Source organism: Chaetodon auriga, chromosome 23, assembly GCF_051107435.1.
Source record: "Chaetodon auriga isolate fChaAug3 chromosome 23, fChaAug3.hap1, whole genome shotgun sequence".
Lineage (NCBI taxonomy): Eukaryota > Metazoa > Chordata > Actinopteri > Chaetodontiformes > Chaetodontidae > Chaetodon > Chaetodon auriga.
Genome location: NC_135096.1, coordinates 9,304,648 through 9,593,005, shown reverse-complemented (window position 1 = coordinate 9,593,005; position 288,358 = coordinate 9,304,648). Strand labels below are relative to the sequence as shown.

General features: G+C 42.0%; 10 protein-coding genes across 16 annotated transcripts in view; 5 read left to right on the top strand and 5 right to left on the bottom strand.

Annotated features, from left to right (window-relative positions):
* Nucleotides 1-41,571, top strand: part of LOC143315930 (metalloreductase STEAP3-like) — a 64,405-nt gene extending 22,834 nt beyond the window's left edge. The window contains exons 1-9 of one of the 4 annotated variants that reach the window (XM_076723509.1): nucleotides 15,286-15,303; nucleotides 19,076-19,148; nucleotides 33,831-34,872; nucleotides 35,822-36,064; nucleotides 36,650-36,916; nucleotides 37,023-37,550; nucleotides 37,824-37,988; nucleotides 39,865-40,148; nucleotides 41,526-41,571. In XM_076723509.1, the coding sequence (XP_076579624.1) occupies nucleotides 34,798-34,872; nucleotides 35,822-36,064; nucleotides 36,650-36,916; nucleotides 37,023-37,550; nucleotides 37,824-37,988; nucleotides 39,865-40,148; nucleotides 41,526-41,529 (1,566 nt within the window). In that variant the 5' untranslated portion in view covers nucleotides 15,286-15,303; nucleotides 19,076-19,148; nucleotides 33,831-34,797 and the 3' untranslated portion in view covers nucleotides 41,530-41,571. Of the gene's footprint in view, nucleotides 1-15,285; nucleotides 15,304-19,075; nucleotides 19,149-33,830; nucleotides 34,873-35,582; nucleotides 35,661-35,821; nucleotides 36,065-36,649; nucleotides 36,917-37,022; nucleotides 37,551-37,823; nucleotides 37,989-39,864; nucleotides 41,475-41,525 lie in introns of those variants that run through there. The other 3 variants (XM_076723512.1, XM_076723508.1, XM_076723511.1) reach the window with 3 other exon arrangements.
* LOC143316210 (homeobox protein engrailed-1-B-like) lies at nucleotides 9,455-15,052 on the bottom strand. Its single transcript, XM_076724001.1, has 2 exons — nucleotides 14,224-15,052; nucleotides 9,455-11,324 (listed from the first exon to the last, which is right to left on the bottom strand). The coding sequence occupies exons 1-2, from the start codon at nucleotides 14,762-14,764 to the stop codon at nucleotides 11,005-11,007; spliced, it is 861 nt and encodes a 286-aa protein (XP_076580116.1). The 5' UTR covers nucleotides 14,765-15,052; the 3' UTR covers nucleotides 9,455-11,004.
* Nucleotides 26,459-29,467, bottom strand: LOC143315697 (complement C1q-like protein 2). Its single transcript, XM_076723031.1, has 2 exons — nucleotides 28,725-29,467; nucleotides 26,459-28,091 (listed from the first exon to the last, which is right to left on the bottom strand). Exons 1-2 carry the CDS (start codon nucleotides 29,322-29,324, stop codon nucleotides 27,912-27,914), a joined length of 780 nt encoding a protein of 259 aa, XP_076579146.1. The 5' UTR covers nucleotides 29,325-29,467; the 3' UTR covers nucleotides 26,459-27,911.
* Nucleotides 41,572-42,078: 507 nt separating the features above from the next.
* LOC143315934 (acyl-CoA-binding protein-like) lies at nucleotides 42,079-43,539 on the top strand. Its single transcript, XM_076723519.1, has 4 exons — nucleotides 42,079-42,194; nucleotides 42,415-42,532; nucleotides 42,892-42,954; nucleotides 43,133-43,539. Exons 1-4 carry the CDS (start codon nucleotides 42,189-42,191, stop codon nucleotides 43,204-43,206), a joined length of 261 nt encoding a protein of 86 aa, XP_076579634.1. The 5' UTR covers nucleotides 42,079-42,188; the 3' UTR covers nucleotides 43,207-43,539.
* Nucleotides 43,540-44,430: 891 nt separating this feature from the next.
* Nucleotides 44,431-48,318, bottom strand: sctr (secretin receptor). Its single transcript, XM_076723762.1, has 13 exons — nucleotides 48,274-48,318; nucleotides 48,097-48,196; nucleotides 47,584-47,700; nucleotides 47,162-47,268; nucleotides 46,929-47,038; nucleotides 46,694-46,826; nucleotides 46,231-46,384; nucleotides 46,080-46,140; nucleotides 45,913-45,982; nucleotides 45,250-45,341; nucleotides 44,844-44,982; nucleotides 44,700-44,741; nucleotides 44,431-44,616 (listed from the first exon to the last, which is right to left on the bottom strand). The coding sequence occupies exons 1-13, from the start codon at nucleotides 48,316-48,318 to the stop codon at nucleotides 44,431-44,433; spliced, it is 1,356 nt and encodes a 451-aa protein (XP_076579877.1).
* Nucleotides 48,319-48,916: 598 nt separating this feature from the next.
* On the top strand, nucleotides 48,917-90,499 carry cfap221 (cilia and flagella associated protein 221). Its single transcript, XM_076723763.1, has 26 exons — nucleotides 48,917-48,998; nucleotides 49,579-49,756; nucleotides 50,038-50,138; nucleotides 51,404-51,490; nucleotides 51,617-51,712; nucleotides 52,044-52,144; nucleotides 52,329-52,432; nucleotides 53,401-53,560; nucleotides 54,842-54,962; nucleotides 55,419-55,545; nucleotides 55,712-55,823; nucleotides 56,369-56,456; nucleotides 58,681-58,770; nucleotides 60,212-60,307; nucleotides 61,225-61,312; nucleotides 61,575-61,666; nucleotides 61,994-62,074; nucleotides 62,472-62,579; nucleotides 62,741-62,923; nucleotides 63,016-63,101; nucleotides 63,215-63,284; nucleotides 63,494-63,594; nucleotides 66,164-66,256; nucleotides 66,355-66,453; nucleotides 67,513-67,693; nucleotides 90,184-90,499. Exons 2-25 carry the CDS (start codon nucleotides 49,627-49,629, stop codon nucleotides 67,646-67,648), a joined length of 2,550 nt encoding a protein of 849 aa, XP_076579878.1. The 5' UTR covers nucleotides 48,917-48,998; nucleotides 49,579-49,626; the 3' UTR covers nucleotides 67,649-67,693; nucleotides 90,184-90,499.
* A 25,053-nt stretch (nucleotides 90,500-115,552) lies between these two features.
* On the bottom strand, nucleotides 115,553-197,455 carry LOC143316115 (gamma-aminobutyric acid receptor subunit gamma-3-like). Its single transcript, XM_076723842.1, has 10 exons — nucleotides 197,055-197,455; nucleotides 196,486-196,637; nucleotides 170,030-170,097; nucleotides 148,319-148,413; nucleotides 147,752-147,883; nucleotides 144,286-144,368; nucleotides 138,210-138,347; nucleotides 131,502-131,654; nucleotides 120,011-120,207; nucleotides 115,553-117,599 (listed from the first exon to the last, which is right to left on the bottom strand). The coding sequence occupies exons 1-10, from the start codon at nucleotides 197,108-197,110 to the stop codon at nucleotides 117,318-117,320; spliced, it is 1,356 nt and encodes a 451-aa protein (XP_076579957.1). The 5' UTR covers nucleotides 197,111-197,455; the 3' UTR covers nucleotides 115,553-117,317.
* A 5,205-nt stretch (nucleotides 197,456-202,660) lies between these two features.
* Nucleotides 202,661-226,804, bottom strand: LOC143315977 (gamma-aminobutyric acid receptor subunit alpha-5-like). Its single transcript, XM_076723621.1, has 10 exons — nucleotides 226,285-226,804; nucleotides 225,658-225,739; nucleotides 224,713-224,837; nucleotides 223,033-223,100; nucleotides 221,533-221,753; nucleotides 216,671-216,753; nucleotides 212,085-212,228; nucleotides 205,568-205,720; nucleotides 205,104-205,315; nucleotides 202,661-204,398 (listed from the first exon to the last, which is right to left on the bottom strand). The coding sequence occupies exons 1-10, from the start codon at nucleotides 226,307-226,309 to the stop codon at nucleotides 204,099-204,101; spliced, it is 1,413 nt and encodes a 470-aa protein (XP_076579736.1). The 5' UTR covers nucleotides 226,310-226,804; the 3' UTR covers nucleotides 202,661-204,098.
* On the top strand, nucleotides 207,248-265,163 carry LOC143315976 (gamma-aminobutyric acid receptor subunit beta-3-like). 4 transcript variants are annotated; one of them, XM_076723616.1, is made up of 11 exons: nucleotides 207,248-207,509; nucleotides 228,526-228,573; nucleotides 230,482-230,573; nucleotides 230,712-230,779; nucleotides 242,296-242,516; nucleotides 245,423-245,505; nucleotides 246,347-246,484; nucleotides 252,447-252,599; nucleotides 258,861-259,108; nucleotides 259,615-259,683; nucleotides 261,845-265,163. In XM_076723616.1, the coding sequence occupies exons 1-11, from the start codon at nucleotides 207,358-207,360 to the stop codon at nucleotides 262,214-262,216; spliced, it is 1,644 nt and encodes a 547-aa protein (XP_076579731.1). In that variant the 5' UTR covers nucleotides 207,248-207,357; the 3' UTR covers nucleotides 262,217-265,163. The 4 variants fall into 4 exon arrangements, with proteins under 4 accessions (XP_076579731.1, XP_076579732.1, XP_076579733.1 ...); XM_076723617.1 differs by lacking the exon at nucleotides 259,615-259,683; XM_076723618.1 differs by lacking the exons at nucleotides 207,248-207,509; nucleotides 228,526-228,573 and adding an exon at nucleotides 229,828-230,379.
* A 14,371-nt stretch (nucleotides 265,164-279,534) lies between these two features.
* On the top strand, nucleotides 279,535-287,445 carry ndfip2 (Nedd4 family interacting protein 2). The gene is made up of 8 exons (XM_076723397.1): nucleotides 279,535-279,743; nucleotides 283,597-283,819; nucleotides 284,118-284,248; nucleotides 284,488-284,575; nucleotides 284,906-285,030; nucleotides 285,169-285,235; nucleotides 285,324-285,430; nucleotides 285,512-287,445. The coding sequence occupies exons 1-7, from the start codon at nucleotides 279,717-279,719 to the stop codon at nucleotides 285,425-285,427; spliced, it is 765 nt and encodes a 254-aa protein (XP_076579512.1). The 5' UTR covers nucleotides 279,535-279,716; the 3' UTR covers nucleotides 285,428-285,430; nucleotides 285,512-287,445.
* Nucleotides 287,446-288,358: the final 913 nt, after the last annotated feature.

Below are 288,358 nucleotides of genomic sequence, written 5' to 3'. Positions count from 1 at the left end.
CTCCTTCCTGCTCTTCTCTGATGTTTGTTTTTGCCTCGCGGCCATCTGCTCCCGATGATATCTGGAATACTGAGTTCAATACACAGAAGCAGGCGAAAGGAAAATAAATTTGGTTGATGTTTAAAACAGAGCTCCTTCGTCGACTTTATGTTTGGTGAGCGACCCCCCAAAAAATGTGGAAAGTTTAAATTTGAGCTTTTTTTCTGCTCTGTAACTTGGACGTTGTGTTCACAGGGACATGTTTCACATAAACACGTCTTCCGCATTGCACGGCTGAACTTTCGGCCCTTTGATTCGTCACAGTCGACATGCAGGTGTTCAGCCTCACACCTGTCAGCAAGAGGTGGACAAGGCAAAGGCACGCAACAAAAAACACCTGTAAAAATGGTCCTCAGACCAAAACATGTTATTTATACCTCATGATCTGATATCGGAGCCAGCGCTGTGTGGGACTTGACAGCAGGCAGGGAACTGATGAGCTGAAGTTAGGGACCGTCTCGAAAGTCCGTGCAAAATGGCCATGAGAGCTTTTCAGATTTTTGTCAACAGCTTTCTCTTTTTTTTCCCCTTTATTTCCATCTGGACCACCCTTATCTGAACACCCAACGTCCTTTTTTAAATTATGATCTCTTGCAAGCAGTTTCCTATTAGTAGTTTTCTCTTTTTTAATCATAAACAGCTCAGACCAACTTTATTTTCATGTGGCCCCCTTGTCATTATATACACAGCTTACAGTTTTTAAAGTAAAACAACGCCCCAATGAGCACGTCTGACTTGTATTTTCCACACTGTTAAAACCCTCCATTCTACTTATTTATTTAATGTGTCATTATACAAATGTTTTATCATTTAATTAAAATTAATGACTAATTTATCCATGCATATATACATGCATATGTGTATTACATACATATAACAGGTCATATTAATCACATAAAAGCCAAGATAAATATAACTTGATAACGTATTTGCACGATGTGTGTGTGTGTGTCTCACATCTATGAGACAATAACTGCAAAGGACCATCATTGCATGGATGAGGAACACACACATACATGACAGCAAAACAGGAAGATGAAGATGAAACACATGCGCATCGAGAGACTGACGTCAAACACACACACCCAGACAGACAGACAGACAGACAGACACAGAGTTATGCTTCAGATTGCATGTTGCGGACCACACATTGTGCCGGCTGTGTGTTAAAACAGTTATTCACGGTGTCGCTTTCTGCTGCCCAGATCCAGAGATGAGTCTCGCTGGTAACCTGAACTTGTGGCCTTCATGTGAGCGCGTGCATATGGTAATGAGTGCCTGTGTGCATGTAAATATGTTAGCTAAAATGGAGTAGGAATGATCATATCTGTTGTGTTTGTTTGAACCATTAACCCGCATTCAAAGTGTGGTCAGGTTAGCTTGCACTTAAAATCATCAATTGTCCACAAACTTAATTGCTCTTGACGGCAGCAAATTGGATTCGCTGTCATAGGTGGAGCAGCCAGACTAAGTGAATATGGGAAGCTTTACTGTCTTTTGTCAAGCGAGGCTTCATAAATAACTTAGACTTCCTCCTCTGGATGTCTGCCAGGGGCTCTTCACTATAAACTGCTCGAGCTCCACGGTTTTCTGGGAGCAGCAGACTGCAAAATGGACTGCCGGCTCTTGACCCCTTAAGGAGTTCAGCGTCATATTTGAGCTAATATTTCTGTAAGGAAGAGCTAAAGCGTTCGACCACCCTCCCTCCCACCGCCGTGTGTGTGCATGCATGCATGTGTGTGTGTGTCTGTGTGTCAAGCAAGCAGAGACAAAACCTGTTAAACCAAAACTGCGTATTTTTGACATAAAACCTTAATGATTAATAACACTGTGTGTAGTTACAAAAGCAAATATAAACTGATGCTGCTAATATGACAGCTGTTTAGCACACTTTTAAAAAAAAGAAAAAAAAATTGTTGCATGACAGGAACATGGACTGGAACATGTCGTACAGCACAGCCCAACATCCTAAATTTGGCAGGACCCATTATGCTGTTACATGTGTATTTCTCTTGAAAATGGAAGCTAGCAAGCTAGGCTAACTCGCACCTCCATGTCACTTAGAAAAGAACACTTGTGATGTCGCGCTCTCGTGCGCCCTTAGCTGCTGATCGGGACCATTGCAATTCCAATTTGTAGACAAAAGCTCTCGCCAGATGAGTGTAACGTTCCACTCGGAGAATGGAAGCTAGCTGCTGCTCCAGCGTAGTTTTTTGTTCCTGTTATTTCAACAAGCCCGGTCTCATTCCCACCAGGCTTTCAGCTAGCTCCAGTGTAAAACTCATCCATATGAGGCGCATATAGGAACCGCTCCACCCGACATCGTAGGCCGACTTGGCAGGAAGGTTTAGCGCATCACACCCAGATGCTAAAGGGTACCTTGTGCATCTGTGTGAGACGCCGAAGAACGCAACAAAGCGGCGTCAGTGTTTGATGGGCTGAGATGAGAACGTGTTAACGCTTGCTGAGTCACTCAGAGTTATATTCACCCTGCATTATTGAATGGAGAAGTGTTAACCAGGCGTTAGCTGTCTCTTCATGGATGCAGCTGTAGCTATGGCGAAAAAACAAGACAGTCAAAGTGTTGGGTGGTCCGACCTCAGAACTTGACCCCCCCTGCAGAACGCTAATATAGAGAGCATTATTACTGCAAAGAAACGGCAATTTTGACCAAATAATTTGACCAAATAAATGCACTTACTCAAAACAAACACTAATTTATATGCTGATTTCTTAACAGAAAGTGATTTTAGTTCAAATTTTAAGCGTGCCAACACCAACACACACACACACAGGCACACAACTACAGTGTAAGCGTATGCACAGGTTTCTCCGCTGACACAAACACATACATGCACACTTGCACACCAAAGTGCCGCCCCACATTCATCAAAGCACTTGAACAGTGATAGCGCTCCCATCAGGGCGAAGGTTTTCTCTCCTCTGACAGGGAGAAGTCTTCCCATACGCCGGGTGGCCGCAGAGGGCCCCACGCACGGATGACATCAGTGCTCAGCCTGGTGGAGCCCGTGACAGCCGTATGTAAATTGAATATGACTAATCGCTTCCCCGCATCACCTCCGGGCCGCCCCGATGAAAGACGGAGCCGGGAAGGAGGAGAGGGAGATCTCCACAAGCGCGTCTGCTTTTGAAGTGTGAGAGGAGGGTGAGAGGGTAGCCAACCAGATGGACAACAAAGCCATAAGATCAGTCAGCCATTGTTTCATTTTTAAAAGTCTATTGCAAAGAAATCTCCAAAAAGTAAAAAAAAAAAAAAAAAAACCCCACCGCACTCTAAAACAGCAAACACTAAAGTCACTCATCACAGTGCTCCATGCTGGAGCGTTAGCAGTGATCTACTGGGGGCACTCGGATGGTTGTGGTGTCTGTGTTCTCATCACTTAACAGCTGAGCTGACCAACATGACAATCTCCCAAGAAATGTGCGTAGCCTGAACCGAAAATCCCTTTTTTGAAGCGTAATACCTCTCAAGGGGGGCAGTGGATGGGAGTGAGCTAAATCACTACCCTCGACGAGGACCAGCTTCTTCTCACAGCTTTGGTTTCCTCAAGTGAAGTGGTTCACACACACACACACACACACACACACACACACACAGAGTAAAAGAGAGAGAGAGACAGACAGAGCGAGAGAGGCAGTGGGAAGACAAAGTGCTTCCACATGTAGAAGGCATGAAGAAGAGCCAGAGGTGCATGTGACCACCCATACAACAAGGGAATCCCAGGTGTCCTTGCCTTTGTTCTCAATCTGTGTGTGTGTGTGAGTTTGTACACACTTCTATCACAAACTGGCACACACATTACTACATTTACATATTACATATAAATACTACATTACATTATTTTGGAACAAGCCCCTCTTTTTTAAGCACAGTTCTCATGTCGCGGACATTTTCCTCGTATTTCTGCACCAATTTGTTGTTTTGCAGTCTCGCTCTGATTAATGCGCCGCATGTGATGACTTCTTTTGACGCAGATGAAGCAGATTAAAAAACACTCGCCGGCCGCCTGAATTGAAGTGTTGTCTGCCACATAGCTGTGGCTGGAGATGCACTGTCATTTCCTGACGCTTCCTTTTTAATTACAGCGGAATAACTGTCCTTAGCTGCGCCGCCTTCTCAGTAGCACGCTATATATTGGAAAATTATATCCTTACGTTTTGGATCGTCCTTTAAAAAAAAAAACATACAGCGGTGCTTGAGGAAGATTGAGTTCACAGGAGCCAAACAGATCTCCTTTTCAACCCGATATGACAGATTTGAACTTTTGATTGGTGTCATTCAAGCCTGAAAACTTACACGAAAAACACCACAAGACTTCACTGAGAAATTGCAGTTTTTAGAGAGAAAGAAACCAGCCTCTGAGTGGATGTTGTTTTGGATTGGTGCTTGACTTTATGATGCAAGGAAGCATCTTCGTATTCATTTGTGTTTTTTTACATAATTGATTTCTCCAACAAAAACAAGATGTTGAGAAACCTCTTTTGATGTTTGGACCAAGCAAGTCCGCTTGCTTTATATACAGTGTGTTAGTGATGCCCCCTCCACTACCTCCACACCCCACCCCACCCAAATCACCCCCCAGCGGGCAGAGTAAACAAGTGGCGCTGTGTATATCCTCCATGTAATCTGGATTTAGCTCGGTGAGATCACGGCTGTTGGAGCAGAGAGTCCCCTGGACGCTCAGCTGCATTGTGGGAGGTTCTCTTTCAATGCCACCTTTGTCTTGTGTGTGTGTGTGTGTGTGTGTGTGTGTGTGTGTGTGTGTGTGTGTGTTGATCTGAGACTGTCCAGTTGACAGCCCTCAATAAGTCCTGAGTAAACTTGCCCATGGTGAGAAGCCATCTTGGTATACGTGTACTCCTGAAATAAACAGGGTTAAATGGTTTGAAAGCCGTTCTGAGAGTGTTTTGAAAGCTGATTGGTCTGACATGCATGCTGTCCTCACACACACACACACACACACACACACACACACACACACACACACACACACACACTGCAAATGTTATTCCAAGTCAAGTGCAAAGGGGACTTGACCCCTCATCGGTTCACGGACAAAACAAAAATATTTGAGCAGCGTGAAGAGCAAAACTGCCTCTTCTTCGTCCAGATTAGAGATGGAATTGTATTTTAACGCACCTCTTGAAAGAATCAGCTGTTGTCATTGTCTTTCATTCTGCACAGAGAAACAAACACACAGCTAAAGACAGAGAGCTGTATAACGTTGAGCCGGCTGGTGAGTTTAAGGAACCTCGAAATGTGCAATATGAACTCAATAAAAAAGATATAAAAAAGAAATAATCATATGAGTAAATTGTGTCAAATATATAGGCAAAATATTTAACAACTTGTTAAATAATTATTATTAAAACTAATTTCTATTGCATTGTAGACATTTTTTTTTCAAAATTCTCTTTTTTTGAAGTCTGTTTTCATTTCACGTTGGCATTCTCCCTGATAACACTTTTATTTCATGTCAAGTTTCTCACATCGTGTCATTCTTATGACAGCGATGGAGTCACCGCACACTCACCCTCCAGCCAATCACGTGCCTCCTGACAATTAGCCGGTTAGCTCCTGCTAGCCAGAGCAACCACAATGTCAGAGTAATTCCCAGTCAGCTGCTTTAAATAAACGCAGTGCAGAGATTCCTCAGAGAAATGCAAATCAAAATGCAGTAGATATAACTCTGAATTAATTAGCTGACTCTGTTTAACAATTTCACGTGAATTATTTCAGAATTATTTCATTTTTAATATTGACCACATAGGGGCTCCATATTAGCCATGGCTAGACTTAGCCGAAGCTAAAGCTAAATTTGCCAAGGTGTTATCTGTAATATAAACGTGCATTTTGCTGAACTGACATGTTGGTAATTCATTTAATTTTTTTCCTTTTTGGTAAAATAATTGGGCAGGACAACATTTCTGTCTGTGACTCTCTGCCTCTGCGAGCAGTAGGCTGTTCTTTGCTGTCTCATATTTTTACAGTCGATATTTTTAGTTTTTAGGTCTTCGATGAATTAAAAAAATGCAGCTTTTACTTTCTTGTGTGTGTGCATACTCCCTCTGTCCACAATCAAGCACAGTGGAAAATGGATAGAAAAAAATATTTTAAAAAGTTGTTTACAAGTTGCCAAAGACCCCACCTGACACACACACGTAATGAAACAAATGAACACTGTGCTGCGTCATACAGCTGGATGAGCAGCATAATGTCACCCACAATTTTCTAGATGTTAGTCCAGGAGGAAAATAAATAAGAATGGCTAATCTTCTTGCAGCACGCTTACTTTGTGCACACTGTGGCAAATTGTGCAATTTTGCATGCAGTCTAAATTCAAAGAGCAATCTGATGTGGGACCAACTGGGCATCTGCAGAAATTTAGGAAAAAAAAGCTGAAGAAGAGACATGAAGGACCTCTCTCTTTGTCTCCCTCCCCTCCTCTCTGCTCTCATTATGGAGGCAGCAGCTGGGACGGAATTACTTGAAACTTCTCTTCTTAGCACCGCCACCGTCACAGCGTAGTGATCTAAGAAGCTCTTTTAAATGGGTCTGTGTGTAAGCCCGGGCTCTCTTTTCCTGCCTTTTTGCACATGCTTGTATGTCTCTGCATGGGTGCATTTCATAGTGTGAGTGTGTGTGTGTGTGTGTGTGTGTGTGTGTGTGTGTCTTTGTCTCTGTAGCTGTAATTGTTTATCTGAGAGAAGCTTTTGCTTCCTTGTTGACATGTATTTTACAGCAGTGTGTATCACACAAAATAAACAACACTCTTAACACTTAATTTGCATGGACTGGTGATGTCAGCCCCCCTTTTTGTCTGAATGACAGGTGGTTAGCCTGCATGTTTCTGAAGGGGACCCCTCTATGTGTCCTGTTTGCTCCCATATATCTTGTTACAGCTGGGAAAAAAAAAACATGCAATGTGCAAGTTTAGTGTAGGTTAAACTGCACACAGCAGAGGGTTTGAAAACTTTGCGTTTAGCTGCAATATACAATATAATATTGATATAATTTAACTTTTAAAGTCAGTGGACGCTCGAGAAATGTCTTGTGTTGTGGGATTACGATTTACCTCTGATATAACTTAAGGTCACCAGTGTCCTTCGATTTATTTAACCAAGGGCACAGATCTTGACTCAAAGTTGAAAAACCACAATGTAGGCAAGTGGAAGTCCTTCAGTCCGAATATTAATCCAGTGAAAGTCCAGAAATGTTGTCGGAGAAGTGTCGTATTATGCAGAAGGACCCTTGGAAAAATGTTCAATTATTTTCTACTATATTGTATTACGGTTTTCATGGCAGCATTTTAATGTTGCAGCTGCTAATAAGTTCTTTATATGCTGTTGGGTAGTTTAATCGCTTACAGTGCTTTATATTGTGTGTGTGTGTGTGTGTGTGTGTGTGACTTTTGTTTGCTGTGTTTGGTGCCTCATGAATCTCCCCTAATAATAAAAATCTTATTTAATTGGACCTAACTTGAGGGGGTTTGCGGTGGTGCATGGATCACACAGCAATGCAATCTCTGCTGCAGCTCCTGGATATTATATAACATTGTTCTGGCTTGATGCTGATTATGCTTCGTTTTGTGCATGGGTGCTACCTGCTCTGAATCCAACTCTCTCCCCTTTAAACGGCAGAGATTTCCAGTGTGTATTCTCCTTTTATTGCTTTCATTTGCATATAAATTAAATCCATATTGTGCCTGCGAGGCAGACTATGCTAACTATGCAAACGATCCCTGGCTTTTCTTTGTTTTACAGATAAACCCTCAGCTTCCTAAATGACAAGGTGGGAGGGGGCAGAGAGAAATCCTCTCGCTGTTTCATAATTGTATGAATTTTAAATACATTGTCACAGGATCCTCTTCCGCATTCACAGCAGGGAATGAAACTATCATTATAATATTAGAGCTGTAGGGTTAGCTGACCGTGAAGAGCCCGGCAGCCTCTTCACCTCTGCTCACACATGCAGGCCAGATGGCAAAGAGACTGGATTTAAAAATACATTAGTTGTGTGTGTTTTCTGGACATAATGTCAACCTGTTATTTAATTCCCAAAGACGGGACAGTGCATTAAAAATGAAGCTGATGTACTTTTTTTAAAACTATTGCTTTCTGTGGCATAACCAGACAGACGCACATCAGATCCACAAAGACCCATGTGATCATGTTTAGATTAAATTAGATTTTTTTTTTCCTTTGTCACACTAGAATCAAGTTCTATGAATATTCAATCATAAATTTCAGTGAATTCTTACATTAAATTATTCCCATTATTGCTATGGACCCCCAGGAAACCCCTTCAAAGACCCCTGGAGGTTTCTGCTGCTGTGGAGGTGCTGCAGGGAGGCCTGATAGCTGCAGACAGTTCACCTGAACCAAAGCTTGGTACCAAACTGCTGCAGTTCAAGATAAAAAAAAACAAGAATCCAGACTTTAGATCTGAACTTTCTTATTTAATAGAAATGGCCATATTGTGGGTAAATTTGTATTTGGGGCCAATTTTAAGTCCGTTTTGCTCACTCTTTATGATTTCAGCCTTTTTCTTAACAGTGCAATTCAATGCACCCATTAAAAAGCGCTGCACACAGACCCAGCCTTCTCTGTGTATCTTCATGAAGAGGCTAATTAAATAAATAAGGCCAAACTTTAATGATGAAACCTTAATGAAACCCGAGACCTGCCGAATAACCTGCCTATAAGCTAACGGCGAATCCCTGCTCGTCATTATTGAAATCAATTATGAGCACGCTGTGCTGCGCGCTTATTAAATCTCTGCTCTATAGGCAGAGCTGAACGCAAACGCAGCAGCAGCATTTGAAATAATTAAAAAGCCTGAAACGCGGAGGCCGTGAACTCCTCCGCTGCAGACCTCTGCAGGCTTGTTAGCTCTTAATTAAATAATCCGATCCGCGATCAGTTGTATGTAAGCGAGCTAACAAACAGAAATGATATGAACCACGCGCTCTGTGTGGCTGCTTTACCGTGCGTCACTCCAAACGGCCCCCTTAGATCATGCGCTTTTTCATGAAATATACAATCAAATCAAGGTGAGCTCTCTCCTCCTGCGCATTTCTGTGTGTTAGGAAGAAAACGTGGATTATATTATCGTGGCAAATTATTCGGCACAAATAGTGGAAGCTTTAAAAAGAAATTTTGAGCTCACGGGCCGTTTGCATATGAAGTTTAAGCCTCAGTTTACACAAGATGACTTGCTAGAAAAGGCTTTTTTGCAACAGGAGGATGGGCTGGGACCCCATACTTGGCTGAAAATAGCAGGATTACACCCACTGGATACTGGTCACAGTCAGTGTCAACTAAATGAAAACTGAATCAGGAAAAAAAGGGAAGAAAAAATACGCCTGAACTTGGATCTTTTTTTTTTTTTTTTGACTTATATAAACACATTGCTGAGGATATTTCCATAAAAGCAAATAGAAGAAATAATTTATTTGAAATACTTTGAGTAGTAAGAAGTAATCACCCAGCTTTTTTCCCCTTTAAAAGACCTCGCCCTAACCAGTTTGAGACTTCCAAGATATACATATTTATCTCTTCTGCCACAGATGAGATGATGGGACAACTCAGATTATTAGTGTTTGTATCTGAATTTAGTCTGTTTTCCCCTCCAGTGTCCCCTTGAAACATCAAAAACCTCCCATCTCTTGTTGGCATAATAACAGTTAAACAGTGCAAACAACTTTCACAAAATCAGACTTTTCTTTTTTTTTTTTTTTGCAGAGACCCTTTGTTTGCCCTCGCTGACCTTCAGACACACACACACACACACACACACACACACACACACACACACGCCATGTCACAGAGTTCACAGCCAGGCTCTATCAAACCTGAACCTGAGGTCACATCAGGGCGTCCCACAGACATTGTCCACTGACAGAAATGGATTCATTTCATTAAAGCTCCAGCAAGAGTCTCTCTGAGTGAAAGTGTAGCAGAGATGTTAAATCTTGTAAAGGCCCAGAATAGATTAATAGATGAAATGTTATCCATTATGGAGAAACAAGGAGTGTCGTATCGTGAAAGATGAACTGTGACATGGGACGTGTGTGTGTGTGCATGCGTGCTGTATTTTCATATTTTAGCCTCTGCCCAATCACCTCTCTTAAATGTAAAAAAATAAAAATAAAAATACACAATATTTTAAATAATCCACGTCCATACAGCTATGCAGTCAGACCGAATTTAAAAGCCTGTTATTAATTTGCGGTTTGCTCCTTTAAATGATCTGCCCCCAGTTCTTTTACAGCTTTATTTTATGTTCATGTGGGCATTTTATAAGAATGTTGGGAGGGCCAGTTAAAGCCCTGCTCGTTGTTTGCTTTACGTGAGGAAATAATATTAATAACAGTTTCATTTTAACATAATTTTCTCCTTATAAATTTCAATCAGGGTATGTATACTGAATAACAAGCTTTAATTTTTTTTTATCGGTTCTGCGCTTTTCTCCCGCATCATCAGTGGAAACGAATGAAAGAAAGAAAAGTGTAGGCCATCCATCTACCGTTCTCTTCCTTTATTTCAGACTACACGTGAGCATATTAAAATCTTTGGCTTGTTTGAGTTTTCGGGCTGATGTGTTGAAGGAAAATGTGGCGCAACTATGAGGGGGGGGGGGGGCACAAAAACCTACTGAGCCAATTAGACATCCTAAAAACAAAGAGAACAGGCTGAAAAGACCCGGATGAGAGATGAGCCTGAAATTAAATATACTGTATACAACATGGTAACTGTGTGGCTATATAAACTTTAATAACGATCGTTCATTTATAGAATTATGTCCATATACTGTTACCGTAAACAGAAATCTGTGTTTTTAAATAGCGTTCCCACCACTTCCAGTTCTTTTTTTTTTTTTTATTATCTCCAAAAGCCAAAAGAGTCAGGATGCGGCCCTCGGCAGGGAAAAGTCCGGGCCCCTCACTCGCTCTCCTCCTTGTCCTCCTGCACGGTGGTCGTCGAGTGGTTGTACAGTCCTTGAGCCATGAGCTGCAGGGCCAGGCCGTTCTTGTAGCCGGTGGCCTTTTTAATCTTGGCCCTCTTATTCTGGAACCAGATTTTAATTTGGGACTCGTTCAGGTTCAGTTCCTGGGCCAGAGACTGTCTCCGCTGCTCCGTTATGTAGCGGTTGGCCTGGAACTCGTTTTTCAGTCTCTGCAGCTGCTCGGCCGTGAACGCTGTCCTGGGCCGCTTGTCCTCCTTGCTGCTCTTCTTCTTTTTCAGTTTCCGTGTCCTCGGGCCTGGTGTAGAAACAACAGTGGGAATAAAAGATTTATTCTACAGCTGCACCACGAGCACAACCATCAAATCTCCTGCTTGTATCGACTAAGCGTCCCTCTGATGAGTGATGATTGCGCCTTATGATCTGTCAATATGATCAAATGTAGGTCACCAAAGCGGCTTCTGAGCTGCTCGGTGCGTAAAGCACTCTGAATACTGTTCTGAATGGATTTTTTTTTTTAGAATGATTTCACCGCCATCCTGGGACGAGTGCGGCTTGCTTCACTCCAGTTCAGTTTGGGCTCAGGTTACAGCAGAGCCACGGGCTGCCATTGGTCCTAAAACCAGCGTTTAGTCAGTGTTACAACACAACTAAATACCACAGTCGGAATACACTCCTGCCTGCTGCTGACTCAGGGCAGTGGCTTGGTCGTGTGTGAATAGCAACGACAAATCAAGGGTGGATGACAGTATTTTCCCCCTCTTTTTAATCAATAACAATAATAAAATATTGACTTTTTCCTCCGCCACTCACTGCACCGCTGTTCGTGTTGCAAAGCCTTACATTAACGCATGCTTATTAATTAATATTATAATATCTGGCCTCCTCGGGGCACAGATGTGTGTTCATGGCTTTACTTTAATGCATTCAGAAGAAGACAGAATCACTCCATAGGTCAGAAACTTCCTGCACACGCTTACAATGAGTTTGTAAAATGAATAGTCTGGTTTTGTTGCGGAGGGAAACAGTGCAGACGTCTGATCTGGAGATGTGGTGGATTAGATCCTAGCAGGCCTCTCATACAGGCCCGTCACATTTGGCTTGTTCCCGCGCCAGAACAGGCAGCAACCCGCTGCCACGGTTCATATCAAAGAAGCTGCTTTTGACAAGAGTCCCACTGCAGGCTCCACAGCTCCACATCAACGCGGATTTCTTTCTGCAAAACTCCCAACTCCTGCAGCAAAATTCATGGAATCCACCCGCGCCGAGATTACTTCATCATCTAAACGTGGCTGCAGCGCCGCGTTGACGTGAGGGCACATCTGGCCGAGATGCGTGCGTCAAATACGGCTCAAGTAACAAAAATGCTATACGGTGACTTGGTCGCACAGGTCGAGCGGCACTGGAGCGCACACTGTCATTACATAGCCTGTAGTTAGACTCACTGCCTGCATTGTGAGGGGATTTTAGCACGCTGTAGTCAACGCATTGTGCAGTCAGACACGACTGACATAAGATGACTGTTCATTTTATACAATGGCGACCACGCAATTAAAGGGAGGCTGCAAGGAAGCAGAATAATCCACCCTGATGGCGTGCAGGCCAAGAAAACCCATAAACACGACAAGAAAAGAATATAAACTCAAAAGTAAATCCATCATCACTGTAACGCCATCATGACCATGAAAAGTACAAACCCATTAAAACCATCATGGACCATGTAGTGATTAACACACACACACACACACACACACACACACACACATTTTCAAGCAACCTTAATGTAGCCTATAATATATATTATTGTTCAGGTTCAGGTTTAGATTAGTACATATTGTGTAAAATTATACTAACGGTGAGGCCTGAGACTTTTATTGTGTGGTCAGTACTTTTTTTTTCTATGATTATGAGAACACGTTATGTCCTCTTTCAGATGTAAACTACACGCTGATGCATCCTTTTACGCCCTCCAACTGTGTCACCAAACACTGAATGAATCACACTCTGGACCAACATGAGCTGACAGTCACAAAAGCATTCAGGGTCGAAGGCAGCAGGATGTGGAGTGAATACATGCAAAACAAACAAACAATGATAAAACCTCTCTAAATGAAGACATTCTCTAATATTGTCCCATGTTTTTGGTGTGCTTGTGATTTATTTATTTTTTGACCCATCAGCACATCCCCATTATTTATTATATTTTTTAAATCACTGTAAAGTCACAACACTCAAGTTACTAATTGAGAAAACGTACTAAACACTGCATCTGAAAATAAGACTTTGGTGTAAATTATTTGGGTCAAATGGGGAGAAAATCAAACCTGGAATAATATTCTCTTTTATTTTGAAATGCCAGATATTACAGGCTGCTGGGTGTGTTGGTGTGACGTTGTTTTATAGCCTTTTAAAAGTCATATTAATATATTTGTGTAATCGAATTGCGTTTTAATGTTCCGTACATGCGTGATATTTTTGTACCAAACGTGTGAAACACTGCAGCACTGCGGCCATGAAATGCTTTTCTTCCGTGGACGCCAAACCCAAATTTTGTAGTCTGATACTAATTCAGCTCCATTTTCCACAATTATCACCTTTCATTATATTTTTGTAAACATATGCTGATGAAGAGAGAAACTGCAGAAGAAATCTTGCTGCTCTCACCCAACGAAAACAAACTAAATTTGCCCAAGACATGGAGACACAATTTTACATTTATTCAGGAAAACTCTGGCGCATTAAGTGATGAAATTGCACTGAATTGCAAAAAGAAATATGCCGAATTTTGCGCAAACCAATTATAAATGCACTGTTACAATTATGTGACTCCATAGCCCATAATGCACTTTTGTGTTGCCATCTGTGTGTGTTTACTTCAGTGACCTTATGCTTCCCCTGCACGCTCTACATTCATATCTATAATCATGTTTATTTTCTTAATGGCTGTTTAATATTTTATTTCAAACTGACTCTATTTTTTACAAAATCGTCGGCTTTGATTGGCTGAATTAAAGCCACGCTGCAGAACAATTCAATATTAAAAATACGCCAACGTTGAATCGCCTCCTACCAATAACAGGTGGACACAGATTTTTAAAGCAGGTATATGCTGGAGGACAGAGGAGTCAACGGAAGAAAAAGTTCCCCGGTGCCTAAACACCCCAGGCGGTGTAATTCGGGGACTACTAGCGCCTTACCAGATGAGGGCCGATCCGAGTACCGTGTACAGTAAACCCAAGCGGGCCACAACAGCGGCTGGGCTTCCTTTCCGCTGGACGGGGATCCTCCATTGCTGCCGCTCATAACCATAATTGACGAGGGGCTGTCTGCGTATCTGCCAGTCCCGTTGCTCGCCGCTTCGCCCTGTTTCGACGAGTTCTGCTTGGACGAAGGCGAGGAGGACGTGGACGAGGACGACGCGGAGGAGGGCGACGACGAGGCGCTGTCGCTGCTGCAGTTTGAGTCCAGGCAGAGGCTGCCGGCGTGCGGCGGCCTCGCTCCCAGCGGGTTCACGTTTTCTCTGCCCGGCGTCTGGCTCCGGTCGCGGTAGCTCGGCTCCTTTCTGCAGCCGAAGTCCGGCCGGAGGATGTTGTCTATGAAAAAGTTCGTGGTTCTGTGGGCCTGCTGAGCGGCCTGGTGGGGTAAAATCATGGGAGGGGATGGGAGGTTTGGCGAAAGGGACATGCTCTCCTCCTCGGTCGAGTCCCGGCTGCTGTTGGGCTCCTTTTGCTCTTCCATAGCTGGTGACGGTGAGAAATTTTGGCCTCTCCGCGCCAAACTCCACTTGTTGCTCGCTCTCCCGCCCCCCTTCGGTATCCAATTTAGACGGACAGCATGTAAAAACAAGCCGCTTCGCAAGAATAAAACGAATAAATACCTGTGTTAATTTTTAAAATCACCTACGTCTCCTAATAGCCCTGGCATAGCGAACAGCTCCACGTTATAAGCGGTGTCCCTGCCTCTCTCCCCGGCGCAGCATAATATCTGTGTTTCGCTCTTCCTAAACTCTCCTAAAACCGTTATCTCCCCCCGTGTGTTTTTTTTTCTTTCTCTTACACCCAGCCGGAAGCACGTGTGCGCGTACACACGTGCGGTGAGCCAATCCGGTGCGGAGATCGTCCCTGTCACGATTGACGACGTCCAATAAGGGCCCGTGATGCGCCAGGAGCAAGCACGCGCGCGCACCGTCCGCGCGTAGTTCGATCGATATTTGCTGAGGCGCACGTGCGTACACATGTACACAGCAAAACAAAAACAACAGCGGGACAGCCACCATTGTAAGTGTTACACAGAGCGACAGAAAGTACGTTTTTTTCATTTAAATACGCTTTATTAAATCACATTTATGGTTTTATGGACTGTTATTCACTTAGGCTACATGCTAAATGGAGATTCATTTATTTAAAAAAAACAAAAACAAAAAAACAATCAAATTAATTTATGAGAATTTGAGATTTTTGTGTGCGATAACTCACCGCCTACAAGCTCATTACCAGGCAGGTGTTTTGGCTCTTTTACATAAGGCAAAAAATTCTTTCACAAGCCTCGAATTGGCTTTGAATTTCCTTTTAGATATTCGACTGCTCACACAGAAAAGACAATTAGCCTCATTAGCCTAAATATGTCTAAAAATTAAGGTCGTGTGTGGATGAAATTGCTATTTTTGAGAAAGAACTGGGAACATAATAGACTGGACGCTCCTTATCACAAGTCAGTCATTTTTACAACTAAACGTCCCTAAATATATCTATGTATTCATTTCCAGCGTCATTGGCATTTTCTTTTCCGTTTTCTTTGACTTTCTCTTGTCTTTCTGTGGCTCCTTTAATGATTGAAGTTTTTAGAAACACAATGGGGTCCAGAGAGCAGCAGTGTGTCTCGATGATGCGCAGTGGTTTTGTAAAATCTCCACAATGAGAATAAAATTGCCACCAGGCTCTAATTGGCCATTTGAAATAATAATATTAATAATCATAAAAGCAACAGCAGGGAAGTGGGGACGTGTTGATGTTTAACACCGCCGCAGTGAAATCTTTATCCCACGGGCTGGAGAGGGAAGCCATGGCTACTTAATTAAATTCCAATTAGGACAGTATCAATATGCTGTTTAGCCGCAGAGCCATTGTGGGTAAATGAGCACTCAGTCTGCTCTTATCGCCGCAACGAGAGGCTCCTTGAGAGGGGCTGCAAAAGATAATTTATAGCTTTTAATTAGTCTTCATTCTGCCTGATCAGCCCGGTGTTCATCACGGGGAGCGAGGCTGAATAAAACCCGAGTCAAAAGCGCTGTCACCGGTCCCTGGCAGGGCCCTTAATCAAAGTGAAGCAGGGGCCGCGCTACAAGCCGCGTAATTTCCAAGGTGCTGATAAAGCTTGTTGAATAATAGCGGGGGCCCTCGGAGACACCATTTGCAGAAATGACTTTATTGACGGCTTAACGTTGGTAATTCATTTTACCTTTCATGTATTGGGAGCCGGATTTGTCGCCGTAATAGGATGATAAATGCACTGACGGATCGCAGCCCCGGTTTTATTGAGTAGCCTATATACTAGAGGTGCTTCAGCGGCAGGTACACACGCGCGCGCGCACACACACGCACGTGCACGCTTTATGATGAGCCTCTTGTTGAGAAGCTGTCTGAAGTAAAGGCCTGACAGTGTGTGCAGGCTGCAGCAGACGCACAGAAAAGAAAATCATGTCTGCGCGTTTCAGGCGCTTCACTTGATGATCTGCGGCCTGTGTGCAGGATGAGATGAAACAATGCACCCCGACTGCGAAATGAAGGCAAACTATCTTTGCAAACTGCTCTGCGTTTGATTGATCATCTCTTTTCCACCTCAGATCTGGTTCCTCAGCCTGGTTTGTTTTGTGGCCGAGTATCAGGCACATTACAGGCCTGCTTAAAGAACAGCCCGAGATTTATATGAGGTGTTTGAAAGAGCCAGACACAGAGTAACAGAGCAAACTATTCGCTTCCTGTTATCTTTAATTCATCTAATTACCTCAATGTTTGTTTTCCTGTACTAGACACACAAATTAGATAATACATTTTTTTAACGTTATTTTTTATATAAAGAAAAAGAATAGCACTGAGTTCAATATTAGAAATCAAACAGATTAATTCTAGCTCCTCCAAAAGCCAGTAACAAGGGTACAAATGAAAATGTGATATGTAAAAAAAATAATCCACCTCTCAGCAAAATCAACGAATCAAACCTGTCCCAAAAATTGACTTAAGGGCGATGTTTACTGTTTGTATCAGATTTACAAAAAGCAAAAACAAAGAAAAAAAAAAAACTACTTAAAATAATTGGATCTAAATTTGGTCCGTGAGAAAATAGGCTATTTAATCAAATGTAGAGGATAAATAATCAAAGCGGATTCTATTGTCTTACTACACCACAAAAGGTTTTTATAATCAACACTGTGGTCATCTCCCCAGCAGAGAAAATTCAGCTCTGCAGCTCTTTCTCACACCTCTCTTCACCCGTCGGCTCGTGCCTCCTCTCTGAACGCTGTGTGCTTGTCTTTTCTTCAGATAAATGTGGTTTGTTTGCGCGAACATAAAACCCCAAATCTCCCCTTCGCGATGTCAGATGGATTAACATCGGTTCAGGGTTCAGATGCCACGCGGGGCAGAGTTGTGGAGGTTTGGATGGAGTCTGTCTCTGAGTGCCGCAGCCGCGTGCTCGTGCTGCCACCTAGTGGAGGACGATGGGAAGTGCAGGCGCATTCATTTACGCCGCTTCAGCCCAAACAGCAACAACGTGCAGTCTCCGTCTGTCAGTTTTAGCTCGCTCAGCAGTCCGAGGTGTTACCACTCACAGTGTTTACGTCTCAGGAGGCTGTGCAGGGTTCTGCACGAGTGTTTTAATGGTTTTTATATGTGTATGAAAGTTCACTGATCAGAGCTGTGATCCTCACCTACACACCAGTGCAAAGGATTTTCTTATTTGATTAACTTAAATCAGGTGCTAAATGTAGATAACGTCTTTTATAACATGTTCTTGGCACGAAACAGTGTGTGAACATCTGGGATTAAGGATCCACATCTGGAAACCCAGAAAGTCAATAGCAAGTATGGGGCGTTGGCGACATCTAGTGACTCTGATGAGTAAGTGTCACATCTTTTTTGACCTGTGTGTCACTGTGCAGCGCCTTTCAAACACAGCTGAAGACATACATTAGAACAACATTTAAAAGCATAATAAAAGAGCCAAACAAATGATAAAATTCCATCAAATAAAATAGAAACAGACAAAAAAAAAGAAAAATAATGTAGCAGCTATACTGTATATACAGTACAGTAATTAGTTTCCCCAATCACACAGTGCAATGCATTTCTGTCTGCTGCTTTTCATACAAACATCCAAATACAATATATGGATGTTAGCTTTTTACAATTATATGATTTTTTAAGTATTTGTTTCTGGAGCTGACAGAGTTTTCCGTGTAAATCAACTCTTCAGCAATTGAACAAATTCTTCCCTGCAATACCGCGTTTGTCCACTAGATGTCAGAGTAAAGCAGCTGAAAATCGACACTGAGGGAACTTTTCTGACCCTTAAGAAACACACAGGTTGGAAGGTAAAAAGAAACATTCATCATTGGATATTAGTGGCACACAAAAAGGATGAATGGGCTTACTTTAAAATATTTCTCTTCCTACGTACAGAGCCAGTAAAACCACAGCTGAAAAAATACTTAAAGTTGGTTTGTCAAATATTGTCAACTGCAGCGGCGAGCCCCTGAAACCAGCCAGCAAAAACACCAATAAACAGCAGCACAAGACTAAACCACGAGACAAATGTACCGTTTTCCACTGTTTGTGCCACAGGTGTCAAATCTCAGCAGATCTGCGGTGGCGCCAGACAAATGTCATTAAGAAGATATCACAAACAGGGATGGATTTGTGATATCTTTCTGCCGTACAGGCTGCTTCAAATATTGAAATGCCAGCAATGGACATGTTTGCACTAAACAATGATTATCATTCACCGAGTTTCCGCCCTCTCTCCCTCTGTCTGTCTGTCTGTCTGTCTCTCCAGGGTCCATGCTCTCTGCAGTAATAATACATGAAGGGCTCCTCTCCCTCATCCATTAATCAGGAGGGAGGCTGAGGTAAAGGAGGGCTGATCTTTGGCCCGCTCACACACACACACACCTACTCACCTATCATTAATAATTGAAGGGATATTAATGCAGATAAATAATTAAGCTTCGGGGGGATCTCTTCAGAGTCCTAATGAGAAGAGGGAGACAGACTGCTCCTTGGTCTTATTACATCTTGCTGATAAGTTTGTGAAAGCTTAAGGTGATGATAAATGGGCCCCATTGAGTAATTGGCAAATGAAATCGATGCAAACACTTTGCTGGGCTTGTGTTTGCAGAATTAGGAGTGTTGCTTCATGCCTTTGCGACAAAGCAGAAACACTGATGTGCTTTCAGCCATGCTAGCGGCCTGACTCTAAAGATAGCGATGTCTTCTACTGCATAGATGCTCAAAAAATGTTGTGTCATGCTGATTGTGTACTCTAGCGCCACCAGCAGGTTGAAATTGTTTTGTTTTTTTAGTAAAGTATTTTGACAGCTGTTGAATGGTGGAGAAATTGTAATAACTTCTTCATAACTGAGAATTCAAACTGGTTTCTGATCAAATACCTGCAAAGCTGACCAACGTCTCTGCTCGTGTTCCATCATAACATCCATCCTGAGAGCATAATGTGGGTTTTTACGGACTGTTTAATGGGCCTGTGCAGCGTGTGTAAGCGTGACTGAAGGCGTCTTCGGCACGTGTGTGTGTGTCCTCATCAGCCATGCTGCTTGGGGCCACTCTAACCTTTCAGTCGACTCTCTGAGGATCGTCCCTCTCATCTGGCATCCTCGGCCTGTCACTGTCATCAGCCAGAGGAGAGATGAAAGATATAGTGCTCATTGGCTTTGTTACAATATAAGCCGCCTGTTCCAATGACTTATTTCCTTAACCTTCACTCAGAAATGACAGATTGCATGACACAGGATTGCGAAAACCTCCCTAAGAGACGCAGTGATAAATTAATGATATCTCAGATAAGTCCTTATCAGATTTGAAAGCAGACAGATGACAGCCCTTTAACACAGTAATCTGAGGGAAATGATAATAAAGCAATAGTAAAGCTGAATGATGTGGCGGTTAAAATGTGTAAACTCAAGCAAGAGGAAATGAACATCTCAAAGTGACAGCGTTTCAAGTGAGAGCCTGAACACTGCGCATATTAAAAGTAAGCAATGAGCCTGCAGTGATGTCTTGAGACCACACACATATGCTTTGAGCTGCATGCTAACCCGCTGATTTTGAGATATTTAGCATAGTATGTTTGCATTGCATGTTGATCACCATCCTTGTTTGAGGTGTCGGCATGCTAACGTTTGCGAAAAACACATAATTGCATGTGAGGCTAATTGAAATATAGTTATTTTTGCAATTAAAAATCTTGCAAAAAGCAAAAATTTGGCTCTGGAGAAACATTATAAAGAAAAAATAAAGTATTTTAAAAATAAGTTAAAATAAGATAAAAATAAGCTTGTGGAAGAGGTGGATGATGGGCCTATTTTTAAAGGCTCTAAAGCTGTCTGTCACGACCGGCTGATGGAGGAAGACGAACATAAATAATGACAATAAAAACGTGTGAGAGAAAGAGGGAGGTGGAGGAGGCAGGAGGAGGGAGAGGTGGATGATGGCTGACAGGATGAGGGAAGGAGTGTGTGTGTGTGTGTGTGTGAGTGAGATTGATCTCTGCGTACTCTCTTGTAGCCTCTCATTATCACCCAGCCCTGAGAACAAGACAGCGAAGTGTTTCTGACAGCTTCGCCATTTTCCTGCCTGTCTGTGAATCATCCGCGTGCATGTGTGGAAGATCTCACATTTCTGACTTGAATAAGCTCAAATATCCTCGCAAGGATCAAAGTGTAATGGTCGAGATTAAAGACTGGATTTAGTGTAATTCAATTTGAAGTTGTTTGAAGATTAGATTTAGACTTGGTCTTAACTTTGGTTCACCGTTAAAGGATAAAACCTGTTCACTGGTGAGCTTTAGAGGTGCTGGTTTTCTCTCACCTTCTGATGTTTATGCTAAGCTAATCCTTTCCTGGCTGTAGCTTCATCTTTAGCATACAGATATGAGAGATCCTCTCATCTAACTCTCTCACTTCCCAAAACGTCCATTAAAATTTAGAGACACATCAAACTAAATCTCACAGAGGACAAAAAAACACCAGCAAACATCCAGTCGCTGTGGGTTTTTTCCTGAATAGATGATGGTTTAAACGATTTATCGGTGTTTAAAATTGATGCATTCATCGCACAGCTCTCATGACGCAGCTTTAAATCAATGAAAATCACCCTCTCCGAACTGCCACTGCCACTTTAAGGTTCATGTCCTTTCAAGTGTTTCAGCAACAACAATAAGCTGTGGGAGTCTGGATATCCAGGAGTGACACTTCAGTGCATTTTAATGACTCTGAAGACACTGATACAATCTCTGCCGCTGACATACTGTACAATAAGCCAGTCACAAGGATGGATAAACACGCGCGGAAACGTTCACAATGTCATGCGCCGCACTTGACAGATGGACCTGGAAGCGTCCTGTCTTTGCAGAAGCAACCACAACATTATATTATTTGCCAAATATGCTTAACCCTGAGCTGAAACCTCCAAGGAGTGCTTTCATTTGTCTGTTTTTGCTTCCTTTTATTTGCTTCACCGTTTTCTGCTCCCTTCTCTTTCACTCTCCTCTCTCTGTTTCCCCTCTCTCCGCCTTGTTTGGCCGATTAAACCACAAATGATATGTAATTTCCAAAGTGCAGACTGACAGATGAAGTGAGTCAGCATTTGGCTGAATCATTATCCGGCACACGAGTCGTAATACTGAGAAGAAATTCCACCGAAGCAACGTTTGTGTCAGCGTCGGTTGTGTTTGTGCTGCTTGCTGTGGATTGTTTAGGTTCTCGTTGGAGACCTCTGGGTCAGACAGTATAAATTACTGACCGTCTGGACCTGTCAGAATGAAAAATCATCAGCCGTACCTGTAAAAGTTGAATAGCTATCAAAACATGAAGTGATTTTCATTCATTTCTGAAGTTTTATGTGCTACATGTATGTGAAGTGTTGAAAGTACTCATGCACAATGGCCGCCTGTCAGTGTTATGATGTGTTATATTCCTGGATTATCCTCCCTGTTCTCTGTTCTCCACACAGTCCCTAAAAACTCAGTCTGTTTCTTATACAATGATCAAATAAAGGCTCATCTGCCAGGCAGTCAGACATGCATTGCTCCATTGAACTCGGTCATGTGTCTGATGCACCGGCTCTTCAGTTTAACCTTCCTTCAGTTTCCCAGTGAGGACGCTCTCCTCTCCCGCCTGCGTGAGCACAGCAGAGGAAGATAAGCAGAAGGTGTTTTGAAGTCAATTACAACGAAAACTCTCGGCTTTCACCCTCTCTGCGGGCCCCTTCAGATGTCCCTCTTTTACATTTCGCTCATGCCAGGCTGGCATTTGCATCTCAGGCATGAACGCTGATCAGTCATCGCGGGGAGAAAATCAGCTGAGTGAAAGAATGAGGAGAGGTTTTAAAAATGTCTGGATGATTGGCTGCCTGTGCAGAGAGCTTGTCGGCTGCAATTTCTCACGTCGATTTGGCTCCCAGACGCTTCCTGGAATCAGCTGAGGCGGACTGCTCTGCTGCTGGAGACCCACGTTTGGGCAGCAGGGTGGTTAATTACTACAGGAGACCCTTTACTCACACATTCCTCGCTTACAGTTATGACGGCGGCATGGAAAAACACACACACATGAAACCTGGCGGAGCTCGGCAGCCGGAGCGCCTGGTAACACGCTGTCACCACTTCAATACGACGCCTGTTGCTTGGCTGCCTGTCAAGTTGAATTCCCCTGAACGCAATGTGTGTGTGTGTGTGTGTGTGTGTGTGTGTGTGTGTGTGTGCGCGAGTGTGTGAGAGGCCTCGTCCCACTTATCTCATCCATCAGAGAATTTCAGTACTCCGTCTGTCACTCAGCAATCCCTCACTGTCACCCAGACTAGGGAGCAGCCTGATCATCTATCGTGTTGTAATTGTGTGTGTGTGTGTGTGTGTGTGTGTGTGTGTGTGTGTGTGTGTGAGCATCCGTCTGGCAGCGTGTGACACGCACTGCTGTTGATGTCTCAGTTGGTGTCAGCGGCTCCACTTTTCAACCTAAATGCATCTGCAGTGGGGGCTGAGAGCCTTTACAAGGCCATCATGCTTTCATCTTTAACCGGCTTAAAAGGCCTCAGCTGGGTGACGTCATCACTTCCTTTCGGAGCCTCGCTGAGCAAAGATCATCTCAGCCAGCGAGGGAATCAGACCTGGATAAACCTGTTCGTCTTTTGTCGCGTCAACTTCCTCTTCATGCATTCAGCAGCTGAGTTTTTCCTCATGTCGTTTCAGTCAGGCGGCCAGCAAACCTTCCAGCTTCTCGGCTTCAAACAAATCCTGCTTTTATGATTGTATTTTCCTGCTTTGGCTTGCGGTATTTCTTTGTCACGTCTCCATCTTGATGAAGGTCGATGGACTGTGAGACCTGGGATAATGGCAGGAGTAAATCCAAGGCCTGCTCGGTTATATAAGCTGTGATGTCGGGTTACTGGAGCTCATTAATCTCGTGTGTCACTGCCTCGTTTTCCAACATACGAGCAAAAAAAGTGTTTCATGTTTCACTGTTGATGTGCGTAATGGTGCAAATGCTGCTGTGTCACATCATACGATATGATGTGACCGTTGGTGACGCAGATACAGTAGAGTTCAAGCTGAGATAGCGTGGGATTGATGTAGTCACATCAGCTGCTTCGTCAACCTCTTTACATCATTTTTTTCTATCTTCGCTTTGCAAATCCCACGCGCCATCTGCCTCTGGCTGCAGCGCTGTGGTCTCTCTGCACCATCCACACAACAGGACCACTTCCTGGAGAAGTGTCTTCCCAGTCGTTGAGCTCCCTGTCTTCACACATCTCTGTGATCGTGTCAGCTGTTTAAGAGCAGTGATGCGATTGGATGAGAGCATACCACGCCCCTCTCATCTGTATCCTATCCGAGCTCTTTACGCTTCCACACCTGAACTGAAGCAGCACACCTCCACACCTGCTCTGCACCTGTCATTGCACTCAGGTGATTAAATCGGGGCCCTGTTCCCTTTGTTGTTGTTTTTTTTTGTGTTTAATTCAGATGTGAATTTAACAATATTTGTAATATGTAAAGCAGGACGAAATGGAAATGGAAACAAGAAGACTGTAGCTCGGAGGAAATGCTGCTGCTGGTAGATAGGAGTCATTAGAAAACAGCACAGTGAGGAGAATCCAGTGCCACATTAACGAGTGGAGACGATGTTGATGGATGGAGGGTGACTGGAAACAAAGTCTCTGCCAGCTTTCTTCTTGCTGTTTGCACACAGGAAAAAGAAAAGTGCTGCAACCTTTTATCAAGTGTTCAGATCAAACGCTAACAGCAGGCTAAAACTACCCCGTCCGCGTTTCAGCTTAGTTTTCATTGGTTCCATTCTGACCAATGAAATGTTGTACTGTCACTCCAAAACTTGTCTCTGATGGTTTGATAAATACAGACCCAGAACTGACCGATCTGCCAGGATAAACGTTGGCATTGTGCGCCTCTTTACGCCTCAGTTTTCAATTATATGTTGACAGCTCTGTGGTTGAGGTCCGGGTACATTAAGGCAGTTGGTTAGGGGTCGGAAAAGATGACACGTTTTGGCTTAAAATGCCCGGTTTTGTTGCCACAAACACGCTGGAACAGTGGTCTGCTGCTTGGCAGTCTTCTGTCGAGCTGTCGAGCCAACCAGCACCCCCTCCTCCTGATGAGAGATTCAGCTCCTGTGCATATACAGGTAGAAACATCCAAAAATAATCAATCTGTGGTTTGCAGAAACAATGCCAACGTTTTATCCTGATGAGTGAGCTGCCCAGAACTTTTCATCTCCAAACAAATCTGACTTTTTTTTTTTTTTTTTAATAAACCTAACCAAAGTCATCATCCACATGCTCAGCTTTTCATCATAAAAACTATAAATCTACCTGCTCTGCTTTGATTTTTTCCTCCAGCAGCTCAAGAATAACACAATCCCATCAGAGGAGGACAGAGTTAGTTTGTAGAGTGCAGGAAAATCAGCCAGCACCTTAATAGAGGTTTATCTAACCAGACATGCTAATATTTGTTTCCTATGATTTCCATTTAAATTGACAGGAGTGGTGTGTGTAAACAGCTGTTTTGTGTGTGTTCCTGAGGGGATGGGATTAAATAAAAAAAAAAAAAAAAAAAAAAAAATTCAAACGCACACACACACACAAAGCAGCCATCATCTTAATCAAGGCTTACAGCAATATTTTGGAGTCTGGTAAAGCATTTGCAAATCTCAATACAAATTAATTAAAAGTGAAACACAGGAGCTGGCAGCCGCTGCTTTCAACCAGGTTTATGTCTGAGAATATCTGAAGAGACAAATGAGGCATGTTATTTAGGTTTCCTCACCAGACCTCAACAGTACGAGGACTCACCCAGTCTGCTCTCTCTTGCCACAAGGCCATTGTTCTGTCCTTCAAAATAAAAGCGTTTAAGGTACAGATGTGTACAGATGTGTACAGCTGAGAGATGTAAGCAATAGGGCTGCAACTAACAATTATTTTGTCTTTTTTATTTAAGTCTGCAAGTTATTTGTAAGTGGGAAAAAAATTTCCCTAACAATGTCCAACCAACAGCCCAAAACACAAAGATATTCAGTTTACTACCTAATATGACAAAAAGAAGCAGCATAATCATCTATTGTCAAAATAGTTGGCAGATTAATCAACCAATCATCTCAGCTCTAGTTTCAAGTTGGATTGGCTTTTGCGACAAGATGAATTTATCCAGGGAAGATTTTCTGAACACTCAGCTGTAGAATAAACATGTGATGTACTTAAAAGAATAAAATGCGAGGACCTCAGAGTAACCTTTTTGAATAAATACACCAAATGAGAGCAGAACGGTGTTTGGACTCCCTGACTACAAATGTCTGCAAGCTACGGTGAAGCAAAGGACATCCAGGGAGGCACCTGGACCCTGAGAGCCGGACTGCAGGACCGTGTGCTCTCTGACCAGAGTCTGTAGGCTACAGTGCAATGCAACACATTCGGACAGGCAGCCTGCGGAACCAAATACAAAAGGACAAATAGCTCGCAGAAACGTGCAGCCCTGACATTAGATTAAACATGAAACAGCCAACAATTGGTCCGTCTTCGTTTGCCGGCAGCAGCATCCTCTTTCGATTGAATTACTCCTCCTGCGCATTTAGGTGCATGGTGTCGTTGCTTTCTCTTGGAGTCACATGGTCAGAGATTTGTCACACAAGGCAAACCTTTTGTCAAACAATATTTATTTTGCATATGTGAGAACAAAATATAACTGATTCAATACTGATGCGAGACATCCATTTCTATCTTTCATGTGTGGTTACTGGGTTGTTTTGTGAGACACTGAACACTCAAAGCACCACGATTTGGCTTGCTGTAGCGATCAAGATGGCCTTTTGCATCTTCTCTAATGCATTTAGAATGTAAGTCCTTCATCTTTGGCACTTTCTACTGACTTCATTTCAGCTAAGGTGCATGATAGGTGAATCATGGGGAGAAAGACACTCTGTATGCCTGTTTGAGTTGCTCCATTTTGCTCTGAAGGCTGATGATCTGCTTGCTTTTGGGAAAAATAAAGAAATAAAATGGGATTTTAAAATAAAAAAGTAATATCATGTGGCTACGAGTGCCAGTAATTTAGTCACCACAGTTGAAGCTGACATAGTGACTGCTCTGTGAGCGACTGTAGCTGGCACGCTAACCACTAATCTGCTAGCCAGCCAGGGGCATGCAAGTGCTACTCAGCCTCAATAGCTCTCCAAACTTTTATTCTACTTCAGCCAGTTCTCGCTAGAATAATTGCCATATAGGTCATCTATGCAAGTAAGTTATTACGACACACATTTAGAGTTCTTGTTAGGCGACCCCTCATGGCCATAATAACTATGAGGGGGAGCAAAGGAGGAAGTCAAGTGGCGTACTATAAAAAGCAAGAAAGGATGCATATTTAGGAGGCGCGGTGGATGGATGAGTCAAACAAAGACAGGACTTTCACCCAGGAGGTTGATGTTTGTGTCCAGTTTGAAACTGAAAGACAGCGTTGGCTTACTTTAGCTCACGTAACAAACTAAAGTTACGTACGTAACAGCAGCATTTCTAACCCAAGCCGTGATCTTGTACATGTGGGTATTTTTGTCCTTTTAAATGCTGGTGTGACCTGGCCTGAAGTCCAAACACTGCAGGCTAAGGTGTACTCACAAAACAGCTTCTCTGACATTCATATTACTCCTTGATTTCAGTTACTTTGTCATCTGAGCCTGAAATATGAGACACAATTAATACACACGATGCTTCATAAGAACCTCTCAGCCTGTAAGCAGCCACTCAGGCCTCTACTGGTTCATTTCCCCAAAAGCAGTTTAGAAATGTGTTCGCCTTAATTCAAAGGAACTTTAGAAACTAGTGCTTTCTCAGGTCAGAGCACACAGGTGTGACTCTGTCATGCTCTCAGCACCTGGAACGCTAGCTGTCTGATAGCCTGCCAAGTAGTCTGCTGACAGTAGAGCAGTTGAAGTTAAATCAAATACATGTACAAAAAGGTTTTTCACTAAATAAACAGAACACACAGTGGCAGGTAAGCCTGTGCGTCGTGGCACCTATCTTCAAAGGAGGAGAAACATGGTGGACCATATACTTTAATGAAACAGTGTTCAGTGATGATTACTGTCCATGGACCTGTGTGTTTAGTCAGGGTATAAGATGAAGCCGGAGAAGGTGCTGTACTTGTTGTTGTTGCCTCCATGAGCTTTGCCGCCATCCAGTTTGACGTAGATCTCGTCCCCAGAGTCCAAGTGCAGCACGGCGCTGTTGCTGGCGTAGTCGTAGTTCTGGTCTGCATCCTGAGCTATGGCACTGGCCCGCACCTGGGAGAAAAAAATGGTAGAAGACTTCCTATTTATGAGAGAATGCAATACAGGTAGAAACTGAGTAGAAAAGTTCATGTATGCCTGAGAGGCAAAGTGAAACAACAGTGTTGCAGCATTAAAAACAGCATTTGGTGTGTCAACAGTACCTTCTCTGTTGGACATTTTAGGGATATGTTGGGATAATTAAAGGTTAAAACCCCAATTAATCATTATAGAATAGTAATAAATAATAGTATGAAATAAAATCTGTCACAGACTCTCATACAAGTTTGAATTTGGGCCATCTCTAATGAACACTGGTGATGTCTCATGTCTGAACCCTCATCCAGGTGGAGCTGATCCGAGCAGCATTTACGCATGAGCGTCACTGCCAAACAGCGCAAGCAGGCATCACTGGATCTGTCTGGAAATGTCACTCACGTTACATTTAAGTCATTGCGTATAAATAGTCAGAATACGCAGTTACATAACTGGTGTTCAGAAGGATAAAAGAGCGCGAGTCAGACGATGCTGCGCGCTTTTTGAGCGTAAAATACAGTTTCGATTCCTCCGTTTTTCTGGTATGAAGGATTAAAAGTATAAAACTGCTCAATGACGGTCATTTTTTTTCCCGTTCAGCTCTAATATTACCTGTCCGTTTTTGCACAGGTCGGCCCACATGCTGGTCCCGTCTCCTCCGCGCATCAGCACATGGTAGGTGAAGAAATAGATCCCGGACACATGGCAGGTGAACTTCCCGGTGCTCGCGTCGTACTGGTTCCCCAAGTTTGTAATCACGTCGTCAAACTTTAACACCTCGTATCCCTCATGTGGGTTCTTCAGCCCGACGTAGAAAGCGATCCTGAAACTGTTGGCTGTGGAGTTCACACCGTCTGCTTCACCGTTTTCACCCCCCGCAGCTCCGGCTAACGCGGGGAAGACGATTTTGCCGTCGCCGCGCTCTCCAGGGGGCCCCCTTGGACCCGGGGGTCCTGGCTCTCCCGGCGGGCCCCTAGATCCCGGTTTTCCCGGTCGCCCGGGCTCCCCGCGGCTCCCTTGCGCCATCGGCGGGTGCGGAGCGACACCGTTAACGTTCTGGATCACCTCCATGGCCGTGGCGCCTCCCTGCTTAGGGGTGTACGGGTCGCAAACCATCCGACAGGTGCCCATCATCTCGTAGTAATGGGCGGAGGTTTCAGGGGTGCGCAGCAGCAGTAACGGGACAGCGACGGCCAGAGCCAGCAAGACCATCGCGACGGCGATCACCAGAAAGACCACCGACCACTTCCTCCGCGCGGTTCGGGGACAAACGGACGACAGAAGATCCGTGGAGCTGCTCTGCGGGGGAATTGTGGCAGAGGACGGGGGGGCTTTCAGGACCACCGAAAGAAGAGATGAAGTTAATTAAGCTCGCATCCTTCGGTCCGGCTCTTCTAATTGGTGGCTTCACGCCAGGACAGCAGGCTGTGACCGGGGAGCGGGTGCGCGTCTTGCCTGGATGGATTGGTGCGCGCGGACAGCTGCAGCCAGCTGCCAGAAGTAGCGAGGATAAGACCGGAAGACAGAGAATTGGGCCTTCAAATTAAAAGAGGTTGCGGACGCGCTGTGCTTCCAAATATAGAGGATATGTAATTTAAACGAAGCACATAAACGATTCGGTTTAATGACACTTTGTGAGTTTGATATGCACTGATTAAGGGCTGTTGAAGGTACAGGTCAGCACCAAGACTGCAGTATATCTTTCATAAGAATAAGATCTGATGCTGCACACTCCCTGGATCACATTTAGCACATTTATCCTCCATTTACTCATATTGTAGCATTTGCTCCACTACCGGCTCAGTTTCTGTGCAGATTAAAAGTTAGATTTCACAGAAAAACATATAGTTTCTAAAATGTGATGCATTGTGATAGATGAAACTACCCAACACAGTATGCAGCACTTGAAATGAGGTGCACCTCTTCCAGCTGCAACAGGAAAGTGTTGTGCATCATTAATTATGGTTCAAGAAAGTAGCATTGATGGGCCATTCTGCACTGTTCATTATCATTCATTTTAGCAACAATATGTTAGGAGATGTAATTATTAGACCTGAAATCAGGTCTTCAGAATTTTATTTTTAAGCATGTGACAGGAAGTCCTCTATTTCGGTTTGACTGACTTGACAAGGGGAGCATGTACAGTCTGTGCGTAAAGTTTCATTCTGCGCAATTGGTATTCAAACTGGCACTAAGTATTTAATGTGAGTCAGCAAAGAGCACTCAATATTTTCATGTATAAAATATCTCACTCTTACACTTTTTATATATCAATCCATGCATATATACACAGCTTTAAATGCATGTATGCTGTAGGTGGAATCCATTAAAGGCCAAAATGAGCCCATCATTTATTCATCCACTTTCCTTTGGGAATTATAAACAGATCTGTTATTTCTTCTTTTACAAGATCAGAGATTTGGGCTTACTTTTTGTAGGTGCCATCCATTTGCAGCCACACTAGATGCTCTCTCTTGGAGTCAACATGTGAGTTTCTAAGATTATTACAGTGAATATCCACATACAGCCCATCCAATAAGATCATTTTCATTTTTAACATTAATGAATCCACCTGGACAAAAAATGAAGTTTAAAGTCAGGTATGTTTAAACCTGAGGTAACAACAGCTAAATAGATGGCCAAACATTTGACTCAGACCACGAGGGGTCTTTTCAAAGTCAGAACCAATGGCTGAGGGCAGGTTGGTGACATCAAATGACCAACTGCATTGGTCACTACACACACACACACACATACACACACACACATATGCAGACAGAGGGGGTGCAGGAGCAGCAGACAGGGGGAGAGCAGATAATATGCAGGAAGCGGAGCAGAGATGTCTGGCGCCTGTCGACACCTTCAGCTCTAAGCTCCCCAGCTGCAGGGACGTATTTGATGTCTTGTTTCACGGGGTGCAGAGCCATGGGCCTTGCATTTTGATTCTCCAACAAATTAAAATTCTTGCTGTGCACCGGCAATCATTACTCTATTGCATACAGATTTGTCTTTAATGCCCTCTTCAGCCTCTTTTGTTTCTAGCCCAATGAAGCCACTTGTTAATGTGTGGTGTATGAGCACATCGACTGAATGAGACCATTATTGATGCCTTTCATTGGTTGTTTCCAAAGATTGCAAGCCTTTCTGCCACTCAATAAAGAGCCCTTGCTCATGGAAAATGAAAGCATCTATTGATTTTGTCCTCAAGCTCAAAAATTCCCCCGAAGGACCTGAAATACTTCAAATCTGCAGGCTGGGGACTAAGCACCTGGAATTGGAGCACAGGCCCCACATCCACAACAGAGGCTTTAGAGCTCAAGGCGATGTGGAGAAATCTTCAGAGGCCGGAGACAAGGCTTAGCTGTAGCCTTGCGGTCACACTGCAGAGGCCCCACACCACCACCCCCCCAAAGCGATTTCAACTTGTGCTCAGCTCAGCCTTAACCCCCCTGAACATGGCTCCAGCTGAGCTGCTCCTGTCTGAAGGTGAGACAGAGCGTGAGAAGTCATGAGCACTGGGCCAAAAATGTAATTGAGGTTAAAATTTGAGGATACGACGGTCCTGGCAAAGCTGCAAATCTTAGGTCATGTTTTAAATTTTCAGTCTGCCGCACACTAAAATGACAATGCAACAATTGTTCAAACAAAACCCTAAAAATAAGACATACAGGGAACATTCAGCTCCCGACTCTGCTACATGACTGCAGAAATGACCTTTACTGAGGATTAGTACAGTGAACTCTGTCTTTAGGCTATGGTGAACCACGCACGATACACTGTCCACATTATTCACTGCAGCTGCTGAGATTATGCTGCCCCTGTGGCGCTGCCATGCTTCTAATCACTCTGCATGTTAGCGGACTGCTGTGTCATACGCAGGAACCATACGGTGAGACAAATGAATCAGTCCATCATGAGCGGGAAAAAAAAAAGGAGAGAAAAACCTGAGAATGAAATTTAAGGCTGTTCTCAGAGCTTTTGTTTAATAACATAGAAGAACATGCACACAAAGAAAATAAGGAGTATTCAGACCCTTTGGTAAAATACCACAATGAAACAAATGTTTAATATTTAAAAATCCGTTCAATTTCTTAAGATGATCAAATGCTTTTTAACTCAAATCTTCATCTGCAAAGTAAGTGGCTGGGAAATAAATGTGCTTGAGTCAGAAATATTGAGGTTATATTCCACCACTGGACATCAGCACATTGTACATTTGCCTTTTGCTGTTTTTCTGCAAATTCACTAAAAATTTGCACTAAATTTGAGTAGAAGCTTGGCTCCATGTTGGATGACGATGATATAAGTTCACTCTTAATGCTGTGATTCAGATAGTTAGTGTTAGTGTTATTCTTACCAGCATCCCAGGTCATTTTCCTGTAGTTGCAGGTTTTCTTTAGTTGTAGTGTGCTGAGCTCTCAGGGCCACCATAAAGAGTGATGACAGCTCTCTAATTAACCCATGACTCTCATGAAGCTACAACATCGTGACCAGAGGACAGACTTGAATTACTGTTGTATTACAGGATGAATAAGAGGTGAAACAGTATGATTGCATTCATTTGGGATCAGCAAATCATACTGTAAAATGTCACAGAGTGTTACTGTACATCAGTGTGGGAAACCTTCACTGAGCCACAGCAGTGCAGCCGTGAGATCTTGCAGCATCAGCTCCTGTCTCAACGTGTGACCCTCATCCCTGATGAAGGGCACAGAAGACACCATGAAAGCACAGAAACAAATGTCTTCCTCCATGTAACGTTTTGACAGTGAAGTCCTGTCAGATGTTAACATAGCTGTACCTGTCCACCTCCGGCTAATGGTTTGTGACCATGTTTTTACGTCTCTGCCACCATATTTCCCTGCAGCCTATTTAAATACTGTAAATTATGCTTAAGTATGCTTCATGCTCATTAATGAGACTAAAAGCTGTACATAATCAAATCATTAGTGCTTGTTGGACTAGGTGTCGTGGTGTTTTATTTGTTTGTTTTCTAGTCATGGAGACCTGAACATGCCTTGTGTAGCTCCCTCCATGATTTTTAAAAATAGAACTTTAAAATACATGTTAAGATCTGTAATTTCTGCGGTAATGATTATCTATGAACCTGAAGACAGCATCAAAGGCCCAAAAAGGTTCAAAGACCGTTTCCATCCAGACCACCAGGCTTATTTTACGGAGAGTATGAAGCTGAAATCTGTCCCCGCTGCATCAGGAACGCTTCAATTGATTTAACTTATAAGATTAATGGGTTACCGCACCAGCAGACACTAATAATCAATACCTATGAATGAAAACTCTCAAAATCAGATATGTATGTCAAGGACTGTGACCTCAAGTGTTGTAAACAAACATGCGGCCATGGCCTACAGAGAATGAAAGAGAGGGTGACATGCATGCGTGGTGTGTGCCAATGTGTGTGTGTATGTTTGCGTGGGGTGACACGGATGCAGCGCTGCGAGCCAGGGGGATTCAACCTTTTGCAAGTGGCAAAGGCAGACATGATGAAGTCAAGTTGACAGTGTGGAACCTGCGGTCATACATCTTTTTAACACGATTTTGCTTTTGCTTTTTTATTCGAATCCCAAGGCCAACTTATCAAATACACCGGTTCAGCAACAGCAGATGGAATAAAGAAGGGAAGCTATAATTAACAGTCTATTCACAATGAGTGAATACGCAAATGATTGCACTTTTCTTCTTTTCATTTTTCAACAGAATACCGTGTGCAGCAAAGCTACAAAAAGAAGACCAAGAATTTACAGCCATGCGAGCATCTCTGGGAGACTTATAGGCATGGTGATGCTTTGAGGTAAATGCTAATGTCAGCATGCTAACATGCTCACAATGCTAACATGCTGACGTGTGGAAGGCATAATGTTTCCTTTATTGAGCATCTTTAGCTTGGTGTGTTAGCATACTAACATTGGCTAATTAGCACTAAACATAAAGTCCAGCTTTGGTTGATGGGAATGCAGTTAGACATAAACATATTGGGCAAATTGAATTGAATCAAAGTGGTTGAACCACCAACCAACATTGCCCGTCCTAGAGCCATGCTGAAAGCATGACTAAAAATCTTGCAACGTAATGACATGTAAGGTCTAACTCAGGAAGGAACGGCCTGAAGCAAAGTCTTCATGCTAGTTGACACTATTGATCACAGTATGTCATTGGAGAGGTTGGGGCATCTTAAACCACACGTGTGGTTTGAAGCCTATCTGTCCTTATGAATTTAGCATAGCACAGTATTGATGTTGTTTCACATCACAACGCAAACCTACTGCTTTGCACTACTGTGTTATTAATTACATACATATTACACTACTTATATATTATTACTACTGTGTTGTATATTTTCTACTGTGCAATAATGTAAAACACTGTGTTTTATTATCCTCCTCCTGCCATGTGCAATTCAAAACATTTTCCTGACTAAGCCCTCCTTCTCAAGGCAACTTTATTCTCATATTTTCTTATACACTTTTTGTATGTATTGTCTATTTGTTCTTTTTTTTCACGTCTCCTTCTTTATTCTTACTGTTATTTTTGACTGGAACAGCATAATTTTCCCGACGTGGGATCAATAAAGTCCTACATTCCTGCATGATTTCCATATATTATCATATTCGTGGAAGCCATCGCTTTTTTGTCCTTTATCTTTTGCACACACGTGGGGGCGTGGATGGGGCGGGGCTTTGGCGGTTGCGTCATCTTATCAGGAAGAAGCGCACGAGTGGGAGAAAAGCGGAGAAGCGAGGTGAGTACGTGACTGTGTGTAAGTCCAAAAATGTCGCTGTACATACTGACAGAAGATGAATTATATCATGTAATGTACTATTTGGTCCAAATATACGTGTATGTTAGCTTTCGTCGTGCCTGTGTGTTAAGGGGAGGAACTTTAATCGGAGATAAAGTTTCTGCGAGTTTACCCAAGGACGTCAAGCAAGGTGGCTTCGATCCGCTTCTGTGTTGAGGAGAATATCAGTCTAGATTTTTGGCAATTTTAGGTTTTAACGCTAATTGTTCAGCCTTGATAAGTCTTACAACATTACACGAAACAGTTTATGAATAGTCGTGGTATTATGGTTAATTCGGCATATAGCTGGTTTATTACAAATGCAGTACTCTTATAAGATAACATCTTTATTTACTTTTTTTTCGCCGCAAATACAAGTGATCGCATGGCTTTATCGAGCTAAACATTGTCTTGTGAGGTCGGAGTGAGGTTTTGCATGCGTCGGAGACCAGTTTGTGAAACAAGCGCAAAGTTTAGAGGATGGCGTTACCGTCTTGCTGTGTAAAATCCCGTTATGTTATTACTGGATGGCCACTCATTGCTTTGACAGTGCCCAAGCACAGATCTGGGACATGTCAATTGAGACGCAAAGATAATAGGGATCCTCATTCTGTGCTCTAAAAAAGAGCAGACAAACGGCAGATAGGAACAAAGCTCAGTGTCCTGAATCTGCATGTTTTACACTTTTTTTTTTTTTTTTTTTTTTACTGTGAATCACTTGGATTGTAGGTCCCATGCTGAATGAAAAAGTAAGCCTTGACAGTGTATACCTAACAATCAGTGTTGTCATGTATATAGAAACATCATAATGTATAATTAAAAGTTATTTCATTTTTTTCAGGAAACGATTTAGGTAATCTGGATGTAAATAAACAAAAAGCAAAGTAATGATCATATTTTCTGTCTGCAGATTTGGCAGTGCATTATGCCCGATGAAATGTCGAGGCCTTTAATCCGAGGCAGGGGTGCAGGAGGAGGCTCCAGACGTCTGGAAGCCTCCCTGTCAGACCCTGGCGCTCCGGTTGTTGGCATTCTGGGTACGGGCGACTTCTCCCGCTCGCTGGCAAGAAGGCTGATCGCCTCCGGCTACCAAGTGGTGGTGGGGAGTCGGACCCCCAAACGCTCTGTGGCTCTGTTCCCTGAAGAGGCCGAGGTGACACACACGCAGTGACACTGACACCCACATTCACACTCATCGTGTAATTGGTGTTTTTGTTTCACCCCCGATGGTGATAATTATATATTTACTCTGACTTTATCCAGTAGGCATAATAACTGTTGTTATTATCCCGAATAGATGCCTAAAAGGTAATCTGAAAGATGAGAGTCAGTTATGGTATGGGAACAGAATAAAGCAGTGCGCCACACATTTATATCATCAGACTGTCAGTATTTTCTGAATAAGGAATCCACAAGGGTTTCAGCCTGTATGGGTGGATGAACATCTGACACTGATGTCATAAAAAAGTATTTATTGGTGCATTCCTGGGCATTTGAATGAAAACGAAATATATATGTAATTTATACAGTAAGTGAAAAAGCTTGGGTGTTTTTGTATCGTGCAGAAGCCAAAAAAATTTCATATTTGATAGAAGTTCCCAAAAATTTGAGGTTTTATAATTGCATTGGCATTTATTTACAACACATCATACTAAATGAATTACTTTAAAGCCTTATGATGTTCCTGTTCTTATTATAATGTACTTAAAATATGCATCATTTCTTTCTTTGTCTCCAGGTGACGACCCAGATGGAGGCAGCCAGCCAGGCAGACCTGGTCTTTGTCGCTGTATTCCCTGAGCACCACTCCACGCTGGTGGAGCTGAAGCCGGCGCTCGCTGGGAAGACACTGGTGGATGTTAGCAATGGTTTGAAAATCAACCTAGACGGGCCTTCGAATGCCGAACAGCTGGCCGACCTGTTTCCAGAGAGTTCTATAGTCAAAGGGTTTAACACCATATCGGCCTGGACGCTCCAGATGGGACCTCGAGATGGAAGCAGACAGGTAGGATGCATCAGAGGATGGAGGAGTCCAGATTTAGAGGGTCAGGGCGAGATAAAAATCCTAGTGAGAATCTTTGAACTTCATTTCGTCATCTTTTTTCCTCCAGGTTTTCCTGTGCAGTGACAGCAGCAAGGCCAAGAGCTCGGTGATTCAGCTCTGCCGTAGAATGGGCTTCATCCCCGTAGACATGGGCCTCCTCTCCTCTTCTCTGGAGATCGAAAACATCCCCCTCTATCTGTTTCCCTCTTGGCGTGTCCCAATCCTGTGCACCCTGTTCCTGTTCGCCTTCTTCTACCTGTACAACTTCCTCCGTGACGTCCTGCAGCCCTACATCACGGCAGGGAAGAGTGTTTTCTACAAAATGCCCATTGAGACTGTGAACGTCACCCTTCCCTCCGTGGCCTTGGTGATGTTTTCGCTGGTCTACCTGCCCGGCTTGTGTGCCGCTTTCCTCCAGCTGTGGTGGGGCACCAAGTACAACCGCTTTCCCAACTGGCTGGACGGGTGGCTGACCAGGAGGAAGCAGTTTGGGCTGTGTAGCTTCCTGTGTGCGGCTCTACATGCCATCTACAGTCTGTGTCTTCCCATGAGGAAGTCTGCCCGCTACAAACTGCTCAACATCGCTTTTAAACAGGTGAGACAAAGAATAAACAAGACTTTCTTTCTTTCAAATTCAATATGTTCTGCTTCCAGGAAATAGCCTACTGTGGGTCCGCCGCTAACAATTGCTCTTACCTTCTCCCACCTACTTTGCCAGCGGTCACAGTGGAGGCTTCCATCAGCGTGAAAAGCTAAAAGCTTTTCTACCAGCCCTGATTGTCGCTATGTACAGTGTGCAGCATGTGCTGAATGGAAAGACTTCCCCCGAACACATCGCGGAATCCGACGTGTATTGTGTGTTGTGCAGGTGCAGGCGGGGGTGGAGGACTCGTGGGTGGACGAGGAGGTGTGGAGGATGGAGCTGTACCTCTCAGCGGGCATCATGGCGCTCGGATTGCTCTCTCTGCTGGCTGTCACCTCGCTGCCGTCAGTGGCCAACACTGTCAACTGGAGGGAGTTCAGCTTCGTACAGGTACACACACACAAGCACACACACAGGCCGTGATGTGCTGCTTCCATAAAGAACAAAAGAGCGGCTTTCTTTTCCTCCTGGATGCAGAATAAAAACCAGATAAGATTAACACAGAATGACAGCCGGACATTGACAGGCGGCACATAAACATACAGGCTGGTGTGTAGGCAGATACATGCTCCGTCTCCTGTGTACTCACATGATCACACACACACACACACATGCAAACACAGTGACTCCGAGTGTTTGTACTTCTGCAGCTGCCCCAGATTTGCTGTTAAACTCGGGCTGTGACAGAACCATCAGGAGTGTTGTGACTCAGTACTCGCACACTTCTTCCTCTCCTCCTTGACTTCCCCCACCGTGGCCTCTGTTCCTCCAGGACTCACGGCCCGTCTGCGCCGCCTCTCCTCCCCTTTCATCTCTCCGTTAAGCTAATCCACTGGCCGTCAGATTAGTCGTGCCGGCAGCAGGAGCGATGAGAGGCAACTTTCTGCTCAGCACATCTAGATCTGCTGCAGGACAGCGTATTAATGATGGGTGTCGTGTATTATCTGTGTCCGCCTGTGGGTCGATGAGGCCGTGTGTGCATACACTAACCTCTTCGCAAATACACATTTAGGAGTTGTAGGATGATAATTGATTGAAGTTAAAATACTTCATGATTGCACAACAAAAGCACCCCGGTGACATCTTTGCCACATAAATGCAAACTGCTTCATTGTGACTGCAGTGCAATCATTAAATGTGGGGCAGGATCCATGCAATGATGATGCTGCACGATGACATCACTAACCTGTCCAATCAATGAGTGAGCTGTCAGTCTGAGCGACTTTATATTTACAGCTCGGACAACGGACAAGAACTAAAAGCCGACAGTGAATCATTTTTTTCCGTCCTACAAAATTAACTGAACTGAAATGATCTAAATTCATTGCAACGCTTAATTTATTTATTTAGACCCAAATTATTAATACAGGATTTTAGTTGAAGGGTTTTTGTGACAAAGTAATTGCTTCTAAAAAACCAAAACAACACAGACCGTAGTCACTACATTAAGTTTCACCTCAGAAATGTCAAAAATGTGCAGTGGATCAGCCTTCAGTAATGTCTCAATCTCACAGCTGCAGAGCAAATCAGTTAAAAACGGTTCCAGGTTCACAGAAAGATGAGATAAGACTGTTCGTTTGATTTATTTTTGCACAAATTCCACGGAAAGTATCCAACCAACGGCCGCTTTGGACTTCCCCTGCCTGTCTGTGGCTCTCAGCCCCAAGCCTGTTTGGTTCTGCTGAAGACAGAAATCTTTGGAAACAGGTCACAGATCCATAGTTTCATTTTAAATGATTTCTGAAACAGCTCGGCGTTGGAGGGGTAGCAAACATGAAGTTGAACAGGAGGAAGCAGTCCGTTTGTTAGGGACTATTTTCAGCAGCGGATTAATACAGGCAGCACTAAATTCTGGAAAAAAAGTCATTACTCCTGTCAGATGGAAATAATTAGGATCTGCTTTGCCTTGTTAGTGTGAAAGAGCAAAAACAAGGCTATTTTTAAGCCCTCTGCGAGCCAACCCTGGGAGGTTTTTGTAATTAGCGGGCCCTGTAGATATGGTGTATGGCACACACACACATGCATACACTTGTGGGGTTCAGTCAGGTCATGAGTGGAAGGTCAGTGTGTGTCCTCGGGCTCTGCAGTCGCCTGTGACACGATGAGCTAATGTAGTGCTCTGAACTAAAGAGGAGTCACTTCAAGGGAGACGATGGGGGTACATTTGGAGGACAGCACGACTGTGATGGTGCATTTCTGGTGTTTTCTTTCACCATCGTCTTCACTTCCAAATAAACCTGTGACACCCTGCTTTCACCTCCTGCAGTCCACACTAGGTTACTGTGCCTTGTCCATGGCCACCGTCCACACCCTCCTCTTTGGCTGGAACCGCGCCTTCGACCCGGCCCAGTACCGCTTCCACCTGCCTCCCACCTTCATACTGGTCCTGATCCTTCCCCTCGCGGTCCTGCTGGGCCGCCTGGTTCTGTTCGTGCCCTGCATGGCCGGGCGGCTCAGACAGATCCGCCGCGGCTGGGAGAAGAGCCGACACATCCGCTTCACCCTGCCGGAGGACGGCTGCCACAACGGGCTGGAGGACGTCAGCCACGTGTGAGAAACACGCTGTCGAATGTGTGTGTGTGAAGATCAGGTGTAAAAGTAGAGCTCTTTATGTGTGCACTCATGAATATAAACACCAGTCAGCCACACTCGCACAGAAGATAAATGATTTATGCACTCCTGGAGTGTATTGATGGCTCATCTCTAACGCCCATTGAGAGATTTTTAGAGATGCAAGTTTCCTTTCAGCAGATTAGCTGGTAGCTCCTTCGAGACGTTTGACCAGTAGAGCTGTGCTCGTCCACCTTATTGCACTATGCATTGTCAATAATAAGTGTTTATTTGGTCATTTTGCTTTTTCCTGTAATTTATTGTTATGTGTTCTTCTTTTATTAAGATAAACTTCAGCCCAGAACTGAACACTATGAGTTTAATTTATGCAAAACAGTCACTGTTACACTTCTAACGAACCTGCTGAAGACAATAACTGAAACAGTGCAGCTGATTTTTGTTCAAGTTCAAAACAGAGTCTTTGAAATAAGAGTTCCTCTATGTTACTGATGCAACCTCACTGTTTCATTTTGTTTTGCCGTTTTATTTTGCAGCACTTTCGATGTGCTGTCATATTCATTCAGACTGTTTGGGACTGCGTTAAAATTATTGATGCGAGAAAGGGGTGAAGCCATGTTCCTCCGTTTAGGAACTGAAGACCCTGCTCAGATTTTTTAAGATTTTCTTGACTTCTTAATGTGATATACCCCAATTGAAATATTTGATATATGCCAACATTATGCAAATTAGAAGTGAAATTAGCAATTACTAATTTTATGGCAAATGAGCCAGCGCTTAAATCAAGAGCTGTTAGCCACTAAGCTATCTGTAGACTGGCATTTTACATAGAATAATGCTTGTACAGTCCTGTTCTCAGGTGTTTAGAAATTGTTGTGTCCCAGGCGGGAACCTTGCTGCTGCAGTAGTTGCCACACAGGATTACTGTGTGTTTTCGAGTTCAGACAAAAACATGGTGACAGTCCATTTTTTTGTACTGTATTAAACTGACCTGCTGATCAGTACCCGTCAGCACACGTTTGACTTAATAACTACATTTTTAAGTTCTGTCACAGAACTTATTTGTATTGTTTTCAGCAGTTTGCTGCTGTTGTGCCATTTCAGCTGGGTTTTTTTTTTAGTTGAGAGTTTGTATTTTCTCAGTTTCATGTGTTCCTGCCAAAAGACGATTCTACGTTCTGTGATACATGGATAGATTCTCTCAATCTGAATTAAAATGCCATAATACGGAAAGTTTCCTTCCACAAAGGCATTCATGTATTGATTTCAGATGGAAGTTTCAGAGAATAAAGCATTTTTTCTACAGTTTTTGTTCATTATTCATGTCTTTAATTGTGTAAAATCTATTTGTTTGTATAGGTGAGGCTTGTTGTGTTGACCAAGTACATGAATATGCAAATTAAAGGTAAATCAAGTCTCAGTGACGAACCACTCAGATCAGTACATGTGTGGATGCTGCCATCTTGTGGTGGACAATCATAGTTCCCTTGTCTCCCAAAGGTAAGAAACGATTTTTCCATTGACATGAATCTGTCATTTGGAAAACACCTGAATAATTAAGAAATGCTATTTTTCATGCAGCTCCATCACAACAAAGTCAATGAGTCATTCATCAAGAGGTGCACTGCATAAGAAGAGAGTTCAATGTGGTCACATGACCTCTTTTAATTCTCAACCAATATTCATTTTTGTCAGATGTGTGAAAGAGGCCTGAAGTCTTATTAAAAATATGTTTTGCAGTGCTGTAAGTGCTGTGCTGTAACAAGAAACCCCCAGTGTTACCTGTCTGTGAATCCTTTATGAGTATGTGAAGAGTCTTATTTTAACCAAAGTCTTTTAACCAAAGTATACTGTTTGCTTATTATCACAGGAAAACTACAGAGTTGGCCCCTCCCACCTGATTTTTTTTTTTTCTTGGCTCATGCAAGCACAGATGCCATCTTTGCAGGACAGGTTTGACGACTATTACCTGAAACGTGAAGCTGCGGCAAGGCGTGTGTCTGTCTGTCTCTCGCTGCCGTCATGACTGTAAGTACTGTCGCTTTTCAGTTTTAGACTTTCGCTCAGGTATGTCCACTTACCCAGATTCAGGGACTGCACTGAGGAATGTCTTGTGTATCGAGGCCATAAGTCTGATGGTTGATCAAAATTACAGCATATTTTGCAAAGTCTCAGTAAGGCTTGTTGTGAGACTTCAACAGTTTGGCTGAGATGTCTGAACTTGTTTTTTTCTCTCTCATCCCGCCAGCAATCCTTTGAAAATGCAGTGAAGGAGGTGAAGGTGCTGAAACAAAAGCCAGACACTGAAGAAATCAGTGCACTGTATGGTTTATATAAGCAAGCCACAATTGGTGATGTTAACATAGGTGAGTGGATGCAATGAGGCCTTTTTGTAAAGGGTTTTATTTTCGAAAAAAGACTTCAGAGTGACGCAGTGATGTAAAGATTTGCAGCAGGGTGGGGTCAAGAACAAATGAGGTCCGACAGGTTTTTTTCTGAATGATGACCAACTGCTGCAAAAAGCGTGTATGAATATTCATATAAAGCCCCTGAAACTGTGTCTGAGTTCGTATTTCACTCCAACATTGAATAAATGTGTTGCGTCTGAATTGTTGTTGATGAGACCTTTTGACCGTTTGCAGAAGAACAAATGACAGTATCAGACATATGTGACCATTTCAAAGCCCACTTTGAGCGACTGATTTTTTTGCTTTTCCACCCACAGAGCGTCCAGGGATGCTCAACTTCGCAGGACGAGCAAAATGGGACGCATGGATGGCAAAGAAAGGTCAGAATTTATGAAATAAAAATAAAATGACAGTTACATCAAATGTTAAATGTAAAACTGATACAAATATAGATTCAGATTGGAAGTTTGAAACGTTAAAATTTCATGAATGAACAAAAAAACAAACAAACAAACAAACAAACAAGTGGTTTGTTTATTTCCATCTCTAAACCAACAGGTCAGTCCAAAGAAGAAGCAATGGCCAGCTATGTTGATTTGGTCGAAATGCTGAAGAAAAAATATGGAATCTAGAGTTTCTTTCCAAAAGCATCTTTATAGGTCTGTATGCTAATAATGTAGCAGGTAGTTAGCTTAGCATGTAGAGTGGAAGCAGAGGGAAACGGCTAGCCTGGCTCCACCTGACTTGCTAAGCTAAGCTAAGCTAATCGATCACAAGCTCTGTTTTGGAATATTTAGGTCACAGAAAGGAGGGAGGTCTCGACCTTCTCCTCAGACCGTCGGCAAGAACGCAAATGTGTTTTTGAAATTGTTGAACCTTAAAGTGAAAATACAACATACATTTTTATTCAAGAATTTTCAAATACATAGTGTCTGTGTACAGGACTTTATCAAAAATAAAGACCAGCTCTTTGGACCTCAGGCTTTAATTGTTTCTGTTCTCGAAGATAAAACTTCTAAAGCCAAATTTCCCACAAGTTTTAAATATTAGAAACACCTGTCAATTCAACAGCAGCTCCAAAATGACTGTTCTAACCGTCACGAAGGGCAGATTTATTGCAGGACTGTTGTATGAGACAGCGATTGGGCTTTTTTTGTCAATCCAATCTGGCAACAGATGCTCAGCACAGATGGCCGAATGTGCACAGTTCGGGTGAAGCTCACCATCTCACACTGAGCTTCCGCGGTCGAGCTCTCCGATTCTTGGGAATTCCATCGGACGGTGCTTGATTTCGGCTGACTTGTTGGATCACAGGGCAACAGGAAGTGTTTGCATGAAATTCAGTTTACTCGCATGAAGGTGGAGAAGTCATTGTGGGAAATGTAGGATCAGTGTTTTTTGAAGCATTAACCATAGTAGCGACAAAACCTGAGGACATCTTGTTTAACGGTCTTCATTTTTGACCATTTTTATCTAAACCTATGGCCAAAACATAAACTAAATAACTGCAGTACCCCTTTAATTAGTATTTCATAATTTCAGCAGTTCAAATGGCCCCATAACTCTGGGTAGTGGATGTTCTTGTTGGACTACTTCAAACTACAATCTTGAAATAACTGGACAATTAAACTTGTTTGCGCGACATTTGAATATTAACGACGATCATCTCATAAATTTTGAGACAAGGACAAACAAGTGAGCCTGGCAGCTTACAGACCTCAACGGTGCATTAAACAGTTCAATTGACAGTACTACTATATAAAAAACGTGACTAATTGGCTGTCGGGACTAAGCCAGGATCCATTACACTGTGTATCGACGAGGAGAGTGAGAAAAGGAGCCGGTCCCAGCCTGAATCACATCTCCACGGTATCCAGCGGGAGTCCGCTGGTTGTCGGGCTGCCTGGCGAGCAGGGCAGCAGGGAGACCTGTGTGTGAGGAGACCCGCTGTGGCTGATGGAGCCGTGGTGCTGCCTGGGCCGACTGGGGAGGTGCTGAGTCAGCCTCCACCTCCTCCACCTCCTCTGAAACTCGTGCTGCACCTGGGAAAGTACACGCCATAGATTCCTTACATGCTACAGGCATTCAAAACTGTAAGTATCAGCTCTGATTGGCCAGTTCTTACCTCTCCGTTCATGAAGCAGTAGAGCACACTCACCACGAAACCCTTAGAGACGTGGAGAAAGAGAAGCCAGTGAGTGTAGTTTTATGTGTCGTCACTCTGAGTTGATTGGGTGTTCCATCTCTGCTGCACTTAGACCATATTTACCTGTGTGGATGACAGAGCCAGCTCCGCAAAGGTCCGTATCTTAAACACTGAGCTGCTGACCTCGACGGGTAAGAAAACAAACAGGATGTAATGCAGCCCAAACAGAGCCACCAGAAAAAAGGTGGATTTGATCAGCCTCCTGGTGAAAGAAAAAGAAAGAAATAAAGTCGTTGCAATGCTATTTAATAAGCATTTCTGTATAATGCCCTTGTATTTGGTCTGTCTATGTAAAGCTAACGTGCTTGTGTGTGACCTGGAGTCACAAAGCAAATAGGAAAGCCCTTCATATCCCCTAAGCGTGACCCGTTCCTCAAAGACACTGCATTGGCATGTATAAACCACTGCTGGCCTCAGCTTTCTATCATATACAGTATGACAACAACACCACAGTGTCACTACTACTCACTTGTATTGGCTGAATTCACTCCTCTGTGCATCTGACATTCTGAGTTTGCCCACCAGTATCCTCAAAATGCCCAAGAAAAAGACGACATTCACCTGAAACGATAAAAACCTGTGAGAACTCCGGTTATGCTGCTTTATGATGCAAGAAGTTCGACGTTTAGGGAAATACGGTTATTTGCCTTCTTGCCATGAGGTAGAGGAGAAGACTGATACCGCTCTCATGTACGTGTGCTGAATATGAAGCTGCAGCCGGTTATCTTAGTGCTGCATAAAGGCTAGAAATGGGGAAACAGCTGGCCTGGCTCTGCCCAAAGGTAAAGAAATCATCTGCCAGCACCTCTAAAGCTCCCAAATGAACACGTCATATCATGTTTAATCCAAACAAAAACAGGTGCAACAGCAGTAAGTTGTGGTTTAACGTGGGTTTCGGTAGCGGACTATTTCTTGTCCGGGGGTGGTGACGTCCTGGAGTCTTGTCACTGGTCCGGTTTAGACCTATGCTAAGCTAAGCTGTCTGTAGCGTCGCTAAGCTGTCTGTAGCTTCATATTTAACAGACAGACAGGAGAGTGGTATTCATCTCGTCATCCAACTCCAGTATGATTCCCAAAACGAGGAACTCTTTTCTTAAACATCATTTAAAAAAAAAAAAAAAGAAGTTTTTACAGATATCGTCAGAAGAACTGGCACTCGAAGTATCCACCAAATCCATACGTGCGTCCTGGTTTCCCAGCAGCTTTTGGCAGTGACATAAAAAATACATTTAATATCAGACACTTTGATAATGTCTGAGCTGCACATTGATGAGTGAAACAGAAATTGACCTCCCTTACCCTTCATTTTCATAGAAGTACTTGGCACACCCCCAGCAGACAATGACAATCAGTGGAAGACCTGCGATGAAATGAATCTCGGTCACATCTAAAAGGCCTGAGTCAGTATTTGCTGCACTGAGCTGTGGATGAGCATGCTTGATTCCGTTACCCCAGCTTAGGATGATGTACCAGGTGAGGTGTTTCTTCAGGGAGAAGAAGGAGCGGCTCACCAGGGTGAAGAGGAAGTGACCCTCCACCAGCAGCCAGCTGTAGTTCACCAGGATGGAGTAGTTGGAGAACATCAGCACGACCTTGCACGCCACCTGCCGCACAGGAGAGAAGGTGAGTTAATGAAGCGCTCCTCTGTGAGTGCTGAGGGAGAAGAGTCACACCTTTTTGGTGTGCAGTCAAACAGTAGCTCTTTGTTGATTCCTAATGAAGCTCAACGGCACCACCTTGTGGCAAAAGAGTGGAATGTCACCATTGTTATTCCATTAGCATTCAGAACAAATGTACAGTGTATATATGTAAGAGATTAACGAGAGTATCTGAGCATCAGCTGATCATCATCATCATCATCATCATCATCATCAGGGCAGGAGCATGACAAGAAAGTGTCCATCCATCCATACTGGGTAGTAGTCACAGTAGTAGAGCTCTTCATTAGTAAATAGCAGAGAGTCCCTGATGAAGATGAAGATGGCTCTCAGGATGAAGGAGATAAACATCTGGATGTGAATGTAGTTCCTGGTGCAGTGCAGCTTTCTGAGGAAATATTAACATTCACAGTTTAAAGCTGTTCAAGACTGACTTCACAAACATCTTAATGGTTGTAGAAAGGAGAGAGAAGAAGAAAGTGTTTCTCACCTGAACAGGCTGAATATGGTGATGGCGATGGTGAGGGTGATGAGGGAGAGTGTGTATCCGGCTGTGTACATGGTCTTCACGTATGAGAAATACAAATGGGAATCTGAGGCCTGAACAAGGGAAAAAGAACACCATCAGTGTATTGATAATGCACAAATGGGCACTTTTATTCTTCATCGTTATCCTTTATATTGGGTAAACTACACATACTGTACTGTCTGCATAACACCAACCTCAGCAAAAAAGTGGAGCGTCTCATTCAAAGTGTAGCTACAGGCATCTTCATGTGGGACGAGCAGGTCCGTCCAGCCGCTGGCAGTGCAGTTGCGATGCACTTTACCTGCAAAGTAGCAGGTCAGGTGTGTGTATACCATGTAGTTATCGCAACCTTTGATTTATAAGACAGTAAAAAGATGCAAATCCATCACTCTCCCTCTTGACATGATAAACCTTGACATACAGTAAATGTAACACTCCAGTGTGTTACCCGGCGTCTCTATGTACAGACGCATTTTTTGGTTCAATGTTTGGATAGAGATGCTGAGAGGGAAAAGCTGTCTCAGTTCTTTACGAAAGCAAATAAGCCTCCTGGCAAATAATTAACCAGTGCAATGTGGTATAGATAATGGGTGTCTGTGCATACGTCACATCTCACCTTCTGAATTGAAAAGCTCATGGTGTGGACACGGTTGAGAGACTGTTTCCCCAAGAGAAGCAGGTGGCCAGCAGTTCAGGTTGTCCCACATTCCCTGACAGCGGACACTGATGTTTTCTTTAAGGAGCAGAAATGACACGTTTTATTTTTGCTGGTACTCCAGACAAATAATGAAGACACATTAGAAAAAGTCGGATCTGATGTTTTAACTTCAAGATCAACACTAGTGGGTAAATCTTAATCATTTAATATAAAATGCATTCTGTCAAATGGACGTTTTTAGTTGCTGCGGATTTCAGGTTGCATTATATTATTTGTCCACTAGCTGTCACTAGAACATCACATCAAGTCTTTATACTGTAGGTTAGAAAGGCTTAATTATAATATTTACTTCAGAGATGACCAGCATTTTTTCAGAGGCAGCAATCTTGATTTATTACATTTTTTAAATATTTTTTCACAAATATTAGATAACACAATAAAATATACACAATTTTGAAACTATTAACTCACCTGTTGCTTGGGAGGAATTTAAAAGTCGCAGATGTTTCTTGCACTTTTCCTCCTCTTTCACAATAGTAGCATGAGTATGACACCCTAATGACAATTTTGCCTGTAAATAAGAAGACAGTAATGTACTTGTTTTAAAGATTTTTCATGGATACAAATTAAAAATGCATCTATTCTCACCTGCGGCAACAGCAGCAGCACTCCAAGAAGTCCAACTTTTTCCATTGTGTCAATTCCTTTTTTCCCCAACAGGATAGGTGCTTATGTCCAGACCTCAAGCTGCATATGTGTTTAGAATGAAAAGCAAGCATCCTGCCATGCAGCAGATATATGAGGTCTGAAAATCAAACATAGGCCTACTTACAGTGTCTATAATTATGCACAGTACTCCTCAGGACAAACTAATAAGCGCTTATCACAATAGACATAATACAATTTCAACTTCCTGTCTTGCCTTCAAAATAATGTCACGAGCAAAGGTAAATACGGAGCGTCAGTGTGAAAACAATAAGTATATCTCGGATTTGAGCAATAGAACGAAAAATATTAATTCATATGGTGTGTTTTGAGTGTGTGTATTCAAATAAATTATAGCACGCGCTACGCACAACAGTTTGCATGCGGTCCACGCTTTTATTCTGAAGGTGAAATGATCAGCTTCTCGTCTTTCTTTGTGTGACTTCACATATTTTCAAGGCCCTGGCAGCCAACAAATCGTTTTCGCCCACAGGACGTTGGTCCCGCCCCTTCAGAGCACAAGTGTCGCTATGGCAACAACAATGTTTGATGGTGGGGCGCTTTCTATCAACACGAGAAACTGTCAAAACGAAATGCTTGTACGAGAAAAGATGGAATACGGTTGTTTTTTTTGAGCAACTAAAGGCACCACATTGTTCAAAACTTAAGTAAGTTCTGGAGTTTCAATGTTGAAAAGGTTTTACACGAGAAGTTGCTAAAAACTCGTACTGTGAAGCTTCTCTTCCAGTTAGCGCGAGTTAAATTAAGCTAGTAGCTAGCTAAGAATAGCTGTTTTCCAATATTAGCCTGTTGCTAACGTTTGTCACGTGTCTAATAATTAGAGCCTCATTAGAATTGAAGATGTACTTCCTTTTATAATATTAACATGTGGCTGTACCAGTGTAAAAATATGTTACTTCTTCTTCTTCTTCTTCCTCTTCTTTCTTTTTCTTTTCTTTCTTTTTTTTTTTTTTAAGCATTATGAGGCAACACAAATATTGCAGAGGTGACGGTGAAGCCATTACTGAACACCTTCTGCAACTTCACGTAGAGTATGACAATAAATGTATAAAAACATAAAGAAATATAGCTACTCAGGTGAATTCACTGAATTAACTTTACAAATTGCACACATGAAAACAACCCGCTGTCCTTTGATGTCTTTCTGCTTGTGCTCAAATTATAAATTCATAGGTTGACCAACGTTTTATTTCCCACCATGCCGCTCTCTCCTCGACTGTCTTCCAGCCGTCTGTCATTTCTCTCATGAGGAGCCAGATCTGACCTTTTGCCAGGATGGAGGTGGCCCTCTCTGCCCCGCAGAGCCTCTCAGAGCCTCTCAGGAGGGGGACTCCTCTGCCTCTGAGCCAGCTGGTGGAGGAGAGCAGGAGCAGAGCCAACATTGCCGATCATCTGCTGGAATCAAGTACGTTTTAAGCATGACCTCTGAAACCCTCTGATTGGGTGCAGTAGTACTGTTTTCACACTGCCAGCAATGATAGCAAGTATTTAACCTTAGAGTAAAAGCAGAGTGTACACTGCGGCATCCAGTCTATGTGATGAAGGCAGGAGATCCCTTTGCTTTATCGTTTACATTGCTGCTTATTTTGGGTTGCTTGAATCAAGGTGTGGAAAGCCTGTGTTAAATCACTTGTCTGTTCTGTAAGACGCTTACTACATTTTATTCCATTTTTTTTCCCCTTATAGAAATCTATGCCAAACTGAAAAGCAACAGCCTGATCCAAGCAGAGCCCCCAGTGCTTCACTTCAGTGGGTTTGAGCTGGAGAAGGATTATGTAAAGATCCTGGTGAGGAAAATGCTGCCAAAGTTTTAATATTCATTTGAGTTTTTATTCACAGGCTACATCAGACAGTTAATCGACTGAATGTGAGTTTAATTAAAAAATATGTTTTTACATTGATAAGCTTTTTCTTTCATTCCTTTATGGCGACAGGTGCTTGGTGTGAAATACAAGTAAATAAGAGCAATAAAGACCAGACAACAGAGTCACAGTGGGCTCCATGATAAAGCCAAGTCATGTCATATGGTTCACACAGTCCACACTTTTCAGTGTCCTCAGAAAACATTTGCAAGCCTAAGCGTGCTTTCTGTTGCACACCGCTTCTCTTTTGATGGGAGATGTGGGCCATTTGTATCGTTTTGAAGCATCTCCTTTGTCTCACTGACACAGACAGAGACAGTTGACCATGTACCAGGTGGATTTATGATAGTCATTAGCCATTTATTGCGCCGATTGGGATCCATTGTGGCAGGAATTCATGTGAATCTTATCCACATGTTGGACTGTTGAAGCATGTGAGGACAATAATCCCGGTTCAGGGAGAAGCTGAAGTTGTTTGTGAAGCTGCTGGTTTAATGCACAGTTTGTGTTTGCTCCACAGCTTCTTTTAGCTATTGAAGATTCAAAGTGTTGATGAGAAAAAAACACTTTCAAGGTGTTTGGCAGGCCTGCCATAACAGCTTTTTGTAGACAAGTGTTGTGCATTCTTATTTCTGAGATAGCCTCAGGTCTTTTGATGGAAAGTTTTTTCCAAGCTGGAGTGCTTCTTTATTACCAGAGCTGAACATGGCATCCAAGGCTTTTAGCAGGGAGTGGACCTTGGTATTAGGTCAAGGCCTTTGGTTGTGTCGTGTGAATGGACTGCACAGTCATTGTTTGTGAAGTGGTGAAGAGGCAAACGTGACATTTCTAAGCCAGTGCCGCACGTGACTCATGAGCACACGGGTCTCTTGAGGAAAGAATTTCCGTGTGGAGCAAAGGCTGGCCAGACCCTCGGCAAACTGTAGGCACCCAACAAAAGCAGATGAAGTTTGTACTGAAAAAGCATTGCTGTGAAGTATTAAAGTCCCAGCCCATCAAAAATTCCTCTCATTTGGTTTCCATCAAGGATAAATTAGATTTAATTGAATGGGCACTGATTTTTCACCCTGTTAGCGTGATGAAGCGCTGTAGACTGGATGTAAGCATCTAGAATATGGAAATGGTTTTCTCAAGTGCACATGATTGGATGGAAATGAATTATTCTTTTCTCTCCTCTTCCTCTCCCTCAGAAACTAATCAACATCTCATCTGAAGTCATGAATATTCATATCATTCCCACACAAACCAAGCACTTCCAAACATCTTACACCAAAAAGGTATTTTTTATTTTTACCCCATTACAAATTGCTGACCTGAATATAATATTATGACTCCACTTGTCCATTAGTGCAATCAGTGTTGTTTCTGAAGATTCAATCATGTCCCATCTGTTTTCTCTCAAGTATCGACTCATCCCGGGCCTCGCCTACACGCTGAAGGTCAGATTCTGTCCTGACGAGTGGCGTTACTTCTATGACTGCGTTCGGGTTCACTGCAAGGTTAGCATCCAACAGTTTGCACGCCACTGTGGTCGCTGCGCTGCTGTTTGGCCTGGAGTCAGCTGAAATGTACTAGCACTGTTTGGTTTACACTTACATTTTTAGACCAATAAGCATTTAGTAGAAGCTTTAGGACATTAACTGGAAAGACGACGCACTGAAGCTAGCTCATGTAAAATACAGTTTCGCAAACAGTTCGATAACCAAGAGGAACTGTTCCTGGTTGCTTTGACATACCTCTCTTATCTCTGTTATTCTCTTTCACCCTCTCTGTATCTTCTTTCTCATATTTTCTCTCCTGTTCATTCAACCCAACTCCACCCATTCCAAGGGGGAAGAGAACCTGTTAATTCCAGTTCATGCTTACCCTGTCATTGATGACCTGCACATCCCTCCTCACATCGACCTATCAGCCGTACCACTTGGACAAAGGTGTGTGCGTATACGCTGTGGTATGTGTGTGTTGGGACTGTTTTTCGACCTCCTGTCTGCCTGAGGGTTTGCCTGTCCCTTTGTATTCTTCCACACAACCAGCCATGCTTCCCTTCACCCGTTGGTGTCAAATCATAAAAAAATAATCTCATCCCTCTTTTTTTTTTTCTCCACCTGTCTTCAGTGTTTGCCGTGCTATTCCTCTGAGATGCAGCTGTCCCATCGACTTTGAGTTTCAGGTGTTTGTTATCGAGCCCCATGAGGCCTTCTCCGTCCATCCCCTTACAGGTATGATCGAGTTAAATCATTTAACATTAAAATGGTAATGAATTCAGAATGCAACTTACCTTTTTATGATTTCTACACTACATTTTGTAGCAGATATTTTTAAAAGCATCAACATTCTGCATGTATTTTTACTCTTTACGAAACTGCGATATAGTTCAGAATTTGCCTTGAAGGTAAAATGGATAAGCAAAGTTGTTTTTCCATTGACAGTTCTCATTTAGTAACACATAACCCGTCGGGAGAGCTGTTTTCTGTCAAAAGCTCCAACTGGTATGTGTTGTGTATTAAACAAGTCACAACAGAACTTGAAGGATCCCTCCAGTTTCCACACACTGACACTAAGCAGCATTCATGGTCTGGGAAGCATCATAACACATGGTGGAACCAGCACATGGGATTTGAATTACAGCTGCAGCTTTAACTCTGTACAAACCTCGAATGAGACAGAGAGAAACAAACGAGTTTCTTATTTTGGAACTGCTTTCTATGCTTTGTCTTTTTGCCCTCTCTCTACAGACGCACACACACCATAAATCAGGGCCATGTTACAACACCTGCAGCTCACAATATAAAAGCATTCAGTCACGCAGCAGTCAATGCTGCTGGTTCAACATTGTATTTTTTATTGGGGATGTAATTATCAGTTGCCCATCGGTCATTTTTAAGTAGCTTTTAGTGAAGCTTGCACTATTACATTACCTGTGATGTTACTTTTAACGAATCATTTTAACTATTTATCCATTACTTTTAGCCAACTTAACCTTTTACTCTTTACTTTTATTTATTTCACATTTATTTTAATTATTTTATTAAGTTCTGCCTGCCTTGCTAAAGTGGTGTTCAGGTGTTACAGCTGACTTAATTTGAGGGATTTGTGTATTGTAGCTGATATCTTAGTGCAGAAGTAATCTGTGGTGCACCCATAAACCTCATTGGGAATCACCGCTCTGCTTTTCTTGTGCTTCCAGGTGTGATACCAGCCAGCGGTGAAGTGAAGATCGTTGTGACTTTCAGTCCTCTCCGATATGAGACTTCTCAGGTCACAATCCAGCTGATCATCTCACAGTTCAACACCAAACCCTACCTCTGCACCATCACTGGGAGCTCTGCCCCTCACCTAGCCCTCAGGTAATTAGAACAGTAAATAGCTATTGTCGTAAAATATTTGTACGTTTAACACTAAAAAGACCAGCTATGTAGAAGACCAAGGTCTTCTTTCTGGATTGACCACATGCATTAAAGGTGCACAAATACCAGTATCTCCACTGACACCACGTCAGCTGACCAGGAGCCAGCAGAAATTATTTATTTAAGGGGGTGGTGGTGTTTTTCCTGTATTGTAACACACCTTGTTATCTTGCTCTTAAGGAACTGTCTTATCTTAAAGCACTACCTCATACTCTGCCTTGCTTTCGCTCTCTCCACCAGTTCAGACCCATTCTCCGTGTTTTATTAACGTTCTGAAAGAAGTCGTCAGCCATGGTAGAATCAAACAAGCCCGTCTGACAGTTTTATGTTGTGTAACAGCCTGGATTAATTTAAGCGACACACATAAGCTCGTCAATCTACTTTTAGTCGTCATAAACGGACACCCTCTTGGTGTCCAGTAGTGACAAGTTGTATGTGCAGACTAAATAACTAGTTGGTTCATTCGAGTGAAAGACGTGCACCGCACTTGATGAAGAGAAAATGTCCCCATGTGCTGATTAGAAGTCCCCATTTGTTTTTCCAGCCAGTATAAAACCTAATGTTTAATTCTGTTCCCATGAGAAAGAGGGTGCTATCCATCACACAGCAGTAGCTCCATCCACTGCACTGTCTTGGTGTTATCTCGGCCGAAAGTTAATAATTCATGAAAATAGCTTGGTAGCTGGTGCAGCGATATCAAGATGGATATGCCTCCCGATGGATGTTTAGCATATAAAACATTCTCCCTCTGTTTGTTGTTCCCCGTAGTGGATCCAAATAAAAGATGAGATATGTGCGAGTGAAAGATTAAGAAATATATGCTGGAGCCAATGTTTTTCCAGCCTGAACCGATGCCCGACACTCACTCGTTGCTGAGTGAGACAGAGGCTGTTCTTTAAATGAACATTTGATCATTTTAATATCTTGAATGACTTTGCTTCTATGTTGCATTTCCCATCAGTCCAATCAATCCAGTGCAATCCAATACAACAGGCTTGCAGTAAATCCTTAAAAACTCCTTCTGTGTCTTTGTGACGCTTCTAACATGAAGCTCTTGTTGATGCTGCACCAGAGAAGACTTCAGTGAACACTGTGTGCTGTTCTTCCACTAGTATTGACTTTGCAGCCTCAAATTAATTGCACTAATGTCCAATTCTGTGTATTAAAACAAGTTCAACTCCTTCAGGGATGCTTTTATGTACTTCTTTTTCTGCATGACAGTGATCTGGGAAGAAAGTCGGCTCATGGAGATGCAGCGCCTGCAGAATGCAAACCTGCCATGCAAGTGCCCCCTCGACGGAAAACCAAATACAGGTCAAGCAAAGAGGCTGACAAATCAAAGGTAGTGTGCGTGCTTTAGATTTTCTGTTATTTGTGAATGCAGTAAAATAGTAGTTAGTTGGGGCTTCATGAGCTCAGTTCAGTCTTATGCTGAAAATAGTTTTGAGAAGCTCTCTTACTCCTTCATGAAAAATGTAAAGGTCTTTATATACAATGTAAGATACCTTATTAATTCATTTCAGCTTTTTGATTAAGGAGACAAGGGAATAAGAAAGAACCTAATTTTCTTTTAACAGTTTTTTTTTTATTATATGCAGCTTTTTTTCCCTCCTCGGTCTGAAAACTGTTTAATTTGGGAACATTTTAATTTTGGATCCACATTTGTCTTTTTCTTTTGCTCGAGCAAAAGCTTCCATTCTCGACATTAAAACTATACTTTAGTGCTTTCATTTGTTGATGCTGGTAATTTCTTGCAGTGGTGTGTGTTGTCCTTGTAATGTCTTTTCCTGTCCTCTAGACACTGAGAGATCAGGCCCATGTTCAGCCTGGACTGAAGCCTCCGGTGGATGTCTGTACCCCTGCAGGGGTGGCAAAGATGCTGATCAGAGACACAGAGAAACTCAGCTCTAAAGACCTGAGGGAAGGTAGATGCCGCCCAGTGATTGTACTGTTGTGTTTTGTGAATTAACTGTATTGTTTTAGATTCCTGTCCTTTGCCTTTTCCAACTTGTTGCCATGAAGTAAGTTGCATTGCATGATAAAGTATGTCTTTTTTTGTTTTATTTTTGCCGGTGTTCCACTTCACTTCAGCCATATCCTCTGGCAGTATGGTTGGTCTGCAGAGCAGGCAGATGAAGGAGGCCCTCTTCATAAAAAAGGTTCAACAAAATGTGAAGGAGGAGCAAGCCAACCACATGAGATGGTAGGTCAGACTGAAATATTCAATTTCATTGCACATCCAGGTGAATGTTTGGATAGTGGCTTTTCCTTTGGACCTTGCTAATGTTAGAAGTTGAATTAAAAGCATGTGCGGCCAATTTAAGAACAGGAACAAAGCGATGAACAAGCTAAGAAAACGTGCAGAGAAGATCAAGATGCTGAAAGGGATACGCATGTGATATACAGACATTCTGGGAAACAATAATTTTGTATGACTTGGTAGACAGAAAAGGCGTAAGAATGAAATGTATTAATATATTATTGTCAGGTTTTCTGCACTGAAACAGAAATCATGTCCACGCACTGGAAACAAAATAGAAATTCAGACTGTGGAGAAAATCCCATTTAAGTTAAGAGAGAACTCAAAGGTACATGAAAGAAGATTTATTTATTGTTTTTATCTTAATGTGTGCGCGTTTTCATAAAGCTTTGAGTTTGGTTATGTTATCACGTTTTTTTTCTTCAGTCTATTGTTTGTTTTTTTCAAGCTGACAACTTCATTAAAGCAAAACAAAAAAATTCATTCAGGCAAGTCCATCTTGGCGAGGAGCCCGTGTCAGAGCAGACCAGGCGGCGGCAGGTGGAGGAGAGAGAGATGGCACTGCACGAGTACATGGTGAGATTTTTCACTCAGTGTAGATAAAGAGAAACGGTCGATACACCTACAGTAAGTTGTTTGATAGAACAGAGGTTTTCAAAGTCTGACGTCCCCACTCAGACACGCTCTGCGTTTTCACCTACATTTGTTTACATGGCAAGTTGTCACAGTTAAAAGCATGTCATCTTAGCTATCAGCAACTATAGCTGGATTACTCTGAAGTCATAAGGAGCGTCTTTTTACTCTAAGCGAATTCATGGTCATTTATTTGTGATCCACATCAGAGGTAATGATATCCTCTGCAAGGGTTAGTCACACCGAACCTAAAATTGTGTCCGTGTGCTCACATTTAACCGAGTTATGACTCAGAGAATGAGAGTCATTTTTGATGCAAATTGCAGCAATTGGGCAATAAGAGTTTTTAAGTACCTTAATTGCTTTCATGAGCTGTGTGTCACAGCCACTGCTGCAGCTCCAGCTGTATACTGTGTTGGTGAATCAACCACCACAAATCTTACAGTTTGAAAATGTCTCCTTTAAAATGTGTCTGTGCAGGAGCTCACATCTGCTTACATGTTTCACTGCTGCCCGATGACTGACTTCTGGAGCATTTATAAGCAAATACAAAAAACCCTGCAGGCCACCACCCCTCAATCACCAGAATTAAGTATTGGTTGGCCAAATCTTTGCTTATAGTAGAGCAAATTTTTCTGGCTTTGTTCTGTTAGACCTTTTCAGGTACGGCATTGGAGTTTGTTTTCCCACTTCATTTAACATGACATTCACTGGATGTGTTGGTCTCTAATCACTTATGCTAAACAAGATGTGCATACCAATCTCATAACCTGATGCAGCTGTCGTGTTATAAGACCTGCACTGTGGTTGTCATCCCTTTCAAAAAAAAAAAAAAAAAAAATGCATGCTTGCTTTGTGACCGATTTTATTGAGAGGGAGAGGAAACGTGCAGACTCAGCCAAAGTAACATCAGTTTTGAAATATGAGTCTTTGTGTGTGTGTGTGTGTGTGTGTGTGTGTGTGTGTGTGTGTGTGTGTGTGTGTGTGTGTGTGTGAGAGAGAGAGAGAGAGAGAGAGAGAGAAAGTTATTTGAATAGTTGACAGGACTCTCACAGACACTTCACAGCACTTCCTCCACCTTTTCCTCTCCACCTGCACTGTTTATAACGCACAAATGCGTCTTCCTCTGCACACTCTTCATTTACGGCCTCATATCACTACACTTTGGTATTTTATGGGAACCCTGGTTTTTATGATCTGAAGAGCGTCTCTCGTTCTATAGGTCTTTGGAATCTTTACTGCAGGTCGTAACTTTTTCAATCACCCAGACTATGTTGGTTGACCGCGATAGAGTTGCGAGGAAAAAAATGTGGACGGTGATATTGTAATTTTTTTTGTCGAAACCATAATGTTGTTGGCAAATTATTTTGTGTTACCTTGACATATCATTCCTATAAACGAACGAGACCTTCATCCACAGCGTTAGTAGTCATGGTTGCCATTGTTTCACAAAATTAAGACATACCCCGTCAGCTTATTTCTTCCTGTGACAAAGAGAAAGTTGCCTCTTCAGCCAAAGGATTTCAAGGCGTTCTCACGGTAGAGGATAAACCCATTGGCATATTCCTTTTTTCCACTGGCCTTGCACCGTCTGTCGTTGGCAGGACTCTGAAGGGTTTAGCACAAATAGAAACAACAGCATCGACTTTTGCTTTCATGCCATATACCAAGCTCCCTTTGTGCTGCAGCATTTGTAGCTGATTCCTTGCCAAATGTGACAGGATGACATTATAAAATGTTGTGCATGTGGAGGAAATGCAAATTCATAACACCCTTCATGATGTGAAGGAAGCAACATGACAATAATACTCTCTTTTATTTAATATTAAATTACTTCCTGTCAAACTAAAAACAGTGTTTTTATGTTTGACGGACGCTGTAGGAATTCAGACGGAGTAATGTGACATTTTTCAGTTTGTCCAGTACTTTAGCTTATGACCAAATACCTGCAAAGGGCTAATTAGCAAACCAAGATGGTGAACATGGTAAACATGAGAATGTTAGCATTGTGATGTTAGCATTAAGCAGAAAATACCACAGTGTCTGAGTACAGCCTCAAAGAGCTGCTAGCATGGTTAGTCTTGTTTTAATTTAATCTCTTCAACAAATAACCTTTATGTGTACTTTACAGACCTTCACCATGCTGTGATAACTGATTTTGCTGTAGGTGAAAAGAGGAGATGTGAGGCCCGATGGAGAATTTGCTGCTGGACAGCCTAAACTTTCCTCCAGGAGAGTGCTTCGTGAGGCCGGACAGGTAAACCTTTACTGTGCTGTGTTTTGTCATAAAGGGAAACTCAAGAACTTCTCTCACTGTGCAAGCTGCTGTTTTCAAATAGCTGCTTTATTTGACCTTGGTTGACTTGCCTATTGCTATACATGATGTAGTTGCAGTAGTTTTAAGTAGTAATACTAAGCAGAGGTTGCTTTTTGACAAAACCTGGGGGAGTGATGAAGGTCATGATTGGCTGAAGGATTTTAGATTGAACAGATTTGCCCTCTGGGTGGTTACTAATTAGCCCTTCTTTCTATTCAATTCAGTACTTTAGTGCAGCTCTTAAAAACAGACAAACACAAGCATAAGTAGATAAAATGTACAAAGAAGAACAGCAAACACAGTTATCACATTTATGCATTCAAACGTGCATAATCTGATAAAGTCCCAAATTGCCTTGTGCTGCTACATGTGTTTTAAAGTGCTTGTTGCGTCAGAGTTCAAGGATCGACCAGCTTTGGGATACGTGCTGTTCCTAAGGTGAGATGTCATACACTTCAAACCCTGGACCCTCCTTCCCGAGGGGAGGGGTTTGAAGAGGGAGCTAGGAGGGTGAGAGGGGTCGGCGATCACCTTCTGCATCATGAGACATGTAGCATGTATGGAGGAGACAGAGGGAAGGTCACAGCATCTTAGATGTCGTGCGTACCGCTCTTTCTAATTGTCCCCTCTTATGGTCGGTATTGTTGACATACGACACTGTGATCGAGAAGGCGAGAACGCTCTCAACTGGAGCTAAAAGTGCGGCATTGCCTCCCTAGTCACACCAAGCTTTCTAAGGTGGCGCAGAAAGTGGTGGGCCTTGTAAATGATGTGGCTGGTGTTGACCTCCCACTTCAGAGTGTGGCATGCATTTGCTGCAAAGGTGTCAGCCCTCTCCACTCGCTGGTCACCGATGACCAGTGGACCAGCTCACCCCTCCGAAAGTCAGTTAGCAGGTCTTTTGTCTTAGTGATGTTTGAAACCGGGTCATTTGCCTCACAGCACATCACTCGGGGCCCAGCCTCAGCTGTGTAGGCTGGTTCATCACCGTTCCTTATCAGGCCTGCCACCGTTGTGTCATCTGCATGTTTAAAAAACCATCCATTAAAGATCCGTTTCTGTCTCGGTAAATGTATGGATGAGTGTTGAGCAAGTCATATCCCATCTTCATGATACATTTTCCAGGGACATTCAGGGGTTCCACTAAAAACCTGGCTCTCAGTGGTCTTAGATTAAATTAATGGTGTTTCATACAGCCCCTCCTGCAATTTAATTCAATCTAAAATTCACTTTAACTATCCCACTATCTCTTGCCATTTAAATGCTCCAAGCTGCGACCTCATGAAATTTCACTTTATGGTCCTTTTCATATGCACTCAATGTAACGATGCCAAATGAGCATATAAAAGTCAGCTATAAATGTCTCTCGAACCACTTCTAGGCCCGCGAGGGAGCACCATCCTTCCAGTTTTACTCCAGTTTTCAGTGGGAGCTGAGACAAAGAGCCCTCACGCTGTTCCAGCAGGCAGCACGCAAGGTACACACATCCAAGTACTGTGAAGTCACTGAGGTACAGGGGCAAATGCACGCATGCATGAGCGTTTTCTGAGATGGACAAATACATACATACATCAAACACCCTTTCCTCTTCCCTCAGGAGAGTGCTCATGTCCCTGTGGCCCTGTCCCTTTAGTTCAGCCATGTGTAAATTCCTCACACTAAATGTGTAGTACTCTTTACAGCACAGTTGATTTTCCTGGGTACAGTGCATTCCGGTGAAAGCAGATTAATCTGACGTGGCCTCTTAAAGCCACAGAAAGAGCGCACTTCTTTTCCAGCTAGCAAGTAAAATAAATGGGAAAATTGGAAAAACTCCTGAATTTTATTTAAAGTAATTCTAATGAATGTTTTACAGTAGTGGAAGAAGTGCTCAGATCCTTTACTTAAGCAAATGTTACCACGATGTAGAGAAAGTCATCAAAAGTAAAAGCACTCATCATGATTAATGTCTTGGAATATTTGTATTATTAGATTATAATTAGAGATGCATAAATGTGTTCATAACTTCGATGTTGCAGCTGGCAAAGATGGAGCTAATTCCACTTACTTTATACATTACTGGGTAGCTTCACCCATAATAAAACATCATAATTTATTACTTTATTTCTATAGAAGTATTAAGTAGCATAAAATGAAAATGTTTATGTTTGGTGGAAGATGAAGTATCAGTACATATTAGTTTGTCCTGGTTTTGACGGTGTGAGAAACAGGTTAGTTGTACTCTTAAATTATATACATCTTGGGATGGAGAAAAGCCTTGAAAGTCTAAAGCTGTACCGTTGTGGTGAACAGTTCTTAGAACGACCGTGACGCCTCTCCTGGGATTAGAAGAGGAGGATGTGAAAGTCCAGTAATTTAAAGCAGTAACAGCCCGTGCTCTGCTCGCACTTCCAGGTGGTGATCCGATGTCGCATGAACCGGAGACTGACCTGTTTGAAGAAACTGTCAGACAGTGTGAAGGAGATGCCCTTGGCGAAGAAAGGTTCTGATTATCCAATGATCTCTTCCTTCACAAGTAATCTCATTATGCCATGTCAGGAAAGCATGCTTAGTTGAATTTATTCCTAGAGGGGAGAATTGAAATGAAATCCCCTGTGGTTGTTATGAGGTTCTTGCAGCATACATGCATGCCTCAGGGAGAGGGCTATTTATGGTGCATTTATTCCTACTATCTCGCTGACCATGATGAATAATCATCTGTATAAATGAACTTTATTCATGTATTAATTTTCCACCTTTTTCAGTTGAAGAGGAGACGACATGGGACTTCAAGATCTCACCAGACAGAGTCTTTCCGTTTACTTTCCCCATTTCCTTTGATGAAGATGACCCACTGGTGAGCATGCGACGTAGCTGACAACACCACTTGCACATTACAAGTTAGTTATGTCTGTGCAGTTTCACCAATTCTGTGCTCAATCAAAATGACATATGGCAGATGAGAGGCCAGAGAAAAGTGAGTGCTGGCTGTTGTCCTGCACATCGAGCAATTTTCAATCATCATTTTCCTTGAAAGGCATCTTTGATCTAACCGTGGAATCAAAGTGGAGGCGAAGTTTCCAACTCTTTGATTAAATCTTTCATTTTCCTGGTGCCCTGCAGAGAAAAGGCCTCGGTGTTCAGTCGAACAAATAATGCCACTTTGTCTCCTTGATATTTCTAGGCTCCCAGTACTTTGGTGACAGTGCCTGTGGATCCGATTGATGTGACAGTGACAACACGTATTCCTTTCTTCAAGCTTCAAGTAGGTATTTACTGCAGCACCTGATCATGCACATCATGCTTATAGATCTGAGCATCAGCAGTGGAAAGTAAAGAAGTACACAAATACTACGCTGAAGTAAAATGTTGATGCACTTGTATTTTAACTGAGTGTGTATTTTATGCCACCATATGAGATGAATGCAGTATTGTTTTATCAGAAAGCAACTGAGAAGAAGCCCTGTGGCTTTACATGTACTTCAAACTTTGTGCAAGTTACTTACTGCACACTTTCCCCTAAAACAAATTGTACTGATGGAGCTCTGTGGGTGCCTCAACTCTGTTGATGGCAATCTATAAGCCTGCCTTTAAGCCATGTCTCTATCTGTTTCTGCTGCTGTTAGAACCATATTATTTGTTGATATTCTTTGTCGTTCTAGGTTCCTCAGCACCATAAGCTCATGGGTTACCGGCCCGTGTCAACCTGGGAGGCATTTAGCTCTTATATCCCCACTAGTCTGGCTCGGCCACTCCGCACAGGAGCTCCGGTAACGATGCAGCACCTGGACGTAAACATGCAGATTCAGTCAATATTACATTCATAAGACATCATCCACATCTAGTTTATTTCTTCACACACACTCACACACTGATCGACCTAATTATTTATTGTGCTTTAACATTTCTCTCACTTTATGGCTGTTTTTAGGATGAGCAGGTGCCCAATGAGGTCGCAGCCCAATCTCCCACAAGACCGGAGCCCAGAGCACTGGAGGAACAGCAGCACAAAATTGAAGAGGAGGATGTGGAAGCAAAGGAGGCTGCCAGTCTCACCTTCTGTGCCCCTGAAGCTCTGCTCAGACCTTTTCCAGCAAACCCACTCAGAATCTTTGTAAGGCTGTTTTTTCTGCACATGATGCATGTCAGTATGACAGCATGTTTAAACTACTTTCATCCCTGTTTTTATCTCATCACATGCTTTAGAACCCAGCTCCAGGCCTGCAGACTTACAAACCCACTCCTAAATACCTGGAGAGTGACCTGGAGTTCCACCTCTGCCCTTTGCCCAGGTAACAGCAACATTACAACATTAGTCAATTGATGTTTGTGGGAATAAGCTGCCCAGCTACAGGCCTGATAGTTCCTTGACCAAACACAGAGAATAAATGCTTTCCTTATTCAGGCATACATTCCCAGAGGGCAACGCGTGTGGCATGAGGACACATGCTCAGAAGAAGTTTCTGGACCGAAAGGTGATTACTTTTCAGAGACTTGGCAGTTTGTGAGCTTCTTTGGAATGCTTTTAGTCTTATCGTAAAAGCACTTGAACCAAGTTGTTTCAGTACCGTATTTATCATTCTTTCGCTTGACTGAAGGGTCTAATAATTGAAAGAGGCATTTTTGAAATATGAGCACCCCCTTCCTGCTTTAATGTGGCTTCTTTTCCCTTCACCAACCGCAGGAGGTGATCAGAGGGCTCATGACATGGAAGAATTTTGATTTGATTACCTTAAACTGTCTGTCCAACCAACCTGTTCCCACCAGTGACTGTGCAGTGCGCAGGTAGGTCAGAACTGCACTTAATCACTGAGTACAGTGTCAATCTGTGCCCGTTCGGACAGTGTTTGTCCTCTAGTTTACTGAACAAGGCAGTAAGAAGGCCTTCATATTGATAGCAACCACCTAGAAGTTAAGAGAAGTTCACTCAGAGTTTCCCAAGTTCCCATGCTTCACCATGTGGGATCAAAAAATGCTAGTACATGTTTACACGACATGTTTACAGAGCGGAACATGCTGTTGTTTACTTACGCAGTCCATATCTTTCCACCCATGGAAGAATTTGAACTCATGACCCTGCGATGGCAAGATGAATAATCACTCAGTTATAGCTTTCAACATGTTCAGAGGAAGCATTTTCAAAAATGTGATGAGAAAGACAAGTGCGGAGTGTGTCTCAATTGTGACAATCACTTCCTGAGGTTCATTGGCAATATATTGTGTGGCAGTCACACATCTGATCAATCCGTGATTGACCTCTTGATCTTAAGTTGTTATCTGTAGATACATTGAGATGTACATGTCAGTGAAATTAGAAGGGTTTGTAAGACACAGGCTCATGTTACTGGTTAAAGAGCTGATCACTTGGAGAGGTATTTGATTTAGTTTTTATGAAATAAACTGCTTTTGTTTATGTTAGCATTTGACATATGAAGATATGTGAGTGCTGTGGTGAGATCAGGTTTCTCCCTCAGGTTTCAGAGCCTTTAGATTTCATTGAAGTAGTTTTGAACTGAAGTAATGTGCTTTGATATTACTGCAGTGATTTGCCTTTGTTCCAGTTTGTTTTAATTATTTCAACAAAAATATGATTAAGTATTATAGTAAATACATTTGGATGAAGAGATGGAGACTTATTCTCATAAAAGCATTCTTTCCTGTCATACCATGGTATACCTCAAGTGAAATACTTTATGTGTGCACAATCTAGGTCATATGGAGGCAAAGAGCCCTGCACACTCTCTTCACTTACACTGTGAAATAATGATTTATTCAGTCTTTAGCCGGAATGGACAGTGAATAAATTATGATATTTTGATGTATTGTATTAGTGAACACAGCAGGGCTCTGTGGTGCACCGTATGCTTCTCTGTTCACCCTGTCACAACAAATCCCACGGTACAAAACACCCTGTTTCTGACCCCTTTGAGAAAATACGCTCATGTACATGGTAGCTTGTCTTGCATGATAGAAATTTAAAGTTGCAGCTAATGAAGCAGTGTTCCCTGTGAGATCTGAAACTATTTCAAACCCTTATCTGACAAGCTGCCCAAGTAATTTGGGCAACCACTGTGAACATGAATCCAGCCCTGCCACAGCTCTCTCTCCTCACCTTTCTATCTACTTCCCATTTCTCCTCACCTTCCCTATGTTACATAATCAGATGCCTGGCAAGGCAAAGTATTCTCTTTATACCTGTCAGCAATGATCTGCAGGATAACTGAAAATATATTCTTTTTCGTATGAGAAGTGATCCCCCCCCAGCCTCCCTGCTCAGTGTTATTAATTTTCTATCCCTGCCTCACTGGTTACATTCACAGTGTCTCCGGTTATATTACAAACACCAACAGTATGATTTATGTCAGGTGGTCATAATAGAAGATAAAAATGAAGTTGACAGCAACTTGACAGTGGGAGAAAGAGCTGTATTTTCCTCATCCAGGATGTGTGAATGATTAAAAAAGGACTCAAAAGACAGTAACTCTCTTGGAACAGACGACTTATTTTACAGCGATACTACTGCAATTCACACAGATTCGTAGAGCTGCAACTGAAACCCATCATACATGACACTTTGATTAAAATGCTTGTTTTTCAGTAATCTGTCGTGAGTTACTGATTACAGCACACTTACCTGTACTGTTGTAAAGCTTAGAAAATCTGAATTCCCCTGGAGCTGGTGGCACTGAAACTATTACCCAAATCTGCAACTTCCTGTGGCTTAAAGGAGCTTTATAGTGAGTTTCAGTTCATTGTTTAGCTGTCCAGCCTGCAACTTTAGTGTTTTTGTAATGCAGTGAGCCTAAGTGCTAAGAAAAAATATTGCACCCAGTAACCTCCAGGTGTGTTTTGTGCAGCTAACTGAGCTACCTAAATGACAAAACCAATGTTAGCTTGTAATTTAGATTGAGGGTAAGGGAGATGAAATTAAAAATGGTGCACATATCTGACCTGAAATTTGTCTTGAAATATTGTTTAAAATGACACAGTATGCCTCTTATATCTAATATATTGTTTGGCCTCCTGAAACCGGTTATAGTAGTAAATCACTAATTAACCCAGTTCGCCGTGCTTGTTACACACTGTTTGTGTATCTGGTCATGTTGCCAGGCCCCGGTCATTATGGCGTTTCAGTTCAGAGCTCACAGTGGGGTTACATCCAAGAGCAAACCTGTAGCTTGTCAGTGGTTTCATTCCATTTTACCCCTAACTGGTATCACCTGGGTGTGCTTTTATCACTCCTGTTCAAACTGAGATACCAAACAACCCGAAGCAGTGTTTTCATCTAAGATGGAGAAGATATCTGTGTGGTCTGGCTCCTCGGGGGACAAAGCAGTGTGTGTGTCCTCTACAGGTCTGTAGACTACAGCACAGATCTACTTCCACTCACGGCACCTCCTCCTCTCACTGGCCCTCCCGATGATGTCGCACCAGTGATGGACAAACCGTAAGCACATATAACATCGACATATTATTGATTATCTTGTTGGAGGCTTTTTCTTCATGTTGCTTTCATGCTCAGACTGTAAGTTTTTCTGCGTGCAGGTGTGAAGGCTCAGGAGTCCAACTAACGCCAGAGATGATAAGAGCCCAGTTCTTGTCTGGGGAAGCTCTGGTCTCCAATAGAAACCTCACCAGAGAAACGTAAGTCTACTTGGATGATGTGTGTGTTATTAAGACAAACAGAGTAGACATGCTGGAGATAACAGGGCTTTTAGACACAATGGATGCTTATTTACGCAAAGGAAGCACTACTCATTCAATAAATAGGATGAATGTTCAAGTGTAGCCACACACATGACAGATAGTGCTTTGTGGGACGGGTGATAAACATGTTGTACTTATCGCTTTCAGAGGGGAAGTCCTGACATGAAGTTAATGAATGTGCAAGTTGTGCACCTGGAGTTCCTTCCAACAAAAGCTTCCTGGGAGCAGGAACAGAGTGGAACAGAAGGAAGATATCTGACTTGTTTATATTGTTATCTCTGTACATTAATCTAGATTTTCTGCTTGGTTGAGGTTTCAGCCTTGTATAATTCTAGCAAAGACTCAGAACGGAAGTCGCACTCAGCCTGACCTCAGTTTGCTTTGTTTTATAGAAGCTAAGATGCTTTCTTATCACATTAATTCATCCTTTGCATCATACTATTAATCAGATTCATATGTGTTGCTGTTATTTTGATGTAATACTGCAACAGATACTGCATGTTTTCAGGTGTCTTGGAGGGACATTTTATCATATAAAAATCCTGCATTTTAATTTTTTCAGGGAGTTATTACATTTTCATAGTTTCTAAATGTTTTTAACCCTGTCATCACATCTTATCATGCAGTGATTTGATGATGTGGGAGAGACGACTTTAATTTGAAACTGCAGTGAAGAAAAAAAGAAAAAACGTTTTGAATGTATTCTTATCATACTCATGTTTTATTAGATTTGTTATATTTTTATGTTTCAGCCCTTTGTGACAGACATTTCATCATATTTTCACAAATTAATAAAAGATATGGTGAGGATTACTTTAATTTAAACTGAAATGTACACAATTGATTTTCTGAATCAACAGTACTGCTTATGAGAGCTTAAATTGATCGCGGCTTGGATGCCTTCTAGAATCATGGCTCTAGTTTACCGATCAGTCCTCTGAACCAGTTTTAATTCCTCAGTCCTTCCATTTGTAATGTTACATTTCTCCGTCACAGGCACCAGAGCGAGCTTCAGATGGAGGCGACCTACACGTATGAGTTCAACCAGATGGGAGAAAGAGTAACGAGCAGGCTGAAGCGACTTGGAGTGGCCGACAGAACGTCTCCCCCACCAGCAGAGGACTGTGAATAGGCAGAACAGCCCCCAGCACACTTCCAGCAACACACCTCCAAACAGGTTCCGAGTGCACACACACTCACACACGAATAAACACAATCGCAGGACTACAGATATGCATTATACCCATCCTACTCTCCCATACCAGACTCTACATTTGTCTGCCCTGCCACTTCTGTAAAATAAAACCTGGTTACTTCCTCGCCCACCGGTAAGCCTCCCTCCCACCCACTCAAAATTACCAGCCAGCTCTCCTCCTGTGCACTCACAAAGCCTGGGAATTTGTTATCCCTCCACCCACACAGATCCATGTATAAGCACAGCTACAGTATATTCAAAGAAGCCACATCACATTACTTATAAATGTGCTCCGTTAAAAATGATAATTCTGCATTTTTAGGCTGAAATTTAAGGTGTCGTAGAAGCAAAGGACTGCAAATGATAGTGTCATATTTGATCTTTGGTGACCGTTAAATATGTTAAATACCATTCCCATGCTTTCCACTGCTACGACAGTCTTTCCTGCAGCTTTTAGAAGATGTTTCCATCACTAATTATGTCGTCCAAGTCAAAAAAGGACGACCTTTTTCTTAGCATTGATTTGTAATATTCAACTTCTAATATTTGCCCACTGATTTGTCGTCATCCAAGGACTTGGTATTAGCTCTACATTTATTTGAAACCTCAATTCAACATTTAAAAGTCCATATTTATGCGAGTGTTAAACGAAAGCTGCTTAGGTCAGAATTTAATTTCCAGAAGAGCTGACATCCTGTAAACTGACTGGGATGGAGTAAAGTATGTGTCTGCGCTCCCCCCTAGAGGGAGCTCCAGCTCTATGAGTTTTACAGTCAGATTACCCCATTTATTTGTCCTTCACTGAGTGTGCACTCATTTAATGGCTGTGCACTTCATGGAAATATAATAAAAAGAACAGCGCCTCTTTGAAACGCCCTTCTGCAGACGCACGTTTTTGTTTCTTTTAAAAATCACATTTTTTTAGACATGAGGCTGGACACAGAGGAATACTACAGCCCATAGCCGTACGGTGGATCAGTCAGACGTACAGTGAGGTGACAGTAGAGGGTGGGTTTTGAAGGACAGTGTGTTTGTTCTCACTGCAGCTTAAAAGCGACAAATTCTATTCGGAAATGAATTGTGTTACTAACTCTCACGTAATTTATGCATTCGTACAGAATTAGACCTGGAATGGGTGCTTCAAAGGAAGCAATGCAATAGCCACATATTTAATTAAAGCCACAGTAATGATATACATTTAATAAGTAATAGATGGCGTATTAATAGTAACAGAAATTTGTGTGTGAGAGAGAGACAGTGTAGGTTTGATGTGTGTGAAGAGACAGAGAGAGAATGAGGCGATACAGTACAGCAGCACACTCCTGTTACAGTCAGTTTGTATAATTCATCCAGCAGTCAGTATCTATCATTTGGAGCAAAAGGTATGGTGTTGTGTTGGAAATATAGAGGTTCCTTTTACATTCACTTCACTGTACGCTTTCACCCTGTGAATGTACAGTAGCTGCTTTTATTCTTTTCTCCATACTTAGAGACACAGCAGTGAAAACAGGGGCTGTTTTGCTTCAGTAAGCCCAATTTGTGGGTCAGCCCATGGCTGAAAACAGCCACCCCCATTGGCATGTTCGCCAGAATGACCCACCCGTCCTCCAAAATCTTAAAAGAAACAGGACAGAATGAGAAAACAACATTTGTGAGACATAATCTGCCTCTATTGCCGCCTCTGCACTCCATCGGCCACTATTTACCACTCCTGGGACAAACCAAGAATAACCTAAAGCAACAGACTTGATTGCGGCTTTTAACAGCATCCTTTTTTTCCCCTTTCCCTCTCTCTCTTCCCTGAACACTCTCCATCTTCTCTTCCCCGCGACGGCTTTTCACTTCACACCTTTCACTGAATTACTCCCTAAAACTGCCTGGGTGAGAAATTGTGTCGTGGTTTTTGGTGGGTTTCGCCTCAGAGTAATGGCCCCTCAGAGATACTACGTTCTCCCTGAAATGCTTTGACTGGCAACCCGGCAACTTCTGTCAAAAGCTGAAATAAATGTGGTCCGACTTTGAACAAAGTCTTTGGCGTCGTCTGTGTCTGGAATGGCTTCAAGTAGAGCTTTGAATCTGAGGCGCAAGAGCTGTTTAGCCTGGAACATAAAGCACTAACTCTTGAGGCTTTTAAAAGGAATACAGCCTGGCTCCTAATTTTTGAAATCATTTTGGATTGAGCTTGATTCGTGTCTGTGTCTTCAACAAAGGAGAGTTTGTTAACATGTGAGGATGGTCACTGTGCATGACTGAGACAACAAACATAAAACCTCCTCAGCCGTAGAGCCACGTCAGCTGTTTGTCTACCATAAACACCTTTGCTCAGAATAATAACCCTGACATCTTCACTGAATTTCAGCGGAGGGTCATGTTGAGTCTGCTCCACGACTCATCCTTGATGATAGAGAAGCGTAATGGCTGTGACAGCTGTAGGGTGCCCTGAACCATTTGCACAGCAGAATCTCTGAAAGGCCGATCTAAATTTTGCGACAGCACACTTCTGCCTCTGTCAGAACTGAGTGCACTTAAATGGGAGGAACGACCGGGCCGAACATGCCTGTGAGTTGCCCTCTCAAGCGGCCATGTAATGGAAGCACATCAGAGAAACAACAACAGGTGATCTGAAGTTTTGTAACTACTTTACACCAAAATCTGCCCTTGTGATGTCTGTTTCACCATTTAAAAAAAAAAAAGATTGAAGATAGCCAGCTGGAGAGGGAACGCAACTGATCTGCATCCAACGAAAGCTAGCTGGTCAGCTAGCCTTAAGCTAAAACTACGTCACTGCTCATTTTATCTGTAAATGAAAAATACTGATTTTAAACAAACCTCCAGAGTGAAAACTTTAAACCCTTTTCTCAACTGCCTTTGTGCTGCTGTGTGCCTTTGTAGAGCATACAGCTTTCAGCACAGTCTAGTGTAATATTTACAGTTACTACCAGAGGTTGAAATAGATTTGGATTCAACAATTTTGAGAGATTATCAGGTCAAAGTACTCAGGAGTTGTTCGGGATTCTGCTTTCTGTCAGCTTCATGTCTGCTAGAAAGGTAGTGTGAAGACAAGGGAGGATGTGCTCCATTTCTTTTGAGCTTTTAACCTTCATTGATTTATTCATTGATCAACCTTTTCAAATCTACCCTCTGACAGCGCTCAGATCTCAGAAAAGGACCCAAAATTCATTGGTTTCATATTACTGAGAGGTAGCTCGATACCTTGTGACATTGTTTTTAATGGCTACACTCAACTCCAAACCAAAAGTGATCTGTGGTCCTGGGAAAATAACGAGCCACAAACTCGGCGTCGCAACTTGAGTGCTGTGTGATTTCAGAAAGGACAATTTAGTAGAGTCCTTCTCACGGGCCCACTTATCATTGTGGTGCGAAAAGCCGTCTTTTTGTTTTATCACGCGACCATCAGCTGCAGCTTTTTTCTGAATCTTGCAAAAATTGTGAGTCACCTCTGAGTGAGGTGTGTGGAGGTGCTGTGCTTTCAGTGTCTGACGCACTTCAGCTCAAGTTATTATGTGCTGAATGAAACAGTAAAAATGTGAATGGCGGCCCGATGTCTCGTCTAACGACTTGCCCTTTAAATGTCATGTACATTTTTTGTCTTGATCATACTAAGCCCTCACTTGCCTTTTTACTCATCCAACCTATTGTGAAAAAAACATCTGAACTTCTGAGTTAATTACTCCTTCGTTCTAGAGTAGCTCACTCTTAATTAGTGCACATTCTTTCCCTAAATTGCACTTACTAGCCTTTATCGCTTGTGTTTGCAGTGTTAATATGTTGTATTTTGAAATGTCAGTGTTTTGCAACCCTTGACATAGCCTGAAGTGAAGCATCATTGCTGTATTGTGACTCATCCCTGACTAGTGTGATGCTATCAGTCTCTGTTAGCTTTCTAAAATGATCACTCCTTACTGTTAGCTTCTACTAAATGGTATCAAATATGTAAAAGCTACAAATAACTCTGCAGAACAGAAAATGGAATGGGGATATTTAAAGAGTTATGATGGACTCTGAGTCGCTTGAATAAATGAAAGCTCTGGTCTACAGCTGATTGGGCAAGTCGCTGTGCTTTCCTATCCACAATGGATTTGGCACATTAACAAATCTCCATCTCTCATCAAGGAAATATTTCCCCCGCCGTCCTGGCTTCATGGCCTGAAGGCAGAGAAACAGGGATGTGATGGAATAGATTCTGCACACAGTCACGCTCCGAGATGTCTTTGGGGGGGAGGACACCGTCAAATGTTTAATTCAATTTCCTGGAAAGATTTAAACCTGTGGTACAGGACCGAGACAAGCCAGAGGGGGGATAGTCTCAGCTGAAGGTGAACAATGACCTGCGGGCGTTGGCCCAATCAAATCGCTCAAACAACCTTGTATGTACTCTGTTTAGATGGTTTCTTTCAAATCTTACCTCTGCTCGAAGCTCAGATCACAGAGATTACAACTGGAAGTTTCTTAGGCTGAAAGTGGAGATGACTGAATCACAGGAGGATCCAAACAGGAAATGACCCAATACTCAAGCAGTTGACAGAGGGATTAATTCTCTGGATTCTGAGAAAAAAGGCTAAATGGAATCTGGGTACTCTTAAGCACAATGTTGCAATGAAGCCAAGGGTTTGTTTGCTTTTCTCTCTCAGTGTAAATGTCCTTGAGGTAGAACTGCTTTTCTCTCAGAGACACACAAAATAAGTACTCAAGCCATGTGCACACACTGAGTGCTTAGAAAACTGAAGCTATTATGAGGGATTCTTTAAAAAAAAAGAAAAAAAAAAAACACTTAAAGTAAGAGTTGCTTACAGACTTGTCCACCAAGTGGCACTACAGACCCCAGAACTACTTTTGTCACACAGGTGAAGCCTCAGTCCCATTTTTTTTTTTGTAAAGAATCACATCACTTTTTCTGTTATTGTTTTTTAGCGAGTCTAATTCAGGCTGTGACAGACTGGAAATATGATTCATGTCAATATGTGGAAATGCTTTTCCAAAGATGCGCTATCCAGGAATCTGAATTTGGTATCCTTGTCAGTTTGATTGGTGGTGAACATGGCTGGCTACATAAAGACCCATGCTTTCATTTCAGATTGTGAGGGGTGTGCACTGTAGCATTAAATAGGCCACCGGCACAAAACGGGGACCACATAAATCCCCCTGACATTTCAGCGGACGGAAATACAAATGTTGATTTTTGATGGGGGAAAAAACAAGCAGCAAATGAAATCCCTTTTTGTCAAGCAGAGTGGGCTGGCCTTACCTTGGATGGGGTATTTCTGGAGGGTCGGAAAATAAACTGAGTCGAGTGTGTCTGCAGCTTTCAGGGTTGTATCGCTGGATTTCATGGTTTCCTGGTACCTCATTCAATTAATTTAATACATCTAAATGTTCACTATTCCGGCCTCATGGTCAGAGATAAGAGGACGTTCATTAAGCCATCTGCATTTCCTGATCTCAGTTGTACATCTTCATAAAGACATTTCCCAGAGAAGGAAATGGGAGCTATTTTCAGCTGTTTTTCTGTTCAAGGTAGAGCTTTACAAGATGTCGGGGTCAAGACCCAAATCATTGTTGTTTGCTGGCATGTTGCAGTAGTTCCTGCTGCCTTATTAGAGAATTCCCTGTTCTACTTGCATCATATGTGTCAGTACTCCGATGAAATTGCAGGTTTATCAAAATATCTGCACCTTACGCCCCCAAAGCAATTTGCTGTTTCCTGTACTTTGCAAATGAAGTGATTGTGATTCAGAGTGGGCTGTTCTTTAAATGTTTTATTAAGACAGTAAAGCAAGAGAAAGGGATGCTGAAATACACAGTAATAACATAAAATACTCTTAAAACTGAGTTTTCAAAGTGCTTTTGCAGACAGTTAAGCACAAATGAAATAAAGGCAGTGATAGAGGATAAAAGCAGCGTACAGGCAAGCTGACTTAACATGTGTCAGTTCATCTAGTTGGAGTGGAGCCTCTACACCTGCAAAGCATTCAGAGCGTCGTGGTGTCAGCGGGTAATTCAGCGCTCACACTTCAGTATACAGCCACCAAAAGGAAGCTGTGGTGCAGCTCTCTTTGTGGAAAAATGGCAATATAAAAGCCTGCAAGTGGGATCCAAATGCCTAATGTGTGCACCTGTACGGTATGCATTCTCTAACAACTGATCACCACCATGCAGTAACCTCACAGATGAGGAAATGTGATAAGAACAATGAGGAATCATCGTCTTAATGTGCATCAGCAAATTGCAAGGATGTCAAATGGAACCATTAAGTAAAACAGTGTAAAACAGAGTCTGAATAAAGCAGGTGAAATAAAGCAAGGATGCACTGAGTGTCTGTCTAGTATAAATCTAATAATCTTCGTCTTTATGAAACAAGGCTACAATTTTGAGGGAAAAATAACATGCTCGCTGCTGAAAATTAGCCGTTTAAAAAAATTGAAATTGTTGAAGTGTGTAGTGAAACTGCTTAAGCCGTAGTTGTTTTGGTAAATGAAATCCAAACACTGAAAGAAGCTGAAATTGGCAGTTAAAATATTTTCAGTTTAAGCTGGAAGAAGTTGAAATCTCAGTTTGCAGAAACTGAGCTCATCTGTTTTTAATCTCTGATGTTTCACTCTACAGAGTGAAGCGTCAGCTGATGTTTAAGCCGTGAAAGCTGTTGCATTGTCCTTTGAGGAATAAGAGACGAAAGCAGTTGAAATATCAGTCAGCTGACGCCTAACTGGTACAAGCAGTTGAAATCTCAGTTGAAGTGGAAGTGTGTGTGAAAGCCAGTGCAGTTAATTATAGTCCAGCCTTGCAGTATTATTGTCATGTTTCTGTAATATCCTTGATGGCTCTTTTTAATTAGGGTCATTAGAGAGACTTGAACCTGCAATTCTTGGCACAAGACCTGCCTCACTGGCTCAGATAATCCTTTCAAAAGAAGAACTCCTGCTCTTCTATCACTCTCCGTGTGACAGCAGTGCCTTTGTAGTGTAAGATAATTAGAAACCCTAAGTGGTCTTAACATTGGTGGATTTCTTCCAGTTAAAGCCAATCCCCAGTAAGTGAAACTGAGGTCTTTCTGTTAATCTCCTCGTGCTGATGGCCAGTGTTGCGTCTGTCATACTCAAGATAACTTCAAAGATAACCGTTTGCCCATTTGAACTGAAATCACAATTGCTCACTTGCTGCCATGGCTGCTAATGTTAGCATTGCTAATTTGCAATCATCTGTGCTCTCCGAGACGAGTCTGCTGTGGCTCTTGTGGTTTTTTTTCACCTCATTTCGCAGCCATGTTCACAATCATACCCAAGAGAGTCAGTGCCACTTAAAGACTCCAGTGAAGAGTGTTGCTTTCGGGGGTTACCGATGCATGAGCGCTGTAGGAAAAGCTGTTTTTGTATGTGAGACACAGAACAACATAAGAACATCAGAAAGGTGGTTACCAGGTGCTTGTTTACCACTAATTATCGTAGTAACCACAGCACAAACACAGTGAAGTAAGCTTACAGGCTCCAAGCGATCTATCCAATTACTGAGCTAGAAAAGCCCATTGTAGCCAACGGTATTCCCAGTGAGCGTTTCCTCTTTTTTTAAATACTTTCTTTCCATTCTCATTTCATTTGATTGTATGCAGGTTAGTCCCTTTGAGACTGGCCCTGCTGTCAAGGGAGACCTGGTCAAGATGAGAAAATGAGAAAAAAACAGGGTAGTCAGTGGTTTTTGAGACAACATCAACAGTTTCATCATCAGTCGGCCCAACAGCTGAATAAAAGTTAAATTTGTGAATTGATCTGGGAGCTAAAAATCCTTCTGCTTTCCTTGTGATGTCCCTCCAATTAGAGAATATCCACCATCTTTTTCAGTCTGTTTATCCTGCTAGCTCTTCTTAACACTGTGTAAATAAATATTATAAATATCACTGGCGAACAGACACTGTGGGATTTGAGGAATCCTTTCAATTAAGATGTGCGTCACAGTTCATACTGTCTTAGCATGTACTCCCCTCACAGTACATTCTTTACCACTGCTGCAAACATTTGAATTGTTCAAAGAGTTTGCACGTTGCTGCCGCACATTTCAGTCCACCCTAATGAGCCTATGATCTCAATCACTAGTCACAAGTCTTCCTCAATACAGCATGATATCCATTTTGTAAATGGTCCCTTTTAGAGTGGAACAGGTAAAGCAGGGTGTGCTGTAGTGTGTGGTGAAGTGTCCTCGAGGTCTCAGTCGTATTCACTACAGAGGTGTTGGACAAAATATAAAAACCATAATTCAGAAAAATGAATTCTACAGCTCATGAGCTATTAGCCAAACGCAAAGTCCTTGATAATACAATAATGTCATAGTTAAATAGTGGCACCATTGGTAACATGTTTGACTGTGATTTCTATAGCGTGTGCAGTATTTGAAATTTAAATGTTTTCATGAACAATCCATGAGATCCCAAACACTCCCACATATTGCTGGCAGCAATCTGCTAGTATGAAATATTTGGCACACTCCGCTACACACGCACAATGTGAAAAATGCACATGTTAATGAAAATGACACACTTTTTTTTAAATGATGTGAAAAATAGTCAGCTCAGGCTTTCCTGGTTGCGTGCCTGGTACTAAAATGACTGTTTTGCTGTCTGTTTTTAAGTCTGGCTCCGTTCCTCTCCTCTCCATCTGACATTTTTTGAGCAAGAGAGCTTCACTTTAATCACTGCCAGATTTGCGAATCCTGCTATGCACTGGGCGTCCTGCCGTAATCAGAGATCACAGTGTGTTTGGTGAACCTCGGAGCCTTTTGTGACTACATTCTCATCCTGGTATGTGAGAACAGGTTGTCAGTTTTGATTTTTATCAGGCAGAGACACATGTTCGAAAATCATCAGAGACTTTGCCGCCTTTACTGTCAAGTTACTTTCAACTTGACCTTGAGAAGTATTTTTTCTTATTTCTTCTTCATGTAATTGAGTTTACAAAACACATGCAATTTGATTTATACTCTTGTTTCCTCATTTTGAACAGCAGCGGTAATAGCAATTTTTTCCAGCTATCAAAATTGCCAAAATCAGACTTAATTAGAGCACAAGTTGTTGATAACTCCCCTCTGTGCCATTGTTCAGGTGTCTGTCTTCACAAAATGAAATGGGTTTGACACACACTATGGTTACAGAGGAGGGAAGTGAAAAAACAGAAGTTTAATTTGAGTTTCAATGTCTTACATGACATCAGTGTAGTGCTGTCAAACAGTATTCCCACACAGTGTCAGTAAACATGTCACTGCTTTATTTTTGCCACTATTTGATGAGATTTTTTCAGAATTTGCTGCATTGGTTTGTTTAACTGTAATATAAAGTAAATGGATTCTGTACTCAGACTTCTTCACCAGAATGGCACAATAACAGATTTACGGCTCTGCACACACATTGCTCACTGACAGATGAGCTGGTCACTTTTGTAGCTGTACCGGCTGAGTGAGCATTGTAGAGTCTGCCAAAAGTCTCAGTTTCATAAGAAACTAACCTATGTTGATGCCTATCCAACTGTTTCAGAAGTCAAAACAAGTTCTAATAAATAATGCAGAGTTTTACTGAGACCTGAGTAAAATTTACTGGCAGCTGTTTTTTGTGACATGGTGTGATGTATGATGGTTAATCAGTGCAGTTCGGATCAGTAGTACCCTCCTTAGAATAGTCATTGGATTATTTTTTATTTGTCGAAATAAGAGTCTTTAGAATATTGCGTTTATTCAACTGAGAGTCTAACAAATAGTGTTTGGGTAAACATCCATGCCTCTAAGGGTTTTATGTGTGTTGGAGAGACAGATGGACCGAAAGCCAGATTACCTGGAGCTGATAGTTTCATCATAGAGGACAATTATGCCTGTGCATTATCATCCTAAGATATCACCAGGGTGCCAGGTCTGGACTCCTCTCATTTCTGCCTGCTCTCTCCTGTCCTGCAGCATTTCACATACAGTATGCTGTCACAGTGGGCAAACACCACAATCCTGTGTTGCTCAGCTTGTACTAAATCTTTGCAGAAATACATGTTCTGCCATACCAGTCTCCACGATAGTATATCAGTAATGACCGCTGGAGGGAACTTTTCATAAGAAAGTTACAACACTGCTTAACAGCTGTGAAAGATGAGGACCTAACAGGATGACATGAAATATGACAAAATACAACAGGAAAAGTCAAACTTTTCAGCAGTTATCCAACAGTTGAATTCATGCAGTGAACAAACAGACAATGCAGGTACAACCCTGATTCCAAAGAAGATGGGACGCTGTATAAAATAAATAATACAGAATGTGGTAGTTTGCTAATCCTTTTTGACATAACTCAATTGAAAACAGCACAAACACTAGATATTTTAATGTTTTTCTGACTGGGAAAGTTGTGGAATCCTCCAAATCCTCCAAAAAATACCTTTACCACAGGTAAACAGGTTCATTGGTAACAGGTGGTAGTATCATGATTGGGTATGAAAGGGGCATCCTGGAAAGGCTCAGTTGTTCACAAACAAGAGTGGAGCGAGGTTCACCACTTTGTGAACAGATGATTGGATAACGGATATACATACATGGGTGATATGCTGTATGCTTTTATTAGCTCAACTCATCCTGCAGCATTGTGCACAGGAATAAAAAGACAAATAAGTCTTAAATAAAAACATGTAGAATCCCTTCTTTCTCAATGACATCAGCTTCTATCAGAACTGGAAAAAACATGACCAAATAAACCTTTAAGTATGCCCTTCAAAACTGTTACTTGGACTAAATAGGGAGTTAATATTCTTAAAGACAGGTGTGAATAAAGTGGATGGAGGAGAGATTTGGCAGGAAGACTTTCAAACATGACACATTTGTTTACATCCAGTCTCTAATGTTTGTGAAGCAGTTCATTTGTTTCATTTAGCGTGACTGCCAAGTGCAGCAGGGTGTCGTCAGCATATAGTGAAATGTGATGATATGAAGCCTCATTAAGGAAGTGATTTAGGGGAAGCATGATTGGAGATGGTGAGAACTCAGCCTTCTGTTTCACCACACTGTCAGTAACTGCACATAGGCTGTTAATTGATAAGAAGGGAAACATCACTGATGCAAGTCCCTGAAACAGTATTAACAGTAAATAATTGACATTAATTTTTCATCCCTGTTTTTATGTCATTTCTGTCTTTTTTATGTGAAGCATTTGGTGCATGTCATTTCTTTGTTCAAAAGCACTTTGAGCCTTTCTTGTCTGAAAAGTGCCATACAAATAAACATTATTATTATTATTATTATTATTATTATTATTATTACAAATACTATATACTGACTTATTTTTGAGGGTTGACATGATAAAATGCTCCACAGGCAATGGTTTAGTAGTGACAGTAAAAATCCAGTGAACACATCTGGCTGTGTTAGAGGAGAACAAACCTGGCAGTATGGATAAAACTCAACTCTGTGAAATTGTGTCTCTTAATGAACCTAAATTGAGTGTTGTACTCAAGATGAGAGAGTACAAGTGAGAGTATGTTGTTTAAAGCGGTGAGAACATGAGATAATGTGTGGCTCATGCATCTTTTAACTGCCTGGCAGAGTTTGTACTTTACCGCTGTTAATCAGATATTCTATACTCATTTCAAGGGAGCTAGTTTTTTCAACAGGGATGTATTGATCCATGTTTTTTCAATCTTGTGAAATGATATCAAGATTATTATAAAGGTTATTGAAGCAATAATACAAGCCTTTTGGGAATGAATGCAGAATCTACAGCTCGCAGCTCTGCGAGGCAGTGCTAACATGCTGGTGTTTAGCAGCTGTAAAGTCACCATGCTCACCATTTTAGTTCATCATCTTGGCGCGCTAAGTTTGGCTAATTAACACGAACGTACTACTGAGGCGGATGAAAATCATTTGCTTTGCAGGTATTTGGTCACAGATAACCCAAAGTACTGCTCATATCTTGACCTGATGATGGTGCTAGATGGAAATTTAAGGGATCATCAAAGTTAGTACAATTCATCCTGAGTGATGCATGCATGGCAGTACCATGTTTCATGGCAATCCTTTAAATAGTTATGTCACTCAAAACCACAGAACTCATAGTGGTGCTGGAGAAAAAGTCAGTATACACCAAGGGAGTATGAATATCTGTACAACAGTTCATGGCCATCCATACAGTAGCTGCTGAGATATTTCAGTCAGTGCTAAAGTGGTGGACAGACTGACCAACAGCGCCATCCCTGGAGCCACGCTGCTGACGTGGTTAAAAAACGACTGGAATTAGCAAACAAGACGGCAACCCTTTTACCATGAAAAATGCAAGAGAAAGTATGTGCTGAATTTTAGATATTCTCTGAGGTTATAGCTGTTAATAGCTCGCTGTTAATACTTGCAGCCATTTTTACAGCTTATAGTAAATAGCTGTAAGATCTTGGGCCGTTCTTTATGTGACCCCTTTTATAACGCTGTCATGTGTAGCTAATTGGCATCCAGTGTAATATGACACTCCAGTCAATGTTATTTCAGAGTTGACACCTCGGCTGAATCCTGATGTCTCAGGTTGTATTTGTGTTATGTTCCCTATGTGTTGCGTATTAAATCCCATTCTGCTCTCAGCACTTTTCTGATTTATTTAAAGATACAGCAGGTGTTACTCACGAGCTCCATCTCCGTGGCCTCAGGCGGACGTCGCCAAGCTACAAACAAGCCAAACCAGCTTACAACTTGATTTAACCCTGACACTCAATTTCACTATCGTCTAATCTGTGGAGTCAGGTGATGATGGGAAGCTCAATCTTGTGAAGCTACACACTTAATGGTGCATTTTCCTGTTGGTGCACGTGCTAACGGTGCGTGCAGAGCTGACCTCGGGCGAGAGGGAAAGTGGTTAGAGAGGCCGTGGAAAGGTCAGGAAAGACAACACAAGATAAAGGCCAAAGAACACAACTGAATGGGCTGACAGTGTTAAGGCTGTGTGACAGCTCACATGCCGAAATTAAAGCGACAAACGTACTCAACCCAGCTGTGCATGCATGTCACGTACCGAGCTGAACAGTGAAGATCACTACAGCACAGCAGCAAACAGTTGTTTCTCAGTGTGGAATCCTGTTCTCCGTCTCACCCTGATCCCAGATAAACTTCCATCGCATGCACATGCTGTTTTGTTACTGTACCGCAGTGGCTGCAGTGCGACAGCCACCTTTTAAATATGTGGAATGCTTTCAATTAAAGCGTGCTTTAGAGCTGCCTAAGTGGGATTTATGCTGCAGGGCTTCATCAGCGTGTGTATGCGCTCCGGGAAGGATTTAGGCCCATAGCACAGTTTTAATCTCCGATACAGATTATGACTTGGGTTTCTACGAAAGGCTTCACTACTGTCAGATACAGTATCATTGGTAGGGGATGTCTGTTGCATTCAGGATTCTATGTGTTGATATTTAATTCATAGCCAGTGCTCTTAACACGCAAAAATGGAGATTCTCTCCTCGTTAAATTTCTCTAAAGCTCATTTTCTTCAATCAAACACCTACATGTGACGAAGACAGGCGAGGAGCGAAAGAGATGAGACATCGTCAGCTTCAGCTCTTATTTAACCCTTATTAACACGTTCCTGTTGACAAGCTCTAAGCGGCCTCGGGGAGGAGATTTTCACACTTTCACACGCTCACAGCTGGGAGCTGCGCACCAATACCAACTGCTTGCCAGTGAAGTGTGGAGCTGATTTTGACATTTCATCAACTTTTAATAGCTTTACTTTTTATTAATGCAGTATTTTGTTGGTAGATTTGCACCAGTCCTGATTTTATTGTGGTCTAGATTTATTGTTCTTCTTTGTGCCCCTCTTGTACCTGCTGCTGTTGCTTTTTTCTGCAGCTACACACATTGAAATCTTCTCCTCTTTGCTGCTGGGCTCAGTGTTTTGCCTTGCTCAAAGGCATGTCAGCAGCGGTTGCTAAAGCTGCAGAGTGTGTTTTTCATTCAGTCCCTCCACCTGCCCAGGTTTCCCCTCCCACTCTGGGCCTTCAGACCAGTTACTGTCCTGTCATCAGCCCACTTTTCCAACCCTCAAGCTCCCAAGTCACGGTCTATTTCCTGACTGCTTATAGAGATTTGCTGGTTGAATGGAAGTGTACTCAACAGGCTTTGAGTGCAGGCTGACCTACTGGCTTCATAGCATGGGCAGAGAGCTTACAGTGGCTAATGGTCTGTTTGGTAAGCCAAAGCTTGGATAACATGTTCAGCGATTGCCTTAACTACTGTGTATGTATAGCTTTAGCTATTAAGTTTGTTATTGTTTTATGTAGTTTTTCTGTGGAGTACCGGTCGAGTAGTTTTCATATATGCTTATTTAGTTTTAGTTTGGTGCAGATTGAAATATCTCAACAGTTGACAAGAATTTGTGTGATCCCCTGATTTACCACTACCATTTTTCCAAAATTCTAATTTGTCCAATATTTTGTGACCATATAGCTGCAAAACAAATGTCATTCCTATCAGCCTCACCTGCACTTTGTTTTTAGTGCTAATTAGCAAATGCTAGCATACTAAGATGCTGAACTAAAATGGAAAAAATGGTTAACAGTAGATCTGTTAAACATAAGCATGTTAACATCGTCATTGTGAGCATATTAGCACGCTGACAGTACCATTTACCTACTAGTGTCCAAGTACAGCCTCACAGAGCTGGCATGGCTGTTGTCTCTTGTAAAATGTGGTCCATTTTTATATTCTCAGCCATCAGATCATCCTGGAAACATCCATCCATGCCAAAACTAAAAGCATTTCAAGTTTTTCTCGTTAGTTTAACTTGTAGCCAGTGTGTAGCCATATGCAACACATTGGAGCATAAGCACAGACACATTGTGCATTCCCACTGCATTTGTCAATGGAGCTGTATACTGCCTGACAGTTTTTTATTCTACCCACATGCCTTCACTCGCTCCTACACACACACACACCCCCACACACCCTCACAGGTTGTTTATCGTCATTGCACGGTTGGAGTCAGCTCCATTTCAATCCATCATGTGATTTTTTATAACTGTTCAAAAGCATTTAAGCATCAGAAATATGGCAAATCTGCCGACAAATCGGTGAAAATGAAATCCCCCCCTCCCAGGTAGTCTGAGGCAACCCTCCATATCTGGAGTTTAAATACACATAGTTGGTCACTTTAGCCTATATATGTGTATAGGAGTGCGTGTGGTGAGTAATAATATGTCGGCTGTCATCACTGTCAGCGATGCTGCTGTCGAATCCCTCGGGGATCACACACACACACACACACACACGCATGTAGAGTCACAGGCACAAGAAATGAGCGACACAGCTGCTTGGGAGAGACAGAGAGGGCTGGGGATTACTGAGGGTTACCCATTGCTATTGCAGTATGCATGTGTGTGTGTGTGTGTGTTTGAGAGTGTGTGTGCGTGTGTGTGTGTGTGTGTTTGAGAGTGTGTGTTTGAGAATGTGTGTGTGTGTGTGTGTGCAGTATTCTGGCTGTCTTTGTGAGGACCAAATGTCCTCACAAGAAGAAACTTTGATATTGCCAGTCCTGGTCTCTTTCTCTTTATTTCTTTCTTTTTGCATGTGCATGATTGTGTGTGTGTGTGTGCGTGCATGCATGTGTGTGTGTGTGTGTGTGTACGTGTGTGTGAAAGACCTTGACCTGTTAGTGTAATGTGCATTCTCTCACCCCACTGTTAACCATCCATCAGTGATATTTACTGCTTGGCGCTTCACATAAACACTTGATGAGATGAAATATTGATTTCCCTACCACGCTCTTTCTGTCTCTCTCTTTCTCTCTCAGACACACATGAACCCACACACACACACACACACACGCACACACACACACACACACACACACAAACACACACACACAATTGCCCTGCCACCTAATAAACTGTAACTTCACTGCCTATGTCATAGCTTTTGTGTACTTAGAGTCATAGAGTATCCAGTTAGAATGATTTATGTGTGGTGACTGCACTAATTCATCAGTGGTTTATTTTTGTTTTCCATATTTATCATGGAGCAGAAAGTATAGATACATTGGAAGATGTATTTAACTTGAGGAATGTTTAGTTTAACTGTCATTGAAGAGCAGTTGTTTACCATAAAACAGACCTAGTGAATCAAAGGGCTCACAGAATTTGCCTGCTTGTGCTTTTTGTGGATTTGGAAAAGGTTTTTGGCCAAGCTGCTGAATGAATCCTGTAGGAGTGCAGACTGCCAGGGGTCACTGCTGCAAGCCATTTGGAGTTGTGTCTCTAAGGCAATGCACATTTAAGATGGACAGCACAGTAACCTTAAGCTCATTTTCTTCTTCTCTCTTTGTAACATTCAAAGGGTATGCAGGTGCAGCTGAGGTCTGGAGAGAATCCAGTTCACTGACATTAGGGTGTTATCTGCTCTTTGCCGATGATACTGTCCTTCTGGCTTCAATGAACTGTGATCACTCATGTGCACTGGAGCAGTTTGTTGTCTGAATATGATGTGGATCAGCACCTCAAGGTCTGAGGTCCTGGTTTGCTCTCTGAAAGCTGTGGCACTAGTTCTGGTATCTTGTGGTCTTGCTTATGTGAGGGAGCAGCTGCATTAATGTGGATGTTGTACTGGACTGTGGTGGAGTCAGCTGAGATAATTTTGATGCTTGGGAAAGACTCCCTGTGCACCTCCCTTTGTGGGTGTCCTGCACGGACTGATGCTGGATGTGCTGGTGGATTACCCAGCTGGCCTGGGGGCACTCAGGACTCCCCTGGGAAGAGCTGGGGGAAGTTGTTGGGGAAAAGGACATCAGCCTGCTCTGCTAATTTTGTTGTCACTGTAACCAGGCTGGGTGGCAGCTAGGAATTAGACCAAAAGAATGCTCCTTTCGAGGAAATCCATTCAAAGTGTTATGATATTTGAGTCTGGATTAAAGTACTGGACCGACACACCAACCATAAAGCCGTGCCTTTAGAATGGCCAGAAAATTCAGTTACTTTTTTGGTTTTACAGCAAGAACAGTGTTTTGCTTCAGTCTCATTTATTCTGGAGGCTGCTATTGAATTTGCAAGTCATTATTTTTCAAAACACAACCTCTCTGTCCTTGAAGCTTTAAAGCTAAACAGCCAGTCAGTTGATCAGTGGTGCTGGCTTGTGGTGGAAAATGATATGATTTTTGGTGTGGACTCACCAATATGTTGGTGATTTGATAAGTCACTGATTAGCATGAAGACATCCAGATTCCCACAGTAGCTGAAAATGACTCATTTCACATCTTGCTTGTGTGTAAATGACTCATTCATCTCTATTCTGACTACTGTAATTCACAGTAGAGTATTAGAGAATAGATTTTGAGTTAAAGGTACTCTGACTTTATGAACACTATTGGTGCAATGGTGCAATGTTTTGATGAGCGATGCCCCTTTTTTCCATTCATCACATATGCTTTTTAAACCTGTGTCTTCTGGAACAAAATCACGTGGTTTCTTGGAAAGAAGTTGTTGATTTAGCATTCATGTTGAGCTGTGGTTCTCGCCACCTGATGAATGAAACCACATATTCATTCTCCTTTTAGCTCCGTGTTATGGCCTTTAACCATTTCTGATGAAATATCTGGATCTTTAACTGCTGAATGATTTTCACCGTTTATCGAGTAGTCGCGACCTCTTTCTGCGTTTTTTTTTGCTGGACAGGAAGCGTATGGTGGATTCATCAGGCCTCTTTTTGCTCAAAACTGTTTCCTGTTCCTGGGAACGACACAGATGAGAGCAGTGAGAGTGAACCAAACAGTAAAGTTTGCAGGCTGTAAAACCAATGAGAGCAGCTTTAACCCCCGTTGCTGTGTCCTCAGTATCTGTGGTTTAAACTGCACCTGTGCTTTCGTCTAATACAGTCTGTAATGCAGACATAACCTAAATGCCACCAGAAGGCCAGGTATGAGAGTTTGAACTCAGACCTACTGCACATGTGCTTTGGGTGAGCTGTAAATGAGTAACATTCAGTAAATTGAGCTGAACCTGTTCTAAATAGCTGAGCTGCTAACGCCCCCAATTGGTTCTAGGGAGAAACTCTGACTGTAATCATAACAGTTGGTTCACTAGAACACGGGGAACATTTAAATTACCCTTTATTGGGAGATGGGTGGAGACCCCGGTCTTGCTCAGCTCCCTCCCACCTCCTCTGCAGTCAGAACATTATGCTCCTTTCCACTTTGATATCTAACGTTGGTCATTTTGAGCAAATGCTGCCTTTTATCTGGTGAGTACGTTCTATCAAGATCAAGGAGTTAGTGTCCCTCTCCTTACCTCATCAAAAGGCCTCGAACAGAGCACATAAACCCTGCTCAGTCACTAGCTGTTGAAGACTTCTGCTGCAACATAAAAGCATCCTAACAAACCCTCCCCCAGGATAACTGGAAAGTTTAAATGAATGTATGCTTTGCACACTTCAAGAGCAGCACACTGTTTGGGGTGTGAGCTCTCCAAGGTGTAGCTTTGTGACACCAATAAGGCAGACTGTCGCTTTGTAATGAGTTGAGGAACTGCATCCCACTCTTTGGTTCTCTTGTGGCTGGAGTGGAACAGGCCTCGTGCTATTTTTGACGAGAACTGAAAATACATGTCCGTTCTGCTCAGGCAGGAACAGAGTCGTCTGCTGACGAGCTCAGAGCTCGGGGTAGTGTTTTCTCAGACAACATTCCTTGTGAACATTACATTTATTTCCACGCAGATGTTCCACGCATGACAAATACAGTCGCCCGCTGTTTGCTGTCTTGTATTTTCAATAAGGCATTATTGTTTGGAGGATTCAGCAGCACCTAGTCAATTATCTTCAAGTGGACTTGACAGCGTGCCTTTATTTTTATAGTATGAATGGTACTTTCAGTATCATTATTACCTATGAAGCAAGGGTATGTAATTATTCTAACAGCTGCTCGTGTCCTTTTAAAAGTCTGTTGTGAGTGGACAGTGGGTTTATTTTCTAATCTGGTCTTGGTCTGTGTGCAACCTGGCCTCTGTACAAAAGTAATTGTTTCCTGAATGTCAACAGGGGTGATTTTTTCCCCTCTTTTTCTTTTTCATTTTGGACATTTTGCCATTTATATTATTTATGCTTTGGCTTGCTTTCAGGTTATAATAGGAGTTTGAGCGCTGTCGGCACAGCATAGAGTTTGAGAGAACTGTTCCTGCAGACGCGTGGCTCGGCATGTAAGCCATGACTGCAATCTGTCTTTTCAGTCGTGTTCGTTGGCTACAGATCAGCGGCTCGTGGCGGCTGGTGGGATCTGGTGGGCGAATGAAACGCAACAGCTGATGTTTTCATGATGCAATCCCAGCATAAAGTGGGTAAGAACATCATCAGCAGCCCAACAGTCTCTTTTATTTGGTTGTTATTTACTCAGCAGTTCAGCCTGTGGGCGCCTGTGCATGACTCCACAGTACAGACGGTGGGTGCTGTACAAATGTGATCTCCACAGGCGCTGTTGGCAGCTCTAACCTGTCATCTCCAGTAGAGCTATAAAGTTTATAAACGGCCGAAAATAAGTGATTTTTTTCTTTTCTTTTGTGAACGTAAACCTAAAACAGATGGCCACTTTTCTTTGTCTGTTTGCTTGTGTTCAGCGGTGGCTGTCATTGTTCATTTTATGCTGCTTTTTTTTTCCAAACAAGCTGCAGGCTCTAAATTATGCCTCCTGTGAGTGACAGAATTCTTCCCAGGAAAAGACAGACCAGTCAAGATGCAGGTAGTTTTAAACATTCACAGCTAAAGGTTTAATGATGGGGAAATAGACGATATCATTATTGTTTTATATCAGGAGGTAGAAAAAAGACACAGAGCAGCAAAATAAAAAAAAGGTTTAATGTGGTGGTGATGAACCTATTATGAAATTATCATTCACTTTGGTAGCTCCCCTACCTCTGATAAACCCACTGTACGCTGCTCAGCAAACACATCAGCAACTAGCTAGTGAACATAGTGGAGGATATAGCGAGTGTTGAAACCAGAACTGAGCTAAAAGAGGGAAAATATATAATGAATGCTAAGGTACTGTATACTAATGTTGGTCTGAGTCTGCTGGATGTGTAGATAAGCAGCTGTTTACTAACACGTTAGCAAAAAACATCTTTATAAGGAGATTATATACCAATGTTGTGTGTATTGCTTGACAAGATTATTATCTCAAGTATGATTTTACCTCAAAATGGATGAAGAAATGTTTCCCAATCAGACCTCAGCGTCTAACACAATCAAGTCCAAAGTGCTGTTTTGAAATATTCTGGGTTGGTTCTGCAAAAATACAAAAACAAGCTTTAGTAATACGAGCACATATACACTGGAAACTAAATTAATTGGCATTTACATTACCCCAGGCACCAATGCAGCATATGACAAAAACATGAGAGTGTGCCCAGTCATAGCACCATATTCCAAAGGTTTCCAAATGGCATTTTGATTTGCATGTCTCCTCCTGCCAACAAGAATGAGCAATTAAGACATGTTGCACTCAAGAAAGGCAGGCAGCGCTTGGCAAAAATCACACACTGTGGCTCAACCCTCGGAAAACATGCAATTAACACCTGCTCTTCTACCCTCTCTCACCCCTCCTGGTTCTCAATGATTATTTTGAAAGCTCACACTACCCCATTAAATCCAAAAATACAAGCATGTATGCGCTTTTTCCGCCCGCCTCTCTGACTCACTCATTGTCAAGCACATGAACACACAAGCAGAACCATACAAACGAAAGTCATGTTCTGACACAGTTTAACAGGCCAGCAACAAAGAGCAGCTTTATGTTCTGTTCTGAGTATTTATTATTACCCTGAAAAATCCTCCAGCTCTCCTCTAGTCTCAACGCACACACACGCACGCATCTTATTCCTCTGTGCCATAGAGCTCCAAATATTTAAAAAGTTGTCTACACACAGCTGACCAAATGAACTCATCAACTGTATCAGTGACACGGGATGACACAAAACTTTCTGCAGTTCAGCAAAGACAAGACTGAGATCCTTGTGGTAAGCCCTGAAGATCAGAGACAGGACATCCACTCCAAACTGACCTTGCTCTCTCTGAAACCAGATGAGCAGTTTCTGGTGATACCTTGGATTCAGAATTCAACTTCACAAGTATAAGTAGGACAACATTTTACCGCCTAAAAAACATTTCCAAAGTTAATCCATCTTGTCTCAGTCAGACACTGAAAAACTGGTTCATGCATTCATCTCCTCCAGGCTAGATTACCGTGATGTCCTTCTTGCAGGACTTCCCAAAAGACTGTGGGATGGCTCCAGCTCATTCAAAATGCTGCAGCCAGAGTACTCACTGGGGCAAGAAAAAACAAACATATTACTCATATGCTTAGATCACTTCACTAGCTCACATTAAAATACAGAACTCATTTCAACATACTGCCCACTGTCTATAAATCACCTCTAGGTCTAGGTCCAGGATCCATCTTTGATCTGCTCACTGCTTAAAAACCCTCCAGAACCCTCAGATCAGGCACTCGTCTCCTGGCTGTACCCGTGATCACAAGTAAATCTGGCAAAGGTGCATTCAGTTTCTATGGGCCTGCTTTCTAGACCAAACTACTAAATAACATAAGATGTACCACCACTGTGCAGTCTTTTAAAAGCAAGCTTATAGCTAACCAGTGCCTCCATCTCTCTGTCTGTCTGTCTGTCTGTCTGTCTGTCTGTCTGTCTGTCTGGGTAGGTGTGAGTGGATATGTTGATGGGTGGGAAGGGGTGAATCATTTTTATGAAAATGTTCCTTTACATGTATTTAATATTTGTTCATATTGTATTTCATGTTGTCCAGATTTGTTGTGTGCGATGCTCACTGAGCCTGCTGTGTGTGTTTGTAATGTGCTTTACATTCGACTTGGCTATCGTCCAAAATCCATTGAAAAACATGAATGAGGCACACTGGTCGACATGTACTAAGCACAGTGGTGTGTGTGTGTATGCATGTGCACCTTCTGGTTAAAAAAGACAACAGAGGCAAAGGAGGCAGACAGAGAGTGGACTGACAAGATGCAGGTTTGAGTTGGGCACCAAGACACTTTATTACTCAATATTTTGCACTCACAAAGCAGTAATACTGGCAGCATGTCACGTGTTGCGTTGATGGTTATTATTTCAAAGTTTGTCCGGGTTGAGAATAAAACGTTTGTAGAACGTGGCTGGCAGTCAGCCTCCATATTGCCAGCTGTTGTCCTGAGGTGTCTCTCCTTGGGTTATTTGCTTTGGTAAAAATAACATTTGTCATCCTGGATAACCAGAAGAGTGAAGCTGGAAACTTAAAGACAAATCTAAGTATACAGTATGTTAACTGTATATTATTTAGCTACCACTGCCTGGCTGTACCAAAGAGAAAGAACAGACTGTATTTGCTGCATAATTCTTGAAGATATATCAAACCCACTTATTTGCTTCCTCTGTGTGTGTGTGTGTGTGTGTGTGTGTGTGTGTGTGTGTGTGTGTAGTCTGCAGGAAGAAATGAGGTAGCACACCATCTCAGAGCCAGAAGCCCAGGAACATCAGGAGGAACCTGGCCACACTGAACAGGATCCCAGACCCACCGTCATCCTCATCAAGATGAAGAAGTCATGTGGACTAGCAGACTTGCTTGGTCAGACTTATGGTAAAATCATTTTCATCATCATCATTTGGTTGGACCACAACTGCGGGCCCACCACTACAAACATGGTTTGTCCCTGACTGACTCACTGATTAACTGAGTAGCTGAGTGGTGAAGTGACACCATTAGTGCTTATTCAGCATTTATACATGTAGGATGTGATTTGGTACAAAATGTGTTGGTTTTTTTTTTTTTTTTTACTCAGACACAGCTGAACATGTGATTTGCTACACTGTCTCCTCATACCACCATTTTATTAAAGGTACTTTCATTCTTTTCAAACGTCACGTTTCTTCCTCCTGATTTGTGTTTCTTCCAAGTGGGAATTATTCAGAATTGATCATTTTTGGTTACACACTGGTTCTGTTTGTGTTTATTAAGTAGCAGTCCCTCTTTGTGTTGTGGCACCTGGTGTAAGATAGGTGACATGTTCTTTCATCTGTTCACAGCTTCATCATTTGCCCTTTTTTTAAATGAGGTAGTCCTGGACAGACATGCTTGTCTCTTTTGGGGTTATGCTGTACAGTGGTTTTACCACTTCACAAGCTAAGACTGGGCCAAAGAGCAGACTACGACGCCATGTGAAAAGCTGCAATTAGCTCCTCAAAGATGACTTGAAACTCACTTGAAATTTGTAAGACAAAAGTGGAAAGCAGAGCTTGTTTGAATGATGTGTTCATCACAAATGGTGAAGACTCTTGATCAGCTGAAACAGCTGATTCTCTGGATTTGTCTTCTCATCACTGGGCGCCACGTCCACCACAGTGTCACAGGGTGGAGGGCGTGGAGACAGGTGAAGATTAGCCAGCCAACTAATCAAATTCAAGATTTCCTAGTCAAAAGAAGGTGTGCAACACACAGATAGGTGCATCTCCTCATGTACGTGACTCACAGGATGTTCAGCATCAGTCGGAGATGGACTTGGAGGCAGTGGCACGTCACAAGCTGTCACGTTGAGAGGCTGAGACATCAAAGAGGCTACTTCATCGTCCAGAGAAGGAAACCCCATGTCTTGCACGGCTTGAGCAAGAGGAAGGCCAAGAAGCAGTGGTAAGTCACATGCCATTTTGCTAAGATGCCAAAATGAAACAGGTCACATTTTTCAACCTCTGTCACCACAGCAGATCGCAGTTTTCCAGAAGAATATCTGAGTTTCGGAAAATAATCGATGTCTCAAGAAAGGTTCCAAAGAGCACCTGTGTGTGTGTGTGTGTGTGTGTGTGTGTGTGTGTGTGTGTGTGTGTGTGTGTGTGTGTGTGTGTTTGTTTGTTTGTTTGTTTTTCAGTTGCTGTCCCTCAATAAGACTGACTGCAGTACCTGGAGAGGTGAGCTCTGCTCTGCCCATGCCTGTGACATGTATTCTGCGACATCATGTTCTAAAATGCACTGCGTTCCAAAGTGTTCACGGGTCAATCCCACATTCATTGTTCTGCTAAATATGCACTAGAGCACCATGTGTATTAATTTGCAGCTGAAAATAGTCCCCAGTATATGTACTTTTTACCCCTATTTGATTGCATTTGCTGAAAATTAAAGTTTCTAGCTATTTAGGATATTACAGACGGACAAGGCAGAAATGAAGGCGTTGTTAGGTTTGGTCTTTTCATGGGACATACACCGAATAACACCAGCCATATTATTTCATCCTTTCCAAAAAAAAAAACCTAATCTTAACCAATTTAAGATGTTTGATCTTGTTTTTTTTCTAAACTGCAGAAAGATTTTCAAAAGCAGTTTTACAAAGGCCCAGATTATTCTCTCAATGATTTCCTGAAATTATGTCACTGTTTGGCAGCTAACCTACCTCTTTCTGATGTGACCAGGCCTTCACACTTGAATTGTTATGCAGATTAAACAAACAAGATCTAACTGTTAGTGTCAGAGGTGCTGGTCAGCGTATTTTCTTGCCTTTAGACAAAGCCAGGCTGGCTGTTTCCCCGTGCTGCGATAAGGGCTGCTGGCATTAGTGTCATATTTAATTGAGTGGTATCTTCTTCTTATCTAAAACAGATCAGAGTATTTCCCAAAATGTCAAGCTATTCCTTTAACATTTTTCATCCTGCTAAATTCTCCTGCTTTAACTCTTTCTGTCAGACTGAAACATATTAAAAGTCTTTCCTGGACTGAAAGCCAGTATTTTGCAGTTGGTTTAACAACATCCTTTAACGTAGCATGTCTTAAGTGTCGGCTATGAAACTTTCATAAGGGACATTAAAACTGTCCTCCATTTGGCCTCAGTTTGACATCAGTGAGCTGCCCGCTCTATTCTTTTTGTTTCTGTCATGTTTTGGGCAGCTTGTTTGCTGGTACTTGATGGAAGGATTCCCTTTTTTCTCCTCCACTGGGAGAGAGACAGCAGACAGTGATAAGAGAGAGGGAGATGGACTGGAAAAGAAGGACAGGGGACACACTGTCCTCGACTGTTGTTTCTGCTGTTAGGCACTGAACAACAGTGATGATTTGATGTGGACACAGATAAATACAGATGATAGATACATGGAGATTGAGAAACTAACAGAGAGAGAGAATAAGAGAGAGGCCTTCCTTACTCTGCCCTGTTGAAGCCTGGGTAATGGCGTCAGCCTTTCAGAGAAGACATGATTTATTTAAACCAGTTTACATGAGGGAGCAACATCACGCAGTTCGCCACTCTTCTAATTCCTCCTCCTTTTTTTAAAAGCAGGGATACCTCCCCCAAAACGGCTCAAAATAAAGATGTGCAAGCCCTACTTTTAGCCCTGTGCCCTGCGCTGCTGCTGAAGCGTCACTCTGCTCCCCCGAAAATTAGTTCTGTTTCAGTTGCCATGCATGATTGAATTGTCTGCTGGAGGGAAGACAATCAAAACAAAAAGCAGAAAAACATGCAGATTGAATAGATAAACCACCAAAACATGGCAGGTGAATAGGAAGAGATACAAGAGGAAATGAAACACACATGAATCAAATAGCCATCTGAGCGAGTTGCAGACAGATGTATGTTTGTTGTGGGTGAAATTTGGAAATATCTCATCATCCAATGTGGATTTTTTTCTTCCTGCAAATTACAAAAAAAAAAAAACCAAAAAAAAAAAAAACATGTTTAGTAGCAGATGCCAGCCTCAGACTTGGCAAATGTGCATCCATCTGCTCAAGAAGTTTGCTTGTTAATGTTAAAATTGAACTCCATAGTGTCCATCTTTGTAGAGATTAAAGGAAAAAAACAATTTTCAATTTTAATTTCAAAGAACTTTAAAGGGGCACTCTGACAATTTTAGTCATACTGTAGAGATCATCTTACATGTGTCATGGACAGTGCTGATCAGCCTGTGAAAACAGCTGTATTGCATGTTCTGTGGCTCTGAAGCTTTCCTTTGTTTCCAAAATCTAATGAAAGTCAGAGAAAATGACCTAGTTGTTGTCATCAGAGTCATCTTGAGTCAGGCTTGAAGCTTTGTTTCAATCTTCCTTACATTCGTTACAAACTGGGGGCATGGAGTCTGAAAGATGAGGGCGTTTAACAGGGAGAGAATGATTGAAAGATGCTATTGACTTGCATTATGGGAGTTGTAGGATCTCAGTGTGACTTATCCTGGGGCCTGAAAATACTGAAATATCTTGGCCACTGCTGCACCAATTTTGGCCTTCCTCTTTCCAGTCTGTGTCTTGTTGGTGAGTTGGCTTGTCGTCCCCATCCGTTTTGTTCTTTTGTTGTTTGAGTTATATCCAACACAGCTAAAAACATCTGCAGGAGAAGTGTCAGGTTTGGGTGTCAGTCCTCAGAGCCGGCAGAGGTACCAATTTTTCTACTGTCAGCTTCAATTGGCAAGAATGCAATTCACTGAATTGTACAGCCTTAAGATGTGTGGAAGTTTCCATAAGGAGTTCGAGTTGCACTTTTCCATACCAAAAGCTTTCTGCTCTTGATGTTTCTAATATAGTTGCTACAGCACTGGCACAAAATACTTCCTGGAATGCAACAAATATGACAGACTGGTGGTATATGTTGTGCTGCGTTGTTTGGACACACAGTCCTCGACTCTAATGTGCCCACAAACAGCAGACAGACACACACGTAAACACACACAACAGGCTTTCCCACTAATTATCCCCTTTTCTGTGTCAATGCCACTTAGGAGTTAAGCCTGATTGCACCACTGCATGATAGATGCTCCTGTCTAAACTGCTCCTCTCTTAACTGCTCCCACCACCTTAACTGTGCTCCTCTGCGAGCTCACGTAAACAAGGAATTGGCTTTTGCTTGCGGATGAAGTTATTTATCCTCAAATGGCAACCGAGCGGTTAGCGTCTCATTTTGAAATCATCCAAAACACAAACTACCTGTGTTCATTAATGCCACACAAATTATTTCCGTGGCATCGCTTAATACTTCTTCATTATATGTTTAGCTGACTGCTGCATAATAGTCTCAACATTATGACATTTTTATTAAGTCAATGTAACATTTGATCGTGTGCTCATTTATATTTCACTAATGTTAGCTTGCCATCATAGGAACAGTGGTTACATAACCCTGAAACGAGGTGCAACGTAACTGAGCAGCTCCAGAAAGAAATACCGCTACCAGAAGTTCACCTTAGCTCTGTGGAGCAGTTTAGCCTCTTTCAGCTCACTGTTCTGGTTTTCTGGTCGGCAACTTTATTTGCCATTGGTTGGCTTCCATGCCTCTCATTGCTTCGATTTCAGCTGTAGCCGGCTGCTGGTGTCAGAGAAAATGCTCTGAAGCCCCACTGTACACTGCTCAGCACTAAACAGCAGACAGGCCACGTTAGTGACTTTCTAGTGAACATAGTGGAGCTTAAAAAGTTGAAAAGTTTGAAGACTTTCATTTGCCAGGCAGCTAGGAAAACTCCAAATGAATGCTAATGTTTCCTTCTATCGCCACATTAGCATAGGTGACTGTACGCTAAGAAGTATGCCGAATCAACTCAAAGGTAATTATATATTGTTGTGTTAATAGCTTGTTCCTGCAGCCCCCGAGTGAATGCAGTTATTTATTTTGCCCTTGTCATCTGCTTAAAAAAGTACCAAAGAGCCGTTTGCAGGTTCCAGTAGTCTACTAATCAGCGTTCCACCACGAAACAGCTAAAACACAGTAACGGTCTACCTTTGCAAGTCCCACAGGCAGTGAGTCAAATTGAATTTAAAAAGCAATTATAAAGCATCTTGAGGAAAAGTAGCTGAGTGATTCGGCTCTCTGCTGGTATTTATTCCCTATTGTTTTTCTCTCTTTATTTTTTTCTTGCATTTCCACCTCAGCCAAGCGTAAAATGTGTTTATGTTCATGAATTAGCAAAGTTTTTTTTTATTTTATTTTTTTTTTATTGGTGGTGGGGGTTCTGAAATTTACTGTGACATTATCATGCTTTCACATTTCTGCTCTTTTAATTGAGGTGACTTCATGTGCCAATACAGGCATGAAAACAGATTTTGGTGCGACGGCTTCACGTGTCGCCCCCTGCTGTGTTAAAGGGGTAATTAAGATGGCTGAAGCAGACTCATCTGTCAACTTCTTTGATGAGCAGCTAAACTGGGATAACATCTTTTATCTCTTCGTGAGTTGAAATTGTATGCAAAGCTGGCTTTTATTTCTTTCTGGACAAAAAGGCAACATTAGACTTGAGTCTGTTTTGAAAAAGAAAGCCACTTTTTGTTGTTGCTTTTCTGTTCTGGCTACCTTTGTTGACAGATAGATTTTTTGAGAAATAATTCCCCCGAGCAGGGGAGTTGCTGTGTTTAGACATGCCTTCCCCAAGCTATCCACATCAGCAGGCTGCCCCGTTAACTGCCAGCCCTTATCTCTCTCTTTCTGTCCTTCCTCCCCCCCCCACCTCCTCCTCCTCTGTCTCTTATCTCCCGCTAAGACTTTTCTCCCTCTGCCATCACCCTCGCAAGTCCTCTTTCCCTCTCTCTTCCGCTCTATTTCGGTTTCCTCGCTCATCTTGCTCCCTCCTGTTTCCCCCCCGTCTCACTTTCACCCCAATCTCCTCATTTACCCTCCCATTTAACCCCCACCACCTCCTCTGCATCTCCTGCACACGCACAAACACACATGTATCATGTATCTTCATTCCGTCATCTGTCACTCGTTTCTCTCACAGTGGGAAACGTTTGATCCAACTCTGCACCATTCACGCCCAAACTTTCCGACATCCAGCGTTCAGTGATGGAGTAGAAATCCTCTGATTCTTGTTAGATATAATAAAAGATCCTTATTTTTCATGCAAATGACTTTGTGCTGCTTTAATTACTGAAACATCATGCTGTTTCCATCAATCAAAGGGGAGAAATGACTTTAATTGTATTTTTGGAGTTTGAAATAAATTATCAGGCCAGAAATTTCTTTTGCTGTGCTTTGAACATGTAAGACTTCATTGCACGCAATGAAAACATTTATCGAAAATTAACACAGTGTAAACAATAGTTGAGTCAACAGATTGGCAGTCACATACACTTACTGTATAATGTATTTCTTTATAATGCCAATGTGATCTTGTGTAGTTGGAAACAACTCTGCATATTGGCCTTGAATCACATCCTAAACATTCAACATTTTTTTTCCCTCTGGACTAAAAAAAAAACATATAAAAATTTAATGTCTAGTTTTCCCCCTTTACAGTCTTTATGCTAAGCTAAACTAATTAGTCTGCTGGCTGTCACTTTATCTTTGCCAACATATGAGAGTGGTATCAATTTTGTGGCCTAACTCTCGGCCAGAAAGCAAGAAATTAAAAGGGAAGACTTCATATTTCACATATAATATTTCAAGTTTTAAAGAATCTTAATATTATCATCCATCCTCCTCCTGCACAAACTAATATATCTGGCAGTTCTTTGGCTTCATGCTGGTTCATGATTGAAGATAACATACAAAGTGTGGTCTGACCAAGCCAGAAGGCCGAAGCGTTAACAGCTGTTCTGCACTTGAAGGCAGGTTGAAATGCCATAGAAAGGGGCCAGATTAGCTAATTGTTTAAATATTGGAATAACTGCACATGCTGTCAGACAGTCTTTCCTGGAAAACAGCCACAACTTTGCCGTGTGACAATGACAGAAGTCGTTGAAATGTGCAAGTTGAGTTAGAGAATGAGGCTTACTTTTTGACCTCCACTTCTTTGTCCAATCACTGCATGGAGTGTGTGTGAATGTGGAATTGTTGGTTCCAGAAAGTTACTACAATTGCCTGACTCTGCCCCCTCAATTCTGACCTCAGAATGTTGTGTTTGAAATGGTGTTCGACCATTCAACAAGCACCTCTGATGGAGCCCTGTGCGCTGGCATCTTTATTGTTAGCAGCTGAGCCGCTCACTGTGAGCGTGGTGCTTTGCTTGAGGACCTTGCAGCGATATATTTGCCCATGGCCAGAAGAGTGCTACTCATTCATCTTCCCCTCTCTGTTTTCAAGGGGATTTGATAGTGGTCTTCCAGGCACAAGCTTGCTCTAACCTCTGGGCTGCTACTGCTCCATTTTATACCGGTGGTTGACAAATCACTGTCTTTCTCTCCCAGAGGGACTGCCTGCAATGGAAATGAGTAAAACAGCACTAAAAACACATTTGAATAGTCTTTATTGAGATAACTACACAGGATCAGCTGTCAGCACCTTATTGATGGACACTTGTTCACATTATTGAGCGCAAGAAACACTGCAGGTTTCATAGGATTAACACTTGGCCTCCTTTCACCTCTGTCTCTTAAATTAAAGATCATATCTACAGCTTCCAGCCCAGTCAAACTCTGATCATATCGTCACAGTTTGTGTTGCATTTTCAATATGATATCATTTCAGGTGGAAAACTCCTCTCAAAGGTTGTTGTTTGGCATTCTGGGAAATGATGACACACTAGAAACTGATCAAGAGTAACTGAGTGTGGGTTTTAGTTTGTCTGGGGATAGAAGTTCATGCCCTCTATAACAGCTACAGTTTGGGTAGACCTTGAGTGAAAAAGGCTGTATCCCCCGAGGATCCCATCTAACCATAAAGAAATATCTTTACTAAAATGCATCTCTTATCCCATCCTCATTCATGAGCAATAGTCAATGCTCCTATCGACCAAGAAAAATGAGATGAGAGTGAGGAGGAGGAGCACCATTGAAGATTAAACTGCGAGTCCTGTGAGGGTAATCGGCCTTCAGAGGGGCTCAATTTTTACAGCTCTCTCCATGAGAGGTAAAGCTGCTGAGGCCTTAATGGGAAAGAAAATGGGGCAATACAAGCCAGATTTAGTCTGAATATTATACACACTTGATCGATACACACCAAATGTGCCAAAGGTTGGTTGGTTGAGAATTCATATGGAATGATGTTATGTGATGTTATGACCAATCATTAGCCCCTGCAGTGTCTCTGACAGGTGACACCTTTCTCTGACCCTGAAGTAACGTACCTTTACCCAAGCAAAGAGCAGGTACTCGACTGGTTCACCACGTCTTATATCGATATTACATCTGCTTAGGCTAAAATACATTGGCTGCCCCAATTAGCTTGAAATCTAGGCCCAGTCAGCAGTCCAGCCATCATTACTGTTTATCTAATTCCAGTAGTCTTACAGGTGGCTGCTAATTAGCATCCTCTCCATCCATCTTGTTGCGCTAATAATGCAGATCCTTTGAGTGCATTTCATGTAGAAGCAAATTTGTAGACTGTTACAGAGAATTCATAATTCTTATTGAAAAGAAAGAAAAAAATGTCCAGCAAAGGTAAAACAAGTTTCCTTCACAGCTAGATGCAAAAACACATCTTAACCAGTGTAACTAGGCAACTATGCATCCTATATTCTGTTATATTCATTATTGAAAGGATGTAAATGTCATTCAGGGTCTCCTGTTGGTGAAATTTATTTGAGAATTCTGTCAAACCCCAAACCTGTGTAGCACATTCACGACTCCTGACATTACAAAGCCCCTCAGAATGGTCCACATACTGTGAGAGCACTCAGTTTCAGTATTGTCAAAGCAGGCAGGCAGCAGCTGGAATTACAGATCATATGAATTATGGATTGAAGAGTCTGATGGGAACAAGGAAGCATGTTGTTCTTTGTGTTTGTTTGCCAAAGGTTCAGTCAGGTTTGACAGAGGTGAACTACTCACAGTAAGAGTCCTACAGGAAGATGGCAGGGCATTGTAGAACAGGATTGCTCTTGAATTGGCTTTACATTTTGTTTTGTGCCTTTCATGTTTAAATCACAGGCCTCATATTACGAGTAAGATTTGTTTTGCAGTGTGGTTGCTTTGCATTATTCACCCAAGCAACCATGATAGGTCATAAGACATCACTTGCAACACGCAGACCTGTGTCTGATTGATCTGATGGAGCTTTTGCAAGTGACAATATTAGGATAATGTTGAATGCTAACAGTAGCACAAGTAGAGAAGAGGAACAGTATGAGGTTTGGCAACATTAACCAGTGGTGGTGCGTTTAGTTACTTATGAAACCAGTTTGTCATTTGTTAGATGAAGACTGTGTTATTTCTTGTCTCTAAATATGGGAAATACATCATAAGAATCATGGAACATTTTCACTGTTAGTGCAAGATATTTTGCCATCAGTCCCTCTTGAAGTTCCATCCAAAGCACTGCAGGAAACAGCTTAGTGCTGATAATTGAATGAAAACAGGTCGACTAGTCCCAGCAGGAAGTCTTGACCTTTGCCGTATGTCATCTGTTTCATCTCCCATCTTATGTTGCACCATCAGAAATGCAATGAGTATTGAAATATTCAACACAAGCAATATGTCTCCTGCATGAAATCATTCGATCTATTTTGAATATCAAGTGGGTTAAAAGGGATTCCTCGCCGTCGTAATTTTCATAATTTATTTTTCCTGCTCAGGGCTGCAGATTTTCGCAGATTGCTGTTTGTCAAGCACAGTGCAACCAATTCCAGCCAGTGCTCTGTTTTCCTGCATGTCCTCCTCTCAATATTCCTGTCTCATTCAATTTTAATTACAGCTCCTCGGATTTATACTAGACTCCGTCACTCAGATCAGCCATAACCACCTTTTTTACGACTACAGTTTTAGATGTTGCTCCGAAGACTGGGCTAAAATTACGACTCAATTCATAGACTGCATTCATGTGATTTGAATGCTTCAGCAGCAGAAATTGCGATTGGTCGCGCAACAAGGTGTGTCCAAGATGGTTAATCATGACGATTCCACTCACCAAGATCCATGCACTGTCCTATTCTCCACGCAAGGCGCTGGCACATTCCCCACGGGGCCGTCGGCATTAAGTGAAACTCACAAATCAGTGTGTGGTTGATGTGTGGTCTGGCTCTGCAGGAACTGAAGTGCTTGATTAATATAGCATGCCAAAGAGGAAATGGCAGGGTGTTGATGAGGTGTGTCTACAACATTGAATTTTGTTGTTAGAAAATAGAGAGGATGGTTCTCTGTATCTCAGGCAGAGTGACCTTTTTTCCTTCTAGTTTTGGGTTTTTGGCTCCAGAACCATGAGAAGAGGCTGTAAGTTTGGGGTGCTGTGGTGGACCTGATGCGATAATATGGTTTTATCATAGCCAAGGCACAGTTTACCATGCGCAAAAGGCTGTGCAGCACCCCAAATTCCCACTGCTCTGCTCGAGAAAACAACTGAAATTTGAATCTCTTGGGAAACAACATGTTGTATTTCATTCCGCCGGTTACGGCCTTATTAACATCTAATAATAGGGCCATTACCCACTGCTGATGACAGTGGTCAGCTCTGATGCATGGCTTGCAAGTAAAACCTTCTTTGTGTCCTCTCTCTCACTCACAAACGCTTTGCTTCTTTCCTCCCACTATTGATGAATTGACTTGGGATGCAGCAAATCCAAAGAGACACACACACACACACACACACACACACTCAAACACTTCCCCCTTGATTTGTAATTTACATGATCACAGACCTGAGCTCTTCAGCTAAGAGGGATGTTTCTCATGGCGCAGGTGCACCCTTGGCCAACGGCAGGCTCTCATGACCCTTAAGCTGATTCTGGCTGATGAAAGGCAGTAATTTTTTTTTTTTTTTTTGGTCTGAATTACTGTGTGTGCTCAGGAGTTGTTTTCCTTCTTTCCTCCATCATTTTTTCCCCCCGATCATGTAAAAAGTTTTTCTCTGTTCATCTGTCTGAGACCAGACAGCCTTACGATGGTTTTCAGGCTGCTTTGCAAGCCCGAGGCAATGGACACAATTGTCTCATTCGTTCTCTATTATTGTTAAGCTGTGGCGTATAGAAAAGTATATCCAGCATGACCACTGTCTACATGTCTGGATTACAGTTTACTGTTAATGCCCTAGTGGAAACAGCTGTTTATTGCCCTGCACATACTTTACAGACTCGGTAAGAAACACTCAAAATACTCATCACTTTGGGCTGGATTTCCTGAATCACTCATCTGTCTTTTCACATAAAGCGCTTCATTCTTTCTTTCCATTTATCCACATTTTATTTTTGTTGATTTAAATCACGACACCAATATACTGTATGTACATGTATCTGTGGGAAAGAGCCACCCACTTCCCCAGATGAAAGCGAGTGAGACATGACTGTGTCACCGGCCAATTTTCATGAACACGCAAACACAAACACGCTCTAAGAATATTCACACCCCATCGTCCTCACGTATTTATTTACACTACTAAAATCCACAGTGGCTTTGGGATATGACTTGTCATTTCTGGCAAGATTTCACCAAAGGCGTGATTCTAACATCACCGATCAGACACACACACAACTGCTTGTTCCAGTCACCTAGCGCTGACAAAATAAATAGCAACAAGGCAGCACAGTTCCCTGGGAAATGACATGAAACTAACAAGATTTCACCTCAAAGTCTGCCATCTGGAGTTACACATCTTGAGTTGACAAGTGTGATTATTGGCTGAAAGAGCTGCAGAGAGGCACGTGCCCATACCCATGTTCACGCACAGCTTTTCCCACCTTTCACGCATGTGTGTTTGCAGTTAACCGAGCGACATGTTAGCTTGGGTATGGACAATGACGACTTTTTATTCAATTTTCTTTGTGAGATTACCACCTGCTGCCACATACGGGATACGCATGCACACATATGCATGCTAGGCTAATGTGGATCTTGTGTTGATTTAGTAGCTTTAACATTCATGCAGACGCAAGGGCAGAAACAGTGGCAAGAGGAGAAGAAAAGGCTGAATACCCGTCTGATTGGGTTATAAATACTCTCAATGGGGTCTCTGCCTCATAAAGATTATCTGTAGCACACAGGGCACAGAAGCAAACACTGTATGTTTGTGGCATTGGAGGGGAGGGGGGGTTTGAGTGTGTGTGTGTGTGAGAGAGAGACGGAGATATAGAGAGACAGAGAAAGAGAAAGGCAGAGTGTGCATTCAGAAAAATTCCATCCGGAGTGTCTTCAGCTTGCAGGGATGAAACCTGAATATTTTATTTGACTCGAGCGAGCTCGAAAGAAGACACGCGAAAAAAAAAAAAGAAAAAAAAAAAGAGGCTCCAGCGTCTAAACAAGTCAGTGTGTTTAAAGGTTCTCCACTTCACATGATTGCACCCTTCACACGTCTTACATATGGGTTTTGTGGCACCAGTCCAATTATGCAATCATGCGCCTGGAATGGAGGCTTTAAAAGAGCACTCCAATCAATGCAGTGGGTGTTTTAGCCCACATCCCCGCTGTGGGAGTAGTGTGTCTACAAGATCATTGACAAAATAGTTTACTTCAACAGATATATACAGCCCAATTGACAAATCTTGTGATAGAGAGTTTAGTGTTTTTCCAGTGAACAGAAGATGTACAGGGCAGGTGTGTGATCAGTGATCATCTGAGGCAGATGTGTCTGTAATTGTCCAATCATAGCTCAGCAACTGCAACTAGGCACAGCCTGTCAGGCTTTGGTTGTCCACATGCTGAAGATGCTGTGGTCAGAGATGTACTCCATCCAGTATTGAAAGAGCTTGGCAGATTGTGTCTTTTGCTGCTGTAGCAACAACAAAAACAAAATGAAAAGGGATCGACTAAACATTAGCATTAGCTAACTAGCTCACTATTTATAATATTTACCTGCCATTACTTCATAGCCAAGGATCTCATCATTAACAAAGTACAATATGTAGGATTACAGAATGATTTTAAAGAAGTGCAGCAGTGCATAATTGTGAGGCAAAGTGCAAAAGTATGTAAGAAGTATATATTAAGCATCCAAACAGGGTTATGTTAGAAAGAGTAACATCTGAAGTGTATAACCAGGCCTGCATGGTATCTGATGCTCACCCCATACACAGAGTGATCTTAGTAAACACTATCTCCCACACTGTCCTCTGCTTCAGCTTCCTGCATGGTGGATGATGAAGATGCCACTCCCAGTCCTCCCAGATCAGCTGTCTCCATCCAGAGGTAAACAGCTGGCTTTGGGTCAAATGTGTCTGTGGTCATCTTTGACAGAATGTATGTTTGAATGAAGAATGAATGTGAATCAAGGCTAAGAGACAAGTCTGTGACAGACGAGATCTGGACTTAGTTTTTGCTATGCAGAGATGTGAGCATGTCCTCTCACATCTGGACTGCTCAAAGGCAGCGTAAGAGACAATTTAACCGCCTTGTTAATGTTGGAGTAACAATCTGGATTGCTTGTATTTTCTGTGTGGACCAAATCAGAGGATGTTGCCAGATGTTTTCCTGCTTGCTTGAAGTGCATCCTGTCTCTCAGAGTGGAGTCTCTGTCAAGTTGCATGGTGGTTTTTGTGATGTCCTCTGAAATTCAATGGACTGCAACTTTGCTCTCAACTCCCCGCTGATTGTTTGTGCAATGCTCTGCATGACACACACCTCCAACATTGACTCTTTGCTGTTTGCTGTTTTTCTTCCTTCAAATTGTTTCACCATTTAGCAAGTGGGCGAGTGGATTTTTCAGTTTGTTTTCAGTTTGCGATCAAGAGCTTTTGCCACATTAATATGCTCCTGACTCATGTTTAACGAATAATGAATGATGTAAAACGCACTTGTTTTTATCTGCTAGATGTGGATGGACAGCATGTCTCTGGGCCATTTTCAGAGGAATATTCTTTTCAACTAATCAGGTTTGGTTTGACATGGCGGAACACCAAAGTAGCTGCTTAATATCTGTTGTTTTTTGGACATCTCTCACGGGAGGTTACTTCATTGAGTCAAATGTGTTGACAAGAAACAGTTGTAGACAAGAAATTCATATTGATGACCAATGACAGCTGCTGCTGTCTTCTACTGTTGTTTATGGCTGGTTTATGGTCGTTTTATTCTGGATTGTAACAGCTTCTCAGTGCACAGCGTCCACCAACAGTGATTCCATATACGACATTGTCCATTCTATAACTCAGACCCTATTCAGTTGCTGCCAGCCTTCATCCTTAATCTTTTAGCATTTTTTTTTCAGCTCTATAGGCATCACGTGCATACAACACAGAGTTGTTTTTTTTTTTTTTTGCAATTTCTGGAGTTAGCATCACTGCATTACCTAACGCAAGCTAGCCACAGCTGCTGATATCTAATCTTCCATGTTCCTCTTTGGCAACTTCTCAAGGCTCTTCAGTCAAATCAGAACCTGTGATCACATTCCAAAGCCTGAAAATTAGGTTCTTCTAAGTTCCTGAAATCCTGACTGCAAATAGATGGAAACATGACAACGCCGGAGTAAACACTGTGTGCACAGAATTTAAAAGTATCTTAATATCAAGTCAAAAGGGGAGAGTCCAGGTGCATTTTCCAAAAGGCCACCTTCTGGCCCAGTTGTTGCTCCTCTGAACATTGAACCTCTGTTCAGACTGTTTTTGTCTCTGGTTTCTCCTCTGGCATCTGGCCTCGTCCTCTCCTGAATCCAGAGAGAGCGCACTGCGAGGATAGCAGCTGCCAGAAGATTGGTGTTGATTCTGCCTCAGGTTTTTTTTTTTTTTTTGCAGTTTGCTATTTCAAATGCAAATAAAAACCTCAGTAGGGCGAGAAACATCACAGTAGCCCGGCTTTCCACCTGACTAGGTGCGCTAAATTTCTGAAGGCATTCACGCTTTGGCAGAAATCATGGCAGAGATGGGGGACGGCAGACGGAAAACATGTTGTTTTGCCACATTGCTTATCCATTAAGACGCCCACTCCACTCGCCTGTTTGGTGTTTATTCAGGGTCTTTTGTATGAATCAGATAAAAGCAAAACATGTGCACTTAAAATCCTTTCATACCAGTCGTATAAAAAACATGAAATGAGTGAATGGACAGCAGGTCAATCCGAAGTCGGATCGCAGTTTGTATTTTTGGATCAGCTGATTTTTAATCCGCCTTTGATGCCAATTGGGACATCTTATTTTAAATCCTGACTTTGTAAAAGCCAATAGGATTGCGTTGTTATTATCCTAAAAGATGGTTGCAGTCCTGCCAATTTGTGTTTAAACTTACAGCCAAAGGCTTTGATGCTTTAGGAGGGAAATCATGAAATCAAATTTGAAACCAACCAAGTAGCTAAAACAAGTCAAAGGTGTTTGTTTGATTTTGACACACAGACACACCGGAGGTATCAAAACTATCACGATGGCCAGCCTCAGGAGTGTGTCCGCACGGTGGTGACAGCTGGTGGACATGATGACTTTGACTCAGGTTCCCCCTCACAGCATCCAAAAAAAAGGGCTAACAGAGCTGTCACAGATGTTTGGCTGACGGCGGCTCATTTCTCTTAATCACTCCCCAGTAATGACTGTGATGGACGAAGGATTTCCCCTGAGCCGCGGCTTTGTTTACACAATGAAACAGGAGATCTAACTGAGGAAAAGCCAATGCGGTATGAATTATCCGGGCACTCGTGGATGTTTACCAGTAAAATCACAATGACTACAGCAGTTCCATGTATGTCAGACCAACAAACCATGATCCAAAAAGAGAGAAAAACCGCCCTGCTTTAGTCTTTTCCTCTCCAATATGATTTCCAGCTAATGTGTTAAACTGTTTTGGGGCTATAAAATGCCTTATTTGCACATATTTTACAATGAGAGAATTGGGAATTTTATGTCACATGTTCCTCACCTGTGAATTAATAACTCTGATATGTTAATAATCTAAGTGTCTCTTAAATTGAGGATTTTAAAATGTAAAGTGGGCCTTCCTGGAAGAGAATGGAGACAGCTGTGATGTTAGCCCAGAAAACATTTGCATGTGCGAGTTGTTGGGAGTTTAAGGAGATATATGAAGGCAGAGTGGATGTTTTAATCTGCTCAGTTCTTCCCCAGAAAGTTTTGAAATAAATCTAAGAACCAAAACGTTGCTGCTTTTACTCTTAGAAATTGGGAAATTTACCAAAAAGTTATGATGGAAGTTTCAATAACATGGACAAATATATCAACAAATATCTAACTTTCCACAAACTTTATTTGCATCTGAGATACACTTGCCCTGTCTGTTGCCGTAATGACAGCAGTGGTTTTGCAGATGATCCCGTCAGATTTCTGTTTTGATCGGAAGATTTCCCCCTTGGAAAGATAAAGATTTATCTCCACAAAACCAACACATGAAACTATTTTGGTCAGATTTCCCCTGAGTTCCCATTTGTTACTTTAGGCACCCAGACAGAAACAGGATGCATCTTTAATGAAGCCGTCAGTAGCGGGCATTGTGAGATGCACACTCCCGCCGCTGTCTCTCTCTCTGCTTCTGCTGCCGCTGCTGAGCTGTAAACATTTCTGCATATGGCTGAAAGTCAGACGAACCCAGCCAACAAGCAGATTTCCCTCGAGTTTCCATTAATGAAAACCTTCAGATGCGGCCCAAATGTTTTGCGAGTTGTCGGAGATATGTTTGTGCATGCGGCACATGCCTTCATTCCACTATCCAATTTGCAGCTGTAATGAAACCGACATACTCAGTTTTCATTTGAAACTCTTGGAATACCAGATTGCTTCATTTCGACGGGTTTAGGTTTATTTGTTCACAAACACCTGATATGCTCAACATGATGATAGTATTTTACCACCTCTGAGCAGCCAGGGGTTAACAACCCTGATCAAACTCACATTAGTGGTAACTTTTCAAAACGGTGTCTTTTACTTTGACTTTCACATTTACCCTCTATTAGCAATTAAATATTCTCTGCCTAGTTCAAACTAGTCTGAGTCTTTGAAGCAACAATTTGCAGTGTCTGTAGCCCTCAGGCTGCTGCCACCCAACCATCCAGCTTTGATTGTTTTTTTTTTAGCATCATTTTACCACCAGGCTGCATCGAAATTCACAATAAGTAGGCCAGGTACGTGTGCCCAAACGCAGAATCCATTTAAATGACTGACAACATTCCTGATGCTGTCACCTGAGTCCTTTTAATGATGTTAACCCTACTCAAACAACTTGTTCTTCAAACCGTTTGAAAACACAGATTCATTATTGAAAAGCCATTTGACGAATGTCAGGCCTCATATTGTTAGAAAATTGCTGTAAAGTGTCCATTAACGCTGGCAGACACTAAAAAAGAGCAACAAACTGTGCAGACACAGTAATACAGCATCAAATATGAATAGAAATGAGTGTATTGATGAAAACAGATGTTTTCTTGGAACATAAAGTGCCAACATTGTAGTTTTATTGTATTTTTGGCAATTCTGTGTTTTCCTATCCTTTTGGCTTTGAGTGGTGAAGCACATATAGTACTGCTACATCCCAGCAACTTGATTCCCCATCCAGGGAAACAAGTTGTAATCAATGAATAATTAAAGCTGGAGATGGATGCACTGCCAGATTTTTTGTGCCATGATACAGGATATTCTGAGCAGTAAGTGTCAGGACGGTAGCTTGTTTTTTTCCTCTGACTCCCTCTTTAGTTTACCTTAGTTTGATTTGTCGTGTTTTATTTATTCAGTTAACTTTTCAGTTACATTTTCTGTGCAGTTTTATTGCCCCAAACTGGGCTCCTCCTCCTCTAGATCACCCAGGAAAAAAATTCTGGTGGACAGGTGGAATCAGCTAAAATAGAGAACGTGTGTTAGCTTGGTTAATTGTAGACTTTGACTAACGTCAGGCTGCTAAAACATACAGGCCTATACAGACCTGACCGAGTGTCTTCAGTAGTTGCTATGGCTCTGCATGTATTCAATATGAAAAAAGTCTAATTTATTTGCTTTCTTTCTGAGAGATTGATGAGAAGGTTGATGCCGTTCTCTCATTGCTCTGCTGAATTTGAACTGAGAATCAGAAGGCGGTTGACTGGAAATGGGGAAACAGTCTTGGCCGTGCACAATAGGCTAACTTTCTGGAGGTTGTGCCGGTTGCCCTGCAATCCTCAGGGTGACGACAAGACAGCAAGACTCATTGTATGGACAAAACAAACAAAATGTAACATGGTTATCAATGGCAGGAAGATTTTGCATGTTAGCATACAAAGCACTGCTGTGGCTAAGTAGCCTCACAGAGATGCTCCCATGGCTGTAGACTGTAGATGTGAGCTCCCAAAAGCAAGTTCCAATGATGTCCAAATATCAACAAACAATTAAATCTTAAATCTTTACCCCTGCTTTCAGTCTTTACGCTAAGATAAGCTAACATACCTTGTTCCCAGACATTAGAGTGGTATTAATCTCACCTAATTCTTGGAAAAGAAGTGGATATTCACATTCACATTCTGCAGCGTTTCCAATACAAGTCACAGATTGTTCTTTTCATGCACAGCACTACTGAGGTCTTATTTCTGTTCTGCTGAGCAGGTCTTATTGCAGCCGACAGTGCAGCCTTTTCCTTGTTGCAGCTGATGAATGAATATCTTGCTGAATTTATTTGACACTGTCACTGATCAAGACTCAATCACAGTTCGGTGTTGCATGACTATAATGATTTAATCCTTCTAGACTCTGACAGAGGAGTTTGCAAAGGCACATTTGTCACTCACTTCCCTTTGATCATAAATCATCCGGAACTTAAAACACATTGATTTAGGCTCTCGTGAACGGCGGTAAGCTTATGCTGACCAAATAAATTTCCCATTCCTGAAATCAGCCAATGGCATCGTCGTTGTGAACATTTGGAAATATATATATTTTCTTCCTCTGAGTTATCCTGCTGTTCCTGCTGCTGGGAAAGTAAAATCAGATGGTTACGAGAGGCTGAGACCGATAATGACCACTGCCCAATTTTTTCCATTATCACACAGAAGGATCATATCACCCCACCATGAATTTGGGCAGCCTGCAGAGATTTGGTAGTGACATGCAGGAGTCCTATCTCACCCATCTTATCCCAATATTTGTACTTCCTTATCAGAAAATAATGCTAAGAAACTAAATGTGTCTGTAGTCGCCATTAAAAACAAAAAAACTGAACATTTTGACAATTCACTCTTGGGCTTTTGAAAGAATATTTTAAGCCAAATCTGCAGAACTTTGCAGCCATCGTTTTGTATCGTGATGAAAAGTTACTATGACTTGTGTGTGACTTTGTAAATCCACTTGAACTCCCAGAAAAGTAAAGTCTGCGAAAGTCAAGAACAAAAATGAAAGGGAGTAGAAGAGTCAACATCAGGCTGCTTGCAGACACGGATAAATAATAGTTTAGTCATCTTTAATTAAACCTCAGATCTTCAAGCTTGAGATTCATGGTGGTTTGAATTTGCATTGCATATATCAAACTCAGGCCAACATGTGGTGTTTTAGAAGTTATGATACGAGTAGTTTCATTTTGATAAAAGGCAAAGTGAATGAATCTTTTCCAAGTTTGACTCAGCAATGCATCCTTCATGCATGTGGACAAAGACTCAGGAGCTCCTGATTGGATCCATGTATCAGCATGTGATTGGCTGAGAGGCATCTTGTCTCAACTCTGTCTCCTAGAAATTGCATTTATGCACAACTATTCTGCAACAGCAAATATGTTTGTAAGAAATGCATTGTTGCTTAATGAATGCAAGGGTCTGGGTTTGGTTTCAAAAAGAACCTGCTGCTCTACTTGCTGCTACTCGTTAGTGCATTGAACACATGATGATAACTGAAGATCATTAGGAACATTGTAACTCCTCTCTTCTCTCATCTGGAGTGTGGTGTTTAGATAACAGGAGGACACAGTTCATCGAGGTTTTAGTGAGAAAACTTGTAATAATAGCAACGGTTATGCCCTTCAATCAGTGTCTCTGCTCACTGACGACATGACTTAAAGCATCAGGCTCAACTCAGAAAGCAGCAACATTTCAAACCCCAGGAAGTCCTGGTTTAGCTCACTCTAAAGTGCAGCTAACTAGATGCTAGTTAGATGCTAAGTGACACAGCAGCAGCCCCAATAGCTTCTGATTGGCTGTCATGCATCAGCGCACGACTGAACAGGTCTCTTGTCTTGAGTCCACCTATCCTCACAGCAATTATAGCAGGTGAACAGAAAGCAGCAATTTAGCAGTTAGCTGACACAAACACTGAGCATGATAAGCCTCCTGAAGGCACGGTTTATTGCAGAGCCATTGATTTGCATAGCATCTAATTGTAGAGGTGTTCATTTTATCGTGTCTACCCTTTTTAGTTTTACTCATCTCAATCATGCATCTCTTAAAACCTCATCTGCTCTCTGAAATCTACTTCTTTGGGGAGGATGTGATAGCACAAGCCCTGGCCTCATTTAAACACAGCACCGATCATCATGTTAAAAAATGATCAGTTTCAACTCGAGCACCGCGAAAGAAGTTCCCTGTGCCCCTTTGAGACGTGTGAGTCGAATGTTTAGGAATGCAATCAGCTTTTCACAGAGCGTATTTTCCCAGGACGGGATGCTGCCTGAGGACGCGTTTCTACACCTGAAAGCCCTCTATTATCAAAGTGACTGTTGCACCTCAGCTGAAACAGGTACTGAAATGCCACAAAACACAAAAATCCCAAAAGTGTGCATGCTTTCAAGACAATCCACAGATGATTGTACGAGGCAATAAAACGCTTAATCTTCCATCTGGTTGAATGTTATCCTGAGAGTAAGTGATGTATGTCTTGACATCACAGTTCCATTCTTGCTGAGAAGTAAATCAAATGTTGGGATGAATGTGCCCTTTCAGGCAACATACAAACAACCCCGTGCTGTATGCTGACAGTGAGGAATACTATAAACACTACTGAGGGTAAACTCAGCATTTTCTCAGAATCACCCTGAGGAAGCGTTATATATATGTATATATATGCCAAAAACTGATGACGAAATCAAGTAAAATTACGAAGATGTCCTTTAGGCTGTCTATAAACATTTGGAAGCCTCTTAGATGGCTTAAAAATAAATGCCACCTATAAGTGAATTAAAACAGAGGGTAATTCGACTCAGCTGTGTCACATTATTCATATATATCCAACGCTGTCGTGTTTAAAGCCTACAATAGTACCACATATTGCAAAGGCAGTGATGATGCTGAAAGCTCTCAGGCTCGCTGTGGCCTCATCCTCTCTTCCACTGTCCAGTTCCCCTTTCAGCTGCACTCCTTTCATGTTCCCTGCATGTGAGGAATATTTACTTCTGTAATGCAGAAGCAGAGACAGATCTTTCAAATATCTGATCTCGGCTGTTATTTGAAAATGTAGAATAATTTGCTTGATATAATCCATATTATTGTAAACCTCACATACTTTACACTCTATTATATTTATATATTTTTCTTGGTTGAAGAACCTCTGGCTTCATTATGCTGCCCCCTCTACCCCCATCCAACCACTTCTGAACCAAACCTACTCCCTTTTGTGTGACCCTGATTGCAGCAGAAAATCACTGAACTGGAGTTAAAGGGAATGCCTAGAAATCCAGCTTCCTTTCTTACACACACACACACACACACACACACACACACACACACACACACGCACCTTTAAATACCATATATATGGCGATGCACTCTCAATACTAGACACGTACAATAACTGTACCTGTTACACAGCTAACATGAGTGTATACATGCACCCACACACACGCACACACGCTGAGAAAGAAAACTTCTTGCTGAGCCAAACATGCATGAACACATACTGTGTGAATGTACACACACACACAAATGCATTGATTTGCCACACACTGGGTGTTTATTCTTCTAGCAAGCAAAGCTGTCACTTTACAGGAATGAGCAAGTTCACCACTTAAATCTACATACATACACACACACACACACACACACACACACACACACACACACACACACACACACACACTGACAGCTCAATTTTCTACTGCATAAGTGCCTTTCTCTCCACATCGACTGCGTTAGCGTGCGATCCTGCTCTCGCCTCGCGTAGGTGGCAGGAGCTCCTTCCAGTTTCAGCAGCGGCGGCGGTGCAGCTCTCCGCTGTAACATCCACCCTTTGACTCCACATATTTGTCTGTCTCTCGCTTGTACTCTGTTCATGCCGCTTGCTTCAAACTAGGTCAACAAACTCAGGGTAAAGCAATGACGTGCTCATGCATCTGTCACTGGATATTAGTCATATCATTGTCATTAGGCAGGCAGGCTGCCTGAGGACAATTGTAGCTCATTTTATTGTATATGGAGAGATTAATTTGTCAACTTGTCCATCAGAACATTGAATTAGAGGTATTTGTTTGGACTAATGAAACCAATGAATGTGTGACGGCCAAATATTGAACTTAGTAATCATTACAGGGTTACATATGACACCACCTGGGGTTGTATGAGTGACAATGACTCAGATCATTTAAATGCTTAATTTTACGCTAGATTTGTATACCTGCAGTCACCACTGCAATAATTAATGCAACGTCTCCTATCTGTGAGACCAGTCGTACAGTATTTCGGATTATTTGGAATGTAACCGAATAAAATCCACGATTTGACAAGTTAATTTTGACAACTGATGAAGTTAAAGCCTTTACTAACACTGCAGCGTCATTGCATGAATTTCCAGATTGGATGACATCACAGTAATGGTGGCATGCAACCTGGATGCAGAACGGAACTTCAGTAAGATTTAAAGAGATTTAAGTGGCTAACATTTACTGTACACGTGCACAAGAAAGAAACACAAGGCTGTTAACACGGTTTTGTTGAGTGATGTCCAGCATGGATGTGTATACAGTATGCACTGAACGCACATGTGTTATGGAGGTCTCCACAATCTACCATTATCTGGTACTTATTTCTTGGATTATTGTCTGAACTGTATCCCAAACTCATATAGTATTTGCATTTAAACTGTGGTCTTGAGAAAGAGCTGTTTGCTGGGTCACTTTTGGCAGGAGTTTCAGCATCAAATCCTCTTCAAAGTGGCCATGATTCACAGGGATCAGAGCAGAGGAGGCACTGGCACTGAAGTCCTAAAGCAGGACATTATGAAGGATATCGAATAGATACACTTGTGGACAGAAGTGTAAAACCCCAAATGATAGAATTTCCAGTGGAATAATAGTGTTGCCTTTCCTCCACATGTCCCAGATTCTTTCAAATCTCTTGCCTTATGGCTGAAACCTGTAAACAACACAGGGAGTAAGTCTCTTGGTGACCTTCATTCTCCCAGAAAAAGACTCCACAGTAGCACTTGACCAAAACGTTATTTATTAATATAAGCAATGTACCACGCACTAGAAAAAAGATACCTATTTTCACTCCAGATCCTGTTTTCATAAAATATTTCTCTCAGGAGTGCTGATCCATGATCAGAGTGGCTTTTTTTGTACCGCCCCGCCCTCCAGAGACCTCACCGACAATCAAAACAAAATTGGTTTGCAGGGTAAAGTAGGAGTAATACATGATTTTTCTGACACCTCGGGCTGTGGTGCATCGCTTTTCAGTAAAGCTGGGAAACTTTAATGGGGGTGATGAGGTCTCCGGAAAAGGCTCTTGAGCGAGTTCATTATTCTTGCCAGTGCTGATCCTGGGTTAGTACCCTGATTCCAAAGAGGCTTTATAAATACAGGTCCCAGTCAGTTGAAACACACAGGTGATTTTCATTAAGACGTAGAAAATAGTGATTTTGTTTTATTGAAGTATCTCAACAGACTAAGACACTTATAAAGTGTAGTAGAAATATCAGAGGTGAGGAGAGTTTACTGCGGTGTGGGCCAAGCTCTGTTCAATTCAGTCAGTTCATAGATAGATAGACAGATAGATAGATCTAAAGTCGAAATACTAATGAAATTTCACTGTGTCATATGAGTGAATGTATTAAGCCAGCAGAATAAGTAATGGCCCACAGTGTAACAGCCCTTCTGCTGTTGCTCTAGCATCACTTGAGGCAATTTGATTTGTAATTACAAACCTCTGGACAGGACACAAATGTGTCTGGAGGCCTTATGAATATGCAGCCCCCCGTAATATAAACTCATTTAGGCTACTTGAACTGACTGAACTGGAACCAGATTGACTCTGGCCTCGCTACTGGCCTAACTTACATTCCATATATAACTGTATGAAAATAGAAACATTAATTAGATACATCTTACATAAAAGCTTTTCTCTGAACATACAAATACCAGGGAAAAAGTGTGTGTGTGTATGTGTGTGTGTGTGTGTGTGTGTGTGTGTTTGTTTGTTTGTGTGTGTGTGTGTGCGTGTGTGTGTGTGTGTGTGTGTGTCGGGGGAGGAAAGAGGAGGGGCTGATTGTTCTACAAAGCCAAACAACTGCAAAAAACACCATAGAACAGTAAAGAAAACCAAAATGTTTCAAACGCTGTCCATTCCTGTGTTTTTTTTTTAAGCTCTCTTGTCCTTATGCCTCTATATATGGCATCAATTTTACATGTTTGAGGAGGGGGTGTGGGACTCCATCAAGAGTCATCAACAACCATCCTGGATCATTCATTTTTCATCAGCGCTCTGTGTACAGTATGTGAGTGTATGGACAATCCCGATATATAGAACCTATTTTACAGCACCTGTGATCATTTCCAGCCGTCACAAGAGGACGTGCCTTCAGGTCCTGCATATGTCAGGACCACAGAAAAATTGAAGCTTTCATCAAGACTCCAATTTTTGTACTCTACCTCTAAAACTGGATGGAATGACACTGATGCAAAATAAATAGGCCATGTACAGGATATGCTTGTGGCTTGTGGCCAAAACTAATAATTCTGCAGCTCATTTTGTGCTGATATCTAACATATAGACTGAACAGTTTTCATGCCAAAACAATGATTTTGTGTTTACCCAGAATTACATCATGCGCAGCTGAAACTCTCCATTGAAAACAATGCTGATGAAATTTCTTTGGGGCTTGTAACTCATTGGAACAGGTCAAGATTTTGCGCTTTAGTGCTTACTGGCTTTTTTTTTTTTCTTTTTTTTTTCTTTTTTGTTGCCAAGAGTTAGATGAAATAATAATTATAGTAATAAGAACTTTTTTATACAGCACTTTTCAAAACAAAGTTACCAAGTTTTTTAACATTGTTAAAGCAGGATTAAATCATTTCAGGACTGAGGCACTAATAACTGATACCACTCTCATCTCACTAAATATGAAGCAGCAGCCAGCTAACTTAGCTTAGCACAAAGACTGGAAACAAAGGGAAACAGCTAGCGTTTTAATCCAAACAACAACCCAAACTGTAAAAACTTACACTTGGGGTGCCAGGTAAGCAGATGAGCTTACTAGCCTTCAGCTAATAACCCACCATAAAATTGAAGCTAGGTGGATTTTTCTGCCTTTGGACAGAACCTTTTCCTCCATTTTTATTCTTTGTGATAAGCAAAGTTAACCATGCCAACGCTAGCTTCACGATTACTATAAAGACACAAGAGTATTAATCTTCTCAACTAACTCTTAGCAAGAAAGTGAATACAGTGAATTCTCATATAAAAACAGGTATTATAAGAATATCAGAGACTGAGTGGGATGAAATTAACTGAAGCCTGCTGCAACAGCTCCCTTGGTAAATTCAGTATAACACACATTTCCACAGCATTAATTCCAAGTGGTATCCATCATGGCAGAGTTAGTGCTGTGGAAATGGACTGTAGACTGACTTTATCAAGACAAAAGGTGAACATGGAGGAAATTTCGAGTGTCAAACTTTTGCTTTAAGCCAGGGTAAACGACTATTAGAGTAAAAGAGTCTAAAATAAAATGTGGAACTGTTTTCATTTTGCTGTTGTCAGGAAAAAAAACCAGCATTTCTCCAATCTGTTTATTCATGTACTGTAACATACATGCCCGGGGATGAGATTAGCATGTTTAGTATTAGATTGGTATGTATTTATGCGGTTCTTGTGCATTTTGTGTGTAAGAATGTAACCCAGCATAAACAACCAAATCTTCTTGGCATCTACTCTAAACTGCATTGCTTGGTCATGAAGCATCATGAACAAAAGCTCACTGACTTAATAAAGAAGATTTTAGCAGACAGCCACTGCCCCTGACACAAACTTATATTCAACAATTAACAGCTGATGTGAGAGCTGGTTGACTTGCTGAAAATACAACTAATTCTAATAATAATGATAAGAATATGTAACTAGATTAGAAAGTAGAACTAATTCCAAGGAACAACTAAAACTAATGTGCTACAAAATGAATGGTGAGGGTTAGTTTTAAACATGTCCAGTGGTGGCGTTGGGGTTTGTTTCATCAAAGAATAAACAGCTCAGCATGCGGCGGTGTGGTGGATGAGGTAACAAAGATAATGGAGGGAAGTCTGAAGCTGTGTCTCTCTGTGCCGCACCCTTTCTAAAGAAGGCACTATGGGTGCTTCGCCATCTCAACGACCAAGATTCAGCAATGCAACCCCTGTCTCAGAACGTGAAGTTATAGCTGTCTGGTGTTTGGTTTCTGAGAGTCATAAACGGGATCAGTTCATTCAAATTAATGCTGGCGGCTTGTTGTTCCACTGCTGAGCGTTTTATTCTCCTTGGAGGGCCACTGCTCAAAGTATCATGGCCTTTACACTGTGCACCACAGCACACATGTATTTCTGACTCATACCACTCCAGAGGCAGCGCATCTGTCACAACTCCCAACGAGTGGATCCACCTCATTTCCTCCTCCACGCTTAGTTTTGACCTTAAATCACGAGCCGCGGTGCAGAGTGGCGGGGGACTGTGACTGATCACAGGCCGAGGCTGACTAGAGGTAGAGGTAGCTGACCCAGTAGACTATGTTGAAGAGCAAGAAGGAGGTGGGGAAGAAAACGCGGGAGTAGGAATCCAGCTCGCGGATGTTGACGTGGACCCGTCCTTTCTTCCAGCCGCCTTCTTTACACTCCTCGTAGCAGCAGAAGAAGCTCGTGCAGTCTTTCCCGTCCAGGCACTCGTACAAGCAATTGTCTTCGTAGTCGTGCCAGAATAGGGAGTTGCCCATGGGCATCATGGGCTGAGGGTTGTGAGCCATGTTGAAAGATGAGTAGGCCTGTATGGGACGACAGAGAGAGAGCGTTACGGTGGAGGAATTGACTGAGGAATTGACTTAGCAGACCTGTCAAGCTTTGATTTTCTCAATATGTTCAAGTGGTGGTCATGGATGGGACTCAGCATTTAAAGGTGCAATGTGTAACTATTGAACACCTTTCAAAGGTCTCTCCAACCGCTAACTGCTGCTCACTATGCTCTTTTCTGTCACTATCATTGGCTGTAGCTACTAGCTGCTGGTAGCTAGTTTGCTCAGTTAGCTGTGCACCATGGGCTGACTTGAGTCTGCCCAAGAGCTACATAGTATATATTGCTCCTTACAAAAGGAGGGTGCTCACTGGTTAAGCCTTTCCCACACCTAAAACACATTAACTTATTTAGCTTGCTCTTGAAATGCAGAAGGCCTTGTCTGCTGGGCTGTATTCTCTTCCAGTGAAGCTGCAGTGGAGAAAGCGTGCCATTTCTAGTGGATTACATTCTGTGTGATTGATCATTAGTGCAAATTGGCAAGTCCTCAAAGGCACAAAGCTCTGACACATATTTATTGATGTTTCAGATTGCTGAGAAAACTCCATCACACTCCATTATTGATGGAATGGACACATCTCAGAGTGATGCACCGGTCTCTGCGGTTGTCCAGTGATCAGCTGGCATAAAAAGGTACACAACCAGACATCTAAACAGGCTTTTGAAAAGGTTTTTAAAATTCAAATTTGCTCTTATAATTGGATTTTTTAATCAAATAAACCACAATTCTTCTGTTTAAACGTATCTAATGTTAAGATAATGCAAAAGTAAAACTAATAACGTTAAGAAACGTAGAAACACTTAATAGCAATAATCATTGTTATTCATTATTTTTCTCCTTTTTATAGTCACATAATGCTGCTGTAGCCTGAATTTTTAGACTGGAATGCTGAATAAGTGCCTCCTGAGAAAATTCATTACGTGACTTCCTCCCTGATGTTTATGAAATCGTGTTGGACAACCTAATTGGGGTAAAATCTTCACACATTCTTCCAGTCCTCTACTCTTAAAGGAAGAGTGGGAGGCGAGAGGGGGAGAGACAGTCGAGTCAGATGTGTCTTGTGGAGTAAGAGAAATGACTGAGTGGGCGGCACAAAGGGGCCACACGGAATGGGGGGAGGGAAATATGAGGCTTCCCCACAGACGGACAGACGAGGCCAAAATACAGCGGAGCTCCAGAAATGCAGAGGAGGGGACTGAATGTAACACAACTTAATTGTTCAGCCCAGGCTGACAGTCTTTTTAGCCCTGAGACACATTCAGCAGAACTCCTCTACACTGGGAGGAAATAATGAAGAGGGAGGGGAGCTGGAGAGAGGGAAATGACAGCAGTGGTGGCTGACTCAGTCTTAGTAGATGTGCGCTGCCGCCATTAAAGCGTTCGCGGCAGGTGCAGCCTTGAGAACGCCCACGCAGAGCATTAACTCTCGAACCAGAGCGACGGCGAGAAATGCTTTCAGCTGCACGTGTTCGGAAAGACGCACATGTCAGATGCCGGAGACATTGTGCATGTATGTTGACACCCTATGGATACAATCAATATGAGTTTCTGAAGGCTGATATTATTAGACTGAAGACACAACGAGCCAGCATTCAAATACTTTTTCGATGTTATGTCATTTTCATTGAAAACACTTAGATCATCATCTGACACCAAGACTTCAGCTTGAACCAGGCCCGGACACAGAGGAGCAGCTTCACAAGTCCTGACATGTCAACACACACATGCACAGTCATGTTTCCATCACAGTGCACAGGTGCCCAGGGGTCTTGAGGGCCCCCGGTGTTGCTATGGCACCCATGAACCTCGAGTCCTACAACTAATGTGGTGTTTGTCTGCAAGGTCTTCATTTCAGTTTGCTCAAGGAACCACCTCAGTAACAAGGTTGATCATATTTTGCATGCCGGTTTCCAGTGATCATTTTCAGTGCTGTTGTGATATACTGTACACGGACAGATTATAAGATTATGGGTCCCAGGACACAGACATGAAAAGGCCCCTTGCCCCTCTAGCATAGAAGCAAGAAACCCAGACTGCTTGCCATTTATTTCTCATTGTGGTTGTTTGTGCGTCTCTTTGTAGTCATTTTGAGACTCTTTGTGGCTGTTTTGAGCCTTCTTTGTCATTTTGTGTCTCTTCATAGTTGTTTTATTGACTTTCCACATTCAATGTTAACAATCACTTAAAACACAGGGCCGATCAGCCATTGATCATGTGAAGGCACCACTGAGAGTATCTACCAAAAATAATAAAAAATGCATACTTAACTGGCTGTTTTATGCAGCAACACTCAAAGGAGAAGCTTTGCAGCAGTGGAGGTGGATGTTAAGATAAATAAAAGGCATTCATATGCAGCATTACTCACACATTCACCACAGGCTTACCATTCTCTGCGTCTTGGGAGGAGGCCTGCGTACACTGTAGGAGTAGTAGTTGAGCATGGCATACTCGATCATGGCGGCGAAGACGAATAGGAAGCAGACGGTGACAAACAGGTCCATGGCTGTTACGTAGGACACTCTTGGAAGCGAGTTCCTGGCCACTGTGCTCAGGGTGGTCATGGTCAACACTGTGGTGATACCTGGGAAGGTAATACAAGGGTGAGGAATGCAACAGCAAGAGAATTCACTGTCTCTAAATGACGAATAGCTGGTCAGCATTGGGATGACCCATGTGGAAGTCAGTGATTATATAACATGTGGGCAGAGGTTTATTAATCACCATTAATAATGCATCTGGGGTATTCTGGGTAGATGTCCCCATTCGTGCATCAATCCTGTCCTCTATGAAATAGCTGCAGTGGGGATTTGTTTGGAGTGTGGTGAAGCAGAATAGTTCAAATGGTCAAATAATTAAAATTTTCTTTCTTTTATTCATATCTCTTTTCTCTTCATGTCAGAAATCGATTTGCGGGTTAAGATCCTCTATTATACAGTGGAGCCGCATCAGAATTAAGAGGCAAAGCCTGACACATCCTCATGACTCAAACATGACTTGTCTCTGAAGTGGCTCAAGCAGTGCAGCCATAATTCAGCAAGCAGGCCATAAAAAGATGGCCTTTTATTCCTGTGTATCTGTGATGGTAAAGAATTCAGCAAAGTTTTACTGTCTTAGCCCCACTGGAAACTTTCCAGACATTACATCGATAGAAATTTAACTTTTCTACCATTTAAATTATAATATTATAATTTCATAATATTGTTTGTCTGGTAAAACAGTCCTCAGAGCCTTTTCGATCTTGAAGTCACTGATGAGTAGTCACATTTCAGACTCAAGACCACTCAGCTGGGGCTGGACAACAGCTGTGCTTACAATTAAAAAAAACAGCTAACGGCTGATTTCCGGGTCAGTGCTTAGGGTTGGTCTGCAGGAAGTGATTTGAAGTCTATGTAATTTATCCAAAAGTGACCTAAGTAAGGTTGTATGTGAGTGCGCGTGTGTATGCATACCCATGTTTGCATGCGCACGCTCAAATTGTTTTGCTATATTTTCAGGACAAGCTGCAAGTTAACTCAAAATTGAATAAGTGGAAGTGCTTCTTGGAGGAGAGGAAGAGTTAAGCTACTAAGAGACTATTTGATACAGAAAACAAGTCAAACTGCGATGCTACCGCCTGAGAAATGTAGTTAAACTTGGAACACTGCTATGTGTAGCGGCACACTGCCCCACACTGACTGACGCCTATGTTACTGCAGGTTCTAGTGTCCTGAAGATGAGACCCTGATGAGATGTTGCACAAGTCAATAGTCCCACCCAGATATAAGCAATGTATGCTGAGAGTGACTTGGTGCTTTTTCTGGGCGCTGACAGACTTTCATCAAGAGCTGGAGACCGGCTCAGTCAGATCATTATATTATTAATACAGTGGGAAGGATGTCTGTAACTCTTGAAAGGATTTAAAATGCCTGCATTTCTTTGAATGTACACACCATTAGCTGTGAATTTGTCGGGTCAATTCAGGATATCTAAATTTCAGTCTGAGTCTGAATACCTGCTCATGCATGTGAGTTATTGAGAGATGGCAGAGTGTCTCTTTTTTCACTTATCAGGATAAAATGTACTGAGAGCAGCATGTGAGATTTAAGGAACCAATCGTTTATATAGAATGTAAAAGCTTTTTTCTGGAAAATAACTAAAAAACTATCGTCATTAAATGTATGCAGAGGAATACAAAAATGCAGTATTTCTTCTGAAAGGTAAAGGACACTGATGGTAAATTCTCAGAGGTAAAAATACAAATTTCAACGTGAACTTAAGTTTAACTTTAACTGAATGTAACTCATTTTCTACAGAACTGAAACCTCACAGTCATTTATTTAATCTCATTTCTTTATTCACGGGTTAACTGACTGATGATGCTCAGAATCACATCATCAGATGAGCTCTGCAGTCCTTCCTCCTGCACTTTCCACTCAAGTGAACAGCATCTCTTCTTCTTTTTGGACTTTTTGTCTAACATCTTCTGCGTGGACTCCGGTTCATTTTGCATGGTGCTTTCTTTCTGAGTCCACTCCTCTTTCCTTTGCAGAGCTGACTCAAGTGAGGTTTCCTCCTCCTCTGCTCTTTTCACTGCAGCCACAGTCTTGGTGTTCTCATTTTGTTGCTGCTCCAGCTGTGCAAGGTAGGAGGCTTCAGTGTTCTTAACTTCCTCTTCCAAGTCCAGGGCCTTCATCTTAGTCTTTAAGGGCTTCACTGGTTCACAGGTTGGCTTTGAGCTCCTGAATCTGACAGCGGAAAGCTTCTTGGTCCTCCAGGTCGTTTTGGGCCTTTAGAGGCTGCTGCTGGAGTTCCTCTGAGCTCTCTTCAAGCTGTTCAGTGTGCTTTTGCTGCTTTGTGCCGCACTGGTTCTTTGAGACAGTCTTCCTCTCATTGTCAGGTCTCTGCTCTTCAAGGTCTGTCTTCGCTGCGAGGCCTTTATACTCTGGGCTGGATCCACTTACACTGCTCTGCAGCAGGGCTGCTGTTTTGCTGCTGCAGCTTCTTGTTGGCGTCTTCCAGCTCAAATCTGAGCTCATGATTCTCCTCCTCATAAAACCTGGCCTCAATGCTGCGAACCCATTTCAGTCTGTCTTTGAGCTCTTCAATGGTTCTCTCAGCTGCTGCAGTAGAGTACTTGTAATTATTCTCAACTTCTTGCATTGAGATCATCATGTTTTGATACCAAGACTGTGCAAAGTCCCAGGTGTTTCCTCTACCACCATCCAGCTCTGTGTTGTGCTGGTTCTCCATGTTTCTTTTTTTTTTTTTTTGTCAGCTCTTGTTTTATGTTGCGTCTGTTGTGGCAGCAAAATCTCGACTGAACAAACTGAATTTTCCAGCTCCAGTTTAAAACCTCAGCATACAGTACGCATCGAGCTGTGATGATTCAGACTGTGTGGATGCAGCCTATTGTTTTGTTGTTGTTTTTTTTAAATTTTAAGATATTTTTTTGCATTGTATGCTTAATTACTCATATGAAGGTCAACTGCAGTTACAAAAGCAGCTTTGAAATCAATTTCAGACATTTCTTCATCAGCAACAAAGTGAGCCCTGGTTTATGCCTCACTGTTTTATTTTTGAAACTTCTGCAACGATCAGGGTTCCTGTATTTGTCGTCCTACAACTCGTTTCCAGCCACAAGTGGTTGCATAAGAGGCCCTGACTGAAGATATCAATATGATTTCTATGAGCAACAACAGATGACAAACATGGCTGCCATGAACTAAAAAACTTTGCACAGGACAGGCCTTATCAGGAAAATGGCCATAACTCATTAACATTTGTTCAGTCGTCATAAATTCAAACATTTACCTTGAGCAGAATTTCACTACGTTAGTTGTGAATGCTCTGGGGGCAAGTGCCATGTTGAGCCGTGCAAGATGGGTTGGCCTATCACATATTTGCTCATAATTCAAGATGGCTTTGAACGATCTGGATTAAACTCAGAGGAGTCATCCTGCACTGTCTCCTGAACATTCACACCGCGTTTTGTTTAAATCTGATGAAGGGGGGACAAATGGAGGTGCTGCTATTGAAATGCTGCAGGCTTTGTGACAATGAAGAAGGTGATTGGTCTCACTCCATCTTTAACCAGAGTTAAACGAGCTGGAGTGACTCTGCTTGGTTTTGTGAAGCCTGAATTCTGTCTCTTCCTTCTGTTTAATGCAAAATTTGTTGAATTTTGTTAAATGGAGTATACTTACTCAAAATCACACTGGGTCAAAAGTATGGAGCTTATCACTTTGAGTGTCTATCTCATATTCAGTTGAAGCCAGTTTGACTTTATTTCAGCCTCACAGGTCCACATCAATAAAACACTTTTTACTGGCTTTCATTATTTTTTATTATTATCACTATTATTTCGATCGAGCATCACTTTTCATCTATTTATTTCCTTTCCTGGCAGGAGTCGGCCTGTATACTTATGTGACAGAGAAAACTAGGCATTATTCACCACTGAGATCTATTCTGGACTTCTCGGTGCTGACAGCCACGTCCTGACCTATGTACAGACTGTGGTCATTAGTCAGCCTCTGCAGACGTGACGCTCTCATCACTCCACTTGTCTTTTAATGACAGTGATGAATGATGTAAGTGAGCCCATACTGCTTCAGACTTCAGTCTGACCACTGTTGTGAAAACTTGCATTTAAATGAAAATGTCTCAAAGCCAGGTTGAGAGAGTCGTGCCAATCACCTGTCAGGTACTCGTACGTGATTGCTGCGACCGGTGAGTTCGAACTTCGGGTGGGAGCTAACCTTTTCTGAAATAGCTGTAAAATTGTGAAAGCGATAATAATTACCTGTCACACTGGTACATAACTATTCTAATTGGAGCTAACTTTTAATTGTGTCTCATTGTGTCATCAGTGCCATTGTTTGAGAAATTACTCCCCGCGGCGTCTTAAAGGAGAATATTGTGTTCTCTTGGTGAAATGAAATCAATTCTTTCAAAGAGAGATGAACCCTGTGACATTAATGCCCACTGGGGGCATCGATATCTGCTGCTGTGACACGCACATCATTCTCGTCAGCTCGCCGTCTCTCCCTCTCATCCTCTCCTCTTTCTCTTCGTGTCGCGCCTCACCCCTCCTCTGCCTCTCCGTCCCTTCCTCCCTCTTCTCTGTCTCTTTCATCCTCATCTCCCACATGTCTTTCATGGCAGAGTGTGCCACTGTTTTCGCCCGTGGTTTCCATAGAGACGAGCTGCTCCCGTCTATTTCAAGCTACCTCCTCTGGTCTAGTGCTCGTCTAGACTTTCTCTTTTCCCCCGCTCATTAGATTTGAGCGCCAAACTAGGTAAATGAACAACTCTCTGCTTCTAATACCTTAAACCTTACGATTTGCTCGAATCCCAGCGTACTGTAAACTGTGTGATCTCTGGAAAACAGCAAGTGCATCGACCTCACCGCTACCCACCGGCTCCCAGTTTGGGCTGCTGTTTCAAATCAAGGTCACGAGTTTTCTCTGCGTAGTTTAATTCAGTCTGTGGGAATTGTCGCTACATGATGCCATAGCAACTGTGTGACTCCTACCTGTGCAGGCGATCTGCACAACACAAAGTCTCACATCCCCACGAAACAAGCCATCGCGCCGGAGTGAGGAAAGCTCCAGCACATATGCCCGTGCAAGGCAAATATGCTGCAGTGCCAAACAGTCTCGATGGTGTGATCGCAGCATCCCATATTCTGTTTTCAAACATTCAAATATACAAAATGCGATTTTTGAAGATGTGATATCTGCTATGAAACAGTGTCATTCATGTGTAGATGGGATGTTGCCACAGTATGTTAACAAACATCAGATGTTGACTTTTGGTGTGTGTCCAGGGGTAAACCAGGTGGAACAGACCGCTGCTTGTGCACACAGAGCGTCTATAAATAGTACTGAGGGGTACCAGTCAGGGATCAGTGGTCAGGTCACAAGACTGCTTGGTTTTTATTTTGACTCCAGACTTAATCTGCTCTAAGATCAGTATTTTTTTCTACTTCAGCTAAAAAGCTAGATCACTGAATGCTGGCTTTGTCAGTATTCAAGCTGCAGTTTGTAGCTTTCCACCTGTTTGCACTCAGTGTTTCTGAAGCTGTTTTGCCTCATTTTGGCTGGTCTCAGTCCTCTGAATTGCCACACAACATCTCTGATTTGTTCAGTGATTCTTAAAGGTCTGGTGTCATGCCCATTGACAAGTGTTTCCTCCAGCTGGATGAACAGGCGACCAATCAGAGTTTTCTTGATGGGATGAAGAATGGGGGCGTCTGGACTGTTTTTTTTTTGTTTTTTTTTGCGTCTGGACTGTTACAGTCTACCAGCTCTTTTCCTGCTGCCACTCTCTCCCTCACATGCTCAGCCAGCACCCTTCACCACTCAGCCACGCCCACCTGCCCAGTCACCTCAGCACACACCTGAGACTCATCTGCAATCAGTGCAGTGCTGTGCAGCTCTCCCACTCTCACCCTTTGCCAGGTTGTTCTTTGCCCTCAAACAAGACTCTCCAGCAATTATCTTTGGACTGCCTTCTCACTATCAACCCTGCCTGCCTCTGACTTTGTCTTCTCTTCGGCCCTCTGGTAATTAACTCAGCCTTTTGTACTTGTTTATTACCTTGCCCCTCCTGAATCTGTTACTGAGTGGGACTGCAAATTGTTTGACTTGCCTCAGACTCAGATATTCAGGTAGCGCTGCTCTTGGGTCCTAACCTTACCTGCTACATTAAACAACAGTGAGTTATCACTCAGCTAAGTTTATCTTATTCCACTGTTGGTTAAATGCTGTTCCACTGAGCAACAGTTGGTGGCGGTCACATGCCCAGAATTGTAGCAATGCGTCAACAAAGAGTGCTAGCAAGTAAACATGGATGTAAACAAGGCAGGACTTAGAGAAAAACCTCTCTCTTCATGTGTTTTATGAAGAAGGAAACACATTGAGCACAGAGGTCAGCGCTCAATGACACACACATGCATTCTGATTGCTTACGAGGAGCTCTAAGAAAAGTTCACAATGGAGATGTGGATGATGAGGCAAGGTGTGGAATGAACCTTCCATTGAATGACCATGTGTTAACTACAGCAGATATGGCCCATAATCCCCTTTGCTCCCTGTCATAAATAAAGATTAGACATCACAGCAGCCCCCGATAACAGTGAATGCACATGTTCTGGCAAAGTAGGCTAATGTGAAGTTGAAATTATGCAGTGAGAATAGTTGAAGTGGAATAAAAGTGGGTACTGTTTGCAAAAGTGCAGGCGTGCCTGTTTTGAGCTGCGAAGCACTCCAGCAGATTTTCCAGCACATCAACACAAAGTAAAATGCAGTGAACATAGGAGCTGACAGTCTCCTCAGCGAGAGCTTGTTTGTTTATGGTGATTATGCTGATGTTTTCAAATTAATGTGCTCGTGATTGAGGTTAAAATGCTACACAAGGCAGCTTCAATCTAATCTGATTAAAGGTGTTCCGCGCACGCCGCAGAGGCCTTGACTTAAAGCCGCATCTCCAGTGCATGTAATTAGTCAGATGGCTCTACATGAGTCCCATCTGACCAGGGGGATACTTGGTACTAAACAGCCTGCAGCCACTCTGCTCTCCCCTGTAATTTATTTTCTCAGCCATCTATTTTCTGGTGGTCAGCTTGATAACAATAGAGCATGATACATGAGGCAAATTTAAGGGCAAAAAACGTCCTTGCATTGATGCTTTAATTACAGTATAAGAGCTTCTTTTTGCTGTGAAACGTCTGAGCACATTTGTGACCTTGTGGCTTACTTTATTTCATTTTGTTGGAAATAGTGACGGCTGTCATTTGATCCTCTCACGTGTCAGAAACAAACAGCTCGAGGTGAAAAACCTAGTTGTTCATATAGAGCACAGCATCTGATTTAGCTTCCCAGATCTCCTCGTAGCACAGTCTGAAGGCCTGATGTTTCTGCGCTATCGCCTGTCTTTAACTCACTGCCTTCTAGGTAGAGTTCCCACAAGGAACGTTGTCAGCTCTTACAACCAAGCTGACATATCACCATTGACAGCCGTTTGTGTGAATGACGGCTCTCACAGGGAAACCTTGGGTGTTTAAATTTTACCCCCACCACACCCATATCATGAGAAATGAGCTTCTTTTTTTGCCAGTGCATGCTGCTAGCCAGGGCCCAATGTTTGAGATGAATAAATAGTAACTGAACAGGAGGTTTTTTGGGCTTGGGAGCAATTTCTTTGCTTTTAAATAGTTCAAGAGAAAACTAGATGACTGACTGTTCTCCCAAGAAAAATGACAACATGTTTACATTCAAGTAGCCCTCTGCCACAACATGTTGGACTTTATCTTCTCCTTGAAAGACATCTTGCTTGCAAACCAAATATATCAGCATTGCTAAATTTAGAGAAAATCAGCTTTTTGTATTTGGGGTGAACTGGTCCTTTCAGTGAACTAGTGCGACACTATGTGATATTGTATTGACTCCAGCGCAGCAGTTCTTTTACCCTCTTCAGCTCTATGTTCTCAATTTATACCTTGGGGTGGATTTAATTCCCCCCCCCCCCCCCCCGTATTTCTGTCAAGATCCATCAGAGCTGCAGAGATTGAGGTCTAACGGGAATCAACCTGAGCTCAGCTCTCTTACTTCCAGCCTGCTGCTTTTCAACGTCCTGCCGCTGAAGAGGTGGCATCTGAGTGACAGCTCTTTGGAAACACCACCTGGAACATGTTAACAGCTTGTCAATGCACACTGTCTTGAGGGGTGGGGTGGAGGCAGTGGCATCGCCTGCCTTTTTCTTGGACTTCCACCTCTCGGCGATCTGACTGATCCTCCTCCCTCCTGACATTTCTCCCACAGGCCTTCACTTTGCTTTGCATTCTCGCTGTGCCCACTTTTTCTTCCTCTTATCTCTCCTCTCCCCTTTCAGCCTTGGGATCAAGTTTCAGGCTGAACTGAAAGCGGGGGCGGTGTACTACAGAAGAAAGGCTAAATGACTTTCTATTATTGAGCTGAATGTGGATGTTTATCAGGACAGGGACAGCTTGCTTTTCCGCACTACCTGTTGACGGAGAGAGATCACAAGCCTTTCATTGCCTTTGGTAATGTATCACACCACCACCCACGCACTGTAAGCCTTGACTGCCTCTGCTTGCTGTCTGCAGTAGGCAGACAGACAGGTTGGCAGAGTGATGGAGAGACAGACCGGCACACACACATCGTGAGCAGTGTGATACGCATTAAATAACAGCTGCAGTAGGAAGGTGAAATCTGGAAGAAACAGCAGTAGCTATAACTGTGATGTAAGGACCCTCATTTTTTCCTGCCCTGGTAAAAAAGCTGTTACAGCCGAGCCAAATTAATATGAAGTAAACCCTGTCCAGTGCGTATTAAGCTACTGCTTATGAGACTTTTGGTAGATAAACAATTCAAATGAATCAACTTTTGGTAAAGAGCAAGAAGCAGCACATATCTGCGGACACGTTTCTGAACAGGCCGAAAATAAACTTTTGTGCCTTTTGTCTCTATTGATCCCATCTGCTTCACACTGCTCTGATGTTCAACTGTCACAGTGTCAACTTTCATCAACCTAGCCGCAGAAAGTAAGCTGAAGCAGGATGCACGCCCAACGCAATCTCATATTATGATCAGCTTTCATTAACAGCACCAGAGGAAAGACTTCACTTGGCGCAGCGCGTGCTCCACTTATAACGCCAGCTTATGATTGAATTCGACACAACATGAGACGACTTTATCGCTCAGCTGTCAAGGACGTTTTTTCTGCGGGCTGAGTCCTGTCCGTCCGAATTGGGACGGACAGGACTCCAATGCCACTTCTTGATTACCACAGAAATGTTCCAGATGACCCTCGGTGATATTGGCTGACTGGCAGGCTGATGAAGGGCAGGAGGGACTGAGTGGAATTAAAGCGCCTCAGAGTTGTGTGTGTTTCCTCGATGGAAGTGACATCTGGGATGAAGTCGGCTTGAGTTCTTGGTTGGTAAAGTAAGGAAGTGTCAGTGGTGGAGGTTAATTAGTCAGAATTTAACATCCTTCAGCAGGTATTACTGAAGTGCCTGGGAGCGGCTCTGGTGGACTCTGGCGTGTTTTGGTCTGCTTGTGAGACCAGGGGAAAGTTTTAATTTGTTTTCACTTTACCATTAGCTGCCCATCTTAGCTATCACACTGAGCAGATTCAATTTAGTTAAACCAGCTATGGGATAATAGCCAGTAATTTTGTTAGGATTGTAAGAAATGATCTAATTTAAATGCCTTGACCACTCTTGGATGGATTGCTGTGAGAATTGGGACAGATGTCCATTTAACTTTTCACCTAGTGCCATCATCATGTGAAAAATTCAATTTGACCAGCACTTCCCTGATACTTTATGACCAAATACCTGCAAAACTACTGAAATCCCCGTCAGGCTCAGCTGTACTTTGTGTTCAGCATAATAGCAGAGTCAGCTCAGTGATGATGAACCACGGCCGGAGAGTCACGTATATTCAAGATGTTATTTGGGTTACAGTCAGTGTGACTTAAGAGTTCATGTGGGATTTTAATTTCAGAAACGAGAATGTTTTTAATGAATTTTTCACCTTCTTGTCGTGTCTCTTTGCAGGTTTGGGACTGCGTCAGATTAATGGTTCACTGCCTCGTCTGCAACCTTTTCCTGACTGAGGTAGGCCACTTTGCATTATTTAAGTCCTGGGCTGAAAGTGAGACCCACTCCACCTTTTGTGGCATTCAGCTTAAAGTTTAACTCCCCTAACAATCTGTACCTCAACAGTTTAACCCCTTAACATACAGTTTTCAGCATTTTTTCACCCTGAAGTAGCTCCAGTGGTGGAAAGAATTCACACTCTGTGACAGTGTCATTTATATTCTGTTTCATCCTGCTGCAGCTCTTCATTGAAGCTGTTTGATGTAAACACTGAGTGATTTATTCCATTTTTATTTGATCACATTTCCCGAAATTCAGACCAACAAATTGTGTTTTTTCTTTGTTTTTTAGCTTTCGTTCTCCACTAAAAGCTAAAATAAAGTTTTGTATATATGAATAATGTTAAAATAACATTTATTGACTGGAAACTCTGCGTAATGCCATATTTGGATGCATGCAGTCAATATATTCATTCTATACAGAATATCAGACTCCTCAGACACTTACCTTGAATTCCACCTTAACTAGGGACCATCAGCACAACATCACCATCCACAGGAAAGCAAATGAGCTAAATGTAGGCATGCAGTTGGGGAGGAAAATAATTAAAAATGATCGTCAAATCATGCAAAGAAAAATAAGATTAACGCTAAAATAAGAGATGAAAACGAGACAAGCATGGATGGGACGTGAATCTCAATTTAATGCTCAGCTAATGTTACACTGAAACATGCATATTCATTTCTGAATGGCTGATATGCAGCATGACACATGCGCACACACACATGCACACTCTGTAATATTACTTTTTCCTTTAATAACTACTGCAACAAAGACTGAGTTATAATATATCACTTACCGATCAAAAAAGAGATTATTTCTTTTGCTATCAAGCTGTTGACTGAACAGGAATCTTCAAAAAGGCTTTAAATCCTGCCACAAACTTCTCTCATGTTAGGCTGATCAAGCTACAGCTTGAATGAGCAGGTTTGTATTATCTGGCGAAAGTATTCCCATCACTTCAATTAAAGCAAATGGATGACAAAATATTGGACATCAACACTATTCCCTGCTGATGATCGTTCACAGGCAAGACAGGAGTTATCTGCCAATTTGGTGGGTGTAACAGAAAAGCAATATCAATAAAAAAAAAAAAGTGTTGCGACAAATTACTGCTCCCAAGGAGGATTAAGTTATTCAAGCCCCTTTGAAATGAAGTAATGTCCCCCACAGCTCAGTGCAGCGACATGAGCGGTGTAGTTGTGTACCTAGGGCCGTCCTTGCAGGCGTGGCGTCGCTCTTGATCCAGAAAGAGACCCAGGAGAGGACCACGGTCAGGATACAGGGGATGTAGGTCTGGATGGTGAAGTAGCCCATGCGTCTGCTGAGGTCAAAGTACACTGTCATCAACACATAGTCTCCTGTTGAGAGAGAGGGAAAATAGAGCACACAAATGTCAATTAAAAGGCAGAACTTCTTGAAATAGATTAAAATGTGGTAACCTGATAATAAATAGTGCTGTTTATGGACGCACCAATCCACTTTTTTCAGTTCCAAACCAATTCTGATACCCAGATTTGAATATCAGTCAATACTGATCAGGAGTCATCAGTGTTCAGTTAAAAAGCTGTTTGTGAGGAAACCAGGATCATTCTTTTATGTCTGAAGCAATATCCAGCCCGACTTAAAAACTGCTTTCCCATCTTTGCAAAACAAAATGTAACAGATATTCTAAAAATAAGTAAATGTGCAGCAGCAACTTCCTAAAAAAAAAAAAAAACCCCTTCAGAATTAACAGTAATTAGAATTCAAGCCTCAACCTTTGAAATACAACAACAGATTGATCAGGAATTCAGATTCGAGTACAAAACAATGAAACTGCTTCATGTGAGAACAAAACGTAAGCACTTAATCTCTCTCATCTAGCACCACAAGCGTGTCTAAAGTTCAATTTGTTCAATACTTTTGTGACCAAATACTTTCAAAACTAATGACATTCCAATCAACCTCAGTGTGTTTAGTGCTAATTTCTCTCCTTCTGTATTCATTGAAACACATTATCTCTGATTTTGATAAATGCTGTGTACACTATGCAGGACACAAACTGAATTCATCTCGTCTTTACTCAGGAAATATTAGCATAATGACACAGTAAACTAAGATCATGAAGATGGTAAACAAAATACCTGCTAAACAAACTCATGTTAGCATTGTCATTGTGAGCATCTTAGGGTGACGTTAGCATTTAGCCCTGAATACAGCCTCACAGAGCTGCTAGTGGGGCTGTAGACCATTACAGTAGTCTTGTATGCTAGAGTTTCTAATATTGCTGTATTAAGTTGGATCATGTTGCAAGGTGACCCCGCTAATTTGTAGTTACACTTTTCTATCCATGCATAAACAACAGACCATAATCCTTGAGGATCTGAAACAGCACACCGGCTCATGAGTAATTAAAAGGTCTGATATGTAGCTGGAGGCGACATCATGCTGTGCTCTTAACTTGGTCATCAAAACAGAGGCCAGGACCAAATTTGACTGTGAGACTGTTACATTATCCTTTATTAGGGAAGCTGCGATCGTCAGTAGGGTTTGTAAGAAGACATCTGTGTATTGTGTTTCAGGCAAACAGAATCTAGGTGTAGCACTTACAAAACATTTTTTTCTGTCAGTGGAGTTTAACTTAAACCAGTACAGAGCAGCATCACTGCAGTTTTCTAATGAGATTGTCAGAAGTACTCAGATCTGAGGTCTTCAGTAACTTTAACTAAGACAGAATCCGTCAAACAAGACATCAGAAAAGACTTCAGATCACTTGGAATTAGCTCTATAATTGCTTAAAGTAAGATGAAGTGGATCAAATGGGAAGGCAGACAATCAAAGGGAAAAAAACTAGGAAAGAAAAAGACAGGACAGCGAGGATATAGCTGGAAAATATTGAGGTGAATAAAACGTACAGAGAGCAGAGGACAGAAAGAGAAATGACGAGGGGAGAAAGCCCTTAACGGAGCCCAGAAGAACAGAGGAAGGAGCTTCTCTCTAACTTGAGCAAGAATACAATGAGTCAGCATGAGGGGAAGAAAAACAAGGACTTACTCTGCTGCCTCTTTAATGATCCCATTATAGTATGACGCTTGTTATTGTGAGTGTTAATTGACAGCAGCAGGTAGATATTGATCACTTGGTGAACAAAAGCCATTGTTCTGTAACCTTGATGAAGTTCTGCCCATCAGATGATTGTTACTACTGGAGAACACCTTTTGTTGATCTGCTGCCACTCAGGTGTGGCAGCAAAAGCATGTCAGACTGAAGAGAAGACAACCTTTTGTCCTCCGCTCGCAGCTGAGTCTCACCTCGTACTCCACATAGAACTGGAAAAAATCATTTTAATTACTAAGGGCAGTGAATGCAGAGCATGGCGTCCTGGTGAACCCGGTGCAGAGGAGTGTTTATCACTTGCACATTTGTATGTTTGTATCAGTGCAGAGCGGGATTCTGCACGGTGCTGCCAGGTTTTTTGCTTTATTGTGATGTCCAGGGGTGTTTTTAGACGCTTTCTTAAAAAAATCATATTAATTTCAGTGACCCTGGCCACTTTTAAATCTGTCATACTGATGCCCTACGCTGCCTTTCATTATTAAATAAACCAACTGCTCACACTACACTAAACACCTGATGCTGAGAGGAGAATGCAGATTGACTGTGCAGAGGGGGCGAACACTCATTCTGATATTATTAATTGAAACTGTCGGCTGCTGTGACCCCAAGGTTCACTCACTCATCGTGCGATCCGTACAGGGAAATGCATAACCAGCTTCCCTATGTTCAATGTAAATATCACATGGTGACATGATCATAAGTGGAGTGCTGTGAATGTACATGCACAGGTGCATCCTCAGCTTTATGGGGGCAGAACAGTGACTTTAAAATTGGCATTGACAAGGGAAATACTGTCATTTTGAAATGTTATTGGAAGAATTTGTATTAGCAGTGAAAAATGCTCTACTAAAAATGAAATATGCATTTTTTTTCTCTCTGTGTTAGCCCTGTACAACTTTGCATTTGTTCAGTTAAACAAAAGATATGATGATGATTGCAATTGTAAAAATAAATTGCGATCCAGATGTTTGCTCTGCCAATGACAGCTGTAAAACACTGACCTCACCGCACTGTGAGTGAGTGAACAAACAGCCACTTCCATAGATAGTTCTTAAGTATGGCCTCATGCACTCGAGCAAATTGGCCAATAAAAATGTAGTGAAGAGGACAGTGAAGATGAGATATACGGTGCAATCAATCACTTTTTACTCAGAGTCAGTTCTGTAAATCCCAGGTCGCCAACACAAAAATGCTCTTAAAAAGGATCATAAAGGGAATTTTGTAACTGCGGCCCTGAAAAAAAAAGGATGCATGTAAAAATAATTAGTTGACTGTATATCACAAAGGCTGCGGCAACTTGGTTAATTTTCACCAAAGGAATGCTCCAACACAGATAATCTTAATCACTACACAGTGGGCACATAAAATCAGAGTAATTTGCTATTTCATCAAAATTAAACTGTCTTGTTTTAATTCTGTATGCCCATTTATGTCCGAGACGGAGTGTACGCTTCCTAGAGCAATCCAAAGCGTGTTTGCCTTGATTTATTCTCTACTTCACTCTGTGCAGTACAACACTGCACAGTTGTAGAACCTGCCCGAGACAGACACAGTTCACAGTCACACTCTTGTGCTGACAGAATGTTTAATTTGACAGTTTAATGCACGGGTGATACGTGTCATTTTGCAAAGTTATTCTTGCTAATGTTGCAAGATTATACTGTTTGGCTTGCATTAATGACTGTATGGAGGCTGCAGAAATGCACATTCCCAGATGGACTATCTACAGCTGTGTGCATACACACAGCAGCACGGTGACTCCTGTGCATTGTAGCAAACAACCCCTCTGTTTACATTCTGTTAGGACAGTAAAAAGCCGTCTGTTTACACTTTCCTGCAGAATACTTATTAGCCGAGTTGGCGGCGCTGTGCTTGTCTACAGACCCTGTCATGCCAGACAGTCAGGTCTACTCTCTGTTTGGAAGCTGTGAGGAAAATCCTTGGGAAAACTGTTTTATTACTGAGCTCAAGACAACTTAGCTGAAGTGTTGTTGCTGTGGCTTTTCACGAAACTGACACACAGTCGCACCGATGCTCAGAAAAACATGTATATAAGTGCATTTCCTTTCCTCTAAGTTCTGAAAATGTTCCACACTATTGTTTATAAACTAATTCATCAGTGTGAGATGGTTATTAATGCCAGCCTGCTCTCTCTCACAATGAACCAGATTATGTGACAGCAGCGCATTTATTTTCAAGTGTTATGTAAAAGATAGTTAGAGCAATCTTCAGCAACCTTGTTCTGGTTGCTACTGAGCAGCAGGCGTTCGGGGTCTTGATTCAGGGCACCTCAGTGATGGTCATGAGGGAGGAGGAAGTGCTGCTCTTTCACTTTCCTCACAAAGATTTATCCCGACCCCAAAGTTGATCCTTCCACTGAAAAATGTTTTACCCCATGCAAATGTCAGCATCGAAATGTCCGGTTTTAGTTCTTTTTAATACTTTCCATGTTTGTCTTGAGGTTTTCATGCATCTCGTCTAAATCATTAATACGCTAAGCCCCAACTTCTCAGACGTCAAAAACAGAGTTATCACTTGTATGGCCCTCACCAGAGCACATGACCCTGTACCCCCCCTCAGCCTATTTGTAATGTCAAGCCCATGTGGCCACAGACACAGGACACTAAAATGGAAAAAGGCGGGTTTCAAAAATGCGTTTTTCTCATTTTTAGCCATCGATGGTCAATTTTGTTAGCTGACTGATGTCATCAGCTGTAGCTAGCTGATGAAGAGACCACTATCTGCATGAGTTTGTTGAAAATGGTTGACTTCTTAATGTTTTCAGCTGACTTGTTTCCAAAGAAAAATCTTGTAAGGGCCCTAAATACTCATGACCACATACATGATATTATGCTAAGCCTTGACTTTAATATGATCTGCGGTCAGCTGCAGAGGCTCTCTCATACATGAAGTGGAGAGGGAATATCAGTATTGTTATCCACGATATGATGAGAGGAGAATGCAAGGGATTGCCAGCAATTTCACGACAGAGTCTTTACGAAAAGGCATTCGAAAAATTTCCCGGGTGGACATGTGAAGAAGGAGGAACATCAGCATTTCTGCAATGTCACCGCAGAAAAAGGCATAATAGAAGCTTTTGGGGGAACTTGTGATGGGATAGTAGAACAAAGCACTGAAGTGTTTGGGATTCCACATTGGGGCCTTTTGAAGAGGACGCTGCTGAATTGATAACGATGGTGGATTTGTAGCGGAGGTCCCCAGTGGCACTGTGGCCGGGGATCTGTCCACTCTGTCCTCATTAAAACAGCCCCATACCTCATGTGTTTATGAGGGATGAAGGATAAAGCTGAAAGAGGGAGACAGAGAGAAGGGGAAATAAGAGAAAAAGAGGAAGAGAAACGCAGCACTTTCGAAGTTTGTCATGATGTAAATTAATGATAGGTATTTTTAGCCGGGGATCTAATCATCATGCGTGTGGAGATGGAGCTCCGGCAAGTGAAACAGGAAAAAGAAACGAGGTAATAAATGAGAAAACGGCTAATTTTCTTGAACAGCATGAGGTAGATGTGTAGGTTTGCCGTCGCTTTTGAGCATCTCAGCAGAAAATTAGTTTGGCTGTGTTTTGACGCTACAGCGGGAGTCCAGGAAAACATATCATTTATAAGGCCGTCAATGTGTCTCGGGATGAGAACGCTCATCAGTCACCTTTTTTTGTGATCAGAAACAAACATACAATGACAGTCGCTCATTAGATATAAACAGGATGCTTGATCAGTATTCCCAGTGGGTGACATACTGAGACAATAGAATGTGTTAACATCAGTTCAAAAAAGGGATATATTTGTTTTAGCTATGTCATGTTTGAGCACTGGGACAAACACAAATATGCTTTAACATATTATAACTGTGCAACTAATTTCCGCTGAGCTTCTTAATAATATCATGCCACTCCCTGTTATCCCTCTGCTAATCATGCCAAGCACTCTTGTTCCTCGAATATTCATGAACGGAGGTTCGGCTCTCTTAGAAAGCTGAATGAGGTCACATTATGCAGACCAGCGCACGTCTCTCCAAAGACAAAAGACTGTATGGGACGAATACGCAAGTCATAAACAAGGTCAAACGAGGTTAACAATCATTGCGCCGTGCTCTTCCTCTATCTCCCTCATCCATAATGCTTTGCTTATTGAGCCAGCAAACTCTGTCTTTATCTTCACGGGTCATGTGAAAGCATTAAAAATGTATTGAGAACTTGTCCATCCCGTGCCAGTTGTGAGTATAATTACTGGCACCTGTTGGAGCGACAATATTTCTCCAGCTGCCTCCCCAAACAACAAACTTAAATTAAATCATCACAGAAGACAAGGCCTAGTAACCACACTGAAAGCCTGGGAAGAGAGAGGAAAAGGAGTGAATAATTAAACTTCCTTTTTAATCTTTAATCTTGGTGATTAATGTCAGTGGAAAAACCTATTTGCCCTTACACCCGAGGGGAATACTTATGAGCTTTGAGCTTGTAGTTATGTGATTACATTTATGGGTATGGGGCTAATGTTAACCTTTGCCAAGCTTGGGGCACTGAGGTAGTCAAGTGGCTCGGGAGTTTTATTTGGAAGCCTGCTGAACAGCAAGTAAAACTCCTTCTGATTCCAGCTGCTAGTCTGCAGCGAAAACTGACCTTTAACCTCCACTGAAGGCAGGGTGGAAGGGAAAAAGAGTTTCACTCTGGAGATCAGTAAAGTTTTATAATACTATCAGTCGTAACGCCATGAAATGCAACCATTCAGCATGTTCTTTGGGACTCAACTGCCCGAGATAGTGACCTTTTCTCAACCTTTCATTGGCGTCTTCCTTACCTGCTGTTGTTGTGAGTACATCCGTCGTGTTCCTGAGCCCCATGAAGTCAAACTGGTAAAGCCTCCAGTACTTCTGGTCCGAAGTTGCCACTGAGTTTTGCGCCCACTTATACACAATCTCATCTCGTGGGTAGCCGTCTAGAAACCACACAGAGAGTGAGGTCAGTGTGTGAAAGAAAGAGAGAGGAGAAGTTGAAAGGAATGGATTCAGGACAGACTAATGCAGCAATGCGGTTTTTATTGTATGCATGATTTAGACCTGATTTGGGCATGATTTAGACAAATTTATACAGTAAGTTTTCATTGGCAATTCAGTGGACTGCAGACCAACTGAGCAATTACTGTTAACTTGTTTGCTTGGAATCTGCTGTGGTGCACCAGTGGTGAGCAAATATACTCTCTCCCATGTAATTCAACGTGTTATGGAGTTTTAATTGTTTTATTGTAGTGGTCTGTCTGCCTTATTGCAAGATATCGCGCTTGCTAATGCTAATGCTAATGCATCAACAACAATAACTCCATGTGAAAGATGAGCTCATTTTGACAAGTTGAGGCAATTTTGCATTAAAAAAAGAAAAATGAAATTGAGTGACAGAAAGAATGAACAAGTGGGGAGTCTTATTGTGCCCAGTAGTGGAAACCAGACTAATTCTGTAAATAGTCTCATTTAGAGGATAGCCATCGATAACCAAGAAGAGCAATCATTATGATGCAAGAGAGGTGGTTTTTTTCAAACACTAATAGAGATCGCAAGTTTTATTGCCATCATATTTCTCTTGGTGTGTTTGTACAATTATCTTTACTGCAAGCACTATTGCCATTGTGATACCAGAGCATCTTCGTATCTAGAAAATGCTCGTCATTTTTCATGCCTTTAAAAGCCCCCTGAAGCAACATGTTCTTCCATAATGTTATAAATTAAACTCTTCTGTGGCCTTGGCTGCAATATTCTCCCTGGCTGTCATCCATACAAGCATGTGGGATGTCTGCTTCTACCGTGCAACTGTAAACAAAGTTAGATGTGAGGATGTCTGCCAATAAAGACAATATCATGTCAGCAGAGACGAGAGGGCTTTCAAGTCAAATTGAAATTTGAATTCTTAACATTATTTGTGATGTACTGGAATAATACTGCAGCTGTGGGGCGTTGATTCAAGATGGTTTCCCCCATTTCAACAACCTTGTATAGCTAAATAAGCTATTTATTTTTAGCTATTTATTTTTCTGCCCCTTTACAACATTCAGCATATAGAAGAACCTGTCCATTCACAAACCCATTACACCAGTCAAATTACAGTACCAGTAATGCAGTTGGAACCACTCATGTAGGTGGTGCAATTATGGCATTAAAAAAAAAAAAAAAATCCCTATGACTGAAATGTCTTCTTTTCAAGAATAATACGTTCAACCAAATAAGTGAAAAAGGCAAATTGATTTCTTTGCAAAACTCCCTAAAGCTCATTTCATTCTTTTAAATGTGGAAACCATGCTTATCTACCCACAGTATGCATGCATATGGGTGTAGTTATGTTCGAAAATGCAGCTCTTCCCCTTGTCTGAAAAACAATACAGTGTGCTCAGTAAAGATAACTTATCACACTCTGTGAAAGAAAACAGCCGACTCTAAGCACAATTTTTCCCACCAATCGCAGAGCAGCGACTCTTTTCAACAGCCGTACCTGTTTAGAAGGTCAGTCAGTTTATTTCCAGCATCAGCTGCCATGGGGATGTGTTTAAACTGGAAGCATTCAGCATATTTCCCTTGTTCTTCGCACTGACACCCAAAAGCATGACACCAGTCCATTTTTAGATGATGTTTTCAAAATGAAAACAAGAAAGAGTTCATGATTGACCATTCAAACAGCCCTGTGGTGGGGTTTCAAATAATGTATTAGGCCCTGTGGCAGTCACATTGGAGGTCCTTTGCTTTTTGGGCAGCAGTGACTGAGAACTGCTGATTACATATTTGAATGTATGACTGGGCTGTTTTGGCAGCACTGAGCTGTGGTTAATTCTGCATTCTTTCCACAGTGATCATTTTGCAACTGGTGTAACTGAGCCTTTTAAGGTTTTAACTGGGAGCAAATGACAGCGCCAGGTCTGCTAAAATGATCTTTTCAACATATCTGATTGGTTTGCATACATATTGCTTGCATTTTGGCAAAGTTGGGTGGCCCCCTTCTTTAGTCCAGACTGAAAAATCTCTACAGCTACTGGATGAACTGGGATGAATGGGGAGCAGTGATTAGCCTCGCAGAGCCTATTAGGTGTGCTTTAGTACAATAGTGTTGATTTTGCAGTCTGTATTTGATCAGTGAACATGTCACAGAGTTTTTAAGTTCCGACAAATTATTTTCATCTTGTACTGCAGCTGTCAGCTGATTGACAAGGAACCAAGGGACATGTACTAAAAAGTTACCATTTCTTGAGCACAGCCAATTACTTCCTGGCATGCAATGATGGCCAGCCTTTTGTGACACAAAGAGCATCGTTCATACTGGTGACTGCAGTGAAAATGTTAATATCCTTCAATATAGAACAACATGGGGTCTTTTTTCGGGAGTGATTGTGGCTCCGCCTGTGAGGTCAGTAACTGCATGAGACCAAAGTGCTTCTAATCATTCTTAAGACTTTTCGTGTCTTTTATACTGAGCTTACAGGTTGTCAGGAAAGTTATTTTTTCTAACATATTATCCGGTGAAAAGACGAAAAGTACTGATACAGTGGCTTAAAAGCTCCAGTTTCACGAGAGGCGAGACATGAATTCAAAACAATTCTGCGAGATGTCAGACTGCATGCATAATGTCTGTCAGGAATACATCTGCTATCAAAAAACTTTCAGAATTGCATTCATCATGTTTATAATGTTCTGTCTCAATAAGTGAAATTGATTGCAGCCATAAGGGAGAAGCTTCTAATTTGCTTCATAATGAAGAGACAGAACATTTTAAAAGGCTTGTACATTTGATTTGTACGGTATCATAATACATTAAGAGCTACGCGCCTTGAGTGGTAAGAGAGGTTGATGCTACAGTACAGAAGAGAGGATTATGGACAATGGAGAGAAGCGACAGCCAAATGTGGCTTCATTATCAGATATCCTGATGAACAATGATTGAGGAAGCTGTGTGTTTATGCAAGAGAGATGACCTGAGAGAAACACTTGTTAGCTAATGCACTTTTCTTTTGCATCTGTAATATGAAGATTGACTGAAACGATTCCTTTCGAACTTCTAAATGGTTAAATAACTTGTCAGAGACAAATGGAAATCTGGAGAGCAGCTTTGCATTTTCTGAAAGAGCTGACTCAGATCTGGAAGTCTGTGATGCTGTTTCCAAAAATGTTCATATCCACATTGTAAAAGGCTCTGGACATTTTAAAATAGACATGGACGAGAAAATCGTCATTAAACCTCCTTAACTGGCCATTTTGAACTCACTTTCAGTCACCAAATGTAATTTTGTAGTTTCTGATCTGATCAGAAAATCCTGAATAAAGCCAATTTACATGAGTTTTAAATGGGAGGATTCAGTGTTGGTGCTTTAAAATGAATTCCAAACTGACAGAAGCGAACGTTTATGGTGAGGCAATGGTAGTATTCAGCTCCAGCAAATACATAACTTCAAGGCTTTAATAAAGTGTTATTGAAGACCTTTGCCACTAATCTGTTGCAGCTACATACAGAAAAATATTCTCCATTCTCATGGTCATGAACTGAGACTGTAAAAAGGTTATTACTGCAAATCCTTTCACTGATAGCAGAGACATAATGGAAACCCATTTGCGGTCAATAGCTTTTTCACTATGTAGAGTGCTGTGACATCCGGCCTCATCACACTATGAACAAATTGTATATATGCTCAAAAATAGTCAGTTGATTATCCGAAGTCAATGCTGAAAGGAGGTTTAATAATGGCCTGTGATAAATGCTGCCATCTGTAGCCGTATCAGGTAATGATTATTACCGAAATTAAATCATATCTAGCAGTGGAAGATGTCTTGTCCAACAGAATGACCTGTCATACAAAATCAGATGTGATTTTGTAGGGACTGGCTAATGGAACAATAAATGCTTTGAGGACTCAAATTTCATGCCAGCATAGCCATTGGTAGTGCTAATGCAGGTATCATGTCATCATGTCATTTTCTGTGAGTTTGTGCCACTCGGCTGTTTAAATGTGCATGAATACGCGTACATAGAACGTAGAGATAGTTAAAACAGTTGAGTTATTGTTATTTTCTTGTGCATTAACACCCCAGTAACCTGATGCAGCAGATGGTTTGTCACACCCACCCATCTGGGGTGTCCTTGGAAACTGTCTGGAAAAGGCAGGCACTTTCAAAAAATACTTGGCAGGTGATTGGACGAACCATCTGTCTGTCACTGTCTATCACAGGCTAACTTCAACCAGCCAGATCAATGAACCATATGATGTCGCGGGACTCCTGCCAGAGCCAGTTGGGAGAAAATGTAATGAAGAAATACTCTTCAATTCTGATATACTGATGCTACATCAGCGTCTATGCTAACAACAAAACTGTTGTTTTCGACCAAACAGTTGCTTCTGGTGCTGTCGTCACATCTAAACCACGCCCACAGCTGGCAGTAGTTCCTCACAGCATGCTGATTGGGCCAGACCACTTTTAAAAAGTGGATGGATGATCATTTTCGACAGATAATGCCGATGAAGCAGAGGTCCTTATATGTGTCCCTTCGGTCTCATCCTTAGTTCATTCTCTGCGTCTCTTAAATCCTCGCATAGAAGGCTTATCGTGCCTCAAGCAGAGACGAGTAATTATTATTTTTACTTTTATTTCATCCCGTCTCGACTATTGTAACTCCCTCCTCACTTGTCTTAGCAAGACTTGCCTGGATGGTTTCCAAATGGTCTGAAATGCTGCTGAGTGAGCTTTTGACCGAACAGCACTGTCTCCCTTTGGACTTTCTACATTAAGTCTCTATTTTATGTCTTTCTTTTGTCTTTATTATGAAGCACTTGGTGACGTCTGATGAGGAAAGGTGTGGCTATGAATCATGGAAACACTCTCACTCTCAGCTAGGCCTCATCATTAGATTCAGTAGTGGCTCTACTGATGCTGCAGTTCTCACTGTGGCCCAACGCATTAAGTTCATCCTCTCCATCTTCCTCATTTGATCCCTCATCTGAATTTGATGAGCCACTGAGAGACAGAACTGTAATCTGCACCCCTCTTTCCCTTCTACCACAGAAAAGTTTGACAGCACAGAAATTCTTTAATATTTAGATGCTGATCACAAACTAATCAAGTGTTTGCAATTTGACTTAAAATGAAGATTTAATTAAATTAGAAGTAAAACAATCTAAACTTGAGCTTTGATTTTAAGTGTGCTTAAAATAATACTGACAGTCCTTGTTTGAATGTGAATCCTACTTGTTACATAATATTTAACTATTTTGCAGCCTTTTCTAATGCACTGAACAGCCAAACTGTGTTTGTCCTTTTTTAATGAAGGACCACAGCAAAGACAAGTGTTACTGCTGCAAAGTGTTTGGTCTCATTCAATATGCAATTGAAAGGTGCTTCTCAAAATATGAAAGGACGGAAAGGAAATGTATACAAATCAACTGCCGTTATGACGGCAGACTGTCCGTCTGAAATCGAACATCTGGGAAACGCAGGTGTAAATTTGCAGCACTGTTTTATTTGCCACACAGGGAGTGAGAGACTATAGACTATAGAGGGAGAAAGAGAGAGAGAGAGAGAGAGAAACGCACATTCAATGACACATTACAATATACTTCAGCACCACAGCAAAGACAACAGAGCAGCAAGGCAACAGTCACATGATTTTCCTGTAGTGTGACTGAAGCCAAGACCAAGCAGAGCAGTTTTTGTAGCTTTATATGTATAACTATTGAGAAGTATATGATTGTGTGCTGTTTTTTTGCATTCATGAAGCCGAACCTCTGCTTTAAAAGTTTTGCTCGAGGAGCTGTTAGATGTATAGGCATCGCTGTGCATGACTATGTGCTTATTTGTCGTTTTGTGTGCATTTGTGTGTGCGTAGGTGTGCATGCTACTGCCAATATTCACAGCTGGAGAAGACGAGAGGACAGGAGTGTTCGTCCATGGGGAAATTATGGAGCTGCAGCTGGCATTCTGCGTTGATGGTCATCCTGGAGAGAGAGAGACAAATGCGGAGAGACAGAAATACTTAGACAATGACATTCAAGGCACCAATAATGCTTTGGATCCTTCAACTCGAGGTCCATGAAACACATGGTGAGAATGCACGCTATTCATCATTGCTTATATCACATAATGCACTTTTTGCACTACAGTATGTGAGGCGCTGGCTTCAAACCAGATGGCGCAGGATCACACTCGGTTGCTCGGTTGATGTGTGAAATCCCTCAAAATGACAGAACTGTTTAATCATCAGCGCTGGACCTGTTTTTCGTCAAGATGGCGTTAATTCGCAGGTCAGGGCCCAAAGGCATGTAAGCGTCTAAAAACAGGAGCACTTAGCTGTGATCACTGGACAAGTCAACACACCAGATGTTTTGGGAGAGCAACAGTGATCACAAAGACCCAGAGGATTAGTTCTACATACAAATATAAAACTGAATCCAACTCAGTTAATATTCTCTGCGCGTTACTTCAATCTATCATCCTGAAATTAATTTTCAGTGGATACGACAATAGCTGTAAAAATGAGCCCGTCATGAAAATGGGCTTTTTCTCTGGCTTGTTCTGTGTTGTTGTGTCTTTGTCCTCGCTACAGTTTCTCATTAATTGACTGACTTAGAGCACAAAAGAGGAGCCTCATTCAAAGCAGGATGAGGGCTGCCTCACTCGTCTTGCTTGGAGGTGAACAAAGTGCGGATGATGTGCAGTCCCCATTTGCATACACACTCGCAGCCACCCTTGCCAGGACCCAGGAAGTTCAAATTTGAGCGACAGTGCCGAGCTGAGGTGAGGAGAGCAAGCGGCAACATGCACTGCGGAGATGTGAGCGCGAGAGATGTTTCAGTCTATGCAAATACGCCCCCAAACATACGCCTCTGTAAGACTTAATATCCTTTTAATGAAACAATAATTTTCAAATTCATCACCGAAACACGCATTAGCAGGAGTCAAATTAGCTATTAAAACCCAAACATTTTGTGTGGAGTTTGTGGTTCTGAAGAGGAATTTCGGGAAGATGGCTGTCTGAAGAGCCTCTATGCTCCACTCTGAATGTATGCACACAACACCAGGCACCTCCAATAGAAACTTGTCAGTGAAAGCAGATACAGCACAATGAATGCTAAAGGCTTTTCATTTTGGCACCACTTTATTGGATAGATTCCACTCTTCATGACAGGGTCTGTAGTATCTTGATGCAACAGGGAGCTTTGTGTCTGGTCCTCTAAGGGGTTGAAAACAAACACTCATGGTGGTATTTGCTATTTGACCAAGGTCTACTTTGAAATCCTGGATATGCTGGTGAAATTGGATCCTCAAGACAGAAAAAGCTCATGTCAGAGCTTGAGGGTTCATAAACTCAGATGCCACTCAAATTTGAGAAGAACCTGTCCCCTCGAATTCTGAGATTTTTTTTTTTTCTTTTTTTTTTTTGTAGACACACTGTGAGGGTTATATTGTCATAAGGCCACAAACACCACACACACACACACACACACACAAACAAACTCACTCCCCCTGTGTGTCAGAGCTGAGCAAAATGAGCAGAAACACATGTCGTGTTGTGAGGAGAAGTTTCTGCCCTTCTGTGCTCGAGGTAAAGCGAGACTTTGCAGCAAAGATATTCAAATTTCAGTCTTGAAAACAACATGCAGGGGAAAAAATAAAACGGGACTAAAGTAGACGAGAGAATAAGCCACCAGATCATGAGTAGTTTCTAACCTACTAACCAGGCACGTTAGCTGGTATGCATCTTAATCAGTCGGCCACCTGCACATGTATGATTGTTTCATGTCATATCTCTCTCTCTGCATTACCTGTCTGTTTCTCTAATGTCTCTATCAAAATGCAAAGTGTCACAGATTAAGATATGGTACAAAAAACTAGGTTTTTGGTGATGGTTAGGGAACGATCATCATGTGGGGTAAAAACTCACTCAGGTGGCAAGCTGCGATCAGTATACCTCAGAGTGAGGGGCGAGAGAATTTGGATGAAGTGAACTGTCATGTTCAAGCTAATTTTGAGCAGAACAAGCAGTCTTCATATGTTTTTTGTTGTAAAAATGGCCTATATTAACATCATACGTGTATGTGTACCTCACAACAAGCTTTAAGGTGGGTGCTCTGATGTGCACAGACCAGCTTGTGCACCTCCTACTTATCTTGATGAGATTGCACATTGACATGACAGTTGATGGAAGTGGTCCATCTAGCAATTTGGGCAAAAATACGTCAGTGAGTATGAACATACAGTTTGATATGTGAAAACTAGTCACTGTTGCAAACCACTGAAGTTTGAATTGATTTGTGAAATGCACCAATAGTTGCCTATTAATTCAATTCAGTATGTTTTATTGCCATGAATATCAGGTGAACAAGATTGCTAATGTGTCAAGGATAATGCAATTGAATAATGATCTCACACAAAAAGAAAAAATCCAATTCCTTAAAAAAAAATCCACTAAAGGTCCAGTGTGTAGGATTTAGGGGGATCTATTGGCAGAAAGGGAATATAACAGTCATAAGTGCGTTTTCATCATCACGTTCCTCACCTTAGAATAAGCTCTTTATATCTACAGAGGGAATGGGTCCCCTTGCCTCACCATTGAGGAGGGTGAGGCAAGGGGTCTTCAGTTGGTTGCAATATGTAACCTCCCCTCTCGTTGTTTAATGTTACAGGTAAAGGTACAGCGTGAGGCCAACTGTCAAATGTTACTCCAAACAAATAGGGGTCACCATATCACCAGAGTAACTGATAACTACTGCTCACGATACACTTGGCTGTGTTTGGCTGTAGCTGCTGTTAGCTAGTTAGCCGTGCAGCAAGTGGCCCTATGCTGACTGTCATCTTCCCCGACAGAGACCTCGGAGCACTGAGGGATTGTTGGCGGACACAGAAGACCTCAGACACCAACAGAGGCCAGTTTGATGACAGGGGAAAAGGTGGTTTACAGCGGCTTCGACCAGGACTTTGACTCCAGGGACGAAGACACGGCAGGCTGGTTAAGGAGAGGTGTGAACCGGGAGAGGAGCTCAGAGAATAACAGAGCTGGTGAGTTTTATTTTGTTTCTGTTCAGTTTGAGTGAAGAGTGTTTTATGATGAAATTTTAAACTCTATCTTACACACTGTAACTTAAACTAAAATAAGACAAATCTAAGTGTGTGTGGATTGTTTGACAGTTGGCAATTATTAGATGTTAAAAGGGATTTTCAATGTATGTTTTCCTCTTGTAAATACTTACTCACGTTAAGTGCTATGAGAGCTATCTGCCATTGGTTCACTGTATCTGCATCTTTGTTGGATCTCTACACAGTATTTCTTTTCTCTCATCATACTGTACTGTGTGTTTTCATGTGTTCTGATGATTTTTACCTCAGTGTGTAAAGTATTGTTCCATTGTTCCTAATCCGGAGCAGCTGATTGGGCGTCGTTATCCAGTGAGAGTCAGCATTCTTGGAATTCCGAAAGATGGTGTCGGGCAGCCAGATCAAGCCGACCATATTGCTGATTGAATAAGAGACAGCGAGAGAGAGAAGGTAAGAAATGTTTTGCTGTTGAACTCCTTCAGTCTTCATGAAATGCACAAGGCAGCCCCACTTCCCAATAAAAGGATAATAAAACACCCGGGCGACATGGCGAAAACAAAGCACATCAATCAATTTGTTCCATTAATTACAGGCCTCTTCCCGAGAGAAAGGAATATTGTTCTCAAATGAGATATTCACAGTATGAAAATGCTGAAACACAAGAGTTATGGATAGAATGAAGCCTCACAGCGGTGTTCTGAGTTACACTTCATTTAAAAAACGAGTTAAACATAACATGCTGTAATTATCAATATAAAGGTATCAGGACTACGGCCGCAAAGCCGACATATGCAGGAATCTGCCATAAAGCTGTCTGTATATTTTCAGTACATCCTCAGTAAATCCAGTATACCTGTTGAGCGTTAGAGTCGGCATGCTGCTGCTGCTGTTATACCGCAGACGGGTGTCCACCCAGGTCTGGGCGAAGATAATATCGATCTGGTACTCCTGGGGAGAGAAAAGTCGAGTCAATATACTGATCTGACAATCCTTTTTTAAAGCAGTGTGGAGAAAGAATGAGCTGTGCTGGATGAAGTGTGTGTGAACAGCCTCTGTGTGGTCCTTCTGGAGGAGCTGATAATGTGTTTGTTTGAACACCAACGTGTCCACATCAAAGAAAATCCGAGAGCAGCACAGCACTCACTGGATATACTGAAACACGCATTATGCTTTTGATATGGAAATTAAATTACATCTCACAATTTGTTTACTTCAGCACATTTTTTTTTTCACCTCAGCAATGAACCTACTGCTAATTGTGTGAAGTTCCATCGTTTCTGATTCAAGAAAGTTGGTACAGAATTTCCCTCCTTCGCAGGTAAAATAAGTGAAAGTAAGTTAAAGTCTAATTGGTATTATTACAAGGACATCTGTGCTTCTGTGGTGAAAAATGTCTTTCTCTCTCTTTTCATTACGTAATGTTAACTCCTTGAAAAAGGTGGATTCAAATACACTATTTCCCCTCCTGTGTCAAAGTTGAGTGCATTCTCTTTATCCACCTACCTTGGTCGATGAAAAAAGCTGTTTTAAATGCTGTGGAGAGGAACCTTTTTTGCTCGGAAGTTTATCTGGTTATGCTGCAGTTGAGGAGGAAGTTATTAATGTAACCACTTTGAAGTTGTGGCACAATTGTCAGATGGAGCATGACTACAGCCTCCATGTTCCTCTGCAGAACGTGCATCCAAATACTGGCTAAATATAACCTGGCAAAATATAGCTGACAAAGACTGTCATTCATTGATCTCAACTATCTTTGAGCCTTTAATTATTAGCATTTCTCTTGAATGTGGATAGGTGTGGGCTGTGCTGACAGCCAGCGACACAGCTGTCTTCACTCTCCCAGACCTTAGCATATACTCCAAATAGCACTTGCTGTAATAGTAAAATGAAATGTTGTGATCAGCATTCAAGTATTGTGGTCGCAGTTGCATCTCAAGCTCACATGGAGACAGAGAAAAGGAACAGTTCGCGGTGCTTTGGGTGGAGGTGGAGATGGTGCTGAGGGAGTGGATGTTGCAGTAGAAGACAGAGGTGCTCTGTAATGTACACATAGGCCTTCAGTGCTCTCCTCCCTCTTTTTTCTGCCCGGCCTGCTGCCACACAGCTCACCTGACAGCTATAGTGTCATTTGCTTATACTGCTGCTGTTTGCAGCCCTTCATAAGCCCCGCCTCCACCCCAGCAGCCACCTGTGGGCTCTGAGTCTGCATTCCTCTGAGATGGAGGTTGTCATGGTCCCCCCTCCCTGTCCTCACTTCCTCATGGGTAGTCACATGAGGAAGTGAGGACAGATAACTAGACTCCAAATATCAACGCTGCACATATTCCACAGTCACATAATAATCTATTTTGCATGAGTTTGTTGCGTGATTATAGTTTATTATTTTATACTTTTAGCATATGAGACACCGCATGTAATTGCTCACACTATATAATATTGATCTAGTCATGTAAAAAAATATTACACAATACCATTTACTGCTTGAAAGTAAGGATAATATTTGAGGATAAGATTGATTGCATAGTTAATACTGCATTATCAACTTAAAACAGCCTAAAGACTAATGACATTTTAATACCCTCGTGTCAGATAAAATGAGAGACGTGACAAGCTTTACTTCGCTAAGAAGCTGAGGGCCTCCAACATGGCAGCAGAAGGTCAGTGCATCAGCTGGAAATCCTCCATAGAATGTAAACAAGGTGCAGTGATACTTCAGTGATAAGGTCAGACACAGAACTCCTCAGAAGCCATTCACAGTTCCGTTGCTGATATGAAATGTAGGGAGAGAAAATTGGCATTCCAGAGTCTATTATGTGAGACTGTCTCGGAGTGATCCTGTTTGGTGAAAAGCTGATCCGGGTTTAAGGGAAAAATGTGCAATTATAGTCGGATTTTCTCGAGAGGACGGAGTCTCGTTTTGAAACTTTTGTCATGTCGCAAAAGTTTGTAAGGTGACCCAAGAACTGATCCGCCACAGGTTTTAACACCTGTGCAGCCTATTTGTGGTTTGAAGTAGAGTAAGTGAGGCACACATGCACAACCCCCCCACCCCCCCACCCCCCAAACGTCACGATTACACACACAGTGTCACTCACTTTCTGGCTTTTCTGACCTTTTCCAAAAACAGGCAGGCGAGACTTGACCTTCCTAATACATCTGTCACCAGAATCCCCGTTGTTACTCTGGGCTTGTGTGACCTTTGGAGGATAATGATAGGGAAGACTCACGCTGACGGTGACGCGCCCATAATTCACACAGCAAACCCACAACGTGTTACACGTTAGCGCCCGCTGCAGATGAACTGTCACGGCAATGCCCAGATGGGATTTTCTGCTTCCACTGGGTCCTTTCGGAGACTACACCTATGAGACAAAGCACTGAAGCAGGTCCATTATTCATGGACATTATGCAAAACAATGAGTGTTGGGAGATATCTGAGTGAAATTAACTACGGAGGCTTGCATTATTCCCCTGGGGATCCATTTCAAAGTCAGGAAACGAGGGTGTTAAGGAGGGAGTCCATTACTCACGGTCACTGCCAAAAAACAATGAAGCAAAGACCCATAGGTGAGATAATCAAGAGTGACTTGTATTGCACAATCTCTGCTGGGAAAATCCAACATAAGAAGTCTGGGAGTTGCAAGTTCATTATTTAGGTTATAAATATTTTATTTTAGGTCTTAAAATATTCAGAATGTGATAAACTATTTCCCTCCTGTCCCTGACTAACTTTCACACAGCAGGCAATAGGTACAGGAAGCGCTGGAAAACCCGAACATGGTCAAAAATGCATCGTATCTTGTGTGTGTTGCGAATCCAATTCATTATCATGGGCAAAAGTGAAGGTGCAGATGGCAATCTTTCATACCAAGGGTGGAAAACTTCTCCAAAATGTCTTCATTTCACATGAAGAAAACCTCTTTGTGTGTCCACTTCCAATTTATTTTTGCCATATCAAATGAGAACACCACAGCCTAAAAGAAGTCATTTTTCCTCAGCACACACTTCCTCACTATAGGTGGGTAAAAAATCAACACATTTGGCCCCGCTGTCTCTGGGAATGCAAATACCACTCACAATCTGATAATATGAAATCCATTATTAAAGCCGAAGGATGCTGACAGCAAAGCAAGTCTGACCGAAATTAATTAGCCTGACTTGAACAGCGTCAGAACAAATAGAGTCCTCCTTATCCAGCCTCATCATTGTTGCATGGAGGAGGATCAATTACAGACGTTGCTCAGCCACATTCTCCACATCCATGTAAGCAAAATACGTTCCCAAGGGGGCAGCAGCCTTGTCTTCTGCAAATGATGTTTATATACAACTCATTTGCAAAAGCAAATGTGTTTTGAGGAAAACGTAATGTCAACCAAGTAAAGTTTTCTCTTAACATAATGAGGAAATGTTCTCAATTAATGTACCTGGCACGTTGTAAAAGTGTTGGGACTGAACTGTGGTTCAGTGACAAAGTCGATTTTTGTGTGCTTTCTGCTAAAACAGGCAGACTTGCATGACGCCGTCCGCTCATAGCGACTCCAGCATTGTTCAGCTTTCTCACACCTCCCTGCGACTGCAGCTCGGTTCGTAAATGTAGTGTTTCATTCACTGAAAGAAATGTCGTCTCTGAACAGGCAGCACTTATGTTGTCTCCACAATGTAATTATGAAAACAATTTAGTAATATACAAATGTGATTTCTTGGAGACAGGGCTGGCGGGCAGATAGGCTAATACTGTCTTTATAACAAAAGCTTTACACTCACTGAGCCAGAAATGCTGTTCTTGTCTGAAAGTTTCAGACCGCAAACTCCGACTGGAAAAGCTTCCTGCTATCAGCGTTTTCAAAGTGATTAAAATGAGTCAGCCTGTTGTTTACGGTTGATTCTGCCATTCATGAGCTGATGTGGGGTCAGGTCGTGAACAAATGAGAATGGAAGAAAAAAAGCAGCTAATCGAAAGGAAAGTGTCAGAATGCGAATGGAACTGTAGACTCACATACATGCACTAATGCAAATCAGTCACAATAGTTCTGTAGGATGCAGTTTAATCTCACCTGGCATTTTGTTCTCTCCATTGTATATCATTTAATTCAACAGAGTTTAATTGCTTTTCTCGCTTCCTTTAGGCTGTAGGCTAGCAAGTTCGTTAGCTTAGGCCTTCATGGTACAGTAAGTTCACACAGTTTGTTCAAAGATGTATTTGTATCATCAGTCGTATACGTAACTGTAAACATTAATCTCTACACAGCTAATAAGCTGTAGCATCCTGCATTTGGGATGTCCCGCTCTAGAAATTCCAATGGGATGGAATTTTGCCCCAAAGTTCGGTGTGATTAGGCCTTAAGGTACCATTAGTAGCACTTCCTGCATAGATGTTTCACATTAAAAGCCTTCCAGGAGCTCAAATGAAACCCCAACAGCCCAGAACGTTGATATTGGATGAATAACCTGAAATTATGGCAACTATTGTGTGGTTATGCTGCTTCCATATTCATGCATCAGTGATAATTAATAAATTGCATAATGAGTACTTTTACTTTGAGTACTTTAAATACATTTTGCTGATAACACTTTTAAGATTTTGAATGCAGGATTTTTGCAAGGGTCAGAGTTCTTCCACCAGCGTTATGCTCTCCCTTATGCTGACTTTCTGAATGAACTGACCCAAAAAGTCAGTTCAGCCGGCCGTATTTCACCGTTACAGCTCACTCATAATCGACTTCACTCCACTTTGTTACTGATTAAGTAGAATCCAGTGTGCTCTAAAACACAATCTTGCACTTTATTATATCATGCTTTACAGTGAAGGGAATCTCAAACTTATGCACAGATCACTGGCTAATGCATTTCTTCAGGCAAAACCGATGCCGCATAGTTGGTATAAATATTTATAAGTGAAATATTTATATCTTTCAGACCTTGGGAAATTGGTCGCTGGACTACATTTTCAATCCCTCAAGAGGAAGAAAAAAGATAAACATGAGGAGTGTTTGATTTCTCTGAGTCATATGTCCATTTCAGTGCCGCTTCTTGTAGTACTTCACCCATCGATATTTAAATATGCAGTTCTACTCTCTGAGCCCTCACATCCACACCGCCAATCCCCCCACCCCAAATAAACACATTCACCCAGAATGCGCTGTTGCTTCGTCCCGCAGGCAGCCTCACAGCAACGCTCCTTGTGACGGGCAGAAATAACGGTAAACACGACCATTCAACCACCGCTGAGGGGTGGTGATGAACTTCTGTCACATGTGTAACAAACAAAACGGTGCGGCACCTGCGGATATGAGTGGCATTTCAAAGATTGCTCTCGCGTGCGTGTGTGTGTGAGCTAATTTCATAAACATGCTTTTGTCTTGTTCATCCCTAAGAATCAAATAAAAAGACCTTTGAGCGAAAGAAAAGGAAACCATTTGCATAGCCGCCTGTTTACTTGAAGTTTGTTTGTGAGGAAGGAAGCAGCACGAAAAGAAAGATGACGCAAACTGTCGGCTGTGCTTCACTGAGCATCTGGCTGGAGATACAATCGACACCTGTGTTTCTTTGTCTAACTCTGAGACAAATGATTGACTTTAGTCTGTTTTGGAATAGAGGTAGCAGTAGTGCCCATTTATCGGCTAGTATTGCTGCTAACGACAGAGCAGGAGTAGCGCAAGAGGTGGAAGAAGAAGTATAGACGTACATTTGCATCTGGACAAACTGCTTTGATGGAGGTCTGGGGATTGATTAGGATCAGGCAGACTGCACGACACATTGTCAGCTAGCTGCACAAGCTGTGGGTCTGTGGGGTGAATAAACGGCGGTGAGTTTGAAGTAGAAGACATTCAAACTTCACATTATTCAAAAATCACACGATTAAAAATGATTTCATCAGTCAGTTGACTTTAAATTTTAATTTAGCTGATGTGTGTTCATTGCTTATTCATCCTTAGATACTGCAAACCAGCCTCATTCCTGTCAAAATGCCTCAGACGCTGGGTTTTCAGCCACACTAGCAGCATTCCTCATGACTGAAATAACTCAACTATTGGATGGATTGCCATGAAATTTGGTGCATTCATGTTCCCCCGAGGATGAATCTTAATGGCTTTGGTGACCCTCTTTTAGCGCCATCATGATTTGTGGTTTTGAGTCATCAACCGTCAGATGGATCGCCAGGAGATTTGATTTGATGCAGACAGTCAGCCGCTGCACAGGATGAATGAAAATACCTCCCTGATCATTTACATTTCTTCCAGAACCATCATCAGGTGGATTTGATACTTTTGCAGGGATCCAATATGATGAACATGGTAAACATTATACCTGCTAAATATCAACATTTTAGCATTGTCACTGCGAGCATCCTGATGTTAGCATTTAGGCTAATGTGCCACTGTGCCTCAGAGAACATGGCCGTAGTCTGTTTACTGCATGGTTCATTAGAAGTAACATATTATTTATTCGCAAAATTACCTTGAACTGATATGTTTCGTCATGAATGTGTCACCATTTTATTGTCTTGTTGAGAAGCACAAGTCTGACAAAACGCACCCGGGTTATGATTTACAGAAGAACCGAGCAGGCTGCGTTTCCTACTGGTTATTTTCTTGTAACATTTATTTGGAAAATCTGTCCTTTCTAAAGTATTTTTAGTGCCATATTTGCTGTAATAAAATAAAATGCATGATTTCTTTTTTCTATATTAGTTTAGTGGGACATAGTGCAAAAAAGGGACAAGGATATAACAAAATATAAAGAAAATAACACGAAAGAGCGAGACATAAACAGAAGTTATGATTTTGATTTGCTGCAGAATTGTAGGTGTTTTTGTATGTGTTTGTGTTCAAATAGCCTATTTGCAAGACAAAATATAAAATATAACAGAAGTGCATGAAAAGACACAAAGAAAGGGAAACTTGTGGCAATGTATAATAAAATAAAAATGAATGAAGACGAAGCAAAATAGCAAAGTCTTCCAAAATCTAACAGAGAAAGGCAGGAGAGAGAGAAAGGGGTTTGTGCATGTGTGTGGATGTGATTTGTACTGAATGCAACATTAAAACCAAACCTACACCCTCGAATAATAAAACTAAAGCAGTGATAATACTATTATCAGCAGCAGTAGCAGGAGTTTAAAGTCCTTTGCTTAAAGGCACAACATGCACCTTTTCTTGTTTATCTCAAACAAACAGCATATCCTTAAACATATTTTGACACCTCCAGCTTTTTCCCCCCGCGTCTTTGAACAGGTGATCTTTTTTCAAGGCTTTCGGAATAGTCCATCAAACGCATACTGCTCATAATTAATTTAGATGCCGAGTTTCACTTCAAACACTAAATTTCTGTATACATCGATTCTGAGGGAAAAACAAGCGGAGGAGGAGAAGGCAAAAGAAGAGGAATTAGATCAGAGAGGAAACAGTATCTGGAATCTAATAAGGGGAAGTGATGAGGGGCAGAAATGAGAATCGAAAGGCTTAAGAAAGAAGAACGTGCTGGAGAGAGAGGAAGAAAGGATTCGCAAATCTCGTCAGCCAATCAATATCGACTGACTCTCAATAGCATGTTCAAACAAGTCACCAATCGGATTTGATGGAGACAGTAGGGCGGTGTCATGCTTACATAACGCTGCAGCTGCTGGTTGTGCTTTGTTCCACCTGCCACATACTGGCTCTGATGATTGATATCTACCTCCAGCACCCAGCTCCATCTGATATGCAGAGATGGCATCTCTTGCTTGGTTGCATTTTGTGTATCTTCATATGTCCTGTTCTGGGCAGCCCTGGAGGGTTTTAGTGCCTCCACAGCTCGCTCCAGCTTGGGGAGCCTCTTCAAGGGTGCGCCTACTCCACAATTTCAATTCTGGATGATTTTGCAAAACTCTGGACTACATTCAGTGACTTTTCTTTTGAAAACAGAATATGAATTGCAGGTTCATGACAGGATGCAAACTTAGATTTCCTACATAAGAACTGGACGAGCCACACACCCATCCAGCATCACGACCTCCACAACCTTACTTCATCACTGCATTAATGACACATCACATTACCAGAATCATCCAATCTGAATGTAATTCTGAGGAAAGTGGGCTATTCCGCCAAATATATGGAAGCATTTACGCAAAAAGGCTCCCAAGTCCCTTTCAGACATGCGCCCCTTTAATCTGAAGGCAGTTAACATGACGGTATCTCACAAAGTTGGAGCAATTATTATTTCCATGTCACTTCAAACATGCCACAAGTGTGAAATGAACGCTGTCAGATTAACGTGCAGGCTGCAGCAGCATTACTTTAACTTGCAGAGAGAGAGGGCCGTGTATCTTGTGCTGCCTTGCAAGAAAATAATAAATAAGCATTTAATGAACTATGAAACACTGTGAAAGAGCCAATTTTAAGTTGTTGAAGAGATTCTTAGACTAGATTAGACCAGCTATCACCTTGCGGTGCAACTGGCACAAAAGAGGCTAAAAAGCCCTCAAACTACCAATCTGACTGACTGTATATTTACAGTTTTCATTCCAACTGCAGGGGTGGAATGAATGTCCTGAACTCTTTACATGCAGCTTGAGAGCAAATAGGAATTAAACAAGAGCCCAAACTTAAATGTGTTGTTTGCTGTCTGGGCACCGTCAGACTTTAAATAATAAGATTGAAATAAAATAATAAAACAGGCAGTGGAATTCGCTAACTAATAATATCAGTGATGAATTATATGTGAAAATCTATCAGTGTGTCACTCACAACAGCCATTAATTAAGGCTTCAACAAGTTTTAAGTGGAAAAAATCTTTGATAGTCAATGATAAAAAGTTTAAAGGGAGAGGTCACCTCAAAATCAAATGTGTTTTTCCCTCTTAGCTTGTAGTACTCTTTATGCATCCAGATTGTTTTGGTGTGAGTTGTAGAGATGTCTGATTTCTCTTAAATATAATGGAACTTGGCTTGTGTTGCTCGAATAGTTCGAATTGCTTATAATGCTGATGTGGAATTTCATTTTCAAGTTTGCGTTTGATTTTAATAAAGTCGCCTATGGGCCTCCATAGTTTGAGGTGATCTGTCGCTTTAACAGATAGATGGAGTCAGCAGTGTATGTATATGTATTCCATGTCTGAAAAGGGCTTAACTTAAAAAAACATATTGAAAGCAGGTCCATCATGGACTGGAGAACATTTTTTATTCGATAAGTTTAAGTTTCTACAGTTAGAAGCTGCATTTTTACAAAAACTATCAAACAAAGAAAGAGAGAAAGATTGAATTTTAAATCCTATAATGGTAGATTTGCAACCAGCAGAAAGATGTTTAGAAAGAGGAGCAGTTTTGGTGGAGATTAGCCGCGTCTGAGTGCCCTCCAGTTTCAACAGGTGTCACACTTTCAAAAAGGTCACATATGACAGTTATGGAAGGAAAAATCATTTTTAATTTTATTACTCTGTTGCCAGGCTGCAGCCGTTTCTCACCCAGCTGAAAGAATGTGATTAAGCACAGTGAATGCCATTTAATTTTTCTAAATTAACTTATGGGGCCATCTTAATGATGTCTTGGTGCAAGAGGAGAGGAACAGTGACCTTCTGCAGTGCAATCAGATAACCTTTTCATATGTTTCCTCAGCCTCACTCTCCCTGCGCCTAAATTAGACACATCATCGACAGTCATGCACGGAAAAGCTGCAAAAAACACACACCGGCCCACGCACACACACACTTTCACCTGCACGCCTATGCACCAAGACTACAGTACATTAAAAGGCACTTTAAAGTGACGTTTGACATCTGGAAAAAGCACAATTTCTCTGCTACACAAGAGTACAAAGAATTCTCAGCCTGCGACGTTATTTTCTTCTGAATCATATCTGCGGCGTGCTCAGCACTGCTCCGGCTGTTGTCTCCCTCTATGCTTTTAAAATCCAGCCAAAACTGAATGGAGACGGCAGCCATTGTCTTTGCTGGTGAGGCTGGTGTGTAAAACCAATATTTAGACTTTAAGATTCTATATTCATGTCAAAATGTTGACAGATAGTCAACATGTGCCTTTATTATTGAATCGGAGCAAAGCCAAAACACAAGATATGAAGTGTCAACCAGTACACGTTGCATAAACATAGGCAGACCCCACTGTTTTTACAGTGCTCTCATGTAGCAGGACCTCAGCTTCAAGGGGTTCAAGGAGTTTAATTGGTGGAACGAGCTCAACTGAAATCCTTTGGTGACTGAATTTGAATATGCTCACCCCGGAAATGGCATCTTGTTGTTCTCAGTCCAATATTCTCTCTGTTTTAGCTCTGTTTTCACTCCTTAGGGAAATGGCTGTCGCTGTCGCTGTTAAATGTGCCACAATGTTCACCAGCCAGTCGCTAACTTTGCCTGTAGGTTAATTGTTTCAAGCCACCTCTCTCACATACACATTTCGGATGTGTTTGTTGAGTGGTTATCTTCATTTCTTTGAGTACACAGAATATTGTGCAATGCTTATCTCTGTTTGGTGTCGCTACAAAAAGTCACATTATGTGCAGGTTTAAATGGAATCAAATAACAACAGCAATACAAACGAAAATTCTGCACCCAGGAATCAAACTGATTCTTTAACACTAAGATACTGCCGAGTAATCATTATCAACAGTGCATAAAGCACAAATGAGCAGCGAATATTGAACAGAAATGAAAGGGTAAGCTGAGGGAGGGAAACACAATGTTCCCTTTTAAGTCTGAGTCTCTTCTGAAAAGGGTCGGAGCCTTTGATGTATATTCCCTGCGTGTGTGTGTGTGTGTGTGTGTGTGTGTGAGTGTTGACACATCATAGGTAGAGTCTTAGATAGATAGATCATAGATAGATAGTGTGTGTGTGTGTGTGTGTGTGTGTGTGTGTGTGTGTGTTAGTAAATTCCACAGGCATTAAAATCTTGAAACACTGGGGAGCTCAACCCTGCCCACAAATGTTTAGGCTTTCACCTGAGAACTGCACCATTTTCAAGTTATTTCACAGCAAAATGAGAGTCAGACGTGCGACACTGTGCTCTACCAAAATGTTCCGCTCGGGTGCATAGGCTGGCCTTCACAACGTGAAATCAAAATACACAAAATGACTGCAATCTGAGCTCTCATTCACCTTCGTTATTATTTTAATTTTCAGCAGCAGCAGTAAAAGACAAAGAAATGAGAGGCTTGACGGTGATGAAGCAGTCATATGCCAGATCTTATGTCGGCGATGCTTCTGTTCAAGTTTTGAATTTTTGCTTCACATATACGCTTCAGGGGGAGCGAATTATAACTTGAAGACATATCAGTTGGATTCTGCAAAGGCAAAGTAAGGTCACCCCCCTTTTGTTCTTTGCTAAGCTCATGTTTCACATTAATGTCACAGTGAGTGCATCGCCCTGTGGTACCTTTGCACGTTGGTGTGCCATGGCAGCTGGCCTGGGAATTAATCTTACTTATGGTGATTTACATTGTTATAATCAGGCAAAGGTGTGTCTTGGAAATGCTTGCTTTCATAAATTGAGACCCGGGGATATTCATAAAACATTCAGGGCCTTTATCCCAGTTAACAACGCCACTGGTGAATCTGCGTATTTTTTTTTTGTTTGTGTACTTTGTAAGTAGGCTAAGTGTCCCCGCCACAAAAATAGCTTCATCTGTCTTTTCAGAGAGAAAGTTCAGGATGTCCTTCAATCTCTGTGGAGTCAATTATTCAGTGAGTCTGTCCCCTGTTGCTGTTGTACTGAGGGTGCACACTTTCATTCATTCTTTAAGTGCATGTACAGGTTGGGTCAGTTTTGTTGAGAAACCAAAAATTACAGGGGATGAATAAAACAAGACTTGGAAATCCATGAGTCACAGGTCCAAAATGCACTTAGCTTTCTCCTTCCTATTCTCAGACACTCCCATTCGTATCTCCAGCCGTGGTTTCAAGAGGTAGCCATGCTTTTCCAATATATCACGGTTTGCTTGCATTGAGAGCCTATGAAATTTGCATCAAAGGAGCATTAAATTAAGAAGCTTGTATGCAAAAGCTCACATGTTTTCAACCTTAATCACATACATGGAGCTGCGGGATACAGAGCATCCCATCACAGCTGATTGAGATGCCTGGAATTCAAAATTAGATGCAAGAAACGTCTGTTTAGAGGAAGTGAAACATGGGGAAATAAATTCATAAACAGCTGCTTTGTTCTCAGGCCAAGAAAGAAGAGGAGAAAGTATTTTCTATGATCATGGTTCTTTGCACTGTGATATGTATTTGCTTTAACAGGCAGCATATTCTTTAGTGGTCTAGTCAGTCCCTAACAATCTGTGTAAGTTCAAATATGCATTTTTCATCGTCATCGTCATCATTCTGAAAATACTAAGTAAGCTAACAAACTTAATTTGCAATACTCGCAAGAAAAAATAAATAAATAAAAAAGCAACTCTGTGAGGCTGTACTTAGGCACAATAGAGCTTTGAGCTAAATCCTAATGTCAGCATACTAACAAGCTCACAACGGTCAAGATTCCCTTTAACCAAAAAACATTCTACCTCATACTGACGCTGGAGGAAAACCGAAGGGATCACCAAAGCCTTTCAAATTCATCCTGAGTAGGACGTTACTGTCTGAACCAAATTTCATGACAATGCATCCATTTGTTGCTGAGCAACTTAAAACCACAAATGTCAACATCATGGTGGCACCATAGGAAAAGTCAGGAGATCACCAAAACCATTGGAATCCATCCTCTGGGGACCATGACTATCTGTACCAACTTTCATAGCAATCCATTCGATTGTTGTTTATTTATATTTCACTCCGGGCCAAAATGGTGGACCAACCAACAGACTGACATTGAAATCTCTGGAACCAACGTATGATTACAGAGAGAGAGCTTAATTTTGCAAAAATGAAACGAAATTTAAAAAATGAAAAATGAAATAAAGACGGCAGCCTCATGGGAGCTCATCCCGTGCGGCTGCTGCTGACCCAGTCCATCATGACAGCCTCAAAACAGATACAAAATAATCGTAATGTTGATTGCTCTCTCACAGTTCAGAGAAAGCTGTGAACAAAATATAAATGCGCTGTGAATTGACAGCATCACAGCAAATTGAAAGCAAAGCTGTGCTGTATTGTGGCGACCTGCTTCATGTTTTGGGTCAGCAATAACATCTTTGAAATGTGCATGCTGACTAATAGATGTAGGATCTCTGTGCCAAGAAAACCGTGGGCTGTGACGGCGCGCCAATGAGAATAATAATCTCTCCTCTCTATCTCTGACTCACTGACCCTCTTTTTTTTTTCGTTCGTTTTTTTAATAATGGAATGATAAACTTGCTCACTGTCTATGTCTGGGACTCAAGTGTCGGCTAATTTGGTTAGCTTGTCTTTGCAAACGACGACCTTGATTTCAAATCTGCATGAGAGAAAACAATCTATGAAAATGAGTTGTGTCCAATGTCTTCATTGACTGAGCCTCCACCAACAGCACAGATGCAAAGCACAGTGAAAACTAGATAAATAAAGGATCTCGACAAGCATAAGTGATCAAAGATGAGGGAAAAGAAGTGGAAAAAACTGGAATCACTCACAACTTCTACTTCAGTGGATTTACAGTCCAAACAGTAAAAAGCACAAAGGAAAGATGCTCACATTCACACAAACGCACACAGATCTGCACAGACTGCTTCTTTGTCTCAGACTTAGTGTACAAAAAGACAAAAACACAGACGGCTCGAGCACACAAACTGCACAGACACACACAGAGATGCTTTGAAATATTGCCTCTGTCAAACGAGAGCGTTTTCTCTTGGCTGGGGTTGACGTCTCTTCAAAGATTATTCATGTAAACACATTTGTCTGGACTAATGTAGATGGCTGTCTGTCCTGGATGTATCAGTCCCTCTCCTCTCACCAGAGACGGCTGAAGACTGACGTGTGAGGAAAAATGCTTTTGATAGAGCCAGAAATAATGTACAGACAATACTATGAATGTGGGTGATTGAGAATCCTTTTTTATATATATTTTTTCTATTTCATTGGCCTCCAATTCACTCATTGACAAGAATAACCACAGGATGTATTGAAAACAATATAACCTATCTAGTGAACCTACTGCACGACACGGTGCTGCATTGCATAATTAGTTTGTTTTTCTCCTTGTAGTTAGATGAGCTTCATCCTGTGTGTGTGTGTGTGCACACTGTCTGCTGCTGTTTTCCAACACTGCTCTTCATTTAAGTCTCAAACAGAAGCCCTCAATAGCCAACCATTTCACCTCTGAGAAGGGGGTCATAGCCAGGATGGAACATAGCTGGAATAGCAGAAATGTGTAGCGTCCAGTTGTTTAAACGTGTGTACCAGGCAGTAAATAGGTTGGATCTGGGTTATAGAATGGATAATGTTATGTATGGCAACACTTAGGGTGGATATTGTAAATAGTTGTCATTCAAGGGCTCAAAGAATTTCCGTCATCCTTTGTTTGATGAACATGAAAAGAATAAGGAGCACATGAAAGTGGCACAGGCTGCTGCTAACAACCATGACAGTCACGCTGAAAAGCCTGGTCGCCCACTAGCTAAAACAAGTTGATGGACAAACAGATGAAAAGACGACCACAGAGACATTTGGCCCAAAGCCAGCTGTTGACCTGTGGATGGAGGCAGCTGATCTGGGAGGACTAGAAGTTGCATTTTCATCATTCACCATGCAGGAGGCTGAAGCAGGGCAGTGAGGGAGATCGTTTTTATTATTAAGTTGTGTTCACCCGTGGTCATAGCACAGCTTCACATCATCATGCCCTGAATTTGCCACTGAGGTGAAGCACTCAGTAAGATGATGACCAGCCAAGTCTTGAGCGCTTTACAGTAAAAAACATTTCTTTAGAAATTGAAAAGTTAAGTATGTTTCAATGTGAATGTGCTGGAAAAAAAAGCAGCTGTGACACAAAGTGTCACACACCCACAAATGGCAGCCCGACACGTCCACATAAGTGAAAATGATCTGCTTTGACACTTCAGTCAGATGTGAGAGCTGAAGAGTCTACACTGATGTGGAAAGGAAGTATTTCCTCTTTGGCTGATGGCAACAAGTGAAGGCCGCGGCTGCAGTGCAGATAACAGTGCATGTACCTGTTCTAATACAGCCCGGTCTCCTGAAGATTACCATCATTTCCAAATGATTTGCAAGCCAACACATTTTGTAGGAAACGGCATTCAGCTCTCAGGCATTTGGTTCATATCAAGTGACGACTGTGGAAGAAAAACCTTCAGAAATGATTCATGAATATATGCTTTAAAAAAGAACAGCTGGGTACTGTAGTTTTTCAGAAATGTTACTCCAACAGGAGTAAACAGTGTATTGTATTTGGGACTATTTCCATCAGCGGATTAATCTATATTTGGCACTCTAGTGAGTACTTAAAGTAACAGGACAGTGTATGTGGGACTGAGTCAAAATTAATTGCAGTGTGTGTGTGTGTGTGTGTGTGTGTGTGTGTGTGTGTGTGTGTGTGTGTGTGTGTGTGTGTGTGTTAGTAATGAAGGAACATGTCACCCAGTGTAATAGTTTGGCATATTGATGTGTTTGTAATAGTTTTTGGACAACAATGGAGCCCTATGGCGCAGAGGATTTAGTGTCGTGCTTTGTAAACACAGACAGAACTTGTCAGTAGGATCAATTCATAATTAGTTGTTGTATTTTCATGGGATTTGTTGACAGTCAGAAAAATATGGAATATTGCCTGATGTATCCATAAAAGCTAGGAAAGGATCATCAGACAGTGCTTCACCACAGATATAACTTGGTTACCTTGCTACTATGCCCTCAAATATATCAAACCCATTGAGGCTAACTCGTTGGGTCTGGGCTTTTCAATTTCAAAATTACAGGTACCAAACAATTTGATCCGACAAAAAGAGGCATTCTCAGTCTGGATCTGTTATCACACGGTGCAGATTTTCCTCATATTGTGCAGGCCTGTTTGCTATGTTATGTAAAATTCCTCAGTGTGCTTGCATAATTGCAGTATGAAACCAAAACTAACTAGATCAAATACACACAGAGTAACAAAAACATGAACCTTGGGTTGGACCTTGATTCAGACTTTCAGGTATGAAAGCACCCTCAGGCAAAAAAGAGTATTCCTCCACCAGCTTTATATTTCTGGCAGTATACAGACGGCCTTTTCTTTTCTCTGTCATACTTGTCTCGGCGTGAACATCTTTCATGTGCGTCCTCCATTTCATTTAGGTTTAGCGATGGCAATTCACAGAGAATCATGACTTTCACTTGGTTTCATGTAATCAGTGTGTTTCATGGACAGAGCAGGTGGTCCTAATAATTACGACACCTGGTTCGTACTCAGGCAGGCTCAGATGCCACCCACTCACTGGCTTGAGCGTAGACGAAGAAGAACATGGTGTCAATGTCAAAGTGTGTCCATCTTTGTCTGTCAATTTACCGGCTGTGTCATCTGACTCTCCCAGCACCAGCCATAAAAGCCCAGCGCTTTCGCTTGACTTTAATGCCGCTAATGGTGTTTAATCACTCAACCATTCATCACAGTATGTCCTAAATTACTATCAGCTTCATTCGGCATTGCATCATCACAGCCAGTGCCCATTACCACTGCAGCAAATGAGGACAGATAATGTGTTTTGTTCAAAAGCAGATGAGAAGCTTCCTGGTGGTTGGTCGCTGACTGCATCGTAGCACTGGAGACAATAGCTGTGTGTATGATCAATACGGATCATGCATCTAAAAGGCCCCGGGGAATTGACCTGGTTTTTCATGAGGAAGTCTCTCACACACACACACACACACACACACACACACACACAGGGATACATAGTCCTGAAGTTCAGAAGGAGCAAACAGGCTAAATGGAGGTCTCAGGCCAAATGATGGATTGCACTCAAGCAAAAAGAAAAGTGATGTCCAGTGTGAATGTGGTGCTTTAGGGAAAAAAAAAGGAAATAAAAAAAAGGTCACGCTGAATCAGTTCTTCTCTCTAACATCGCAACATTCGTAAAAGGGGAAGAAACACTGAGGCGGACAGAGAGAGATAAAAGAGTTGTGACTTTGCACTAATTCCAGCCCGGTCATCCCCGGGGGCGGCCGGGGATTCACATTCCACTAACCGCCGTCCATCGGCCCTGACAGGGTGAGGCCAATCAGCGCTTACACAGGAGGAAAATCATTGTAATGTCACTGCGGGAGCCTTTTCTCCACTGAAACAAAGTTTGGGCTCCCGCAGCAAGTCGAGCCCCGCCGTGCCTCACTGACCTACTACAGGCTGCAGGAGTTTTTAATTCACAACTATATTTCTAATGATAGTGTGTGTGTGTGTGTGTGTGTGTGTAGTTGACCTATATTGTAGAAGTAGTGCTGTCTTCCTCTCAAATTTGACTTAAAAGGAAAGAATATGTAACATAGACAAGGAGTCTGGATGATTTGTAAAGACTGACTTTTGTGAAAAAGTACAACGTAAAATTAGGAGAATTTCTCACTTCAAATGAATGCTCGAATAAACAGTATTTGCATAGCCAGTTGCAGTCATAAATAGAAACAAGGACATCCTGAAACAGCTCAACTGTGCCAGCACTTTAGAAATGGGGGTTTTTTGAGGATGCATTTTATCCAAGTGCATGTAATTCTAAGAGTTATTTCCATAAGTACACCTATTTTTCTGTACCTGTAACTCATGCATCTGTTGTACCTTGCCTTCATTCAGTTTGGCAGCAGGAATATGTGGGACTTAGCAACAAAGACAAGATTTTCTTTGCTGCGCTGGAAAAAAAAATGTAACTAAATCGTTTTGTAAATTTCGTATCCCGTCACCAACACATCCTCTACCTCAGCGACTCCCAAAACCACACCTATGACCGTTGCAGTTTAGCAGCGACAAGTTGGTGCAGTAACCTTTTCAATGTTGTAAAACAGCTGATGTTTGAGTAGGTGTAGACACCAAAACTACTTGGTTAGCTTTTGGAAGAGCTCATGAGTCCAAATAAGTATGTACATGATGTAACTCTTTACGCTGCCTGACTTCATCCTTTGCATCCGAGAGGTTGCTGCTAATCAATGTTCATAAAAATGACCTACCTGCGTCCCTTTTCTGGTTCCACTTGTATTGACCCTGGAAGTTTTTGTCTATGACTTAAAGTGCAACACTAAAAGTTAAAGTTTTGGGGGACAAAAATCTTTTGCATTGTTTAATAAGAGTTTAACAGTCAGAAACTTTGCTTGAGCTAGTGTGGGTGTGATCTGATTTAAATGTGCCACAACATCCCACCGACTGTAATCAGATTTTGATTCAAATGGTGCATAGAAGTATTTGATATCATCTTTTTCCTACTGAGCCCTGTCCAATTCAAACCGGTGAGAGGAACATCAGCAAAAACAGGAATACAGAGATCTCTGTATTGAACTTTGGCTGAACATTGTGTGTTCATGACAGGCGCAATCACTGATAGTCAGAAGATGACTGAGAAAAGATGTTTTCAGGACTTTGAAGTTGCTGATGGAAGCAGTTTGTTATAATCAAGGAATCTAAATCCAGCTCTGCACTCGCAACTAATGGGTACCCCATGGCCCAGTGCTTGGTCCCCTGCTCTGATCATAGATGCTTCCTTTGGGTCTGATGCCGTATATTTACTACATCGATGATGCATGACTGTACCTTCACGTATAAAGAGCTGTGACAAAAAAGTCTGTGTATGGATGGTTGGAAAATGACACTAAATTTGTACCCAGTGCCTTGAGGGGTCCTGACCAAGCATCCTTATGTGTCGGGTTGGAAGTGAGAACACATTGGTCCTTGAGGTTCTTGTACAGAACGGCTTTCTTGAACACTCAGTTTTGATTGGCGAGTAAGTGATCTTATTTTAACCATGGACATCTGGTCCGTTTCATTGATTTCTCTTCACATCAGCTCACTTCTACCAGAAAGCTGTTGCTCAGTGGTGCAGACAGTCCTGCTTTTCAATGTAAGCTTCTCAGCGGCTTTAGTGTGTAATAAAAGCATTTTATCGGTTTTATCTGTAGCGTCGATTGATGTCTGTTGCAGGCAGACTTAAAGTAAGCAGGATCCTGCGGGAAGGAAGTCATCACGGTAAAATAAGCCTCAAGAGCCTTGCATTTACTCACTGAATGACTCTGCAGGGGCTTCAGTTGGAGCAATGACCAGTTTGCTGTACATTATCCTTTTATTGCAAAAATCACAACATACAGGATTTGGATACAATGAAAAAGTGCAATCCAATACAGTATGTCCAATATATGTCTTTTGGGACATATTTAGACTTGTTGTCTATTGTATTATATTGTCTACTGTATGAAAAGTAATTTTGTTCTCTCAATAAGCAGAGTGATAATCCCTAAGATTTACATTGAATCAAGCCCCATTTGTGATTCTGCTTATGGTCTGCATTTTCCCTGCAATGGCCAATAGAGAGTGAGAATGACAATTTCATTGTAGTTCCTATACAGATGACAAGAAACTTCAACTTGCCTGATGTATCTCCTGTCAGTAATTACCGCTCCGTAGAGTAGGTTTTTGTTAGCGGCGAGGTCCGCCATTCCTGTGCTGGATTCAAGTTGCCTTCAGATGCACAAATTTAATCCCATTGATATCATCACCACTGTTTATTGCTCGCTCTCTTTTCATTAAAGCCATTGAAGAGGCTAAACATCGGGTGGCGTTTATGGTCAAGAAGTCAAAGGAATACTCAGTATATTTGTCACTGCTGTTTGCATCGCGCTCACATGAAGTCCGATTGTGGTTGCTGTTTGCCTGTACAGATGCACAAGTTGCTCTTTTGTTGTATTTCTGACAAAGTGTTTGCCACCTTCGCAATTCTGAGACCTGTAGTGTTAAACCACATGTCCTGCTGCCGCTGTGACCACAGGTGTCATCACGTGAACCAGGATTTAAGCATCAAGGATGATAACTTTTGGTGTGAAACTGTGACAGTGGTTGGTATTCCGTTCAGTCCTGTGAAGCCAAGTCAGTTTTATGTATGCAGCCCAATATCACAAATCACAAACCTGCCCAAAGGGGCTTTACAATGTGTACAGCATACAACACCCTCTATCCTAAGGCCCCGGATTCAGATCAGGAGAAACTTGGACGGACCGGCATGCAATAGCTGTTCTGTGTAGGTCACAGTTTGGTAATCTTGCTGCCCTCTCTCTCACTCTCTCCCTCGTGTGAATGGATTAATGATGGGTTAGGACAATGCAACCAATCACAGCATCTGCAGTGAAGTTGACAGTATTTTACAAAGTACATCTCCTGTTACCTCCTCAGAGTCCAGAGTACAAAAACAACTGCATCCCAAATTTAATTTATTTGTACTTTGGGAGGAATCCTAAATGTCCTCTGCTCGAAGACTGAATAGTAATGCACTGGCATAACATTAATAGGGTTAATTTTGGACAGCTGTGTAGAGCCGCGCTAATTTAAAACTCGTTAAACTGTGACAAATCTTTATCTGAATAATGTGATAAACAGGCTTGCTTTCTTACCTAAGTTGCATCATTTTCATAGATTAAATAAATTAATATCTGGCAAGTAACAATAATAATAACATTAAATGGCAAAGACATGCATGGTATTGTGCATAATATACAGGAATGACATTTAGTGCAGCACGTTGGTCCATGCACTAATTCATTGTTCTTTTAATTCATTTCTGAATGAGCTGATGTAATCTTGCATAATATAGGTTGCAGGATAGGACTGACAGTCAAAAAAAAGGCTAAATTGGCTTTTATATCCTGAAATATTTAATGTTGCCAGGCAACAGTTGCAACTCAACATCTAGTGATCTGGTAAGTTCAGAGATAAAACGCTTTTATTATCACGTCTAGCTCATTTAATATTTGCAAAGCAATGCATTTCTGATGTTTTGAGAGCCGTTTTCAAGCAGAAAAATTCATATGGCATTTGAGTGTATTGACAGCCACTGAAAAGCTCCTTTGCACTGTAAATCAAAAAGGCTGCATCCATTTAGTCTACTGCACTTCTGTCAAGGCCAAACAACAGGCTGCTTATGCTCTCAGATATTTGAAAATAAGCTATTTTCTCATTACAATACATCAGGCTTTCAGCTTCAGCATTATATATGTTTTCATCCATAATGAAATATGCATTGATCCATGTCCTAGAGTTTTTCCAAAAACATTTTTCTTTCTCGTCAGTCTTTGTTCTGGGAATTACCATACTGATGCAAAAAAAAATCCAGTTACTAAATAAAGCTAAAAAGTCGACACACTGAAGGAGAATAACGCTTTGTCACGGCCGAGCCTGAGAGGAGGTCTTCTGCCCTCCACAGAGACGCTGCTGTCTGACTCGATAGTGGAGAGCTTTCATAGCAGAATTTCTGTTACTCTTCTGGGCTTTTGACCTCAGTCATTCGCTTAATCCGAGCTGATCCACGGACACAAACAAAGCGTCAACACCTGTCTTCCCTCAGCACAGAAACAGCTGTGGTGGCGCACATGGCCTCCGAATTACAGCATGAGTAATGGCAGCATTCATTTATGGTGATGCTAATGTCGGACAATGGACACGTTTGTCACTGGGGCGAGAAAGTGAATGCTTTAACTCACCATATCGATGGATGACACAGGCCCGATGCTGTTGACATATATGCCCACATCGATGACTGTTGGTTTCACTGCAAGAGAAGAAGGAAGCAAGAAGAACGAGTGACTGACTCGCATGAGATTTATACAAGCAGTCATTCTATTTTCTTTGTCATTTGTCAGTGTTTTCATCTCGCAGCTATGCATCACTGAATCTGCACGTGTCCCTGGCCGTAAATCAAGTCAACAATCAAGTTTAAAACAACGCTTCATATCACTTAATGTTACCTTGATGGATAAAACGAGCGGTTTTCTTTTTTTTGATGAAGAAACAGCCACCCAGAGGAAAGATTCACTTGTGAAATCAGAAAAGCTCCACTGTGCTTCCTGGAGCAGTTCCTGTGTTACCATGGCAATTAATAGCATCTCCAGTCAGTATGTAGGATCTTGGCTAGTTTCGCTTGGCAACAACATGCAGGTTGGTTCTAGGAAGCAAACACTGGAGCGTCAGAAATGTGTAATGGTACCAGACCGAAATGCTGCAGCTCGGCATTTTGTGTTTGTTTGTTTCAGTACTGTGAAACAGAAAAAAGGACTTTTGTCACTGCATCATCTCCATGTCTCTGTAACACACCCACACACAGACACAAACACACACACTTGAACCCAGTGGTTGGTGTTTCACATGACGTGGGGCCTCCATGGCCACAACATTATCTGTGATGGATTTTAGCCACACAGGCAGCATGGCTCTGTGGATGGCCATGTCAGTGTGATGGTCAGTCCACCACTCATCTCAGTCGATTGTGGGTCAGTCTCTTCCTTATGTGATTCAAATGTAGGAGATGAGTGGCAGCAATCAATGTATTTGACAGAGTATTATCTTAAGTCTTGTTTTAAGACAGACTTGGCAAATGGGTCCCAAAAAAACTGAATACCCAACAAGGATTAATCTGTTTCATCATATCATGATCTCCACTGACACTGTAGCTTGTGCAATAGTAGTGAAGCTGTCCACATCTGCGATTGCACATAGACTAGACACACATGAACATCCTGTCTCACACACAAACACAGTTTTCTGCCTTTTAAGGTGCTGCTGAATACAAGAGCTGCAGAGCCTCTTTCAGACAGTCGTGTAAATGCAGGTTGAGTTTTGGTTGTAACACGCTTTATGAGGTTAAGCACAGTGCAGGCGTGAGAGCCTTTGTGTGTCTGCGCCTGTGAGACAGTGTTACAGTTGGTTTGTATTATTTTGCAGGATTGTGACCAGCAGATTGGACGGTCTGGGATGTAAAGCCTGACTGGGTTACGCAGTCTGCCAAGTGGTGTAATCTCTATGATCAGATATCTGCATATGGATGCGGAATCTGGAGGCAAGGGGCAAGATTTTGGCATCAGAAACATTCTGGTTTCCATTTGTAGTCTGTTTGTAGTCCAAGTAGTATTGACCAATCGTGTTTGAGCTGGCTTTGGTTCCATGCAGGTAAATAGTCTGTGTTGAGAGCAAAAGAGGTGAAGGGCCTTGGCTGAAAAGCTAGCTGTAAACCCATCAGCTATCATCTCATGACGATTTAGCTTTTTATTAGCTTTTTAAAATTTATTTATCTGCATTCCTATGCAGATATTCATTTATAAAGATGAGGCAAAATGTCATCTGGACCAAGTCTCATGTTGCTAATTGGACTGTAAGTCTTGGCACGATGTCCTCTGGATTCACCGCAAGGCTGAAACATATCCTGTTGACCCCAGTGGCAAAGTTGTCATCAGATGATAGCCGATGGGTTACAACACTGAGTGGTGTGTTGGCAACAAATTCTTTGGAAAGTGCAGGGTTTTGTTTTTTTTTTAAGAAAGACTGAAGGATGTTGCAGATGTGTGTTCAGATCCAATCACAGCCCTTTTGTCAAGTCATGACTTTTTCCCTCTTTTATTTGCCCAGTACAGCAAATTATTATGGTTTCCATAATATCACACTGAAACTTTGTTGCTGCCTTGCCCTTACTAGATATCAGCACAGCCTCAATATAGCACAAGATTGCGAAAACTTAAAAGCCCATAACATTGTGTTCAGCTTCTTCCTTCCTTCAAAGGTACCTTTGAGCAGTATCTTTAACCCCTGACCTCGCTCAGTCCAGTTGCTCGCCATGCAACAAGATGAATGCTTTATTTTACACAGCAGCTTCCAGCTATGAATGTCGGCGCTAGAATGAATATAAATCAGGTCGATGCTGAGAGAGAACACATGTTCTCAAATAAATCTTCCTGCCACAAGTACAGGTTGAAAAAGATAAAAAATGAAAAGAGAAAAACAACCCACTGTCGTTACTAAAGGAATAGACTTTCATGAATCCATTAGTGTTACTAGTTGGTCTTTACAGACAGCATGCCCCATCAATTAAGAGCACTAAACATATAGCATTTTGCATTCATTCATGTTAGTTTAGACATGTTCGGGAAAGACTTAATTAATCCATGACCCATGTTACATTAATTTCTATTATTCATTATGGTTCACTGACACTGGAGACTTTCTATATTATTAATTTGTCAGCTCATTGTGTGATTTTGTGTGCTGTGATGTGTATGAATGGCAGAATTGAAGTGTGCGCGGGTGTATTTATGTGTGCACATCTGCGTGTGATGTCCCCAGGGACCTGCTGTGCTGGGCTACTGATGCAAACAGTTCTAGTTAGTGAAGGCCTGCTGGGAGGCGTTGATTCAATTCCAACAGCATGTTCTGCTCCACCAACTGGACAATGAGGGACAACAATGCAGATACACTTCTGAAATCAGTTTTTTGTCCACAATTCAGCTTGCACTATGCCTGCAGATATCCCATCTGTGATCTTTAGGTTGAAATCTGTATACAATCAAAAATACAGCTTCCAGTTTCAACAGAACGAAACTGTTAATATCAGGCAACAATACTCTTAAATGTTACCTTTAGCAAATTTTTGTGTTTTGAAAGAGGAGATGAACTTCCCTGACATGTTAGCGTGATGTTTAATGACTGAAATACCTCGGCTATTGGATGACTGCCATGAAATGTAGCACAGACATTCATTCCCCCTTAAGATGAGTTGTAGTGATGCATAATATCTTAACTGTCCCTCTTGCATCATGATCAGGTCAAAGTTTTAATTTGGTTCATGACCAACGACCTGCAAAACTAATGACAACCCCATCAGTGTCAGGAGCTCAATGCACTTCGTATAATCATAGAAATAATGCAGCAACAAGCTGTGCTCACACTGCGAGCTCATTTGAGGGCCTGAAGCACAGCTACCAGGAATTTAGCCCAGGTCTCAGGTGTCGTATTTGGACCCCACACCACCACTGTACCCAGAAGAAGAGTATTTATGTTGATTTCTGCTTTTGCTCGTTTTCAACAGGATTTCCTGTTGGCATCGTCCTGGTCATAGCATAGCATCTCTAACCTTCTTTTGAGTACTGTCTGGGACCATTACTGGGCATCAAGCCCAAGTTCAGGCTCAGAATCAAATCTTTATTGTCCATTTGGGGAAATCTGGCATCGAAGGCGTACAGGACAATACATAATCACAAGGCACAAATTATTGAGAAATACATAGGATGTGTTCATTGTTCATTCAGGGTGACCCGGGACTGGGAAACCCCAGGACACACCGCCAGTCTCTCAACACCAGACAAAGACAGACAGAGGTAAACAAATTCACACTATGCATTATGCAGCAGACACACCTGGAGGACACACAGGTGTCAGTGAGAACCAGTGTCCCTCCTGTGAGACCCATTTACAGTGAACATGGAGAAAATTGGAAAAACCACAGAAGTGGAGGCATGGAGTGGAAAGCCGATCTGTTACAGCTTAGCAGGTCTGCAGCATTTGGAAAGTGGGACAACCTGAAGGGAATTGTCCTTAATTTACACCACAGTGCCTAATCAAGGTAGACGATGACACTGAATCTCCATAAAATATGTTTTACACAGACGTTAGTCAGCTTGGTCTACTGAGTAACAGTGATCACTTTTTTTATTCAGTTCGATTTCTTGACCAGTGCAGCACAGGAAGAAACAGTCCAGTGTTTTCAGCCTCCCTTCAATCTGCTGTTTTTCCCCCTTTGGAAGTGAGGGTGAGTGTTTGAGCAAACACAACCATCACAAAAGCTGAGCCGACCTGACGCATGTCCAAATAGCGCATGGCAGACTCATGTGGGATGGTGCATAGGTAATGATGACACCGCTGTGAAACAGAATATTCAGGACATATCTCCCCGTCTTCTGTACTGTTTATTCCTTCTTATACGTCAGTTTGGGAGACTTTGCTCTCTTTTATCTCTCAAAGAGAAAAACTAAGTTGAAAAGAAAGCTACCTCTAATCAATATGGGAAGAAGCTGAAACACCTACCTACCTGTCTACCTATCTATCAACCCAATGTTCCACTTCTAATGGAGAAACCCTGATCCACAGAGGCCAGATGAATCCCTCTTCTTCCTCTTCATGTTACTCATCCTCCTCCTCCTCCTCCTCCATTTCTTGCTTTTCAGAAAAGCATGACAGGCCCCATCTGTATTACCACATTACCCTGTGGGCCTCCATTAAAAAGAAAGGGCTTTTATGCCTGCTTGGCCTGGCTGGCATGACAAATGCATTACGCATTGTCAGCCCTGGGAAACAGGCACACACACATGCACGTATGCAGACGTACATATCCCAGCTGACCACTCAACTCCCATATGTTCAGTGTCCAAGGAGCTCTGTACTGGGACAACTGCGGGCCTCAGCGGGCCGTCAGACGCTGTCCCGAGGGTTAGTCTCACATCTTCAGTCTCACTTTCAAAATAAATGTGCTGTAAAATAATTCATCACGTCCTTTTAACTAAAAGTCATCTACAGTACTGTAAGCCCTCTAGCTATTTACCTCAAGTGACTCCATTGGAAAAACAGTGTTTGACAAAAACAACACTGAGCAGTACTTGAATATTCTCTAAAATACTACGGAAGGCACCGCCGCACCAACAGCCAAACAATCTACGCCATCTACGAGTACAGAGCTAGCTAGAAAGAGCCATGACTGGACTACAATTACATTTCTTAGACTTCTTTCATAGCGGTTATCTGAAAAATATTCACATTCATTCATTTGGATTTGATGAATTGACTAGAAGTTAGCAAACTTTCTGCAATTTCGTGTAGTTAAGCTTCAGATGAAACACATTTTAGGCTGCACAAAATCAAAATGAAGTTTATTTTCTTAAACTAACTCATTTCAGTGGGTAAGGAGGCTGAAAGAACACATTTTGTCTGGAGGAACTGTGTTTTTGCTTCGCTTTCCCTGAAGATTGTTCAGTGCCTGCAGTTTTTTCAGGAATTATGCAGCTTCAAAAACAATGGTTCATGATCAGCTTAAAAAAGCAGAAAATGCAGGAATTGTGACTTTTGCATTTGTTACACACTTTGCTGGCCAGCTTGAAAAGTTTCTATGAGCTTTCCCGCTTCACTCTTTCCTGCTCTCTATAATTTGTATGGCAGTACTGTGAAAGAAACCTATTATTTCTATGAAAATCTGATTTAAAGCCTGTTCAATTTAAGTTGGGGTAAGATACTGACCCAAAAACTGCCCCCGATGCTGTGCCATCGGTGTGTGAATTCATATGTACGTGGCTTTGGATAAAAGCGTCTGCCAAATGACTCATTGTAAGTGTAACAAGATTTTAATTTTGGTTTCTTCAATATACCACATGGAGTAACTTGATCTCTTACTTTGACTATATATTTCTGCACGTGCTGAAGCAGGCAAGTTCTCTAGAAAGTGTTATTTTTTTGAAGTCCAGAAACCTTGTCAGATCACTTTGTTTCCTTTAAATAGTTCATTCGGTTTATTCCAGTGGAACAAATACAGTCTGCACAACTCTGCCCAGCTATCCTTTTAAGTCACAGTTATGGGTCACATAGTCCAAGTCACTTATGGATCCACAAGAGTGTAGTCTGCACACAGTGTAATCCATCACTCCATACTCTGCTGCACTGGAGCAGCCCATGTCATCCACAGTAATCACACATCATGTGATGCATGACCTCTCCGCTCCCTTGTTAGTATCAGTAAAAGCCCTGCAGCTCACATTGCCTTTGGTTTGGTTTTGCATGGAAAAGCTGTCACTGCTATCACTACAGTCTACCAGTGGGGAGCATACAGTCTCTGCTGCTATGGTTTTCTGTAAATGAAAAGATGTAAACCACAAATCTGCTGCAAAAATTGTGACTAGATACTAGTCACAGATTCTTTTTTGGTCAAATACGGACTTCAAGAAGCAGAGCTGTCTATTGACATACGACAGAAAGTACACTGCAATTGTTCTCAACAGATTGGAGCAGATTTCATTATAAAGTGCACACAAGAGCTAGTTCTTCTTTTCATCACACGTAAAAACATTGCTTTTCCTTGTAGAGCTGTGCTTCAACATAGACTGTCATTTGTTCTTTTTACAAAAACTCAACAATCAGCTCTTGTAATGCTAATCAATTAATATTATGTAGTATTGTGTGTAATATTGAATCTCATTTGTTAAATCAGATGACAAGTCGGAAATATGAGACTATCTCTGGGCTGGGTGCAGTGACTTCCTGAAGTTTCCCCTGGTTGTCTGGCAAACTTATGGTGACAGCAACTCGAAGAGGCTAACTGCTTGCCCCTGTTTCTAATCTATATGCTTAACTAAGCTAAGTGTCTCCTAACCGTAGCTTCATATTTAGTGTAAAAACATTAGAGTGGTGTCAATCTTCTCATCGAACCCTCAGCATAAAAACAAACTATAGTAACAAATGTCCAGAAATATTGAACTGTTTCTTGAAAAATGGTGCAATCCTTGGGCAGTACTGTGGAAATCAGTGTTGTGCTGAGAAGACCAACAGAAGTCAATTGTATAACACCAATCATTACAAGTTGCAAGTACTGCAACATGAACCTGATCCCTCATTGGTTTCCCATTAGTTTCCACTGACATTTGTGTTTAATTGGGCTATGCTGCATGCATCTCAGCCAGGGATGCAACCAGGAACTGGTGGTCCATCCACCATGTCAGTCAGTACCTTTATGGTCCAAATTTGTAGCTTAAACTAGCCACAACAGCTGCTTTTCAGAACAGAAATGCACTGCTCCTACCTCACTTCTGATTGTGCAGCAGCTGCCGGCCTCAGTGTTGCAATTTATATCCACTTTTAATAGAAAAGAACTGTAAATACCAGCTGACAACAGGAATATTTGTGTCAACCCTCTGGTGTCAGCCCCCTAGTGGTTATCAGAAGTAGGCCATGTAGCCCCTTCATTGTGGGCTCCCAAAACTCCCCTTTGGCATTGCAGACTGACTGAAGCACATCAACACAAGCGCAAACTTAGCAGAGAGTCGACTGATGCAGGGTTTCTTTTGTCTGATAACAAAATGCAACACAATAAAGAAAAGAGACTAATAAATCACCTTAACTGTTGATGTGGGTTAAACATAGCGATATTTCCAAGTAGCAACAACATTCAGATGTATTGCTTGTAATATGAAAGTGGCATTAAAAAGGGTAATCAGCACACAGAACCAAAGCTGAGTTATAAATGCACAGTGACACCTAATCTTTGTGTATGTGACAGCATCAGCTCCAAACCCCGTCTCTGCTGTCTTTTCCAGCAGTTCTCAGCCTGCATGGCACTGCACCACACACTGGCAGAACAACAAATTTCTGAGGCGCGCACACACACACACACACACACACGCACACACACACACACACACAGACAAATTGTTGATTAGTGAAAAATGTCAAAACTGTTGAGGAGCGCCAGAAAACACAAACAGCCAAAGGACTCGGCTGATTTACATAAGAAGCTCTCCAAGCAAAGTTTTAATAAAAATTGATCCAATGAATTTGTTAGGTAATTGATTTATTTACTTAACTTTCAAGCAAAATGTCAGGGCGCACCTCAGCTCACTCCACTTCCCAAAGAGTTCCTCACACTTGTTGGAAACTACAAGACAATTAAATGGAGATGAGGTAGAAAGAACGGGTTGGTGGACTCATCCCTCGCTTTTAGATTTCCATCCAAACAGTGCATTTGTAGATTTGCAGTTATTGTAATCAGGGTTCTAAATTAACTTTTTTGATCACCAGCCAATGTGGCTGGTGACCTTCTAAAGTTACCAGCCAATCAGAATTTCCACTAGCCAAATTTTTTCCCGGTGAAAATAAGAGATTATGAGTGCCACTGAATACATTTGATCATTTTATTTACATTGTTGGCATGAAAAATGCACAGAAAGTACAACACATGAAACAAAATATACACAGAAAGTGCAAACATTTAATTTATACAAACAAAAAATGCTGTCAGATTAATTATTTTATAGAAGACATTTTTCTAGTAAGTATTTAGTATCATTACATTCCTAATAAAATGTATTTTTCCTTTCAACTTAAAGTGTTTCTGCTTTCCTTCTTTAATAAGAAATATATATAAGTAACAGCCATGACTTAAACACTTGCAAAAAATTGCATTGGTAATAAATTGAATTATGTATGTACAACTAGAAAACACAAATAGTGCAGCAGTCAGTATTGCAGACTCCTTAGGCTCTCCTGATGACTTCGGGCACTCTCATGGTCCTTTACTGCCTCGACTTTAAAAGTATTAGTCCCCACCACAAAATTATTCGTCTTGTTTTTTTCTTTCATGAACATGCGGCAGTCCTTACAAAACATGACGGCATTTTCGTGATCAAACACAAGCCATTCACGACCTGTCAGCCATTTAGCGTTAAACTTTCTTTTCTTCGTTTCGCACGCTTTGTCGACATTCTCATCCCCTGCCTCCTTCCTCTTCTCGCCCCCAGACGTCTGTCCCAACCACGCATTTAGTTTAACTTTACTTTTTACTTTTAGCTAGCTCAGTCTCCTTTTTTACAGTTCATACGCCGCCGTTCATTCTTCTTCTTCTTCTTTGTGTTTGCGTTTCCGTGGTTTCTCGCGCCGGTTGCACTACAGACTGTAGTGTGCCTGCGCACAGCCAATGGGCGTCTTGTACGTCATCACGTAGCATTACGACAGTGTTCATGGGAAATGTAGGACGGACTGTCAGGGGGACAAATGACCGAGAACTGTAGAGCGGCTCTGACTGACATGATTGCCTAATGCATTACCGGCCAAATTGGCTAGTAAGTTGTTATTTACACCCGCCAATATGAATTTTAACCCGCATTTGGCGGGTTGGCGGGTGTTAATTTAGAACCCTGATTGTAATCTAGATACCCCTCTGTTTAACATGTGTTAGTATTGCTTGCTATGGACAGCCAAGTTAAAACTTAGATGTTTGTTTTTCGCCCATAGTTTTCCTTTTTCATCTTCGGCACAGCTGCATCATGTAAGATCATGCTGCTTTGGTGCCTGCTCACACTGTTCAGACAACAATCATCTGGATTGCTTTTATACTGATGAAAAAAGTCTGAATCTGATGATTACGGGCCAAGATCAGTTATAAGAAGCAGCTTTTTTTTATGATTTCTAAGCTGATTTTTGGGAATTGGAAGAAGTGATGTAACAGTGGCAAATGCTGCTTATCATGTGACAGAGAAAAAAGAGCATTATCTGTGCATATCCAAATAATGAATTTGTGTTAGATGACACCCCTACAAGACGACGACGACCTCCATAACTTCGATTACCTAATACAACTCAGATGATTACCAGTGAATCTTGAGCTAAATCTCGAAGAATGAACACAAATATAAATAGCAGTCACTTCTGCTCTATTATTACAGTCCAATGACACTTAGCCAAAAAAAAAAAAGACTTATCAACTGCATACTGCATGTGGGAAGCTGTTGGGTTCCCCCAAGCAGGAAGATGCAAAGGGTAAAAATTATACACAAATGCTATTTGACCCACATGTGCACTTTTCAGCAGTAACTCAGTCCAAAGACAAGCTGCAGCAGGCCATCTGCACTGCTGAGAGCGACATTAGCTGCAGTCACCCAGCTGATGGGAAACTGTAGTCCTTCACACGCAGGTGATGTTTACTGCTGAACTCTCCCGCCCAGAAAAGGGCAGTCATTTGACAGCGTTGCCTCTGGCAGATACAGGACCAGCAGCAGAACCAGAGCGGCTAATTATAATTCTTATGAAGTTGTCTAAGATGATGTATGTTTTCTGAAAAAAACACATGGGGTGTGACTGCTGCTTAATTTGATTAATTTGATGCTACACAGCAAAGAGAAACCAGGAGATGTCTTTTTTTTTTTTCAATCCAGTGTCCAGAAACAGCTTGACAAATCATTGCAAAATCCAATAACAAACCCATCAGTGCTTTAAAGTTTCCCACTGTTTTTTTTTGTAAGATGTGCTTATTTGCTTTCTTTCCCACAGTAATGTGAGAAGATTGATACCTCTCTCCTGTCTGTATGATAAATATGGAGAACCAGCAGCTGTTAGCTTATCTTAGCATAAAGACTGGAATTTGGAAGAGACAGCCTGGCTCTGACCAAAGGTAAAAAATTATCTGTCTACAGCTGATAAAAACCTAAAACTAGTTTGACTATTTCTTGGCTCTGTGCAGTTGAACCAAGGAATGGCACAGCACATAGCCCCCATAAAACTGCAGTTTGCATTTGTACGCTTATACTTGGTAATGTAAAGCAATGACAAGGAGCTTTCATTTTGTGTTGATTTTGGCAGCATTTGCATGGAATACTATTTTTCTATAACTATCCGGTTGCCCAGTAAAAGTACCAAGAAAGTTAAAGTGATCAGCATTTCCTATATTACATTCCTGTCTACGAGGAAGAGGGTCACTTCAGGATCAGTTTTAAATCCTTTCAAATCCTGCAATTCTCTCTCAATCTGTTGAATGACCGACCACGGTTGACTCTATCACTGTCCTCTGATTCCCGATTTTCTCGGATCTTCTCACCCAACAGCCAGAAATGTTTCGCAGAAATGCTGTGAAGGCAACGTTGACATATTCTGAAGCAGATATAGCCAACAGTTGCTTATTTCATATCCAGCAGTTATGGAGAAACTTTCATTTGGAGTCATGTTTCTGGCCACCTGATGAATGGAGGTCCAATAATCACTCTATTTTAGCTCTGGTTATGGTCTCTTGGGGCAAATATCTATCTACAGTGGGGTTTTTAGAGCTTGTTTGCTAACATAAGCTGCCTGCTGTGACAAAAAACAACACTACTGATAAGAACCAAAGAACCTGTGGCTATGCTTAGCAGCAAGCGGTGTGTACATCTATTTGAATGAATTTAAAGTAGGGTATTGCTGAGGTGCATTTACTCAGCAAATCTTCCTTCTATACACAAATATTATTTAATCTACAGAGCGTAGCTTCACTGGGTGACCCTGCAGAGTGTGTTTTTATTAGACCGATCTAGCAGACGTGTTATGGGAACACTGGTCTAGCTCATTTCATTGGAAAGATAAAAGATGTCATCAGGTGTGCCGAGGATTTGGCAAAAACTCATAAATTCTCTTCATGAGCGCATAAAAAAAGTCATGTAAGTCTTAATGAAAAGACTTTCCCATCAGACAGATATTGACCGTCTGTGTAGGTGCTTGTGTATTTGTGGTTTGTGCATGTAGGTGTGTGGGGGACTGAGCGAGTACATACTGTACTGTACCAGATTGTATTCAGCTCTCTGAATCCAATATAATAGATCTGGGAGGGGAAGGTGTTTCTCTTCCCTGTGAGGTTTGATGAGAACCAGGCAAAGGGAAAGGTCTCACTGCTTATGAATCGCCACCAGGCAATCACACAGCTAATGCCGAGCAATAATTCAGCAAAACAGGAGAGGAGGCGGCGGATGCTTGTTACAAACACACATGTTCATGCACGCAATGTGGATGGCATTTTATAAATGAGCTCTCCATTCAATTTCCGTTAATACTTAAAGAAAAAAAAGAATAATCATAACAAGCTCTCTTTCCCTGGTAAATGAGCAGCATATCATCCATTTATTCGATCAATTACTTTTTAATTGGCTGAATTGAAAGTGAATGTGACCCACAAGCGAAAACATGGACAATGAATCGACTTTAAGACTTTGTTTCACACACTGGTGAAAATCATGGTGCAAATGGATGCAAATGTGAAGCTTTTTGGCTCGGCTGAGGCTAATCCCAGGATACTGTGTAAACAATCACGCAGAGTATATTTATAATAATGCTAATAGGTGTTGGACGTGTGCCATGATAGAGGTTAGTGCTATAATCTCTTTGATGGGGGGAAAAGACAGAATATTAGGTGCCTTGTTCACATTCTTAGACTGACACAAGATGAAGGAGTCGAGTCCTTGGTGGCTTGTACTGCAACTTTTCCACAATCAGCTTTATCACTTTAACCAAAGAAATAAAGATCAGAGACACCCATCACAGCTGCAGATTCTGAAGATTTAATTAGACTTTGTGTCCATCAGGTAAACCATGAATTATGCATTGTTTTGCTCCCCTGGTGCAATGACAACAATGGAAACTGCTTGATACCAAACAAGCTCATGTGGAGGATGAGATTTTAGCAGTTTCAGATCTCTAGAAAGGATGCCTCATCTGTCTCCTATGAAGTTAAGTGTCTGCTGAATTGCAATACATGAAGGTAATACCCCTGTTTTCCCGATTGCATGACCTAAGCTCAAATCTTAAGGAAGATATAAAATGTCCAAAAAAGTGCTTTGCATTTAGTAGTTGTTTTTTAGATCCAAGCTCTTGAGCTGAAGCTTGCTGAGCTGCAAACCAACACCTATGCCACAGGTGTTCAGTTAACCATAAATTAATCCACACCTTCCAACCAATCAGAATCCAGACTTGTTAGTATAAAGTGTATAATTAACTGCAACACATATCGACGCTTTGTTTTCTGTGTTGTGACTTAAGTATAGAAAAAGACAAAAGCTAATTAATTTGCTTAGAAATTGTTTTTTCATTTAATGATGACACAGTGAATACATAGATAAAAAGGAAATAAGTATTAAAATGTGTAACGTATTTCACTATATTTCCTTGATTTGTTTTCATTTGGGCATTTTAAATGTTCCATAAAATCTAATGCAGTCAGAAACAAATATTATGGCCAGGGAAGCATGAAATGCACACACACAAAAACAGCTCTATCAAACAGGTCTCTCTGATTTGTTCTCCACAGCAGCCCCACTAAATGTCTATCCACGCCACCACCCCCAGTCCCTGGCTAACCACCGCTGCCTTGGCTGGAGTGGAGTGGACATGGGAGACACAGATGGAAATCGATTAAATGGTTAGAGCTCACAGGGATGGGAAATGTGTCAGCCATGATCCAGACCCAGCTTGGTCTTATTACCACCTAATGCACTTCACTTTGGTACCAGCCCCGCTTTAAAGCCCTACACGATTGCTCGGCCATTCCTTTGTGGTTTCTCATTAACTTGGGAATGCTGAAGGAATGAAAGTCCCATAAACTCTCTTTAGAGATGAATTAACATTTCAAAAGATGCTAAATTTCTGGTCAAGGCCTGCTGTTTGCCTCCTCAGACAGCGTTTGTGTTTATTAGAAAGCAGCACAGGAAACTGCATTCATTTGCAAATATTTCTGCCAGCACACTGATGTGCACTTGGCAGGTAGCTGCATGTTTTTTCAGCATAAAGGAGGTAAAGAAGTTGGAAAAATATCCTCATTAACTCGCTAATATGCAGGAAGGGATTCCAAAGTTTAATGAGATCATCTTATCTTGAAGTACAAGCTATGGTGATCACAATGCCTGTCAACACACAGGCAGACATCACCATGGCGACATAATGTCCCACATGCAATGTACCATGCTGGCAGATGACAATACATGACATGATATTGCTATCAACATGAAAGATGTATCCACCATTTAATTTGCAGCTTGTTGGTTGAGGAAGTTAGCGCATTTGATTGGCTGAGAAGTGGTTGGAGTAAAGGTTGTTCAGTCGTGGCTCTTTCAGCGCTGCTTGGTAGGTGAAAGTGGTGAATGCAGTTCAGTTGTGAGACAGACAACAGTGTAAAATGTGGAGCATCAATATTGTTAAATAATTTCCAGCCCAGTATCAGGACAGCTTGTGACATAACAGAGCGGGAAAGTCCAGGGAGAGACTTTCACTCAAGAGACTGGAGTGCAATTTCCATATGAAACCCATTGTCGTCTTTTATTATTCTAAGGAAGTAGTTCTTTTAACCCAAACCACAACCTTGTCTTTAACCTAAGTAGGTTAAAGCACTAACCAGAGTTTGTGCAGCATTTTTTTTTTTTTTTTTTTCACCTCCACCCGCGGTAGGAGGTTGACAGAATGAAGCTAAACGAGAGTCCGTGAGGCTGACAGTAGACCAGCTCCCACCCTGCTGATCAGCTGTCCAGACCCGGCTGCACCCTCCAGGGGTCGTGCTCGATTTTTCCCTGAGTTAGAAGAGGAAGTGACAGGGAAGCAACCAGGGGGAGAGTATCATTTCAGATAGATAATGTAGCGATGCAAGGTTTGATCACGCTGTGGGAAAAAATACCTGACCATTGGAAATGTTACATGATTTTGAAAGTACCAACACAACCTGAAAGTTACTGAGAAATGTACCCGAACTTGTTCCGTACTGCTCACACGATGCAAACAGTTAACACTGCCACAAAACACACAGGTGAATCAGAATATTGCCAGTATCTTGAAGCAGTGCATTGTGTGTAATGTAGGCACCAGTTGCATGGAGTGAAAAAGACGACATCTCTGATTCTGCTGCAGAAATTTTGACCATTCTTTTTAAATTGTCCATCGTGGGTCCGATCTGAATTTGCGATGAGGAGGGAAATTCTGAATCAAAGGAGTATCCTTAAGTTTCAATGTGAACAACCCGGAGTGTAAAACTGGAGAAAAACATTGCTAATCCTAAGACATTAAGCCTCTCAAACACACACACACACACAGGATGGTAGAGACATTTGCATCATAGAGCTCATAAAAGGTTACTCAATCCGCCAGCTTGTGTGTGTGCGTCTGCAAACGTGTGTCCACTAATGTCTGCTGTGTCTGCATGTGCACGTTGTGTGCAAGAGGCTCCTGCACCTCCCTCCCGCAGGTGATTGTCAGCTCGGCTAACCTGGCGAGCTAAGACGTGAGGAGAAGCATTTGCCAGCATCTAAACTCCTCTTCATCTAATGAAATGTCACTGGACTTGAAATATTGAGGAGGCTCATCTGAGAATTGTCCTTTCAGCTGGTGGGGTGTCACCGCTGTGCCAAATGTCAGCTCTGTGAGGATCAAGGAGAAGAGGCCTGCCAGGACCGAGTCAGCCTCAAAGCCACCAAGATTTGAGCCAGAGGTGGAAAGAGCAACTATTTTACTCAAGCAGAGGGCACCGGGTTCAGTTCCAGCACCGTTTTTTTTTTGGTGAGGATGGGCACAAATCATTTTTAATCATCTTAATGATTTTTCACTCTCTGAAATGGAACTCCTGACCTGGCTTTGGCACCACCATCGTTAACTGTGTGCTCCAGTGAGTTCGTGTTGCACTTTCATAAAGTTTGGGGACTCACATGACACATATTGCAAAAAAGAATGGTCAAAATTGAAGCAGCATGTGAATCCTGTAGCCAAGTGATTAAGACCCATATCATATAACTGCAATGTTGCTGGTTCGACTCTGGCCGGTGTTGCCTCTCATCCCCGCTCTCGTCCTGCATTTCCTGTTTCTCTTTCAAATAAAAGCAAAATGCCGAAAAAGTAGAGTGAAAAATTATAGACAAATTTTTAGTGGATCAAACTTCAAAAATACTGTACCCTACATTTCCCACAATGCACCTCAACACCATCTTTCATTAGACGCCCCCTGCCAGAACGAACCTCCTGCCTTTGCAGCTCCTGGTTCTTATGCTCACACTGAATATTTTCACTTCGCATTTCCTGCATCAACAATGCTAACAGAAAGCTAAACGCATCTAAAAGAGCACTACATATAGAGGGTTCCCATGCTGAAACTGCTAAATTTTAAGTTTAAATTCCACAGGGGGGTGAATTCAACACCTGCACATCAACAAGTCCTGTGTATAATGTGTTGGGTTCACCAAACTGTGGAACTTAAAGTCTTTCTACAGTCCTCCAAACTCAGCTTTAGCTAGCATCCCCTGTATGTAGACTATAACTAGATATTGTTAACGTTATCATAGAAACAGTCATGCCCATAAACTTATGAACATATACTCTGTAATTAGTTTTTTAAAAAGCCACAGGAGCATTTCTCAACACAGCTGCTACACTTCAGTCACTGTTCTTCAGCCATAAATTGCTTTATATTTTATCTCACTTCCTCAAACATCTTCACCATCAAACTTCGCAGCAGCATGATTAAAACCATGGTTAATTTAACTTCAGGGGTGGCTGCTGATTTAGTCAATTTCCACACTTTCCAGCCTTTTCAACCAGTCATAATGTATCCATGTAGTCGACATCCAAATGTATTGACTTTAAATTACTAAACATTGTATTTTATTTTAAATACCCCATATAACTGATTTTGATCCAGCTGGGTAATTGCATTGATGAAAATTGTGCATGTTAAAAAAATATTAATTCCAATTCATTAACTCCATTTTATGGTTTCAATGTTTTGCAGTTAAAAAGCACTTCAATTGGAAAATTGATAATTAACAAAGAGGTCCAAGCTCCCAGAATGAGCCTGTCGTGGCTGTTTGAATGTGTCTTTTCTAGGTTGTTGATCATGTCTCCATTTTAAAATTCCCAATGCAAACCAGAAAATGAACTCAAAGCACAGAGTTTGAAAGGAAGAGGGAGCTTGCGTGTTCTCAACCCAATAATCTTCTGATCTTTGAAAGAAGCTGCACACACTTCTGTTCATTAGCAAAGGGCAACTCAATGCAAAACATCCACCTGTGTTTGCGATACAGATGATCACCTTCTCAGGCACACATACATTTTTAAATCCAAAGATCAAAGAGCATCGAAGTAGCATGATACTCGAGGATATGAAAATATTATTTCATATGAAAACTATAATAGTGCACAATGATAAGCTTTCCAGCCATAGTCATAAAAAGGTCCATTGAGGAGTTTAAGTGCCAAGGCTAATGGGATGTCATATTGACCCACAGTTTGGAGAAACAGCATTAACAAAAGCTGAGAAGCCTCTGAAATACGCTTCATATCACAGGGTTTGATTATTACTGAGCTGAATGTGAAAAATAGCCGAACGTGAGCGTGTTTACAAGAACATTCTGATCTTTAATTCAAACACGTGTCAGCACATGGCCTTCATCTGTGTGCAAGTATATTGTATAAGTGTTCACTAAAAGATATGATCAGCACTGAAGCTCTTATTGGTTGTGATGGCGTCAATGTTGGACTGACAGCGTGTGATATTAACTTTCTTAGGTAGTAGAAAAAGGCCACCTAGATTTATAACCTCAGCAATGTGCAGCTGAGAGGGATGAATGAGGATTTTAGCATTACAGTACTTTAATAAAAGAGAGCTTTGTAGAGGGTTTTCATACTAATTTCCAGAAACTCTCCTCATGTCTGTGACTATATTCTGTTTTTGCTGTAGAGTACGTGGCATCCCTCTGAGGCTGATCTGTGTCTTGTCTTGATTAGATTATTAAAAGTCAGTTGTCTTGTGTTACGTATATACCACAGTACTGTACACCAAATGGAAAACACACTGAAGAAGGCCATGCATGTGCAGAAGTCTTGCTCGATGAAATACAGTCTATATCCAAACTATAGCACCTCTGTGAAGTGCTCACAATAACAATCATAATCTACAGATGTAGACAGGAGAGGTGTAATATTTACCATTTACCACCTTTGTTGTTTAGCATGCCGATACATCCTTAATCATTGTTGGGATAAGAAGTGAATAATAAAAAAAAATGGCCATGCAGATGAAGCCTCATAAAAATCTCATGCATTTTTCCCACAGTGACATACAAATACCTTCATTTTATTTTAACACATTGCACAAAACTGTGCATGTACTGCAGCACTTCTGAACAAGAGTATTCCAGATTAAAATGGATAACACTTAGCCCTCCATGTGTTGTATCGTGTGCACTTCTGGGAATTAAACTATAGAGTGAAATCAATGGGTTTTAAAGCTTCACTGTTGAGTGGATCAACACCAGCAGATCTCTGTGCTTGCTGAGTGCAATGCATCAAAACTTCGTCTTTCTTTCAGCACAACCATGAGCAAAGCCCTGATAGCTTCGCTTTGTACGTACATCTGTACTAATTAATCAATATTAGCATGAAAGTTGAGCATCTAGATTACCTGCAAAACTTCCAAATGCAATGCCATTTGACACCAGAGTGCACTTTATCAGGCTGAAAGAAGAGTTGTGGCCTCAGTACTGTCTGCCCATCACAACAAATTAGCAGCGAACACAGAGTCAGGCTGAGGCTGATGGGAATGTCTGTGCTTTTGTCGGTACTTGGTCATAAAGCAGAGTATTGGACAATTAAAATATTGACCTGATGATGGCACTGGAGGAAAAGGTTAGAAGATCACCAAAGTTATTCAGCTACGTCCTTGGGGGACCATGAATGTCTGTACTAAATTCCACATGAATTCATCTGATAGCTGTTGAGGCATTTCAGGCTTGATGAAAGTGGTGGACGAATCGACTCTTCCAGTTAGTGCTGGCAAGTTCTTCTCCACAGTCTTCAACATTTGTGTGACTGCCAAAGAAGCGTTAGCACATTCTCTGTCCTTTCTCAAGTTAAAAGTGCCCCTTTTATCCCAGATATAGTCGCATCATCTTCCATCCACTCCAATTCATTTTCAGTTAAAGCTTCACGTCAGTGTGAAATCACAGCGTTTGAGTGCAGGACAAACACCGCCTTGTTATTTCTGGCTCTGGGGTACCAAAAAAAGAATCCAAACTGAGTCGGAACTTTCTCAGCAAATAATGTTAAGATTCCTCAAATCCGATTTCCATTGGTTTTATGTTTTAATAAAGCAAAGGATTCATCTTAATCTTTCATCAAACAAGGGGGAAATGTAGGGCCGCTGACGTATACTGTTCAAAGAGTGGAATTCACAAGACCAAATGTTGCCGTGCCGACATCCTATCCTCTGCTCTTGTGCTTCGCCCTGGAGTGATTGAATCTGACATGACTTCTGAATTGGATCTATGAGATTTTAATATAGGATGCAAAGTGGGTCAAACTTTCACTTGGACTCGAAAAAGCCTCAAATCTGGACTGCAAACACCAGACATGAATTATGTAGCAGCATGCAGTAATTGATAGTAAGTAGGGGGAGGTTTAAAGGGAGGGTCATGAAGGAATGGAGGGAGAAAGGGAGGAGCACAAAAGAGAGAGCTGATTGATTGAGAGAGCAAGAGAGAAACAGATGGAGAGAGAGAGAGAGGGTGAACGAGACAGGAAACAGCTGCAAACCACTGATGTCTGAGTCGCTTTGGTTTCCATTTCTGACACACACCTGGCTTTTATCTGAATCAAAGTCCTTTGAAACACGCGCAGACACATTTAGATCATGCACGTGACATTTGTGTGTAAAAGCGTGTAAGGAAAGTCAAACCAGTGATGACAAATTTTATAAATACACTAAAGTGAAAGAATAAATATAGATGAATAAAAGTATAGTACAACTACAAACAGGAGCTGCTTGATGGTTACAGAAGCACACACACACCCTTTTATTTCCTTCTCTCCTTGTGAGGACCCTCATTGACCTAATGCATTCCCTAGCCCCTTACCACAACCTTAGCCATCACACCAAAATCCCAAACCTTAAACTAAACCAAACCCTTAAACCAAGTCTTAACCTTCAAACTGCCCTTTAAAGTTAGGAGGACCAGCCAAAATTTACTCACTTTCCAAAAGTGTCCCCATTCTGCTGGTTAAAAACGTCCTTGTTCCTCACTATGTAGCAAGAACAAGGAAACGCACACACACACACACACACACACACACGCACACACACACACACACACACACACACACACACACCTCTATTGAAATGCACACACAGTCCTTCCCTTTTCACTCCCACTGACAGACTTAATTGTGAGCGCCAGACATATTCAGGGTGACTATAATGGTGGATATGATTGTAGCAACCTGGTCAGTGTGTGAAGATCAATAGTGCGTTAGCTGTGGACAATTACAGCCTTCGGTCACCGTCACCTGCTGCGACTGCAGCCAACCTGCAACCGGATTAGCTACTTGGCTGTATTGAAAAGCTGTCAGATTGACTGTATTTGCATGCAGGGTGACACTGAACCGTGTACCTAATCAGAGCGAAAAACAGCGTTTGAGCAGCTTGTTTAGGATTAACTTTTTGAAAGAAAAACAGGATTTCTCTGAGTTTAAATCTGATAGGGTCCAGTTATTCTACTCTAGTATGTTGCAGTTGTTTCTAAAAAGTCAAGGGATTTAAAATGACAGTTTCTTAAAGTGGTAATAGCTTAATCAGATGTTTTGTCTCCACATACTGAGCTGCTGAGCAGTAATTTCTCTTGAGATCAGCATTGTGACTTCTTCCTTGGATTTGTTTTTTTTTTTTTTATTCTCAGTCGATGGGGTAATTTTCTTGTCTTTTCAGCAGTAGCTTCTGTTGCTGTTTGGATGAATTTGCCAGTTCTTCTTTTGTTTATTGTAAAAACAAACAGCTGGAAGGAGAGATATGAGGCAAAGATACTGACACACAGCTCATGGAGCCAGTTGAGATATTATAAACTCCAGTGCCCCATTGCTGCCACTTGTGACAAATGTTGTACTCAAAGTCAGAACTTACACATTCAGGAAACACACGTGTCTATTATGGCCGCACCTGAAATGAAAGGCAAAAACAACTCGCAAAGAATGTAGTTTCATTTTTTTAAAAAGGCTCAGTATTTTCTTAAATCAGCTGGGCACTGTAGTTTCACAGACAGTAGTAAACACAGCATTTGTTTGGGACTAGTTTCAGCAGCGGATGAATACACTTTGGTGCTCTAGTGAGCATTTACAGCAGCAGGGTGGTGTTTGTCGGACTGACTCACAATAAACTGCGTTCGTTGTAATGAAGGAGCCAACTTCAGTGCAAGACTGTGGCTCTCTGATGTGCTTTTATTAGTTTTTGGAAAACAGTGGAGCTCTATGGCACAGAGGAATAGCAGGCACTGGATACACAGGCAGTACTTGCACGCAGCATCAGTTCAAACTAGGCATGTACGGAAGGTCTGTGTTCGTCTGGGTCAATCTGGGTAGCTACATGCCTTTAAAGCCTCCTTGAGATGGTGTCTGTAGGCTAAATTCTCATGGGCACAAAGACTTGAACCTTTCCTAAATGTATTTTTTAATTTGTTGGCTGACTGGTGTATATTTTTGGAGTGCGGCTAAGACCTAACTTTAATCAAACTCCTTGAATCATCCCTGGCTCTCGAACTCTAAATGTGCATGGCTGCAGAGCCCTCATGGCATACAAAGCCCTCTGCTCCAGCCCACTTTGTCCTCGATTAGCTGGTGAGCACACATGAAAACACTGACACACTCGCAAATGCCCCAACACACACACACGCACACACACACGTCTTTGCTCAGTACACGAGGATCACACAGATCGCACGCAGTGATCACACTCTGAATCCAAAAGGAAAGTGACACAATAGGGCCACAAAAGCATCTCATCCTCATCTAAGGCGAACTGCTTCCTATCGGTTAAGGTGAGGCTCAACACTTGTTCTGCGAGGGGGAAATGTTGGTCTCTTTTTCACAAGTGGACCAGTCAACCGCTTTATATGAAGATCAGGCTCGCTGCTGACTTCACAAGACTGGAAGAGACAGGACGAAAACAAACAGGGAATGTAAGATAATAACCTTGGTATGCTGTATCTTGGATTTCTGCTGATTCGCCTCACTGCTGTGGAGCTGAAACATACTTTTGATCACTTTAAAGATTCTTATGTGCGGCTGTGAACGATCTAGAAAAAATGTGATTGATCAGAAACCTGGAAAAGTTCACAGCTAAATTTACTTTAAAGCAATCATGCATGGAAATGGAAATGAATGATATATACATAACTCTCAGTCATTTTAAGGAGTCGTTCTGCATTTTGGGAAATGCCCTTACTTGTATTCTTAAAAAGAGGATTAACACCAGTCTCATGTTTACATGCTAAGTGTGAAGCTCGGGCCAGCAAATGATTGTTAGTTTAGCATGCAGACAGGAGAAGCCTGGCTCTGTCCAGAGGTAAAAGAAATCCACCAATCAGCACCTCTAAAGCTCTTTACGTAACATGTTCCTGTTTTTTTTAATGCATGCAAAAAAACCCTGTATCTTGCCAGGGATTATTACTTCACTATTATTTTTTTTGGCTATGTGCAGACACTTCCTAGAGTCTCTTTTGTCACTACAAGGTTGCCAGGCAACCTCCAGGGAGTCATTGCTCCTAACCAAGAAATAGTCCAGCTCAAAACCCCATAAAACCGCAGTCTGTCATTTTTACACCAGGGAAGCTGTTTCCCCCTCTTCCAGCCTTAATGCTAAGATGAGCTAACCGGCTGTTGGGTCAAGCTTCATATTTACCATACTATCGACCTTCTCATCTAAACCTTGATTGCAGAGGTTTTGCTGCTGCTGTTGCTTATGTCCTTGAATATTTGCCTTGCTGGAAGCCTGGAGATGTTTAGCACACACATGTAACAATTTTGCACAAGATGTTGAAGGTCTAAGACAAAAAAAGGGAGTCTAACAGTAGCACAACCCTACCCACCCTCCCCTGCTCTAGCTGGGCTTAAAGAGGTTGTTTTTACCAAAGAAGTGAGCTTTGCTGTGAGATACAAACAAGCTTCTGAGCTTTAAATTAATGGCCAATTAATACAGAAATCTCAGATATGCTTAAAACAACACAGCACTGTGGTTCCACAGCCGGCAGCATATAAACAAGCAGAACTACAGAAGAGAAGATGCTCATATTTAAGAGAGGCAACCAGAAAAGCATTGTTTTATACTCTGTGTGTGTGTGTGTGTGTGTGTGTGTGTGTGAGTGTGTGTGTCTATCTAAAGAGGATGACTTTGATTTTGACAAAATTCAGGTGAATCTCGGAAATGAGCCACACTGTTCTGACTTCAGTAGCTGGCTGTCAGTGTGAGTGTACGTGTTTTGTGTGTGTGCATGTGTGCATGCGTTTCACAGAGATTCATTGCAGCAGTTCTCAGCTGAACCCACTCTTTTTTTTACAATGACTTAAATGTCCCAGATCTGTCTTTGACTCAGCGTCATCTGCGAGTGTGTTCCCTTGTGTGCGCATCTCTACGTGTGTTTCCCACACCCACGCGCATGCCCGCGTGTTTCCGCCGCCTCGCATTATCATGCAAAGACATTAACATTTCATGGACGACGCTGAGGTTTGTCAACTGGATCTCATCAAAATTTCATCCTTAATTATGGCCGCAGGGCTGGAGGGAGATTCCTCCTGCGTGAGGTGAGCTGCCACACTGAACTGAGCTGCCGGTGGAGGCAAAAAAATCAATTCCCAGCAGGTTAGTCACTGTGAAAGCTGGATGCTTGGTCATTTTAAATAACCTAAGAACACAAATAAACACTCTTAATGATCTGGAGATAAGTGTTCCCACCAGAGTCTTTCCGCAAAGTCTTTTCAAACTCCATCTCGAGCGTAACACTAGTAAGACTCCCAACTGAAACCATTACAAATGAAAGTCCTTCAGGCTTGGCGGTGGCAACTTCAAGGTACACGGTGCAGTCTGAAGCTGAGTCTTAATAAACCTTAAAATGACTTCAAACCCACGAGTCCTGCAGCTGAGAGACAGAGAGTTCTGCTAAACATGCTGTTTAAAAAGCACACTCCTAATTAGAAAAGCGGGATTTGATAATGCCAATTTGTGAGTCAGTGCTATTCAATTTGCTGCTCCTCCAGCTTTAATTACTAGTTCCTTTTCAGAATGCTATTTTACACAAAAAACATATAAGATTATAAAATGCTACCACAAAAAAAAAGAAAAAGAAACGAGTGGTTTCTGACACCTTTGCTTGGAACGTCTTCCAAAAACGATGTCTGTAGTTTCACCAAACAGACATTTCCCCTCTGAACGTGTCACATGGCTTAATTTAAATAACTGTTGGATGCCCAAAGAGAGCAAAAGAATCCAATTTTTCACATGTGCACCTCCACAATCAGCTACTACAGCAAAAGCTAACTTATGCATTGATTGAATGTCATATTTGATGATGCATCAGTCACACGGGCCATTTTTCTGCAGAAAGAGTGCTTTTACTTATTTCCAAAGCAGCTCAGACATTTTGCTGTTAAATACATCAAGAAATGTAAGATTTAGATCTGGATGTCACAGTGGGCTGCATGAAACAAAACTACAGCATCTAAAAAGTTAAGAAACTCTGTGTTTATTCCAAAATGTAGAGTAGAGCAATTCCCGAATGATTTCCACACATCAGATCAACCATTCCTCTGATTTTGTAAGCCTGTTGCTGATTGTAAATGCAAAATCCCAATCTAGAGAGAAGAAAAGCTGAAATAATGTCAGCTTTCAGGCATTCTGACAGATATAGAAACATAATATCTACCCTCTCACCGCCATCAAACACTGTGTGCTCGGATGACTGCAGACTGGTTTGATTCCTTCAAATGACTGCAGCAGTAACAATATATGGGACTATGGTAATGACCACACACTTAACTTTCCCCGTCACCAGCCCAGCGGTGGATCAAACTTGTAACCATTTGATTAGCAGCCAGCCTCCCGACCTCTCTGAAAATGATCATTCTTATCCAAGAAGCTTGGAGTTTTGATTGCACCCGAAATATGGTAGAAATAATGTGGATGCAATCAGGGAAACAACCACCATCATAGACGCACAGTATGCCAGCCTTCCAGTCTCCTGCAGGGGTAAAATACTCAATGTAGCTCAGCCTCTGCCCCCACTTCTGACAATTTTCTGGATATTCAGTTGAACTTTTTGCTAAATTTGGATGGAAACTTGCATTCAGACACTTTGGTAATCAAATAAGGAGATTCACATGAGGAACTCAGGGGAAAAAAACATGAAGTTGATTTTCGAATAATTGAAAAAATGTTCACATCTGGGGCAAGACGCTCCATATTTGACATCATATGTCCATGAAAGGAGATTAAGGAGTCCCTGAATGTCTCATGGTTTACTGCAGTTAAATCGCAACAAAACTGAAGCTCTGGTCCAAATCAGACCTTTGACATTCTTAGTGGCATTTAGGCATCCTGGACTCAAAGTCGGAGGTCATTTTTGACTGCCGGTTGAACTTCAAGAAGCATCATAGTTCACTTATTCACTGTCAAACTTTGTCTTCTGTTATCTCTCCAGCAGCTTGTGCGAGTCATCCACTTTTTTGTCTCTTTGCATCTTGACTCTTGTAATATTCATAAAGACGAGACACAGTAGCATGTCTGCAATTAGTTCAAAATCCTGCTGCATGATCACTAACAAAGACTCCACAGCGTTCCCATATTACTCGAGTGCTGGCTTCTTGTTAAACTGAGGAATGAATTGAATTCCCTTCTAATCACTTTGAAGGCACTACGCAATTTCACAGTGAGCTGCTGATCTCGAGACTCAGAGCGATCAAGTTTTGTCTGTCCTGACTCCCAAATTATGGAACCATCTCCTTCTGGGGGTCAGATCAGCAAACTCAACCAGCAAAACCTATTTACTTTGAAAGGAATTCAACTGATGGGCTCCGATTATTATTATACAATTTTTGCAAATGCTTTTATTGTCTATATGTAACTGTGAAGCACTTTGTAACTCTGGTTTTGCTACAGAAATCAACTTTCAGTCATTTATAATAAGCCAAACACTCAGTTGTGTTGCTTTTCTCTATCAAGCAAATCTCTTTAGCTTCTGGATTACTAAAACAAGTCAAGGACAATCATAAAGGGCATTTTTTTTCACTCTTTTCTTTCATAGATTAATTGAGAAAATAATGAGCAGAAGGATTGATAATGAAAATAACCGTCAGCTGCGGCCGTAGTTTGTGCATGATCAGGCTGTAGATGCTGAAGCCAGATTCAAACACCTTGTATTCTTTCAGTAAACAGTGTTGTGAACAAGCTGCAGCCTGGGGTCATAATTACAAACTCGTGCTGTGCAGCCAAGCATTGTTCAAACATTCAGGACCTGATTCTGAATTCCAGCCCAGGTCCCAAAGTGTCCAAAGGTGAGGAGCATGTCCGCTTGTGTTGTACGGAAATGAGCAAAAACAGGCGCAGAGTATTTCCATTGGCTGGAAAGGTGCAGCCATAAAAAGCGTGGAGTCCTGGGTGTGAATCTTCCAGACGACGCACAAGACTGGAAAACAACCCATCTCCTGCAGCAGTTTCAGCACCATGGACAGCTCCACTCCCAACCAACAACCAGTAGCACCTCGGACAGCGCCTCAACTCCACCAAGTTTTCAGGCCAATTCCACACAGCTTTAAACTCATCAGTGTGATCCAGCCTTACCTCCGATGTCCGGCCGCAGCGTCTTGTCATATTCCTTGAGCAAATTGTTAAGTATGAGCGTGGCATCCTCCTGGTGCGACCTGGGAACCAGCATTTGATTGACAGTGGTATCGTGGTGATCTCCATAGTCGCCATATTCCTGTGGATCAGAACTGTGGGGTGGGGTGGAAAAAACAAAGCAGGAGGGAGGGGGGCGTTAATGTGCTACGAGCTTCCCTTTAATTAACATCATTGTTCTTAAACTTTGTCGCAGCAAGAAAAAACGAGAAGCAGTGATGTGTGCTGCGATATCAGAGTTTAAATGCATCTTGGAGATGATTGTCAGAGCCTACACTCTGTGTTTGGACACAGCAGTGAATGGTTGCTGTCATTTTTTTTTTTTGTCTGTGTGAGTGTGAGTGTGTGTGGGGAAAGCCCTTAGAAAAAAAAAAAAAGAACACATGTATTATCAGCCAGACTCATTCACACAAAATGCGCACAACAGTCGCATCTGAACTTTTGAAGCGTCAAAAAAAAAACACCTCTCAGCTGTTGATGGTGCAAAAATCAAAGCTGTGAGCCGCACTCACCGAGCGCCTTGAACGAGCAGAAGTGTGAAGAGGATGACCACAAACTTGATTGTCATTTTCCCATGCGCGGATCACCTCTGGTCGCAGAAACTGGCGGACGGAGAACCCGGCGTGGCGCTGCTGCCGCTGCTGCGATCAAGTGCCAACACAGTAGGTGTGTGACCATCAATCCGTGCCCCGAACTTCCTCATCCGCCCACACACTTTCTTCTCCGCGACCACACAGCGGTCTCCCCCCCCCCAGCCTCGGTCCTCCGAGCTCCTCGCAGGGGTTCCTCCGGGACGCACCCCGACGATCAATCAATGTGATCAGACCAGCGGAGGGGAGTGGAATCGACTTGATCCAGCAGCGCCCTCCTCCCTCTCTAACGCCTGTGTGGGCAACGGAGTGATTGGGTGACGCTGTCTGCTGCTGCTGCTGCTTCTGCTGCTGATGGTGGTGATGGTGATGGTGGTGATGGTGAACCCTGGGAGATGAGCATCTTGCGTGACTCATACTCCGTGCACAGGCAACATACAGTACCTGGACTACAGCTGCAATTCCATTATCCGGATGGACAAACAAATGCTTTATTATTTGGTGTGCAGGCTTTTTTCCATCATCTATTTTTCTGTATCAGTGAGGACATGTTTTCGAAATTATTCCAGTTAATTAGACCATTAGCCCATAGTTAAATAGTGCAGAAACAGGAAGTAGATTTGGGTTCATTGGCTTTTTCCAGCCCCCCTAAACTCAATCCAGTGTTACACAGATCCCTGAATACTCTATCCACGTTTTCAGTTTTGCTGTCTGCAGGTTCAACTATGAGCATGAAGTCATAAAAAAATCAGCAGGGCGTCAGTTTACTGAATGTGTATTTGACTTTTGTTTACTTTGATGCTGGCTGGCTCCCCTCGTGATGATCTCGGCTGGAAGTCACGTTGAGGCTTTACACGCCCGTTTACGTGCCACAGAGTCGCAGCAAGCTGCCCTCCACACTCGGAATAAGTCGTTTCTGAACAGGCGCACACACTCGGTGGGGCAGCCCGGCGTCCAGCCTTCCGAAGTTAGGAGGCTTTTTCATTCACACAGCCACACACGGAGAGGCTTCACTGCCCCCTGGTGGCTGAGCGTGCAAAAGAAAACAGGCAGGGATATTAGATGTGCACTGCAGTGCTGCAGCTGGACAATTACCCTGTGGACCAGCACTGACCATAAATAACAGACAATTAATGAGTATTAATGCTGATACTGATCTAATAGCTCCATTGCAGCTGTAGATTCGTACAGATTCTTAAGTGAAGGCAGCAATAAATGTAAAAAGACTCAAGTTCTGAATTCAGTGAGAGTACAGAAGTATTATCAGCAAAATATACTCAAAGTATGAAAAGTAAATGTTTCCGTTCTGCAGTCAAAGGTCTTCCATGACTGATATATTATGATATTTGACTTAATTGGTGTTTTACCATTGTAGCTGCTTGAGGTAAGGCTAGTGTGAGCTGCTTTACACACAGTTTGGTAGTTTAGTTTGGTGGTTACTGAAAACCTGTTGGTCTGGACCCTCCGAGGGGTCACAGGGGAAGTCTGAGGAGTCATGAGATGATGTATGCGGTAAAAAATGAAGGGAGGAACAAAAGATCTGCAACACAAATATCTACTCTTTTTTTTTTTTTTTTTTTTTTGATAATTCTCCAAATATAGTCCAGTGTTAGGGTGGAGGATAAGGTTCCATAAAATACCTCAAAGTTGTACATTTGTGCACTACTTGAGCAAATGTACTTTGCTGCATTCCACCACTGCTTGTTTCCAATACCTGCTGTGAAAAGTGAAAATTTCCCTCTCTTATGAATAAGATGTTCTTGTTGCCTCTTTGTGAAAGTACTCTGACCTATAAAAAGAATTGGAGCAAACAGACGGCAAATGCATCAAACTGTTGTCATAAAGCAGTTAAATATCAATATGGGCTTAAATCAATGCAACTAAGAACTGCAGTCTCGTATTAGTACTATAACTATCGTCTAATAAAGCCACATATGGGTTATAGCAGTTTTTGTGCAGAGGGATTGAATAATAAACAGCAGCATTGCTCCATGTTTAATAATAATTTGCAAATGCCATCTTTGTTCATCCTTTTTTATTAGATATTTTGAAGTATAATACATAAAACAAATACAGTACATAAAACAAAGAATGACTAACACAAATACTTTAAGCCCAGCTCCAGCCGCAGTGGCCGAGCTGCATGTTTGCAAAATTTAAGCAAAGGTCTCAGTTTGACGTTTCCTCCGAGGAATAATCAAAGTTCTTCATTGAGGCTCAGAAATGAGAGAAACTTCATGCATGTGTAATGGCCGTCTGTAGCCTTCCTGTGATAGACAACTGTTGCTGTCGTTGCCCTGCATAAGTTTCCTCAAGCTGGCTGCTGCATGTGCATTACATTCCCCATTTGAGAGACCCAAGTTCAAAACTTCAGTCTGCTTCACTGCCCATGAGCTAGCTTTGGATAAAGTACATATAATCAATCCTAAATTTGTCCCTAACACGCACCAGCCACAGCTGTCCAGACACCACAGAGAGAAAAACAAGCATTTGTCATTGGCTGGGCCAGTCGGGGCTTAAATTGGAGTGAAGCGCTTTGCTGTAAGGGGCCCCCCTGAATGGGTGAAAGTAACTTAAGCGGAACTAAATCCCTTTTCTAACAGATGTATGGCAGATGAGTCTGTCACAGTGGCTGGAGGAAGGAGGGAGGGGCAACAGAGAAGAGAGGGATGTTAACTGGATGGATGGATGGATGGATGGATGGATGGATGGATGGATGGATGGATGGATGGATGGATGGATGGATGGATGGGGGTACTCATTTTTTGGATGGCAAGAAAGATGTATACCTCTCCCAAGTTTTAGCACAACTGAGATCTTCTGATCCACGTTGAACTGACAGCTGTTGTCCATTCACTGAGACATTTCAGCATTTTTGCAAATGACTGCAAATAACTGGGTTTTCACTGAAATTGAAATTAATTTAACAAGAGTCTACAGCAGGGGTCAGAAATTAGGGTCAACCAGTCAGTTTTTTACAGCTGGCCTGTCTGCTTTCACTATGTTCTGTTTGTTTCTTTTGGTTCATTTAAGAATAAAATTGCCGTATAAAACTAGTTAGTTTGGGCTAACAGAACATGAGGCAAACCAACCTCGAGGGGATACTGTTATCTATAACAAAATAATGTCAAAGTTTTCGATGTAAACTCCAAAACGGAAAATTCAGCTTTTGTCAAGGGGCCAACATTTTCCATCTGAGGGCCACATGTGGCCCACGGGCTGCTGCTGTATGGACAGCCATGCTAGCAGCACTGTGAGGCATGTCAGCATGCTAACTGTGATAATGGTAACATGCTGATGCCAAACAGGTATAATGGTTGCCTTGTTCACCGTGTTGGTTTAGCATGTTAGCATGCTGACATTAACTAATTAGCACTACATTGGCATAAAAAGTACAGCTAAGGTTGACGGGAATGTTTTAGCTTTGCAGGTATTTGATTATAAAACAAAAAGTCATGAAGATAACCAAAGTGATCAGAATTCACCCAGAGGCAGACGTGAATGTTAGTACCAAATTTCATGGCAATCCATGCAAAAGTCGCTTAGATATTTTAGTCGAGAACAAAGTGGTGGACCCACCATCCACCAGACAGACATCACCATCCACAGACCATCATGGAGGTAAATACACTTCCACATAGCTAGGGACCAAAATGCTTATTACAGTTTAATTTCCTTTGGTAACATAACTCAAAATAAGGCTTGGCCAGCTCAAACAAAGCAGCCCCGGAGCCGTTCAGCTCTGACAGAACAAACAAATGATCCCAAAATTTGTGAAGGACTCAACTTCCGCTGGCCCGATGAGAAACAAAAGGCCGATGTGCACTGACGTGTGTTTTCTTGAGAATGTGTATAAGCAGCACAGTCAGACACAAACAGGGAGAGGGTGATACAGAGGTTTGAGGTTGTTACTGGGGAAAGGGATGTCTGTTCATCTGGACTTGCTGCCATGGTGACCCTAGACAGACAGATGTATAGATCGCCTTTCAGCTGCATTTCATTTGTCTTCCTTTTGCAATGCTGCTGTGCCTTAACAAGCACCGAAGCATAGTCTTAGCTTTGCTGATAGGCCGAGCATTTGACAGATAGCAACACCTTAGATTTACATAAAATGCAGATTGAACATCAACCCAAACCAGCACAAAAACTCTACAGGATATTATTGCACAAAAATTCAAAATAAAAGCGCTCTGGAAAGAATTCCAAGCGGATATCTTGAAGATATTTACTGTAGGTCCCAATTTCACGACGCAAAGCAGGTACAGTAGCAGCTGATGTCATCTTTATTTATATGATTTTTTCACCAACGTCTATTCAGCGCCAAAAAGTTAGCAGGGACAATGCTCCCAGCAGGAGGGGACAGAGTGAACCGCACTGTTTAAAATCCAGGAGATTAAAGGGACAGTGACTCTGAGGCAGCTCTTCGGCTGGGAGCACGGCTCCTCTTTTGTTCCTGAGTATGTCTCACCATGTTCCAGCCAGTCACACATGTCGTGCTCTGGCGGGCTCCAGCCAAAATGCCATAACGTGTGCTCATTGCTTCCAGTTTAACGAAGTCAATGTAGAAAGAAAGAAAGGAAGGAAGGAAAAATCAGGTTCAGTTCAAAGATCAAAAGCCACGTCTGATCAGCTCCTCTACAAGCAGTTAGAAGAAAAGAATTTCACACGTGCACACAAACATTAAGGAAAAAGTTATCAGACCAAAACATACTCTGAATAAAGTGAAAGTCAACTTTAGACTTTGGCATCTTTTTTTTTCTTCTGAGCATTTAAAACTCAAACATGAGACAAACATTGTCTTTTTTTGTGTCAAAGCCAAGAGTTAAAAATTAAAAGTTTATTTACACGATTCCCGTATGAGACTTGGCCTAATTTCCCAAAATCTCGGTTGCTAACTTTTTTCTGCTAAATCAAATGCGGCCAGTGAACGTGGAATTACACTTGAGCTGAATGCTACAGGGGGAGAAGTCAATCCGTGCAAAAGTTCAACTTTGGTCAATTGTGATCCGCAAATTTGCATCGTTGACCAATAAGGAGCCATCCTGACCGTGCCGACCTTTGAGCTGCCGTAGCTCATTAGCTGTGCTTCACCCTTAACTTTTAATTCTCCTCCGCTGTTGGAGTATACACTTCTCCCAAAAAAACATGGTCCACAGACTGTTAGGAACAGTGCTCGATGGTACAAGTACCTCTTTAAAATAAAACTTGTGACCTTATGCCTGTTAGCAACTGAGTTAACAAGCTTTGCTACCTGACAGCTAACATGTTAGGAGAACTTTTCCCCCCCTATAATAAAGGTCAGTCATGAGAGTAAAATGCCATGGGGGGGGGGGGGGGGGGTTAAATGGTAACATGTTCCCAGCTGGTTAGCATGTGAGCATTTACCTCTCCAGTGACAGCAGTTCTTCAACCACATATTTCCCAAAGAAGCAATTTTGCTCTGCTGCTTTCTGAGAAGAGCCGGCCTTTACAGACATGTGGCTGATGTGTTCACAACTCCCTTTGGGATTTTTTTTTTGTCTATTTTTGCTGATATATAAATGAACAGTTTATCTGATGTAGTCCCACGAGAGCACAGAAAAGTGATGTGATAATGATGCTTCACTGATTTGCTGATTTCTTTCTTTGTCTCAGAGTTGTCAGATTTTGTACAGTGGACGAATTTAAACATCTATTTGAAGTCTGACTATTAGTTTGATCTACTGTCTTTGTGAAGCTGGCCCCTGGAGCTGCTTGATACTTGTCTAAATTATGGGTTTTCTCCGTGGTCATCTCACTGCATGACAGTCTCAGCATCACTGTGCTGATTTGTATGTGGCGCACTCTGCGTTTTCGAGCGCTGGCCTCTCAACTGTGAATATTAGTTTCCTAGCTGAGTGACCCACACTCGGAATTCAGTTAAAGCACATACATCCAGTTCTAAATTTGTCCTGAACACACCATCCACAGCCGTCCAGTCACCCAGCGTAAGTGGGCCAAAGAAGTTTAGCGAATGTTCTTGTTGGCAAGCCGGCCTAAATGTCAAGGTTTGAATTTTTTATGAATGAAGAAGCGTTTGTTCATTTAAAACTCCAGAAACTCTTGTGATGATAATCTGACTGAATGTATTTCTTTCACCTTCTGGTAGCAGTCAGTTTTTGTTTTTTGTTTTTTTGTGATTTTCCATTGAGACTCCGGCTGCCAATGCTTTTGGGAAACCAGGCCTGCAGCGGAAGGCTTTGAATCTTCAAGTAAAGATGTACAAAGAGACACACAAGCACCCACTGCAATAGGAGAAAAAAATGGCAAAGGTTTTTTTTTAAAAAAGAGACATAAAACTAAATTATTAATGCACTTGCAGCATTAATCTAAAGAGATGATTCTTCCACACAGTGTGGAATTAAGTATATTTTTAATCAATTTTTCAGATTCAGATGTTATATTGCAGGGTTTTTTCCATAGCATAAGCTCAGTGCATTTCAAGCGGTCCAGATTTGGGCAACATTGCTCAATTGCTTCGTTTAAAACCCCTCCTCAAGTCGTAGCGATGAAGTGTGCTCCCATACTTTAAGCAGTGATTGACATATACATGGTCGGTTTTCAAGACAAAGAGGAGTCCATGGTTTCCTTTTGAGGAGAGCGTCATGCAAACTGCAGCAGGATAGATGAGAAAGAAGCAAAGCACCCGCTCTCTCGTCGACAAAGTCTTAGAAGCGGTTTCTTTGCGAACAAGCAGTTTTTAGGCCATGAAAAACAGGAAAGGGATTCTGCTGCAGCCTCGCATCCATTCAAAGTGCTTGAATTAGATAGTTGAGTATAGTTTGTTTTGTTCTTCAAGCGCAGATATTGTTTTTTCTTTTTTTTGTCAAGGGCAGACACTTTAAACCACCCCTCTCCTTTTAGTCCACCCACTCTCAAATCAGGCTCACACTTCCTCCCTTACACAAACTCTCTGTCTGAGGAAAAAAAGGGAAAAAAAGAGAAAGATTACGTTGAGGTGACCACTCCTTTCACCACCGGTTCTCTGTTCAGATACGTGGCCCAGTAGACAAGGTTGAAGGTTCCAAAGAGGACGGGGAACACTATTCGCGACATCTTGTCGATCTTGCTGACGCTGTTGTAGGTCTTCTTGGGGTCCACCATCTTGGTCTCAGAGGCCCGGAGCTGCACCGACGTCGTGTTGGAGATGGTGGAGATTGACACGTCCTTGGTGAGGTTGGGGGTGTAGTTGACGCCCGCTGAGCAAACGTTGTTGGGCTTTTTCGATAGCACCATGGGGTCTCGTTTCTACAGCGGGACAGATGACATTGAGCAGTGAGTTAGTTTTAAGCCCTCTACAGATGTCATTTGCTCTGCTATTACCAGTGTTTTCGGCCTGAGATAATCAATGTGTTTCATTCTGTCTGGAATGATTAGTGATTTTACAGCTGAGAAATATTTCTGGCAAAACATTCGGGTAAAGGTGCTGTGCTCACTGTGGCAGTTTGACTTTTATTTATGATGATTGCAATATGCAGGTACATGTTTTAAAGCAGCCACTAACAGATGCATGACAGTTTTCCTGGGCACCTTTGGTAATATTAAAGCAAGCAACTTGTCTACTAATCAATGCTGTGAAGGGATTTCAGGCCATTTCACACATCTAAAGCATCTTAGATGTTCACAACTTAACTTACCTCTCATTTGGGAATACCTCTGTAATGTTACACGGATACTAAAGTGATTTCTTGAAGAAAAACTTTGACGGTTTGGGAAATATACTTTTTTACTCTCTTGCCAACCCTTAGATGAGAAGATTGACACCACCTGCATATATGAATGCTAAACTATGTAGCTAGAGCCAGGAGACAGGTAGCTTGGTTTAGCACAAAGACTGGACAGAGGGGGAAACAGCTAAATCTACATACCTCTGTAGACACCGCCTTGGTTACATGTGGAGTATTTTAAGGTGTTTTGCACCTAAATGTGTAGTTTAGTGTCCAGTAGCTGTACCTTAGGGTGCTGTGCCTCCAGCGCCTTCTTGCCATCCCAGGCCCAGCTCCTCTTGGTGAAGTAGTTCACCGTGGCGAACTCAATGAGGGCAGAAAAGACGAAAGCGTAGCAGACAGCGATGAACCAATCCATGGCTGTAGCGTAGGCCACTTTAGGGAGCGAGTTCCTGGCGCTGATGCTGAGCGTGGTCATGGTCAGCACAGTGGTCACCCCTGGGTGCAAACAAAGGCCGCGACAAGTTTAAATTGAGTTTTTACAAGCTGGCTGGAAACGAGTAGCAGTCTCCTCTCGCTCAACAGAGGTGGGCACTTTAATAATTCTTAACTGCCAGCGACTGCAAGGCTGCTGCTCAGTGGGCAACTGTTATTATTCTCCCTTGTGTGAACGTGCATGACAGGAATATTACTCAGGTAAATAAAATGTGAAGTAAAAACGTAAGTGAGTAAACAAGCGGCTTCACTCACCAAAGACAGTCCGCGCTGGAACTGATTCTCTGTTTAGCCAAAACGACACCTGGGACAGGATTACAGTCATGAAACAGGGCATATACGTCTGGATGACAAAATATCCAATCTTCCTCTTCAGGTAGAAGTGGGCCATCATCACTGTGTACTGTCCTGGGGGGAAATAAATAAATAAAAAGAATAGAAAGTTAGATGGGGACAATAAACAAGGCGAGTGTTTAGATGTCTCTAAATGATTCTTTAAGCTGAACCACAGCAGGGTAAATAGTGTAATCTATTAATGTGTGATCTGACCTCCTTACAGCACCGCAGATGTTTGGTTACACTTAACACAACATAATCTTACTGGCTAACAGTATTTAAGATTGTCAAGATTGCACTCAAATATTGAGTAAAACAGGCACAAACTATCCCTTTAAAAGTCTTCAAAACTCTTGTCATGCTTCCCCCCAACTAATGTGTCTGTCCTCCTTCCTGTAATGAAATAATAAGAGGTGGTGGAAACTGCAGAATGGAAAGCGGCGGAGGTGGAACAGTTAAAAAAAGTGAAGCCGGGATGAAGAGATTACATATTCAGCTGAACGCAACGGCGAAATTAACCCGACTTCAAATCCATTATTAAACTGAAAAATGAGAGCAAGAAGCGTTAATTATTGCAAGGACATGACAATAGGTTATTATGCTGTTAATGTCCAGGATTGGACAATGGGGCAACAGTCCGACGTAAATCCAAAGACAGAGGAAGTGAGGCAAGAGAGATAGAGAGAGAGAGAGAGAGAGAGAGAGAGAGAGAGAGAGAGAGGGGACACAATATTCAGTTAAAGAACTGAAGATTGCATTTGAGGCTTTAAAAAAATCCTCTCGCCGGCAGCAGTTTGTGACTGCAGGCGCTGGTAAACTATGAAAAACCTGATGACTATATTCCACACACTGGGGCACTAGCAGATCTCTCTCTCTCTCTCTCTCTCTCTCTCTCTCTCTCTCTCACACACACACACACACACTCACACACACACACACAGAGTAATACACGAGGCTTTCTCCGTGCAAAATCGGATTTTTGAACCTCCCTAATCCCTGGTTACAATCTGCATCCTGCCATCAGTGAGAGAAAGAGAGGGAGTGTGTGTGTGTTTGTGTGTGTGTGTGTGTGGGGGGGGGTGAGGCTTCCTGTCCTGGGATCCTCACAGAGCTCTAAGCCACGCCCACTCCACCCTGCCAATCCAGGCGCCGACACGCACACATACACACTCTGAAACACACATGAAGCATGATTTCCCACTGCTGTCAGCCGCCACACACACACACACACACACCTCAGGACACACTCTAAGCCACGGAGAGGGACACTGCTGCTAATCACTGGTGGGATGGAGGGGGGGTGACCGTGTGGACATTTTCTATCTTTTATGCCGTTTTTTCTTTTGTTCTTTGACAGCTGTTTGTGGAATAATGATCAAACATCCTTGATGGGACTGGCTGGGGTGCAACGGGAAGAAGAAGCAATTGAGAAAATGCACTGAGGGCATCCCAGCATCAACTGACAGCAGCCTGAAAGTGAGGTAAATCTGTTTATTTTGCAGGCGCTCTGTGCACACAACACTTATCAACATCAGCACCACGGCCATGCCTCGATCAGGAGATCCACAACACCGTTAGTTCTGACTGCGACCCCATCGCCTGGGCCCTCTGACGCCCTCATGACTCCAGGCCATCTGGCTCACAACTACCCCATCAACTTCAGGTGCTGCTGACCTGGGACACCCCAGGGTCACCTTTGCCCTTAATGCATGGATCCTGACAGGACTGGGGGCAGAGGAATGAGGAGGAACATGTTCCTCTGGTGGATCTTATTGCTTTTCTTCCAAGGATTTGTATTTCACAATGTCCAAGGGGAACTTCCTTTTATGGCGGGGAACAACGCTGCCATGCTGGTCAACTGGTGAGTAGGAAAATAACGATTTTTGCTTCTAATTGTGTTGCCTGAAGGGAAACCAGAGAGGTGCAAATTGGAAATGTTCCAAAGCATATTCTTTACAAGCCCGACAAATCCCTACAAACTGTAGATGGAACTGTTGCTATGGTACGTTTTATCTAATTTTGGAGTTGGGGAGTTATTTCAGGGTATTGCTGTCTCAGACAGGAGAAGGCATGTCCTTAAAGAAGTCCTTAAAGAGAAAAACTTGCAGACTAATCTCCTCCTCCATGTCCTCAAAGAGGAGTGTTTTCTAAGATTAGATGTGCTAATTAAAGCCTCACAACATGCCATCCGTCCAGCATTTCCAGATATAGACCGCAATGCATAAGTTCTCAAGATCTATCCTCATTATCGACCAACATCTAAAGATAATTTAAACAGCTAACATCTTGTTCTTCTGGGATTTTAAGACTTTGAATCTTTGGAAAACCCATGTTTAAGAGTGAACATGAAGTATGAAAAACAATTTAAAAAGTTGCCCGTTGGCAAATTATGTTGATGTGATGTTCTGAAAACCTCAGAGCTAGAGGCTAAATCCATTAGCCTGCAGGAAATCATTAGCTGACCACCATCTAGATTTCCCACATATATGCACATACTCAGACTTTTTGACTGATTAGAAAAACAGAAGTCAGTTTTGTTCTCATCTGGGCCACGCAGCCAGAGCCTGGAGACCAAATGTTGCTGCTTAGAATAACAACACAAGGAAGGCCGGACAATCATTAATTGACTGCTCTTTTAAATTTCTGTTTTACAAGTGCTTCATTACTTTGCCGAGACCCAATAAAACAGCAGGCGACTGTCAGACTTCTTTTAATCAAGCTGGTGACAGCTCACCTCAACCTCCCTCTTTATCAGAGTAAAGAATAATCTGCAGGCCTTCACAGCAAATGCACCTGTTTAGGGAGACATTTATTGCCCATAATATACAAATGTGATCATTTTTGATGATGTGCTGTCATGTTGGACCAAGGCAGTCCAGCCACGCTTGGCTTGTAATAGTGAGATCTCGCTTGTTATTGTACCTGAGCTCTCGACAGGCTCTTCAGACTTGTATATAATAAAATATTAAATATAGTCATGTTGCAGGATCATGCACTACAAAAGACTGTGGGAGGTGGTTCTCATATGCATGATGTCCCATGCAGCAGCAGCAGCAGCTGTAAACTGCATGCAAGGTGGTAATATTCCATTTAAAGGGATATCTAAGTGTCATATTTGCGCTGTAAAAGTTATTGGCAACAGAGTCAAACACATACACAAAGTAAATTAACTTTCTGGACAGAATTTGACCCCTGAGCTCAAACTCATCAGCAATCTCCACCACTGATTTGGACGGTTTCCAGACAGAAGCTTTGAGCTGCATGAATGATGATTTCCTGCTTTTAGTCCTTCGCCTAAGTGGAATTCACAGATAATGTTGAGCATGTTCTTGTAATAGTCAAAACACCAGATGGTGGATTGCTGATTTAGCGCAAACGAGGTTATGTCAAGTAAACTGTCTGACGTATAAATACATATGAAATGACTAGTTATTAAATGTTGAAACTAGTGAAAGTAAATTATAGATTAATGTGACGTCTTTGACAACAGTTTGACCCTTATTAGCTTCTTGCATTGAAACAGATCTTTGTGTCTGGCCTGCCATTGCTATCATCAGCACTATCTATACAATGCTGTGAGGTTTGTTGCTAGTTTGCTCTACTTCATGGAAGTTCAGACCTGTTCAGTTGACAAATATGTTTAATAAAGTACAGTAGACTGTGTAGAAGTCTCTCGGCACTGGGCAAAAAAATGCCAAAGGCAAGTAAAGGAAGACACTGAGCCCTGCAGCGTTTTTGATCCCTACCAACGAGCAAACGTGGATAGCCAGCATGCGTGATTTAAAACATACAGAACGGTTGCTTTTGCAAGTGCTGCATGAAGAAGAGGCTGTCAGGCCTTGCAGATACACAGTGTGTTTTGGTGAGTAACACCAAATGTAAACATAATTTTGTTTATTTACCAAAAAAAAACAAAAAAAACAAAAGTACCACAGGGTATCTTTAATTTCCAGTTTATTCAGGATGAATTTCCCACAAGACTCATCTTTAAGTGTTGCTGGATTCTGGTATTGATCATTTCAGTCACCAGTAGTTAAAAAATAACAGTGTCAGCATCAAAGAAGAGATTTGCCCGCCAGACATTCAGCCTTTTAGCCAGCCATTTATCAACTGGTAATCTAACTAACTGGTCAACATGCCCACTGACCAACCATCCAGCCAGTTAACCAACAATTTGGACATTCAGCCAGGCAGCAGTTCAGTCCTTCAAACAATGAACTCTTTAACCCTTCACTTAAACCACTGAGTCAGCCAGGCAATGGCAAGGTTTCAGTTGTGGCCTGCAAAAAAAAAAAAAAAAAAAAAAAAAACCAGGGGAAATCCACACTTTTAATAATGATTCTACTAGAAACTGGAGGGAAGTGTATTACAGTTTCATTTTACATAAGAGTATTAAGCAGATGCCTTTCAACGCCCCCACCCCCACGTGTCAGAGCGAGGCTGTCCAATCCCAACATACAGACACACACAGATTTCTTCTTCCATCTGTGTGAGGACCGTACTTGAATTTTAAATCAAGCTATTTCCATTATGCTAAACTTCAAAATTAAACATCTCCAATCATAACCCGAAAAACAACTTTATTTAAGCCCTGACCGTAACCCATAGCTCTGATGTAACTGTCCTCACTTTGTTTCCTACCATTGCTGTGAGGACATTTGGTAAGATAAATGTACCAGAGCACATCGCCACAGACACACAGATACACTCAGGGACAGCCAACCAACCAATCCCTCACTGATCTGTGATGTCATCTTCTTATGCAAAAGCTGATGGGTGGTTGGATGGGGGGATTAACCCTAGGTCTCAGGTCTCTCTCTAGCTCTGTATGTGTGTGGGTGTGTGTGTGCGTGCACGCGCATGGGCTCATGCGGGGATAAGTGTTGTTTGACAGGGCTGTCCGGGCCTGTAGACAGCTGGTTGTGTGAGGGATAGGCTACTCTCCTCCACTAGCCTCCACTCATTGACTCTGATCTCCTGATAATGTTTCCCACATTTACTCTCTGCCTCGCACGCCCATCTCCCCAGCGTTTATCTTTTCTAATCTAGAATTAGTTACATCACGTTATTTGGTATTTCACTTACCATGCATCAAATACGGTACGAGTTTACTCTTGAAAAAGACGCACAAGAAAAGTGATTAAGCGATTGAATGGATTTGAAAAAAATTGTTGTGCTATGGAGGTGGTCGGAGATCCTTTGGGTGGGGTCCGCATCTTTCTCTTTGAGGTTTCTTCATTTAACTTGAAAGCGATAGGCTGTGGAAAGTTTTTGACTTGGCTCTTGTTGTGCGTCGACTAAGTCAGCCTTGTTCAAATGACAGGAATTAATGAACAGGAAACCGTTGTGATGCCATGTTTGCCTTGTAAACCCTTTTTAAACCTGTCTGAAAATGTTGAAAGGAAGATGACTGGAGGATGATGCACTAAGAGTGACGTGATGAGTGAGTCAGTGAGGAACACAAACGGTGAAAATCAGCATCTAAAACTTTTTAAAATACGATGTGATCGCAGTCCTTTGGAATTATTTCATATTTCATGTTGTGTTCTCTAAACGGTTGAAGGAGCATTATTCTACATGTGTGTTGATGTCAACAAACCTCTCAAAATGAGTCACAAATATTCCATCTTATCTCATCAATTGTTCCATCTTTTGAAGTCTGAGTCATTTCCTCTTGCCCTCTTGGGCACTCAAACAGGAGGAAAGAGTGTAGACTGTATCCATTGTGGATTAATATGGAGTATTTACAGCAGCAGGATGTTGTTGTATGTAGTGACTCAAAATAAACTACAACACTCACGTTCATGGCAAATAACACAGCACTAAGAAATTACTTGTTCCTATATATTAGTATAAGTAGCGTAATCACATATGTCCCACTCTTTCTTAAGCACATGAATACCACTCATGCTGAAACGTGCATATTCCTCCATGTATGTAAATATGAATAAAACACACCAGAGACTGGCAGTTAAATATACCACTTTGCTCTAAAACTCATCAAAACATTTTTTTTTTTAATGTTCCAGCATGTGATGCGACAGTGACTTCCTGCTTACACGGTTGATTGCTTTTGAATGGACGGCAGCATTTAGTGAATTACTGGTTTTAAAGTAGCTCGTAGCAGCTAAGAACTGAGAAAGGACAATACACACAAACCTAATGCAGTGTCTTGTACAGCTGTCTGTTTGGGCTTTTCATTTCACAGACACACATTACTCCACCTACTCTTTAGTTTTCGTGCATCGCTTGTGCTTTTTCATTCGTCATAGATTTCCACCCTTTTGGATTAAGTTGTACTACTCCTGCTACTTTTATACCTGCCACACCTTATTTTACTAATCCTCATTAACTGACAGTAGTACTTACTACTACACACTACGACCATTATGACAGAAGCCTTTGTTTATGTGTATATTCAAGTCCGTTCCTTTACCTCTGCTTGTGTGTATGTCCTCCGTGCCGGCGGTTTGCCCGATAAGATGGTACTGGTTGAGTCTGGAGCCGTCCTCTGCCACCACCACAGACTTCGCAGCTCCCTGAGTCCAAGTGTAGACCACCTCTGACACCGGATAGGCATCTGAGAGACAGAGAGATGACTTGAAATGAGCTTGTGAATTGAATTGAAAGTACAGGAACATCCAGAGTGCAAGTTGTCGCTTCTTTTCTGAGCACAGCAGATTTGTAACACGTTACAGTTACTTTCAGCCCCGTCGTCGCTCATGTTGTGTTTGTGTGTTTATTTGAGCGCGTGAGTCTGTCTAGCACTTTTTCATTAGACGGCAGGCTTGGGGCCAAAAACGGACTTTTGCTTGCATGCCTGTATATGTGTGTGGGTGGATATTTGAGTGTATTTTTGTTCAAACCACACTTCTGGGTCAGAGGTGAGCTCCCCTGTCAGCAGAAACCAGACCGAGTCAGATTAACCGTAATGTGTTGCATCACACTTGTGATGAAAAAGAGAGTCTCAACTCTGGAGCCTCTCTCACTAGTTCATTTCTTCATGTTAAGTCCTGCACAAACACTGGATATCGATCCATCATCTGCCCCCTAGTGAGGGCTGTATTCTGAAAAGACTCATATCTGTCATTCATCTCTCTGAAGATTTAGATCTGGAATGACGTGTTTATTGTCTTTATCTGCCGTAATTCAACTGGAGAGTCAATCCAAGTTTAATATTTAGTAGAAAAGTTGATAACACTTAACATTTAGGATAGATTAATTAACATTGGTCAGTGCAGTAATCAGCCTTAACTAACAGTCAATTAACAGTTATCTAATATGTCAAGTAACTGTTTACTAATGGTGCTGACTGTGATTACGGTCACCTGTTTTGGCATATTTTTGAGAATATGCATACATAAGATTTGGAAAAATATTGATGAAGATCTGTTTTAAAAAAACAGACAGGCTGAATGGGAAACTGGGAACAGAAATCATCTGCTGAGAAGAAAAATAATGAGAGTGGAGAGCTGCATCAGCCCACTTACAGTAGATGCTCAATTTCATTTCATGTTCATTCTTTATTTTGATGTTCTCTAAAGGAGGCAATTTAATACGGGGGAGAGATCAGATTTTCCGCCATGACAAGCACCACTTTCACTTTTAAAAGAGCACATGCACAGGGAATTTCAGTCAAATGTCCTCTTATCACCTCCGAACTTATGGAGGTGAGAAGCAGACAATTATGTACATTAAATATCCATGAACAGAACGCAGGACAAGACATAACAGCACTGAAACAGTCAAATATTTACAACTTATTTTGCTGACTGTCAGAAACACTACTTAAACCCTTGGCTTGGACCTGTGCAGGAGGGTTGCCATTGTTTATTTCTGTCCAGCAGATAACTTCTTAACTTGAGTGTTTCCATTCTGGGTGCTCACTTGGAAGCTGGATAGTTCTGTACAAGGTATGTAGAGTTTAAATTTGGACACTGTCAGGCCATAGGCCAGGACCTTAATTGTAGGGTAGTTAGATTGGAATAAGGGATTATTGGTGAATTTCATTACGCAGACGAAGAGCTAAAGACTTTGGCAGGCAGGACAGTGCACCTGTGCCAACTCTCGAACAGTTCACACTTAATGCTTTGCTGCTCCCGTCTTATGTGTGATTCAAGGGGAGCTACAACTCAGCCGAACTCGTCACTTACTCTACAGTCGCTCTACACACTCTGAGTGAAGCTGTTTGAAATATTAAATGCAGAGGATTTCTCAAGCCAAGATGCCTTTTTTCTAAACAACACAAGTTAAAGTCAAATTAATATTGAATGTGTCGATGTCCATTATTTGAATGTACTGCTGGACAGTCAAATGTGAAGGAGATCTTTCAAAAGTAATACAGAAAATTGACGAGGCTTAAGCTTCTTTTTTCCATCTGTCACCTCTGTGGTTAAGGTTTGGCTAAGTTTAGGCAACTAAAGCTACTTTCTTTTGGCTATGTCTGTTAAATATAGATAGAATAATTAGAAAACCAGTGTGGACATGTCTCCTACATGGATCATGAACTGGTCAGGATGTTCACCTGTACCTGTGACATGTAGTTTTAGCCTCAGTCTTTTAACAGGATAGCATGATAAGGTTAGCAGTAGACAGTGTTTTCAAACTTATGCAGCCAACTTTAGCTTAATTAGCTGACTAGCTGATCAAATATGTTGATGAAAGATTCATTGATGCTCTGGTGATTGGCACCGCAGGAGGAGTCAGACTATGAAGGCGCTCAAGTTTTATTTCTAAAAGTTACTCACACATTCATATCTTATGAGAGGCTGCAAGGAGGACAGCAGTCATAAAATGATTCACTACTACAGATGTTCAGCGGGATCATTGTGGGTTGAAGGCAAGACAGGCTGAGAGATGACTCACCAGAACATATTTTATTGTTTTCGCACAGCTCAGTGGTCACGTTTTGCGCACCTCACATCATCACCACCTGTGTATTTATGTGCTGATTCAGGGAGCAGGCTGTGTCTGTTACTTGGACCAGCTTGACTGTCTATTGTAACTGTGACCCGCAAAGCCAAAATGCAAACTACAGAGACACAGTCAACTAACCACAGTTTGTCGTAGCTAATTGAAAAATATCAATTTTGATCAACTTTGCAGCCCAAGAAGCAAAAGAGTCACCTTCAAATGACATGTGGAAATATATTTAAGTGTTAGTTAGTTTACTGCATTCACTTCAACATAAATATTAATAGTAGATGGACAGACAGTCACATTTGGTATCATCAACAGTAACAGTATAAATACAATTAATTTATCTATCGACTGTAAAATAATATAAATTATAAAGTATAACAAGTGTAACATCTGCATTTTTAGGTATTGGTTGTATAGCAGCGCTTTCTGGGTAAAGTACTCAGTCTAAAAAGGCATAAAATGAAGGCATTAGAACCTTTTTCAGTGTTATGCAGTTTGCATGCCAGCCTGAAAACCCTTTAACTCTTAAAACCTTTTTTCTCAGCTTCACTGCGTCAGTGGTCACTGCTCTCTGCCTTTGTAGGCCAGTAATGAAATCTAAAATCATGACATTCTGAAAAGAGGAGAGGGGATGGAGAGATTTGGTGACTTTTTTTTTTTTTTTTTTTTACACTGGGGATTAATTTTGCCCATTTTCATTACACCGGATGTTGTCTCCTTTCATCCCCCACTGATGACAATAGTAAACAGTGGATACAGTCAAAATACTGTTTAGTGTTGTCACAGATTACTGGACTAAAACAATGTTTGTGTCAGGCACTTCAGCCATTTTGTTTATTTGAAGAAAAGGGATTTTAGTCTGTTTTGCTTCCTTTTGCTCTGCAGCTTTAACTGTCTAATCATGTTGTAATGATAGCAGAGCCCATTAGCTGCAGTGTAATGTGGAGGTTTAGCCACGTTATGCCACCTGAGGACAAAGACTATTTCAGGAGGTTGTCAGGTCAGATTGAAGGGCCACATTTAGTCCCAGTGCGACAGCAGAGAATGAAAGAAAAGATAAGAATATACATGAAGCCAACTTGTGAATATGCAGTGCGGCCATCAACACGTTATTCCTATTACACACTTACACCTCTCACCTGCAGGGTATTGCACCGGGGCGATTATATTGGTGTCTGCCATAGGAGGTCCCATCAGCTCCTTACACTATAATTGGATTGCAGTCAAAAGTGCTTCTCTTACATACTGAATGCGGCTGGACCGCGTCTCACAGAAAGCTGGGGATAAGAGCCTCATCCTTTTAGCCCAAGAGGCTCCCGAGATGTGGCATTTGGCCAGATCTGCCTTTAAATACCCTCAGGGCCACTCAGGTTTCTATACATGTCCTCACTGGTAGGACACACAGACTGTTAAGAAGGCATTGGGGAAAGCCCTTCCGATCATTGGCCTAATTAAGTGTTGGGGAGCACGCAGTAATCTTCTCTTCTCTTCTCTTCTCTTATTGACCTCTTCTCTCTCCTCTTCCTCATATGGTGCTTATCCCAGTGGGCTGATGATTGAAAACTAAACAAAACAGCACCATAGCGCAGTCCTCCTTACTTCCTTCCTACATATTGAATTCATAAGAAATAAAATGCACCATTGCTCACTTCATTGCACTGAGTGGCTTTACTGCTGCAGCCTTACTTGGTCTGATATGACCAGTCGATTAACTTTAGGAAAATATAGCTCTATGATGCTGCGTCATTACTGGCACTACTAAGCATTTTAGCTAAATGACAAACAGTAGTTTAGCGTTTGGCATTATACTGTAAATGTTCACGTGTAGCCGCAGTGGCTGCTGTTCAAAGTTGCATAGTCTTGCTTTTAAAAGTGAACTTGCCAATAATGAATTTAAAGTGAGGAGAGCAAACACAGAAAGCAGATAATGACGTTTCTGCAGCAGCATTCGATCAATTATCCAACATTGTCTAAAAGGATTCCTTATTGTTCTCTAAATCTGGATTAATCTTTTGCATGACTTATTGTGGATATCACATAATAGCTGGGGTTAGTATACAGCGAAGGGACAAGATGAATATAAAAGTAGATTTTACTCACAGCTGCCAAACTTGAGAGGGCAGGCGTGTGCATCCATGGGGAAGTCCTCCAGCTGCATGGGGCATTCTGCTGATATGGTCAGTCTAAGGCAAAGCACATACAATATATCCATTAAACACGTAACAAGGTCTGACTTTAGCGGTCACCATTTTATAATTGCTACGTTGTGAGATGGGGAAATGCTTCGTGTCATACTTTGTTTCACACGCACCATTTAACCTTTAAACATTTCAGTGGATTTCTTATACAGAGTGCTGTACAATTACAGGAAGAGCTACAACTACCGTCACTTAAATTACAGGGCAGCAAAAACAGGTCACAGCATTACTACCTTTACAATGATAACCACTAAACAGCCTTAGAAACTCATGAAGGAGAGAGATATGGAGCATATATGTGGGAGCTTTCTCTCAAAGCAGTAGAATGAGAGTACACTTCCATGCATGACGCATGCAAGTGCAAGATTTCCCTCTCTCAGCAACACTGGTATTACAGAGGCAACACTGCCACCTAGTGGTCACAGACTGTCACTCGTCTGAACACAACAGATTGGGAAGCTATTTTCTAATGATCCTCGGCACAAACTCTCTTGCAAGTCCTTTTTCATTTTGCCCTGCCAATCACCTGTCCATCCAGATCACTGGAATACGAATGTGAAGACGCAGCCTGAGCTCTGAGCGTCATTTGAATTGCTAAGGACACAGACTGAATGGCGATCTCCTGCTCCACTTAGTTTCGTTCAATCAGACTATTTAAATCATTCGCACAGAAAATAGCTTTTCAAATCAAATTTTCTGCCTGTCATTCACAATCATTAAAGGCTATCATTTTAGCTGCTGTGATGGTACCTTCCCAGTGTCCTGAAAGAACCACGAGATTAACGAAATCAAGCATAGAACTTGAGCACACACTCATAATTCTTCATTATTATTATTATCATTGTTATTATAGCTATTTGACCTAGCTTGAATCAAGTCCCTCTGGGTATTATTGTTCATTGCATGATAAATAGTAAAACAATCTGATGACGTGGACTCACTGAGCTTAATGAAGGAGAATTAAATGGGCAAAAATGTACCTTTATTTAGCTGTCTCTTAGCACTGGCGTTTGTTTTCTCCTTTAGCCATTCAGGCATGTGAGCAACCTCAACATTACACAGACAGAATGAGGTGAATTATTTTTCATTTTCCTTTACTGAACTGTATTATTATCTTAATAACAACCGTGTCACCAAGATGTGGCCAAATCCTCTTGGGTCATGTTTTTTTTTTTTTTTTTATGCTTCAGAACGTCCCACGTGTACAGTATGCATCTACTCCAGGAGGTTTCCCAATTATATCATTAAAGTGAACAGAGCATAACAATGTGGGATAAGGGGCCACCTCTGGTCCCTACAGAGTCGACTGTTTTGGGCCTCAGCTTGCTTTCCACATCAGTGCAGGATTATCCAATTACATTATTGTGCCTAAAACAGCTGAAGGATTGTGCATGGAGGAGAGGAAAGAGTGTCTTTGGGATAAATAAATGAGAACATGGCTGTTGGCTATTATGCCATGGTCTAATTATTCATGTGGCCTTGTCCCACTCACAGGGATGCCTGTAAAGTCGTTGTTTTTAAATTGGGGTGTCTTGTGATTTGTCTCTTAAAAGTCAGAGTCTATGTGTTCCAGTGTAGTTAGACTTTAAATATTGGTGGTAAAACAGCAGATTAGAATAAGTTTCATGATTCAGCTCAGCCTGTTTGGACAGAGCAGAAGGCAGGGGGTCAAACCTCAGAAACACAGCAGCACACAGACCTTCACACCTGTGGGAAATCTAAAGTTTTTATGTCTGACCTTGCAGAAAAGTTAAGAACTTGGGATGGCAGGACAAAACGGAAAAGGCTGACTTTTGATTTCAGGAGCTTTATGCTGTGTTAACCACTGAGCCACCACCACGCTGCACCATCTGTCTTTTCACACTAACAAGCACATTTTTCACCTCCAACTTGTATCACAAACAGTCAGTCTCATGAGGGCTGGGTTTATATAAAAAAACAAAATCTGAACAGTTAGACGTGTTAATGGATGGCAGCTCAACTGTATGTAATGATAATGGCATGTAATGCACTCACTCCGTAGTAATATAGCAGTTTCAACCAGCTGATAAAGCGTACGTGTTGCAACCTCGTATCCGGCTATAATGGGCCATCAAGCCCGTGTGCATTAAGCTCGCTGAGGATTGTGAGAAGGGGTATTTTATGAATTATCCATACAGACAAATGCATAGACCCTATGAAAGCAACCGCTTTCCTCGAGGTAATGCTTTCCAAATGGTGCGGCGCCACAATCACATTTAGTTCGAGGAGCTTTCGTTGACCCCCAGCATGATGAGTGTGTGTCAGAGAGGATGTAATGTTTGTAACGTGCACTTACATGACAGATATCTCTGCTTGCTAGTGTGTATAGTACATGTTTTCAGAGTAGTATCTGTGTTGAGTGTGTATGTGCACTGTCTTGAGTGAATGAGGGATCTGCACATGTGGAGCTCGGCACATACTCCATATACCGGATGCTTTATGCATTTCCAAAAATATGTACATGCTTACAGCACCTGCAAGTGCTTCTCAAATGACAACTGGTTCTTGAACATCAGAAAAATAATTTATATTACTGCAGTTACAGATATTAGGAAATTGGGATTGTTTTGCTCTCAAAATTTGACTTAGCTCATCATGTAAGGTATACAGTAGTTAAGCCATCTTGTTATAGGGTTTGGGTAAGGGTAACCCTAATGTTTTGGTAGGGGTCCTGCAGACTTTTAACATCATACTTTAGTCTGCATTGTCCTAATTTTAGGACTATAAGCATGATTTTAAACAGATGACATGTTACAGAAAATGACCTCTGTTTGCAGCTGTAAAATCTGGTTAAATATATGAATGCATGTGCTCTAGTTTATAATTAAGTATAACAAATAAGTCTCTTTGGCTTATTGCCATCTGTGTTTTATGACAGTTTGCTCTGACATGGAGATATACATCTCTTAGGGTGTAACTGATCCAAATATCGGGTTTTATTAACGTTAGAAGAAAAGAAGACAAATACTTGAAGGAAACAAAAGTTTGATTTTATAGGTATCGTTATATTTTTACAAAAACAGCAGTAGAGGCTGTGGGACCCCAAACAATTAAGAAATAAAGCCAATGTCATTAAACACGAGGGTTAATAGGATCGTTGGGACAAAAGGCTGAATGCAGAATACAGACTGTCATCAAGTTTTGGCCTTATGCTAATATTATGCTAATAAAAAGTGCAAATGGACAGAAAGAGAAACAAAACAAAACAAAAAATGCTGCTGAGCTAACTGTGACCTGCAAGTTCCCAGATGGCCTGCGTGTGCATGTGTGTGTATAAGTGTGTGTTCGTGCAGGAAATAAAACCAGTGCTGCTTGTGGTTAAGCTGTGCTGGTAATGACAAGCACAGTGCTGTAACAATTAGACGATTAAAAGCAACCTACTGCTACTTCATTCCAACTGTGGCAGGGAATCTGATGCCATTTTTAGATTATGGAATCAAAAGCTCTCTCTCTCTCTCCATTTTTACATTGAGATATAAATACATGTATGCATAGATATCCATAATATTACACATATGGAAATGAACACAGACATTCATGCAATCCCTTACTTGTTAAGCCTTGAGGTCAAAGTTGAGCGTCACTACAACTGATTAGTGCAGAAAACATGTTTGACTCCCACGGTTTGCGTTCATGTGTGCGTCTGGTGCGTGTGACAAAGACGCGTCTATAAATAAGCTCTTCTTTGGATATGTATATATGTCAGGGCGATTGCATATGGATAATCTGTCCTCCATCCAGCACTATTCTCCCTGTGGGTGGCACTGGTATCAGATAGAGTGCTCTCATCCGTGATACAGTCACTCTTAAGTCCTGCAGCTACAGTAACTCCTGAGGATAAGCACAGCATTATTCTAATTCTCTGGTCCAAAGGTCACAGTGAGTCCTGGTGGTTACATTGACGTTCCACTAAACAAAAACAACAATTTGTCCCTCAGAGGGCTGTTATTCTCTCCTCAAGTGAAGTGGAGAAGATTTTCCAGTTTCCATTGCCGTGTAAATACCGGTGGTTTAGTTTATAGCGATCACCATCTGGTTGTTGGCCCCTTTCCGCCTTTGTTTTTTTTCTTATTTACCACTGCATTACTGCCAAAAACTGGAGTTCACAACGAGGCTGCTTTTCATAATGGATGATATCCTGCTGCAGTTTTTCCTCAAAGCCCTACACTTAAAGAGACACTTCACACTGATATTTATATTATCCTTCATTCACAATATCTCAAATTGAGTTAAAAACAGAAAGCTGAAAGAGTTAGAAAAGCTACAAGGATTTAAAGAAATGCTTGAAAAATTTGCTGTCCACTGCACTTTGCTCTAACTGTAACATGGACTTCAAATGAAATGCCTCTGATTGACCACTAGGTGTCACTGTTCTCCTACAGTCTGAGGGCTACTTCTCTGTCTCTCTGAGTTCAAAGCTGGATTGTGTATTGCTTGGCCTTGCTAGCTGTTTTCTTCATTTCTATGTACTTTTTCCTGTACTAACCTCCACTTAGTGCCATGCTGTGCATAAGTGGGAGGTGCCCTCAATTCATGTGAGGATTTTAAGACCCAAGAAACATTGAACACCTTGAACTGTGCAGACAATTCTACTTCTCTAGTGCCACCGGGGTTTCTAATTAGGGTTGTTATGAAGCAAAGCACTTAGCCGCAGTTCATTATTCAGGGTCTATAAATTGTAAAAAGCCAAAGCGTTCATGCGAATCAGCCACACCAGAGGACAACATCTGTGTTATAACCTACCTCATAGTGTAAAGCAAAGTGCCGTCATCCTTCAGCCTTAGCAGCTTGTTGGGCGTGGTCATGTTATGAGCAATAGACTTCTTGCCGTTAAGGAAGAAGGTGTCGGGGGTCCAGATGTTGCTGGCCAGCAGGTTGTTTAAAGGCAGCATCTCCATGGGCCCTTTGAAGCACAGACGCTCGTCCTTCCAGCTCTGACGGAAGAACACGTCTATGGTGTATTCCTGAGACACAAGCAAAAGACGGATTTCAGAGGGTTCTGCTGGAAAAAGGCAAGAAATGGGAACAGATCAGATTTGCAGCTTTACTCCAAAATAGCAGTGAGAGGTAACAGTTTGGACCCAGAAGCCTTGTGATGCGATGTCAGTGAACTGCACTCTGGTCTCATGTTTACCGATTGTTACATCCCAAAAGATGCCAAAGGCAAAAGATCCTCCTCTAAAGAGATGGTCCCCCGTTTCTCTCTCATGCTCCACAACATCACTTACTTGGGTGCATTTACCCAAAACAAGAATTTAAAGGCAGATATGGTCTCAGTTTGTGTTTCGTGACTTCGTTGCAGTGTCATTTTCTTTTTTAGACTCAGAAAATTGTGGACTTTTAAGCAGAATTCTTCCTTAATGGAGCTCGAAATGTTGTTTTTTCGCATTTCCTCATCACATTGCAAAGAAAGTAAATAAACTGAGACAGGTAAAAGCTTGTTTAACTGGCGTCTTTTTGTCAATCAGAACAAAATTGTCAAACATTGCACTTACTCCTTAACTCCTTTATGCTTCAATAAATCAAGTAAGATTTCACAGATATGGTGATCAAACATTGGGTGTAGAAATCCATCATAAATTAGCTCGTGTGTGCAATCTCGACACGCCTCAAGCCAAAAAAAACCCCAAAACAAATGAACAAGACACAAATACAATACTCCATCCCACAGAATAATGACGCTGTTAGCACACTGACATACAAGCTTTTAAGGACCACAAAACCATTCAAGTCTCTTGCCACATTTCATTAATCAAAGGAGTGCCCCTGTCAATACCTTTTCCAAGTCAATTATAGGAAAGTGGCAAGTTTGATCACTGCTGTGTCAAAGTGTGCCAGGGATACTGCAGGGTGTAATAGAAGATTTAATGAAAGCGATTTAATGCGTTTTGCTATCCAGGTGGAACCGTATAGTTCATAAGAGAATGGATTCATAAGGGGATGAATCATTTGGAACAAGCTGGAATGGGCCAGCCACATCGCATTAAATCTTAAAAGTTTAAGTCGTCCACACTCATATTGTCTCATTTACAAGGAAAAAGAAGCAATCTTCAAAGACACAACTAGGACATGAGTGTACTTCTCACAGGAGCAGCGCTGCCAGTCTCATGAAATGTAAATATATGTTTCCGTCTAAAAATACCTACAGTAGCCTGGATGGGCTTTGGAGACGTGTGCGTGTGCGTGTGTGTTTGTGTTTGTCCAGCACAGTGTATCTATAGTGTTTGCTTTTGATCAACTCACCATCTCTGTGTCAGACACCGGGCCAAAGCTGGTGACAAAAATATTAGTCTTGATCTCTGTGACATTCTCTGTTGAGAGAGAACAGATGAGAAGGTTTGAGGTGAGAAGACGTCAGACAGACAGTGAAAAGCAGTATATAGTGAATTTAAGTGTAATGAAGCACATTTTTAAGTGAATTTGTCATCCGCAATTCAGTGTCTTCTCCTGGTATTTGAGATGTTCTTCCCTGACCACGCTTTCTGGATATATTTTGTATTCTAACTGCTCAGCTGTGTCTTTCCTACCAATTGGCGTCATCATCAATTAATCCACCAATTATTTCCCAGATTAATAGTCACTAAGTCCAAGGTGATGCCTTCAAATATCTTGTTTTGTCTGACCAACAGTCCAAAACCCATAGATAATCAATTTACAATGGTTTAATGATGAAAAAATACAGCAAAAATTTACAGCAGAGAAGCTAAAGTGAAGTGTTTTTCAGTATTTTTGCTAAAAAAAACCAAAAAACATTTAAAATATAAATGATCAAAATAGTTGCAGATTAATTCTCTCTATCAGCTAATCAACTAATTGCTGCAGCTCTACTCAAATTCAAAAGATATTAAGAAAATAGTGAGCTGCTCAGTATCAGTTGTGCTGTTTCAAAACTTCACATCAATTGATTGTACAAACAGGGTAAACTGGTACTTTCTCAGTGCTCATACCAATACGCTCATTTCCACGATTTCTCCCTCATTTCACATCTTCTGAAGATGATGTGCCACATCATTTCTGTCATTTGCACAAGCAAAGCCAACAAAATCTCCCTTATGCATAGAAATTTGGTGCTGGCGAGCTGGGATTGGTCGTGCTGTGGAGAGCAGCTTGTTGAATGCTGAGTGAAGGCCTGAATGTTTTTCTGGTATGTATTTATAGGCTCTCTTATCAAGGGTAGCAACCGTTACCAGGATGTGAGAGCAGGCTTTTGCCGTGACACATGAGCCACTCGGCACGACCAAGCCTCATTTCATCCTACAACATGAACTGTACATATGGGGGGAGTCAAATGAGGACCAGTGTCATGAGGACAAAATAAAAAGCTTGTTGGAAATGGTGGAATAAATGCAGTTAAGTGCCAATCCATTAGTGAACGAGTCAGGGATGGCAAAAATGAAAAGCTTTCCTTTCAGTAGCCCATAGAAAAGAAAATATCCATCTTTGAATGGCAATTTGTCGGCTCTCAAGGTTATCTCCTGTTGCCAGGGTGAAGAGCGTGAATAAAACACCACAGCACACTGAATTCAGGCAGTGTTGAAGATGACTTGATTGATTTATGCTCCCTGCCGCACAAGAAAAGGCCGCATGCATTCATGATCCTCAGTTCAAAAGGAATCGCAGCGTCTGACAACGCTCGTTGTGCATTCACCTTAGTCAATGTGGAAGCAAAATTAACATCTGCCTGTGCAGTTTCTACCCCTGTATCGGCCAGTCTAGTAGCATTTTCCCAGGAATCAGTGCATGAAATCGCAGCGGGGCGCTGGGCCTCCCACAGAGTCCAGGTTAACGGGTCAGGTTAGCATGCTGGGAGGCTCGACTGTGGCATTATGATATTAAAATGTAAGATTAATGTCTCGTTTTCATATTAGGAGGCTCTGAGTGTGCTAAAATTTGAAATGAAAAAATAACTGGTCCCCAGCAAACCTCCAAGCCCCGGCCGGAGCCTGTTGTCATAACCATCAAGGAGCCCGTCCAGGATCCTGGTGAAAACTGTGCTGTTGTCGTTGGCGGCCGCCTCCTTCTGAGCCTCTGAGGAGGACAGGCAGAGACTAGGAGAGGAGAGGAAACAAGAGTAAAGAGACCCTTAGGAGGAACAACATCCTGACGTCACAAACTGCGGGACGTCAAACATGACACGGTTATTGTGATTAATTAGCTCCCCGCATTAAGGACAGGCTTGTTGTGATTAATTATTGAACATAAGGACTGCTTACAACTACCAGTAGAGATAATTAAGGCTTTGACACGTGATCCAAATATAAACAAATGAGCTCCCCTTCAAAATATAGCAAGAAGCATTATGCCTTGAGGGCAAGCACCTTTTCTAGGGCTTGAAAATGAGGAGAATTACCTCTCTTCTTTTCTTTAACAAAGAACACTGTGTCCATGCACAAGAATTACCAGGGAGAGACATGGAGGACAAGGTTACAAGCTGGGTTTTGAGCATGTGATCCAAAAGCCATTGATCTACTCTGATGAGAGTGGACTGTTCCAGTGATTTACTGACAGCATTGCCAAAGATCTTTTTTTTTTTTTTTTTGCCTTTCCTGAGTGCAGGACAGCCACTTAAGCGGTGCTGTAGCAGAGTGCTGCTCGGATATGCGATCAATCAAAGAGAGGAGGGCAGAGCTGGCAGGAATCCTCAGCAAAAATATATATGAATATCCAAGAGTTTCATTTACAAAATTGCAGATGGAGCAGTCACAATTTGTGACAATACTGCTGAATGCACTGAAAATGCAACTTACAATTAAGCAAATGGCAACTTTAAGACATTTTGCTTTAATAATACAAGTAGTAGGCTTCAAGCTCGGCATTTCAGAGCAACCACACTTTTGCGACATGTTGAAAATGTGTCTTGTGGTTTACCTATTTTGGCATCCACACAGGAGCAGGAGGGAAAGGACGAGCCTTGCCATGACTGAATTCCTGCTCACGTTGTTGTTTTTAGCTGTAACATACATCCATATACAGAAAGAGGCAAAGAAAAATGAACACAAATGCATCACAAAATCAAACACCCAAACAGCCATTACAAAAAACAATGCTATTCCACTATATCCTGAGCTAAAAGGTGTAGCAATCTTAATAAGGCAGCCCCTAACTCACACAAAGAAACTCTTTAGCCCGCTGCAGACCATCACAGGAATCACTAAATCAAGCGGCGGGACAATCTCAGCTCAATGAAGCTGCAATCTGCAACTCTTTAACATCCAAAACATCTGCCTCACCAGCACCACAAAAGCTGGGATGTCATAGAGAACAAACATAAAAACAGCTGTTTCCTGCATTCTGATCCCCATTGTCCCCATTCCGCTGCGTTTGAATCCAGCGCAATACAATTCATATGGGCCACCCTCCCACCCCCACCCCCCCTTACCTCTCCTCCACCATCACCCTTTTCCACTCTCTCCATCACCAAAAACATGAAACTGCATCTCTATTTGCCATGCTGTGGGTAGTCATTAAAAGCCTTAGGAGGAAAAAAGGGGGTACCTGAATGCAGATCTATCACCACCATGTTTTTTGGGGGGGGAGGTTGGCTTTTTTTTCCTCAAACAGCGACTGGAGGCTGGGGGTCTCCGTCAAAACTGGACGGTTCAGTCACCTAATCTCCGTGCCTGTCGGTTGTCTCCCCTCCTTCTTCTCCTTAGCTTAGCTCCTTCTCTCTCTCAGTCATCGGCTCCCCATCAAGCGGTGTTGTAGTATCTGTCTGGTCTTCTCCTATAGGCTACACCGCCTTCCTCCTTCAGCGCCTGCTGCACCGCGTCTCCTGCATCGCCTCCAGAGGTGTTGCAGCAGCAGCAGCAGCAGCAGCATCACACGGGCTGCCTCCTCGGTCTTGTCCGCCAGCCTCGAAGGAGACCGGGTTCACTCCACATTTTTTTCCGTCTCTTTTGCTGTACCGCCTACTGCCGGTGCGAGAGAATGAAGTGCTGCAACAGAGGCTAATAATTTTGTAATAGGTGCTCCCCATTGGTGGGTTGGGAGGAGGAGGCGCACCGCCGGTGCAGCTGGGGGGGAAAGTCAGATGTTAACAAAATCAGGTGCGGGTTTTTTAAAGCATGTCATTGAACTCAACAGCAAAAATGACGTTTTGTCTGTACGCGAGGCGATTAAAGGAGCACATACCTGTCAAATGAACTCTAGCAGGCCCATTTTTCATTGACACCTCTCGTCCTGGTCAAATGTGCTCATTTTTAAACTGGGTGTTGTTTAACACGACGTAAAGAAATAATGTTTTCACACAGTTGTACTTTTAAGGTCGATTTAGTCAACTGCGTTTTTCGGGTAGCAGAAGCTGGACATTATCACCATTTGTCCATGAGTTTCAACTGACTTTTTCAACGGTAATAATAAGGAAATATCCCTCATTCCTAGCTGACTATATGAAGTGTTTATCCATGAGTTTAGATATCCATTTCAACAATTTACCCATTGCCTCCAGCCATGTCATTTTATCCATGAATTTGATTTGCTTTTTCAAACACTTACACATTAGGCTACTTGTCGCTATTCAGCAAATGATTTCTTACTTTAAGCTAACTGTATGTGGGACTGTTTCATCCTTTTATTACTACTTGTGGCTATTTTAAATATTGATCCATTACTTTCAACTATTTAACAGCTATGTATTGTCATTACTTTCGCGTTTATATAGCGAAGTTATTAGCTTACTTTTGCCCATTCTAGATCTCTATCCGTCACTTAAAGCTTACTTTTTCATTTAACAGTTATGTATTACTTTTAGCTAAGTATTTCAGTTTCATTTAAATCATGTATCCATCACTTTTAGACTTCCTGATAGCTTGCTAGTCAGCTTTCCCACACACTCTCTTATTTCCATGTCCTGTAGTTGAGGTATTCTACAAGTTTTCACCTTCACGTTGGCGCAGGGAGGCGGGGAACCATTTGCATTTTGATTTAAATAATGTGTGCTCACGATTTTATAATCCTAAGGAGGTGAATGACCAGTTTGTGTGGACTGGAACCGAGAGCTGTTTAGTATGAGACCCCGAATTGTTCGAGTGAAATAAAACCAGCAAAAGATCCAGAGATCTCGCTCTGAATTTGCACTCTGTAGCGTTTCCCTTTTCAATTCCTCCTCAATAAAGTCTCCAACCAAAGTTGCAATCATCCTTACGGTTGCCATAAGAGGGTAGCCGAGTTCCACGTTTCGTCGATGGCAATTAGTGCCTGATATTTAACCTCCCTCCGCTTTCTTGAATCCGTCTGGAGATACACTGTGTGGACGGCAGACACGAAGCGCCCGTCTGTCGCCTCGGGAGGCTGATTTCAGCACCACGCCTGGTGCGGACAGCTCCTGCAGAGCGATGACCGGCTGGAAAAAACGATACAGATGTGTGTGTGTGTGTGTGTGTGTGTGTGTGTGTGTGTTGGTGGGGGTAGGGGCTCTCCTGGAGGAAATTGACTGCCTTTCAATATTTTCCCTCCAGGCATCCCACTGTTTTAGATTCCTGCTTTACCGCAGGCTACAAACCTGGGTAGAAACAGCAGCTAAACAGCCCACACAGATCAATTACCTCCTATAACAAACCACGGAGGGTCAATCAGACAGACAAACAAACAAACAAACAAACGACTCATAAACTTCCTCTGAGATGTAAATAAAAGGTGATAAGAGTGAGAGTAGACGTGATCAATCAGCCCCCTTTAATGTTCTCATTGGCTAAAAGCGACTTGATCATTAATGATGTCATCACCCTTTTCTTTCAGGAATGCTGTTGACGGAAACAAGAAGTTGTTCGCCATCTATGACACGAGGTGGGAAATGTCACAATAACACACACACACACACACACACACACACACACACACACACACTAGTTATCAATGATGTTCTCCGACTGTGTCTCGTGCGCGCACACGCACGCACGAACGCGGTCCCAATTATCCACGGAATTCCTGATGACTTCAATGTTTGCCAACCTAAATAATTTATCGTGGAGCCCTACATTTTAGATAAGGAAAAGAGGCCATTATAGGCGATTAAGGGTCTAATCAATCACAGGCATCGATTAATAGGTTGATAAATGCAGTCTGTCCCTCCTCGATACTGCTCAGGTCCCGCCATTTTTATAGGAAACACAGAGGAAGGGGGATTGGCGCAGATGGTGTGAGGAGCACTGTAAAAAATGTCCATTTTAACAAGGCAATTTGGTGTAATATTGAGCCACTACTGAGTGCATAGGCGACTTCAGTTTCTCCTCTTTCAGGAACTTCATAACCCAAATAAATGAATAAAACAAAACAGAGCAGGTCCAGTCATTTAAATAATGATTTAATTGATTCATGAAATTAAAAATAAATGCAATATTGAGGTAAGATGTCGTGTCCCATAGGTAAGTGAAATGATCTCACCTATTAAACACATATATTTAAAGGGACACTGTAATGGTTTTCCAGTTCTTATGTTTAGAAGGTCTTCCCACCTGGAAAAACAGTTGCAAAATGTTTTCTTTGACTCTGAAATTACCGTTTTTTTTTTCTTTTTTTCTTTTCTTTTCTTTCTCTCTTTTTTTTTTTTTTTTTTTTTTTTTAAGTTTGACTGAATAACCTTGACGATGCCATCAGAAACGACCCTGGTGATGTCGTTAGGCTTATCTTGAACTCGGTTTGAGACTTAGAAAGTCTGCGTTACAAATTTGAGTTGTGGACTTGCAAAGACATGCATTTACGTTTCAGGGAGAATCTAATGAAACATTGCATTATGGGAACTGTAGGATCCAGTGTTATTGAAGCTTGATGCGTGCTATACATAGGCATGAAAAGTCAGGATACCTCTGGCTCTTTTATTTTCGTTTTTAGCCTCTTTATTAAATGCTCTGTAGAGTCCCACAACTTTATGAAAGTGCATTGCTGAATTGTTTAAAAAGCTACATCCTACAAATATACAGCACTTTAAATAGACGATTTATGAGCAGTTCAATGGCATAAAAAGGATCAGTTTTAGGAGTTAATTTGCATTAACAGGAGCAAAGCTTGACTCTTTCCCTGTCGGAGGACACATGAAAAAAGAGACAGAAAATAACCCCCTGAGTATTCGGACTGTAGACTCGTGCAGCTACTGGTGGGTATTTTTTTTTTTACAGTGTGTAAGTGTTGGGCTTCGTCTCTCATTTAAACAAGCCGAGTGCCTTCACCGCCACCAGCAGCAGCAGCATCCCCGTAAACCCACCTCATCAATATGCGCTCCAGCTCCTGAGGAGCCTCTTCTTCTTGCACAGCCAGAGACGGCAAAGAAAAGCGAAGCCCGTATTCATGCCGTGGAGGCGATGTCAGCCCATATTTCATATCTGACTTCACCCACAGCAAGCCGCTGACTTTTTCTCCCCCCACCCCTCCTCCTCAGTCGACTTTCTCCTTTCGGGCAATCAATGGATTTACTCTGATTTGTGGAGCGTCCGGAACCGTTTCGACTGTTGATTGGGGGCTCTTCTCTGCTGTTGTGGTTGTAAACAAGGAGAAAGATAATAGGAAAAAAGGGGGGATGTTTGCTTTGCACAGGGTTCGTCAATTCCGCGTCTTTTCCGCACTGGTTGTCGGTTCGATTGTGTGTTGCGCGAAAAGGTGAGTGCTTTTGTCATTTAGTGAAGTCAAGGTTATTGCCCCAGCTGATTGATTCTGGAGCCAAGGTGATGTTTCCCCCTCTTGTTTTTGCTGTCATTTCAGCGTCAACGAACCGGGCAACATGTCTTTCGTGAAGGAGACGGTGGATAAACTGCTGAAAGGATATGATATCCGACTGAGGCCGGACTTTGGAGGTATGTGCCCTGTTTACCTCCATCATTTTCCCTTCACGCCGTCGGCAGCCAGCTTTATTTTTGGCGCCATTCACAGTGTTGTGGTCAGGTGTAGAGGTGTGGGCCTATATCCATATTCTGCTGTTTAACCTTTTGCAGGGGCCCCTGTTGCAGTCGGCATGAGCATAGACGTGGCGAGCATAGACATGGTGTCAGAAGTCAACATGGTGAGTGAATGTGCATGACATAGATGCTGTTTCTCGGTGTTTACTCAACCGCATAATGCATGCAGTCCTGCCCCTGTGCATTGGCACTCACACATCATGATTTCTTCGCTCACTTGCTGTTGTAGTAGGAAGTGCTGATGTAAATCCAGTTTTTGCCTTTCAGGCCATTATGTGAGGCTGAGATGGATGGGCTGGGTTTCCTGGAAGCGATAAAACATCTTTATCTCGCACACTCTGCTGGTGGTGCTACCTTACATACACAGGACGCTCAGCTTATGGGTGTGAAAAAACGTAATACATCTTCCTGCCCCTGTTTCCAACAATTCTGATCCTCAGACAGCAGCATCAACTCACTTCCAGGATAGATTAAAGCTGCAACAGTGGTTTTTGCAATCAATACCGTCCACACACAATGCATATGCAGTACAGAGAGTGAGGAAAACATGCACTGATAATGTTGGACTCTCCGCTCTCCATTTAAATCCTTTGCAGTCGACAGCCAGAACAAACCTTTAGTTCTCACGTTGCTCTGCTTGTTAACCTCTTGAGCCACGGTTAACAGTGTTTCAGGAGCGTCCTCCCAGGAGGCCCTCTGAGCAGCCAGCTATCAGGGAACTCTGATTGGATTTGCTAATTTGCGAGCTGGATGCTGTTTGCCCCGTGTTGACACGAGTACCCACACGCAGGAAAGTAACTTCAGGCTATTGTATCTTAAAATATCAGCCGGCGATGACCCAAATTGCATCAGAAAAGGAGCGGCACCGCCTTGCTCCATTGGCCACGTTTTCAGTTCCTTTGCAGAGAAATCAGACTTTAGGGCTGAAGTGGAAGTTGTTCATAATTGGTTTGGATCCAGGCTTTTGAAAGCCACAGGCCACTATCGCCTATTCCAGCTCAACACCTCTGCTCCGGCACGTTTCACGGGCCATTGCCTGTGTAGGTGTTACTGTTATGACTTTTATCGGAGATGATGGCTGGGGAGCCCATGTGCTTTTACAACAATCTCTATATGTGTACACCACCAACTCAACATCACTGTGTACAGAGCATCATTTCACACATACAACGCCTGCTCCTTATTGGCCAGACCCTCTTCAGGGGAAAAAAGCTTGATTTTTACTGCACCATATCAGTAAATGATCATTATTTACCTGATGGGAGGTGCATCTGTGGGTGGGTTTTGATCAATACTAGTGACACAATAGTTTTTTCACCAGCTGACTCCTGTCTTTGGCTTTCCAGCCTCATGCTCTGTGTTGAAACACAAGTTCCCTGTCCGTAGACATTTCAAGACTCCCCCATCAGTTAAACACCTGTAAAATGAGTACGTTCCACATCTGTTTTGATGAAGGTATTCTTTAAGCAAAAGTATGAAACCTTACGTCAAGGATTTGCAGTTTTTTGTCCTAGTGAAATGATATTTTGGGGGTTTTGGACAAAAACAGGCATTTGAAAGACGTCAACTTCAGGGAATTGGCATTTTTGCTATTTTCTGGCATTTATTACTGTGTATTTGTTGCTATATTAACAATTATTTTTTATCAGTCTTGCTTTATCCTTTTGATCTTATGTTTTGTGATCCTTGATTTTTCTCTTAAAAGTTTTTTTTTAAGATTTTTTCTGGCATTTTTGCCATTATTGGACAGTTTGATTGCTAAGAGTTACCAAGGCGCTCCATTCTCCTCATATTTAATGTAAAACAGTCTGTGTTGTTGCTGATGTTTTGTAACCTCTCTGTTTTCTGCTCTATGTGGTTCTGCTATATTGATCAGAACACTGTAAAGAAAATCTCAGTCTCAGTGAGGATCTTGGTAAAATGAAGTTGCAAATACTTTTTAAATAAGAGTCATTTCTGGAGATAATTTCCCAAAGTTACATTATAATGGGATTAGAAACCTCAGTTAGGGTAAAGGTCAAATCCGTTGTGTAAAATAATTCATATAAAACCCATGAAGATCACAAGGAGACACTGGCTGCCCTTTGTTTGCATGGAATGCTTTCATACAGTGGCAAAGGCGAAAAAGTGATCCATGCTACAAGCTTTGTTTGCCAACAGTTCAGTTGCTAACATTAGCTTGTAAGCCAACTAGGCTATTCTCCACAGAGCGCATAAAGGCAGCTGATCAACCAGGCAATCAGACAGCTGAGATCACACTTAAACTCCTAATTAATTAGGTCCATTTCTCATCACCACCAGTGCACTGGGGAACTGCACATGTGCGTCTGAGCTTGTTAGATGGACAATTGCTGGCTGTTGTCCAGTGTTGAAGCCAAAACAAGACTGGTCAAGCTGTTTGTTATTTTTGCACCAGCGTTTGACATTTGGTGCATGCTTTTCATCCAATGGTGGGACCGTCTGCGGTTTTAGCACGGGGGATTTATCCAGCAGGAAATGGATAATGATTGCTTTTGTTCTAACTGTGACAGTGCCGTGCTTTATCCATTGAGCAACACTAAACAGCACAGCCCCGATAAATGCCGTAGAAAAAAGACTGTCTTCAAGTTCTGCATTCATTCCACCGCTCCAGTCTCGTGGAATGATCCACAGGCGTAATTGGGAGACTAGTTTTAAAAGTTGAGGGTTTATTGAGACACACACTGCTCGCTATGCTGAAATGATGCCTGGATCCTTCTCAGTGTGTTCTACATGAGCACAGATTTGCAAAACAATGCTGCCAAATGTTACGCTTGATGTGACGTTCTCTCCATTGCAAAGAGGAAAAAAACATGTAAAGTGCCTGAGGCTTTTGCAGTTTGTGAGCTAAGGTCCTTGTCTTGCAGCTGTAGCGTGGGTTTGTGAGTGCCAAAATCTTCCATTGTCAAAAGCAAAGACAAAGCCGAAGCACCTGACAACCACGTTGAGAAAAGGGCAATTTCCACAGGTGGCGGTGAGGTATAATGTTAATGCAAGGAACAGTAGAGATTAACAAATTTTCAGGTAAATCAGTGCAAAGGGCTCAGGTTAGGCATCGAATGTCTGGGTTAAGGTTGAGGTGAAGGGGTGGCAAATGAGCAAGAGTCAATAGAGTGCTCTCACAGGCATTACAAGGCGACGTATGTGTGCATGCATGCATGTGAATGTGTAAGCTGTATTAGAGAAAGGCTGATTAGTCCTTGGAATGGCTTGGAAACAAGAATTATGTTTTTTATCTTTTTACTGAGAGAATGGCAACAGAGAAGGACCTTTACGTACATTTTAGCTTCCCATGCATCCATAATTAAACAACCAAAAGTCTACATCAGGACAGGAAGTTAAAAAGTTTGTGTCATACTAAGTTGGTCTATATTATAATGTAGTGTCATCCTTTCGTTATGTTTGCACATTTAGAATCACTCATTTCTTCTACTGGCAGCTTTGCTGACTATTATAATTCAATTAAAAGATTGCTTCACTGATTCAGCACCACTTCTCTGTTCAGTCAGAGATTCAGGTCAACAGAGGTCTGCTAAGATCACATCTTTCTAACTCCACACCTCCAGATTTTTTTTACTATCCAGCTTGTCTTCAGACCCCCCCCCCCCCCCCCCCCCCGACACTGACTCAAGTGACATCACTTGAAGCAACTTATCAGCTTTTGTGGGAGTTTGTATCACCTTTGCAGCAGCATTAGCCCTTTACTGAACATAACACTGAGACAATCAGCATACCAACAGGCCTGAGACATGAAGGAGAGCAGAGACCTATAAGTACTAAAGATTTATTGAGCGACTGAGCGAAACAGAAAAGAGCAGAGAAAGCGAGGGATCGAAGATGTGAGAAATCCAGAGAAGGGAAGGAGGCAGAGAGAAGAGGTGGAAGCTGATCAGAATACCGCGTGAGCTCGCAAGACGGCAAGTGAATATAGCATCTGGCTCGTCCAAGAATCCACCTGGCAGGGCAGGTCGACTGTGTCAGCTACTCAGACGCCTTTGTAGAGCGCGAGCTCCTGCACTAGCAGATGCTAAAGCGTCTCAGAAAGGCACACTAATTACCTCTGAGGTTTGTTTGTGACGTGCCGGGGGCCTCCGCTGATGAGAAACACAGACTAGGACAAGATCAGAGCAAGGCAAAATAGATTATGTGTGTGCTGAGGCAATGCTTACTTGGAAAGTAGTTGTTCACTTAGGAATGGATCACTTAAAAACAAAAGATGTGTCTCTTGTTGGTGCTGCTTTGCAGTTCTATTCAGAGAGGGGAGTTTTTAAAAGGTCTTGGTGTCAGACATTTTTTTTAATGCAAGGATTGGAGGTGGAGATGAAAGTGTCATCTGAATTTACTACCTAATAGTGTTTGCCGGCATTTAAAATGTTTTGAAATATTGTTATTAAGAATGTTTAAATGCAAAATAAGGGCACCATGTGTAGGTGTGTTTTCATTATTGTGACCTTCTCTTGCAGAAATGGACTAGCAGGTGTGATTTTCTGCTGTAAGAGCTATCAAGGCCTTTATTCTGGCCCTTTATTTGTGCCTCATGGAGGTCATCATGATTTTGGGAAACTCAATCACGGCACAATGAAGGTAGAGTCCTCACACAAGGAACTGGTCAGAGTTTGCACTGTGAATGTAGTTGCAGTAACAGGCTGAACAAGCTAGTCATCCATACACCCACGGCTGCGTGTGGGTGTCAGAAAGAAAAAAAAAATCTGTCATTATGGAGAGGTGAAAAGATCTCTCTTTCTCCAAATGTTCCTGCTGCCTGGTTTGTTTTTTGGATTATTTTTTCTCGGAATACATACAAGTGCAACAACACAACAAGCCCATAAACTGGCTCCTCTTTTATTTATATTTTTTTCATTTTAATGTATGTGTGCATCTAGATTTCTGCTTAACGCCATCAGGATGACTTTATTAGGTGTTAAGGTTGATTAAGTTTTACATACACACCCCGTCTGACCCTGCGTGTGCCACAATCACGAAGGTAACCATATACTGTACACATAAAGTACATCCTGGGATCAGATGTTGCCAAAGCACCAACTCTGTCACCCTAATTATCTTATATAGGTCTTCCAGCTATGCAAAAAGAGCATATCTTTTCTGTGTGCTCTGTGCACTGAGTGTGGCTTAATATACCCCCATGTCTTTTATCCGGCATCCGGCTTCCTGCCTGATGGAATGTAATTGGCCTCAGGAGAGAGCACGCTGTACGATGAAGTGATGATCACTAAGAATTAGAACAAGCAGAGCGGGCACTTCCTGGTTTGCAGCACCAGCCCACGGAAAGGACGCATGAATTGAGGGGGGATTGCCCGCTCTGTTGGTTCTAACTCTACAGCCCCCTTCATGATAATAGCCTGAGTTGCGTACACCTTTAAGACACGGCACTTATTGGGCCGGGGAATCTAAAATTGACAGGCGCCGGCCTCATTTCCTTTCTCGGTGCCACTCAAGCAGCCGTTATGTTGTAGCAAATAAAAAGGGGCAGGTAAACTATGAACTGGATTTATGATTGGGGTAACTGAAAAGGTCATCAGTCAATGGTCAAATTCTACATAATGTAATGGATATGGCAGATATATGAGGTTTAAGGAGGAGAGAAAAGACCCCTGCAGAAACACTACACCCAAGGCTCAGGAGGAGAAATCGAGCCTTCCATATTTTTCTTGATTAATGTTTCATTAAAGAGACATTTTTTTTTATTACAGAGTCATTAGTGCAGAGAGGACAGGAAATGTGGAATATTCAGGGGATCACATGCTTGTGAGAAACATGCAACATGTGACAACGTGCCCCTTAGTTTTATGCATGAAAAGTTTAAGTATGGTCTAAACCAGTGGTTCCCACACTGGTTTAGACCATATTTAAACTTGAGCCTGATGATCGGTATTACAGAAGCTGAAACAATCAGACAACGAATGACTTTAGAGAACATGAACTGATGCAGTTGGTGATGTTCCACTACGAGGTGCAGTGGAGCTCGTTAACCTTGTCACCGACCTGCATGCAGACCCAGAGGCAGCTGTCTGACTGAAGTGAAATTGTGCACGCTACTTAAGACAACGAATATGCGTTCAAACAAGATTGTCTATTTCTTGTTTTGGGTAGGCATTACATTGTGTTGCTGTTTGAACATTATTGTACTTTTTCTTTTGAGGCCTGGATTAGATGATACCTAATCTTTGTGTACTTCCTAAAAAAAGACCTCTGAACCCTGCTTTGCCCCTCGAGCTTTGCCTTCTGTCACTGCATCCGCTGTTTAAGCGTATGACACATTTTTGGGACCATTGAATGAAAAAAAAAAAAAAATGCATCCTCCGCTCACAGTCAGCATTTGCCTGGACCCCAAATGTAACAGCAGACCCAAAAATGACTCCAATAATGTTAAAAAAAAAAAAGTCTGTGTACAGTTATAGGAACACTGTGACACTGCACTACACATAAAAAATGTTCCATTTGTACATTTACCATAGCTTTTTCCCGGTCTGCCTCCATCTCCCTCTCTCCCCCTTTGCTTGTTATGAGGCAATACATCATAAAATATTAGACAGTGAGGAAATTATCCTATATATTGAAGGCCAGCACTGACGTTTGGAGGAAAAAGCCCAATTCAATCACCTCCCTGTGTTTGTTCTCAATAAGGGACAGTGCTATTTTTACCATTCTATAGCAGCAGAAGGAGGGGGCTAGGAACTCGCTGAGGGATTCCCCCGCACTGCGGTGATATACCGCCTCAGGGCCATCCCGAGGGAGCGCTCCGAAATTACATTGAAGTGACTGAAATTGCTCGACTTGAACAGGGGTTCATATGGAGTACACGGTGATTACATATCATATCATGGTTTTTCTCTCCTGCAAAATGGGAAGTTTAGCCGGGGAAAACTTGCAGAGCTGCGGCCATTTATTTTTCATGTTGCTGCTGAGCGGAGCTGCCTTGATACGTGTCAGATGTGATGATAATGATTCTTTCTTTTTCAATGTATTAACACATTTTCTATTCAGCCTATTTTGCTGCACTGTGTGGTGATGAGTGAGCTGCAGCATATGCTGGGGACAGAGAACATATGCCCTGTGACAAACAATGTTAGCAGGATATTTCCTAGATACTGGTGGTATCACGACATAGCAGTCAGTATGCTAGCACTGCAGAGAGAGAGAGATTAAATTGAATATGGGTCAGTTCACAGCCAAAACTCTGCTTATCTGAATTCTCACACACCCTGAATGAAAGTGATTATCCAGTTGAGTTAATTGAATAATTGAGGCTTGCTGGAAATCATTTCCACTGGTCACTGTCATTATCTCAGCTGAAAACATATGCTAATAACCAAACAGCAGTGGTAAAGCTGTGTGTATTGGGAATTCATGCCTTGTGGGAAATGGGAGACTTGTCAATAATTCATAATCCATAGTCCTAGTTCATAGAAAATCTCAGCCCACCTCCCTGAAAGGGGAAAAAAAAGAAAAAAGTTCCAGGGCAGGTGATGCAAAGCTGCACACGTCCTCATCTGAAATTCAATTTGATTGTCTCCATGAAAGATTGATGAGGATCCCTTGGCCCGCGTGTTTGCACAGGCTACATGGTTAATTTAAATCATTTATGTCTTACGAGGAGTGTGTGTGCTGTAGCCACTCGCTGGGCTGCCCACCTGCTGATACTCGGGCGGGAGATGGAAATGCATACCTCAAGCGTGATACCGCTCGGGGAGAGCCGGGCGAGAGGGAGGAGGGGGAGAATTGATGTGATAAGGGTCAAACCAAGGCAGCGTAAAAGACATTAGTCATTTGTAGGGTTTGATGGAGGGTAAAGTTACAGTGGTAATGGAGGAGAGGGGGAATCCAAGTCTACAGTCCTCATTCTTCCAGCAAATTTAATTTTCCCCACATGCTGTGATCAATCCACATTGACCGCTTTAATGGGACTATGACTGATAACACTTATTGCCCTTTATGTCACTAAATCCTACAGACTGACAAGGATTTATTTTCTTATCTATTAAAGGAACACAAGAATGGTGAACTCCATGCCATCACTGGTAGATGGCAGCTTCCTAATGTAGGCGAGTTAGTCAAAGGAAAAAAAAGATGAACCTATGTAGGAGGAAGGTGTTTTTATCACTCTAATACATTCACTAATCACTCAGGAAGCTTAGCAGTAATGTATTCGTCCACCAGATCTGTGTATTCTATGGAATCAGAGAGAGAGAGAAAGTAGTCCCTTGTATGTTGTGGCTGAATCAACCAGCGTGGGGTCCCTGCAGCCTGACCCTGTTTCCTCCTGTGTCACTTTCAAGGACCTATTAATTGCAGTTTACACAAGGAACTGCACTGGTAGCTTAATTACATTGTGCCTACAGCCCCAGAGACCAAGCAGTACTTTATGAGAATTAGTGTGTGATCATTTTATTTATTCAGGAATGCACAAAGATGTGCTATTTAAGCTTAATGGCGACTAAAGTCATAGAAGTCTTAAAAAGTTCTGTTTGACACAGGAGGTTATATTGCACTACCATAAAGTTCAAGAGAGACAGATTTTAAAAAATAACATTTTGAATTAACTCAACAGCCCCTTTCGCGAGGCCCCCTGCCTCCAAAACGGCCCCTTTCAAGCCCCGCACCCAAGCTTCACGTGAACTATGTTCATCGTCAAGTTGAGATGACCCTGATGCATTATGTCATCAGACTTTGGAAACAGCTCTTTTCACATGCGGAGAAGAATCAAAAATGAAAAAAAAAGTACTCCAGACAGAAGCCAGATGTAAAAAAGAAGAACATTTCCTTCCCGACTTTAGTACCCAGGGTGGTCCAAGCTCCAAGAACACTGGATCCTGCAATATCCATAATGCAACTTTCATTAGTCCCTCTCTGCCTGTTAATGGCCATGTCTGTCAAACCCCACAGTGCAGGCTTTCTGTTGAAACATTACAGCCAGTAAACTCAGGCAGTAACATGGAACGTCATAACATAGTCTACTGATTCATCTGATGTATGTGTACTCATCAATGGGTGAAATAACCAGGAGGATATCCGCCTGTTGTTTTGTCTGCCACAAATAACTCCAGGGCTGCAACTAACGATCATTTCCACTATTGATGAATCTATTGATTTTTTTTTTTTTTTTGAATCTATTGATTAGACATTTTGGCCATGACAAGTTCCCAGAGCCCGTGGTGACGTCTTGAGATGCCTATTTTGGTTAAAACTGAGAAAAGCAGCAAATCCTCACTTTTGAGAGGCTGGAAACTGAGAATATTTGGTATGTTTGCTCGATAACTAAGTTAAACAGTCATCAGAATTTAAGCAGGTTCATTGTCTGAAATGAAATCACTGAAAGAGGCCATAAAAAGATAGTAGATACCACAAAAAGTAACTGCGATCTTAATACCAGATTTTATTAATGTTTCCTCCCCCATGATTGGCATTTGGGCGCCACCAGAATGGCTCCATGGTTTGGGGCCATGGTTCCACCACTCTACTGTACATTTATGGCTCAGTGCCAATGCTCTTTCCTTCTCATGCTGTGTGACCAATCTGGATCCTGTGCTGACTAAGATCCTTCCCGTTTACATCTCTGGGTCCTAACCAAACCTGGAAAACATATCCATTGAGTATGTATGTATGTAAGTATCAGTTTACATCAAGGAACGAGTAATTAGCATGCAGTTAAGTGCCTGGAATTGCATTTCACTCTATTCTTTGGTTATCTCATGAAAATGCAAAACCTCAAGTGTTTTCTGAGCATTAGTAACAGTATTGAGAGGAGTGCATGAGGGGCGGGGTAGAAAGACAAATAACGGCAGCAGTTATGTAACACAAAGACATTTTTTGGGAGGCCGTGCTCATTGCAGTGGCCGGTTTTTAATCTTCAGTTTTGTTTGTGTTTGGTGTCAACCTGAAAACTGCAGCACCAACAGACATGTGTGCTTTTGCCGGTGCCAGCTTGGTGCAGGCTGGTTTCATTTCAACACCACAGCGGGCAGAGGGGAGATCATGGCATTGCCCCGAGAGAGAGAGAGAGAGAGGTGCAGACAGACTGAGATAAAAACAGAAATAGAGAAGAGAGACGGTTAGCTTGGGTAAGTGGATTATGTGATGTGGAAGGAAAGGAGGGAGGGGCTCTGCCCTCTATCCACTGCCGCTTCTGCTCTGGTCAAATGCGACTTTAATCAAGGCGAAACAAAAACATTTACTTGCCCGCCATCCTGTTTTTTTAAAACTTACACAACCGTCCAGAAAATGTTTGATTTCACAGGACTAATCGTATCCTCATGGCTGGACTTTAAGTACTCCTTGCCAATACTTACTGGGCTTAGGCGCCAGATGGCGAGGGTTTGTTCCACAGACAGATACAGAGAATGTCAGAATCTTACATGAACACTTTCATGTTTGCAAACACTTAAGTCATTTAGAAGAAAAGCAGTGATGAAGACAGTCATGAAATCCATTTGTGATCGTTTAAGCATACAGTTCTACAGTTTCAGGTGACATATAGGACAGAATTTCTTAGAATAGTCATAGACTGGTATGAAGAGTGAGGAAAAAAGTAGTTGTTCATTCGATAATCTTACTTATTTTTGAGATCTGATCAATGCAGTTTATTGTCTTTAGAAATATGAATAGGTCTGTGTTTGAGATTTCTGACAAAATAAGTAATTTATGACAGACTTTCAGCCTCTGATGTCTTTTGCTCTTTCATTATTTCCATGTTTTTGATGACGACTGTTATTTCTTCTCTCAAAAGTTACACAGTCCAGTTTTAACAACCAGCTTGACCAGCCATATTACATTTACAGGACATGGTAGAAGAACTCCAAAGCTTTTTCATACTGCAGTTGAGCCTTTGAGATTGAGTTGTTTTGATTTTGATTGCGTTTGGGTAATGGGGAAATACCTATTAGACCAACGAATTAAGTATTTGACCTCAGAGGATAGGGTAATAAAGTGTTGTTTAAAGCATGTATTTCCCTTATGTAGAGAAAATTGCCAAACAGTTACTGAGTTTACAGCAAAACTGCGTTGAAGAAACAGGCCCTGGAACAGGGTTGACAATAATTTGAAAGAAAAAAAAAACATGTAAATTGCAAGAGTCAGCCTATTTGAATTAAATGAAAAGCAACATATGTTTTAAAAGCCTTTGGGCGCCATGACAATTCAACTCTGAAGCTTTGTGAATCACTGTGCCTCTTCTGGGAACACACCACTGTTGATATATTAGGTGAAATTTTCTATGAACTTTTCCTCCAGAGCTGCAGCTACATGAGTCAGTCCGCCCACCCGCTTGGTGCACAATGGCACATTACTGTATGGGTTACTGTATTCCAGAAGGAAGGGCAAAGGCACTTCTGAGAATTTGGCTGCATTGAGCGAACCAGTTGGCCCACACTCCCTCCAGCTTGTAGTATGCTGTGTCATGTCATATAAATATTAAGAGCACTAACATGGGCAGGGCAAGGCAAATATCTCAGATTGCTCATGAGATCTGCTGCATTGAATTAGCAGCACTTGAAGCGTCTTGTGTCTAATTTAAGTAATTAGATTAAAAGATAAGAAGAAATGTTGCCTGTTCTTATTGTCTTTTTTTCCTCTGTTTGTATTGCAGGACTACACGTTGACCATGTATTTCCAACAGTACTGGAGGGACAAGCGTCTAGCCTACATAGGAATCCCCCTCAACTTGACCCTGGACAACAGGGTTGCTGACCAGCTGTGGGTCCCCGACACCTACTTCCTCAACGACAAGAAGTCTTTCGTCCACGGGGTCACTGTGAAAAACCGCATGATCCGCCTGCATCCAGATGGAACCGTTCTCTATGGCCTCAGGTGGGTTCTGCTTTGCACTGCAAACAAACAGTCTTTTGTCAATATGTTTGCTCAGTGGTGCTTCTGAGTAGGTGTTGTTTGTTGCATGTTTAGTTTTCCTGCTTGGTGTCTTGCTGCTTTTTAGCAACCCAAAAATCTGAATCCTCTTTTTTTGCTTTCATCAGGTGAGTTTATTGATCTTACGTTGTTCTTTAACCGAGCGACAATGACCAAATCTGAATGATGAATTATTCTAGTTGTCAGCAAATCCTAAGACAGTGCAAAGACCAAAACCAACAATGAATGGATCCTACCACTAAGTATTTTCTGTGTTGCCAAAATCTTGCATACTTTCCAATTCTTCTGTGTCTTACCAAGGAGCCACACTGTTGGGTGACATGTTGCTTCATTACAGTGACCCTGAGCACTGCAGTTTATACTGAATTCCACATAAACTGTTCAGCTGCAGGAAATACTCAACAGAGCACCAAATGAGTATTCATCTGCAACAGAAAATAGTCCCCAAGATATGCACAATTTTCTCTTTGAGTCGCATTTGCTAAAAACTACAGTGCCCCGCTTGTCTCTCCAGCAGGAGCCAATGGCCTTGGGGCACAGTCAGAATAGGGAAGTCAGGAGGTAATGAAAATATTTGTTTACGATAAGAAAAATAAAGAGGACATCAGAAGATGTCTTCAAAGTTCATTCTAGATGTAACTATATGTTGTGTTTCCCGGTATACTGCAGCGAGTGAGTTTACTCATGTTGTCAGAGGGGTACTGTGCAATTTCTGGGACATGCAAATGAGCAACACTCCCCACAACAGGCAACAAAGTGGATCTCAGGGTCAAAAATGTTCTCAGATGTTTCCCAGTGTCAAGTTAATTCTCTGTGTTTAAAGCTCTATTACGGCACCACAGTTGCCCAAGCTGAGAACTTGGCAGTTCTCTGCTGCTGGCCGCTCAGCAGCCAGAGGATTATGCATCATGCTCAAGGGCACCCCGACACTTGATTTTAAATGGAGGGAGAGCGCGGTCAGAGATCAGCCACGAAATGAAGTATAGGAACAGGTTAGGAGGTGCATTAATGCAATGTTAAGCTTGCAGCTGTTGTTTGATATTTGTTTCATAAAGCCCTTGTTTTGAATTTCCATTGATCTTTTCGACAGGGAGGTTCAGAAGAGTTAGTGTGACCTATGAATATGGATGCATGCTTTGAATTATTAGAGTGCAAAGCAAAAAGTGTGTGTGTCTGTGTGCCTGCATGCGTACTTGCATGCTTGTGTTAGTATCTGTCAGTGTTCATACTTTACAGTCATACAGCCATGCTTGATTATGCAAGTGGAGTTCATAGCACTTAGCCTTGTGGGCTGCTTATGGACTCTCAGTGCTTTCAAGAGATCAAAGGGAGAGGGAGATGTGTGACGTGGTGTTTGTGATATGAGCTGTTACATAAATGCATGTCAGGTAAGGCTGAGTAACGTGCTGAATACCGATTCCCATCATGGTATTAAAGAACGCTCTACATTTACGTGTGCTGTTTATTAGGGCTGCAACTATGATCATATCATCAATACATTAATCATTTACTCGATATGCCCATTTTGACATACAGCACACGTGCTTTTGCTCTGCAGAGTTGTGTGTCTTTCCCTGAAGAACATCTTTAATCAAAGTGCACCCAATTCTGACTTAACCAGTTAATGTTAGCTGCTGCCATTAATACTTGCTCTTAACTCCACATATCTAGTGAGCTTGTTAGCACGTGCAGCCTTGTTAAGCTAAATAAAAAGTGAGCACTACTAAGTACTGGAGACTTTTTGACTCGATAATCAAAAAACTGCCAGAGAAGATCTAAGATCAGAGATTCATGTTTGAAGAGATCATCAAAATCATTTCTGGTTCATTTCCTTTCCGTCAACAAATCGATTAATCAACTCGTGGTGTCAGCTCTGCTTTTTACTCTTATTTGAAGTTTGCAACATGTCTCGTTTTAAGGGTATTTCGATGGTACTTACAATGAAAAAGTGAAGTAGCAGACGAGTTTCATTGGTACTATAATAGCATAAAAACTGTGGTCACAGATTGGAAATCCGACTATATGTGAACAATTACAATATGTCTCTATCTTTCAGAGCCAGTGTTATGTTGTTGTAATTTTAGCTGTTTAATAATATCACCTAATGGGTTTCCACAGCCTCATCTGAGTCTTAACTGAATGAAGACATCCAGTGGCTAACTGCCAAGCAGCCGGCTTTTAATCAGGGCAGACTTAGCCTAAATCATCTTGAATTTGCATTTCACTTTGCTGCTTATTTTAACTGTCTGATTATCAGCTGTTTGAGCTCACACATCTGATAAACAAAGGGATACCTCCTCATGACCCAGTTCAGATGAGCAGGCACGAAATACTGCCAAAATGTGTTGCCTTAATATGATTTTTATTTGCACAAATTTTCACTTAATCACCGAATGGAGGGTAGCCAGTTTTGTTGGGGGGTGAACTGATATGTGAAGACTGCTTGTCTGTCTGTGATCTATAGAATAATTACATATACAGTTACACACTCAGCATTTTACACTTGAGATGGTGCCTTAATCTTATTTTAAGATGACAATACCAGTCGTCTCCAGTAATATGGAGCCATCTGAGGAACTTGCGTCAATAAAAATGGACATTTAGTTTCCTTTAAAGATAAGATAAAGTCACAAGCCATCACAATGCACAGTCGCTTATGCTTCCTTGTTAAGTAACTACTTACCCGCTTTGCTGTTTTTATAGAAACAGATTAGCCAGAAAATATGACACTCCTTCCTTACTACCTTCCCATGTGTCTTCCTTTCAATGCGATTTCTCTAAATCACACGCAGTATCTAAAGTACTCTCTCTTGCGTCCTCTCTTCCCCCATCTGTGTCTTCTTTTTCAGGATAACGACGACAGCAGCGTGTATGATGGATCTCAGGAGGTATCCCCTCGACGAACAGAACTGCACTCTGGAGATAGAGAGCTGTGAGTAGAGAGACCTAATGCCTGTAGGACTGACAGTCAGCACACTGCACAGGCCGAGAAGAAAGCCAACGAGGTCTCATGTGTGAAATGTTAGTTTGAGCAAAACAATATCGGACCGGGTTTCAGTTTTTTGTCTTTTGAGGTCTGCATTTGTAGTAAATCTATCTCAGGAACCAGAAGGATGGGGTTCACCTGACATAGCTCACTTTAAAGGGTTAATCCAGAGATTTTTGTAAGATTTTAAATTTAATATGTATGTAACAGAGCAGTTTGAATAATGCTAATACTCTACTATCACTCAGAAAATGACTGCACTGGTCCTCAAGACACCTCCAGAGTACTGCTGGGTTTCATTTTGGCCTTTTAGTCGGGCACTGATTTACACCTGATCAACTAGGGCACACAACTATCTGGTTTGAATAGAAAAAAAGGATTAGGATTATCAGACACAAATGGATCATGTTGGCGTCCTTGTGGGTTAAATTGAGCTACAGCCAGTTTCTCAAATACAGTCTATGACTGGAACGCATTCAGGATCCTTTCAGATTTTTTGTTAATAGTTTCTGTGTTGGAATAATTAAGAAATACAGTAAGTGAAGCAAGGAAAGAGCTGTTTTTGAATTCATTTGACATTTTTGTGAACTCAAGTGAACCTATTAACTGACTTGCTTTTCAAAGCAGCGTCTGGTTCTTGGAAACAACTTCAAACGTTTTTTTTTTTTTTTCCTACCCAAATGACAGCCCAGTTGGAAGATCAGCAACACTGCATATCTTGGTCTCCAGCGATGGTTAGACAGATGGTTACACCTTGGCGCATGTGTGTGTGTTTCTTCTTGTGCAGATGGCTACACCACAGACGACATCGAGTTCTACTGGAAAGGAGGCGAGTCGGCTGTAACGGGGGTAACCCGGATCGAGTTGCCGCAGTTCTCCATTGTCGATTACAAGCTGGTGTCCAGAAACGTAGTCTTTTCCACAGGTAAAAGCTGGACTGTAATGTGTTGTGTATGGGCTTTGGCCTCCACAAACTGAATTTCCTTTGGGAATAATACATGACAGGCTGACAAGTGGATTTTACATTTTAGATGATATTGTTCATGTCAAGCGTTGGCCTATTTTCAAGCTGATTATTTAATCAATTTCTGTAGCAAACAAATCCGTGCCAAAGCTTGATCTGTTGATCTTAAATCCTCAGAGCCAAAGTTGTGTTTGTCAGTGCTTCTAATTGGGTTGAAGTGAGGAAATGCCTTCCTTTGAAGTATCCCTCAAGTAACAGCGGCTGATGCAAGGATGGTGGAACGGGACTGAACCAAAACATGCCATAAACGGCGTGATTTACACAGCAAATTGTGTCCATGTCAGATGGTCCTTGACCCTGAGAGGTGACGCTTGAGTTGATGATTTGGTTATCAAGCTGACATTAACAAATGTAGCTGAAGACCCCAATCAATTCATTCAATCAATGCAATCACTCAGTGTGACAGTAGCAAGTCGATCTGAAAGCCCCTGAAAGCAGGATTTCTAAAGTGTTTTTCTATAATATTAAAAATTTGATAAAGTTAGTTATCGTCAGGAACTCAACTAATCACATCTGATCAAACCACACCCACACAGGACCGTGTGGGTGCGGTTTGATCAGATGTGATTGACAGTGCTGGTGACATAACCAATCACACAACCCTCGTCATATTTTGATTCAAATCTTCCTCTCTTCTGACGGTATATTTCATGGTAAAATAAATAAATCCAGTGCCATAAATTACTAAAAAACAAAGCCAGCAGTGGTGTAACAGAGATTCAGTAGCCTGAAGCAAAACCAAATGAGCCTCTGAACACCTAATTAATATTTACTGAACATGGATGCTCAGGAAAAATAACTGCTTACAGGAGAAAGAGGTGTACGCAGCTTATAAATCTTTCGACGCTGGCATCGTCATTAACTGGTGTTGTGAAACACATCAATCAAGTGTTATTTATAGGTTCACAATGGCCATTTTCGTTAGAGCTCTTCATCTCTCAGGGTAGTTAACTTGAAGACAGGGTGACATGTTGAGGAAATTTGTCAAGTTACTGTAAATGACAAACAGTTACTATATTTCATGTTGTAATTAATTTTGGCGCTGACTTGGAGAAGTGTAGAGGAGTAATTCAACAGTCCTGATTGGTCTCAGGGGTATTCCGGTATATGCTGTGAACTTTTCATGTGTCGTACGCCGAGGCGCTACATTAATCTGATTTTGATGTGTTCATTTAGTTTTGGATGCAGAACTTTAATGACGCTTCCTAACCAGCTGCCATATAATCTGGTCAGTGGAGACACATTCAGAGAGGCAGCTTCTCTTCAGCCATAGCAGGGAAATAAAAGCTGTGTGACATTTAGTAATAACAGAGTTTCTCACTGAAGTTATGCTCATGAGGAGGAGCCGTGGCTGCAAAGGACATGAACAGTAAACCATTCTTTTGTTTGCTTTTTGGGTATTTTTAACATTCCCATTGAGGCTGCACAGCATTTTCCCCCTCTGTCTCTTCCCAAGCTTCCACATCCTTTGCTTTTGCCCTCATTTTCACTGTGTTTGTGTCTTTGTCTTCATCTCAGTGTTGCACATGTGCTGCATTGCATTTACCATCATCCCTGGCTACGTCCAGTGTCTCTCTCTCCATGTGTGAATTGCATGCGAATGTGCTGAGGCGAGCGCACCAGAATGCATTTGTTTGTGAGAAGTGGCATGTCCCCTGTGGGTGGTGACAATTAAAGTTTAGTGTCCAGTGGTCTGCTCCCGTGCTCTTGGCAGGATGTGTGAAACACATCAAAGGCTCCCTGCAAGGCTGGCTAATGACCAGGTTTCCTCCATTACATGTGCCACGAGCCACCCTTTAATTCCCTCCCCTTTTTCCCTCTCTAACTATCTCTCCTTTCTGTCCTGTCTTGATATCTCTTCCACTCTCTGTCACTTCTTTTACTTTTTCCTCCCCAACCTAATTTAGTACGTCTTTCCCTCCCTCTTGTAAGAGGTGTGTTTGGATGCCAATTACCCTGTTCTCTGACAGAAAAACAGCCCAGGTTTCAGGGCATCATATATTCATGTGAAATGAGGCCCACGGCATCAATTATTCTTCTATAAGCGCACATACAAACATTGGCCGTTTGTGTGTTTACATACAGCATGCATGTGCTGTACATATGCAAAGGCACGCATGACCAGACAAGCATTGCTGCGTTGTTGACATTTAAGTGTGTTTGTGCATTCACCAATGCTGTAGCTGTCATCACCTTTATTGTCTTCATCCTCTCTGTCATCTTCATTCTTTCAAAATAGCTCCAATAATAGCAGCTTTACATATTCAATAACATCTATGTTTCATGTTTTTGCTCCAGTTTGACAGAATATTCCTTTCATTTTGTGGATTTTCCAAAACATAAAATCCTATCAAGTCCTTACTGTATACAAAGATGACTGCTTCACCTTCTAAAAAAAATTTCCTGTTTTATTCTTGATGGCGGTGATACATCACCAGTGTTAAAAAGAGCAGTTTCACGTGAAATTTTGATTAAGACGGGACGATTATCAGTAAAGCTATATAAGGTACATACATGATATAGACTGAAGCTAAAGAAACAGTAAGCTTAGTAACTGGACATGCTAACATTTGCATTTTACATGGACGCAGACAAAGACAGTCTAATCCCTTCCTGACACTTTTGCTCATGTTTTTGTTTTCAGAAGAGCGAAAAACCTTTAAAAAGAAAAAAATCCTGATTGTAGCTGAACCAGATTGCCTTGGAAATAGCACATATGGGGTCACTGTCTCTGTCAAACACACATTTTGTTGCCAGATCAAAACTGCCAGTGGTTACAGCACAGTCTCTTATTGCATGTAAAACTGCAACACCCTGCCATGAGGGTGACAAAAGAGACAAAAAAAAAAGAGACAGCAGACCTCCTACTCCTCAGCGCTCCCGTCTACCCTGCCACCCAACCTCTATTGTTGTTCTGTCATCATCCACTCAACTTTTCTAATCATCCCTGCATCCTGTCTCCTCTTCTTTCTCCCTCTCCTCCTCGGCCTCACACATGGTGTTCCTCCCACTCGCGCATGTTGTTTGGTGTAGCAGTTACAGCCAGTACAGTTCGACACCCACATGCAAGTGAACCTCAGCCTCCTCTTTTCTTAAGCCACTTCTGCATCTGCTAGCGCAAAGATACTCGGTTCCAAATTAGGCTGGAGGAGCTGCCATTAAGGATGCATCAAAAGAAGTGAATGGGATATTTTAAGTCCTGTGACAGTCTGTTCTCGTTTACACACTGTAATGAAGTGTATGTTTAGCATGTGTTGACTTTGTACGCGGGTGCCAAATGAGCCCAGAGCAGGAGGATAGTCTGATGTAATAAACAAGGCATAGTTTGTTTATTTATATATGCTTTACCACTGGCCTGCTTCATAATATGCTTTACATTTAGTTTATCGATTGGTTTTGTACAAAATTTGAAGTTCTACAAAAATTCTTTTGGTTGTTCAGATGTCCAGATTTGCAGTGAACCAAACACGAAAGCCGGTTGAGCTAGCTCGCCAAAACCAGTTATTCAATGAATCCATTAGTGGATCAATGGGAAATTAATCAACAACAGTTTTTTGTCAGGCATATATGGAGCAAAAATGGCAAACATGTGAGTGTTGTAGCTTTTCAGATGTGAGGATTTAGCCCTTTTCTCTCTTTAAAATCACTGAAAATTTGATCTATTTGGGTTTTGAACTGTTGGTCAGACAAAATGAGACATCTAAAGACATGGGTTTTGGCATTTACATAGACTGCAGACGAAACAAACAGATGTTGGATAAATTAATGGGTTTGAATATATTAAGGGTTTTTATTGGGTTTTTGACAGGGATTAAGGGGGATTTAGAGGTAAGAACTTAAAGACATTGACCACTTAATGTCTAACTTTTAAATGGATCATCATTTTTCAATTAAGGTGCAACTGTGGGGGACTTCCTGAAATTTGGGGTAAAAGGATAAATTAGATTATAATACATTAAGTGGTTCTAAATCCCTTACCAAATAGCTTGAAAGCCACTCCAGAATTATAACTGAAAATTAATTGAAAAATTAAGGAAAGGCTTTCATGTTATTTGGCCATTTTAAAGGCATGTTTACCCCTTTTAAAAGCCCTTAAACCATGCAGATCAAAACTTTATATTAGTGGATTACAATTCATCCATTAATTATCACCTTACTCAGAAACAATAATTAATATCTTAAGCTCTAATGAAAATAACTGCTACGGTAACCAGAATCAGAGTGATCATCTGCAAAATTCTTCTTTCGTTCGACCTCCTTTGCTGATGAGAAGTTCTGCTCTCAGCAATGATCGCTCGGGCGTTTTCACTCAGTGTGAATGATACCAAAGCTGACCCTCAGTATAAAGAGCCACATCTATTCCACTCGTCAGCCTGTCATCTTCAAGTGATTTTATTTCTGAAGGACAGTGTATGTCTCTGCTTTTTAGCCCACTTGTTTTCTCTGAGTCATTAATTTGTTGGTTTTACCTTGATTTTTTTTTTTTTTTTTTTTGTTCCTCCTCCTGTAAGTACCGCTGTCTTTGTTCCACTATGTCAGACGATGGTGCTCACGCAATCTGCCCAACTCTTCCTCTGTTTATTCTGAACAAACTCATGCTGCTGCCGGAAATATAAAACATTTATTTTTGTATTTTGTTAAAGTTATTTATTTCCAAATGGTATACACACATGTCAACGTTTTATGGGATTAGGAACCTCTAAATGTGACTTTATGGCAGTCCATCCAATAGTTGATGAGATGTTGAGAGGCTGGCCTGAAGTGGTAAAGGCCCATATATCTGCTTATTACTTTATATTGGTCCTCTGGTTGAGACTGCCTTTAAATGTCAATTACATCAGCCAGTAGCAGTTGTAGTAGATAATTACATTTGATGAATAGCTCAGCTCTCCACAATAACATGTTGGGATTTTATTGCAATCTAACATACAGCAGGCACAGAATCTTAATGAGATTGTGTGTTTTTTCTGATTGGCTCTCTAGCCAACTCTGCACACAAGTGTGCGGAGTCGATTGGACCCACGCTCGCCACAAGTAGCTTTGGCTGAAACCCACGGATTGGAAATCACAGTCTAATGGCCCCCACTTCTCCTCCAATACAAACCGAAAATGGAAAAATAGCTAAGAATAGTGGGAGTAACGAGCCATAGATTCAATCCATGAAGAGGCATATGCTGGGAGATTGATGAGAAATCATGTCTCGGTTGTACATCAGTGCCATCCACACACACACACACACACACGCGCTGTTTCTAACTGAGGTCATGGGAAAGTAATGGTGGAAAAGCTCTCTCATGGCAGACTGTAATGAGAAATATTTTTATTCCAGATTTATGAAGCATCAGAGGTACTTCTTCAGGCATTTCTAAAGATATTGTGCAGTAATGCTGAATCCCGCAGAATCATATAAATTATGTAGGTGGATGAGATGTGGAGAATTGATAAATCAAGACTTGGTGAAATTTTTATCAGCGTCCTGAATATTGTGTCACATCATCATAACGTAGGGGTACAGTTTTGTGTGTGTGTGTGTGTGTGTGTGTGTGTGTGTGTGAGAGAGATAGAGAGAGGGGGGTGTTGTGCGCTAGTGAAGGGGATACTTGTTACCATGGCAATAAATCCAACCCATGCTGTCGGGGTTGTCATGGAAACTGAAACAAAAACACAAGGTGTCCCTGCGTGGTCCTGTGAATAATATAAGTTAGATGTTGTGTTTACTGTCAACACTTTAATGTTTTAAGCTTTAAAAAAAGAATCAGTTCAACCAGATGCGCTTTTGTAGTTTAACTGCATGTGACCCTGAACATTTCTGAGCCCAGACATTTAAAGGCACTGCTTCTGTCGGTGTCTCCTCTGCCCTTAGGTGCCTACCCTCGACTGTCTCTGAGCTTTAAGCTGAAGAGGAACATTGGCTACTTCATCCTGCAGACGTACATGCCATCGATCCTGATTACCATCCTCTCCTGGGTCTCCTTCTGGATAAACTATGATGCGTCAGCAGCCAGAGTGGCACTGGGTAAGAAGAAGCAGTCGCAGTTAAGGAGCAGGTATTTGGCTCTCTCAGATGAGACCAGGGACCAAAGTGAGCCACAGCCTCCCTGCTGGATTCCCAAAGCAATGTGTTTTCATGAGCACATTAAGAGGCTGAACTTGGCATACTGCTGTGGTATTACTGGGAGCTTCAGGGAATGGCTTGGAAATTTGTGAGCCGAATGGAAACAAATTTGAACAACATTTCTATAATGGTCCCTGTCTTCTATCTACATAGGCCAATAATTTCTACTTTAAATGCAACAAGCATGTAAACAGGTTTTTGTCCATTGTGCCTTTCCGTAGGGCAAAAGCATGAACACACAACCTTGACTCGGACCAAACTAGGTCATACCTTGTGTGTGTAGTCACTGCGGTCACCGAAAGGCCTCCCGGAGCTGTAAAAACATCATTTCTCTAATGAGCATAATTTCACTAACTGAGGAGCACTCGTGTGGGTGCAAAGGCCCACTCACTGTGGGGCTCCGGTGAGCAATAAACAGGGCAGAGATGGAAGCAGCAGGTCACTGCTTTGTAATCATCATGATTTCCTCACAGACACTTGCAGCACAGTTGAATATTGGACTGGGTAGTTGCAGATGACATTGGAGGCGTCGGCCGGGGAAAATATACCCATGATACGTACAGTTTGTGAAGCTGGAAATGCAATTAAGACAATAGGCTTTCCTCAGCAGTCACAATTAATACCACAGTAAATTGGTAATTGAGCGATTGCTAAGCCCCTCCCGTGAGCAGTGGTAGTCGAATCACAGCTTAGTAAGAGTAACTAGACATGGCAGACGTGCTGTTGTTTTGAGGGCTCTGGTTTTTTTTTGTCAGGTTCGTGGTTTTGTTTAAAAAAGAAAAAAAAAAAAAAAGATTATGACTAACACATCCAGTTCTCTCCTTCCATCAACTGACACATTCAGGTGATGCTGTCATAAACTAAATGACAAGTTTACGTCTTTCCACAGACATTTGAAGAATGTCGGTATTGACACTAATTTTTCATTGTCATTGTAACCGGGAAACCATCATTCTCCTGTACAGTGGATCTTCTCTAAATGTCACGGGAGGATCCTCCAGCTCTGGTCTCATTTGTCTTTGTCATTTCAAGGCAGCAACACCATAAGAGCTTGACTAACTGGAGTAAACTGGCTAAGCTAACTAGCATGCTGAAGCTGACTGACACCTGGTGCAGGTAAAACTTGCAATTTAGAATTTCAATGCGTTTGAGTAGTAAAAATAAAAAACTGTTTTGACAGTATTTGTTTGGGTCACATGGCATACTGAACTGATACTGTCATGGTTTCGTACAGATACATGCAGCATCACACCCCTATATTCTGGCCGTGCTGACTTACTGCTGCTTTGGTCCATACATCATCTGTATATGAGTAGCTAATGGAACCTTAATGACCTTAACACATCATAATGCTTTTTGGAAAACATGCTTTGATCCATTACTATTGTTATGCACAGGCAGATTCGGCTGGTTAGGGAGTGGATGGAAAACTGGAGAGCACCAGGGTGTGTGTGTGTGTGTGCGTGTGTGTGCACATAATTGTCTGTTTTACATCCACCTTTATTTGCCTGCTTGAACTGGTTGGCTTTCTTTCATTAAGGCACACATGCAATATCTGGTCATTACCGTATGCCTCTGAGTATACACTTGTGCTTGCTTTTATTTTTGTGTGTGTATGTGTGTGTGAGGTGATGTGTAAGTGTGAAATCCTGCTGGCTGCAATATCCGGTGTGCGCCTCCTCAGCTGAGAGGCAACCGGAGGTCCATTCACTTCTCCTGATGGATCGTTACAAGCTTTCAGCAGGTATCTCGACAGTGGAAGCGCGCGTGTGTCTGAGTGTGTGTGTGGGACTGCATGTGTGTGCACGTCTGCTCCATTGCGTGTGCAAATCTGCCAGTAAGAGCAGTGTAATGATCAGGGAGAAATCAATTCAAGGAGGCAGCAGGCAAACAATTGAATTGTTTGAAGGAGAATCTCATTTTCCTGAGCGATTTCCAAGGATTGCAAAGTTACAAATGACCTGCTCGCACCCTAATCTGGTTGCAACCCTTTTCCCACAGTCATGCCCTTCGTTCATAATCATATTATATGAACAGTCGAGGTGTGGGCATTAGCTGTAATTGGTGTGGGAGCACTTTTAGTGTAATGGTAGACACACAAGTTTGAGTTCACTGTGTTTACAGACCTTGGAAACCTCTTTTCTCTCTACCGCAGACTTCCAAAATGACAAGTCTTGAAACATTGTGCATGCTAACGAGATAGCTGACAATTTATGCTGTCTGCAAGTGATGAATGGGAGTGCTCAATTAACACTGCTTTGATTTACCGCCCATGCCTCTATTCTCGCAGTTAACATTCATCGGCGTTTCATGCGCTTTATTGCATCCTACATGATACCTTTTCCTTTTTATAATGTTGAGCTGTGTTGTTAATGGCCTGTTGGCTTGTGATTAGAGGAGATTTGATTGCTGTGTGCCTTTGTTCCAGCTGTTAAGGTGGAAAAGAGACTCGGGGACATATAGCCAGAGAGAGGGGGGAGGGGACATAGAGAGGTGCAGTGCGAGCAAACAGGGAATCCACCACTAGATGATGGTGAGATGTGGAGGGTTGATATAGGATAAATGAAGAAAGAGAAGGGGAGAGATTGAGGCAGAGGGAGAGATAAAAGGAAGAAGCAGAGAACAATGGGACGAGACAGACAGAAAGGGGTGAGAGAGACAGAAAAAGACACAGACTGAGAGAAACCCTATAAAACTATATTTCTCCCTTGAGAGTGTAACAGCGTGATGAAAAAGGAGGGAGGCCCATGGGCGCATGGCCCCTTGATTAAATTGTCCAAACAGGGAGCGAGCGAGGGAGCAAAAGAGAGAAGGAGGAATGGAGGGGAGGGAGTGAAGGACAGAGAGTAATGGCGCAGCTGAGAGAACACCTATAAAGAACAAGGCTGTCGTTAAGCAAAAAAAAAAAAAAAAAAACACCGATTGCACCATCCAATAGGGGCAGAGACATGAAACATGTGCACGTCCGGGCTCGTTGACATTCACAGCACCTCCTCGCACCATCTCTGACGACACACACACACACATGCACGGACACACACGCATGAGTGGTGTTAGCCTTGTAATGTGCCAATAAATCACACTAAGGGCTAGATTGACCTTAGCTATCCTGCTCCCTCCTCCCAACCCCCTGACGGTTCCTTGTCTCCTCACTGTACTTTATGACACACACACACGCACACACACACACACACACACACAAACACACACACTCCAAAAGCCTTGTCGGTGCGTGTTATATGAGAGGCCCAGCTACTGATAGGCTCCATTTATTTCCGGCACGGGTAGATAAAGTAGTGGAGATATATCTTCCATATATCTATAATGAGATAAGATATAGTGTTATTGCATTGGAGGAGGTCAGGGTTTGCATGATTATGAGTGAGAGTTGTGTTTATTTGGTGCAACTTGTTAACTGTACGGTGGCACTGAAACATACACGCTCCATACGGCGTGTGCTCATACAGACCGCACAGAGCGCAGTGGAGATGAGTAACATTATCTGTATTCAGAGCGTGTTTCTGTATGTGGTTTTTCATTCGGTTTTTGCAGTGCCTTTCTGATTCAGTTGCAGTCAAGGCCATCCATAGAAATGGCTCAAACTTCAGACAATTCAGATTCCATTTGCCTATTTATCATTTTCGGAATCTCACTTGGCGCGTCTCTCTCACTGTCACGCTGAAACACACAAGGTGCGAAGGTGCCTTTACTGGGACATAGCAGATAACCACGCCACTCGCTTTCGCCTCGCAGTTAAGGTTACGGAGAGCTGAGGGCCAGATACATGCAGCACTATTTTAATGAGTTATTTCTGCTTGATGACCAAGGGGCAGTTGGAGGTTTCAAGGCAGACCTTTGAATTTCAATGAAGCAGAGGTTATGCACTCATCTACCACTAAGTGTGTGTTCATGCAAGTAAAATAAAATCACACATGAAATTGTTTTACATGAGTGCTAAAGAAACAAAATGCGGATGCACTGTTTCCTTGACACTTGAACAAGGCAATCCCAGAGCAGCATCCTTTTTTTTATTCTACTGTGTCAATCCAGCCCTGAACTATCAGAAGAAATAGCAGCAAAAAACATGTTTTCTGTGAATAATATCCTTGTTTCCATAGTAACACCTAAGACATCTGTTGGAGTTTTCTCCAGCGTGACCTTAAGGTTACTTACAAGATAGCAGCATCTGCTTGGGATGGTGGGGTGCTCCTTTAAGACAGGCTTTTTTCCAGACAGGTTTGCACTAATTAAGCGTCAAATTGAACATCCCAGATAGATCGCCAAGGCTGGAAATGAGGAAGCCTCGGAGGACAAAAAACAATGTGGGTTTCACATTTTGTCCGTTAAATGCTGCCTTGCGATTGAAACAGGTGGAATTTATCGTACGTTTGTCTAAAAGATGACCAGATGACGAAGCCATGAAAGGAGCCTGCGAACATGGTCATGGCTGTATTTTCAAACCCAGCAGGAGCACAGATGAGCTGGCACACATGGCAGTGTCCTATTACCAGTTACCAGTGTAACCTATTTCCCAAGATGCCCATCCTCCTTGAAAGATCCATCATCACCACTAGCCTGAGTCCAAATGACCTGTAACCACACCTACACATACTGATAAAACTAGAAAGGGGGAGGGGGTTAATTTGCATGCCTACCTTAATATCTGTCTGCAAGACGCCAGAAGGAAATGCTGACCCTCTCCATGTTCTCTTCCTGGATCCTGCCTGCCTTCACTGCAGTGATGGCAGCTGAACAGCCAAATTGAATGGCTACTAACCTGAGCTGGCAAGAGTTTATCTTTTAATTCTGATCTTATATTTTAAGTGAGATAAGACGATATAGATTACCCAAAATTTATACATACCAAACTAGAGTATTAGTGGAAAATGAGTGGAAGGAGCTCAGCTAGAAAAACTCTGAAACTTCGCACCTTTTAAGTTGATATGCCTGACATGTTTGCAAATAGTGATGTAATACACGTGCAGCAGGTGTGTTTAAGGAAGTCCACCCAACTATTAGTCCAATATTCACTCTCCTTCTCACTACTCCTCTTTAAAACGACTACGTTTTCACACATGTGCCTTACTTGTAATGCGTTACTACCCACTGCTGCTGGCAACAGAAATTCTCACTGATTATGGGATTTGAAAAATATGATAATGTGTAAAGTTTGCATGTAATGTGCAGCCAGAAAGTGTTTTCACTGCTCTATTTATCTATTTTGGTGCATATTTCAGTTCCATGGACAGAGAGCGGAGGCCCATTATGAGTCATTCATTTAAACTTCACAGAAAATAAAGAAATGCATTGAATTAAATGCTAAATTGTAGTTGGTCGCCAAGAAGTGTTCAAACCACAGCGAAACAAAAGGCAAATTTGGCACAAAATAGGTCAATTTAAATACCAGGCCCGACCCCACAGGCTGATTTCAGTCTTTGATAACATTTCAATTTAAATTCATCTGTTACTGGAGAAATCATGGGCATCATTTGTAGAGGCTGTTTGCCAAAAGGCTTCCATAACACGCTGCCGAAAATCATGGAGGAATGAACAAGTTCCCTCACTGACACTCATATTCACTGACAGGTATATTATGGACCTATCAGAGGTCTGTTTTCTGGTCACTGACAACAGGACATGCATACAGGGACCACACTACAGCAAAATTCGACAAAGAGCATCAGGCTGCTGTAGGCGATTATTTGCTCTTTGTACAGCACAAATGTTAGCCAGCAGATTGGGGGAGGAAGACATTGCTATTTTCTTACCTTCTGGTGCTGTTGGCTGTGATTTGTTTAGTCCATAAGAGCCCTGGGCCTTAATTGGGTCAAGTCTGTCACCAGATCGTTCATATTTAATGTATACGTATGAGGTGGGTCAATCTATCATTGCTCATTGTTCTTTCAAAAGAGAAGAGGGTCTTGTTTGTTGTTTCATCCTCTTGGTGATCACAAATGATCAATTTCAAGGCAGAACCAGTGAAATTAGAACACTCACTCCTAGATACACCAGCTGCCATACCTGCCATACCCAATGGACACCTCTGCATTTAACCATGATAGAAGAGCTGATTTTTGGTGCATAGCATCTGTGGTTATTTTATGCTCTTTAGTAGCAAATGATGCTTGAAATCATTCAAAAACACCCTTTTCTTTACCAAAGGGATCACCACGGTGCTGACAATGACCACTATCAACACCCACTTGAGAGAGACGCTGCCCAAGATCCCCTACGTCAAGGCCATCGACATGTACCTGATGGGCTGCTTCGTCATGGTCTTCCTGGCCCTGCTGGAGTACGCCTTCGTCAACTACATCTTCTTCGGGAGGGGCCCTCAGATGCAAAAGAAGTTAGCAGAGAAGGCGGAGAAGGCCAACAACGAGAGAGCAGCCAAGTACGACGCTGCAAGGGTGAGCTGGAATTGATCGATTGGGTTGGAATGAATGGGTTGAATCAAAAAGTGGTAAATCAATAAATGAATGCGTCGGTTCAAGGTGAGGATGTTGAATTGGTTGCAGCTGAATTTTGTAGAAATACTTGTTTTAAAATAATTTTCCAACTGGAAGGAGTCAGTTGCTCGTGGGGTTAATGTTGAATCAAGTGTGAATCTGGTATGAATGTTTGGTTATTTCCACAGAAAAGCTGCAGGACAGCACAGTAATGACAGTGTGAGTGGCCAAAGTCTCAAATTCCGAAAGTTTGACATTGCAATTAATCTACAATGTACTTCTTTTATCAGCTCTTGCTAGCAGAAGCAGCGGAAGGAACATGTCCTCCATAATTATCACATTATTCATAGGCATGTGTGTCCCCTGTGGAGGCTTCAGCGGCCAAAATATGTTGGTTTAAAAAACAAAATAAATCAATTTTCAGGTATTTGTTCCGCACATGTGGCTGAATATTTTCATCTCCTCAGGAGGCAGGTAGTAGGACCGCATCCCTAAAACGGTCCAATCAGGTTAAAGGTCTTCGCCACTCACGCTCGGTGAGTTGTTTGTTCAGTGAGACTCTTCAGTATCCTTGAGTCAACTCTGCCATTGCCATCAGCCAACATGGATGTTCTTTTTTTTATTATTTTTTTTTGCCTCAAAGCAAAATATTTCCCCATCCATGGAATGAATCAAGCGACAACAGACATCTCCATGACATTGTCATATTCTCCGGAGTATTCATTATGACTTTTTCATTATGAATTTTTTCTAAACGGAAGTGACGCTCATGTTCGGTCTTGCATTGTAAAACTGGTCTCTCAGATATGAATTTGTTTATTGTCTTTCAGAGATCATCCTGAGTGCATGCCGCCTGTGTATCGTTTCTCATTGAAATCATCATTAAAAGCCACATTTCTCACACAGCTTTCATGAGGTGGCATTGCGCATGTCAGGATGTGGTAAAGCAGTCCGACTTTCAGTGGGTAGTCACTGCAGAGGTCCCCTGTCACGGATCTTTGCTGCATTAGTGGAAGCAGCCAGGATTCCCTTTGGAAAACGTAACAAATGCTGGAAGTATTTAATGGAAGTCAATAGTAGCCCACTGCTTTTAAAAAGGAGGAGTTTATCATCAACGTCTCCAATTTCTATAAAAATAAATGCATTTCGCTGGTTGAGTAAACAGAAGTAAGGTAAGCGCTTCCTTCTAATAGTGTGTTCAGACAGAACGTGAAGCAAATTTCAGACACAGTCAGTGAAAAGATGCAAGTGTGCACTAATAGATGCGAATTCACCTCAGGCCAGTTGAAAAGGGAAACAAAGTGGAGGGAAATTACATCAAGACCTGGAGTTCATGGTTAGTTCTGGGTGCTACCTAGCTAACAGCTAACATCTGTACAGCCGATACTGTCCATCGGCATTCTGGGTCACCTAAACACAGACTGCACAAACGATCCAGCTTTCAAATCTGTGCAAAGTAGCACAAGGTGAAAATTTGCTTTGCTTCCTGTGTGAAAACACCTTCAGGGTTGACCTGTGCAAACACTGAGACGTTAAAAAGGGAAATGTGGGACTTCCACAGTTGCTACATTTGCATGAATGATCGCCATTGTCAATTATTGTTGATTTGTTTTGTGGTGCACACATCATAGGCATGGAGTATGATGTATCTCCTATGGGCTTATGTTATTATTGTCATATTACAAGTTATAACAGGAAGCATAACGCCCAATCAGGACATTCTGATACCTCTGCATGTCTTTTCTCTTTATCCAAATTGCCCTTTTGGATTGTTTCAATCATTCAAAAGGAAAAAAGTACTTTTCGCTCACATTTCTTTGTTCATTCATATCAATGGAAACTCTCCTCCTGTTCTTCAGTCATGCAGAGCAGCCAGTGGCTCGAGTGGTGCTGCTTAGTCATTTTAAATTAAATAGCCATCTGGATGACGTGCTAAGAATGGCTGCCATTGAAAATGCCATTGACACAATGCAGAAGCTGTGCCTGAAACTGCTCCCTCCTCCACTCAATTACTTTTCCATACACAAGAAGCACTCAGACAGGTTTCTCTGTGATGTGCAAAATGGTGATTATTAACAGGTGCAATAAGTTAGAATTGACTACAGACAGGTGAGGTGTCATATAACTAATTTACATGTCTGTTATGTCAGGAGCAAAGGCGAAGCACAGCGTTTGGTATCGTTTAGAAAAGTATCAGTCATTTTCCACACAGGGACACTTTTCATCGCTTTGTAGGAATATTTAAGGCGACAACTTTGAACACTCAAAAGAGGTGCAGTTTTTGGACGCGTAGTTTGCCTTGTTGCCATGGTAAATTCATGGAATGACATCCATGGACGGATTATGAGACATTGGGCCCCTGGCACAGGCATGCAAAAGCACCCCACCCACCCCTCCTACATGAAGCACTGGTTGTTTTGCCTCTCTTTACCTTTGGTTTGCATCTTTTTGTAATCATCTTGAGTTTCTTTGCGGTCATTTGACTGCCTTTCTGACTCGCCATGTGTACAGTCGCTTCAAACATAGGCGGACCCCTTGCGCCTGTGCCCGGTTGACCCGTTCTGTAATCCTCCCATGATGACATCCACATTTCATGGTCTTGAATGCCTTGAAACTTCAGGTAGACTCCTCTCTAGCTGTTCCCTTTACCTGCACATAATGTTGTTAATTAGTTTTCTCATTTCTTTATCCATTCAGGCGGAACCGCACGGCCACGGGAACATCCTGCTAACCACCCTGGAAATCCATAACGAAGTGGCGGGAGGCGAGATCACCACCAGCGTGGCAGACATTAGGAACTCTCAGTCCATGGTGCAGTTGGACAGCACGGCCTCGACGCACATCCAGTACCGCAAGCAGAGCGGCGGCATCGGCCCGCGCTCCGCCAGCCGCCACTCCCTGGACCGGTCCGCCCAGATGAAACGCAGCCGCCTGCGGAGGCGGTCCTCGCAGCTCAAAATCAAAATCCCCGACCTGACGGATGTGAACGCCATCGACCGCTGGTCACGCATCATCTTCCCTTCCGTTTTCTCACTGTTCAACCTCATCTACTGGCTCTACTATGTCTGATTGGAATGTTTTGTTGAGATGTTTGTTGTTGTTTGTTTGATTATTTTTTTTCATTTTGTTCTTGTTTCTTCCTTTTGTCTGTTGCTTTTATACCTGATGTAATCTGTCGAGTTGAAGACTGCAACAGTACAAGACAAAAAAAGAAAAAAGAAAAAAAAAAGCTGACTGAGAAGAGACTACTGAGTTTTGGACCAAGTTCTCGTCAAAATTGTTTTTATATTTGCAGTCTTTGAATCCTAAGTACCAAGGTCTTTTTATTTTCTAAAGTATGTACTGTAATTGGGACTTGTGACAGTCATTTCCCAACATCTGCCCTCTCAGTAATGTGTAAATAGAGAGATACAAAGCCAGCAATTGAATAAATAATACAGTATTTGCAAAAAAAACAAAACAAAAACTCAGTAACACAATAGCAGTTAACGCAAGGATTTTTCTAATCAAAAAAAAAAAAAACTTTCTACGACACAGGTGGTCAGATAAGTGCAGGCAATTCCTAAAAAATCCATAAAACAAACTAATGTATGTTTGACTGGTACCCTATGCACTATTAATGCATGTAATGATCAGCCATAGTGAAAAATAATCACTCTTTATGCCTTGGGTTATGTCACAACTTTATAGAAGAAAAGACTGTGCTGATACAGTGTACTTGCTATAAACTCTTTCATGCATAGATCTGGTAAACCTTTATCCAAACACAATAACTTCAAGTTGAGGATTTTGTCCTCAGTTCAGGATGATTGTGACTCAGGTTCTGAATTTTTTGCTATCTGACAGCTTTTCTCGACAAAGAGACGTGTCACTGAAATAACCTTTTTGGTCATTTGATGAGAGGGAAAAAGCACAAATATGAATGAAACTGCCATTTTCTTTCACTTCTACCTGCTAGCGACAGTGCTTCAAGTGGTCGCATGACAGAATTGCACTCCAATTTAACAAATTTACTCGAAAAATTGTCTGATTTTAACAACTGCCAAGGGCCTTTTGGGCAACACGGTTACTCAAAACCATGAAATATTCTGATATTTTTGTACTCTGTGTCTTCAGGTATTCATTTAATTTCCTAACCCGTCTTGTTAATTTTTTTTCTTTTGCTCAGCACTAACTCTGTTGTGGTGATGGAGAGGAGGAATGAAACCCATTTTTTGTACATAAGTACATAGGTGTGTATATACATAAATGTATATATATATACTGTGTGTACAACCCAAAATGAAAATGATCAAATATTGAGCATTTTGTGATTGTCATACTGGCTATTAACTGTCAGACTAGTGCAAAAAAAAAGAAAAAAAAAGGATGAAGCAAATTAACACAGGCCAGTTTGAAGCACCGGTTCAGTTTTTAGAGCGTTTGTGAGCCACTCTGAATACATTTCTCCTCAAACGTCCGACCATGAAGTTCCACACTAGACACTGTATGTCTGTTCACTCTGCATTTGAAGAGTGACTGTATGCCTCGCCATACAGCAGCAAGTGATGCAAATGGATTTCACTGATTCCATAGACGGACCACGATAACTGGCCCGTCGACTAATAAGCACATACTAGCACTGAATGTATCGGATCCATTCTTCAGGGAGAGGATAATGAGCCATGGTCATCGTTTCTCCACCAGAATGTAACGCCCATTCTTACGTTGCGAGTGACGGAAGAAAGAGCGGGACAAGATGGCGTTTTAACAGTGTGTGCATGTGCATGTGTGTGAGAGAAATGGGAAATGGATATGGAGAGCTTGACAGAGGAAGGCCGCGGGTGGACCGTATGTTTTCTGTGCTGCTTGCTCGACTATGGACAAATATCAACGTAGTTTTGTGGATAGCTCTCCTGCCCGACTCGTTTTATAAACTGTGTGCCATTCCACCTTAGGTCGCAGAGCAATCAGCCAATTACAACTCATGGACAATGGTGTAAATTTGAAGCATAGATACATGACATACATGTGCATGTACAAGAAAACGTGTAGGGGAAAAAAATGCTACTTGATAACACTGAGTTCTGTTGTGATTGAGAAGCTTGGTCTGTACTGACAGTCACCTGGGACCAACCTTTGAAGTGAAAAATTGTCAAGTTTTATGTGTACAGACTGATTGATGTTTGACTAAGAATTGAATGTATTGTACTTGGATTGTTGCTGCAAAAATGCTATTTTGTTTCTGGAAACAGGATTGACCTCCACCCTGATTGATTAGGGCTCCAGTTGATTCCACATTCAAGTGGCCCCTCATCTCTTGCTGGTTTCTTGTCCCATTTTCTACTGTGTAGACGGGCCGCAGTGCACACACGACCCGGGTCCGACAAAGAAGACCGCTAGAGTTCCAGGTGAAATTATTTCTATATATATAATAAGCCAAAACATCTCGCTGAAAGTGTGTTCAGAAAGAAGGCAAATTTTCACCTAGCTGTGTTTCCGTCTGTTGTCAAGCAAGTGAAATTCTATAATGTTGCAGAAAAAAGGACAAACAGAAAAAACTATGAAGGCACGTTTCAATGAATTAGTTTTGAGTGAATAAACCAGGTTACATGAAGCGTGGTTTCACCAGAAGCAGGCAGCATAATCGACATTGTGCATGGTTATAATAAACAGAGTAGAAGAAGAAGAATGTTGAAAACTGGAAACGACATGAGTCGCCTTAGCCACGCGAGAGAAAAATGGAGTGAGGTCTGCAGGGATTTGTTTCATTTGGACAGTGTGTAATTGTTCTTTCATGTCAACAAGTATTGGCCATGTTTTCACGTACCTGTTGTTGGTACTACCAGCCATGTGTTTGCGCGTGATGGAATCCGTAACCCAGGAAGACAATGACAGCAGAAACAGTTTCTTCTTCTTTGGGTTTTCTAGCAGAAACAGCTGATTAATCATGAGTTATGTTGGCAGAACTTAAGTGTTTCCATCTCCCATTTAGTGCATCAACACTTTTGAAAAAGACAAAAAGCAAGTGTAAAAACTTTTCGGGGAAATTGAGGGAGTTCTTTCAAATTTTTCCATTTCTATCAAAATGCACGTAGAACACCTTGATGGAAAGACAGCTAGTGATGCGAATTTGACCGCTGTACGGTTCATGTCTGAACACACTCTCAGAGGATGTCTTGACTTTGGTTGTGGGCACAAAGCAATGTTTCATCTCATGCATTCACGGGGTGTTTTAAAGTCGTGGATCCAGTTTGTCCAAAGACGTTTCAAGCTGCGTTGTGTAGTCTGCAGCAGGAAATACCTGAAATAATGAAACAGTCAAAAAAGAAAATCTTAATGGCTTACTGGATGACTTTGATTTAAATGATCACTTTCAGGACATGTGGTGAGATTTCAAAGACTTTTCTGCAGTTGGTCATTGTATAAGTCTTTTTAAATTACCAAACTCGTGAGTGCAGTTGAAAAGTACAAGAGACAGTAACTGTTAACAAACTCTAGATACTTGTTTATCATGCATGCAACTACAGTTCATAACTTGGGAGGATTTTTTTTAAAAAAAAAAAGATATTTTGCAAACTCATTTAAGAGAGCTGCCAACTGCTCGTTTTAGAGATGACAGTATGCCATGTGAGCCTACATTACAAAGAAAAAAGTACAAAAAAAAAAGAATTAATTAATAAGAGTCATCAAAGACTTCAGGTGTTGTATGGCCTTGGTCCCATAATGGAATGTGAAATGTTCTGTGCTGCCACAAAATGTATTTAGGCTTAGATTTATACTGTATATCTGTATGTTTCTCTTCCTTTTTCAATAGATTATCATGTTAAACCATCAAATAAATTATATACATTGTACCTGTGTATTTGGTATTGCGAGCATGCATGACACTCCAGAAAGAATGTACATGTATAGCAAGCTAATACAATGAACAGCCACTGCAAGCACCCAATAAACCGTAAGAAACATTTTAATAAGGCTTGGGATAATAAAGGTTGTTTGTACGTATGCCAAAACTTCTGAGTGTCTTCAGCTATACAGGCGCCCTTGAGCAAGGCACTCCATCCCTACCTGTTCCCAATGCAGCTATTCAGTTAAAGACTTGTTATTGTCTTTGGCGACTCCCAGTGTATGAGTGAACTTAATGAATCTGTGCCAGAGTGTTGATGAATAAGAGTTCAGTAATTCCCTGGATAAATAAAGGTTGAAAAAAAAAAAAACAAACAAAACTGTGGAGGTGGAGGTTATTATCGGGCAGCATAGATATTGTTTAATCGTTCATGCATCATGCTCATATGGCACTGCAGCAGTAATGGACAACATATAGCTCAAATAACTCTCTTCAGTCAAAACCTAAAAGTCCTGATCCAGTGTGGCAAATTTTAGGGAATTCCTACTGAAAGACCCCGTGAATTTCCTTCTTCTTCCACAGGATCCCACATTAGAACCCCACCACTATAGAGTATAATGTGTATTTACGAAGAGAGTTTCCTGCTTTTAAAGCTAATGATTATAATTAGGCCATTAGAAGGAGGTCAGAGCTACCAAAGGGACCCACATAGAACTACTTTTGAATTCATCAACACACAACAGCACATTTGCACAGAAAAATAAGGTGTTATAATGTAATTTTGGGTGTCAGCTCTGTCACAATGAAACAGGATGCTCAGCAAAGCTGGCATTACTAGACTCCACTCACCATTAGTTCATCTTTGTCTTGTTGGCAAAGGAGAAGTTGGAAATGTTGCGTTCGCCCTAATAAATATCTGAGAAAGATAAAATCTTAATACTGTATAAGCCCTCTAAACCAGCTCCACCACAGCTCAGACATCTCAACGTGCACACGATGCTAATGGTAGCCAGCCGTGCTCATACTGGATATCTGCACAAACAGACCTGGGTTAACTGTAAATAATACATTGCAATTAATTTACTTTAAGGACCAGCTGAGTGTACGGAGGTAATCCAAGCATTGCAATTCATTAAGGATGAGTCTGTCTCAAATGATGTCTCTATGGGACCTCTCGTAAAGAGATACAACTGGGAGCAGCTGTGTTGGGTTTTACTGTGACTGTGGGTGACAACAGCGAAGCAGTAAAGCATGTTTGAAATTGCTGAACAAATCCAATACCTACTGCACAGGGAGCTCAAGGCAGGGAAAGAAATGCTTTTTTTCTTTCAAGGGAAATAAAAACAGTTCTCAAAGCAGACTTCATGTTAGTGCTGGATGATGTCACTAACCGGCAGCGGAGTGTGGCCTCTGAACGATCCAGCTGCAGTGAAGCTGATGTGGGGAGATTCTGTAGCTTTTCAAGCTCTGATACCTTTGAGTGACCCCAGTGATTTTACAGGTGCATTTATTAGTCATGCGCTACTCAGGCTGTAAAAAACATCTATAATATGTATGTACATGCAGTCAGTGGTCATTCTCTGTCCATTCGCTATAAAAAAAACCTTCAATAAAATCCCTGGAATCATACATTCATAGTTGACTACATTACATATCAGTGTGACGTTTACTTGCATATGAAATATAATATATCAATCTAATTCCTTCATAGGATTCCCTCGGCTCAATTCTTGGACCCTTTGGGGAGCAGGAGGGTGAGATTTTATGAATAGAAAGTCAGGTAAACTACTTGGTGTTTGGCAGGTGATGGGTGGCACATGTGCACATTGCATGCTGGGAAATTAACAGTGCTGCACAACAGACTTTGCACATTTGTCAGAAATCTTCACAAAGCACAAACTTTGTTAGTGAGCACAGTGGGTTCCCTTTAAAAACCCTTCGCTGGTTCCTCCGTTTCAGTGCTTCCATTGTGAAATTAACCTGAAATGCCTTTGCAGATGATATGCAACCATTAATTGATGGTTGGATGCTGGTCACCAGTTTGAGTAAGGTATGGAAAATATACACAGTTGTATTATTATTATTATTATTAAACTGCACCACTGTTGCTTACACTAAATCATTTTATCTTCCTTTATTAGCAGGACTTTTTGATGGACTTTGGAGGACAGAGGATACGCCTGCACCAGGTGCTTGATGACACCCCTATCCGGACCCACCGACACCCCCACAAAGCCGCTTTAATGTGGCGATAAGTAAGTGCAGGGTCAGAGATGAGAGATGACCTCTGGGGTCAAGAAGTCCCAGTTCAGCTGCCTCTGTGGCCTGAGGTTCTCTCCAGAGCAGGCGTGTGTGGTGCTCCACAGCATCGCAATCATTCGAGAAAGAGAGAGACCCTCATTTGCCAATGATGGAAACTGATTGTGTCAATTTGGTCAGGATAAGTCATCCATGAACAAATTGGTGACATTAAACAACAGTGGATGTAATTCAAGAAAACACACGTTGAGCATTAAAATAAGACGTCTTTACTGCTGCTGTGAGGAAGCAGCCTGATGGAATCCCTTTAGGAGGGGGATCACCTCCCCTCCATCTCAGGTAGAGAAAATATAGATTGGCTATATCGCATACTATTTATGCATAATCACTTCAGAAAATGCTGAGCTTGGCTTTCCAATTCCCCCTTGCCTCTTCATGGCATATGAGTCCCTTGGGGTACGCGTGATAGATTTTTAATCTCTTTCCTTTGGAGCCTTTATAATGTATATAGGGGTTCTAACCCCAAGGTATATTTCACAGTTTATCATTAAAATAATCATTAAAGAATATCATTGTTCAGCAGTTTTAGGGAGTCGTGTGACTGGAGCTGTTGTTGAAAAGGCACATATTTTGTCTGTAGGACATGTTCAAGCCCACATAGTGAAGCAACTCATATTCTTTTGGCAGTTGGAGTACGAAATAATGAGGCCCGACCAATCATGAGGGCTAAAGGGGAACACAAGGCCAAATACTGGATAATCAGGCGAGCTGGAGGGTTAGATCTCGATGATGGCTCAGACGTTCAAGACAGAAAAGAGGGAAAAATCTGGTGTGTGTCGCAGCAGGGTGTTAGGAGCTTTGGAGGCGCCTTAATATAGCAAATACAGTTTGTTTATCCAGCTGTACCTACCTGCCTAACTTCCTACTCACAGCACATGCAGTTCTTGCCTCTGTACCATCACACAACCAAAGTACAGATTTGCAAGAGGCTTCATGTGCTGTCAAACTGTTTCTAGCACATCAGGTCCCCAGATCATCTCTGCGCTCAGTTTTGAGAGGGAAAAAAAAAACACATATTCCTACTCTTCAATTTTGTCAGTTTCTTTTGCTGCGTTGGAAACAGCTGTCCCCCGTCCTTATTTTTAGAACATCCAAACAGATAAATAAAGGATCATATCTGAGCTTACAGTCCTGCCTGGTATTTCTCAGGAGCGTGGCGGTCGTTGGGGGGATGACAGAGATGTTGATGGATGACCTCGGGCAAACAACATGCCAAGTCACTAATAAAAAGCACTCGAGAGGCCTGTAAACCAAAAGTCAACCAAAGGTTATCGGAACAAAAGAAAACAGTATTTTATTACGAGCGGCTTCCCCTCTCTCTGCGTCGCTATCACTCATTTTGATCTTCTCGACTCAGTCTGGATGTTCACGCTGAAGCTTTGTAAAGGGACAACACGTGGAAAACTAAAAACTATGACGAGTGGTAACCAGATCCATACATACATGGATACATACATCCATGCACTGCCAGTGCAAAGGATCTAGATCTACTAGAATTGCTCAAAGAGTTCTGATGAGGATCAGATATTCAGGGGATGTGTTGATGAATACCATCACAACTGTGCACGAATCATAGCTCTTCATTCACAGACAATGAGCCTCGGAATGCTTCGTGAGTTTTCCTGGGGGTGGGGGATAAGAGCCATTGTTAGGCATGACCTGAAGCAGAGTGGAGCTCCATGAGCTGCTCTGAAGCACTGTGGTGAGTGAGTTATTGCTTTCATAAACGAGCAATGAAAAGAATATGAATATTTAATTATGATGTCAAGAATTGGATATTAGATAGCATTTTCATTACTTTCAGTGGGGAAATGTGAGGCCGCAATAGCAGCAAATAACCGTACAACACGAAAAATGCACAAAAAGAACATGCAGGGCAGAGATATGGTGGTTATATGAAGCAATGAGCAGTATAAATTGTGGTTAAACAAGAGCCTACAATCTGCTGGTGGCTCTGTGAGGCTGGAACTGCAGCACTTTGAGCTAAATGATGGTGATTTTTAGCTGTCTGAAACAGCCTCTCCTCAGCCATATAGGTCGTCTGTGCAAGTAGGTTATCATGACCCATGTTTGTTGCTGCAACCCAACTGGAAAGAGGAAACTGTGCATTTTCCTGCTCTGCAAGAACGAAAGCTGCTATGACACCTGAGCGTGCTGCTGAGTGTGAAAACTCCTTCAGGCATTCGGCGAGAGGTTTCAGGACATGAGAAGCAAACAAAAGGAACTGAGTGTATTTGCTGTTTCATGCGGGATCAGCTGATGTGCCTGACGACCTGCGACATGAGCTGCAAAGCAACAACCTGTTCTTGTGAGCGGCTCTTTTCAAGAAAAAATTCTGCTCAAGACTGACTGACCCAAACCTGGAAAACCAGCTGCGAGTAGCATCATCATCATCACTATCATCTGACATCAAACGCCTTGCCAAATCGAAGCAGCTCCAGCCATTGTCGAGGTTTCTGTGATATATGTTCAGCAAAAGTTACAAAGCCTCAATTTAAAACAGAAGTTACACTGTTAAAAGTTTAGTAGGTGCTTTATAAAGACTGAACTTTTGGGACCAGAGTCTGTTTCATAACCCAGAGAGAGGCTGCATTCATGCTGGGAACATTAACCTAGTTCACAGAATCCACTTCTTTTCTCCTTCTTTTTGAATGGAAATTTCAAATGCGGGCTCACACCGTGCAGCGCTGAGAGCTCGTCATGTTTGGAGCAGTCAGATCATCAGTTGCTGCGAGATGAAAACATTTCAACTTTTAGCATAGCAGTGCTATACAGTAGTCCAAACAGGCCCTCAACAGTCGCATAGCAACAGCAGCTTCCACAGCAAGGGCTTTGTATTATACGGTGCTACACTTGTTTAGCGCTGCTTGCACCCCGTGGACGCTCAGGCCAAGTTGTTCTAATGGGAATATGAAGTAGCTTATCAATACATATGTCCCGTTTTTTTGTCGTGTTTTTGTTGACCCAAGTTGAAAGTGCTGATCACGGTGGCTTCTCAACCCCAATGGCTGACCCAAATAACCGCCTCGGAGCCCCGAAAGCTCATGAGGCGGTGAAGATTCAGCCCGTGTTTCTTGTTGAGAAACTCACTGAATGAATTCTTTCTGATGTCTTCTTTCTTTCTTCTCTCCCCTCCCTGCCTGCCAACTGACATACTTTCTTTTAATTCATCAGCAGCACGGCAAGCAATGGAGGGAGCGTGGGAGAGAGTAGGAGGGAGAAGGGAAGGATGGAGAGAGAAAGAAAGTCTGTTTCAGCATCAAAAGACTGTCTCGGAGACTACGGGGAATACATTGACTCTTCCATGTGCTTTTTGATGATGCCTTTCTGTTTTATGCGCTCAATGGTACACAACAGCTGCGGCGGCAGCGGCAGTGTATTAGCTCGCTCTCTACCCCTCATCTCGACACTCTGTCTCTCATTACTCCCTCATTAGAACCTGTCTTTTATTTTGTAAGACACACTTCCTGGCATCAGCTGGCAGGCAGGGACGTCCCGTACTGTAAGGCAATATTTTGATGGCTCATACTTCCTCCAATGAGTCCTTACACAATAAACTTTTCTTGAAGAGGCGACTGCATATCCCCAGATCATTAAACATTTAAAGGGTTATTCCCCAAGTGTTCAATACTACAGAGAACAACATGTCCTATTATGTGCGACCTAGAAACAACTCATATCTTAAGTCACATCTGCTCACTGCAGTCATTACTAAGAAAAACATGCTCTTTGGAGGTAGATTAAAGGGAATAGTGACCACTGCTTTGCCCTGTTAAACTGGAGAGGAATATTTTGTGTAGTCTAGCTTCACATTTATGACAATAACTTATGAATCTAACTAATGCCATGTTTAACTGAACATGACTGCATCTGTAGCTGTGCAGCTCACTACATGTCTTTAGAGAATACAGTAGTGTTAGGCTTTGATTTACGTGACATCATCCAATGTAAGTTAAACGTGTCTCATAAAGTAACATATAAGACTTAAACAGTCTTTCAGAATTGATTTACATACATGTGATAAATTGCCGCATTGTCTGTGATTTCATCTTGTACTGATGCTTGAGAATTTACCAGATTTGTAGACTTTAAAGCTGCTATACTCAATATTTTTATGTCAAAAATAGATCAAATGACAATGTGTAAAGTGAAAGAGGTCACACACCCACAGAGAATAGGCTCCTCTCTACAGAGCATCCACACACAACCCACTGCACACCATCAGACGAAGCTAGCAACTAGCTTAGCTTTAGTGTCCTCTAGCTCATTGTTTTGGTTTTATGGCCTGTGCCTTTAATGTTTTAGTTCCCTCTTACTGGCGCCATTTTAATTTTTGTTTTCAGTGATAAAACTCTGAAAAACTGAATCACAATCAGATAAAGTTTGCTGTTAGCTGATGAACATAGTGGAGCATTAAGCAGTTATGCATGTTTTTATTCTAGTATGTATCTGGTGCTTGGTCCTGAGTATGGTTGGTACTGAGGCGGTGAAGTCGGTTGTGAAGGACTTTGAATTGGATCCTTTGAGGATGTGGTCATGGGAGCAAGCGTGGGTGAGCTAACAAGTTCTGCATGTACTGGAGTTTATTTCAGACTTTGGGTGCTGATTGTTTGGAAATTTGAATCTTAACTGACCCCATCAGACAGCAGCGAAATCCTAAGGGTAAGGATTGAGGAAGGATTGAGGAAGCTGGCAGAGGAGCGAGGATTGAAATGCTGCTGGTGAAGCTGTGGTGGCTGGTGAAATAAAGTTCAGGACAAAAAGGCTGGCAAAACCAAAGGAGGCTAAGGCATAAAAAGTCAAGAGGAAAACTGGATGTTTTTGGATGACTGCCATGATCTGCTCACAGGAATTATAAAAAAAAAGCTCTTCAACAACTCCAACTTATTCAGAACCTCGCTGCCAGGGAAGCAACGAAAACCAGGAAATACAACCTAAAATCCTCCAACTGGCTACGTCACTCAGAGAATTGATTTCAAAATCTTGCTGCTTGCCGATGAATCACTCTGTGGCTCTGGGCCCAAATACTCTCTGACATGCTCGTGTCTTCTGAACCTTCGAGGACCCTCGGGACATCTGGCGGAGCTTCACCCCATATGATTCTCATCCATCTGTGGATGGTGAGGTTTTTGACCAAGAGGAGAATTTCTGGTTCTCGCCTGCCTCAGGCGGCCAACTTTGACGTAAATATCAGCTCGAGAGTAGAATCAGGAAGGACGGGGGATGAGAAAATTCAAGAAAAACACACGGGTTCACTCAAAATGTGCATCTCAAAGTGGGCTATTTGTTGTGTTCTTTTATCTGTATTCCACTTGATTTGAACTGCATTAGTTTGCCTTTTAAGTCTTTTCTGTCTTGTCTGTACTTTTTAATTGTAAATCTTTCAACTTTAGTGCATTCTTATTACCCTGTAAAGCACTTTGAATTGCTGCAGTGCATGAAACATGCTTTATAAATAAAGCTGCTTCTCCTTGCCTGCAGTACCCAGAGAAATTAGGATGTTGCTGCATGATGGCCTGTAGTCTGGACGCTTGAAATCCCTTCAGTTTGGGTATAAAAACACTTGATCTCTTATGATTCAGACGGCTTCATTTGTTCCAAATCTTCAAGTCTATCTGAAGTTCTCTGACACTAAACTTAATTAGTGCACTTTACCACCATTTCATGAGTTTCATCCGCTTGCGCTCGGTCATTACAGGGAACTTCACACTGCCAAAAATGAGCATCATAAAAAAAATAAAAGCCATTCAGTCTCCTATTCAGCTCGGCACGATGCGGCAGAATAATTGAAATCATCCCACTGCACTTTCTCTTGATTCATCAGTATCTCATGGCAGATCTTGCTCCAAAATAATGTTCCATGTTTCATGCAATAGTCTGAACAGATGACACTATCAGGCTTCACTTGTTACACAAGATGAAATCACTTGTTACATAGCCACTTTCTGGAGTGCACATTCTCATTTCCTTTGTTCAGATATTATCAGCCTGTCGTGCCCCCCCCCCACCCCCCCACCCCATGACAGGAGCACTTCTAATCCTTGAGCTTGATGTGTGTCTACCATCAAAATGCAGTTTCAATCATAACACCAAAATGCATGAGCATAGTTGCAGTTCATACGTGTGTGTTTGAGAGTGATATTCAGTGTGTTTTCACAGCATGGTGACATAAAAAAAAAATAAAAAAATAGCACCCCATGCTATAACTTTGTATTGTCTGCCCTCTGCTGGACGCTTTAAGAACATACAGTACACATGCAAGCATGTAAGCTCCACGCACAGCCCTTCCCTCCACCACCACCATCACCAGCACCACCACCCAAACACAAATTCACACACCCACACACTCATCTGCAGACACCAGGAGGCGTGTACGTGTGATTAATGCTCTCCTTTTTCACATTTCTTGCTAATTAGCAGCTGCTTGTAGCTCATACCGATGGTTATTTTAAAGACATTTTATATAGCCTGTATCAATAGAGCCATAGACACCATAATTACACGTTTAATTACTCAGTGTTTGTAGTTTGAACTGTACAGGGGCCAATTTCATGGACAGAGTTTCTGCTTATTTACACATTACAATTACTGCTCTATCCTAATATACCGCCAGTGTTAGAGAGGTGGGCCGAACAGCAACCGAATTCAAATCTTTGCAGCTCATTCATTATTCTTTAAAATTATAATCTGTAACATTTGCTTGCCTTTATGTGAGGCACATACATATGATGATGAAAGAAGCACATGCATTCATTAGTGATACATTCAAAGTCATCATAGTACCAAGTGGATATAACTTATTCTTCTTGAATAATTTTATTGGCCAAGTATTTATTACTGTACTGCTTTAAACAAGACAGAGCAACAAAAGATAAATCTTTTGCACAGTGCATCAATCCAGAGACAGTATAAATCAATACTGATCTGTTTTCAGATAAATACACATCTGAAATGCTTCTGTATTTATTTTATTTCAGTGTAACACAATCGTAATTCAGATCACACCCAGTTCATGAAATCTTTGTCGTTTGCTGTTCTTAACACCTGAAGTCTGGTCTTTTCCAGGGAAAATCCTCGCAAACACACACTCAAACACACAGCGAAGGCAAGGCAATTTTATTTTAAGAGCATATTTTGTTACATGCAGGCTAAATATGCTTTTCATTTTTACACAGTTAGAGATTTTTGCACAATGCATGCAACTGATAGCACTTTATTTTGCAGGTGAGTAATTTAATGATAGTGTCCTATGAGTTTCCAGGAAAGAGCTATGAAGTTTGGAACCATTTATAGACAACATTTACACAGAAATAGACATACAGCTAAGAACAAGGGCAACAGAACTGAACAAATAAGGTGAAGAATGGTAAGGAATGAAGAGGATGAATGGTCATGACTAATGAATACTCAGCAAAAGTCTGCAGTCAAGTCAGCTGGGGGGTTTTTGTCGATGATACAGGTACAGTAGGACTAAATACCGAATCAATATGCGTACATAGACTGGAGGAACTATGGCTGGGAGGTGCATGTGTACATGCATCATATACAGGGTGCATACTGTATATTGACAGTGATGGTGCATGATGTTAATAAAAACTCATATTTTAAGATGAGAATTACAATCTATACTAGACGTGTGGATGTTTGGCTGTTCGAGGGTGATTGACTGATGAGTGATGGCCTGTTGTGAAGAAACTGTTCATATGCCTGCAGTGCTCTGTAGCGCCTACCAGAGGCGAGAAGTAGGAAAAGGTTGCGATCGTTGCTTGATGAGCCTGCAGTGATGTTTCCGGCCTGTTTCCTGACTCTGGAGATGCATACATCCTGAATGGAGGTCAGGCTGGCACCAGTGGTATTCTCTGCACACCTGACTGTTCGTTGTAGTCTGTTCCTGTTCTGTTTGGTGGCCGATCCAAACCAGACAGTGACGGATGTGCATCATGATTGCAGTGTAGAACTCCAGCAGCTCCTGAGGCAGGCTGAACTTCCTGAGCTGGAGCAGGAAGTGGCTGGTATAGAGGGAGTAGAGCAGAGGGGAGAGCACACATCTGTGAGGGCTGATTGTGTGGGTGCTGGATGGGATTTTCCCCAGCCTCACCTGCTGCCTTCTGCTGTTCTTACCTGTTCAGGGCAGGAGAGTGAGGGCAGTACGAGCAAAATACTCCAAAGATTTGAGGAAAATGGACACTGACCTTGAAGTATTAAAGATGCATGAGGTGTGATGGGATGGATAATGCAGTCAGCCATTGAAATGCACCTTGGAATTTGTAGTTAACTTCTCCACTGACATCACATATACAAAGGCAGACTTTAAGCTACAAAGTCATGGACTGACTTTGGCTTTTTAATGAAGGAGGTATTTTTCAACGCATTCGTTCATCTTTTGCACAAATGATTTTTCCAAATCCCAGCGAGGATGCTTGAAACTTTTTTCTTTTTTGTGCTCATTATTTTCACAACTGTTGGTAAAAATACACACATTTTCTCTGACCCCCTTTTTTAACCCCCCCCCCCCCCCCTTCCCCTTAATCCTTTTCAGGCAGTCCCTTACACAAAGCATCCCACTGTTTATGCTGTAGAGGCTGATTTATGAGCCCTTTCGGAAACACATTGAAGTCTTCTGCACAGCCTTCCTCTAATGCCGTTTTCCTCACCTGAAATGTAAATTCACTCAAAATACACTGCAGCGAGGCAATTTAATTGCTGCTTGTATCCGTGCAAACAACAGATGTCTTCTCCTGTAATACACAATTCCATCAGCCTCTGACAAAACACTCACCTCCAGTCGAACAGCAAAGCTTTCACAGCATAAGAATGAGTCTGCCTCGCTGAAAAGCTGCAGCATCTGAAAGAGACACCCACTGTTTCTTTACGTAAGACCTTTTTATAGCACCTATTTACCTTGAAATGATGTTGCCAAGTAACAACATCCTGATTGTGTGGTGTGTGTGCCTGGGTGGATACGTGCCTGCTTTGGAGGTGTGTGTCAGTGACGGATGTTCCAAAGTGCCATTACGGGCTCTAAAAGTGGGGCTTTAACGGGCAAATGTCTTCACGTCTTCTTTACTGTCATGCAGGTCTGCATCTTTAGGAGGGTACCAGCGTGAACTCATATATCACGACTGCACATCAATCCTTAACGCCGCTAGACTTGCAAGAAACAAAACACTGTATGATGCAGGATATTGCACCTGCTTTTTTCCCCCATCACACCTCACGTCTTTTTCACATTCTTTCCAACATCTTCCAATCTCGCCGCCCCTCTCGCTCTCAGAATGAGGTGCTTAACTGATACATGTACTACAGTAATCCCCTTCTTAGCGAATGGGATTAATATTTAATTCAGGAAGAGCCTTTTATCAATACCTCGCTGTGCATTCATTGTTCACTCTGCTTCGGGTGGCTTTACCCAGCTTTTGGCAAATTGAAGGAATTGTAAGTGTATTAATGTGATAGATTGGGCAGATAGGACATTGTCTGAGTTCCTTTAAAGGAAAGTAGCTGCAGTACTTTAGGTTTTTGGAAGTTTTAGACAGAGCATTTATCAGCCTTTCCAAAAATTTCTCTTCATGATGCATCAAGCATCATTTGCCTTCAAAATGCCGCACGAAAAGGCAAAATACAGGATACAGGTGTTTGCAGGGTATATAGGTTTCTCAGAACATTTTTTCTAACAACTATCCCTTTAAAGTCAAGACATAATGGTTTATGAACCTCTTTGTGCTTTATCCTTGAAACTCCAGTGCTTGCATTCATAAAGGTACCAAGAGCCTATTATTCACTGATCCACTGCAATGCTGATCCTGGATTAGCCCTGAGGCAAGGACACATGACTGAGTAAACTTCAGAATGAGGTAATGACACAAACCTGCCTCACTCTGCATATTTCTACATAATAAACACATGCATGTCATGTAATGCGTACTATCTGCAGCTTTGATGAAGAGGAGAGCAAAAATGATGAATGTTAAATGATGAAACAAATTCCTCCGCTTTGAACTTGATGGTTTTGGGTCAGCCTGTTTCTTAAGGAACACGACTGCTTTATCAAACAAGTTTGGAAATTTTAGTGAAATCTTTTGCACATGGGAAAACTAAAGCATCTTGACTGTGAAATGGCTCAGTGTTATTTGTTTTTGACAGTGAGCTGTTAATGTTGGCTGCATATTGTGGAGGGCAGCACACTCACAACCAACAGCAAAAGGCTTGAAATCCATCTGGGGTTATTCTCTGCAGGCGAGGGCTGTTTTTAAGAGCTTGGGGGGTTCAGGACATGCTTGTTTCTGCAGTGTTACACATGCAGAAGGACAGATCTCTGTAACTGAAAAAGTAATCGTCAAGGGGCAAGAAACACGACAAAACCTAAATTTGTGCATTGGATAAAAAAAATATATATATAGATATTTTCCTGAACCAATAAGAAGAGTAGAGAAATGGATGAACTTGGTGGTTAAACTCATTATATTTTGCTGTAGTTTTTAAGTTTGCTCTGTTGTCATGGGGGTGGATTAATATTTTATCCTCAGTACTTCTTGTCTGCTTTGGCTTTTCAGTGAAGTTAAATCTTAAGTGGAAAGCTGGGATTATTATCTCTGAATGCAAACATTTGTCCATGCAGCATTCATCTTTCATTCAAGGCCCGATCTTCTCTGTGCTAAAACATGAGTTATAACTGTAATTTTGAAGTGTTGCTCAAGCTGATGGGCCTACAGCCAAATTCTTCTCCTTTGCCTAATTCTAGTTTAATAATCAACATTTCAAGAAAAAGAACTATACAGCGCTGTGAAGTGTAACTTACTTTTGGTAATCAATGAATGTGATCTAAGGTGGCTTTGGCTCCACCTAGTGGTACATTTGTTCCCCATTTTTATATGCATTTACGTCAGACACGCTTCCGCAATCTCTGGAAAACCGTGTTCAACCCCCGCTTCCCACCACTATCAAGCATGCAGTAGTAAGACTAAAATCGGAAATAAAATGATTCAATCCAACCTTCAAAATAAAACTGCTACGTTGGTCAAACACTTTTCAGCGGACTGTTTTGTTTTCTTTCTTTATTTGAGTAACCTTTTGAAGGCAGGGGTTCAAACGTTCTAGCCAACTACAGTGATTTTCTTTGTGTTACGTACAAAATTAAAGCAGTTGAAAACAGGACCGTCGAATGTAATGTTTTATTTTGAAATATGTAATCGGAAGTATCAGAGTTTGGGAATAGCTTGACTCTGTTGGTCAACCTTTTACCAAGAACGGTGTATTTCCAGGCGAGAACGCTGAGAGAGCAGCCATTTTTGACATCGGTCGCTACTCAGCGTTGTCCGAGAGAAGTATCTCCTGTCCGCAACACAGACATAGGCGTAACAACAAGTTAGATTTTCTCGTCGTTTTCTCGGCTGGCTTGCTTGCCAGCTGAATCTCGTCGGAATGGACCCAGCAAGCCGATACCAAGTGGTAAGTGCGGACAGATCAAAACAGCGTCTGCTAGCTCGGCCTGCCTGTGACAGGAAACAAGGCCTTGCTGAAATTAAGTCACTGCTCAATTGTTGCAACTCAATTTGAAGGAGTTATTTCACGTAAATGCGACAAGAAAACCCGTTAGGTGGCCTCTGACTTCTTACTTTACCGGAATTTCTCTTTATTTCCTCTCACTGTTTTGTTTTGGCAGCTAGCCTGCCAGCTGGCACTTCCGCATCGGCTCGACTAACGTTAGCTACCTGCTAAATATTACACCTGTGTTAAGTTACACAGCTGTTGACATGCTAACACTGATGAAAAGCTTAGCTAGTTAGTGCTATCTGCGGGATTTACTGTGTGGCTAATATTGAATGTGGCATATTTTCAAGTCACGTAGCCCAATTATATAATAACCCGGGAGGGTTAAGGAGAGTCATGCGAAGGCAAAAACATTAAAACTAAGTAATTGTTCTATCTATCTGTATATTGTTCTATCTACCTATGTATTGTTAACTAAATAACTGCACATACAATATTCTTATTATTATTTTCAAGAAATTTAGTGAGGTACTCTTGGCAGTAAAAAGTTTAAAAATGGCAGCCTCACAATGTAAACTGCAAACGCTGCCAGGCATGTAAAGTAACAACAGTGGCCGAGAACTTGTTTTTATTTATTTATGTTTTCGGAAAGTGTTATGGCCAGTTTGAGATAAAGTCCGCTTTGTGCCCCGATTCCTGCGGTTCTGGGTATGTGAGCGATAATCCCTCAGGATTCAGTGTGAGCCAAAGCAAATCAGGCCTGTGCTCCAACTTTTCAACCCCGACCAAGGTGCAGATTTCAACAGTAATCCTTTTTTTTTTAGTACAATAACATTTATGCAACAAGACTTCTGGACAACGGGCTCTCAGGGATTATTTAGATATCGGGCAGGTCAAAACATTCAGGCCAAATGAATGAAGGTAGACAGCCCCATCCTCACATTTTCCCCTCTTTCAGGTTCATCTCAGTATGGGGAACTGCTGATCTCAGCAGGCCTGCATGAGTTTTTTGGGTATATTTGGACACATGAGGAGGCTTGTGGCTATGTTGTTAAGATCTTATGTAATCTTGTGTGCGAGGGTGCGTTATGCCTCGTCCTTGATTCTGAGCCAGTCGTCAGCCACTTCTTCATGCATGTGGACCCTGCACTGGTGGAGTTTGATGAGGTGGTTTGAATTCCAGGATTTTTTTTTGTGAAGTTTAACTGTGTGGTTATGATCAAATGTCATTTTAATTGTGACTGCTCTTTAAAAAAGATCTAACAGCTAATAGAGCTCTCCTGTTATTCGTCACTTGTGACTTTTTACTTCCAGCTTGACGTGGTTGTTGTTAACCACAACAAAATATTGCCGTTACATAATAGAAGATTATAGATAAGAGAATTGATTAGTCAAACTTCCCACTTAGATACATAACTGTGATGCAGGTCATTACAATTCATACATCAATAAAACAATTAAAAAGGTTTCAGATGGCTTCTAGTCGAAGTAAAGCAAGTTTAAAACTGAAACTAAAATGTACTGCAGCAGTAAGGGCGTCGCCCATCAACTCTTTCATGTACTGGTGCTGTCTTGCAACAAAGGCAGCTGTTAGTCAGATAAAATATGAATTGTAGTTTACAACCAGCTAAACTCTACTAAGGATCTCTTCCAGGCCCCAACCCCTCGACCTACCAGTTGCAAGGGTTTTTTATTATTATTATTATTATTATTATTATTTTTTTGGTTGAACAAATGCTTCCATGTCATAAAACTTGATATAAATTACATTTTTCTTATAACAGCGGTATGGTGGAATTCAGTACTGTAAATAAGCAAACGTACATGGTATGATAACCTTCATTTTTCATGTCATGGTATAACATGAAACCAGCACACAGCTGCAACCCTAGTATGCACCATATCTCTGTTTGAACTTTGTAGTTCATCCGTCAAGGAGTGTGTGTGTGTGTGTGTGTGTGTGTGTGTGTGTGTGTGTCATGTAGCAGGTTCATCCTAAAAGGTGCTGATTGCTGTGAGGTATTTGACCAGAAGTGAAAAAGCAAAAGGCTTATGGCGACTGGTATATCATCACAATTTAACAGATGCACCCTAACCGGCACATTGCCGTTTTAGTGCCCATGTGGCAGAAATATACTGTGAAAGCCGTCCCATCCTTTTCACTTGCATTCTTCACAAATTTGTCTTCCAGCTGTGAACAGGTTGAGCTTGCTCGCCACATTGATTGCATAGCTTTTGTCAGTGTAACACATGATTAGTCTGTGGTTGTTATCCGCTAATGCTGCATAATTTAGCTTGTCCTTCAGGTTAGATGCCAGTGAATAAACCATAATATGGTAACCTAATGGGTGCTGATGATTTTTGACTGGATGTTACAGAATTACGAAATAAAAAGTTGTGTTTTGTTGTGGTAAATATCAGCTTTATTGTCAATATTGCACAATGGATTCTTGTTGATGTCTGTCTGTCTGTCTGGGTTTAGTTCAACTTCCTGAAGGGCACAGAGTCCCAGAGAAAGTGAGGAGGCACTTTGCTCACCCTGTAATCACCATCTTCCTGTATGTAATTTCAGAAGGCATTTGACTCCTTGGTCTGACGAAAATGTGATGTTCTTAAGTCCATGACCGACTCTCTCAGCTGTAGCGGGGGGCGTTCATTAACTGATTACATGTGTATAAGTTTTCCAGAGACCTTCCTCAGTGCACAGATGATGTCGCCCTCCCGTCTGTGTGATCACAGTGTCAGACATTCTGCTGAGGGCAAACGGTGTAGCTTTAACCCTGCCCAGCAGACCTGTTACCCCCAGCCTAAATAAAAATAGAATACAGTCATTTGCAAACAAAATGTGTTTACGAATGAGCTGGCTTTATCCAATCATGTGTTCACAAAGTCGCTCCATCCTCATTTGTGAACGACCGAGCCTGTCGAGGATGCCCCTTTCAGACACAATCATGATACTATCACCTGTGGAATGTTAAATAATAATAAAAATAATAAAATCCTCCGGATGTGGTAACAGGAAATGTTCAGCAGTAATAAAGAGAGTCAACAGGAAGTTGTTTGGCAATTATCAATGAGACAAAATTGAGCTGGTTTACATTCCTCATGTTTAAGATAAGCTGAGACTTTATTGATCCCACACTGGGGAAATTCAGTAAGTTTGTAGCAGAAGTTGATTACAGTTTAATTCCATTATACCTGGGTCAAACCCCACGTAAACCGATGACGCAGGATGAATATCTGTTTAAATAATACTTTTAATGAGTTAAAGTTGATTTCATAGCGGTGTGCAATGAATGTAAAATACTGGGAAAATTGGGCTTTGTATTGTATATGTGCCTATAAGGTGTAGCCCATTATATACTGTATATTATTTCAAAGTTGAAATACTGTGTTGCTCATGTCAACCCACTCATTCAGCTCGAAAATGTCAATACGACAACACATATAGCCAGCTGATGTTGGTGCAGCTATCAGGAAACAGTGCTCATAAAATAGCTGAAATCTTCCAAATGCATCAGATGAAAACCGTACAACAGCTTCAGTACCTTGTTATTCTACCCAGGTGGCAGCTCCCATCACACACACTATGTTGTATTTGTCGGAAGTGGTGTTCATATTTTGTGGCCTTTTTTGCACAGCTGCACTTTTCTCAGCTTCAGAAAGTATGAGATTGTTGCCAGTTTTAGACATTTGGAGCAGTGTGAACATCCCCTTGAGCAGCCACACTTTTTTGGCTGACTGATCAGCTGATCTGCTTGTGCCAGTTCCTCTAACCAGCCCCACCCCCATCTCACCCTCTCTCCTCCAGCTGCACAACGAGGACGACTCTTCGGAGGCCTCAACCAGTGAGCAGCAACCGTGCACTTCCGCCACGGCCCAGGCTGGCGCATCCAGCCAGGACCAGAGTCAGGCCCAGGCGAGCCCGGCGCCTTCCGCACCAGAGGCATCAGGATCGAGGACTCAGGGGGAGGCGGAGGCACCTCCACCTCCTTACGCCTCCATTGAGCTGGGGGCAACCGCTGCAGCACCTGGTATGCGTGAAAGCTATCTTGTTTGATGAACCAGGACATGTGTTTCCATTATTTCGACATCTATTAGTTTGTCTTTCTGAGCAGCGGCTTTATTTTTGTGTGTGGTTGTGTGATTCCTAAAATAGCAACAGCAGCAATTTTGTGGTGTTTTTTTGGCAGTTTCATAGAGTGTCTTTACTCCTGAGTCAGTGCCGATTTCCATGACAGCATCACCACATTGCGGCTCAGCTAGATACCGTATGCGGTCCCCCTTCTTCCCTTTCTAACCGTGCCTTCTCCTTCTCCATCATTCCCACAGAGACCAGTTTCCGAGGAGATTTCCCAGTGCCTCCACCCTACAGCGTCGCCACCTCGCTGCCCACGTATGACGAAGCAGAGAAGGCCAAAGCGGCAGCCATGGCTGCCTCCACTGTGGAGGTGATGCCACGGGTGAGGACACTCCCATGCTCCTGCTGGGTCAGATAAGCATGCTATTCTTGTTGTGGTGTCGTTTTGTTTACATGTTCAATGGCTGGGGTTTACCTCAAAGTGAGCTAAAGTGGGTCTTAACTACCCCATCCTCATGACATGTAAGAACTCAAGTTCCTGAGTTTGTGTAGCAGGTTTTTTTTGTTCTGTCGAGCTGTTGCTCAGAAATGCGACATCTGCATTGTTTATGTGCATGTCAGGATGACGAATTCCCTCCCAGAGACGATTTCAGTGACGCCGATCAGCTTCGGGTGGGGAACGATGGAATCTTCATGTTGGCCTTTTTCAGTAAGTCTGTCTCTTATTAACATTTTTCACTATTCTGCTGAAACGTGAGCCTGAATTACTGGTTTTACCAAGATTGTGACACAATGTAACCATAAACCTTAAATGATAGATGTGGGATTAGCTCATTTCAGGATTTATATGTATAAAAGGTTCCTACTCTGTGTGTGTCTTGCTCAAACAATGCCAACATTCATGTTCAACTTCTCTTTAAGTGTTAACTGCTTTTGTTTCTATTCAACATAAAATACTGCAAAAATATGCTGTTGTACATAAAAGATTGAAGGATTGTTGTTGGAAGGCAAAATGAGCATCACATCTTTGCCCCTCCAGTGGCCTTCCTGTTCAACTGGATCGGGTTCTGCCTGTCCTTCTGTCTGACCAATACCATCGCAGGACGGTATGGAGCCATCTGCGGCTTCGGCCTCTCGCTCATCAAGTGGATTCTTATCGTCAGGGTGAGTACACAAATGCAAATACACACACACGTTTTCTGGTTTTATTACTCACAGACAGGTCTTCTATTGCCATTACAAGATTTAAAAAAAAAAAAAAAAATCATACTTCATGAAGAATGCCTTTTTCCTTGTGCCCAGTTCTCTGACTACTTCACTGGCTACTTTAACGGTCAGTACTGGCTCTGGTGGATCTTCTTGTTGCTTGGTGAGTGTTTTTGTGGTCATCTTTTATTGTCTCACTGAGCCACATGTGGAGACCTATGCATGAGGTGAACCGTCCTTTCCCTCCTCAGGTCTCCTGCTGTTCTTCAGGGGTTTTGTGAACTACCTAAAAGTCCGCAACATGTCAGAGAATATGGCCACCTCTCATAGAACACGCCTCTTCTTCCTCTACTAAAAGGTAAAGTGTCTCCTGAACATCTATATGTATATACCATCACTCTTGCAGCTTGCCCTGATGATGTTATTCGATTCCCCACAGGTTTCCACATCATCACCATTCCTTTCCAATGTGAACGTCCTTCCCTCCCCCTCGAATGACCTGACCGAGGAGCCTGCAGTGAAGAGAGGAGACGGGGAAGGAATGAAGGAAAGAAGTAGGGAGAAAGTGTTACCAGTGTCATTAAAAGCCGAACACGACTCGCTCTGAAGCCTCTACTTCTGAACCGAGCTGAAAAACAAGTCTTTGATGATCAGATCTCTTCCCCGCCTTTGTTTTTGTTTTTCGTTTTCCTTTGATTCCAAGCTCTTTACCGCTGTAGGATCGTGTGAACCCCCCCGCATGAGTGGGACCTTCGTTACCTGAGGCAAATTCAGCAAACCCTTGCAAAAATTGAGATAGCCAATATTCTAGGAGTTGCTGAAACACTAAACAAAAGCACAATGAAACAATGTCTTAAATGTAGGAAACGCATGCAAATCAATGTCACTGTAGTTCCCTTTCAATTTTCCCTGTCTCTGACATTTTGCGACAAATTTCAGGTTTGGTCCTTCACAAGATATCTTAAACAATCTCCGCACCAGTTTTGCCATTCCACCTATGGAAAGTCTTAGTTTAATGTAGCATTTTTACACCCTCGTTAATGTGAGGCGACGCCAAATCTGGTTGAAATGGAAAAAAGCCAAAAGGCAAGATGGAAAATTTTCGTCTTAAGTGTGAGGGAAAACCAACAACCTGCATTTATCAGTTTACATATCACAGACCCTGATGCATTTAGTCTTTTCAAAGCCAGTGGGACTCCTGTCGACTTTCTGCTTGAAATGACTCGAAACTTACAATCTGTTAAATGAAGCTCTGACGCCAGATTAACACACCGAAACAACACAATTTATTTTTTCTAGAATCTCTGAGCCATCGGAATAAGAAACATCATTTACATACAAACATAGTCGCTTATCCTTTCTTTGCCTTTTAACTGTCGTGCTGACCCAACCTATGCAGTAAAAATGTTCATCGATCATGACATTTTTAGAAGAGGAGGGCTACGTTTACCACTGCGAAAGGAAAATAATGCTTCAAACGACCCAAACCAAACCGATTTCTCCACACCGATTGCCAAAAAACAGGATGTGTAAATCTGAGGCCGCAGCGGAGGAACGTGGCCCAAAGGCAGGGAGGTGAGCGTCGCGTGCGTCTCCCGCTCCGGTGCTGAGGAAGTGCAGGAGAAGTATGCAATTTAGTTATTTTTAATGATGTAGTTTAGTCATCAGACATTGAGATCAGGTTCGGTCCAGATTGAGGTGGTTCAGTTTTGGATAGAGCCCTCTGTGTGTGTGTGTGTGTGTGTGTGTGTGTGTGTGTGTGTGTGTGTGTGTGTGTGTGTGTGTGTGTGTGTGTGTGTGTGTGTTACCAACAAAACCATTTTGTTTGCAGGAAATCACAGAACGCAATAAAAACATGTGAAATGTGAAATTTAGAAAAACCCAACACACAGATCTGTCCCGATTCGACTCGAACTTTTCTTCCTTTTTCTTTTCGTGGAGCGAGAAAGCTTTTGGTGATGTACGCCCAGTCCCACTGTCCCCCCCCCCCACCCTCACGACGAGTGCGAGAAAGAGTAATTGGGTTTGGGAATTTGTTTTCTTTAAGTAAGGGTGATATACAAACATTCAGGAAAACGAGAGCAGCGCATACAAATCAAAAACGACGAAAATCCCCCAGAAGAACGTAATATGAAAATGTTAAAAGATAATTACGGAGAAATATGTGTGTATACAGGATATTCTCGATGGGCACTTGCCCTCCATATGGACGTGGGGATTGGGCTGTAGCGTAGCTCCTGTTCAGGAGGTGGCGTCTGTGTGGAGAAAACACCTTTTCTTATGTGACTGAGCATCAGCAGATACTGTCCAGCGCGAATGAGTCGTACGTGAGCTTGTGCGCCATGCGAATGATTGCCTGACAGGACAAAGACAAACCCCCCCCCCCTCTGCTTTTTGATTATGTCGGTCATCCAGAAAATAAAATGTACATACAAGCTTATGCCAATTCATAATATTTGCACTTTGAAGAACGTCTGTACAGTATGATTTGTGAATCTGCTTAACTTGGTGTGGTGAGTAGAGAAAGAAAAAAAGTAATCTTAGCCATCCAAGTTTGTAACTGGAATTCTTAATCATCCCAAATGGATATTTTGCCTTTTGCACTTTTTATTTTTCAAAATAATAGTATTGTTATTGTGTGCTTTTAGCCTGAACTGTGACAGTAAGTATTGCCCATATTTTTTTTTATGCTTTTCTCTTTTTTTCTTTTGACTCCCACTAAAGCCTCTTTCAGCAATATCGAGATCTTTCAACCAATTAAAACTCTGCTGCATGATTTATCCACCTCAGCGAGTGGGGTAATATTAGGATTAATCTAGCACAAACACATTTCTTTGTAAATATATGAAGAAAAAACTAAGACGGCAGCCATACTTGGTTTTTGTTTTGTTTTTTTTTTCATTTTTTTTTGTTTTGTCCAAGATAATCCTTGAAAAATCTTCTCAAACAGTTGCTATGCATTTATCGGAACTGGAATTAAATTGACAGATTATGTCTTGCAAAAATGCCAATAAAGTTCAAAAGCCTGCCAGTAAAATGACATGTTGGATTCTATTATTTCACTAACATACTATGATTGCTGTTATTATTGTAGTATTGGTATTGTTATTAGTAGTATTCTATTTTTCTTGTTACTGAATGTAGAATGTTGACTAACATATATTTCTACATAGACCGTTGCTATTTATTGCAGCATAATACACAGTTTAAATATTTCTGATGTCCTACTTCTGTTTTATTGTATGATGATGGTGATGAAGTAAGTGATATAAGTGATATAATACAC

Excerpts from the sequence above, each read along its gene's own strand:
- ndfip2 (XM_076723397.1), top strand. The coding sequence starts at position 279,717 with ATGGACCCAGCAAGCCGATACCAAGTG. Across the intron at positions 284,576-284,905 it reads CTTCATGTTGGCCTTTTTCA|TGGCCTTCCTGTTCAACTGG; the intron begins GTAAGTCTGTCT and ends TTGCCCCTCCAG. Across the intron at positions 285,236-285,323 it reads GTGGATCTTCTTGTTGCTTG|GTCTCCTGCTGTTCTTCAGG; the intron begins GTGAGTGTTTTT and ends TTCCCTCCTCAG.
- sctr (XM_076723762.1), bottom strand. The coding sequence starts at position 48,318 with ATGGAAAAAGTTGGACTTCTTGGAGTGCTGCTGCTGTTGCCGCAG. Across the intron at positions 47,701-48,096 it reads AAATTCCTCCCAAGCAACAG|AAAACATCAGTGTCCGCTGT; the intron begins GTGAGTTAATAG and ends TGCTCCTTAAAG. Across the intron at positions 46,141-46,230 it reads GTACATCATCCTAAGCTGGG|GTCTTCCACTGATTGTCATT; the intron begins GTAACGGAATCA and ends ATTTCATCGCAG.
- LOC143315697 (XM_076723031.1), bottom strand. The coding sequence starts at position 29,324 with ATGGTCTTGCTGGCTCTGGCCGTCGCTGTCCCGTTACTGCTGCTGCGC. Across the intron at positions 28,092-28,724 it reads ACCTGTGCAAAAACGGACAG|GTGCGGGCCAGTGCCATAGC; the intron begins GTAATATTAGAG and ends TTTTTCTCCCAG.
- LOC143315934 (XM_076723519.1), top strand. Across the intron at positions 42,533-42,891 it reads AATTGGTGATGTTAACATAG|AGCGTCCAGGGATGCTCAAC; the intron begins GTGAGTGGATGC and ends TTCCACCCACAG. Across the intron at positions 42,955-43,132 it reads CGCATGGATGGCAAAGAAAG|GTCAGTCCAAAGAAGAAGCA; the intron begins GTCAGAATTTAT and ends CTAAACCAACAG.
- LOC143316210 (XM_076724001.1), bottom strand. The coding sequence starts at position 14,764 with ATGGAAGAGCAAAAGGAGCCCAACAGCAGCCGGGACTCGACCGAGGAG. Across the intron at positions 11,325-14,223 it reads CTCGGATCGGCCCTCATCTG|GCCCGAGGACACGGAAACTG; the intron begins GTAAGGCGCTAG and ends TTTCTACACCAG.
- cfap221 (XM_076723763.1), top strand. The coding sequence starts at position 49,627 with ATGGAGGTGGCCCTCTCTGCCCCGCAGAGCCTCTCAGAGCCTCTCAGG. Across the intron at positions 52,145-52,328 it reads GCCGTACCACTTGGACAAAG|TGTTTGCCGTGCTATTCCTC; the intron begins GTGTGTGCGTAT and ends ACCTGTCTTCAG. Across the intron at positions 63,595-66,163 it reads AGTGACTGTGCAGTGCGCAG|GTCTGTAGACTACAGCACAG; the intron begins GTAGGTCAGAAC and ends TGTCCTCTACAG.
- LOC143315977 (XM_076723621.1), bottom strand. The coding sequence starts at position 226,309 with ATGGTGGTGATAGATCTGCATTCAG. Across the intron at positions 223,101-224,712 it reads GCTCCGGCCGGGGCTTGGAG|AGAATGTCACAGAGATCAAG; the intron begins GTTTGCTGGGGA and ends CTCTCTCAACAG. Across the intron at positions 205,316-205,567 it reads TCCAGCGCGGACTGTCTTTG|GGGTGACCACTGTGCTGACC; the intron begins GTGAGTGAAGCC and ends GTTTGCACCCAG.
- LOC143315976 (XM_076723616.1), top strand. The coding sequence starts at position 207,358 with ATGGATCCTGACAGGACTGGGGGCAGAGGAATGAGGAGGAACATGTTC. Across the intron at positions 228,574-230,481 it reads TTCGCCATCTATGACACGAG|CGTCAACGAACCGGGCAACA; the intron begins GTGGGAAATGTC and ends CTGTCATTTCAG. Across the intron at positions 259,109-259,614 it reads CCAAGTACGACGCTGCAAGG|GAGGCAGGTAGTAGGACCGC; the intron begins GTGAGCTGGAAT and ends TCATCTCCTCAG.
- LOC143316115 (XM_076723842.1), bottom strand. The coding sequence starts at position 197,110 with ATGACAATCAAGTTTGTGGTCATCCTCTTCACACTTCTGCTCGTTCAA. Across the intron at positions 196,638-197,054 it reads CTGCTCGTTCAAGGCGCTCG|TTCTGATCCACAGGAATATG; the intron begins GTGAGTGCGGCT and ends CCCACCCCACAG. Across the intron at positions 148,414-170,029 it reads CTGTGTCATCCATCGATATG|GAGTACCAGATCGATATTAT; the intron begins GTGAGTTAAAGC and ends TTCTCTCCCCAG.